Consider the following 288,358-nt stretch of genomic DNA (forward strand, 5'->3'; position numbering starts at 1 on the left):
CTATCCTAAAATTAGCAAACCAATAAACCTGCTCTACAGCCATAAAACTGGCTGCATTTCACCAATATAAACATTGTACTATTTCAGACCACACAATACATGTACATAGATATACCGGTTTCAAAGTAGCTAAATCCTCTAATATCTTGTACACCAACTGACACTTATGGAAGCCCAATCTGTGACTGTATATCTGCAAATTCCTCCACAAGCTGATGCCATCTGAGACCTCTTATACTATGCCATGTGACTCTCAACCCGAAGAGATGTAAACGCAACTCTCTGTCATCCGGCCCAACTTTAGCCTGCTTTGCCACCCAGTGAATATAGGAATGACCCAAAATGATAATCTCCTTTCCCAGAAAGAAAAATAAAATTTTAAATTACTAAAATGACCATATTAACCTATTATCCAATATAAGACAAAAAGACATTTGAAGACCACTGACCCACCCTGTTGACTTCAGTTGACCTGCCTTTTCTCGCTAAATCAGAAGCTCTTTCAATGTGAAAGGAGTGTATGGAAAATGTCTCTCTCCCAGTAAACCAATACACTGGAATGCCCTCATCGCACACACACAAACTGATTACCCGTCATCAGCTTCCCCTATTTTGACCGAAAAACCAAATCCTAAGGATTCCCCATGAGTCTGCAGTAATCTCCTAGCGCAACCCACCTGGCACAACCAGTCATTACTGTCTTTTCCCAAAACTATCTTTATGACCCTCCCCAACTGGTTCATCTTAGATCTATGCAACCAAATCTTTACTATCACAGAAAATACCGTCACATACTGCCAAACCAGTAAACCTAACAATTCTAACACCCTAAACGCTCCATGATGCATCCATTAGGACATTACCCCCAAACTATAATCCCCTCACTCACCATTCACCAAAGCTAAACTCCACAACAAAACCTTCAGAACCTGTCTTATCAACTGCCATCGCCTTTCTGTCTTAACACTGCCAACTCTACCCCATCCTTTCAACATACGAGTCACTGCAGGGACTTAGTAAAATCCTGCAACCCCGCCACCCATGCAACTATACTGATGGTGGCCAGGTCCATCTTAACTGACTGAACAGCCTTACCTTGTGCCCATACTCGAGCCAAGTATCAACAATCATTCAGACCAAACTCCCTCTTCCTCATGCATCTGAAAAACAAATTTATCAAAATCAAATAATGCACTACCATATGCCTTTCTTGTAGAAGTTGCCCAAGACTACTGCACCAACCATCTGGTTACGTCAGTCCAATGTGCTACACATTGTCTAGCAACATCACTGCTTCATCGGCTGCCTCCAGAACTAACTGCCAGAACCTGGAAAACTGAAAATGAGAAAAAAATATCACCAATCCTGTCCCTAGCACCCGCTACATGGAAAATGAGAAATAAAATGTTATCACTAAACTCTGTAAAACCAACTTACATAATACTAACAAAACAATTCAGACTTTGCTGTCTTGGACTGTAAAATTTGCACTACTGCAATATTATCCAAATGAAAAATAACCCTCTTTCTATGCAACCGCTCTTGCCACACTGCAGAAGACACTCAAATTGGCATTAATTCCAAAAATGCTATATCTCTCTTCCATTAATCCTTCCAATCTTTCAGACATCGAGATGCAAAAACCATTCACTACTAAAAAAAATTCTCCCATCCAAACACACCCTGCCTCACCTGTAAATAATTGCAGTTCTCTTTGACCAACCCAATCCACCTGCCAAAAGTAAACACCATTAAACTGTGCCAGAAAGGACAGCCACAGTGTTTAATCAACATGAACCAGCTTACCAATCCTCACCAAGTGACATTTACTTCTTCCCCCTCTTAACAAGAAAACCACAAATCTACAAAATTTATTACCCAAGTGAATTGTCCAAAATGCAAAATTCAGTAGCCCTAGAAGCTCCATGACATCCCTAATATGCAACTTGTCCTTGCCCCTCATCCACGCAAACTTATCCTTCAAGATTATCTTCTCAAATGGTAAACAGAACAAACCACATCCCACATCTACAAGCAACCCCAAAAACCACAGTGCCTTGGCAGGGCCCACTAACTTCTGCATAGCCAATGGGACACCCAGCTCTTCACACATCCCCAAAAACTCCCGCATACCTTCCTTTGCTCCTTCAAATCCCCTCATCAACAAGTAAAAAATCATCCAGATAATGGTTTGCATTCTGAGTGCCCACCCATTGTTGCCAAATCCAATGGAGTGCAGTGCAGTGCAAAAGTGGTGCACACATCACTGAGCATTCCATCAGAATAGCCTTATCAAAGTTAAACTTGCCCTCAGCCAGCATGCCTAACAATGGTCACTCTTTTTCCCACACCTGTAGTAACTAAAAACAGATTCAATATCACCTTCACCAACCATGGTTCTGTAAACCCCGAATGACCTGCACCACGTGACTCACTTTTGCATCTTCTGCTGAAATAAAATCATTAACGTTGTTCCCTTCAGGAAAGGACAAATGGTGAATCAACCAAAATTCATCAGGTGACTTCTTAGGAACCAAACCTAATGGCAAGACCTTAAAACTACCAAAGGAGGAGGGAGGTCAAACGGACCCAGTAACCTACCCGCAGACCACTCCTTCTCCACCAAATTCCTCAAAATCTCCTTCCTCCCCTGCACTGAATGCAAAATCTTAGATACAGAGCCATCTCCACCAATGCTTGATTTAATTGAAAACCACACAGAAAGCCCTTCAATTAATTTCTCCTCAGCTTCCCAGTCCAGAAGTTGCTTGAGCATGTAACGCAATACCTGACCATTAATGGGGGAATGCGTCCCACAGTTTTTTTCCATGCCCCCAGAAAAACAATCCTCCCATTTGCCCTTCCCTTAAAAATTCCCCTAACCTCAAACATTTTTTATTATCCCTGAAATGAAAGAGGCAACACTTTAATTTCAGCCAGTAGCAAACCTGGGTTAACCACATTGCTTTCCCGGCGGCCACACTGCACAGCTGGATGTACCCCTACACACTTTGAACAAATGTACAAAAACCTGCATGCCTCCTCTTCTAGGTTTACCCCCCCCCTCTGTTGACAGCCCTGAAGCTATCTATCATAGTGGCTAACTAAGTGTCCAGGTGCCTAACTTCCCAACACAGCAAATGATCCACCACTTTTCGCTTATGAAACCACTGATCATATCAAAAAGTAAAAGAAAAACAAACCAGTAACAGGAAAACTCCACAAGCAAATACCAGCGTTGCTCAGCTTTCAGAACTTGAAAAAGCCTGGTACAACCAGGCGAAAGCGCTTGTTTTGAGCTTGTCTTTTTGTCCAAATAAAGGATTTATCGTACTAACTGGGTTGCTTATTGAAGATTGCATCTGCTTTTTCTATTGTTCCAGTTGGGATTTACTTCTGCTACTTGTGACATTACAGTTGAAAGCTGAGCAACGCTGGTATTTGCTTGTGGAGTTTTCCTGTTACCACTGATCATATCACAACCAGGCATTCCCTGCCTGCAGATGATGTGGCTCATGGATCGTGAGAAAATAAGCCAGAAGTTGTAATGCCAGAAAGTTATCCTTTCCAACCAAACTGTCATGTATTACATGAAACCCAACACTCAGTTCTTCCATATTCTAACCCACAACTTACCTACTCTCCTCCACCCCAATGCCACTAAGGCCGGTAAAAGATATTTTTTTTTACTATTTCCACTTTCATCAAGTGTTGCACCCCTGCAGCATTAATTAGCTCGAAAACATCAATGTACCCCCTTCCAGATCTTTTCTTTAACCAACACCAGTATGTGAGGGGTCATAAAGACCCCCACTCCACCTTGAACTAAGGCCTGCATAGATAACAAATCCTCTGGCCAGATCCCAACATCTGAACCCACCTCTTGCTGTTGCTGTGACTCTACCCCAGCTACAGATGACCCAAAACTGCCCTCCCCGCTGAATGTATCTCCATGGAGCTGCTCCTCTTCAGTAAATCTCTCCGGATCCTCTACAACATTCATCCTTTCACCAAGCTGCTGAAGTGACTCCCCATCCTCACCTACCCGTGGCATGCCCCATGAACTCCAAACAATGTGCCATTACCTGTGACTGCATTGTGTACAGTTCTTGTGTTCAGAACCTCCACTGTGGTGCCATCTGTCTGCTGCCATGCCTGCTTCCCTCTGGTCTTCGGCTCTTCGGCCACTGCTGACTCACTGGTTGGCAATTCTCAAAATAGCTCTTCTGCCTGCAAAAAACAATGGCCACCCATCTTTGTTTCAAACTCTGCGCTCCCACCATCTGCAACAGAAAACACCAATAAGAACTATGCTGGAAAAAGAGAAAAAAAATTATATCATGCCATTGGTCCTAAGTCTGAAGCCTGACAGCATTAACTATGGCTAAACTGGCCCATCGTATAGCCAAAATCAGCTGTCCTAATCTTATTTTACCCATCATGAACCTCCATCTACAAGTACACCATAACTTTGTCTTCTCTATTGCCTCTCCCTTTCTTTCTCTCTCTTTTTGTTTTTTTGTGTTATATATTCAGACTCTACCCCCTGTGTTCCCAGGTAAAGTCCTTCTTCATTTAAGCAAAACAATTCACATACTTGTGATGAGCCCTATTTGCCCTGGGGCAGTAACTAAAGAAGTCTCAATCTTCACTACTGTCTCCAGTAAGGGAGCATCACTAAAAGCAGTGATAGGAATACATAATTTCTCCTAAGGGTATACCAGGAACAGGTTCCAAACATTTGACAGGACTGTATGCTTCACTCAAGGTCCCCAAATAAGTCTCCATACTAAACACTGCAGAGCACTGTGTCCCGGTTCTAGGTGTTGCACACACTCACTTGTAACATTCTATATTTTATATTCTATATTCTGTATATCTGTGTTCGTTATCTGCTGTATTTCTTTGCCCAAATTACAACACAATGGCTGCCACCAGTCAAATACCACAGTACCCTTTAAAAGATGTGTTCAATTGTATTAGGAAAAGAGATATTGAAACAAATGGTATATATCCCAAGCAGTAATGCTTTTCATAGTGGGCCTTGTGTTATCACAATAAGCATAAACACTCTCAAGTTATTAAAAATATTCACTAAATAACCAGCCACAATGAGCGTTAGTAAAATATTTAATAATAAAATGATTTAAAACAAGTAGATACTGAATAACTGATTCCAACAAATGATAGAGTTTCACAAACAGAAAATATGAAAATAATACTGTTAGAAAACCTCTAACTCTAACTAGCTGTAGTTCTCTGACTATCTGAAGATTAACTGTCCCTATCTAATCTAAGTAACTATGCAAGGCAATATTATACCCTTACTTCTGCAAGTCAAATTGAAGAATTATGTCCACACTCCAAGCAGTTGTCTGTCATCAGCAACTGGACTACTACTGCTGAACAGCTCTGAAAAACAACTGAATGAAAAACTGAACAACTGACTCAGAACCTGCTTTTATAGCAGAATTTTTTGAAAGTAATAGGAAGCTGCTATGAGAATTTTACTCTCTCATATCAGACTTTGAAAAGTAAACAAACCGGTCCAGTGAAGATTCTTTTCTCCCAGCTCTGGCACACAATGACATCACATCTAGGTCAGCTGACTCTGGCGTAACATACATTCAGAATTCTCTTTCAAAAAAATGCACATCTGGTCAACCATAAGAACATCCTGCATAAATCAGAGTGATAATCAAAAGATATAAACTTATTTACAAAATTATAACTAGTCATTCTGGCATATGTAACCTAGGGTCATTTATAATTATTTACAAAACTTCAGGCAGTCATCCCAGTATAGATAACAATATCTAATATCTTCACACTTATGCCTCCTCTTCTCTGTTACTCTTCCCATTTTTTTGTCTTCTCTCTCTTTTTTTTTTTTTTTTTTTTGGATGTCAACATGGCTACTCATGCCATCCATTTGAATACCTTCTCTTTTTTGCTGAATAATACCCACTTGATAATCAAGTAGCCCCACTGGACACGGTATCCTTTTTCAGTAATGAACTGGGAGGAATGTCTGGTTAAGTGACTTGTTCAAAGTCTCACATGCAAATGAGGCATGATGAAATCAAACTCTGTACCACAAGAACTACAGCTCACAGTCTTAACCTCCCATGCCAACTGACAGACACTCAACCCTTCAGTGAGTTACTATGGGACAATCTTAAGTTGAGAAATATTCACTCAGATGCTGTCATGAACTTCTCTTGCTGTTGCAGCTTTAACTGCCTTTCCATGTATGCAGGGTTCTAAGGCAACTAACCCAACACCTCCACAAGAATCCCAAACTGAACCTGCCTAAATTTCTCCCCCTATAATAATAATAAGCATGCTACCCTATGAATCCACTTCAGCCTCTTTGCTTTTTTTTTTTTTTTTTTTTTTTAAAACAAATTAGAGGGCTAGCATGGCAAGCACCTACCCATAAGTAGCACTCCACCACACATGCATGGTGAGCAACTATTAGTCTTGGGTGATGCAGCCCACAATACACACTACCTGGCATTCATCGTCCAGCTGGGAACCATTTCAGCAGAAAATCCCACAATTCCTTGACCCACTATCACCAATGAACTACATTAGAGTGACATGGACCCAAAATACTGCACTTCCAACCCTACTAAAACCAAACATTAATTAAAGCAGAGGGACAGAAGTGGTCTATCAAAGGAATCCTGCCTTAATGGTGATGTGAATTACTTTGCAGCAACATGTCAGCGAAACAACTCAGATGTCTCCCCAGCTAATGAATGGCTGACAAGGCTAATGTCCATATAAAACCCCAGCCTTCCACAACTAAATACAGCCTATGCAACCCACCTGAAATAACCCACATAACTGTCCAACCAAAGGCACACCATCACAATAACCAGCAGGCTCCACTACACTTGCAGTGAGTATCCCTGCATCATCCATGCTGTTTAATTGAACAATAAGCACTAACTCAGCCCAAGAAGAAAGGAAAAAACAACCATTGCCCACCTCCTCCATCCATACTATTATTAATCTGAGACTTATCTGTCCACTGAAATACCTACTAGTCATCCGGGTATAAAGTCACTATTCAGCAAGTTCACACCTAAATGTCATCCCCTCCTCAACTACACTCATATAAAACCCCCTACGCCTACCTCACTTCCTCCACAGCCCTCCTCCCTCCTAACTTAACCCTTCTTACCCGTAACTCTACCTATCCTCCTTCCACTCCCTTGCCAGCCTAACCGCCCACACCCCCCAGATCGTTAGCCCCCTCTTTGTCCATGCTTTCTTAACCACTAAACACTAAAGATGTCTCAAGACACATTAGTTTGTTCCCAAACTTCACTTGATAATTTTAAGCTGCTTCCTTCAGGCATGTCTGACAACTTTATTGGCTGAGAACAAAGTGGTCTGTGGTCATTTCCCGCCCTCTGAAACTCCTAAAGTATACAAGGCCTTTGACCTCCTTGCTTCATTTGTAACAGACCGTTGTGCTCTTCTAGTTGCTATATATTAGGAAGGTATCTTGTAAGCTTAGGAGGGCAGAGATGAATCAGACAAATACAGGCTCCACAGTGGTGGTCTTGTAAATGAAGCTGCGGTCTGTTCAGAATTAATATCAATATATTTTATTAAGACAAGAAATTATTGTAACTGTTTTGTGGAGCAATAGAATTCTAGTATTTGTTTTATAACAATAGGCCAATGAGGGGTAATAAGCAATGAGCTCAGGCAAGTAAAATCAAAAAGCCCGTGCTTGCCAGTTGTACAGTTTAATCTGGTATGACTGCAGTGGACTGAATCATGCAGATGTTAATGGCCATGTCTGTATTTTTGTTAACAGACCGCTGCATAGCTGGCCGAGACATGGGTCACCTGTTATGATTATCTGCTTAAACCAGTTACTGCAGTTCTCATTTAGGAAGCTTAAAAAACTTTTGGTGTAACAGTATACATATATTTTTAATTTGTAAATTATATCAAACAAAATACCTTTTATTTTTACTGAAGTGAATCTGTGTTTCTATATGGTCTTCAAGGCTTTATGGGAACGGATATAATTCTGTGGTCTACATTTATTTGTTCTAATAATCTTGACACGTAATTTGCCAAATGGCTCAGTTTGAAAATATCCATGATTAAATACAGTTTGCCTCCAAGCCAATTACTCCAACCATCATTAAACTGTCCAAAGATTACATTTTCATATGTTACAGTCCCAAATATTGGTTCATTCCATCTGTTCTTCCCATCTGCTAGAAATTCTTTATGAAAGAGCATTCCAACAAGAGGTACTGAATTACCTCCAGTTGAGCCATCCAAACATATTCTTTTTCAATCATTGATTGTCTTATGCATTTTAATTTTTTTTCTTTCTGCTCACAAAGTCAGACAGGGTCTTCTAATTTCACAGGAATTCTGGGCTTATTGCAGATGTTAAATATGCTTTCAAATACCTCAGTGAAAAACTGATTTGAAATGGATATTCAGTACGTTGATGTGCAGCTGTTCTGCAGCTTGTTACATATAGTTGGAATGATGGAACATTTCATTGTTAGTGATACAGAAAACATTTTTTAAAATATGCCGGTTAAGGCTGAATAAACTTTGTTTATAACACAATTATTTCTCCCCTTAATTCTGGTATGTTAGGCTTCAGTAAAAAGTATATTTTTCTTTTAAAATGTTTTTGCTGAATATGAAAAAAACAAACATTCTGGGTTCATCATCCCAGGATTTCTTTTCCCACTTTTCTGATTGATAATGTTTTCTTCTGAGTCAAAGATCATCAGTGTTGCAGGGAGAAATGTTTAGCCTTTCCTGCTATTCAGTGTTGTAGTATTGACATGCCTTTGAATTTGTGCAATTGCAATTTAATGCACTATGGTTCTGTTCAGGTTTGGGTTGCCAGTGTTTGGATGAGAATTGCTATAGCCACAAAATATATAATTAAATAAAATGTAAATGTTATCAGGAGTTTTGAATGCCTTTACAGCCATTGATCCACATATTCGTAGCCTTTCTTTGCTAGCAAATAATAAAATCTAAATTAATTTGAGAAAGACTAAATGCATTGCCTTTGCAGAAGTAGTTAAATTATTAAAGCAGATCTTACAACTAGATGTTTTTTAGAAATAAGCCATCTCTCATGTCTTGTACTGGAATACATCAGTTATGTGGAATCTGTTTTCCAGTGCATGCTATATATTTATCTTTTTCATTGTATTGCATATTTTAGTTTTGTGTTGTTTTCTGCTACGGTAATTGACTTAATAATTCCTATGGACCTGTCTTGCCATCAAGAATTGACACCAAGAAGGCACCCTGCCATTAGCTGCTTAAAAAGAAAATGTGATAAGTCTGTGCATGCATAATTAGGCCTTCAGAGCTGTTCTGCAAGAAGAACGCTTTAAAACAAAGCTGCACAAAGCTGAGCATAAAAAGAAAGCCATTAACATGGTGTTTTCAGGAAGCAGCTTGAGTAAAACTAATGGTCTGCTCAGAATGTACACGGTCAGCAATAAATAATTAAGGAGTGATTGACCAATTATTGCATTTCTGCTATATGTTAGCTGAGTCAGGTGCCTGTCCAGCATGATTTGGATTTTAAAGGGCTACTCAGGATTCAACATACTCCTGTCCCATTCAGTTTATCGCCTTTAACTGTCCTTGGTGGGTCAGCAGTGAAGGGGGCATTAACAAACACATTAAAATGGAAAGAAAGACATGTCAGACTAACCAATAACTTTTTGTGTATTGATGAAATCATTCTGGACTGTATGTGACTGGTTTGCAAATGAGACTGGAATTTGTGGCATGTTAAGGAAAGTGAAACAGCATGACTACACATATACATGTTTTCCTGGTTTTCAAACAGTGCTCACCATTCCATAGTCACCATGTTTTTGTAACTGTGTAAGTCATTTGAATGAAGACTTGATCAGGGCAGGCCTCATTATGCCTCTCAGCTGTCCAGATTTTCACAGAATGTCCAGATTTTTGTCTCGTATTTTTGGTTTGTTCTTTGTAAAGTATGTGGTTTTCTGGCAAATTACTAAGGCATGAAGTCACTAAATAATGACAAATATTTGAATTTCAGTTTTCATATCCTTCTGAAAATACATAATGCAAAACCTTTTATTCTAGTATTTTTAAGTTTATAGCAGCAATATTTAAAATGTGTCCCTATTTTTAGACCTTTGTCCCCCCATTATTTTTTTGGCTTTGTCCAGATTTCTCATACCGAGAGGTTGAGGTATGGGCCTCATCAGTCTTTCAGTCACACCATCTATTTCATTTTTGGGCAGTTCCCTATTCGGTGAAGCCTGCTGTGGTGATCTATTGACTGCCTGTATTTGATAGACTGTGTTTGCTAGGATCACAAGCAGACCTCCACTGTATCTTTGGCTCTCGTTTTTTTTTTTTGTATTTATTTAGTTTATAAGTAATATTGAAAACATAAACTATAACTGTTTTCAGTTCATCTCCATTTATTAGGAGGAAGGTTTATAGTCTAAAAGTCTGTCTAGTTTAATCTTAGTAATAAACAGTCTTTAAAAATATTTGCATTTGGGCAAATGCGATCCTGCAGCTATAATTACATTTCTACTTAGGAGGTTTCGCAGTTGACAAGAATCACTGGAAGGCTAACCAGAAGAGGTACATACTGACTGATTTAAAACTTTTCTGCTTTGTCAGGAGAAGGTTTGAGACTGCATCTACTGCTTGTGAAACAGTGAGTAGAAGTTTGAATACAAGAACACACATACCTCTAGTATGAGCAGAAGCTAAAAGGTTTATGAATTAGTGCTTCTTTAAACCCCCAAAGCAAAGTCTATTATTAGAGAAAGTGGACTAGATGAATGCTCAATGCTTCTAACTTGCAGTGTTTTTTTGTTGTCCACACCTAATATAACTCTGAAGGGACTGGCACAGATGTGAGGATGTCTCAAGCATCCTGCTGATGTATTCTAGCTGTGGAAGAAACATTCCTTTTTGCAGCACCATTTATTTGTTCTGCTTGCTTATAGCCTTCTGTACATAGGTTTCACATTTATCTTTGTTAAAGTCTTAATATTTTTCTGAATATAGTGCCAATGACTGATCATTTCTGAACCACCTTCTTTCATTCCTATGAAGTAGTTACACATACACTGATCACAGACAAATGCACAGAAAATCACATAACTGCAATATGCTAACACATTATGAAACCAGAAAGGTAAAATACTGTAACTGGGTATCTAACAACTAATGCCCAGATAACCAATCCAGTGGCATAGCGGGCAAAAACCCTGACTATAGCCCAGCTGTCCAGGTTCAACTAGTGGGTCATGTGACTGAAGGAGGTAGAAAGGGATTGTCCATCCCATGTGGGATGGTAATGTGTATGAGGTACACAAAGGAATACAAGCTGCTTGGTGAAGGCCCGGAAGCCAGTTGCAATGTGCTTGGCAGAGTAAGGGGCAGCTTCCTATGAACAATACCATGTAGAAGTATAGAGGCAGGGTAGCATGTTCTGCTTGTTGCACATCCCCTGAGGCCAGACACAACATTCATGTTGGGGAGAAATGGGTTATTATTTAAGTAGACCCCCCCCCCCCTTCTGGCTGATGGCAAGATGGGCAACATCCTCCCAGGATGCCCAGAAAATCCATGCTGGCTTTCCCTTCCCAGCAAAATCAAGTGATACTCTGGAGCATGATTAGAGTGGCTGGTAGACCCAGCGTGGACATGGAGCACTGGATCTGCTATCACGATGACTCTAGGACAGGAAAAAAATGCAAAAAAAAAAAAAAAAAAAAAACTAATGACCAGATATTATCCGGAAGCTATATCATCTGCCTAATACAGTGTGTTTTACTTGTCAGATACATTAGTGGGGGGCTATTATGGCTATATGGTACTACTCGGAGTATTAGAAGGGACTAGGGAAAAGTCTTACATTACAGATGTGTAAATGACTTAACAGTGTGAAAGCTCAGAGTGCAACAGAAAAGTAAAATGGAAGTACGCAAGTCAAACTCCAACCTTAAAGGTGCAGATTGACTTCTGTACTTCTACTGTATCTTTTCAAACACACACACACACACACACACACACACACACACACACACACATACACACACACACACACACACACACACACACATTGACAGTGAAGAGTGAGAGCAAGTAAGTCAATCCACCCACACACACACACACACACACACACAGACACACACAAACACAGTAAGAGTGAAAGCGATCGATCTCTCTCTCTCTCACACACACACACACACACAGTGAAGAGTGAATGCAAGCGAGGAGGGGCAGATGTACAAGATGAGGAGAACAGAAGGTGGTAGGAGGCCACTGATGTATGCAGCACACTGAGGTGGCTGGGGCACATAGGGTTCCACTAGTGTGACATACAATACGAAATGGCACTATACAAATGACAGATTGTGGAGGGAAGGATCACAAATGCAGAAGGTGTGGAGCAGACCATTCTGGTATATTGCAGGTGCTTGGGCAATGCAAACTGACCAGAGAGAAAAGGCTGGATGACTGGGGTGAGAAATGAGAAATGAAAGTCAACAGTAGTTGATAAATGTGATGGAGTTAGTTACAGGAGGTGGGTGACATATGGCACAAATAAAAATGAAACTGACCTGAGGTAGTAGGTTCAACAGTCTCCTCTCAAAAAAACTGTGCATGGGTGCCATGTGCAGTAAACGTGAAACTTCTGTAACTAAGTGTGAAAGAGCTTATACTGTACTATACCATTGGCTTTCCTTCATATTTCCTTGCATAAGTTTCACTTCTACCACGCATGACGACCACTCACACAGTTTTTGCTGATGTGCGTTTGTATGTGTACTTATGTATGCAGTTTAAGTAACAAGTTGCTTGATCTTGAAGCCCTCCTTGAACTTGAACTCATCTGCATATCTGGTGTAATGATTCTTGAAATACTCAGAATGAAAAGTACATTTCTGATGGCGATTATAACTATCCACTGATTAACTTGTCCAGTTATACCTCAACTTTGGATATAAACAAAGATTTTTGAAGTTAAACAGTGGCTCCTTAGATCAGTTTGTTCACAGGCCCACTAGGTGACTATATAGTCCTTACCAGTATAACCCCCCCTTCATACACCACACCTATAGTATCCCCATCCTTGGTTAAATCTGATCACAAACTAGTGACCTTTCCTTTTAAGTCTTGTACACCTCCTTGGTAAATATATGAAAAGAAAACTAGAAGGGAGAACTACCCAAAAAAAAAAAAAAACAATAACTAAAGAGTGTGTAGTATAAGGAGAGCTAAAGCTTGTAACCCCACCAACCACAAATATGAAATAGATAGAGACAGTATTTTTATTTTACACAATACATCTCTTTAATAATGTATACAACTTTTAGTATCTTTTTTAGTGGCTTTTACAAATATTCATCTATTTATATTGTTTTTTGCTTCATGTTACTATCAATTTTTTTACTATTCAGATGTAGCTTTTTGAAGAGTAATTTTTTATGTGTGTTAATGTTTATTATGCTTTATTGTAATGTTTAACATTTATGTGACATGTTTCTTTAATGCAGTCAGTTGGACTCGGACTGGTGTATTTAAATCCATTTAGTATATTGATTGGTTAGTTCTGATGAAGTTCGTTTTTTTATTGTGCATTGGGAAAACGTGCTTAACTAACTTTTATTGTTGTGTCCTGTTATTAAAATTGTACTTTGAGTCATCTGATTTTGAGTGGTTTGTTCCACGAGTTCTTCATTTTTGTGGTGAATCATTGGATACTGCTCATTTGATTGATGGAGTTGTAACCTTTAATTCTCCCTGTACTGCACGCTCTTTGGTTAAAAGTAACGCTACCAATAGTATAAATCTAATTAAACTACAAGACAAGCACTCTAAATTTACTTGTAACATTATCAGCCACCAAACAGCTTCAGCTGATACTTGTGAAACAGAGCTCTACTCACACCTGGAAAATTGCCTACACCCGGCAGCTCCCATTAAAAACACATCTATTGGGAAGTTCAGAAAGAATCCAGCATGGTGGTTATTAATGTAAATAAGCTCTATAACAAAAGAGAAAATGTCTAAAGTCATACAACAATCATAAATCGAACCAGATTAAACAATCTGTCAAAAGGATTAGCAAAGCACTAAAAGCTTCCGTCAGAGTAAGCACAAGTAAACGTGAATGGAAAGTGGCATCTAACGCCAAGGACAACTACAAATCCTTTATTAATTGTGTTGTAAAACTAAGAACCAATATCAAGCAGTGTTCTAAAGTAATCCAAATGGCACTGCCCGCGGACTCAAAAGACACAGCAAACATTCTTAAAGCTCTGTTCAGCAAGACCTTTACCCGCAAAACACTTTACTGATGGTCTCCAAATGATTGTGTCCTTGACACCAGCTAAGATCCTGAGGGAGAATATCATAACTGTCTTCTCAAAGGCCACAAATACTACTGCAATGGAACAAAACAGAATACCTAGCGGTGTAATAAATTTGCAAGACAAAGGAACATGTATCAAACTTCATAAACTGTGATATCAGAAATATCATTCACCTCAGCAGTTTTGCTTTGTCAAAGGGATGATGACATCTACTTAGTTAACTTCTCAGGAAGGCCACTAGGGCTGTGGACAATGGTAATTCAGTTTGAGATACAGCTGAGTGACCAAAGGCATTTAAACCAAATGTCATTGCTTGAAAATAAAATGCCAAAAACATTACCAACAATTATTGAGGCTGCATATTCCCCAACTGTTGTACAACCTCAGAGTTGTTATACATATATATATATATATATATACATATATATACATATATATATATATATATATATATATATATATTTACACACATACATATGGTTCCCCTTTATAATCTCAAAATACTGAAATATCGAATTTTAGTATACCAAGACCATACAGGTGAAACTTCAAAACAGCGAAAGTGCATAAGAGCGAATCCGAATATCTCAAGTCTGCACTTATACATTTACGCTACGTTACGTGAACTGTTTGGCTGGGATGGTATCCGGAATTTAAGGTGAGTAAGTGAGTGTATGTCAGTTTTCTTTTGTAAGTTGTACGTGTGGGTTAGGGTAGGGAGGTGGAAGTATGAGTGCGGGTGTTGGATGTGTTGGTATTTGTGTGTGTGTATGATGTGTGTGTCTGTGTGTGCGAGGGACTGTAGAATGTCTGGGTGTGAGGTTTTTTTTTTCTGTTTGTGTGATCTCTGAGTTGGTATATATATATATATATATAAGTAGGGGGTGTTTGGGGGCCACAGGCCCCACATAGGGGGTGCAGGGGGGCCTGCCCCTCTGCTTACATGTAGTGTAGGGTTATATAGTTTGTATGGTGTGGGTAGAATGGCGTGTGTGTTGTGTAGTGTATGTATGTTCGCGATTGTGTGTTTCGTGCTTTTGGGTTTCGGGATTGTGAGTCGTTCGCCTTTAGCTGATGAAGTTATATTTATAACGAAAATCGCGGAGAAGTAATTCAGTGTTTCTTTGTGGATTTTAGTGCTTGGATTCAATAAAGTCTGTTCCTGTGGCTCGTGGCTCCTGGTGCTTCTATTTTTTGTTTTGGCTCGTTCACCTTTATAGTTTCGAGATACTGAAATTTGAGATTTCAGTATTTCAAGATTATAAAGGGGAACCATACATATACATGTATATATATATATATATATATATATATATATATATGTATGTGCTAGTAAAATGGCCAAATAGGTGTTGGGTCAACAGCTAGTTTGTTGACCATATATGGTCAACTAAGCAAATGATAAGTGTGTGAGATTGCACAATTCCCAGGTTTGAAAAATTTGCCCTATCCCCATGTCTGTGCAGCCTCAAAGTTGGTAAATATAATTAGCAGGGGTATGCTCCTTACACCATCTTACTCATGTGTTAACCATGACCCCACCCCTGCTCCTTTCCATAACCTTATACATTATGTTACTTAAAGCCTTTTCCCTAACAATACTGCTACATAAGACAGTTTGACACAAAACACAAAAAACATAAGTCATGCACAAAATTTGAATCTATCCCCTTACCTAACCCTAATCCATGGACACTTGCATATTCACAACTGCTATAGCACAGTCTTGCACGTCTTCACAACCATGTAAACATTACTTTTCCTGCAAACTCCTGCTCCCTCTACACTATGTCAACTAAAATAAAATTCAGCCATATGCAATTCACTCAAATGAGCATTGACTCATTTGTGCATTCTCTCTTTTTTATGCTGTCTACCAAATGTGTATTCCATTTTTTAAGTTACACACACACGCATGCACACGCACATGCACACACACACACACACACACACACACTTATATCTATATACGTCTCTCAAGACATGGGGCTGCAAAAAATTGATTTTTATAAAACATGCCAAGTCTTTTTCAGACACTTATTTTTGACGGAACAGGATTCAGTTTAAATGCCTTAGGGCATTCGACATGAGTCTACTCACTCTGTACAGCCTGTCTGGATCTGGGTAGGGCTCTCTCTATTACCCATTATGATGCTGTGAGCATGTTAAAAGATCTAGATGTGGATAAATCCAAGTAAGTTAAGATTCCTAGATGTGGGACCATACATGGTTAGGTGGGCAGTAAACTGGCTAAAAGCATTCACAAAAGTATAGTGTGCACTTAAAGGACTGGTGCAAGAGACACCATCTGTTTTGTAAAATCTCTGACCTCCAAACTATATATCCTGACCAGTGGCTTCCAAGTTTGCTGATGACAAGTTAGGTTTTATTGTCTGCATCCCTTTGACAAATGCGGGAATAGAGCAAGATCAAATCCTGCCTAACCGGTGGTATACCAAAAGGCTGCTAAATTAAATGCAAAAAAAAAAAAAAAGCAGTATTGTCAAATTTTGCAAGAAACTCTTGTCAGCAACTTGGAAGATAGCTAGTTCCTCTCCATGGTGATACAATACTCAGGGATTTTTGGACGTAGTTGGACAATTGTCTCTTTCCCTCTCTCTCGCTCTTAATTTTGACAAGTGTGTAGCATTAGTAGTTGGGGAATCTTTATATTTAGCATAACCAGTATCTAGAGGTATCTGATACAGGTTGGAAGAAGTTATCATGCCACTGTAGCCTGCAGTAGATAGACAATTTATAGACTACAGTGCATCTTCTGGTATACACCTGTACTGATGCATCATATAGTTCTAAAGACATTGGCACTTCCTAATCAAAAAAAAAAAAAATCACTGCTCTAAATAGCCTCTGATATCAGGCTAGGCTTGAAGGATCATAAGATGATAGGAGGTTACTAGGCTAACAGCCCTAGGGCTCTTACAAGCCTAGCCAAGTTCAACCAATATTTCCAAGGGGGTCTGGTTCAAGCAGACACTAAAATCAGGACATATTGCCCATGTCCAAGAGAGACACATTTGGAATCCCCAGGGTGAATTTCCAGTTATCCATCCTGTTGTCCAAATTACTTAAATCTGGCCAACTAGGGGCTTTGTTTAACATGAATAGGAAGCTTATTCCAAAGGTGGGTCAACGCCTCAGTGTGACAAATCTGCCTCTCTAACAAGTTCTGCTGATGTCATTATACCAGGTTAAGGTCCTTTGAACAAGTGACCCATGTGCCATTTCACTTATAAATGTGCATTTCCATTAAATCTGGGGCAGAGATTGCTCTATATGCAAGGCACAGGTCACCTCTGAGCAGTCTGTATGACACAGATTAAAGTGACAATGATTTCAGTCTGTCCTCATAAGACAGATCTTGAAGACCCTGAATTTTCCTTGTAAGGAACCTTTACAGTCTCTCCAATTTTGCAGGTGTTGGAAAAGAACATACCAAAAGGAGTGTTTACTTTGTTATTGGCCTGATGAGAGAAGAGTACAGAAGGGTTGTAACCTCTTTTTTTTCTGGAGGTAATGCCCCTACTTATGACATGAGCAATATAAAATGCCCTTCTTACCACTGTGGAGACATGGTGGTTGAAGTTACGGTTGCTGTCAACCTGTGTGCACAGATCTCTTGCCACTGACTGTGTGCTTAGGGTATTGCTGTTGATGTGGTAGTTTGCAAAAGCATCAGTGTTGCTGAAGGGGATGATTATGCATTTTTCTTGCATTGAGTTTGACCTTGACTTTGGCACCAGTCATCATTCTATGTAAGACCTTCTTGCAGGATGTTTACATTGCTAGGTTTTTCAGTAATTGCTCCCAGTTTGCAGTCCTCAGCAAGCTTTGTTAGACACGATCCTTTAGTTTTAGTCTGTACTTTGGAGAAGTACATTTTGAACAGTAGGGGTACCAGAATTGATCCCCGTGGAACATCGCTGGTTACAGGTCTGCTGGAGGAAGTGAAGTCCTCTATTTTGCCCATAAGATTTATGTCACTGAGTCAGTTTGCAACCCACCTGACAATATATGGGTTGATACCCAGCTGGATGAGTTCATCAATGATGCCTGAGTGGGGGATTGTATCAAAGGCCTTGGCTAAGTCTAGGTAAGCTGTATGCACAGATCTGCCCTCATCTAGGGCTTTGGTGATTGTCTCAAAGAAGTCCAGCAGGTTTAACAGGCATGATCTCCTGTTGACAAAGCCAAACTGGGTAGGGTCAAATATTTGGAGACTTCCTATATCTTTGTTAATAAGGTCAATGATGATTCATTCCATGGCCTTACAAATAAGGGTGGTCAAGTTAATGGTTCTATAGTTCCTGGGGTCTATGGATACACCCATTTTGTGCAAAGGGATGATGGTAGCTGTTTTTCATTCCATTGAGACAAAGCCAGTGCTTAGGCTGTGATTGAAATGTCTGCTCAATGGTGATACTAATTCCTGTTTTAATCCATGTAGAATACAGGCCAGGATGTTGTCTGGTCCCATAGATAGGGACAGGGGAGTAAAGCTTTCACTGAACCTGTCAGGCAGCAGGTTTGCAATAGACACAGGTTCTATTTATGTAGTACCGTACCATTAGCTACAAGTTCAGCACAAATCTGGGCCTTACTTTTGAGGTTATGGATGTAACTAAAGAACGGCTTATGGTTATCCTAAGTTAGGGAAGCTAATTTGGATTCCTAATTTGCTTTGGAGGGCTTCACTAGGAGTCTTATTTGCTTGTTTAAGTTGAGGAGGGAGTGTTTCCAGTTTTGAGACCATTCCTTCCTACTCTTAGTAATTTCTTTCTCCTGTTGTATAGCCTATTAATGGCAGTTGTCCACCAGACAGGTTTGTTTTTCCTTGCTTTGGATCTATCCAGTACAGTAGAGTCGATACAAATCATACAGGTGCTTTTATAAAGCACTGGTGTATAACTCAGTATAGGTGCATGTTTCTTCATTGGTGGTATGGCCTATGAAGCTATTTATGCCATCATGTAAGATATTGTAATTTTCCTTGGAGAAGTTATTTAGTCTAGTTGTTGCTGGGGGATTGTGTTATAGTTACTTCTAGTGAGACTGATTTGTGAGACTGATTTGTGGTAAGATCTCATCAGGGATGGCCACACACTGGGGGTGGTGCAGTGGTCCCTTATGTTTCTGAGCACCAAGTCCAGGATGTTTGAGCTCCTTGTTAGTGTGTCAACCAGCTGGTCCAAATCACTAGAGTTAATGAAGTCCAGGAACCTTTGGACAGTTTAGTTAGAACATGCACAATTTACCCAGTCTGTGGACGGATAATGATAATTAAAATCACCCAAAACCAGGGTGTTTGGTTGTATCTTGATTGACTCAAGTAGATCCAAGTAGACTGAGTGGATGTCTTGATTCATGGAGAGGTCCTACAGCTGGCAATGACCTGAAGAGGGATCTTGCCTGTAGTCATTTGCACCTGAAGTAATTCAATGGAATTATGCTGTTTAACCAGTCTAGAAATGTATTTATATTTAATGAATATTGATACACCACCTCCTTTAGTTCTCACACCTTCAGTTTGTGGGCTGAAAGTTTGGAAGGAAATGTAACCTAGTATAGCTGAGGTGCTCTCTGCAGCCTTAAACCAGGTCTCAGTGACTGCACAAATGTCAGCATCTTCCAGGGTGGGGACTGCTTCCAGTGAGTGTGGTTTCTGGTATAGACTCCTAACATTTGACAGTATGGCTATGAGATTGTTTTTAGAGAGTATTTTTACATCGGGAATTAGGTTCTTGTGACATTGCCTAAAAAGGTTCTGTCGGGATGGCAAGAGTCTTAAACAGTAACTGAAATCCTAAGGGTGACAAATGAAAACCATCTCTGGCAAAGCAGTGAGGTCTGTCAGCCATGTCACACCACACTGAAAGATACTGGATCCCCTTTGAATGACACCAGAAACTAAGCCAATTGTTGAATTTGATCATTTTTTGTTCATATTGAGGTATCATCCTAGCTGAAGATAAAATGCTGCTGAAGGCTAGGGACATACCTGCTTGAGACACATAATCAGAGAGCTCAGTCATGTCTGTCTTTATAAGTCCAGTGAGGTACATCTCAAGTTATTCACACCAACATGGACTGACAGAGTCATAACAGTGCCTGTTGTTGAGAGACCTGAGTGTGTGTGTGATGTGGTAGATCCTGGCACCTGACCCGTGACCTTTTCCTTATCCAACCTGGTCAGAGGGACATCTGTTTGTCTCACAATTGAGTCTGTGACTAATGTTTGTTTTTGTGTTGTTTCAGGGGCTTGACTGGTGAGGCACTGGTGTGTGATATATTATGTGTACTATGTTCTGCTGAGGATGTATTATGTGAAGTGTGCTTGTGTTTGTGTTTGGGAGGTCTCAGATGTTTAGCTAGATTTCTCATAATGACCTCTGCATATGTAGGTTTATGTGTTGTTAGTCTAGAAGGTACAGGAAGCCCTATTTCTGTCTGCCATTTTGTTAAATACTTTTATACTGGAATCTGTCTTACTTTCTGTTCCATGAAGGACCCGACCCTCCTTGATCTCTTCATCCTCAAAAGGTAAACAGCTCCACTAATACTAGAGCTGAAGAATTAAATGTTTACCACCTATACATAAAACAAATTGGAAGGATTTATTTATATTACCCAACAACATCCTTCAAGACTAATCTGGAAGAGTGAATGGCCACTTGCATGTTCATTCCCAGCTAAATCTGCTTTGCCCTAATGAAAGCAGGAGGTCCCCAGAGAATGGATAAAAACATAATGCAAACAATGCAGTTCTTTGTATTGTACTTCCTATGATTCTTTGAGCCTGTGCACACACATGGAGTAAGAATATGTTTGGGAATAAAGTGGCTTGTCCACCTTCTTGAAATATATATAAAAGTATCTGATCTTTTATAAAAGATCTGTTGTGGTTAATTTTCTGTTAAATAATGTGCAGTCATTTGATTTTCAGTCAAGTAGCATTCTTTTTATTTTTTTTATTTCATTTTTTCCAAACATACCATATATTATCTATATATATATATATATATATATATATATATATATATATGTGTGTGTGTGTGGATATACATGTGTATGCATGTGTGTGTGTGTGCGTGCACTCGTGGGTATATACGTGTCTCACTGTCTCACGTTGAGTGTGTGTACATTCTGATTCTTGGTTGCCTGTCTTTCTCTTGTGGAAGATCAGTAAGTGCACAAAATCAAGTCTCTGAGCTTGAACTGAAGTGGAATTTATAGTCCTTGGTTTGATTCTTTTATGTCGGACTAGTGCACACTTTGATTTTAAAAAAGTCATTGAAGGAGATCCACGCTCTTGGATTTCTCTCAAAGATTTACTTGCTCATAACTAGGTAACACATAAACGTATAAAATAATATGGTTGAGTCCACTGTGGTCTACCTACCCAGTTGATAAGCTACCAAAACTGTGTGTGCCTATATAGGTTTACTTTCAAATGTTTGTAATTTAAAAGATCGAATGTTAATTTGTGTGACCCACATCATCAACTCATGAATATTCAATGGTTCATTTCATCAACTGTTAATTTATGCAAATTAACTGTAAAAAAATGTCAAAAACAGGGCAATTGATTGTGCAAGTGCTCCAAAAACTCCTATATGTTCACCGCCACCAAATGGACATATACTCAAAGTTTTGGTTTTTTTTCCATACTGAGATCGCAGGACAGTGCGGATTGGGGGATGTACCATTTTCTGCACTGTAGTGCGATCTTGGTGTTCTAATATATAAGTAGCAGGGGGTGTGAGAGGTGCAGGGATCTTGCCCCCCTGCAAAAACAATACTGTCATCGCTGCACAATATGGATCTGGTCCATATATAGTGCTGTACAGGGGATATTACAATTAAGTATAAACGTCAAATTAATGAAACTAACTATCACAAGTTTTAATGCATGCTGTCTCTTCCGTGACATTCTTAATATATATATATATATATATATATATATATATATATATATATATATATATATCTGTGTGTGTGTGTGTGTGTGTGTGTGTGTGGATAGATACATACATACACACACGCACATCAACAAATGTTGAGAGAATGGTGATGTAACCTGGAAGGTTTAGGAAATTGTGCAATTGTATAATGCAAGTTAAATATTTTACATGCCTGCACCTAATGGTTCTCTAATTTCTTGCACCAGTCATCCATTTATCATAATCACTATGGTTTTAGGTGGTTATAACCTTAAACTGTGTTTTTTTTTATCCCCTTTTTAAATGTAGTAACTGTAAAACTAGGAGTAATGCAAGGTTAAAAGAAAAATAATTATTATAGTAATAATTTATTTATTTTTTTGAAATAGAATGTTGTTTTTTTTTTTGCCTGTTCCCTCCCATGTTTTATATGCAGTATGTTGTTCTCAGAGCAGAAATGGGACACTATATTTGTTCACATGTTTAAGTACAGATAGTGTCTATAAAACGTGATGAATCCCCAGACATGCTGGCAATTTGTAACAAAGAAGGATAAAAGAAGTACTTTAAAATACAACTGGGATTCAGAATTTGTTTTGTATTCACAAGCATTGGTTTGTTATAATGAGTAGAAGAACTGCTTTACAGTAAGTTTCCCCAGTCATAGAATGTCAGTGGGAAGAAATAGCCAGGGAATTGTTATGGCTAGGCTTGTATAGGCCCTAGGGCTGATAGCCTAGTACCAACCTATGAACCTATGAATGTATTAGTTAAAAATTTGCTAATTAACTGCAAGCTTTAGCAGCTGATGTTGATGATGTCATGCATTGTCTATTTAAAAACATGCGTAAACACTATTTGTTTATTTAGGTCAGTATTCTTGTAGTAATAAAGCCAAGGAACTTAAACTGCATACAGAAAAAAAAGCTCCAGATGCCATTCATTTTTATTGTCTTTGGTTTAATTTTCCTTGTGTGTGCCACGCTACATATATTTTACTCTGTATTTGCACACTTTTTTTCTATATTTAAATGAAGTTCACTTGTTTACCTTTATGTTCTTGTGGCTGGTGTTTGTTTAATTATAAGAATATTTAGGCAAACTGTTGGTTAACAAACTATGTGGGACACATCTTCCATAAGATTGCTTAGGCATACCACAAGTGAAAGAGCTACTATTTGCTGAATTTCACATTTGGTTTGATTTCAGATCATCTCATAAGTGGAAGTCTCTGGCTGATTGCAGAGTGGTTGCAGTATTACCAGGTCAGGAAAAAAGGTGTGAGAACCTGGAGAATTCTACTAATTTTCCCTGGAAGTGGTGTGTATGCATAAAAATGATACTTTTTTTGTTCAGAATGCAGTTACTATAAATAAAAGAGCACTGGAAGACATTGGCTCACAGAGAAAGTAGCGTGATAGGGACCAGAGAGTGTTAGGTCAAAGACTTTGCTTTGTAAGTGACTTGTACATAGTTCAATCAGGGTACAGAGATTGGAAGCCCATACCCAAAACAGCGGTGCATTTTCCGTTAGTGGTCTTGGAGCCAGGTTGCGCTTTGTAGACTAATTATTGAAACCGATTTGTGTGCACTTTCTTCCTGTCACTTCACCATTTGAAGGCAGGTGGTACCATTTGTGTCAGTTTAGCATCACATGCGGCTACAGTGATTACAGTTAATCTCTACATTTCAAGTCGGTTGCAACCTGTCCTTCACAGTACTACTTGGGCTCCAGTAACAGATATTGTAATCTCTTGACTTTTATCATTAGCCTGCAGTACTTTTGAGACAAGATTAAAACTTATGTGACATTGTTTTAACAGATCATCAAATCATTTCATTCTACATCTTTTATTAATGCAGTCAGAAGTTATAAAATGCTTTTCATTGCAGTACTAGTGGTCAGTCTGATGGCTAAATGTCCAGGAATGCAGATAATATTGAATTATACCATATACCAGTGTAAGTGGTTTATGTGCACTTTTTCAAAAAACTCCTCTTCACCAGTTTCTTAGATTTAGAAATGGCAGCTGTATTCTGTGCTTATTTTCCATTTACTGTAGTTTAATAAGCTTTTTTCCTTCTTTCCTGTCATGGAGCATAAAAACTCTTTATTTGTATTTCCCTTTGTTTTTTTTTTTTTGTTTTTTTTCTAAGTAATCCTTTTATTTTTACATAGTTATTGCTCTTACAGGTTTTTCTTCTTTCTTTTTTCATGCATAACTTTCTGTTTAATGTAGTAAAATTTGAAAAAAAACATCAACAAACACTAGGCATTGTCAGTTGGAAACGAGAGAAGTTTGGCTGCAGTTAGTGTAGTGTGTTCCTGATGGCAAATTAAGCAGAATAGTCTACCTGAAAACCTTTAGGGTTCTTTAGTCTGTACTCTCTTTGTTTTGGTTTACTATGATAAATAACTTCAACTACTCTAATATTTTAAATGATTCACATTTGGTCATTACTGCAAAGCTTGCCATAAACACAGGGAAATAAGAAATAGAATATTTTTAAGTTAGCTGGCTAAAGCCAGAACATTGGGATACGTTTCCACTAACTTTGCAACACCAGACTTCTGCATGTATCACTCTTTGAAGGAAGAAGAGGTGGTGATGATAGAAATAAACTGACATAAATCCATATGAGTCATAAAACTATGAGATACCTTTCAGGTCTCCTGCAAGTGGCTTGTGGCTGACTTGCACACTGCTACTTGTACAAATCACATGGGTTTGGCATAATAAGGTCATCATCTCACAGATACAAGGTACAGGGTTTGATTCTAATCTTAGGTTACTGGCTAAACTTAAAATGGCCCTTAGGACAATTAGCCTTGAATTCACCTAGGAGCATAATTTTCCTATGAACAAGAAAGTGTCAGACTTATCGCTACCCCAGTCTTAGTAACATATATAGCCTTCCCAGAACCCTACCTCTAACCCAGGTCTGGAATCTCACTCCTTAATTCTAAAACTCTCTCTCACTCTCTAAACCTAAATTCCCCAAGCATACATTAATCCTAAATTTCCCAATCCATCCCTAACCCTATGTACCCAGTCACCCCTAAGTATAATATCCCTCTTGCTCCCACTCCATCCATGACTTGAACAGTTAAAATTGACCTAAAATAATCTGATGGCGGATAAGAAATGCACAACTCACCTAGTGTGCCCATTTCTTTACCTAATCAATACCCTGCATAGCCTAACTAGTTAACTATTTATTTTTCCCCACTACTCATAAAAATTGCTTTGTCTGTTGCTCTACTCTTCCTTCCAAATGACTGCTGTCACCATCTACCACTGTTGCTGAAAAATTAATTTATTCTGACATGAAGCACCCACATCATAACTTCAGATTGTTTTCTCTTGTTTTCATTAATCTATTTGTATAGGATTACAGGGATTCCCTAAAGTTTCTGCCACATTATCCCTCTGCTTGTTTTCAGGACTTGGTTTAGGTTGTTATTTATATTCCCTCTCTCTCTCTGTAAGGGGTTTGCTTGCAGCTATGCACCACATCATGGTTATCTTTGGAACTCCTATTCTGTGCCATTCTGATTACAACGTCTTTAGAACCCCATATATTAGTTTTCATTCCCTGTCTAGAGACAGGCAGTATCTTTATGTGTGTCTGCTGGTGGTCCTTATTTCCCCTGCATAGCACTGTCTTAACGTTTGATGCTATTGCTTGCTAGCATTTTGGTGTTTAGATATGACTACCCCAGGTCTCTTGCTCCAGTTGTTGTCATTACTGCTTCTCTTCTGATTGTTAACTTCTTTTCCTGAGTTTTTGTTTATATTTTTGTTTGCATATTGAAGTTAAGCTGCCATGTCCTGGACCATTCCCAGTCTTATCAAGTCCTTTCTCATCTTTTTATACCTTCTTGTGAATCAACCTTTCTGCATATCTTTGCACAACTGATCAAGAGGGAACTCCCCTTCTAGGTCTTCCATAATATCACATCTCAAGGCATTATACATGGACCAGTCATAATTCTGACTCCATCTTTCATAAGAGTGGACGCCATTTACTGTGGATCTCTTAGTCCTGTTTTTAGCCATTGGTTTATTATCCTCCCATCCAAAGACCCATTGCAATTTTTTTTAATAATCATTTGTTCTTTAAACTGTTGTGTGGCAGGGCGGGACCAAGATGTGCTGGATGCTTCCACTGCTGCTGGTATTGGCACTGCTGCTGCCTCCTATGGAGGTCAGCAGGCCCTGCCAGTGGGCTTCTTGCAGACAGCTGTGCTGCTTCGTATAATAAAACAAATGGCGAGAAACAAAGAAAACAAAATACAAAAAAGAAATGTATGTAACAGAAAGGACAGTGACCAAGAGTATAAGAAAAGCGAAACACAAATACAATGAAAACTGTATTATAACTATTGCTGATAACTGTATAGTTAAACAGAATACAATTTGCAAATCATTAATCACGGATGGCAGTAGCCTTTTTCTTTTTTTTTTTTACACACATACACACACGTGTAATATGTGTGGGAGGCCTACAACAGCTGCCACAAGCTGTATTGCAGATAAAAGAGTAATGGCTGTGGCTATTTAAACAAACGAAAGTGTGCCTGTGGTCCACAATGCATTTGGCTATCTGAGAATAATGTACATATCCACACCACAAAGCTGGAATCCAAGAACGTCAAATAAAACACAAATCGTTAAGCAAAAACTTTATATAATAATGCACAATACAAAGCTTTCGGGCAAAAACCCTTCTTCAGTGTTAAACATAGAATATTAACCAAGCAACATGCTTTATACAAAAGCCCAAAGGTCATATGACCGCAGCCAAAGTCATATGACCAACATATTTAAAGAAACATAAAATTTTAAATGTATGTTATATATATATAACATATAAAGGATATAAAACATAAAAATATATAAAAATATACAACAAATATCATACAATTCATATATATAAATATTATCTAATCATAATTTAATACGTTGTATCCTTGCTAAAATTGGTTTCAAACTGACAGTAAGATTTAGATTGTAGCAAGGATACAATGTATTAAATTATGATTAGATAATATTTGTATATATGAATTGTATGATATTTGTTATATATTTTTATATATTTTTATGTTTTATATCCTTTATATGTTATATATATAACATATATTTAAAATTTTATGTTTCTTTAAATATGTTGGTCATATGACTTTGGCTGCAGTCATATGACCTTTGGGCTTTTGTATAAAGCATGTTGCTTGGTTAATATTTTATGTTTAACACTGAAGAAGGGTTTTTGCCCAAAAGCTTTGTATTGTGCGTTATTATATAACGTTTTTGCTTAACGATTTGTAATAATGTACATATACAAAGTAATCATGTTGCCCAGACATACATGTATCAATCACAGGTGACAGGCAAAGGACAATGAGTCCTGTTGTAAGTTGTGAAACATAAAGCAGATTGCTGCTGGTGATTTCACATACGTGGAACTTGTACTGTTGCAGTGATATTAATGCACAGAAAACTGCACCTCAAATGTTTTTTGTAATCACATCAGTGTGTGTGGTGGTGGTGGGGATTTGAACCCACTGAAATCCTCATTAATATGAGAACAGAGACACTTGATGTAAAGATCAACTTTTCCATCTACACAGGAGGAGCATGAATAAACATTTTTAATACGGCAAAGTCATACTAATACCTTTGATCTGTGCCTGTAATGACAGATGATGAAAAGCCAGACATTTTATGACAATATGTATATTCACCTCAGTGCTCTTTTAGGTGTGTCATTCTGCTGCTATGTTTCTATTTGTTTCGATCTCTGCAGGGGCTGCGGCATTAAAGGGCATAATGAAAAAAACTGATGGTGGCATACAGAGGCAGGTTGTGTGGTTAGGTAAAAGAAGTCATACTTACAGTATGGAGGTGGTGACTGCATATTATCTTCTTCCACCCATCCACGGAGGAGATCATGACTCATTTCACTGTAATGGTAACAGTACTGTTTCCTTATGTGTTGGATGCCAGTAGCACGAGTGACAAAGTAAGCCAAACTATTCCAGGTATCAGCCTTATATGGTGACCTTGGATAGCCTTCCTTCAGAAGCCTCTCACTGTACTCCTTGAGAATTTCCAGGAAAAAATCTTGGAATTCTTCTCACACCACCTCTGTGCTCTACAAAGTGCACCATCCTCTCATTCTCGAGTCTTAATGTCTCACCTTGAAAGATCTCAGGAAACTTTTCAGAAAGTTGGTGTCCAAAATGGTTCTTGCATGTCCCAGCCCCTTTGCCATGATGAAACTTATTTGCATGATGGATGGGAAACCCCAAAAATTTGGTACTGTATTTTATGGTTTCAATGGCAGTTTGTGTGTAAAACATGGCAAATCTTCACTCCTGCTGCTGCTGCATAGTCTACAGTGATTCCACCTGGAGATGGTTAAATAAAGGATGGCAGTTCCTGTCTATAATAATGGGCTAATAGTGCTTGTATGGAGCTGACTGCAGATGTCCAGGCATGTGTACGGTATCATTTAAAAATCACCATGATGTGATGAGCCCTGATTAGCATAATCCTCATGCCTAGAGGGGTGACTCTACATGACAGAAATATGACAAGCAGCACAGAGCCTTATCACCCTACTGAAGAATACCATGGCAAATCAGTTTGAAGTTAAAATCCTGCTATGGGTGTTTTTTAAAAAAATATCCTTCTCAAAAAGGATGACTGCGTAAATAATTTAAGTGCCACTTTTTATACATCTTTTTTCCTTTTTGCAGTGGTAGCTCTGGCTTTGCTATTTAGGTCTAAGGCCTATAAGGGACATCAGTTTGTCAGGACTTGTAGATGGGCTGTTCAAAAGTGAATTAAGGGTTACATTACAAGTGTTCTGACTGTAGTGGTATGAAGGATTGTTAGGTTACATGACAGGTGCATGCCTGATCTCATATGGAGAGTAATATTCAATATTACTGCAGTGTTGTGTGATTTGCACATATGTAGTTACCCACAACATTTTTAACAGTGCTATTGTAAAGGTCAGGTGCAGTAGTTCAGTTGTAGTTAAGTACTTGTGTTTTATGAATATGTGCTCAGTACACAACATGTCTGATACTTAAGAGTTCTAGGCAAAGATATCTCACTGTCAGGCAAGTGTTCTGAATACTTTATAGCCTACTAGAACAGTAGTAATGTAAGGATTATCAAGGGCCATGCTACAACAAGGCTATTAGTTCCCATGATTTCCATACCAATTGAGCTATGACTAAAAAAAAAACAGGACCTAAAGAAAAATACCTCATCTGGTAGTGCTTTCACATCTACCTGCAATTCCAAGTTTAGAGATGCAGAGAATAAGGTGGTACTGGAGGGCCTCTACCTCCACAGGCAATGGCGAGTTTAGAGATGCAGAGAATAAGGTGGTACTGGAGGGCCTCTATCTCCACAGGCAATGGCGAGTTTAGAGGTGCAGAGAATAAGGTGGTACTGGTGGGCCTCTACCTCCACAGGCAATGGCGAGTTTAGAGATGCAGAGAATAAGGTGGTACTGGAGGGCCTCTACCTCCACAGGCAATGGCGAGTTTAGAGATGCAGAGAATAAGGTGGTACTGGAGGGCCTCTACCTCCACAGGCAATGGCGAGTTTAGAGATGCAGAGAATAAGGTGGTACTGGAGGGCCTCTACCTCCACAGGCAATGGCGAGTTTAGAGGTGCAGAGAATAAGGTGGTACTGGTGGGCCTCTACCTCCACAGGCAATGGCGAGTTTAGAGATGCAGAGAATAAGGTGGTACTGGAGGGCCTCTACCTCCACAGGCAATGGCGAGTTTAGAGGTGCAGAGAATAAGGTGGTACTGGTGGGCCTCTACCTCCACAGGCAATGACGAGTTTAGAGATGCAGAGAATAAGGTGGTACTGGAGGGTCTCTATCTCCACAGGCAATGGTGCTCTGCTGTATACTCTGCTGAACAGCCCTTCCATGATCATTCCTGGGATGAAATTGTCACCAATGGTAATGCTGTAAGTGGTCAGGACTGTGCCTGTGAAATGCAGGGACATGGATATTACCCATATTGCCACCCACAGATCAGAAACCCTGGAGCAGGAATGTAGGGCAAGAGGTGATAGTCTGTCAAGTAACCCCCCCCCCCTTTACAGAGACAAAGGAGTTTCGGATCTTGCTTAAAGACAGTACCACTGCCCCTGAGTCCCACAGTATGGAGCTGGATATACAGCATAACAGGTCTCAGAGACTTCTAAATACAGATGCCCCAGGTAAGTACTCTGTGTTTATTGTGTCAAAGCTGTAAGTCCTCATTACTCTCTCTGCTTAATTAAATCTGTTTGACTCAAGATTTACAGGTACATAACAAGCAAGTCCATCTGCAGGTGGTATGACCTAGGACATTATCTTTTCTATTTTATTCCATGTTTATAGTGGTGAAGATATCAGTTCCATGTGTAGTTGGGGTGCTGGGCCATACTTATGGTGGATATGGTTTTCCTTTAGTGTATTCACAGATGAATCTTTATCCGACACCAGCAATGTGGCACTGCCCTCATCTGATAGAGATTCTGTAGCATCTGATAATCGTAATAGAGATGATCTGGTACAGGTGTGAGGGGGGGGGTGCAGGTTGTGTGTCTAACACAAGGATTATGACCATCACATCCACTACATACACCATAAACACAGTGTCTCTGCCTGAGGTTACCCAGGATATGCAAACATGTGATGGGGGATACTATTGATCAGGGAAGTATGCTGGCTCCCAGTAGATTATATACACACATACGTATAAAGTATGTCTGCTTGTGTATCTATATATAAATAGATGTGGATATACACACACACACACACACATATATATATATATATATATATATATATATATATATATATATATATATATATGTGAGTGTGTGTGTGTGTGTGTGTGTGTGTGTGTGTGTGTGTATATACAGACAATAACTCCAAAGTTGTACTATTGCCCTACCATGGAGCATGGGGAAGGAGGAACAGGCAATTTCCTTTGCTCCACAGTTACACAACCTCAGCATATGTTACAGTACAACACATAAATCATATCTTAATTCCAGACTAAGAACTATCAATAAAAGACAACAACATTACAGTAAAAGATTTCCTGATGGGGAATAAAATGTGAGGAGGACTTGCAACCAGCAGGATGGGAAGTAAGTGGACAGAATGTCTTAAAATGACAGAGGGATGCAAATAAATGGGATTATCATATTACCTAGACAAATATTTATAATAATTTTTCATGGCTATTCATTGCTTGCTCTGCCTAGCATGGATGTTGATTTCTGAGTATAAATGGACTGCATTCCTATTGGGTGATACTCCCTATCTCCCTTAGTATTAGGTCTGTCCATCCTTCCACCTGTCCAGTTGTAGGACCTGTCCTATACTGTTTGTTAATTGACTAATGCGTCAAAAGCATTTTAAATTGTACACACAGAAGATCCACCTACATACAGAGTATAGCCTGCTTAGTATGTCTGTATTAAAAATTCAACTTTCTACTAATGCTGCTCCATGTTTATACTACACAGAGCTACATCATTTATACTAGTGCTTTCAGACTAATCTTAACTTTGCAGTATAAATTCCATTTTCCCTATTGCACTGCTAAACTGTAGGTATCCTATCCTTTGTGTATATTTTAGGAGAGAGCTAAGGAGAGTGAACCCCAGGAAGGCTGCTGGCCCAGATAACTTATTGGGCAAGGTGTTCAAAGGATGTGCTGATCAACTATGCATAGTGCTCAATGAAATATTTAACACCTCTCTTGCCTCAATGAGTAACACCTCTCTTGCCATGGCAACAGGGCCACAACTCTTACCACACTTTTCGGCCACCAAACCAGGACCGAAACACTAAAGGTGGGGGAGTGTCAATATTCACCAAGGATATTCACACCACCAGGCTAGTTGGCCAACACAATGTGTCTGAAATTCTCCAAGTGCAACTAAAACTAGGTAAGACTGCAATCCAAATTGTAGCTTGCTACAGATCCCCCACCATACCCCAAGATTCTCACTACACCTTTTTAAACATACTGGAAAATATTAAGATAGAACCAAACACCCTAATACTGGGTGATTTTAACTACCCTGCCATTAACTGGGAAAACTACTCATGTCCCAACACCTTTGCGCAACGGTTCTTGGAATTCATAAATTCCAACGCCCTGGAACAACTAATCCATAGTCCCACCAGGGGCTGCAATATCCTAGACCTGGTCATTACCAACATGGCAAATCAATGCTCCATACCTATGGTCACCCCTCGTTAGTCAGGTCTGACCATAAGCTAATCACCCTTAACATCCACATCCCACCCCACCCCCAGTAAAGAAACCACCATAAAAACTTCTCCAAAGCCAACTTCATGCTACTCAAGTCAGAAGTGACAAACTTCATGACACCCATGCAGATGGGAACTGAAAGTTCAACTGCTGAATCCTACACTAAGGCACTGTACGAGCACATCCATTCATGCATGAATCGTGCCATCCCAAATAGAACCAAAATGCTCTCATCCAAAAAAAGGAAGCCAATCTGGTGGTCCCCTGCCATAAACAAACTTTACAACAAAAGGAAGAAACTTTTGCAGAAAAGGGGAAAATCCCAGGATGCAAAAAACTCCCTTACTAGCCTCAGTAAGAAACTGAGATGCCTCATAAAATCCTCCAAAGCTAGTTATGAAAATAAAATTGCCAAAGATTCCAAAGACAACCACAAAGCATTCTATAACTATGTCAAGAATCTAAATGGCAATGCTAAGATCTGCTCTGAGCTAAAACAGAATGGCAATAAATATACTGATCCAAAGGATATTGCCAATATCCTGGCAGATCGATTCAGTGCCAACTTCACCCCCCTCTCACCCCCTAAATGGCCCATCTCAATACCTGAAGATTGCCAAATTCCAGTAATAACGGCCACACAGGTACAAAACGCACTCTCTAAAGCCAAGAATACAGCATCCATGAGACCAGATGACATCCCGGGCTGTGTACTACGTGAACTACAATATGAACTGGCACCTCACCTAAGTGTCATGTTTAATCATAGCCTCACCTCAGGTTTCGTGCCCACTGAGTGGCGCAGAGCTACAGTTATCCCAATCCACAAGGGGGGATCCACCTTGGATGCCGGAAACTACCGTCCCATCAGTCTGACAAGCCTTATCTGCAAGGCCATGGAGCGTATTATCATGGAACTTATAAACAAAGACATTGGCAACCATCAAACACTGGACCCCACCCAGTTTGGGTTTGTGAAGGGCCGATCTTGTCTCCTGAACCTGATTGACTTCTTTGAATCAGTCTCCAGAGCCATGGACAAGGGTAAGGTGGTCCACACAGCCTATCTAGACCTTGCCAAGGCCTTTGACACCATCCCCCACTCTGGAATCATAGATAAACTTACTAAGTTGGGTATTAATCCCTATGTCACCCAATGGGTTGCTAAATGGCTTACTGATAGAACCCACACTGTAAAAGTAGCCGACTCCAAATCCAGCTCCAGACAAGTGACAAGTGGAGTACCTCAGGGTTCAGTCCTGCGGCCGCTCTTGTTTGGTATCTACTTCTCTGAAGTACAGGTCAACACTAAGAGACTCTGGCTAACAAAGTTTGCAGATGACTGCAAACTGGGAGCCATTATTGAATCCCCAAATTATGTGGATACTCTACAAAAGGGCCTTACAGAAACAGATGCTTGGTGCCAGAGCCATGGGCTCAAGCTCAATGCCAAGAAATGTATTGTTATCCCCTTTGGGAAAAAACATGTATCCATGAATTACCATATAGGTGGCAGTACACTAAACACAGAAAGTGTGATAAGAGACTTAGGGACACAGGTGGACAGTGGTCTCACCTTCGATAACCACATCGCCACAACAGTCAGGAAATCCTTCTATGTGGCACACCTCATCACGAAGGGCTTTTCATCCAGAAAAAAGGAGGTCATTGTCCCACTGTACTCATCCCTCATTAGACCCATTATAGAATACAACGCCTCATTTGGTATGTACCTCTCAAGACATCTGCAACAACTGGAAAGGCCTCAGAAATACCTCACTAAAAGAATCACAGGCCTAAAGCAGATGCCCTACGCTGACCACCTTAAAAAACTCCAGCTATACTCTGTCGCATATCGTCTACTCAGAGGTGATCTGGATGGGAGAAAGGAAATTCACCCCAGGGATCACGTCAGTCGCCCTGCTAGACAGGGGTCCAGGAAAGTAAATAATGTGGGAAGAAATAGCCAGGGAATTGTTAGGCTAGGCTTGTATAGGCCCTAGGGCTGATAGCCTAGTACCAACCTATGAACCTATGACCCTCATGCTACAAGGAAACTAACATCATCCCACTACATAAGAAAACCACTCCTTCCAGCCCTAATGTCTACAGACCAGTCACTCTGACATCCACTGTTATGAAATGTTTTGAACGGCTTATCAAAAAGCATCTTTCATCATGCCTACCTCCTGAGTTTGCTTACAGAGCTAACTGATCCACGGCTGATGCCATATCAGTAGCACTACACATCTCCCTTGAGCATTTAGAGAGCAAAGACAACTTTGTGAGGATGCTGTTCATAGACATCAGCTTTGCCTGTAATACAGTGGTACCAATGCAGCTGAAAGAAAAACTGCCACATGTAGGAATCAGTAAACATCTCTTTAACTGGATCCTGGACTTCTTGATTGAGAGACCACATAGGATGTATTCAGGTAAGAACACATCAAAATGCATCATGATTAACACTGGGGTTCCACAGGGATGTGTTCTCATACCACTGTTATTCATCATCCTGACCCACGACTGCTATGCACAAGTCCCACCATATCATCAAGTTTGCTGATGACACCACAGTCATGGGACTCATCACAAATAGGTTCTTAGGTTGGTACTAGGCTATCAGCCCTAGGGCCTATACAAGCCTAGCCATAACAATTTCCTGGCTATTTCTTCCCACACTATTTACTTCCTTGGACCCCTGTCTAGCAGGGCGACTGACGTGATCCCCGGGGTGAATTTCCTTTCTCCCATCCAATCGTCAAGGTTCCTTTTGAAGAGGACCAAAGAGGCACTTTGCTTGACATGTATGGGCAATCTATTCCAGACTCTGAGGAGTCTCTGGGTCAGGAACCTATCCCTCCTCCGAGTAGATGATATGCGACAGAGTATAGCTGGAGTTTTTTAAGGCGGTCAGCGTAGGGCATCTGCTTTAGGCCTGTGATTCTTTTAGTGAAGTATTTCTGCAGCCTTTCCAGTTGTTGCAGATGTATTGAGAGGTACATACCAAACAGGGCATTGTATCCTGTAATTGGTCTAATGAGGGATGAGTACAGTGGGACAGTGACCTCCTTTTTTCTGGATGAAAAGCCCTTAGTGATGAGGTGCGCCACATAGAAGGATTTCCTGACTGTTGTGGCGATGTGGTTATCGAAGGTGAGACCACTGTCCACCTGCATCCCTAAGTCTCTTATCACACTTTCAGTGTTTAGTGTACTGCCACCTATATGGTAATTCACAGGTACATGTTTTTTCCCGAAGGGGATAACTATACATTTCTTGGAATTGAGCTTGAGCCCATGGCTCTGGCACCAAGCATCTGTTTCTGTAAGGCCCTTTTGTAGAGTATCCACATCATTTGGGGATTCAATAATGGATCCCAGTTTGCAGTCATCTGCGAACTTTGTTAGCCAGAGTCCCTTAGTGTTGGCAGGGGCGGCTCGTGGCATAGGGCTGCCAGACTGCAGCCCAAAAAAGAGAAAGAAAAATGAAAAATAAAAAAAAATTACTTTTCGAAATTCGCAGACTCGCCAGGAGTATGGGTCGCGTCCGGACTGCAAGAGCAGCAGCAGGGACTCGGGACAGAGCATTAGGGATCTCGTCGGGAAGGAGCATTAGGATCTCGTCGGGCAAGGATCTCGCGGGTCTTTTCAGTATTGCGCGGGAAGGATGTACGTTAGCTAGCTGGATGTATTCAGGTAAGGTGCCTTTTAATTTACAATGTTTATTTGTGTGTGTATGGTGCTTATGCTTTTATTTGTGTGTGTATGGTGCTTATGCTTTACTGGAGTTTGTGTATGGTGTCTATGCATTACTGGAGTTTGTGTATGGTGCCTATGCATTACTAGTGTGTGTGTGTGTGTGTGTGTGTGTGTGTGTAAATGCCCCAGGTGCTTATGGTGGTGTGGTAGGTAATGCCTCAGGCTTGAACCCTGTACCCTGTATGCAGGTGTTAAAGACTTGAGTTCCCTACCCACCACCATTTGTAAAAAAATTTCAGATTTTTGCCTCATATTCGATCTGATCTGTTCCTCATAATATCTGTGGTTTGTAAATGTTGCAATGCTTGATATTTGATGGTGTAGTAGTAGCATTGTTGCCTCACAGCTGCAGGTTCTTGGGTTTGATTCTTGGCTGGGGTTCCTTCTTTGTGGGGTCTGTATCTTCTCCCTGTGTTTGTGTGGGTTTGCTTTTGTGTCCTCCCATGTTACAAAGACATGTCTGCATTATTTCTTACTGGGCCTCTGCTGAAAATTGTTTATTTGTTCCAAGTCAGACTGTCCTGATTAAAAAATATTAAATAAAATTGACAGGCATTTGAATTTCAGACTTAAGGGTTTCTGAAGGTTTAATTCCTTGCATATTTGATGGTGCAGTGGTAGTATTGTTGCCTCACAGCTATAGGTTTTCTGGTTTGATTCTTGGTTGGGGTGGCTTCTGTGTGGAGTCTGCATCTCCTCCATGTGTTTGTGTGGATTTGCTCTGGTGCCTTGCCATTTTACAAAGACGTGTCTGCAGTTTTAATCCCTGCTGAAAATTGGTTTTGTTCTGTCCGCAGTAAAATTGACAGGCATTTGAATTTCAGACTTCAGGTTTATGAATGTTTAATTCCTTGCATAATTGATGGTGCGGTGGTAGTATTGTTGCCTCACAGCTATAGGTTTTCTGGTTTGATTCTTGGTTGGGGTGGCTTCTGTTTGGAGTCTGCATCTCCTGCCTGTGTTTGTGTGGATTTGCTCTGGTGCCCTGCCATTTTACAAAGACGTGTCTGCAGTATTAATCCCTGTGTCTCTGCTGAAAATTGTTTTTGTTCTGTCCGCAGTAAAATTGACAGGCATTTGAATTTCAGACTTCAGGTTTCTGAATGTTTAATTCCTTGCATAATTGATGGTGCAGTGATAGTATTGTTGCCTCACAGCTATAGGTTTTCTGGTTTGATTCTTGGTTGGGGTGGCTTCTGTCTGCATCTCCTCCCTGTATTTGTGTGGATTTGCTCTGGTGCCCTGCCATTTTACAAAGACGTGTCTGCAGTATTAATCCCTGCGTCTCTGCTGAAAATTGTTTTTGTTCTGTCCGGCGTAAAATTGACAGGCATTTGAATTTTAGACTTCAGGTTTCTGAATGTTTAATTCCTTGCATAATTGATGGTGCGGTGGTAGTATTGTTGCCTCACAGCTATAGGTTTTCTGGTTTGATTCTTGGTTGGGGTGGCTTCTGTGTGGAGTGTGCATCTCCTGCCTGTGTTTGTGTGGATTTGCTCTGGTGCCCTGCCATTTTACAAAGATGTCTGCAGTTTTAATCCCTGCGTCTCTGCTGAAAATTGTTTTTGTTCTGTCCGCAGTAAAATTGACCGGCATTTGAATTTCCAACTTCATGTTCTTCAGAATACATAGTAGCACAACCTTTTTTTTTTTAGCAATTTTCGAAGTTTATAAGATGAATATTTTAAATTTGTCCCTATTTTTGGGACTGTATTCCCCCATTATTGGCTTCGTCCAGGTTTTTGTGCTAAGGTTGATAGCTATGGCAAGAACTGAATTCACTAAATGATAGCCATTTAAGTTTCAGTCTTCCTCTCTTTTACAAAGCAGCTGATGTGGCGTAGTGGTATGTTACTCTGACTGTTTTTTGCTCAGGGACCTTGGCAGTAAAATATATGGTGGCAACACAACATTTTATTCTAGCAACTTTCCAAGATTATACAAGCAATGTTTAATGTGTCCCTGTTTTTGGGCTTTTGACCCCCCCCCCAATACATTTTGGCTTTTTCCAGTTTTCTTGAGCTGCGAAGTTGAGATGCAGTTGAGTATTGAGTAGATTTTACAAGGAACTGAGAGCTGCAGGGAATAGAAGTTTAGTGCTTTGCCAAGTTAATACTATAGCACAACAGGCTGTGTACTTGCTTTTGATGCAGAAGGTTGTGGGTTCTACTCCCACAAGGGGTAGATGCTGCCGCACTGAGAATGTTCTCCTTGGTGGAAATACTAACTATGAGATCGTTATCAGTTTGCCATCCATTTCCTCTTGCAATATTATTACTAGCTTACCATTTTTTTAATGTAATATAGACAATTTATTCCTGAGGGGCAACAGACACTTTATTTTCGATGAAACCATGAAATATAAAGGTGATTGCTAGCAGCAACCACTTCATTAGTTACAGATTTCTTTAATGTGGAATTATTTAGATGACTGACTTCAGAGATTGTGCATATTTACTGATAATGGACTGTAGAATTGTGCATATTTACTGATAAAGGTGGACTGTAGAATTGTGCATATTTACTGATAATGGTGAACTGTGGAATTGTGCATATTTACTAATAATGGTGGACTGTGGAATTGTGTATATTTACTAATAATGGTGGACTGTGGAAGTCTGAGTAGACTTTTTATGATAAATGTTCTCAACTGGGCAGTTTTGCCATTATGGGTGCATATGGTTTGTTTCATTGCTTACTGGAAAAAATGTTCAAAACAAATTTAAAACATCCTGTAACAAGTGTACTGTATTGTACAAGGAATATAATTTTAGTACAATGAGGAAGGTGTATCAAAGAGCACATGTATGTTTCATATGCAAGCAGCCTATGATTCGAAAACAGCCCAAAATTAATCTTTATCTGCCACTGGCAAAATGTATTTTCTTTGAATGTGGGTTTCAATGCTGTTTCAATGAATGTGAGTTTCAAGGGCAGAGAAGTTTTAATGCTAAGTTTTCATTGTGAGACTGCATTGCTTTGTTTAACAGATGACTTAGTGTTTGTGCTGTAAAATACAAAATAAAACTTTCAAATGAAGTCCAACTCATCATAGAAGTAAAGCAGTATGCACATTAGTGTTTATGGTAAATGGAGTGAAATAGCCAAGTATAATGGTTCATTGGAATGGCTGCAGAGGCTCCATTCAACCATTATTTTGTCAGGGGAAGGGCAGCAAACTCAGACAGGCCCAGCTGAACTATACCTCCCAACTGTCCAGATTTTCAAAGAATGAATAGATTTTTGCTTCTTATTTTTGGTTTGTTCATAAAATTTGTAGTTTTAATTCCTAAATGATTTGCCAGAAGTCACTCTAAGTTTCAGACTTCATAACCTTCAGAAAAATGCATGTTAAAGTAAGAGCTGTTCTATCAACTGTCTCAATTTATACAAGAGCAATTTTAGTACTGTTTATATGTGCCCCAATATATTTGGCCTTGTTCAGATTTACTGCATTAACAGGTTGAGAGGTACATGCAAATACATTGCTTTATAGAATTAGGCATAGCCAACCTCTCAACTGTCCCCAATTTTTGGCTCAAAATGTTGCTCTTCCCCCTTATAATCCCTCCGCAAAATAGCAATTTTGGAAGAAAACATGGAGGGTTTACAATTAAGAAATAAGTGTAATAATCAAAGTTATAGATTACTTGAAATGCATGTAGATTCTTTTATATTTTGTCAGCTGCTCAAGGTAGCAGTACTAATATTAAAGTGTCCCTTCTTTGACAGGTAGCAGCTGTATTGTGTGTCTATTTTATATTTTTGCATCACGTTTTTGTCCATTTCTCATAAAATTGTGTTTTTGGCAAATTAGTGACATCACTAAAGACTGAAGTTAGAAAATGACAGACATTTGAGTTTCAGATTTTATACCCTTCAGAAAATTCATACTAATGCAAGACCTATTCTATTATCTTTCTAAGTTTATTAGAGCAATATTTAAAAATTGTCCTTATTGTTGGGCCTTTGTCCCACTTCTGTGTATGGCTTTGTCCAGATTTCTTGCTCTTGAGGTTGAGAGGTATGACAAATGTGTCAGGGCCATCACAGTCAGCCAGAGAGATTTCAAATTGTGACATGCTTGTTGCACCCCACTCCCCCATGTAGTGACTCTGGATGTGTCCAAGCAAGGCAAGGAGTAGTTGTATCTACCTTGGATGGGGAGGACACACTGCATAAGTACTACAGTGGCTTTTCATCTGTCCTTGATTTTGCAGAATGGTCTGGTTTCTGTCATATTTTTGTACTGTTGATTTATGCTTATTACTCAAAGTGCCTGTTGCTCTGTGTTTTTAAGCAGCAATGCTTTAATGACCATAAGGTAAGCTTGTCTGAGATCGTAAGATGCAAGTAAGCTTTAATAAGCATACTGTTAAAGAATTGCCAACATTGAAAGCCTTTCTGTTGTTGCCATGCAGAGAATACTTGACTAGATAATGTATAAGCCTTGGGTATTAAAGGACAGGATTCCATTATTTTAAAAAGCTCATTACACTTGTTGGAGACTTCCAGTCATCTCTACAGACTTTACCCATAAACTAAACAGAATGCCAATCATGTGTGGTCCATAACCTGTACAGTAATCCTTTAAGCAATGTATCTTGAGCTTGTTTCTTCTTTGCTTTTCATTTTTTACTTTTATCATGTTTTCCCTATGAAACAAGTTGTCAGGCAGCAGGTCTTTTTTGGATAAGAAACATTTTTACAAGTGGGGGCATCACATAGATTTCTACTTTCAGCATGTTACTTGGTACTTTAATAAAGCTGAATATATTATAATTAGGACTGCAGTGCAAGGAGAAGTGGTTTGAGTTGAGTGCTTCTGGTTTTTCTTATACTTGATTTTGACTGGCATTCCAGTAATGTATTTAAAAAGTAATTTATTTTTTCATGCCTCACAACCTTTTGTTTCCATCTAGATATTAAGTAAGCTGTCATGCAGCCAATGCATTGAAATATTTTTATTCTTCTACACTTATTTTTGTCTTGATTGGACTTTCATAATGATGGTTTGCCACCCAGGGCAGCGTATTTAATTAAAGTTAGTTTTTTGTGGTTTTGTGCATAGCTCCTCCCCTTTCTGGTTGACCACACCCCCTCCCCTTGACCCCACCCATTCAGCTGTCTCCTGCAGCCCCCCTGTGATTTGAAGTCACCAGCCGCCACTGAGTGTTGGCCTGTACTTCAGAGAAGTAGATGCCAAACAAGAGCGGTCCCAGGACTGAACCCTGAGGTACTCCACTTGTCACTTGTCTGGAGTTGGATTTGAAGTTGGCTACTTTTACATTGTGGGTTCTATCAGTAAGCCAGTTAGCAACCCACTGAGTGACGTAGGGATTAATGCCCAGCTTAGTAAGTTTATCTATGCTTCCAGAGTGGGGGATGGTGTCAAAGGCCTTGGCAAGGTCTATATAGGCTGTGTGGACCACCTTACCCTTGTCCACGGCTCTGAAGACTGATTTGAAGGAGTCAATCAGGTTCAGGAGACAAGATCATCCCTTCACGAACCCAAACTGGGTGGGTCCAGTGTTTGAAGGTTGCCAATGTCTTTGTTTATAAGTTCCCTGATAATACACTCCATGGCCTTGCAGATAAGGCTCATCAGACTGATGGGAATGGTAGTTTCCGGGATCCAAGGTGGATCCCCCCTTGTGGAGTGGGATAACTGCAGCTGTGCGCCACTCAGTGGGCACGAAACCTGAGGTGAGGCTATGGTTAAACATGACACTTAGGTGAGGTGTCAGTTCATAATATAGTTCATGTAGTACACAGCCCAGGATGTCATCTGGTCCCATGGATGCTGTATTAGCTTTGGAGAGTGCGTTTTTTACCTGTGTGGTCATTATTACCGGAATTTGGCAATCTTCCGGTATTGAGATGGGCCATTTAGGGGGGGTGAAGTTGGCACTGAATCGATCTGCCAGGATATTGGCAATATCCTTGGGATCAGTATATTTAATGCCATTCTGTTTTAGCTCAGAGCAGATCTGAGCATTGCCATTTAGATTCTTGACATAGTTATAGAATATCTTGTGGTTGTCTTTGGAATCTTTGGCAATTTTATTTTCATAGCATGAGCATGAAAGGGTGTACAGAGAAGAGGTGGCATCTATGATCAGTGGGTGCGAGGAGAACAACCTTGACCTGAGTGTAAGCAAAACCAAAGAGATGACCATCAGCTTCAGGAAAAGGAGTTCAAACCATCCAGTGCTCAGGATCAATGGTGAATGTGTGTGGAGGGTTAAGTGTGAGTACAAAATTGCTGGGTGCACACATATCAGAGGATCTCTTAGGGTTGGGAAACACCAGCCAACTGATCAAGAAATCACACCAATGCCTCCACTTTTTAAGAAGGCTGAAAAAAGCTAAGCTTCCTCCTTGTACTCACGCCACCTTCTATAGAGCTGCAATAGAGAGCATCCTCAGCTGCAACTTCACAGTGTGGTTTGGAAGCTGCACAGTTTCAGAAATGAAGGAGCTGCAAAGAGTGTTGAAGGTTGCAGAGAAGGTAACAGGTTCCAGTCTTCCATTGATACAACATCTTTATTCTGCAGGAAGCATCCAAAAGGCCACCAAAATAATACAGGACAACACACATCTTGCACATGGACTGTTTAAGCATCTGGCATTGGGCAGGAAATATCTCAACATCTGCTACAGGACTACAGGATTCAGTAACAGTTTCTACCCTGCAGTGATTAGACTTCTGAACTCAGTCACTAGTCCCAGGGGTCTGGAGGCATAAGTCAATTTTTATTTATTTGTACAATATATACTTACATCTAGTCCAAGTAAGTGCAATATTTATTTATCATATCCACAGTCAATAGTATTTAACTCACTCAAGTGCAATATTAGACGAATAACTTGGGCATTTCAAAAATTGTTTTGTTTTACTTTTAAGTAGGGTAGTTAATTTAACTCGGGGGAGGGTATTCTTTTCATATACGAGTGTTGGTAAATGTCTCTGCTCTTTCTTGCATGTATTGGGAGTAGTATTGTATTTGTTAGTTATGTTTGTTCCTTTACTTGTATGTATTGTTTCACTTTCCTTTGTAATCTGAAGAATTGAGCTGAGGTACAAAATTTCATTTAGGTTACATGTGTGTAGTTCTAAATGACAGTAAAATTTACTTTGACTTTGATGTATAGTTTTAGATTAGATTTTTGTTTTGTTTTGCTGCAGATGGTGTTTCTTTGATATGACTTTTGATAATGTAAGTGTTTGATGATGTGGAATTTTGGTCTTGTCTCCGTCTTCTGAATTTTGGGTAATTGATAATATATATATAAAAAATATATGGGTGTATATTGACACTTTGGACAAGACAGTCAACTGGCATGGTTTTGTTTTTGATGGGAGGAAGTAGGAGTGCCTGGAAAAAAAAACACAGACATGGTGAGAACTGGGAAACTGCAATCAGACAGACATCAAAAGTGTACCACAGACCCTGTAGAAACCAGGCAGAAATCTTTACCACTGAAACAGTTGGTTAAGTATTTCTTGTAGTAATGGTCTCCAGGCAGATACATAAATTCCTTGACTGATATCCCTTTAGAGTTAACCTTTACTATATGAAGTTAACACTAAAAAAACAGGCTCGACCTTCCCCTGGAAATTTAGCTTTACCATCTGATAATGTTGGGTATATTCAATATATACTGCATTCATCTGTTTATCAGTATATTGTGCTGTTCCTATGTACATTTGTGTAACAGTATGATGATTTAGCAGTAGAAGTACTACACAACACTGTTACTAATGACATATTATGAAAGAAAAGGTACAACAATACAAATGGAAGCTTTGGAGATGTAATTAAAAACAAATGAATAAAAGCAGCCAGTGCAGGAATAGAAGTGTATATTGCATATTTGTTTTCTTTATTGATATATGTATATACACACACACACATACACACACACACACACACACACACACACACACACATGATGGCCTATACTAAATCGCCATACTCCCACCACAAAGACTGCAATGGCATGAAATGCATCAGAAATTAATTCTGAGAATCTCTTGTTGATGTCTTCAAAAGTGTATTTTTGCTGGCAGTGTTTATATTAGTATATGCAGCTCTCACAGCAAGAATGACCTCATTGTCTATAATTGCTAGTGCATTATTCTGTATATGTAGGTGTGATGTATGTGAGATACAAATTGGATATTAGTCAGTACTTGTATACCAAGAGGAAAGTCATGAAAGATTAGGACTCATTTCATTCATTTTTGAGACAGATACATTGCAACCTGGAGAACAATATTAACATAAACTGCCAATAAACTCAGAGCTGTCTGTATGTGCATACATGCACAGAAATACACATCTCCACACTAACACAAAAGAATACAGTTCACAGTGACTATTATTTGTATTAGAGTGTCGTTAACTGCTGCACAGCCAAGCTTTGTGTCTCCCCAAGGCATAAAACCTGCTCTGTATCAACCGTCTATTTTCGTCTGTTTTCTCTCTTCTGTTTGGAAAACCTTGGCTTGCTTTCCTTCTGCCTGGCACAGAGCTCAAGCAGTGCTCTGGATGATTTTTATCAAAGACAAATATTCACATCTGTGCACTCTGCATTCATTTATGGGCTTCAGATGTCAGACTACTCTCTGCAGTTAATGGATCCCAATTTCAAATATTTTCACAATGTGTAAGACTCGTTCATTCATTTTTACATTATCCCTTCCCTTTCTTTGACATGACATTCTTCCAAGAGGACATCATTTTTTTATGCTTTCTGTGTATGGCATGTAAAGTCTCAATGAATCAGACTTCATTATCAGCTGGTAGTAATGAAGGGCAGAGGAGCGATTTTTGTTAGAAGCAGAAATGCACAGTAAAAATGTGCACAACACCCACTGTACCCCTCACCTAAAATATGACTCTAATCATAGCAATTAGAAAAATATCTCAGAAGTTAATGTTTGCAAGCATGGAAAAGTAAATATAACATTTCTAAATAGGAGTATTACATCAGCTAGTACAAGCCTGTTTAAGGGGTTGTGATGAGGGGGTCTTACGAATTGCCATGTTACACTGAGAATGCTGGCCCTGATTTGCTTTAAATAGTCCTTGCCTTTAGAGACCCCCCCCCCCATGTCACTTCTTCACATTAACAGACCAAAGCTAAGCAGCCTTAAACTCACACATGCAGTGCAGTGTACTCATAGCACCTTTGTTTTCAGTATTTATCAAATCATTACTGTATAAAGAAATGTCAGCAAATCAGTATGTAATGCCAGGGAACAGCAATTACAGCAGTATGCTTGTGTGTATATTAAGATGCTGTTGCCTTGCCAACCACTCCCTGTCTGAACTTGCAATGACTGCTACTGAAAGACCTTTATTTCTGCTTCTCTATGTATTGATAAGTTTAGCAGCAGCAAACAGCAGTCTCTCTGTGCTTTGTAGTTGTAGTGTATATAGAAAGTCAAACTGAGATAAAGGGGGTGAACCTGAAACACAGAACAGGGGCTCTATCTGAAAATTTTAGTGTACCTTCAGGACAAAGACTAGGTAATTGGCATGACGACTGACACTAGAAGTAATAAGAAATATCATGAGCAAAGGTAAATTAACTAAATGCAATTGTGTATTCAGATGAACACCTTATTTTCAGTGCTAGTTATTAAAGATATACAAATATGGTCAACACTAAGTTATGAAATTGTAACAGACTTCCAGATAACTTATGTTTGGGACAGACACACAGTTTTGATTAGATGGCCTTCAATTGACTATCTTTAGAATACCTGTGGTGAAGAATGAGATTTAGTCAACAGGTGCTTGGATTTCTTGATAACTGGGTGAGACAAAGCCTTGTTCTTTGGCAGTTGCATGTTTCCTGGTTGTTGTTCTCAGCAGTGACCAAATCAAATCTACATAAAGGAGCAGTCATGGCCAGACAGGTGACATGTTCAAGTCTTTCGCATACCCTTGCTACCAATGTCTACTGTGTTGACCAATGGAATCAACAAAATGCCACTTAAGAATAAATAAAAAATGCTCAGGTCCACACACTGTGGGATCCATCATATTATTCATCTTAGAGCACTGGATACCAGATTAGTTATTGCACTAATAAAATAAATGCAAGGCAATCAGTGTGTCTGCTACCCTTGGAGAGGGAGCTAGTTTCTGAAAGAATTGTAAGATAATTAGAGAACATTGACTCAGTGTTTCTGCTTACTGTGTGACATTCCCTTTCTGCTCAAAAAGGTGTACAAATGTATGTATTTTTTAAAAAAATAATAAGTGGATCTTGCATCAGAAGTATACAGATAAAAATGTGGACTGCATGAAATAGTGTATAAATTCTAATTTATGATATTTTATGGTATGATCTGTTAGAATGTTAGCTTGTCTTTCAAGTAATCTACAACTGCAGAATTGGGTTTAATTGCTACTATGTATCTAACCAAGCCAAGCATTTCAAATGTGTCTTTTGAAATTGAAAAGATCTTATGAATCTCTTTAATGTTTTAAAAGTCAGCTCTAGTGCGACTGGATAAAGGTTTCATGCCCATTGTTTTAAGGCTAACGTTTATGATCAGAATTTACATGTGGAAGGTGCTTTATTGCTCTGGTTTCTGCTAGCATGTTCATGTGAAATGTCTTCTATTGTTGTAAGTTTCTGTGCAGGTGTTAGATTGCTAAATAATGCAGTTTGTGGCCTGAGAACTCAGACCAGGTGTTAAGATGATGCAATATGAATACTGGGAAAACCTAAGTGTCAAAAATGAAGTAATTTTGGGAGGGCCTTAGAGACATGTTTGTTAGTAATATTTAAATCCTATTTCTCACAAGAGACCAAAACGCATTTTGATCTTGGATATCCGCTTATCAGCACTCTGCCTTGTGCTCACATGTAAGTTTTAGCACTGTGATATCTTGTAGGAGTAGCTGAAGCTAGTAAAAATTAATTAGGTATTTTTCTTTGAAATCAAATCTGTCCTGCATTATTTTAAGCTTGTGTGATCTGTGAACTCTTACATATCTCTGTGATGTAGTAGTCTTGTCTTGTGTTTTAATTATTTATTAAATATTTTTAAAACATTCTACCTGTGGCTGGTTTGTGTAGAGATGAGCTCTAGAGTACATTGGATATTTATAGAGTTTATTGTAATAGACCATTCTAAAGTAAGCCTTGACTGATAGCCATACTACCATTGGATATTAATATTGCAGAATAATAATTGGACACCCTTTTAAGGGACTTTTAGTAGCTGATATTAACTGTTTGGTGGCAGTAATTACTACTGTATAGTCTGGGTAAAGTGGCACAGTTGGAGAATCTGTGTCAGCCTTTCCCAGGAGTGTCTGTGAAGTTGTATAAATACTTATCTCAAAGTGTGTGTGTGTTGTGTCAGCTACTTGGCAGGGTCATGAAGTGCTGGTTGGACAGAGAGGGTACTGGAGGTTTTAGCTTGTCCAGTTAGGCTGAGACCTGGACCCTATAGCTGTCCCAGTGGGGAGTCTTATTGGGGACCTGGTGAGCAAGGGAGCAACCAGCCCCAGACTGACTGTGATCTCTGTGTGCACTTAAGGGAAATTGTACTTTACTGTGTGTATTAGTTATCCTTTCCTCCTCTAGGAGATGACCTCCCTGGTGTTAGTGGTAAGGATTGAGGCTCCTTGATTGCTGGGCCAGGGCACGGTTGTCACAGTGGGGTAGTTGAAGTCACCAAGTATCAGGGTGTTAGGTGGTACCTTGATGAAGTCTAGTAATCCAGGTAGGAGGAGTGGGGTGCCTTGAGTCATGGTGGGAGGTATATAGCTGTCTATAACTTGGATGGGTGTTTTGCCAACTGTCAGTTGCACCTGCAGTAGTTCCAGTGCATCATACTGGCAAACCAGTCTGGAGATGTGCCTGTCCTTAATGAAGGTAGAGATTCCACCACCCTTAGTCTTCCCAAACTCATTTTGAGGTCAGAATGTGTGGAATGAAGTATAGCCTAAAAAGGCAGGGGTGCTCCCCGCAGCCCTGAAGCAAGTATCCATGACCACACAGACATCGGCATCTTCCAGTGCAAAGAGACCCTCTAGTGAGTGCATTTTCAGGTTAAAGCTCCTAGCATTAAGCAGCATGACCTTCAATGTGCTTTTTGACAGATCTTTTATGTATGTCTTATATAAACAATACATGTAAAAAAAAGTGTAATCAGCTTAATAAGAACAATGCTTAGTCCATTCAAAGTCTTTGCCTTAAAAATACCTAACTGATTTTTTTTTTCTCTTGTAAAGACAACATTCAGTATGTTGGTGGTCTAAAAGCTATAAATGTACTGATTGCACTTGTTCATTCTGACTTGATTTTAGCTGCGTAATTAGCAATATACGCAAGACTATTTCTGTCATATAAACCACATTAAAGGGATCATTTTAAATTTTTCTCCAGCATCCCCTAAGCTTTCAGCAGATGCCATGCACTAGTTTTGCCTTAAAAAATAAAACTACCATATTTTAAACTCAAACATTTTAATTTAGTGTATATGCTGTTTGGTACTCTAATAGGCTTTGCAACATGCAAAAACAGCTAGGCTGCTTGAATTAGTCCAAGGTGAGCTTTTAGAAACAGAAAAATGATTAATATAACATGGTGCCTGCATAAATACACATATTTCTTCTTCTACACACACACAGGCTATGTACTTGCCAAAGTTAATTGACTACTTGGCACCTGTACAACAACAGCAAATCTCCTTACTGCTGAGGCTGGAAACTTACCGGAAACAAGGGTTTTGTTATCTTCCTTAGTATATAGACTACAAATAATCCCTGCAGGCTAAAATACTAATAGTCGCATAGTATAAATCAGAGAGATGATAATCTTCCAATTTTTATAGTGCAGTCCGTAGACTTCAGGCACCATTGCACTACTTTGCAGAAGCAGAAAAATGCTTTCTATGGGTTAAGACGGCTTTAATACAGTCGTGATCTCTTATATGTAGCATTCTACGTAGGAAACACTGGCTCACACTAGGTCATTCTATTAAAAATTAAACTTTGAATTCATTTTACTGTCCTTCAGTAGGAACCCCTTTATAATAGTCTCACTCCTCTTAGCAGTGGTGCAGCGAAGCATTCTCAGTGTAGAAATGAGAAATACTTCAGCTTTTAACCAGTGAGCCACCTTAAATCATCCAGTAATGTCAACTGCATTGTTGACCCTAACCCTAAAGCTAAAGTTAAACCTAAAAACTTTCCAAGCCACATGCATACTCACCCAAGAAATCTCAAAAACTGGTATATCTACCAAAGACTCGACATTATGGCAAAATCGCAATTTTATCATACCATTGTTACTTCCCTGAAATTACTCTGTGTGACGTTATTCATATTTGTACACTGGCAAGAACACTATGTATATTCTCTTTTGATTTATTCAAGTTTTATCTTTAACCCAAAATGGTTTAGTTTATTTTCAGTTGTGCTTGGGTTTTAAGTTTTATTTTTCTTTTATATTGCTTTGGTGCATCCATCTTAAATTGCATTTTTCTCCAAATAAGATGTGGTTGAAAAGTCATCAGTTCACTAACCTGTAAAGCAAAGAAAATATAGTATAATTTAGGATACAGACTGATATTTTAGCTCTGAGTTACAGGTAATGATGAAATGCAAGTCTTCTGTATGCTGAAGTCTTCCTTAAGGATATTAGAACCCATGGTGATGGTGGCTGGTGACTTCACATCAAAGGGGGGGGGCTGCAGGAGACAGTTGAATGGGTGGGAGCAATGGAAAGGGGTTTGACAAACTAGAAAAGGGTGGAGCTATGCTCAAAACCACAAAAATTGGGACTTTAATTAAATATGTTGCCCTGGGTGGCAAACCATCATTAAGAGAGTCCAAGACAAAATGAAGTGTAGAAGAAAAAATATTTCAATGCATTGGCTACATGACAGGTTAATTAATATTAGATGGAAACAAAAAGGTTGTGAGGCATGAAAAAATAAATTACTTTTTAAATACATTACTGGAATGCCAGCCAAAATCAAGTATAAGAAAAACAAGCAGCACTCAACTCAAACCACTTCTCCTTGCACTGCAGTTCTAATTATAATTTATATTCAGCTTTATAAAAGTACTAAGTAACATGCTGAAAGTAGCAATCTCTGTGATATCCCCACTTGTAAAAATGTTTCTTATCCAAAAAAAGACCTACTGCTTGACAACAACTATCTACTTGTTTCATGGGGAAAACATGATCTAAGTAAAAAATGAAAAGTAAACAAGAAACAAGCTCAAGATGCATTGCTTAAAGGATTACTGTACAGATTATGGACCAAACATGATAGACTGGCATTCTGTTTAGCTTACTGGTTAAGCCTGCAAAGATGACTGCAAGTCTCCAATAAATGTAGTGAGCTTCTGAAAATACTGTATCCTGTCCTTTATTGCAAATACTGTCCTATGCATTTCAATACCTAAGGCTTATACGTTATCTAGTTATGTAAATATTCTCTGCATGGCAACAACAAAAAGGCTTTCAATGTTGCTAATATTATTAAAGCTTACTTGCATCTTACAATCTCAGACAAGCTTATCTGATTGTCATTAAAACATTGTTACATAAACACAGAACAACAGGCGGTGCAAAAACATGCATTTTCTGAATAATAAGCATAAATCAACAGTATAAGAATATGACAGAAAACCAGAACTTTCTGCAAAATCAAGGCAGATGAAAAGCCACTGTAGTACTTGTGTAACTTTGCTAGGGGGATACTCTGCACACTTACACTCCATAACTGCTCCTTGCCTTGCTTGAACACATCCAGGGTCACTACATGGGGGAGTGGGGTGCAACAAGTATGTCACAATTTGAAATGTCTCTGGCTGACAGTGATAGCCCTGACACATTTGTCATATCTCTCAACCCCAGAGCAAGAAATCTGGACAAAGCCATAAATAGAAGTGGGACAAAGGCCCAAAAATAAGGACAATTTTTAAATATTGCTCTTATAAACTTAAAAAGATAATAGAATAGTAGGCTTACATTAGTATGATTTTTTTGAAGGGTATGAAATATGAAACTCAAACGTTATTATTTTCTGACTTCATTTTTTAATGACTTGTCAATGTTTTGCCAGGAAATATCACAATTTTATGAAAAATGGACCTAAAATATGAGGCAAAAATCTGTACAGTTAAGAGGTATGGTAAATGCACGTTGTCCCAAGCATGATACATAACACACTGCTGGGCCGAATTGGCCATGTGACCTGGCATTGCACTGTCCGTGTCTTTGCAGACTCACTCTTATTTCACCAGTGAAATGCCTATTTATGCCATCTTAGCTGTGCATCGTCGTTCCTACTGCGTACGTAATCGTTGTTGAGCTGTACTACGTAACTATGACTGCGACAGTTTTCACTGTACATCTCTGTTACTGACTTTTTCCTGAATCCCTGCCATAATCACCATATTCTCTAGGGTCATAGAAATAAATGCTAAGCTGTTCTAAAACTATCACAGCTTAGCAAACTGACTTTTATTTATTTATAAAAGTTGGAATTTTCAGGTGTGCATTGCATATCCGAGTTCTAAGTCCCAATATGGGAAAATCTAATATTTTTAGTGTTTCTTAAGAAAAACAAAAACCTAAAAATTAAATAAAGAATGTGAAAAGTGAAATAATTTATCCGCTTTTCGTTTGTTAGGGATGCAGCCCAGTGGTCCAGTACCACAATCCTCTACTTCTCTGCACTGTAAGGCAGCAAATCTAACTGTTGCATCTATGTAGCAATACAAATTATAAATAATGAGAAAATATGCATTATTCCAAGATATTTTTATACTCAGTTTGATTATAAGGCCTTAGACTTGAATAACCAAAACCAAAGACTGTAATCTTCCTTTTTCTGGTAAAATAAAGCCATTACTCTGGTTAATGTAATTGCTGTGTTTGAAAAAAAATGTCCTGGTTTACTTGGGTTTTCACTTTTTACTGTGAATGGGAGGCTCCTTTAATTCATAGCCAGCTTAATGTGATATCAACTAAAAGCTTTGCAACAATTTCAATTATTCAGTTTTCAGCCGTGTTAATCAGAACTTTATGAAATCCTTGAGGTTCCTCACCCTGAATAGTTTGAATCTTATGGAGTTCTTCAGTTTAGCCATTTCATCTGCACTGCAACTTGAGTTTGGCAAACGCAAACATAGATGATAAATATAAAGCTGAGCCCTGCTAACAAAAAAAAAAGAAAATGTAATTCGACTACATGTTCTATGGACAACTCCACTACAGATGCTCACAAAATGGAGCAGTTTAAAAAAAGCGTATTACTTTCCTCCAAACTGCATTCCATTATCTCTGTCTCAGAAATCAACTATAAGTACAGGCTGCCCACTGGACCAGGCCTCTGTATTCCTTCGACTTACATGCTCTCTTATTTCATCATTTCTTTTACAAATTTCCCTGGTAGTCCTAGTGGTCAGAATTGCTGGCTTCACTACAGATATGTTTTTTAGATACACACACATACACATACACACACACACACACACACACACACACACACACGCACTGCTGTTCTTCAAAGCACAGTACCTGAAATCTGGATAGCATAAGTAGTAGTCCCGTTTCGCCTCAGCTCGAGTCCTGATGCAAAAGTAATTCCCATTACAAATAAGCAGCCCGAATCCCAATGCAAAAGTAATATGTCCCATTACAAATCTGGATGCATTACAAATGAGCACTGAAGCAACTAATATGCCCCATTACAGTTACAAATCTGGGTGCATTACAAATGAGCACTGAAGCAGCTCGGCACCAGAATGAGCGAGTATGCTTGCATGCGCAGACTGCAGACCTTGCAGTCCGATTCCCTTCTAGTCTATGAGGTTGTAGCCACACAGTCTTCTGGGGCATCTGTAGACTGCTGTCTTCTTTCTGAATCTGGGCTGGTTAAACAGCAGTCCTGATTCCAATTTGAGTATGAGCATGTGCAGAGTTCCAGGATTTTTTGTTTTTGTACAGAAGCTGGGGGTGTAGGGCTGCAGTCCTGTAGCCCAAGAGCACGAGCTGCCACTGTTAAAACCACTGTGTTAGAATCCATGATATAGCAGATTTTCTACGTGTAACACCTTCTGCTTCATGTGGATTACTGTATGAGGTCTTCAAGTGAATAGCTGAGCTTATGCAGAGTAGTAGTATGAGCAAAACTGTTTCAGAATCATCTGTCTTTGTAGTAGGACTTTTGTCAAAATCAGTTTTTCCAGCATGAACACTACTTTTCCAAGGTTAACTGCATCTTGTTGTCCATTGCTACATTGTCTTTTGAAAAATGAAGATAGCAGTTTAACCACAATGTATTGCACTGCATGAGCTGGCAGTGAATGTTTTCTCCATTGTATGCAACTGTGGAATTAGTTTATATAATTTAGGAGCGATGTAGGGGACAAAGGATTTTTTGATTTTTAATAATTTTTGAGGTTTTTTTTTAAACTGAATTTTTGGAAAAGCGTGACTCAATTACTGCCACTGTCAAAATAAATTTCTGGTAAAAATATCCAATCAATCAGCTGATCAGTCTGTAGATTCCAATGTTTTTACTTATAAAAGCAAAATGCATTATAATGATGTTAGTAATATTTGAAACACAACTATGTTGACAAGAATAAAGAGCTAAATAAATAAATCCAGATCCCTATAGTGGATAAATTGTATAAAGCAATTAGGGAGAGAGAAAAATTTTAATAGTCTCTGTTCAGATAAAATAATGCCATGGTTTTAAGATGAATTATAGAGGATTCCATAAGGGTATTCTGCAAGGAATTTTACAGAGATAGATCAATAAATTAAGAAAAAAATGAGACACTTACTCTACTCCTTGAGTATAAATTCATCTGGGGTGTGATGTCTCCACACTGGGCTAGTAATCAAGGAGCCTAAATCCTCTCCACTGACACTGGAGGGGGGCATTCACTTGGAATGCAAATGGATACACTCAGTATTTCCAGATGCAGACCTCTGCATAAAGCACAATTTTCCTTAAGAGCAAATGGGGCACACACTCAGACTGGGGTCCGGGAGTCTGTCTCCCTCCAGGTCCCCAATAAGATTCCCCACTGGCACAGTTGTAGGATTATGCTCTTAGCTGAGTGTCCAGGCCAGGTCCTCTAGCACCCTTTCTGTGAAAACAGTGCTTTGTCTCCCTGCTTCAAGTAGATGATGCACACTCTTTGAGATTTAATTTTCACACGCACACACACCTGAGAAAGGCTGGCATAGATTTACTAGTTATGCCACCTTCTGTCCAGACTGTAAGGTAGTTTCACTGCCACCAGTCAGTTAATAAAAGGCTCTTAAAATGGTACTCAATTATACTGAGTGAAGTTAATATTAATGCAAATGGTAATTTTGACCAAACAGCAAGGCTTTCAGGAGTGACCATAGTCATCACCAAATATGTATATGCAACTACTCTCGCAGCTTAAATATTTCCTAAAAATGACCAGACACAATGAAAAGTTTAAAGATATTTAGTATTAAATAATAAAGGGACATGAAAATAATACATATCTATTTACAGTAAACACCAGAGCTTCAGTTACAGGGAATATTAAAAATAATACCAATGGAAAGTTTCACATAGTTATAGAAAAACAGTATTTAGCTATTCTCACTATCTATTTCTGACTGACTAAAATAATTACTGTTCCTACTTACTGAATAGAGCAAAGCAAGTTGGGCGAGTGGTTCTTGTTGTCAGAGTCAAGAAAGAAAACAGAATACTGAGAGCAGTCTCCTACTAAAATCTAAATATTATTTATGTCTTGCAGAATGGCATCACGCACATCGGGTCATCTGACTCTTTACCATGCTATCACCAACATTAGAAGCTGTCAGGACTTTATCCCCTACATGTCAATAATGCACACACAAGAGCATTGCACAGATGTAGTGCAGCTGTTGGAAGTCTTCTCTAGCACAGACATTGCATCTCTAGCTCCTTTCAAAATTTTGAGATGACATGTTTATGACCCATAAAGTAATTTAATTTCAAGAATTTTTTTTTCAAAGTCAGGTGGATTTACCTCTTATCTTCCATAATATGCTGTTGCAATATATACATTTAAACAGTTACAATATTGCATGTACATTTCTTTTCTGTCCAGCAGGAAACACTGTTGATACATTTTAACACAAGCAACTGTACAAATACATTTTTAAATGCAAGCATCTATACAAATCAGTTTAATATACAAGTAGCATACAATTCTTTACAAACTTCTAGCTAGCAGTGCTGGCCTAAGTTATACATCCACTGCCCTACTTCTGGTATGGCTAGCAGTACCTCCTATCATCACATGGGGCATTTCTACTAATCATAAAAAACTAACATTGTGCTAACATATAAGGATGTCTGGGAGAAGATTGCTAGCCTGCTGAGGTCAGCTGACTGCTGCCTTTCGCCATTATGCACCTTTCTGTCCTATGCCCCAGAACCATAAATTCTCCCATTTTTCACAAAGCATCATTGAACCATATTCCGCTGATCAACACTGTACCAATAACCTACAAATGCTCGTTGTTGGAAGTGTGAGACCCATAAAAGATCAAGTTCTGTTAAGTATGAAAAAATAAAATGCAATTAAAAAATGCACTAAATCTTGACAATCATTGTAGCATCATTGAATTGTTACTGCAGTGGTGTTTGCCATCCATGAACATGGGGGTGTACTTCCACATATATATATTATACACCAACACACACAGACATTGTATATGTGCGTATGTACTTTGGCTTTCACTCTGTTCAGCTTTTTCTGTCCTTTAGCTTAACCCCTACTAACCCCTCAATTAGCTCTAGTAAGGAACTACAGATTATACTGAACTAACGCTCTATTTACTATACGAATATAATTATATCTTACATTACCTGCATTAGAAATGATTACCTTTAAATATTTGTAACTTCCACAATGTTAATACAAGCAAATATTGTAATTATCTCTGTAATTGCTTTTGTTGCGTTTGTACTGTGTAACCTGCAAAATGTTGTTAATACCAGCAAATATTGTAATTATCTCTGTAATTGCTTTTGTACCTTTATGTGGAGCTTTTCTCCCTGGGCCTCTGGTGAAAAAGGGCTATTTGTAGCTCAGACAGACTACTCCCGGTAAACAAATGTAAAATAAATAAATAAAATAAATGTATCTTTTTCTCTCTACCACCCATTGATGCAACATTCAACATTTTGAACATACAAATGTTTGTACAGCTGTTCAACAATCAGTTGATTGCACATCTTGTCTTTTTTTCTCTGTATGAGATCAAGGTACAGTGGGGATCTCAGAGTTGGTATATATAATTAGCATGGGGGCATAATGGGCTCAGCCCCTGCAAAAAATAATTTTTTTCAGATCTTTGTGATTCAAAGTAAAGTGTATTTGTATCTTTGTGATTCAAAGTGTTTTAGATGTATGACAAGTGTTCTACGTTTTGACACTTTGAACATCTGTAGAAGATGTTTCTGTGTATGGGTCTCCTTCGCATGGTCGGCATTTCCAAAAGTCGAAGACCATATGGCCGACTTTTGAAATGTCGATAATGCGGAATAGGCATCTCTGCCCAGTGCGGAATGGAAAGATTTCCATCTTCCACACTGTAGTACAATGTCAGAGTTGTTGTATTTAAGTTCTAGGGGGTGTGGGGGGCAGAGCAATGCGAAGGTAAGTGATTGTTTTTTTTTTGTTTGTTTTTTTGTTTTTTTTTTTACATGGTCGACATTTTGAAAGTCGATCATATGGTCTTCAACTTTATGAAATGTCGACCATGTAAAATAGGCCCGCGTGTATACATATATCTAGATATATATAGATATTCATTTACAAAGACATATGTATTTCTTAAACAGTTTATCCGAGTCTCTGCTGATTTTTTGCCACCAAATCAAAACAGTAAATCAATTAAAATATCTTTTCTTTCTGTATATTGGTTCAAAGTATGCATGCTATGGAAAGGGAGGAATAAAGGAGTATACATACACACTGAACTGCTTACTATTCAAAGCTTTACTGAAAACTGGCATTACCCACCCAGGTCACATGATTAACTCTTCTGTTGGGATGTAACTCTTTTAAAGTAATATACGCTGTTTTCACATATTGCTGTGCATCACTGTATCAATGTACATTCTGCCTACATTTATTCAAACAGTGCTTTCTCCAATTAAAATACATGAACATAAACTACTTAGATGTTCTGCTTTGAAAATCATGATGAAAATAGCCACTCAGTTTTCAAAATAAGTTATTGACACACATACACAACTTAAGAAACATCAAAGTAATCAACAATTACCTGAAATCTTTGTAAAACATTTTGTGTACCACTGACTGGTATTACATTCATTAAAAATTACATGCTTCATTTGACAGCTGAGTTGGTCCTTTTAGTGTAATGGAAGAGAGCTACCAAAATGTTAAACTTTTGCTGTTTACTGTTTATTTGTTTACTGTTTATTTTATGTTGCAGTATATTCACTTCAGCATACAATTCAACATCTAAAAATAAAATCATAGGATCTTTTGAAGTTACTAGGCTAATGGCCTGAGGGCCCTTACAAGCCTAGCTAAAGTCTATTACCATGATTAGCACCTGTTGCCCTTGTGCAAGAGGGACACGGGTGAAACCCCTGGGGTAAATTTCCTGTTACCCAGCATATGCCAGTGCTGACTGTTGGCTTACAGTATTGTATTACAGTGCTGCATTAGAGTGCATTGGAATGTTGGGATTACCTGGGAGAAACCTAGAGTATTTCCACTTAGCTGGTGAATTGTTATTTTCAATGAAGCACAAGGTTTCAATCACTTTGACTTCTAATGGAGGTGTCATCAGAGTTTCCCTGTAAGGGTAAAGTTTGCATAACCTAAGCCATATATAGTATTGGGTAGCTCTGTTAACCCTGTAGTGACATAGGAAAATCTGGTTATTTAGGCCACCAAAGCTACATCTGTTGTTCAGTTTCCATTTGTATCATGATGTATATTGGCATGCAGCACTTAAAGTAACCATGTTGTCTCCACCATGATCCCAGATTTAAAATACTGCATACTATACCATCAGTCACACTGCCATTAGAACATGTGTACAAAAGTATTCACTTACAATGCATTTTATCCACCATTATGTAGACATCTGTCTTCCATCTATCAGTAAAAAGGTTTGTCATAGGGTTCTTTGCATGCTTTTTAGGTTTGTTCATTGTTTTTGTGCTGCTCGATGTAGTGTATGTACAGCAGAAGTCCCTTCCACACATTGCTATTCCAGTGTATGAATCACAAACCACTTGTTGAATATTACTACAATGTAAAATGACATCATTCTTTGTATAACTTTCTTTTTATAATTTGCAGGGAACAGGCTTCATTCATATCAACATACATTTACATAACTGTCAATAAAACCAAGAAAGCTTTCCTTACTATGAAGGTGCAGTCAAACAAACAGCTGCAATAAAATTTATGAACAGACTGATTTTCTAATATGTTTGCATTTTCAAGGAAAACAGATAAATAGAACAGCACCGTTAACCTTTGAGATTCATTATTTTGTATTTATTTTATTACATCAAGGCTTTTGTAGAGTCAAGATAGAAACCTCATCTGTGGTGGAGGATTTGTTCTGACTAATTTATATGTAATTGTAGTTGTTGTATTTGTGGTTATTTACATTACATGACACTGATGTTAGATTTAATGATGTTGCACGAGGTGCAGAGATAGGCAGCCTATACTGACTATCTAAAAGGATTAAGTCCAAAATCTCAGTGTAAACTGAAAAAGTACAGTTGGGAGAAATCTTACTATGACAGTAGATGTCCTGCTTCTCACTGTTGCAGTATTCTTTACTCTTCATAGCGATATCTTGCTGGGGTAGCCTAATGTCCAACTTGCATACCAAAGCCTTTTCACCTTCCAGGCTTGTATGTCAGACATTTGTCCTACATACAAGGTGTAAAGTACATGTGTGAAGTAAGGATGCCTAATCCTGAGAACCGAAGTGCCCCGGAAGAATCAGAGGAACCCCAAAGAAGGCAATAACGTACATTCTGGAAGGGAAGAAGAAGAATGAAAACTCCTTGGCCATAAGGAGGTCAACACAAAGTAACAGAGTTAGGCAGGAGGGACAGAATGCTGCAACAGTGAGAAGTAGTCCTCTGCTGTTATTGTAGAGTATTGCACAACTGTACTTTACCCTCCTTTATCACTGTTACTGTACTCTTTAATCTTGGCAGAGTACAAAAGCTACTGGAAATTATGGGAGGAGAAAAGCCCTCCACAAACCCATGAAAGATGGCCCTGGCAAATCCTGCCCAGGTTCTGAAGATGATATCCAACTTGTAATGTTTATTAAAATTGTAAACAGAACAAGTAGCAGCTTCCAAGATGGATGTAGTATCCAGACCCTTGAAAAAATGCACCATAAGAGGCCACTGCCCTGGTAGCATAAGCAAGAGCAGAAGAGGAAAGCTGCATGCCAAGGAAAGAATAGCAAAAAGAAATGTCCTTAGAAAATCCTGGAGGAGATGGTTTACTTAGATATCAACAAACCTAGTTTCCTGGCATGAAAGAAAGTAAGAATTTGATCAGATTTCTTGATATGTTTTGTCTTTTCCAAGTAATATCTGAGCTATGTAAATCCAAAGTTAGAGGAACCATCTCATTAGTAGTCTGTGGAGAAGGGAAAAAAGAAGCAAGATGAATAGACTGATTCATGTACAAATTTTTAACCACCTTGGTCACACAAGAACAATTGGTTTGAAAAGAGATACCATGTCCTCCTCCAAAATACAAAACAGGAGGAATCACCACAAGAGCTTGACATTCAGAGATCCTCTTAGCAGAAATAAGAGCCACCAGCAATAAAGTCTTCCAAGTACGATGTAGTAGGGAAGAATATATTACAGGCTCAAAAGTGGACTGAGTCCATTTTCCAAGAACAAATTTAAGGTTCCAGGAAGGAGGAATAGATTTTCTTAGAGACCTGAAATGAAGGGCACCTTTTAAATATTGTTAGACTTAAAAACTTGAAGCCAAAGGAGGATTCAGAGGCAGACAGGTGGAAATGGCTGACAAATTAATATAATAATAAAATCAAGTAGGATGCTGCTTCACAGGTTAACACCCCTGCTCAGAGAAATTTGGTTGCTGACAAATGAATATACCAAACTAAAACTTAACTCACACAAATAAGAAAGACCGTAGGAGTTACTGCAAAAAAAGGGTCCACGTCTTTCTTGAGACACCAAATCAAAATCTCTTCCATTTAGTTAAGTAGGATTTTCTAGTAGTGGGTTTTTTGGTCTTCTACAAAATCTGAAGTGCATTCTCAGAAAATTGGTGCCCAAAAGGAATCAAAGCCCTGTCACTGAAAGTGTCAGTTCAGTGTGGGCAAATGACGCTTTTTTTTTCCTTACCTCTCCATAGCATAGCTGTCCTTGTCAGAAACTAAAAGATTGGAAAAGCATAGCAGTTTCTATGAATTTTCTGCAGATATGGAAATGATAGCAGGATCAGATGAATGACTTTTATTTATTTTGTTTATTTTATTTTACATTTGTTGACCGGGCTAGTCCAACTGGATACATGTCCATTTTCAGCAGAGGCCCAGGGAGTTAAGCTCCATTATGGAAATAAAAAGTGAAACGATACAGTAAAGACAAAACAAAGCAGACTGATTACAACAATGACAAATGTAACAAGGAAATAGTAAATAAAAATTACACTACAAACTAGATCAAAATGCAATTTACATAAGCAATAGATACAAGAAGTGGCAAATTTGAGACAATCATGGATGTTTTTTTTCTACATAAATAATACACTGTGAATGGTGAGAAAAGAAAGAAACAGATAAGAGTAGGTGCAACACAAGTAGTGGGGAGTAACACACTGGTTAGTAAACAGATAAGAGTAGGTGCAACACAAGTAGTGGGAAGTAACGCACTGGTTTGTAAACAGATAAGAGTAGGTACAACACAAGTAGTGGGGAGTAACGCACTGGTTTGTAAACAGATAAGAATAGGTGCAACACAAGTAGTGGGGAGTAACGCACTGGTTTGTAAACAGATAAGAGTAGGTGCAACACAAGTAGTGGGGAGTAACGCACTGGTTTGTAAACAGATAAGAGTAGGTGCAACACAAGCAGTGGGGAGTAATGCACTGGCTCGTAAACAGATAAGAGTAGGTGCAACACAAGCAGTGGGGAGTAATGCACTGGCTCGTAAACAGATAAGAGTAGGTGCAACACAAGCAGTGGGGAGTAATGCACTGGCTCGTAAACAGATAAGAGTAGGTGCAACACAAGCAGTGGGGAGTAACGCACTGGTTTGTAAACAGATAAGAGTAGGTGCAACACGAGTAGTGGGGAGTAACGCGCTGGTTTGTAAACAGATAAGAGTAGGTGCAACACGAGTAGTGGGGAGTGACACGCTGGTTTGTAAACAGATAAGAGTAGGTGCAACACGAGTAGTGGGGAGTAACACGCTGGTTTGTAAACAGATAAGAGTAGGTGCAACACAAGTAGTGGGGAGTAACACGCTGGTTTGTAAACAGATAAGAGTAGGTGCAACACAAGTAGTGGGGAGTAACAATCTGGTTTGTAAACAGATAAGAGTAGGTGCAACACAAGTAGTGGGGAGTAACACGCTGGTTTGTACTCAGGGTTAGATTACCCAAATCAGTATGTAGAGAGGCTATTAAGCAGAGATAGTAAAAATGGGAAGAAGCAAGTATGCTAGTCGGGATTAGTGTACGGACAAAGCCATTGCTTTTTCAGGAAAGTTTTTATATGCGTCTTGAAAAGTGGTGTAGAGGAAAGAGATGAAACTTCAGTGGGGAGTTTGCTCCAAGCTTTTCCCACAGTGTTTGTAAAGAGACAGTCGTCAGCTTTATTGTTGGGTTTGAGGGTGGTAACTAGTTGTTTGTTAGCTGAGCGTAGCGTTGTGAGGTTTTTGTAAGGAGAGATAAGGTTGCAGAGTATTGGAGTATTGTTTGGATGATGCAAAATCTTATGGGTGATGGTGAGCTGCTGGTAGAGGAGCTGATTTTGCAGTTCTAGCCATCCCAGCTGTTTAAGATTCTGACAATGGTGAGTTTTGAATGGTGAGCCAGTGGCAAATCTGGCAATATTGTGGTAGGAGGTTGATAGTTTATTGAGGTTACTTTTGGATAGATTAGTGTAAATAGGGAGGCATATAAGAGGGTGGAGATAAGGTGTGAGTGGGCAATGGTAGTTCTGGCTAATGGAGTAAGGAAAGGTCGAATTCTGTAAAGGAAGCCTAGTTTTCTGTTGACAGATTTAATGGTGAGGTTAATGTGAGAGTCAAAGTTGAGGTTGTGGTCAATTGTTACCCCTAAATGTTTTGTGGTTAGGTCAGGAGCTATAATAGTGTCATTTTTGGAAGTGACAGTGAAATCAGTAGGGGTGATCTTTTTTGTGGGTGTGAACAGCAATAATTTTGTTTTCTTAGGGTTTAGAAGTAGACAGCATTGAAGGAACCGGTTTTCTACCAAATTAAATACTTTTTGGGTTATAGCCTGGAGTTCAGCTGAAGAGGTAGCTGCACAAATTAATGTAGAATCATCTGCATCTTGTATGGAGGTGGCTTGAGTGTTCATTAATGAAGATAGAGAAAAGTAGAGGACCCAGGATAGAGCCTTGAGGGACACCTAGGGTAACAGGGAGGTGAGTGGATAAGTTATTGTCCCAGAGGACAGCCTGTGTTCTATCTAGATATGACTTAAACGATTGGATTGCCTGTGTGCCTATTGCAAGTGACTTAAGGATATCTAAATGTAAGTTATGGTTAACCATATCGAAAGCTTTTGAGAGGTCAATGAAGAGTGCCGAGGAGAGTTTGTTGTTGTTTCTATTTTTATTAATGCAGTCAGAAAAGGATAAGAGTGCAGTGGTGGCACTATGGAATGGCCTAAAGTCATGCTGACAGTCAGCTAGTAGGTTATTTTGTAGAAGATGGTCAAGTAGTTGCTGGTGGATGCATCTTTCCATGATTTATGCTACTGGAGAGAGTAAAGCTATGGGACGAAAGTTTGAGAGCTCATTAGAGTTACCACCCTTGTGAAATGGGATAATATGGGAGATTTTCCAGAGAGATGGGATGGAACTTTCAGTTATAGTTCTGTTTGTTATGATGGAAACTGGGTAGGCTAGTTCTTTTGCTGCAATTTATAAGTATTCAGCTGGCAGTAGGTCAGCTGAGGGTTTACCTGGTTTCAGTTTTTGAAGTAGGGTATGGATGAGAGATGTTGGGACTGGTTGTAGTAGAAATGGGGGAGGTAAGCTAGATGAAGTGGGGGGCCCTATAGAAATCACGGTAGGGTATTAGCAAGAGATTGGATGATGTCAGTGAAAAAGTTGTTAAAAGCATCTGCAATCTGGTTGGGTGAGTCTTGACAGAAGCCGGAAGGGGTTGGTGTCTTGGAGTGACCTGGGTGTAGGAGTTTATTAATAGTTGACCAGAAACATTGTGGGTTTTGTTGGTGGGATTGTTGGAATTTGAAGAAATCATTTTTCTTGTCAAGAAGTATGGATATTTTTGTGGCGTTTCTAAGCTGTCTGAAGTTTTGGTGATCAGTAGATTTTTTACTAGTTCTCCATTTGGCCCAGATTTTGCTTCTTTGTAGCATCTTACATTTAGGTCTCTTCAGTGAGCCAGGGAGCAGTTTTGTTTCTTGTTCTAATAGTGCGAGTGAGGCCGTGATGTTCTGGGATTTGAAGGAATTTTGAGTTAAAGAATGATACTGCTTCGTCAAGAGGGAGGTATTTGAGGGGTGATCAGTTACATGCATTAAGTTCTGCTTGGAAGTTTATAGGGTCAAAGTTTTATTTGTTCCGGGTATTTCTAAAGATGGTTTGGTTGGGAATGAAGGTCTTCTGTCTTTATGTGAGTGAGTGATCACTAATGTCATCGGGAAGGATACCTGTATTGTATGAGAGGGGATTACTATTTACTAATATCCAGTCTAAGGTGCTTTGTTTGTTACTTGGTTTATGGATTCTGGTGGGGGTGGAGATGGTTTGGTGAAAGACTTATAAATGTATATGGTTAGTAGGTTTGTCAGAAGTACAGGTATTCCAATCAATATTAAAATCACCAAGTACTATGGTTTCTTGTGGGAAAGACATTGAGATCCAGCTGAGGGTACATTCAAGGGTTTCGGTGTTATTGCCTGGGAAAGTAGGAGCAGATTATGTATAATGATTTGCTAGGATTAATGTGGAGCTTAGAGATAAGGATTTTCTGGGCAATGGTGGCTGAACATCAAGTGATGTCACCTGTAACTTAGATTTGTACAGTATTGCCACCCCGCCACCCTTTTTTGTTATACGGTCAGATCTTAAGATATAACCAGCAGGGATTATTTCATTGTCCAAAAAACCAGCTGCAAAACGTGGAGCAAGTAACACAAACTTGTAGGAAAAACCACCTTTAATAACAAAGCAAAGCTTTCGGGCAGAACCCTTCTTCAATACTAATACAATCAAGTCTGCATACTAGAAGCTTATATACAGGTCTAGAAGTCACATGATTAGCAGCCAAGAATCATGTCACAACAGGTCTTAAAGTGCAAACAACATAATAAAACTTTAAAAAATCACTTTAAAAAATCAATTAATAATATTACGTAATCTAGTTAAAATTGGTTTTAAACTAACTTTGCTGTTAATTCCTGGATATGAATCAGCAGTTAGTCTTAAAATCCATTCAAATTCCTTAGTCTCAAGGCGATTATTCAGATCTCCACCTCTGGCACTAGGACAATTAAAATCAATAACTCTTAACTTAAAAGAATGTTCAGAGCCAAGAATATTGATATGCTTATATAGTGCATTATTTTCACAACACCGTCTGATTTCTGAATTATGATCAATAACACGATCTTTCAGCTTACGAATAGTTTTTCCTACATAGAACGAGGTGCAGGATTTACATGTAGCCAAATAGATAACACCTGAAGTGTTACAAGTAGCTGAAATTTTAAAATTGAATACTTGACCAGTGCTAGGGTGTGTGAAAATATCACTACCATTACCAAACATCTGTGCACAAGCAATACAGTTAAAACATTGAAAAGTTCCATGCTTAATAGCCAACGTCATAGGCTTAGGTTTATAAAAATCTTTATAACACAATAAGCTTTTGATAGTCTTCATATTTCTATAAGAGAAGCATGGTTTATCACCTACAATAGCTTTCATTTCATCTGAAGCTAATAAAATTATCCAATTTCTTGAGATAATGTGGTTAACCTGGTGACTTCTTCTATTAAAAGTGGTCATATATCTAACTGAAGTCATCTCTTTATTGGTGCTGTTATTTTTCTGGGATGTAGTTAACGAAATATCCTGCCCTTGATTAAAGCTGATAGGTTTCAAATAAGTCTTCCTAGCCTCTAAAATATCAATTCTTGACTTATTAAGTAGGTGGGCATCATAACCACTCGAGGTAAATTCGACTATCAAATCATCCAGTTGTAACTTGAATACATCATCATCTGTGTTGAGCCTACTTGTCCTAATAAATTGTGATTTTACCACACTTCTGAAAATATGTGGAGCGTGCATACTACTGTAATGTAAATATTTACAACAGCTAACTTCCTTCTTATATACAGAAGTATTAAGAATTCCATCATTCAGCTGGATTTTTACATCTAAGTAACACATAGTATTTTCAGAAACTTGCATTTTAAATTTTAAATAATCAGTTGTGGAGTTCAAATAGTCATCAAAAACATCCAGATCATGAAGTGTACCATTCCAAACAATTAAACAGTCATCAACAAATCTTTGATAAAAACTAATATAGGTAGAAAGATTCCTATTACTATACAGATGTTTATGTTCCCATTGGTAAAGGACTAGGTTAGCGTATGTGTTAGCCACTGAGGTACCCATAGCTATTCCTGTTAACTGTAAATATAAAGTTTCGTTAAACATAAAAATATTATTTTTCAAAACAACATCCATAAGACAGCAAATGTTGTCAATGGATTTGAAATCAGGGTTAGGTTGTGTTATTAAAAATTCCCTCAGAAGCTCAAGTCCGGCATCATTAGGAATGACGGTAAATAAGGATACGATATCCAAGCTAACTAAATAATGTCTTTAGTTTTATATCGGACTCATTTCTGGTATACCATTGCTGTAGCTTAGATAACAAATCATGTGTATCTTTCAGGATGGTATTACAATTAAGTAGATGTGGTTGTAACTGTTTGTGCAAGTAAACTGAAACCGGTTCTGTAATCCAGCCTTCACCTGAGGCGATAGGTCTCATTGGTGGGTTATCCATAGACTTATGTATTTTGGGATACCATACAAATGAGGTATCAAAGGACAAGGTACAGTTAGAAAATGAAACAAATCAAGGTCGATGTCACCATTAAGCTGAAGTTCAAATATTACCATGTTGACATAACTCACACATTTCTTTACATCAGCATGTGTAACTATTTTAAATGCCATCTCATCATTCAAAAGTAGAGAAACAGCTGAAAAATATTTATCTCTGTCCATAATAACAGGCATACCACCTTTGTCCGCTTGCTTTATTACAATGTCATTATTATTTTGTAGACTTTTAATGCTTCATACTCTGCAAAAGTCAGATTAAAGTTCTTATTCCTCATGGGCCGTAGGTATAATTCTCTTATTTGTAGTTCACACACATCATGAAATGCATTCAATATGGGTGCATTAAGTGGAATAAAAGTACTTTGTCGTTTTAGACTGTCTCCCATTGAGTTAGATTTACCAAACATTAGTTTTAAACTCAAGTTACGAACAAACAACTTTAAATCAGTTAAAGCAGACACAACATTATCACTACAGGATGGTATAAATTTAAATCCTTTATCTAAAAGAGAGAGATGAGCAGGATTTAACTCAAAAGATGATAAATTTAATGCCACAACTACTTGCGACTTACTTTGTTGAGCCCTAAAGGGCTCTCGTTTTTACGTTTGTTTGCTATGGTTGCCTGTGTTGCATACGACCTTGCAGGTGAACCTCTAGACCTGGGTGATCTATTCACGACGGTTTTAGCGTGCTCCAGTTGGAATCGTTTATTAGTTAAATTTAAAGTTAGTTGTTGTGTCTTTTTAATAGCTATAGCGTTTGTATTCACATTCAGGTTGCCATCACGCTTGTTCTTACTTCCTGTAGGCGCGCATGCGCTTTGGGATGAGGAACATGATACCAAAAGGCCAGGCTCATTCGTAACTGGTGCAGGGGGAGTTTCAGATGTCAAGGGTGTAAAAACGAGAGCCCTTTAGGGCTCAACAAAGTAAGTCGCAAGTAGTTGTGGCATTAAATTTATCATCTTTTGAGTTAAATCCTGCTCATCTCTCTCTTTTAAAGGATTTAAATGTATACCATCCTGTAGTGATAATGTTGTGTCTGCTTTAACTGATTTAAAGTTGTTTGTTCGTAACTTGAGTTTAAAACTAATGTTTGGTAAATCTAACTCAATGGGAGACAGTCTAAAACGACAAAGTGCTTTTATTCCACTTAATGCACCCATATTGAATGCATTTCATGATGTGTGTGAACTACAAATAAGAGAATTATACCTACGGCCCATGAGGAATAAGAACTTTAATCTGACTTTTGCAGAGTATGAAGCATTAAAAAGTCTACAAAATAATAATGACATTGTAATAAAGCAAGCGGACAAAGGTGGTATGCCTGTTATTATGGACCAAGATAAATATTTTTCAGCTGTTTCTCTACTTTTGAATGATGAGATGGCATTTAAAATAGTTACACATGCTGATGTAAAGAAATGTGAGAGTTATGTCAACATGGTAATATTTGAACTTCAGCTTAATGGTGACATCGACCTTGATTTGTTTCATTTTCTAACTGTACCTTGTCCTTTGATACCTCATTTGTATGGTATCCCCAAAATACATAAGTCTATGGATAACCCACCAATGAGACCTATCGTCTCAGGTGGAGGCTGTATTACAGAACCGGTTTCAGTTTACTTGCACAAACAGTTACAACCACATCTACTTAATTGTAATACCATCCTGAAAGATACACATGATTTGTTATCTAAGCTACAGCAATGGTATACCAGAAATGAGTCCGATATAAAAACTAAAAGACATTATTTAGTTAGCTTGGATATCGTATCCTTATTTACCTTCATTCCTAATGATGCCGGACTTGAGCTTCTGAGGGAATTTTTAATAACACAACCTAACCCTGATTTCAAATCCATTGACAACATTTGCTGTCTTATGGATGTTGTTTTGAAAAATAATATTTTTATGTTTAACGAAACTTTATATTTACAGTTAACAGGAATAGCTATGGGTACCTCAGTGGCTAACACATACGCTAACCTAGTCCTTTACCAATGGGAACATAAACATCTGTATAGTAATAGGAATCTTTCTACCTATATTAGTTTTTATCAAAGATTTGTTGATGACTGTTTAATTGTTTGGAATGGTACACTTCATGATCTGGATGTTTTTGTTGACTATTTGAACTCCACAACTGATTATTTAAAATTTAAAATGCAAGTTTCTGAAAATACTATGTGTTACTTAGATGTAAAAATCCAGCTGAATGATGGAATTCTTAATACTTCTGTATATAAGAAGGAAGTTAGCTGTTGTAAATATTTACATTACAGTAGTATGCACGCCCCACATATTTTCAGAAGTGTGGTAAAATCACAATTTATTAGGACAAGTAGGCTCAACACAGATGATGATGTATTCAAGTTACAACTGGATGATTTGATAGTCGAATTTACCTCGAGTGGTTATGATGCTCACCTACTTAATAAGTCAAGAATTGATATTTTAGAGGCTAGGAAGACTTATTTGAAACCTATCAGCTTTAATCAAGGGCAGGATATTTCGTTAACTACATCCCAGAAAAATAATAACAGCAATAAAGAGATGACTTCAGTTAGATATATGACCACTTTTAATAGAAGAAGTCACCTGGTTAAACAAATTATCTCAATAAATTGGATAATTTTATTAGCTTCAGATGAAATGAAAGCTATTGTAGGTGATAAACCATGCTTCTCTTATAGAAATATGAAGACTATCAAAAGCTTATTGTGTTATAAAGATTTTTATAAACCTAAGCCTATGACGTTGGCTATTAAGCATGGAACTTTTCAATGTTTTAACTGTATTGCTTGTGCACAGATGTTTGGTAATGGTAGTGATATTTTCACACACCCTAGCACTGGTCAAGTATTCAATTTTAAAATTTCAGCTACTTGTAACACTTTAGGTGTTATCTATTTGGCTACATGTAAATCCTGCACCTCGTTTTATGTAGGAAAAACTATTCGTAAGCTGAAAGATTGTGTTATTGATCATAATTCAGAAATCAGACGGTGTTGTGAAAATCATGCACTATATAAGCATATCAATATTCATGGCTCTGAACATTCTTTTAAGTTTAGAGTTATTGATTTTAATTGTCCTAGTGCCAGAGGTGGAGATCTGAATAATCGCCTTGAGACTAAGGAATTTGAATGGATTTTAAGACTAGCTGCTGATTCATATCCAGGAATTAACAGCAAAGTTAGTTTAAAACCAATTTTAACTAGATTACGTAATATTATTAATTGATTTTTTAAAGTGATTTTTAAAGTTTTATTATGTTGTTTGCACTTTAAGACCTGTTTGTCACATGATTCTTGGCTGCTAATCATGTGACTTCTAGACCTGTATATAAGCTTCTAGTATGCAGACTTGATTGTATTAGTATTGAAGAAGGGTTCTGCCCGAAAGCTTTGCTTTGTTATTAAAGGTGGTTTTTCCTACAAGTTTGTGTTACTTGCTCCACGATTTGCAGCAGGTTTTTGGTCTTTATCTGTTGCTGTTATTGGGAATACCTACTTCAAGGTCTACCTCGCAGCCTGTAGTCATTTTTGGCATCAAGAAATGGATTTAAATTCCCTCAGATCTCTTACTGATGTGGAGAATAACCCTCTACTGAACTTTACAGAAACAATGAACACTGCATCTGAACCTACAGCAGACTTGGATAATGTTGCTGAATTCAATAGAGTATTACAACTTCTGGAAAGAAAGGTAATGGCATTTAAGAGGTTGCAATGGCAACGTTTTAGTTTTTTGGCATATCTTGATAAAGTTATTGTCCCACGTGCACTCAGGATCCTTAAAATGCCTTCATATGGCAATACCTTTCCAGAACTACTCAAATCATGGCAACAATTGAATATTAAGCTATCTCTAGACTATATGTCTTTAATGAATGACTTTTTTATAAAAATTGAGGAAGAGTACAAGCGTGAGATTTTTTCACTTGAGAGTACTATTTTAGAATTGACTGTATTTCCTAAAGTTACACCTGTATACCAGCAAATGCTTGATAGGATTCAAGCTTTTGAGGTCAGGATGGAAGCTACCAAAAAACGGAAGCTCCAACGCGACATAGGTGACTTCCAAAGAGGGAATATCTTCTCTTGGCCCAGAACTAAGAATCCTCGTACTACTGCTTACCATAAAGTCCCTGCAAGAGAAGGACTTGATTCCCTGGATACTTTTGACAACATTTCTTTAAATAATAACACGCCCTCTACACCCTTGACATCTAAAACTCCCCCTGCACCAGTTACGAATGAGCCTGGCCTTTTGGTATCATGTTCCTCATCCCAAAGCACATGCCCGCCTACAGGAAGTAAGAACAAGCGTGATGGCAACCTGAATGTGAATACGAACGCTATGGCTATTAAAAAGACACAACAACTAACTTTAAATTTAACTAATAAATGATTCCAACTGGAGCACGCTGAAACCGTCGTGAATAGATCACCCAGGTCTAGAGGTTCACCTGCAAGGTCGTATGCAACACAGGCAACCATAGCAAACAAACGTAAAAACGAGAGCCCTTTAGGGCTCAACAAAGTAAGTCGCAAGTAGTTGTGGCATTAAATTTATCATCTTTTGAGTTAAATCCTGCTCATCTCTCTCTTTTAGATAAAGGATTTAAATTTATACCATCCTGTAGTGATAATGTTGTGTCTGCTTTAACTGATTTAAAGTTGTTTGTTCGTAACTTGAGTTTAAAACTAATGTTTGGTAAATCTAACTCAATGGGAGACAGTCTAAAATGACGAAGTACTTTTATTCCACTTAATGCACCCATATTGAATGCAATTCATGATGTGTGTGAACTACAAATAAGAGAATTATACCTAGGGCCCATGAGGAATAAGAACTTTAATCTGACTTTTGCAGAGTATGAAGCATTAAAAAGTCTACAAAATAATAATGACATTGTAATAAAGCAAGCGGACAAAGGTGGTATGCCTGTTATTATGGACAGAGATAAATATTTTTCAGCTGTTTCTCTACTTTTGAATGATGAGATGGCATTTAAAATAGTTACACATGCTGATGTAAAGAAATGTGTGAGTTATGTCAACATGGTAATATTTGAACTTCAGCTTAATGGTGACATCGACCTTGATTTGTTTCATTTTCTAACTGTACCTTGTCCTTTGATACCTCATTTGTATGGTATCCCGAAAATACATAAGTCTATGGATAACCCACCAATGAGACCTATCGTCTCAGGTGGAGGCTAGATTACAGAACCGGTTTCAGTTTACTTGCACAAACAGTTACAACCACATCTACATAATTGTAATACCATCCTGAAAGATACACATGATTTGTTATCTAAGCTACAGCAATGGTATACCAGAAATGAGTCCGATATAAAAACTAAAAGACATTATTTAGTTAGCTTGGATATCGTATCCTTATTTACCGTCATTCCTAATGATGCCGGACTTGAGCTTCTGAGGGAATTTTTAATAACACAACCTAACCCTGATTTCAAATCCATTGACAACATTTGCTGTCTTATGGATGTTGTTTTGAAAAATAATATTTTTATGTTTAATGAAACTTTATATTTACAGTTAACAGGAATAGCTATGGGTACCTCAGTGGCTAACACATACGCTAACCTAGTCCTTTACCAATGGGAACATAAACATCTGTATAGTAATAGGAATCTTTCTACCTATATTAGTTTTTATCAAAGATTTGTTGATGTCTGTTTAATTGTTTGGAATGGTACACTTCATGATCTGGATGTTTTTGTTGACTATTTGAACTCCACAACTGATTATTTAAAATTTAAAATGCAAGTTTCTGAAAATACTATGTGTTACTTAGATGTAAAAATCCAGCTGAATGATGGAATTCTTAATACTTCTGTATATAAGAAGGAAGTTAGCTGTTGTAAATATTTACATTACAGTAGTATGCACGCTCCACATATTTTCAGAAGTGTGGTAAAATCACAATTTATTAGGACAAGTAGGCTCAACACAGATGATGATGTATTCAAGTTACAACTGGATGATTTGATAGTCGAATTTACCTCGAGTGGTTATGATGCCCACCCACTTAATAAGTCAAGAATTGATATTTTAGAGGCTAGGAAGACTTATTTGAAACCTATCAGCTTTAATCAAGGGCAGGACATTTCGTTAACTACATCCCAGAAAAATAATAACAGCAATAAAGAGATGACTTCAGTTAGATATATGACCACTTTTAATAGAAGAAGTCACCAGGTTAAACAAATTATCTCAAGAAATTGGATAATTTTATTAGCTTCAGATGAAATGAAAGCTATTGTAGGTGATAAACCGCGCTTCTCTTATAGAAATATGAAGACTATCAAAAGCTTATTGTGTTATAAAGATTATTATAAACCTAATCCTATGACGTTGGCTATTAAGCATGGAACTTTTCAATGTTTTAACTGTATTGCTTGTGCACAGATGTTTGGTAATGGTAGTGATATTTTCACACACCCTAGCACTGGTCAAGTATTCAATTTTAAAATTTCAGCTACTTGTAACACTTCAGGTGTTATCTATTTGGCTACATGTAAATCCTGCACCTCGTTCTATGTAGGAAAAACTATTCGTAAGCTGAAAGATCGTGTTATTGATCATAATTCAGAAATCAGACGGTGTTGTGAAAATAATGCACTATATAAGCATATCAATATTCATGGCTCTGAACATTCTTTTAAGTTTAGAGTTATTGATTTTAATTGACCTAGTGCCAGAGGTGGAGATCTGAATAATCGCCTTGAGACTAAGGAATTTGAATGGATTTTAAGACTAGCTGCTGATTCATATCCAGGAATTAACAGCAAAGTTAGTTTAAAACCAATTTTAACTAGATTACGTAATATTATTAATTGATTTTTTAAAGTGCTTTTTTAAAGTTTTATTATGTTGTTTGCACTTTAAGACCTGTTTGTCACATGATTCTTGGCTGCTAATCATGTGACTTCTAGACCTGTATATAAGCTTCTAGTATGCAGACTTGATTGTATTAGTATTGAAGAAGGGTTCTGCCCGAAAGCTTTGCTTTGTTATTAAAGGTATTATTTCATTGTCCCTGATGGCTGGTTTGAGCCAGGTTTCTGTTAGACAGAAGATGTCGAATGAGTGGAGGTCTAACAAGGCATGTAACTGGCTTATTTTGTTGTTTAAGCTACAAATATTAAGATGTGCTAAGAGAAGAGAATTTGGGGTACTAGTAACGGTGTGAGTGGTGGAGGGATGTGTTGGTAGGTGGTCTGTGTTGATGTTGTTAAGACTTGGGTTTGGGTGAACGTCACCATGTAGAAGAAGATTATGTTGAAGACAATATGAGAGTTTAAGATATATACATACTTATGATCATCATGGATAAAATTTGTCTGGCTTCTTACGAGCCAGAGGTTGGGAGTCAGGAGCCTTGGAAGCTACTGCAAAAGAGCAACTAAAACAGAAAGAACTGCAGAGCATCTGGGTGAGTCCATTTGCAAGAGTTCATAATATCTCTCTTGAACCTCAGAAACCTGGGAACTGTCCCACTTAGTGTTCCATCCTATGGACCACTGTATCCCCTAAAGGTAATTCTTCAAAAGGAGAATTGGGAAGAGTGAATCCTCTTCAACAGACCCCAGGGTGCAAGAAGAGTGAATCTGGGAAGAATATGCCAAGGATTCTTCACCAGAATCTAACTCTTCATTAGAAGAATCAAAATCCCAAGGTGTCTCAGAAGGGCAGCAAAGACGTTTTGGCGATTAGGTGTTTGTGCATCATGCATGTACATTGCGCATTTTACATAGGACATACATCTGGCATATACAATACCTGGAATGTGTAAAGGCTTTGATATGCTGGCCAGATGTTTGCCTATTCTCAGCAGGATATCCATACAAAGAGTGAAGAATTTAACAACAGTGATAAGGAAAGACATCCATCTATTTGAAAAAGAAAAAAAAACACTGACATATCAAACTCCCAGACTAGTCTACATATCAGCAACAGCACTACTTGCTCACTAGCTAGCATAAAACACACGCGCACACACACAGCCCATAAGCAAGTTAATGTCAAGCATCCGTATGTGCATAAAAGACACTTACATGGAGGGCAACCCCTCCACATGACCCAACATTTATATAACCAACTCCAAGATCACACTTCTCTTAGGGGGTAAGCAGTTACACAAACACATGCCTCACGCAATTATTTTCATCCCATACACATCCAAACACACCATACACAGACTCTAAGAAACACTGTCAAATACACCCTGCAATTCCTACATGTAACCACGTACACAATTCACACCTCTAATGATGACACACACATGGAAACCCTTGCTTGCAGGACCAATGCATTATCTTATCCACTCACTCCCACAGACACAATTCTTTAATAAACTCAACAGCAGCCTCCTGCCTGCATCTGAGACGTATTGATTTTCTACACCATCCAACTTGCCCACACACACACACTACAATCCATAATTTTATGCCAACACTGCAAACCTCGGGCTACTCACTCACACAGCTAACAAATTCCATGCATAATACAGCCACTAGTTTCAAACCATATCTGCACTGACCACACACACATGCAAGAATCCAACTCACTGAAACTCTTTCACCTGCAAGCATATTGCTTTTATAGTATTTGAACTTATTTATAGTTACTAATAGCCACAATTACTATGCAAAAAAGACCAGACCTACTACAGCATTATCTTGTGTGTATACTCACTGTTGATAAATGCTTGTTGATGAATACACATACTCAATAAGTGTGTGCATCTACACACACACATTTATATATATATATATATATATATATATATATATATATATATATATATATAAAATTATTTATACCTACACACATATATATATATATATATATATATATATATATCTACACACACACACACATATATTCACCAGTAATATAAACTGAATAAGTGGGTCTCGGGTCTATGTGCTCAGTGGTAGTGGCATCTGTGACCAGGGGAATGAGATCCTTATAAATGCCACAGAGTCTAACAGTATGGTGAGTATTGTAAGGTCATTGTAGCAATGACTAAATGTGACATCAGTACTTAAATGTTCCTACACCTCTAACACCTTTTTACTGCAAGGTGGCACAGATAAAGCAGCCAAAGATGGTTGTAATTACAAAGATGTCTGGGTGTGCAGCATTCATCAGGACTGTATTTAATAGTGCAAAAACAGAGGCTGTCCCTGAGCCAGTGCTCTCTGAATGACATTGAATATGCCAGGGGCATATCCCTTTGATAGGAGAATAAGTGCTGAGGCCACAGACCTTAAACAGGTGATGAAGCAGAGATAAACTAGAAGGTATGGTGCAGTAAATGCTGCAAATTCCTTTTATGTGGTGACACAGTCCCAGTAGCCGATACCGTTTCTCCCCTGAAGCTTGGTGCAAAAGGAGAAAACCAAGTCGTAGTGTTATATGTCGCTACGAGGATTCTACTTCTGCATGCATTCTGTTTATTTCTATTTTATGAACTGTCGCTCTGTTCCTCAGTACCACTGGGAATGGAAATGCTTAATCCCAGGTCAGCCATAAAAACAGGGATTCAGACTAGGGGATTTATTATTCAATTATTAAATGCGGAAGTAAGAAAGACTCTCCAGCAGAACTCAAGACCCAATTTTGCAAGTTCTGGTACTCTGAAAAGTAATTTGTTATTCGTAGAAGAAACATTAAATCCGCTCACTTTTACATCTTTAAAGTAGTTAACCTCATGCCTTCCAACACCCATGTTATTTATATATACTACTACAAGACTGCTGTGCTTGAAAGTAAGGAGAATTCTCTGAGGTACTGCTGCAGCTTTGAATTTAGTATGTTTTTTCACCAGTTCTCAGTTTCTTTTCTGATAGTCTGATGAAAGCAGTTATGGTTCTTTTTTTCAAAAGGCACCTAACAGGGCTAAATTATAAACTAGCATTTTGTAACCCCCTATGAACTTTGAACTTGATCCATGCCAATGTAGTTGCTAGAGTGTCAGCATTCAGAGGTAATTAATACTTACATCTGTAAACTGTATCAAACCGTTCAAGTAAATATCACATAGGAAAATCGCAAATACATCTTAGAATATAATTATGCAGGAAGCTCTATCACTGCAAACTATTTGGTTTTATAGCGACACTTTTTGCCACAAATCTTGTTATTGCAAGATAAGTTAAGGGATTGCACAAGTGAAGATTAATAAGACAAACATGATGTGCTAATGCCATTTAAAAGACCAGGTATGACTGTGTAAATGACAGAAAGAGGTAAAGCCCTGACACGACCCTGAGAATCCAGTTTGAAAAAGCACCTCGGGCACTCGAGGAACCAGAGAATGATGGTGGAAATCAGTAACCTGTAATGTCTCTCTCATATTGCAGGAGGGAGGTTAGCTTGTTCTGCTGCTGCTGTGGCAGATGCTTAGGCAGGAGATAGAAGTAGCAGCAAAAAAGGTCATGGCAGGAAGTTGGCATATTCCAAGTCATGCAGAGCACTGTATCCAGAAATCGTTTCATACAAATTGGTCATCATGCATCAGAGTTCAGGTATTGCCCATCCCATCCTTGCTGTGATGTATTCCTGATTTAAGATATGTGGGTATAATCTAACTACTGTAGAAATCCTTTCCATCACCATACCATGGCTATCTTGACTGATCATAGATTTCATGGACGATTAGTGCCAGCCCTGATCTGGAGTGAAGCCAAACGTTCAGGCTACTAATACAGGACTTGTTCTGGTAGGGTATGAAATGTACCTTCCTGGCTGCTGGGATGACAGACCCTCCATTTGGCTCCTGTATGATCAGATCTCATGACCCATTAAAGAAGGCAATGGTTGATAATTGTGAAAGAGGAAAGGTTGAGAAAGTAGACCAGGTATGAATAATAGTGAAAAAAAACGGATTCAGAAATGTAGCATTCTGAATTTGTGTGACACTGGAAATTGTACTGCTTACTAGATATCTTTATTGTCATTCAGTAACTGAGATTTTAAGATAGTTATGTTAGGAGTAACAACACTCCAGAGTTGTTCAGTCAGTTCCAAATGTTCAATTAATCTAATTTTTTAAAGTTTTATTTAACTGTTTACTCACTATTTCTTCAAGGGAAAAAACACTTCTTTTAATGAGTTTTAGTATAAATAAACTCAAAACAACAAAATGTTAGCAGTGTCTAAAGTACTCACCAAAGGAAGTGGCTAAAGTACTCACCAAAAGTCTGTCGCAGTTGTATTCAAACTTATACGAAAGCAGGAAGTTTGAATACTGAGGAACTCCTCACCATATAGCTGGGTACTGTTTCAGCTTCAGCCACTTATTTTCTGTTGAAATCATGAACATGTGTGTTCACTAGATGCACCCGTGGTGGAGCTTAACATCTAACATGAACAAATCCAAGATAATGCCTGGAATGTACACAAAGCTGTCGGTACATTTACACAGGAACCAGATGACATTAAACATTGGTTACAGTAGCTTAGAATGCTTTAGGATCTCAGATAACCCATGCTGGGAGTTACTGTCATAATCCTTCACCAGGTTTGCAAAAAAACTGTAGACCTTTGTGCTCCTGTCATACTAGATGACCAGCTATCGGAGAAATGATTCTCTCTGTCATGCTGCAGTTGGCTTTCAAGGGAGGCTGAGGAGCAGGTTTCCATTCAGGGGCTTTTTAAGTGTCTTTACTCACATTTGTTAGCTTGAGTATGGGTCCTTGATGTACGTTCTCTGTTTCTTCTCATAACACATTGTAACACTATATTTTAGCGCATGTTGCTGTGAGGTCATCAATCATCATCAGTCCCATTTTTCCCATTTCTTACATGACTGAGTGTCGTGTCAAGTGTCTCCATCTCTCTCTCGATTCAGTGCCACTCTGCTACCTATTGCAAGAATCATGACTAACTGTCTCTGGTTTTCTCTTACATAATCCATCCACCTCTTTGTTGGACTCCTCCATTTTGTCTTGTCTTCTTTCCTGTCTGTCCCAAATCATCGTTACCAGATTGTCTTTTGCTTTCCTGCACGTGCCCAAACCACAGCAGTCTGTTCTAGTTCCCTTCTCTGCAATTGGGGCTATTTTGGCTTCTGCTCTGATGCCCTCATTTCTTCATCTGTCCCAAGAATGTGCATCCTACTACCCATGTCAGGTGGCTACGTAGTGAAATGTTGGTACTCAAAATGCAGAGTGCTGACAACCTGAAAAAAAAAAAACACTGAAAACACAGGAGAAGAGTGAATTTCAACAATAGCTCTTCTCCTTATACTTCTTTTTTTTTTGTGGGGGGGACTCTGCTCCCCCTATGTGGGGGGGGGGTCAAACATCCACACCTCATGAACTTATATATACCAACTCCACGATCTCCGTACCTCAGAGAAAAAGGAATATTAAGAGAAATGGCATCTCAGCCTTAGTATATATAAGTTCGAACTTCTGACAATTCAGTATCCATATTTCAGGACTCACTCTAGTGGGTCATGACATTTCTAATGGTTACATCTCCGGCACTTCATCTTCATCTTCATCATCACCTCTAGCTTCCTCAACTGCTGTGCCATTACTGGACAGGTTTCTTGGTACTGGTCGCACAGCTGTTTTGTACACCTTCATTTTCAGCTTCTTTTGCATTCTTCTGTCATACATTGCCCCTGACACACTGTGCCAGTTGGCTACAGCCCCTTTGATTCTTGCTTTCACCTCCTCATTCAGACTTCTCTTCTCCTCAAGCAACCCTCCCAGATACTTAAAACTGTTAAGCTGTTCTACTGTTTTCCCTTCTATCTCAGTTCTCAGCTTTTTCTGATTCCCTCATTCGTTGCTATTACAACTGCCTTATCTGTACTGAGTTTCATCTCATGTACTTTCACTTTTGCATTCCATTCCCTGTCATTTGCTGAAGTTCTTCAGAGTCCGCCTGTAATGCCACATCATCTGCATTCAGCAATTTTGTTGATTTGTCCCTTCCAACCTGTTTGCCAATATAGTCCATTACAGTTATGAACAGCAGTGGGTTCAGAACTGAACCCTGATGCACACCAAGTCCCACTGGGAACCCCAAAGTGAGACTGAACACTATTCATACTTTAGTCATTGGGTCCTTGTAAATAGTCTACACTAATTCTATCAGTGTTTCTGGGATATGAAACTACCTTAGGACTGCCTAAATCTGCTTTCTTGGGATCTTGTCATATGCTTTCTCCAAGTAATAGGAATGCCCAGTTAGACTTTTTTTTTTAATCTTTAGCTTTTTCTCAACTACCTGTTTCACTGCAGACATCAGGTCAATTGTGCTGCATCCTGATCTGAATCCAAACTGCCCATTTCCCATCTTCCTACTACTCTATGTATTCATTTATCAGTCAACCATTCCAGCATTTTAATGCAGTGTGACAGGAGTTTTATATCTCTGTACGGCCCACAGTTACAAATGTCCCTTTTGTTCTTGTGTGTACATTGGCACTAGCATGCTTATTCGTCAGTCATGTGGGATACACTTTTCACTCCATACTGCTATGGGTACCCTCAGGAGACATTTCTCCCCTGTCTCACCCAACATCTTAATCATATTTGCTGTGATCACATATGAGCCTGCTGCTTTCCCTGACGTCATTTCCTTTAGTGCTGATATTACTTCTTCTAGGGTGGGCTCCTCTTTCAATGTAGGCTGTGTCTGGGACAATATAGCTTCTGTGGGGTTTTCTTTATTCAGAAGCTGCTGAAACTACTCCTTCCATCTGCCTTTGATTTTCTGTGGGCTGGTGAGCAGGTTTTTGCTGGCATCCCATACAGCAGGTGCTTGACTATCTTATTTATGTTTCTGTCTTTGTTATGCAACATGATATGGTTTCTTTGTGCCATTTACTGAGTCAATTTCCAGAAGCTGGCAGAGTACCTCTGATGCCTTCTTTGCTATTTCAATTATTTTCTCATCCTCTTTGTTATGAAAGAGTCATATCTTATTTTATTAAAAAAAAAAATCACAATTTCTATAAGTTTGCATGACCTCAGCATGAGAATTATGAAGTTTGTTAGCTGGGGTGAGGGCCCTTGCCCCCCCCCCCCAATAGCATTATTTGTTTTAATTTGCAGGTAGTGGCTTGCATGAAACTTCATTTCTGATTGAGCCCTGGGAAAAAGTTCATTCTTGGACTTGGGAATAGTTCATAACAGTTGTGATCAAGAAAATATGTTTTAAGAGTAATAATTGGTGAGGAGACGTAGGGAAGCTAAGGATCATGATTGCTCTGAAGTTATAACCTTCTGATTCCTTTTTCTTAACAATGGGAATAACTTTCCCAGCGTACTTGTCCGGTGGTACTGTTTCCAACTCCCAAGAAACTCCATTTCAGAGTATCATGCTCCTTTATTTACTTCCTTCTGACATTTCCCACATAAACATTGAAGTCTTACAGTAGAACTAGACAGCCAGTAGGTGGCACATTCTCATATTCCAATCACCTATTCCAAGAAGGAAGAATATTCTGTGAAATTGTTCTTGACTCAGCAGCACAAATTATTTTCTGCTGTACCAACAAGTTTGAATATGCCAGTGGAATAAAAGCTTGAACTGCATAACTCTCAACCTCTTAGAGCAAGAAATCTGGACAAAGCCATAAATAAAAGTGGGACAAAGGCCCAAAATGGGGATAATTTTTAAATATTGCTCTTAAAAGTTGATAGATTTTGCATTATCTTGAATTTTCTGAAGAATAATGTTGTGTCTTTCGGCTTTTCCCAGTTAGGGGTCGCCACAGCGGAACTCCGGTCCGCTAATGATTGGCAGGAGAATTTTCTGAAGAATATGAAGTCTAAAACTCAAATGCCTGTCATTATTTTCCAACTTCTACCTTAAATGACTTACCACTAATTTTTCCAGAAAAACAGTTTTATAAAGAAACGGACAAAAAATATGAGGCCGAAATCTGGACATTATGCAGAAATCTGTGCAGTTAAGATGTATGCTTGAATGCAACCCAGACTGCATGGAATTAGGTAGTGACCCAGACACTGAAGGAGCTAGTGAATGAAGTGGGAGTGACGGCAAAGCTGACTCACCCGTCCATGCCGTACTCACACCTACTGGAGAGAGAGGTGTACAGCATGCAGCACGTGGGACACAGGCATTTAACTTATTCATGAGGTAGCCACTGTTGCATGTCCTTAAAGGAGAACATGCACACAGTGCATTAGTAGGGCCATCATAAACCTATTGTACTGCTTATTCCATTTTGTAGCAGTTAAAGTATGTTTATAGAGAAGTATTCCAAGAACTATTCCCATGGATTGAAAGCTCATTTTCATTAAAACAGCTCTGATCCATCATCTGTAAAATTCTGCAGTATCAGTTACCATATGAGTTTTATTCCAATAAAAAAATCCTTGATAGACTGAGTATAGGCAAGGGCAACCCCCGGTTTGCCTAATCTTTCTGTTAGTAGCCAACATTCCTAATTGCTTTAAAATTAGTGCTTATTTATATCTGATTTTTTTAATCTAGAAAAACTCGTTAATGAGGACAAAATTTGCTTAGTTTATAATGACTATCTTTTATGTAAGTTGTATCTCATTTTGGTAATGAAGACAAAAAAAAAACAAGTTTCAAGCATTTCTAGTTAATTCTTACAAGACTGCGTATGTATTCCTTTTTCTTGCATTACACTGTCTGTGCGTTACTGATTTTGAAAAGCATGTGGTTTATGCTATACACAGACAAATACAAGTATGTATTTTTGCACTGCTAAATGAAATCTTTTTACACGTCTGCCTCAATTCCACCCACATATGGGCAATGCTGTACTAGAACTGAAATGTGATAATTTCTCATGCAAATGACCAAAGTGTGTGAACTGTAGCTGCACACATCAAGAAGCATTAGCATTTGTTTAGCAAGACTTGCCTCATTCACATGGATGCAGAGCCAAGAGAAGTTTTAAGAAAAGAAAAAGATGCCCTACAGCTGCCAAAGCCTGCTTTCATACATATGACATTTTCATTTCTGCAGTTCAGCGTGCCTGTGAAGTTCACATCTTCTCTTTGTTATTCAACACCTCTTCCTCTCTTATTTATTGCTGTACTCTGAATTTCCCATATGCTGACCATATTTTCTTTTCATTTGTGTTATAAGGATGTTTGGCATGCACATCAACAGCCACACTCAGTATGATAGCTGCTCATGTATATGCTATTTAAATGCCATGAACAGAATGCATCAATGTATCCACACGAATGACGTTTCATAATATAAACTCGAATATGAAAAATGAAGTTACTTTAAAACGAACACACCTTCGGCTTTACATGGTGCTGTAGAGCTCACTACGTTTGTAATACTTTATGCCCCATGACATACGGCTGAAATATTAAGTCTTTTATCATTGTGTGCAGCAGTTAGCATTGTTGCTTCACAGCAAGTGGTTCTCCTGTTTGATTCTCAGTTGGAGCGCCTTCTGTGTGGAGTCTGCATGTCCTCCCCATGGTCGAATGACGCTTAAAGACATGCAGGTAGGTGCGTGCATGAATGGGTGTGCCTTCTTTGAAGACACACCCATTCACGCACGCACCTACCTGCATGTCTTTAAACGTCACTCGACCATGGAGAGGTGCATGCGTGAATGGGTGTGCCTTCTTTGAAGGCTGGGCGTTGGACTGGCAACTCGGTACCGTAAAAATCCACTGCCAATTATTAGTGGACCGTTGTTCCGCTGTGGCGACCCTTAACCTGGAAAAGCCAAAAGAGCTTTTTTATCATTGTTAACGTTTGCTTTTCTGTGTTAGGCTGTTTGCACTGGCCTCAGTTTTCCAAATCAGATGCCATAGCACTGACACTAATTTCTCTCCTGCTGTCAGAATCTCATACTGTTTCTCTTCATCCTACATTGAGAGATTTGTTTTTTCACATGCTCCCCTAAAGCAAATGAAAAAAAAAACATATATAGACACACATATACATACATAGACTCTTTTGTAGTATAATTGTATCTTCTTTCGGCTGTTCCCATTAGGGGTCGTAACAGTGGATCAGCTGTTTTCATTTCTTCCTGTCCTCTGCATCTTGCTCTGTCACACCAACCACCTGCATGTCCTCTCTCACCACATCCATAGACCTTATCTTAGGCCTTCCTCTTTTCCTTTTACCTGGTAGCTTCATCCTTAGCATCTTTTTCCCAATATACTCAGCATCCCTCCTTAGCACATGTCCAAACCAACGTAATCTTGTGCCTCTGGCTTTGTCTCCAAACCTTCCAACCTGGGCTGACCCTCTAATATGCTTATTCCTGATCCTGTCCACTCTCGTCACACCCAGTGCAAATCATAACATCTTTAACTCTGCCACATCCAGCTATATGGGGATCCATATCTAGCCTTAGTTAAACAAAGAATAAACAAACCTATAACAACCACCAGTCAGTAAGCATTTCCAGCACAGCATAATTGATCCTAGAAACCTTGGTAAATAACATTAAAGTAGCCAGACATTTAAGTAAACTATAAATGTGTGATAGCCAGACATACAACTCACTACACCACTAAGTACACCCAATTAGGTAAAGCATGAGCATGAAGCCAAGAACACGCCCCTTTTAATGATCAATCAGATGCAGTGGAGGCAGCACAGAAAACCAATAAATGCATGCCTTAGACCTTAGACAAAGATCTGATTCATCAGTGGCACAGTGGTGCAGATGTAGTGTTGTCCCCTCACAGCAAGAGGTTCTCTGCTTCGATTTTCAGCTAGAGTGCCTTCTGTGTGGAGTCTGCATGTCCTCCTTGTGTTCATGTGGGTTTTCTCTGGGTAATCTGGTTTCCTCCCATATTACAAAGATATGCCTCTGGAGCTTTTATCCCTGGGCCTCTGCTGGAAATTGGCTTCATTCCAAGTCGGACTTTCCCAGTAAACAACTGTTAAATAAATAAAATTTGGTAACAAAATTTTGTTTCACACTGTTGAAATATCTCCCCTTACCAGTGAAACACCTTGCCATGCTTGCAGAAAGAGTAGAAGCATGCAACATGTTTCTGAAACCATGAATGTCACTAATAAATGTTTTTATAAGGAAGAAGGGAACTTTTCTAAATTTTGGGGTATGTACAATTATACTACAAAAGAGTTTTATTTAAAAATGAGTATGTTGACTGGACAGTCCGATTAGTGTGCTTATTGTAAATCCAGCATTAATCACATAAAAGGGGGATTTCCAGCTCAGCTATTGAACTCCGAAATCACAACTACTCATTTTGTCTCAATAAAATAGTTAAACAAGTAAAAAAAAAATAAACCTACACATTATTATATAAACTATGCAGCTATGAGTGCTAACATTTTTCTGAGTGGAGGCCCAGGGAGAAAAGCTTCAAAAAATGCAGCTTGAAATTAGAAATAATGATTTACTAATAAGTTACATTCAGATAATGTAGAAAATAATTTAGCACATAGTGAATAGATACAGAAGAGATAGACTTACAGAAAATACAGCTAGTAATTCCATAGAGGGAGTTCTAAATAATAGGTTACAGCCAGCTAATGTAGAGAATTGTTTGGGACAATGTGGATAGATGCAAAAGAAAACCATTTTGAATTATCATGATCTGCTGTTTGCTGATGCTTGTTGTGTTATAAACTCTGACCTGGCTGGACACAGGTGAAGAAACTTTGATTCTGCAATTTTATTCAGTTGCAAAGAACTGAAAGTGCATGTTTTTAATGGGGTGGGAGCAATCTTCCTATATGGGGTTGTGTGCTAAACTATAACTGTTCATCTCTTGAAACGACATTATATTCTGCTCTTTGGTGATACTTTGTGTTCTATGAACTCTTTCCTGGCTGTTCTTTTAAGGACATAGGTGTAGAAACTTTGATTTTGCAATTTAATTTAGTTGTAAAGCACTTAAAGTGCATGCTGTTTTATGGGGAGGGAGGGCAAGTCTCCCAATTTGGGGTTGTGTGTTGAACTATAACTGTTCTGCTGTTGAGCCAATACTATATTCTGCTGTTTGGTCGTACTTAATTATTGTTGCACTTAAGTAATTACAGGTTAATAACAACTGATTTATTTGGTAGATAGGTTAAAGTAAGAGAGATTATTATGCATTCTTTAAATTCATATGTTCTTGAAGATATGATTAATCATAAATATTTGGGTAAATGCATAGCTTGTGGAGTATTTCTGATAAATTCTGATTTAGAGCAACAGTGTATTAATTGTAAATGTTTAGAAGATGTAAGTTTAAGTTTAAATAGTAAATTGTTTGATTCTCCAAATTAATGTACATGTAGCAATAGTGTTAAGGACCGTTTATGAATTTGTTAAAAAGAACATTAGATATATAAACTAATGATATTAAGAAAATAAGGATAAAAACAAGGGAGTTAAGACTGATTATTCAGAAGTTCAATAAGGATCAAGGTTGAAAGGAAGCTGGAGAAGTTTACTTTTTAAGTCAAAAAGAACATTTTGAATACTAATGTTTCATGGGTTTGTAGGTATTTACTACACTAACAAGCATAAGGACACTTATAAGCCTAGCTGTGTATCCCAACCCAACTGTGTCCCTATGTATCATGGGCATTTATTAGGAGGAAATATATTAAATAGTTTCTAGAGGTAATGTGGGGTGGGTATTATTTGGGCATTACTCTCTTCCCAAGTCTTTCAGATACACAGGAGCCAAACCCCGGGTGAATTTCCTGTTTCCCATCAATTGGTCATGTTTATACTTCAGTAGAGTTAGGGATGGATCCTCTGAGACATCTGTCTCAACAATGTGTCTTTATGTGACAAGCAAAATTTAAATCATTGGGTCTAGTAGTACTTTTCATTTTGTGGATATGCAAAAGGTCCATGAGAGTTAGATCCAAGAGTGTCTTGTATGCCAGGCATAGATCATGTCTAAGCAACTTGTAGAGATAGGAATTTAAAGTGCTTCATATAGGACAATGTGTTAATACCTGGATCCTCCTGCTATGGAATCTTTGAGAGTATTGCATGTGTCTGATGAGGTCATTATACTCAATTATAGGTCTGATAAGGGCTGAATAAAGTGGCATTGACTTACTTGGATCTGGATGCCTTGCCCTTGTTTATAAGTTGGGCAGGACAGAATGATTTTCTTAGTACCTTGGCCATATGTTGGCTAAAGACTGGATTACTATCTACATATGTTCCCAGATCCCTGACTACTGGGTCACATCCTATGGATGTCTTATTGATGGAGTAATTAGGCTCAGTGGCAGTTTTCCCAAAAGGCACTATAATGCATTTCTTGGCATTGAGTTTTAGTCTGTGACTTTAGCACCAGTCATTTTTCTGTTTTAGGCCCTCTTGCAAGATGTTTGTGTGATGGGGGGAATTTATGATAGCTCCCAGTTTGCAGTCATCTGCAAACTTGGTCAGGCAATGGCCAGCCATTGACATTAGCCTTTACTGCCTAGAAGTAAATGTCACATAGGACATGTCCCAGCATGGATCCTTGAGGTACCTCATTGGTGACTAGTCTCTTACTGGACATGATCTTACCAATCCTGATTTCCTGAGTCCTGTCTGAGCAGGAGTGAAGAAAAAGAAGATTGTTAGTAAATCTTCCACACTAACAAATTTAGTAGAATAAATTTCATTTAGTTCATAGTGTCATTTCAAATGAGAACGTTTTATCTGTTAATTGGTAACAATATGAACAATCTAGGAAAGAAGATTTAATTCTAAAATTTTTATGTATAACTTATTGGTTGTGCCTGTCTATCACAGATATGTGCAGATGACTTATAACAGGCTGCAATACAAGGAGGACTTGAGTTCTTGTACTTATAAATCTGATTTTTCTAGTGTTTCAAAATATAAAAATAACTGTGTGGTGGAAAATTAAGATAGTACAATTGTAGTTACTGGCACAATATTTCTGAGTCTTTTACAAAATTTGAGACCAGTGTAACTGATAGGAATAAGAAAAGAAACCTAGATCAAAGAGAAGACAATAATTTGATGATTTGTTGGTTGAAGGGCAAGAGGCACACACCATTAGAGGTCTTTCTATCTCCACATTCCAAGAAGATATTAAATGAGACTGAAGCTGAACATAGTTAAGTTAATGTTAGTAAATGGGCTGTTCTGACTATAGAAATTTTGGAGAAAAATCTTTCTTTTGCTTTAACTTGTAGTACTTCATATAACCCTTGTTTTGATTATATTAGTAATTGTATTAATAGGCAGAATGAAAGATGGCAAGATATTTCATATGTAAGAAAGCTTAAAATGAGAGCTTTGGGAGAGATAATTAGTGAGGATAAACATATAAATAAACACAGAGAAAAGTCTGGCTTTATTTCCATAAACAGACAACAGTGGAAATGATATTTTGACCTACTGGCAGTTGGAAACTTGCATATAAAATGCTTTTCTAGTCAAATAACATCATAGAATAAAGAATGTATTACAGTTTCTGCTTTACCAGGGTTGAAGTAATTTGATTCAGATTTGTTACCAAGGTTAACTGGGGTTAAACTGACCTATAGTAAATTTATTTTGCAGGGAGGAAATAATTGTTTAAGGTATGCATTATTAAATAAGATGAAACATGCAATTCTTAATATAATTTAGTATTTTGAAACTTTAAATCTAGAGATTGTATTATGTGAAACATTTTCTATCGTGTGTATTTGGATTATCAGTGACTGAAGGCAAATTATTTAACAATTGTTTAAGACAACTTTGTTTTGTCTGTAATACTAAGCTAATAAAACTTTGGGAAAATTGTCTATGATTTAAATCGGTTTTGAAGGTAGAGTTGTTCTTAATTATTATGGAGCTAAGGTTCTGTCAGGCTTGGTTAGGAACTGTACTGATTATTTTAGGGTCTCACATGAACAGATATATTTGTACAATAAAAACAGGGAATTTAGTGGATCTTTGAAATGTTTCTATTGTATTGCCCAAAGCTTGAGGAACAAAGGAACAGAGCTACAATTTATTGTATTTTCTTTGGGATATGAGTTGTTTATTGTTACTTAGACATGGAATTTGTCCGATTTATAAATACCAAACTATATAAAAATGTTGAATGTTTACAAATAAGCAAAAGAGGTAGAGGCATAACTTCATGGATTAGAAATTCAATTTTCTGTAAACTTGTAAGAACTATTGCTGAGTTGGAATGTGTAATAGTCCAAGCTTATGGAATATTGTTGCATGATCCTATAACCTTGATACTTTTTATAGTACACCTACTGTGGATTTAGATACTTGGTGTTATTATTTAACTAGATTAAATATGAATTTAGATTATAGAAATCTAGTATTGATAGTTAACTTTAATTAACCTTTTATTGATTGACAAGTAAATGAAGAAATAAATAATTGTAGAAGAGAATTTGAGATTTTCAAGTAGTATAATATCACACAATTGATTTTGAAACCAACTTGCAGTAGTAATATCTCAGACTTGTTTGGTAATCTAATTTTAATTTAAAATATTTAGATTTTTCTTCCTATAAGATTATCTGATTAGTTGTACTTCCATTTGAAATGGTTGCTAAACAGTAACCAAGAGTATGGACCAAACATTATAATTATATTCTAATTAATTATTAACAATTAAAAATAATTTGCTATCTTTGGATTGGGTAGAAATGATTGAGTCAGAGCTATGATAACATAGAGCCTCTATTGTATAACAGTGCAGTTGGGAGAAGTTTTTCTATAGAACAATAAATTCCAAAAGTAAATTCCCACTGTGGTAGAATTACAATCTGAATAGATTATATAAGAGGGGAAAAAGAAGGCTTCTTGTGCTTGCCGTAAATTTCCAAATAGCTTTAATAAAAAAGATGTTAAGGTTGAGAACCAAGGTATGATTAAGTATAAAAAATAAAATAACATTTGTTGGCAAATCATCCCACAAAGCCCCAACAATTTCATAAATATATTAATTCCTTCAGGAATGAAACAGATCATATTAATTTGATTTTTATAGATGGGTCAGTAATTAGTGATCATATTTTCCTGGTTTTGGCATTGATGTGAGTGATTCTCATTTTGTGGGATTAAGAATTGATTGAAAAAGATTCTAATATCACTGAAGAGATGTTTTAAGAACCTTAAATATAATTAAATCAGATGGCAATGAGTGGCCCATATTGAATATAAAATATTATTTAGAGAATGTATTAACTATGTATGATCTATACTGGATATATACCAAGACTTTGGAAGGAATCATTAGTTGCTCCATTTGTTAAATCCGGAGATAAGATGGCAGTACAAAATTACTGTCAAGTAAGTCTAACACCTATGTTATGCAAATGTTTTGAGAAATGTATTAGTGAAATTATATTTAAATAAAATAACCTTGTATTGCTTGACATTTTTACCATATTTTCTGAAAGACAGTTCTACAAATATCTCAAGCTTTTATGATTACACCTCTAGGGCTATGGAGATGGGAATTAGTACAGGTGTAATCTCATTGAATTTAACCAAAGCTTTTGACTTATCATTTCATATTATTTATTTGGCATTGGAACAATATAAGGTTAATTTATATGTATATAGGTAGATTAATTGTTGGATCAGAGGCAGAACCCAAAGAGTATTGATCTGATACTGTTAAGATCAGGTAATCCTCAGAGATCTATGGTCCTGCCATTGTTGTTTAATATTATTTTTGCCTCTATTTCCCCTGATAATCATTATTTGTTGATTAAATATGATAAATGTTGCATAACTGCCTTTTTTTCTAACAATGAAGGTGGTTTCACTAATAATAGGTATTTACTAAGCTTTGGTAAGGGGATAGCACAGTTGGCCTATCATTTAGTGAGAAAGTGTTTTGTCATGTATGTCGGTAAACAAAAATTAAAGCAGTCTATTACATTTTCTACATTTGGTTTATTGTAAGTTCGTGAATATAAGGATCTTGTTATACTGACTGATTCCTCTATCTATTTTGAAAATCATGCGGCAGCATATGACAGCCATCTGTATTAAGGCTTTGAGTTTATATCCAGTTTATTTAAGGTATATATCAGACCAATTTTGGATTAAAAGATAGTGTTCTGTGCTCTTAATAATTGTATAGTATCAGTGCAACATAAAATTACAAAAAGACTTCTTGATATTAAGCAGTCATGCTATAAACTTAGATGTGTTTCAATGGGTCTCTATACCTTTCACTAATGATATAACAAGGGTTGACTTTTATTTGCTTATAAGGTATTTAATGACTCTCTTCTTAACCCTTTATTGGGTTTGGAAGTATATAGTATCCCAAAGGCATATAAACATAATTTAAAGTTCTGTTTAGAGTCATCTAATAAGGATATAACTTATTTATCATATTGCATGGTACAAAAATTGGAATAAATTACCTGAATTAATCAGAGGTGCAAATAGTCTAGTAAAATGTAAGAAGTATTTGGATGATTGGGCTTGGGCTATGGTGTTTGATCCAACATTTACTGAGAGAGTTTTCCTTGAAAGCCATAAGACTTGAACACATCCTCTTACTCATGAGCTTATGAGCAGTGAAGTGTAGTAGTAGGAGAGGTAATAAAGTTGTGGCACATTAGAGAGAGAGAGAGAGAGAGAGCAAAAGTAGTTGTTTGAAAGCTAGATGCAAGTCTGCACTTGTTCACCCATTGTGTCTGGCCGTAGTGTAGGCTCCTATACCACAGTTGTGCACTATGTAATCATAGTTGAGACAGACATATAATTTACATATTTACCTGTTCCAGCTATATGTTGTTGTATCTCTACCAGTACCTGCACCACAGCTGCTTGGATGTTGTGAATTACATAGACCTTTGGTATGCATCTTATGATGTCTGCCAGCCCTACACAGTGGCACACTGTCTGTGAATCTGGCACAACATGCATGTTGTTATGCTGTGTTTGCTTCTCAAGTTTTGGAGTGTGTGTTTTTTTTTAAATGTTAAGGGAGGAAACACTGCTAATCTTTCTGGGAAATGCAAAATCTGTAGGTATATTAGTTAATTTTATAAAACTACTTGTTTTTGAGTAGTGGTGCTGCGGTAGCATTGTCGCCTCACAGCAAGACGTCCTGTTCAATTCTCAGCTAGAGCGTCTTCTATGTGGAGGCATGTGTAAATGGGCGTGCCTTCATTGTGCGTCAGGGCTGGTAACTCGGCATGTAAAAATCCACTACCAAACATTAGCGGACCGGAGTTCCGCTGTGGCAACCCCTAACCTGGATAAGCTGAAAGACACAACAACACAACAACTTGTTTTTGAGCCACGTTCAACATGGCAGTATACTCCTGGTGCTCCATGCCTGACCAAATGGTGTTTAAAGATTCTAGAGAACTACATGAGATTTAAGTCTCTCTGCTTTGAAGTGACACAAGTGCCCAGTGTGTGTGTGGGCATCCATGCATGCATATGCTAAGGTGGCTAAAATGTTGTCACGTAAGACAGCTAAACCACAGTTTGAGTAAGGTGGCATCATATGTGGTCGTCATGAAATGGGAACTGTAAGCTATGAGGATAGAGCCTAACTCGCTCAGCAGAGCGTCAGTGAAAATGGAGCCTAAGCCAGAACTACTGGAAACCTCAGTAAGTGTTCAAGCAAAGGACATGATGCAGATAAAATGAAAAAAAGTAGACTACGCAAAAGAAGTGGGATCATTTAGAATTTTGGGCCACATAGGAGAATAATTGTATGGCAGGGCTAAAAGGAGTGAGTGAAGCGAGAGCTGCCCAACAATTTTTGGAGGACAGGATTGTTTGTATTCTACATCATGTACAATTAATGCATTTTTTCAGTCATCAGCTTGACAGAGCACATCAGGTGACAAGAAGACCAGGAACTGGGGGTGACCAGCATATACTAATAAAAAGTTACGGCTTTAAATTACAAGAATGTTTAAAAAACTGGCAGTTATACAAAGAGATTTATTTCTGATATGGTAGAGAGGGTAGCAGACTTGCCTCTGGCCTCTTATAAGCAGAATGTGGATGTATCGCTTATGTTGGCAAATCTGAAGAAAGGCTGGGGCTTTAGTTAAAATGTGTTACTTGGCTCGATTGAGAATAACATGGAGAGGAATGGTGTAGCAGGCTTACAGCATGCAGAATGCACTACGATTCTATAAAAATGTTACTGGCAGGAAAGAGAATGATGGTCGGAGTGCAAACAACAGCAGCATTTACAAAGGTGCAAGGGAGGAGGATGTGTGTGTGCTTGGGCTATGGAATGCTGCAGGAAGGGGCATAGAGTGCAGGAAGTCTGACAGACAGTCTAGGAAATACAGCACAAAATCTGAACAGCCAGAAAGAGGTTGGCCTGATGCAAAGCAGGTCTGGCACTTGCATAAGAAATGACACAGGTTGAAGTGGTAGAAGAGAGAACACCACTCAAGGAGTAAAAATGGTGAAGATGCTCATGGAGAGATGCTAAAAGATTTCCAGAAGGGGAACAGTGTAAAGATAATGGCTTGAGCCTATTAAGTAGAGGGACCACAAAGGAAGGCAGGAATAAACCAGAGCAAAGAATGAAGAAGACAGACTGAGTTGCCAGATAGATTGGAAAAGCACTGGTGTGGACAAGGGAAGTGAAAAGGAGCTGGCATTTCAGCAATTAAACAAAAGTGCTGCAAGGGCAGATAATAGAAAAAATTAATAGAAACAAAGATTACGTTTCTATTTTCTATTTCCATTTATGTCCTGAACTTTAGTACTTTGTCAGGTGTGTTTGGAGTGTTGAGACAACAGCAATGAGAGTAATGTTGCCAGCTAAAGAGGGAGCAGTCAAAGAAGAGGATGTAAAGAAGGAACAAGGCTGATCTGGATACAACACTTCATATAATAAGAGTTGGAATGATAGAGTGAGAACCACATGAAAGGAAATTATTGTTTTGTTTTTTTGATTTTGCACAATTTAGTAAGAAATAAAAAGATAGCATCATTACTTTTCCTGTCTTTTTTGATAAAAGGCTCACACTAAACTGTTAAACTGTAAATAACTAGAATAGTAGATGGGAAAGGAGGAGGGGAGAGAGAAGGGCAGTGAAAAATATGGGTTATTGAAGGGAAATGTGGACAACCTTTGCATCCTTGTTAAATTTGTTCTCTGAGACCCACTTTATTGAATTTTTTTTATATATTGAAACGGATGTAAACTATAATATGTTTACTTAGGAGACAAGTTTCAGTTAAATGGTTAAGTTTTTGACAGCTCAGCAGCGTGAATTACATCCTGTACAGGATATCCATGGTGGTTCAGCGGTAGCATTGTTACCTCACAGCAAGAGGTTCTCCTGTTCGATTCTCGGCTGGAGTGCCTTCTGTGTGGTGTCTGCATGTCCTCCACGCGGTCGAGTGGCCTCCGAAAGACATGCGTAAATGGGTATGCCTTCACTGAAGGTTGGGCATTGGGTTGGCAACATGGCACCATAAAAATCGACTGCCAATCATTAGCGGACCAGAGTTCTGCTGTGGCAACCCCTAACCAGGAAAAGCCGAAAAGACAAACAAAACTGGAGTCTACAGGATACGTATGTATGTATTCAGAATAAAAATAAAATGCTGACCTGTGTGAATACACCCAGTTTAACAGAAGTTCTGCAAAAAGCCTCAGAACTTCATCCGAATCTAAAATATGTCACTTCCCTCAGCAAATTTATAGGGAAAGGAACAAATAAAAATACATTAAATTAAAATCTAAAAAAAAAACCCCACAAATTCTTATCTTCATAAACCTTTCCACATCCTTAAGTTTCACAGCTGGGTTACCCATGTGATTTATTACAAGAATTAAAGGACCTGATTTGTTATGAAAGGGCTACAAAATACTAGCCCCCTATTCCACCACACCAATGCCACAGTTCACAAATAAGATGATAGTAATAGTTTTACCAAACTTTATTTTTGGAATATAGCAAGGGTGCTAGGGATTTAAGTGTTTTTACATAAATTGATGACAGAAAAGTTAGGAATGACCACAAGATTTGTATATTGAAAAAAAACCCCACAAATTTAGAACGTACATTTGAGAAAGTTATTTCTAAAAAGGAAAATTCCACTATGGATATGGGACTGAGGTGATGGGTTTTCAAGCAGTGCAAACTTATGCATGATGTATGAATATTATTTTATATTGTTATCCCAAGGTAATTTCAACCCTTGGAAGATATGACTGTTAAACACCAAATGTGTGGTATATATCACATTACGTGCTTCTTGTCCACCATTTTATATGGGCAAACCTTAGAGTCCTTTAAAAGTAAGGAACTGTCAATGTGTATATGCAATTAGGGAAAAAAGTATGATGAATGAATACACTCTGTAAGCACTCCATGGAATGTAGGGATTTTAAGAGGGTTTTTTTTTTTTTTTTTTTTTGGAAAAGGTGTTCCCTAAATTGAGGGAGGTCCTTGGGAGAGGCAATTGGAGAGAGACCTGTACTGGCAAATTCTTCTCAGCACCATGATCTGCTCAGGTATTAATGACAAAGTATCAATTAGTTGTGTGTTAAACCTTAGGGCATCTATATTATTTGGGCATTTTTTAACCAATGTATGATGGTATATGTTGGGGGTGTTTTAATATTTTTTTATATGAATTAAACTAAAACAATATTTTTTAATGTGTAGGTTAAAAATGAATTATTTATATGCAGTTTCTTTAGTAATCATTGTATTATTTAACATGTTTCAAATATAATGCTGTTCATTTTAAAGTAAAGCATGATACTTAAGGATGCAAAAGTTTGACCTTAAAAATGTTTGTGTTTTAATTAATTTAATGCATTATGATTCATTACTTTCCCTATGAATTGGCTGTGGTAATTGATGTATTTTTGATTCTAATGAACTTGTAAGGCTTTTTGCAGAAAAAAAACTGCTTAGTCCGTTCAATTAAATTGGTTGTCTACACACGGGTCAGTATTTTGTTATTTTTAGTTTTGTGGAATACTGTGGTTGGTTTATTTTTTGGTTACTTGTGGTTATTTTACAATACCTGTGATGTTTTAACAATATTTGTATGTAACTGCTGTTTTGGTGATTAACAAGCACCCTGAAATACAAGATTTGGCTATATTGTTTCAGTGCATTTCCTAAATGACTCTGAAGATGGAGAGGGTGTTAACACCATTTGACAATTCTGGGGAAAAGTCTTATAGTGATGGACCATCTTTGCCATTAGTTACCAATAAATCAGCCAACAGTGCACAAACAAGAACTTACACTGAGGTGTTCCAATACTGTGACAGTGAGTGATATGGATAATGCACCTGTTGAGATGAATTTGAGTGTAAGCAAAAGCTGTGCAACACATTGCAGGTATACGAACCAGTGGTTTAACAAATTGGACTTTGGGGATGGTCATACTGTTGAAAAGCATGATGCTGATTGGCAATCATTTCTACTAAAAGTGACAAGGGTGACAGCTTGTTTAGGAAATGTGGAGTCCTACAGCTTGCTAACCTGTTTTTTAATGATTGCATTAAACACAAATGAATGCCTAAGGGTTTAAGGATTTATAAATATCCTAATGGGATGAATATGATTCAGTTTGCAGATAAGCACTGGACGTATGCAGCTGTTCTCCCGTGATAACAATAGGGCAATAAACAAAACAGAGTAACTGATTACAGACCAGAATGATGCTGTCACTAAGGACTTATTTCCCATGTATTCTGATGGTTTTAACAAAGTTTCTAGGAATGTGGAGGATTATGGAGAAATATTTTTCTTTTTTAAAGAAAGCAAAAGAAAATAATGAAGGATGACGTTGACTACAAAATAGAAATGCTTATCCATATCCAGCTACTCACAATATTAGAGAGACAGAGTTGGGAGTTTTGCCTTGTTAACATAATTTGAGCAATTTCAACAACACTGGGGATTTTTGGAGCAACAGTGTCCATGAAGATTGTGGAAGTTACAAGAGAAATATATGAGGCAATAGGAAAGGAATTACAGGTCACCTACTGTGAACCAACAACAATGCAATTCACTGAAAAGGGGTTGTAAATGGCAAGTAAGCGGAGGACAAGGTTGTCAATGGTCCTGCTGGTAGATGACCTACACAGAGGCATTGTTTTTGACATTGCTGTCCTTAACAGTTATAATTACAACCACCTAAGTATAACTGCAATATCTGGTTCCCATTCAAAAAAGGGTTTAATTTTGTTCCATTTAAAGGGCCCAGTTTGGTAGAAAGTTAATGGTACTTGCGTGTTATCGCAACCCGATTTTCATGGTTGTGAATAGCACCTACCTGCAGACAAACGAGTGGCTGAAAGATTTCTAAGTGCCAATCATAGTCCTTACTATTTTCAAAAAAAATATACATGACTTTAAAGAACAGGAACAATTTAAGAATTCCTCTTCCTGTTTTGCCAGCATTAGAGACACACGCATGAGTTGTCATGACTGCTGTCATACTGTGTATTGGAATATTTTCACACTGGGCAACGAATCCTTCACAGAAGGAAAACACAGAGACTGTGAAATTGGGGGAGTTATGTATTACTGTTTTGTTTCACAAGCACCGTCATACAAAATGAAATGTGGAGTTTTCTCACCCCATGTCACTGTAACATGAACTAGTTTCCCTGTAAGTTTAGCAATGATGGTCACTATTCTCTGCACACTTTCTTCCACAAACTGTAAATAATGCAACCGACTGTACAATAGCAAGCATGGTAACTCAAGTGTAAGTCTGTAACTGACGCAAAAAAGGAAGACGATTTCTGAACTTGTTTCGCTTCGTAAAACTCATGTACAGTTTTTGACCTCTTGTAAAGACTTACAATTACACTTTGAAGTGTGTAATACACAAGCTTCTGTGGAGGTATGCGCATTTCGCAACCGCGAAAATCTGGTTGTGATAACACGTAAGTACCAACTAAATTTAGAGTACATTTTACCTCCGTGTGATACAGTAATGGTGATGGTACTATCATATTAAGTAGGAAGAGTACATATAATCTTATTTTACCTTCCCATTGCTCTTTTTGAAAAAAAAATTATCTGAAAATTAAATTAAGACCTGGATTGGTCAAAATAATATCTGGAAATGACATTAAGACCTGTATTGGTCAAAATAGATGATTACACTGTATCCTGACTAGAGAAGAAAAGCAGCTGATAGACACAATTACAAGTGACATAAATATAAATATGTGTGTACTAAAAAGGAAAAGAAGTCTTCAGAGTTGAGTGCTGCAAACAGGCTTGATTTACAGTAACACACACCGAGCGCTCTCGTCCACAGCTAATAGGACTTCTGTTTTAACACATGAGAAACAATTTAAAACAAGGACATTTTTGAAAGTTTTTAAAGATGGAACTTACTAAAGATGGAACTGCTTACTAAATAGGTGGAATTTTGGGTTAAAATTTTTGGGTGGAAAAGGGTTGCATGAAAATTGGTGGTAGCTACTTTTGATAATGTTAAATAAAACTGATTTTATACAATGAACGTCAAATGAAAAACATGAAAAGAATGATGTAGAACATTATTGACAACTGGGGATATCACAGTATAATACGGTATAATGCTTTATGAAAAAGCATCGATGAACTGTTCGTTTAGAGAATCTTTACTTAAACTAAAATGCTTCATCATACACTTAAAATGTGTTTCATCACACATGTCCACCTCCCAACCTGTGTTCACTTTAGTCACTAATGGCTGTGCAATGTTTTCCTTAACTTTTATTCTTTTCCTTATTTTTATATCCAGCCAGCCCACTGTGGAGGCTGCAATGAACAACCATTTTTAAATGCTTTACTTAATTCAGTAGTGATACCACTCCTTATTTGGCAGTAACAACTCTTAATCCCCTAACAACTCTACACCTTCAGGGGGCAGATCACAACAAGTCCCAGTGTTCCCTGGGTTTGAATCAGGGGCCTACCTATGGCACCCCCGTACATCTGATCGTCTTGTCACTGGTAAACTGACCTTCCTAGTACTTCCTTTCCTCACTGGCTGTTGGATGCACTGTACCCGACCTTCCTTCCTTTAACCTCTCTGGTGCTCTCTGGATGTTTTGCACCATGAACAAAAAAACATAAAACATCCATGTGCATTATTAAATGCATTGTATGGCCCATGGGCAAAACACATGCCATCCATGTGCATTATTAAATGCATTGTATGGCCGGTATGCCAAATGGCATCCATGTGCCCATCATTATGCATTAAATGCATTGTATGGCCCATAAAACACATAACACAATGTGCATATGTTAATTTAATGCATATTGGGGCCAATGGGCTATCAATACTTCTCTTGGCTTCCTTCTAAATCTTCTCAAAAGTCCAACTTGCCTTCAAAAACATTACCTCTGGATGGAAAGTGTGAGCTTGTTGAAAGTCAAGTCCTCTCCTGAACAGTGGTCAAGGTAATTTGGATTTATTGACAATTTCAAGTGTCCAGCTGAGGCTAAAATAGTGTATATTAATAAATTGCAACAAAATGATGATCTGCTGTATAAATTAATATTAATTAATACATATTTAATTAATTTATTATAATTATTTTGATTTTTCACCCAAATATTTCTGAGTGCATTATGATATTTTTCAACTTGTTTTTAACTCCCAGATTGCTCCCCAGCTTCCATAAATACGGCATCTGATCCTTGCCCAACAAATCAAATACTTCAACAGATTATGCACTCCAGCTCTTCTGCTTTACAACTTTAGCTATGTGCTTAGCAAGTTGCTTTTTGTTCTTAACTTTGTGTTTGTGTTACTGCCAACATTTTGTGTTACCAACATCACAACTTCTTCCAACTTAGTCATTCTTCCCCTGTACCAGATCCTATTCTTCCACCTTCTGACTAAATAGGCTAAAAAAATAGGGGGGGTTAGTTCTACCTTTCTTTCATAACTGGGACCATGAAGTCTTGATTTACCCCTGCAGAAGCTGTGGACATGTTTACTTCATACCTTGGATTTTCTACTCCCACTTTGTTCCTCAAGTTCCCTGTACCTGCCTGACCTACACAGTCAAACAAACAATACACACCTCTAATAAAATAGTACTATCTTTATTATTCACCTCCTGGACTCCCTCTATTATCTCCTTATTCAGGACAGCTGAGAGAATCTTCTTGCTCTTGCTTCTCTACCAACTCATTCAGGTGTTATGTCTGAGGCCTTTTATGATCAGTTTCTCCTTCTGGCTACCTGCTCTGCCTTTTTTTTTTTGACCTTCCTCTTGTGACAACATGCACTGGTGTTCTTCTCTTTTAGTAGCTCTATCATTATGAACAGCAAGACAATTATGCACAAGAATAGATGAAGATTCAAACATGATGCTGGTGAACAACAGATTACACTGGTATGTCTGTTTCTAAATGGAAACATCCAACAAATAATCTCCGTGGTATTCCCGAAGTCTCAAAACAAGCCACTCAAGTGTAAGTAGTCCCAAAACAAAAAAGTGTGTAAAACTCTCTTGTGTGGGAAGATTTTCAGTCCATATATTTGTAGTTAATCACTGTATATTAATCAGATCAGACAATAGTAGTAGAAGTAGCAAACTTAAACTCATCTTAATCAAAACAAAACAAAAAATAATAATAGAAAATATATAATTGTACAGCATTACTAAGTATTTGAAAGTAATCCAAGCAAGGCAGGCAGTCTGTTTCCAGTCGAAAATCTTAATAAAAAAAAAAAAACTTAATAAAGGATTTTCGACTGGATTACTTTCGAATACGTAGTAATGCTGTACAATTATATATTTTCTATTATTATTTTTTTTTTTGTTTTGACTTAAGACGAGTTTAAGTTTGCTACTTCTACTACTATTGCCTGATCTGATTAATATACAGTGATTAACTAGAAATATATGGACTGAAAATCTTCCACACAGAGAAGTTTCTTACACTGTTTTGTAAATGTAAACATCCCTACCTCTTCCTGCCTGCGAATATAGAAGGCTACAGATGTAACAGGCAATAAAGTGTAACTACTTTTTTAATTTGTGCTGCAGGAGGGGAAGGAGGATACATTATCCCATACAGAACAGAACTTGCTTTCCCTTGACCCACCGTCCATGAATTCTAACCAGAATCTGGCCCCCCATGCTCATGTGCATAGGCCTACCCTTGTATCTTCTACTCCTCCTTCTTGGTTATTTAATTTCTTGTACATAAATGCATATAGAATATTATTTCTAATTATTGGTCATAGATCATTTACCATTCCATCACTCAAAAAACCCTTTGCCCAGGCAGCCCCTTGGTCCTAAGTTGACCTTTACTGGTATACAGCAGGCAGATACATTCCCGAGTAGCAACAGGAGATGCACCATACCGAACTGTAGGTTGATTAATTATTAATACCAAGACCCAGGAACCTTGACAGTAATTAAGAAAACCAGCACTCAAGAATGAAAGCAAAGAATTGTAATAACCGATAGATTAAGCACTTTCGTCAGAACAAAACTGACTTCCACAGAATCTAGTTACAACATACAAATGCAGGTTTATAAACCCCCCTAATTAATCACATGACATTAAATCAGTCAGACAATACACATTTAAACCAAAATAAACCAAATAATCTATTTAAAAAAAAAAATTAAAATATTTAAAAACATTCTACCTAAAATGTATAACTTGTATGACAAAAGCCTCAAAGTAGTGGCTATTGAAATAGATGCGTTAAGTCCAGGGAACGCATTTGCCCCATAGTTTAAGTTGCCACAACGTCTCCGTCTCCTCAATGAGATGTTCCCAAGGCCCACCTCTAGGGTTCCTAGTTACATTGTCAATCCCAAAAAAGACAGAAGCGTGCTCAGGATTTTTATGTATGTGTTTAAACAGGGAGTTATTTGTGTCCTTCCTAATACATGCCATATGCTCATAAATTCTTTCTCTAAGTTTTACGCTGGGTCTTTCCCGCATAAAAGCTTCGACACTGTTGACATTTAGCCAAATATATCACTCCCCTGGAGTTACAGTTGCAATGATAAGGGGCATAAATGTTAATCTCATTAACTTGAACTTTGTCACCCACTAGAATGTATCTACATTCTCCACAGAAATTACATTTAAAGGTGCCCCTCTTCCTGTTACTAGTTATTAAAATTCTTTGGTTTCAGCGTTTACAGCCTGGTTCCTTCATTCTTGAGTGCTGGTTTTGTAAATTAATTATTATATTACCGCACCACTACTGTATTACACTGACCTAGAGCTCCTGTGAAGCCTCAGTGCTATCACTAATCAAGTCAGTTTCTCCCACCAGTAGACAGGTCCCCCAGAATGTGCCTGAACACTTTTGATCCCATTATGAGAGGCTGCAGATTTGGTTACCCCATTGGTATTTTAAATTAAATCTTGTGTACATGTGTGTGTTAGACATTCATAGATCATCAACTGCAAAATGATAGCTTGACCTTTGACACAATGTTACTAGAAGTACCAGGCATAATTCTAATGCTTCTGCCAACCTTTGGATATCAGTGAGGCCTAACTGTGCCTCTATTTTGACATCCATGTAAGATGGTAACCACCGTTAACTGCAAGCAATGTCGCACATTGTTTACAATATGACTGTCATGCTGGCATGCATGCTCTGGCTTGCAGGTCATTCTTTAAATCACAACATCCTCAGTAAGGCTACAAAGATTGCCTCCTGGCTATCTCAGTAGAAGTTCTACACACCCTATTATTGACCAAACATTTTCGTATTTAGTAAAAGTAAAAAGAAAGTGCTAAAAACCCAAATAGTAATTGAAAGATAAGGGGAAGGAATCCGCTATGGTTGTATATGTCTTTTTACCCTCAACAACACTAAACTGAAATTGTTCTTCATTCAGCCATTCCTTTTGTTCATATCTATTTTTTAATTAATAGTAACTTTGAGAGCTTTTTGTACTGGAGGGGGTGGGGGGAGAGAAGACGAGAGAGATGCATTTCAGATTAAATACCTCCTTTAGGTAGTTACAACTCAGAACATTTATCATATTGTGCAATAACCTCTTATGTACAACAATTACCTTCATCATGTACTTCATAACAAAAAAGCTAGCAAAAGAATATCAGCTAAACCATGTCATACATCACCTGCAAAAGAAATTATTCCAGATTCACCTGTGATGCACAATCACCACCACCACTTATTACTATAATATCATCATCCTATATACACCAAGTCCAGACTTTAGCAACAGATAACCACCATCCAGAGCAGCAGCTCACAGATTAAGCACCAGTTCATAAGATATCCCAGGCTGTAACATTCATAGCATGTGTATTATATTTTTTACTACAATCTCTTTGGCAAATTCTTATTTAGCATTTGTAGCAGAAATAAACACTGTAGCAACTGGTTATTTTGAGTCCTAGGCCCCAAACTTAAGCCCCCATGAGCTTCCAGCTCCAAATTTCCAAACAGGATAGCAAATTATCTTGCCCAAATCTGGCGTTGCCACAACCCATTAGTTCAGTACTTTTTGTATACTTAAAAAGCTAATAATAAATCTAGTAACTCTGTACTTTGTGCTAAACAGCTAGACTCTGCTTCCTGCTCACTTGGAAATGATTCAAAATATTTCCTTCTCCAATTCTTTATAAAACATTCTTTATATTCTTTGGTACATATGATCCATGTAGTATCTCTTAACCTCATTTATTGTTCCCCCATTTGTTTTCTTGCTTTGTAAACATTGCCAACTGATGTGCCTAAGTGTGAATTGCATTGTTCTGGTTATTACAGTACTTAATCTATACTGAATGCTCTCTTATGGACTGTGTTTTCTGGAATTTATCATTGGAATAATTGTTTTGCTGCTCTGCAGCTGTAGTTGTACTGCACTTGTCTTGCATTTTTACTGGGCCTTAACTCAATCCATCACCCCCCCCACCAAAAAAAAAAATGGTCTTATTCCCAGTGGGATCAACCTAGTACATAAAATTAAATAAATAAAAACTACTACTACTTATCCTCGTCTTTGTATGCATCATATTAAACCTCAAACCAGTACAGCCGTGCCAATTCAACACTTCTGATCACAGATCCAGCAGGTAGGTCTGGGAATGCAGGCTGCTCACTTTACTGTGTCCCTTGAGAAAGAGGCCTGAACTATATTGTAACTCAGGTTACATTCCCTCAAGAACTGAGCCTTTTCCTACCTTATTCCTACCCTTCTGGGACAATGCTGGACAGCTGACCATTCACTATCTTGATAATCTTGGTGATACTTGTGTATTTTTGTTGAGTCATCAAATGCTAAATCGTGACTCCCACATATACAAATATAGTTTGCTGAAAAATTTTTCATCGAACCTAAACTACAGCAAATTTATGCAAGCAGGAAAAAAACATGGCGACATAGGTACGGGCAAAGTGTGGTTTGAAAGTAGCTTTCATTGAATCATATTTACATAACTGTGAGTCAGTGCCATGAGGGCACAGCTGACATTCATTTACCAGAGGAGAGGGGGAAGACCAGATAAATGCAGTCTGTTTCAACAGTTGCTTCCTTTTTTTGTAAATAAGTTAAATAATGCTATATCATTTCCATAGCACAGAAACAGCTCTCTGCTGTTATACTTTGTTCTTTTCTGCTTCTAGCTTTCATCCCAGGACACTAACTAAAATTGTTTTGTTGATAAAGCTTTTGAATTAAATAAAAAAAAAATGTACTTTTAGGGACAAGGAAATAATAGCAACCGAATGAAAAGACCACTGATAATAAGCACTGTTGTATCAAATTATTTCCTGTGAATATTACACTGAGTTGCAGAAGCTTCCCTATTTTTACTAACAAAGCTGACTTTTGTAAGGACCTGTATCGGCCAAAATAAGACCAAAAGGGAGACCACTGTTTTCTAACCGACATGTCTTACAGCATGCCTGGTCTTGCAACTCATTTTGACACTTGTCCAGAAAGCTCTTCTTCCTAATTGTTTCATTGTGCTGAATACGATCTCAATAAACTTTAGTCCACATTGCAGTCTTTTCCTATTTTCTCTTTGTGTAATTTTTGTACATCCAGTCTCCCAACTCAGCGATTCAAGCTGGCATTTGAAAGAAACGATTCCCTTTAGCATAGCTGACAGCTAATTTGTGTAAAGTTTAATTACTGCTAGCATTAATTAACTGGCAGTGTTCTGCAGTAGTTAAGGCCGACCATCTGTTCTCATTGCTTCTATCTCCCTCATTTCAACAGTGATAGTTCTGTTTCTATGGTGGTAGTTATGTCAGGCACAACAGGACAGCAGAAATACTGTAGGAGGAACTCATTTCTCATTTCATGTGGACTGTCCACATCTGTAACAAGAATCATTATTTTGGATATGTGATAGCATGTAAGTAGAAGCATTCAGCTGACGCTTACGAAGTAATTATCCACAATGTGTGTGTTTATGTATCTATTCATGTCTGTGCATTGTCCACGCTAGAAAGAATGAAAGTTGTCTGAGCAGGGTTCTATAAAAAGAGATGTGGTTAATGTTAAGTCAGATTTGATTTGAATATTGGAAAAGCATAACTCGATAATTCAAGTTATGATCCTGCATGACAGATCAAGCTCCTGCAGGGATGAAGCCCGCTTATTGTCACACACTCAGCCCTGGCTGCCACAACATCTCAACCTGTTACTGTGACAAGCAATGCTGTGGGAGCTAGATTTTGTACATGGAGCAAAGAAAATGTTAACAAGGACAGTAGTAACAGTGTTTTTATGGATAGTGGATTAAACTATTCAGAGTTCAAGGAAAGTCTGACAATATGAAAATCATACATATAAATACTTGCAGCTCATCAGTGTTCAGTTTTTTTTTTTTAATTTTGTTTTAAAATTCATAGTACTTTTTTTCTGTCAGGAAAAAGTTCCCTAGCTGAAACATTAACCTGGTTATACCTGGCTGATTAATTTATATCAAGGGTAAGTTAGTAAATTGCTGTAGTTTCAGAATGCATGCCAGGTGGCATGAATTAAGCAACACTGTTATATTACAAGCATGCAAAACTGCCAGTGTAAGGAGGCCTATTAGTTTGTCATTTGCTCAAACAGTGCTGGCTTGTTACTACTGAGAGCTTTGCGTCATCAAATATGACCTCAGGGACTTCTGTCGTCAATGATGCCTTCAGCAGAGAAGCTACCCTGATGCAGCTAATAATCTAAAAATATTCAACATTACAATGTGCTTACAAAAAATACTTAATCCTTTGCATTATCTGCCTTATGTCACATTTAAGGAATAAAATAACAGAAGGTTGTTAAAATCTTGGAAGGAACACAGTGCCTGTCATGTCTACACTATTTGTTTGCTTTGTTAAAGTCTGTCCGTTATACTGTATGAGAACATGCAGTACCAACGTAGCGCAGTGATGCACCGGTTAGTGTTGTCACCTCACAGCAAGAGGTTCTCCGGTTTGATTCTTGGCTGGGGTGCCTTCTATGTGGAGCCTGCATGTCCTCCCTGTGTTCATGTGGGTTTCCTCTGGGTACTCTGGTTTCCTCCCGCATTCCAAAGACATGCATTTGGAGTGTTTCTCCCCTAGCCTCCGCTGAAAATGGGCTCTGTCCCAGTCAGACTTTCCTGGTAAACAAATGTTAAATTAATAATAAAACATACAGTACCAGAACATACTATTTTATAGTAATTCAACATACAGCCTATTAGCCACAAGATACTGCAGGATTTCATTCGGTTATGTGCTTAGATGTTTTCATAGAGTCTTTCATTATCTTTCCTCATATCATATGATATCTGCAATCATTTTTTATGGCATTCTGTAGTATTAGAATAAGTATAGCTCATTGTTTAACAAAAATATAAGATCAGCAATATATTTCTGACCGTGAAATGAGTACATTATTGGCAAGATACAAAGTCTGGAGAAATAAAAGTTAAGAGGCTAAAGGACCCATTATTGAGTCTGGCCTACATTAACATCTCTAAAACCAAACATGGACAGTGAGCAGAAGAGAGAATTAAACCACAGATGTTTGAGTTCTGAAATTATGCCACTATACTTTCCAACGTTACAAAGACAACAAACAAGGGTCAGTACTGAACTTCAGATCATGTATCTGTGAGGTAGTAGATATCTTAGCATTATGCCCATCTGCCTTTCCTAAAACTTTGCATTTTGAGTGTGAGTAAATGTCAGGATTAAACCCAGGATCCTAAAGTTATGAGGCAGGTATCTTTTCTCTACATCATTGTGCCTTTTTTATTGTAGATATTTCCAGCATGTTTTTCTTATATTTACATCTATTCAAACGCCAGTTTCATCTTATAGAAAACACACTAGTATTCTGATCTCAAGGAGTGTATCTGCTTAGTAAAACAAATTAATTATACAATGACCCCCCCCATTAATATTCCAAAACGTGCACGCTGATTGGTCAGCATGCACGTTATAAATCAGACTTATACTAATGGAAAAAGGACTGGTCGCCCGGACTTTTTCCATTAGTATAAGTCTTTTTTTTTTTATTACAGCAACGGAGAAAGCAAGATCTCCTTTGCTTTTTAGAAAGTGTCTCGCTATGTTTAAGGAGTTTAACATAGCGAGACAGCTTTAAAAAAGGCAACAGAGAAAGGAAGATCTCCGTTGCTTTTTTTTAAAGCTGTCTCGCTATGTTAAACTCCTTAACATAGTGAGACACTTTCTAAAGCAACGGAGATCTTGCTTTCTCCGTTGCTTCCACCCACAGCTCTGATGTACTGCGTAAGCATGCGCAGTACATCAGCACTGCCGCAGAATACCAGACAGCTGCGGAAGGGCAGCAAGCAGGCATTATACAATGCCATTATTTAAGAAAACTAAGTATTTTTTTTTTCTGAAATAATGTCATTGTATAATAGCAATAACCCACTTCTGGGTGTGGGTAATGCTGGATTTACCCATGGTTGTCTTTGTTTGGCCACTTGGGCTTCGCCCTCATGACCAAACCACGCCAATTGTGGGTAAATCCAGCATTACCCACACCCAAGCATGGGTTATTGCTTAAATAACATATTAGGGACCTGAATAATTTGTAGTCTTATGCATGCTACAGTTCTGCACCCAGCACATGGCATAGTCAGAACTGCTGCAGTGATTTCAAGTGGGAAAAAAAAATTACCTTAGACCATAGAGATTGTTTGGATAGGTGACATCGGGGAATAAAGCACGATTATGCTGCTAATGATCCTATGACAGACTGCTAAAACCTTTCTTCTCCTAGCACCTTTCTAAAGATTCGGGCAGCGGTATGAAAAAAGTCAACACTTAATTACTTTGCAAAAATTATATTTCTTGACAGTTGACAATACTATGATATTCCCTTTGTGTAAGGAAACATTTATTATATATAGATTAGATATATTTTATGTAAAACTGTGTACAGTATTGGTCTCAAAATGTTTTTTAAAATAGATCTGAAGACAGATCACTGAAACCTGCAAAAGAGAATATCCATTCATGGGAGTTTGAACAAAAAAGCCTATCCCTTCTAGAAGCTGTCATCTTTTCTGTTGCCAACACAAAACTTAATCTTAGATTTCATTCAGAATTTCTCTGTATAGTATCTCTGACAAAGGTGTGTACATTTTCAAAAAATATTAAAAAAATGAACAAGCACAGGAATCTGTCAAGTTTCAACCTCAATGCCACAAGTGTTGAGGGAAAAATAAAAAACGGAGAAAGTTGTGGTCTTAAAACTTTGTTGATGAGTTTAGTCACAATAATTTCCAAAGTCAAGAAACTCAGGTAGTGTTCCAAAGCAGCAAGCCTTTATTCATCACAGATAAGCAATACTCAGTAACAAAAAAATCAAAAATATTTTAACAATGTTAAACATATCAGCTTTTATATATTTAAAACAGGTGTGGAAAATGCATGCATTGTTTAATTTTAAGCCAGCCTATTCATGGGAAATGCCAGAGGAATACCTTATCCAAACACTTATTAGAACACCCCAGACATTCTGGTTTTAAATTTTTCATTCTGGTCTCTGTGGAGATGGATGAGCCTGAAGGGATGTTAGTAGTATGTTGGAGAAAAAATAACTATGCTGGCAGTTGAAATTAAATGCATTCAGAAATCCAGGACTTAACTACTATTGCTCTAGTAAGATTAAGAGTGTGTTGAATTTATGTAAGCTGCTACACAATCTGTAAAGGTATTTTAGGGAATTATTTTGAGAATGAGGCATTTTTGATGATAGAAGCAATGCTGACTTCTTTCAGTAGACCTTTTTAGTACCTGTCTCATATGCAGGGGTATAACTTTCAATTTCGGCAGTGTTAGGCTGGAATAGCATGCCATTTTTGAAAGCAGTTTCTATAAAATTCACCTTAGGGAACCTTATCTTTTGACTTAGAATAGTCTTTGTGTCACCTATAACTAGCTGTACCTTACTGCCATTTGACATGAAGCTGATATGTTAGTTTGTACTGTTTAGCTAGTACCAGCCACAGTCTGATGCAGTAAATCATTCTGTTTTTTATTTTTTTTCAGAATGTCTGTCTGTAGAATACCCTCATCTGCTTTGTACCATTCACTTGTTCGACATCATCCTTTTACTCTTGTGCAGAACTAAACATCTTCGTATTTCCCTTCCCCTCTCAGCTACTGAAAGGGTTGTAAGAGAAAAACATTCAGCAGTTAAACAAATATAATCTTCTGCTACTGGAAATTACCCTGAAATTAAACATTATGCATTAACTGCAGGGCCAGTTTGTAATCTATATGGTTGTCTTGTTGAAATGCTCCTAAAATTATGTGATCTATCAGGAAAGCTAAGTGTTCATACAACCCTAGTCAAGGATTATTTTTAAAACAGAGAATGCCTGTTTCCAACTTCAAAGATGTGATTACATAAACAGTCCCTATTATCTAGACATTGTGTTTCTAATACAGAATTGCACAGAATCCTATGTTATTTGCATTTTTCTTTACAAATGTCTCTCTCAGCTTTTTCCTGGTTAGGGGTCGCCACAGCGGAACTCCGGTCCGCTAATGATTGGTAGTGGATTTTTACGTACCGGGTTACCAGCCCTGACGCACAACCTTCAACGAAGGCATGCCCCATTCACATATGCCTCCACACAGAAGACGCTCTAGCTGAGAATAGAATGGGACGTCTTGCTATGAGGCAACAACGCTACCGCAGCACCACGTCTACCAATTATAAAAAGTAAGCTACAGTTGTTTCTGAATTCAGAGCCTATTTTAGTTCATTTAAACATTTTTATGTCTAGCAGTCTTTTGAAAACACAATACTTCTTTCTTAATTATCTCAGTGGTGTTAAACTCTTTCATGAAACAGCCAGTCTCTGCATCCTTGACATTGGAAGAGGTGTTTCACCATTGTTATGTCAGATGATATATTTCTCTATGAAAAAAGGCAAAACCTATAACTCTCAGCTGTTCAGAATTTTGCAGATTGTCCAGATTTTTGCCTCATTTTTTCAGTCTGCTCTCCATAAAAATTGTGATTTTCTGGCAAAACATTGAGGATTGAAGTTGCCAAATTATGACAGACATGTGAGTTTTAGGCTTCATATCCTTCAGACATGCATACTAATCCAAAACCTATTATTCTAGCAACTTTCTGAGTTTATAAAGACCTTTGTCCCCCTATTATTTTAATGTCACCCAGACTTCTTGTGTTAAGAAGTTAATACTATAAAACTGAAATTTAAATTTGTCAAACTCGCATTTGTCTCTCGGCTCAGGTTAAACGATTTAGGGACAAAGCCAGAGAGGCGATATTGCATTGGTTAGGACGTGTGCTAAAGAAGGATGTTGGGTATATTGGGAAAAGGATGCTAAGGATGGAGCTGCCTGATAAGATGAAAAGAGGAAGGACTAAAATAAGGTTTTATGGATGTGGTAAAGAGAGGTCATGCAAGTGGTTGGTGTGACAGAGCAAGATGCAGAGGACAGGAAGAAATGGAAACAGATGATCTGCTATGGCGAGCCCTAATGGGAACAGATGAAATAAAAATTATTTCATTTTATCTTGTGCATTCCAAAAGTTATGTCAACACTGAAGCTCGGTGTACCTGGTATGCCTTGTGTTACCTGTTGAATGAAATGCTAGAAGATTTTTTATATACAAAATTGACATATATCTCCTGTGTTCAAAATGCCTGAAAAATTACTTGTAGGTCTACGTTTGGGATGGAGTTAAGCTGAGTGGAGCCTGACTTGATCTTCAGTTTTCAGAAAATAGTGACTGTACTCACATTATTAACTATGTTGTCTACTGTTGATGTGAGGTATTTTTCCCTTTGTGAGTCATATTAGCTGCTTTCCTGTTAACCCATATCCTTACCTTCTTCTGACTTTTTAGGGTAATACCGTGTCAACAATGAGGAAACTCATAATATTGTCTTGATGCCTTCTCAGTTAGCTATTGTGCTGCTAATTTCCTTAACTGATTTTTCACCTTTTTCCTCTAATGAAGTACGGCACCATGTGTGGTTATACAAGGAGTGTGACAAATAGTCTGCATGAAGGTTGATTTGAACTGATGACTTTTTTTGCAGTTGCTAATACCATGACAAATGATTGTATTTACTCAGTAGTAGCTATATCAAAGTTCTGTTTTGTCTTCTGTTTGTCTTGTTTTGTTTAGTGTGTATAAGATCTAGTAGTGGTATAACTCAATCTCAATGCAGAAACACATTTTTCTAACATAAATTGTTCTTCAGCCTGTTGTTTAGTTCCATTTCACTGTCAAAACAACTGTTTACTGGGAACTGGATCCCTTGAAGTAAATTTAAATATTTAGCTTGATGACTTTCTTAATAATGTGAGTGGGTTTAGTTTTTTTGAAATTGTTCTACTTGGTACTATTTACTGATTAGGGTCATAAGTTATTACTATGCTCCTGCTCTTGTGGACCATTTTATGCCTAGCTAATTATCCCACTTGGAGTTTAAAATTAACCTATCCCATTAAAGTTTAGATCCACCTAACTCTTGCCTACATCTATATTTAAATATTATTCTCATGATAATTGCTAAATCAAAACTTAAATATTTGGAGGGGACAGGTTGGGTGGGATAAAACATGTAGGAGCTGCCTTGGTCCATTAGTAGCCTGAGTGGTGTCCTGAGGTAAATTTCCTATTTCCCAGCAATTGATTCAAGTTAAATGTGAATGTGGTTAGTGATCAGCTTTGTTTGATGTGGATGGGGAGTCTGTTACAGAGTGGTATCCTCTACCAAATATACCTACCCCCTCCAAACCATTCTATTAATGTTCCTGAAGAGGTTTAGGATATCCATGGCCCTACTTCAAAATTTCACAAGTTCTGAGACGTAACTAACATCTGCAAAGATATAGTGGTAAGTTAAAGTCTGCCTTTTTAGCGAGCACCATGGAGTAGAGAGACAACACTCTGTCTATGCCCCAGGTAACCTTCTACCTTCTGACTGTCCCAGCTGGACATCATTGCATCATTGTCTGCCTAACACCATTTAATTCTTTCTTGACCTGGTTCCCCACTAGTGAGGAGATCTGAGAACAGTGCATGAAAAGGTCCCTGTATGAAGTGTAGCCATGACTGGGATCCTTAGTCAGAGTGTACCTCTTGAGTAGTGGCTCAGACATCTGAGGTGCTGGCAGGAATGGATAGGCATTTGTCCTATAGGGTGGTATGGTCCATAGAAGGGATTAGTCCTCTGACATAACAGATGAATGTAGAAGCATGGGGGAAAGGAGAGCATGTCATAACACCTAGCATATGCAAGGATGACATGTAGGCCATGGAAGTCCTAAAGATCTTCATCGGCCCTAACCTTGGCAGATCCAGTCTAGGATCACTTAGGATGGTCAGGTAGACCCAAACTAATATGGGGGTACTGGGAGAAGATGATGGATGGTTGTGTGAAAGGGAAAAGAAAAAAAAGGTAGTGTATGCCTCAGCTCTCCAATTCCAGTTCAGTAAGGTAGCAGAGAGTTTGTAGTGGCACATATAAATGTTCAGACTTCTTAGCCAGTATCCTGTGCTATGCCCAAGTGAAGTAGGTCACAGGGAACTACTGATTCTATGCAATAAGGTGAAGCATCATCAGAAGTGACAGGTTACTGCTAATGACCACTTTAGATGGTCCTTCTAAATGAGACCAGCCTATCTCAGCATAGCCATCCAAGCTTTCAGAACTATCTTAAGTATCAGGAGACATTATTGTTGTTGGAAAAATGGACACCTCCATCCAGTGTAAATAGTCAGAGTGTTTATTTGCTTATTTTTATTGACCAGGAAAGTGCAACTGGGCATTTTGCACCTTTTCAGAGAAGCCTCAGATAGAAAACCTCCACTGTATGCAGTTGCATAAGGACAGTAAATGCAAGGCAATTGAATTGCAACAAAGTCGAACCCAATAGCACAGTATTATTCTACTTAACAACAGAATACTTTTTGTGGTACTTGGCGACAAACCTGTGATACTGCATTACTGTTTTACAGTAGTATCATTTAGTACTTCCAAGAGTAGCATGTAAGAACTGCATTAAAGCTTAACAACAGAATACTTTTTGTGGTACTTGGCGACAAACCTGTGAGACTGCATTACTGTTTTACAGTAGTATCATTTAGTACTTCCAAGAGTAGCATGTAAGAACTGCATTAAAGCTTGGCAATAAATAGTTTGGTGGAATTTTCTACAAACATATGGAGTATATGTGTGGTCAGAATAGTCTTGCATAATTTTGACTTCCACAATTTATTAAAAGTGAACAGTTGCACAGATTTTATAGGTGCTAATATAGTTATTAGTGATATTTTTGTAGTACATGCTACACTTTATAAATACATACACATAAGTGTGTATGTACATATATATATATATATATATATATATCCCCTTCAAAACATCAAATACTTACATTATTAAATCCTACTTCATTGAGCCTGGCTTTATCGAATCTTAATTATATCAAATTCCCAGAAAAACAAAAAGGAACCCTGGGCTGGTTCCAAAGATCATGGTTTTATTTATTTATTTTTTTGTTTTCTTTTATGCTTGGGTAGGAGTTTTTGATTGGGAAGACAATCCCTTTGATCTAGTAGGTCAAGCTGAAGTTACATTTGGATGTCTAAATGTTTGGGGCTGGATATATAAAGAAGCATGTTGCTGGCATATAGAATAAGCTAAGCTGTAAGTGTGGTAAATTCAGAGTCAGCTTGCTTACAGATATTAAGAGGAGAGGGGCTGGCACTGTACGTTGGCGGACACCTGAGGATGTAGTGGCTTTTGTGATAACACTGAACCAATTTGACTCCCGGGGACTTATTTGAACAATTGTGCAACTTGTGGGCTAATTGCAATATCAATTAGATAAGACGGGTGATCCAGTATTGTTAAAAGCTTAGTAAAGTCAATTAAAATATTTCCAGTTAAATTGCCTTTATACATGCTAAGCAAAATGTCATTGGTCAGTGTCCATAAGGCTTTAATAGTGCTGAGCAGAAGCCATGCCGTTTGTTAGGGAGACGTCGATATTTTTGTCTGTGATATGTTGGTTGTTTATGTATCTGTCTAGTATTTTGCCCAGTGTTTGGAATACTGAAAATGGACGGCATTAATGGGTTGTATTAGGTTTAGGCTAACTTGGCACTGGACGAATAAGTGCTGATTTCCAGATATTGAACACACTGTTTTTGAGGTAAGGCAGAGATCATAAATGTGAAGAATGGAGGTCTTGATGTAGCCTGTGCTATAGTATATAAGCCATGGGAGAGTCGAGAGGGATTTCCTCTAATAATGGATGGTGTGTTCGATAGCAATCCTACTGAAATAAAACACAGGTAAGTAGTCTGGTGCTGTAGTATCCATCTCGGGATTTGTATAAGTGGTAGAGGATGAGGCTGGGAATTTAGTGAATTCCCTGAGGAAATCGGTTGGTAAGAAATATCTAAGTGAGCAGTGGATGGAGTGCTGTGTTAGTCTGAGTGGCTGAATTTCCATCACATAGAGAGTTAATTTTATGCTAGAATAATTTTTGGGGGTGTGCCAGTGGATGTTTGCTTCTGTGTCTTCAGATTGCTTGTTTAGTGATATTATTTAAGGATTCCTGTTATCAGGATGGATTATTTTCCCAGGCTTTCCAGGCTACATCTCTTAGCTGCTGCAGGGTTTGAAGTTATTTAGTGAGCCAATATAGTATGCACCCTAGGTATGTCTTCCAGACTATAGTAAAAAGGCAAATATGCAGATTATCTAGGCTATGTACAAATGAGAATACATTTCATCATGAATTAGATTTTTTAAAGACTAATTTTCAAAAAAGGGGGTCACTAGGAATGTACTGGATAAGGAACTGGGAAATAGTAAGACATATAGGAAGTATAAAGCTAGACCATGGATAGATAAGGGAGAAGGGTCACCAAATACCACTTGTGTAATAGTAATTAGGGGATGCAGTGGAGTTTAACCTATAACAGTGATATAGGTGGTATATGCAACATTATTAGAAAGAATTGGAGAATCTTACTCACAGATGAAAGTATACCTAAAGTAGTAGGAACACAACCCAGATTTGTTTTTAAAATAAATAAGAACTTGAAAGATATTTTGTGCCCTAAACCCTCCTGTAATGGTTTTAAACAGTGTAATATTTAGAGCAAAGGTACATTTCCCTGTCAAAATTGCAAGGCATGTAGATATATCAAGCAAGACAATTGTTTTTTTTTTACATCCCAGGATTAATAAGACCTATTCTATAACTGCATATGCTGACTGTAATACACACAGTGTGATTTACATTGCTAGCTGTCAATTTTGTACAGCGTACTATGTAGGTAAACCAACTGTAGGTTTAAAGACATGATTTTTAAGCATCTGTCCGACATCACATTGAAAAAAGAATAGAATGCATTGTATAAGCATATAGCTATACATGAAGGTCATGCTTTTGTTTTTATAGTTATAACCATTATTAACAGAAGCCAAAGAATGGGAAATGTGAGAAATGAAACTGAGTATAGGGAAATTCAATGGATATTAGGACTGGGAGCTAATAAAGCCCCAGGACTAAATTATGTGGTTCCTTTAAAACCAACTCTAGCAAAAAGGAGGGCAAATTACTGAATTGGATTGGCTATGCTGTTTTATATAAGATGTGATGCCTGTTTTAAAAGTTATCATCTGATGAAGGGATTCTACCTGGAAGTGCTTATGATTTGATGCTGCCATATTTATTGTTTTAATAAAGCTGTTTTATTTTCAGCCTGGTAGTACTGCCTTATATATTTTGAATATTTACCTTCTCAAAGAAGTCCACCAGGTTGAGTAGGCATAATCTGCCCTTGACAAAACCAAACCGGGTTGGGTCCAATGTCTGGAGGTACACTATTTCTCTGCTGATCATCTCTATAACAATTTTTTCCATGACTTTACATATAAGACTAGTGAGACGTATGTGTCTGTAGTTTCCAGGATCTCTAGATGGCCCACCTTTGTGCTGAGGGATGATTGTTGCCTTTCTCCATCCATGAGGCATGAAGCCTGTTTGGAGGCTACAAATAAATAGTAATTGCAGAGGCTCTGATAGGTCATGTTTCATGCTATTTAGAAGGCATCCTGGGATATTTTCTGGGCCTGTTGGTCTTAGCGAGAGCAGTAAGGACCTGCTCCCTAGTGATAGTAGATCATTCATTTAGACCCCAAACCAGAGGCGGCAAAACAAAAAGGTGGATTTGCAATATATATAAAAGACGTACACACATCTAGCCTGGTCAAAACGGTATGATGCACAGGAAACACTCCAGGTGCAGTTAACAATTGACAAGACCCCTATTCAAATCATAGCTAGCTATAGGCCTCCAACTCTAACTCAAGATGCTGACTCCACCTATCTGGACCTCTCTGAATCTATCAAAATTCAACCCTTTACCCTGACACTGGCAACTTTAACTACCTAACCATAGATTGGAACAAATACTCATGCCAAAACACAAATGCCCAGAGATTCCTTGATATCATCAACACAAATGCCTTTGACCAGTTGGTTGACACCCCCACAAGAGGTGAAAATATTTTGGACTTGGTATTCACCAACATGAGTATCTACTGCAGCATCCCTACAGTGTCATCATCCCTGGTAAGATCCGACCATAAAGCAGTCACTTTTGAAGTCATCATCTCCCGACTCCCCCCCAGCTAGGGTAAAACAAACAAACTTCCCCAAAGCTGATTACCACCTCCTGAGAGAAGGTATAAACAGCTTGACAGCCCCCTCCCCCTCTATAGGAACTGGCACATATGTCCAAACCTACAGCAAAGTACTATATGAGCATTTATATAGCTGCATGGAATCAGGAATACCAGAAAGCACAAAATCTTCCTTCTCAAGCAAGAGTAATCCTGTCTGTTGGACATCTACAATAAATAAACTCTATAATAAAAGGAAAAAAAATTGCTGTCCAGGACCAAGAAGGAGCAGATGCGTAATTGGAAGTACTCTCTCCTTAGCCTGAACAAGCAAATAGGAACACTAGTGAAATCCTCCAAAGCAAACTTCAGTCCAAACTGGCCACATTTACTAAAGATAATCATAAGGCCTTCTTCACATATGTCCTCAATCTCAAGGGAAGCACCCAGATCTGCTCAGAAGTGGTGGTCAAGGACACCACATACACACATGCTGTAGATATAGCCAACCTGCTGGCAGACAGCGTCATGGAAAACTTCACTCCTATGTCCTCCCATCAGCAGAACAGGACATCCCAAGTACCTGTACCCCTCCCCTTATCTCTATGGAACAAGTCATCACTGCCCTCTCAAAGGTAAAAAAAAATACAGCTTCCATGGAACCCGATAACATCTCAGCCTGCATCCTACATGAACTCAGGCAGAAACTTGGAGAACTATTAATCACCCTATTCAACCAAAGCCTGATTATCGGCTTTGTCCCAGCCAAGTGGAGGACAGCTACTGTCATCCATTTGCACAAAGGTGGAGCATACACCAGTCCAGGAAATTATAGACCCATCAGCCTAACTAGCCTGATCTGCAAAGCCATGGAACAGATCATCATGGACCTCATTAACAAGGAGATTGTCAGTCTCCAAACACTTGATCCCACACAGTTTGGTTTTGTCAAGGGGAGGTCATGCCTGTTAAATTTGGTCAGCTTCTTTGAGACAGTCATTAATGCCATAGACAAGGGGAACACAGTGCACACCACCTACCTTGACTGGCCAAAGTCTTTGATACTATTTCCCACTCAGATGTAATAGATAAACTCTCTCAACTAGGCATCAATACATATGTTACCAGATGGGTAGCAAACTGGCTCACTGATACAACCCACTTAGTCAAAATAGAGGAAGCCACCTCAAGTAGTAGACCTGTAACAAGTGGTGTACCCCAGGGATTGGTCTTGGGCCTCTGCTGTTTGGGATATACTTCTCAGAGGTGCAGACCAAGTCTAGTGGGCTATGGCTGACCAAGTTTGCAGATGACTGCAAGCTGGGTGCTGTTATCAGTTCCCCTAGTGATGTGGACATCCTTCAAGAGGGTCTCACCCAAACAAATGACTGGTGCCAGAAACATGGCCTCAAACTTAATGGCAAAAAATGCATCATCATACCTTTGGGGGAGAGAGACGTCCTCACAAATGATCACATTCATAACAGGATACTAAGCATGCAATCAGTCGTAAGGGACTTGGGCACCCAGCTTGATAATAAACTGACTTTTTACCACCATATTGCCTCTATTGTATGGAAAGCTTTCTTCATGGCCCACCTCATTAGTAAGGGTATCTCATCCAGGGACAATGTGGTCATAAATCCCTGTAGTCTTCCCTTATAAGACCCATTATTGAGTACAATGCTCCTTTCAGCATGTACTCGCAAGGCACATGCAACAGCTGGAGAGACCACAGAGGTTCCTCATCTGGAGAATCCAAGGCCTCAAACATCTACCCTGCACAGATAGGCTAAAAGCCCTATCCCTCTACTCAGTCTCCTACAGACTCCTCAGAGGTGACCTCTGTCTGGCATACAAAACAATCTCAGACCCCACCCTGATGAAACTGCTGCATATCCGCAAATCAAGCTCCACTAGAGTAACCCACACATGTGACCTCAGCCTGGTCTGTGACATCAATAGGACTTGTTGGTGGGGCAGATTTGTGCCCAGAGACTACCCCTTTTGTGGAGTAGACTCCCTCTCCACGTAGAGCAGAGTACCTCATTAAAGCTTTTTAAGTGCAACCTGGATAACTGGATGGGGTGCGGAAAAATTCACCCCTGGGATTCCACGTGTCTCTGCTGGACAGTGGCACAGGGTGCTGACTTGTTGGAACATGGGCTAAATTCTTGGCTAGGCTCATAAGGGCCTCAGCGCCAATAGCCTAGTAACTTCCTGTGATTCTATGTAAGATGGTACAACATCTGAAGTGTTAGAAAAATAGCACATCAGTGAGAAAAAAAGCAGTTTGGAATAAAGGAAGGGTGGGGGATGAAGATGCCCATAATTTGGAGGAAGCGGGACAGACACAGCAGCCAGAAGTGTATCTCTGATTTTGTAGCAGTTATAAAAGCTGTAATGCCATTTGCACTAACTACATGCAAAAACAGTGTTCTAACTGCCTCCTGTAGGTTAGTGCTACTCTTTATACTCTATTGCAAGTATTGAAAAGTTCCTAACAAAGTTGCCATTTTCCTGAATAAAACATATTATCCTGACAATTCACACATTACAACCATCTTATAAGGCATGACAATCAAATCTTCAGTTGCGTTTATACTTACACATATATCTTTCTTGTAATACAGGTGCACATCTCTAGAATTTTTACGTCTCAGCTGTGCTCAGAATATGTATCCTGTGGTCAGAAGTCTACTTACAATTGAACAGTCTAAAATATATGTAATGGTGAAATTAGCCACATGCACGCATTACCAGCCTCTTCATTCTCCCATCTTGATATAATAAATGTTGCATGGCATCAGGAGTAACTAAAGATAAGTAATTCCATCTTTCGTTTCGATAATGACTCAACTGCAGCCTTTTGTAATCTTCTGTCTTCAGGATAACTTGCCAAATGACTAGAAACCGCTGCTCCAGGTATTCAATATATTCCTGGCTTAGTGGGACATCAGAGAATCTTGAAAAGGTATTGCATGCTATTCTTTTGCATGTCGCGGGAGACACCCATTAACATTTAGAACATTTTTCTGTTTTGAGAGTGCAAAAGAGACAATATGAGCAATTTATCAGCATTTATAACTCTCATTCCAGCTGGAGTCATCACTACAACATATAAAACACTTTTACAAAGAAAGTGAACTATTACTAACATAACTACATTCAACTAACCCTGGTATACAACATTCTGCTTAAGAATATGTTCCCATTGTTAAGAAATCAACTTTATTGTTGTAGACTGCGCATAACTCTCTGCTCATCTGACAGATATATTCTGCAGTACTCACAAAATGATCAGAAAACTAATGTCATTTCCTACAGCAGCCACGCTTTTTGTAAAATGAAACACTGTACCTGGACATTACTGTGAAATCCTGAATGGCAATGATGACAGAACATTAAGAAATCATCTAAAATGTGTAGTTTATCATGGAGGATTAAGACTATAAGCTACTAATGAGCTTTATCCTGTACTTCTGGGTTTGAATCTCTAACCTCCATTTGCCTTTTTTTGAGATTCGGAGCAGGGACTTGACCAGACAGTAGCCCTCAGTCACCTCTCAAAAGAGGTAATTGGGCCTACTGGGTCACATAGTTAACGTGAATTAGATAAAAATGTGTTGCTCCGAAGATGGTGTCTGTAGTTAAGCTCTACAGTTTTTCTGACCAGTGTAGTTATTTGCTCTGTCTTAATTCAGGCGTGTGGTACATAGCACACTCTTCCTCAGTTTGCTTTTGAACTTTTCTCTTGACTCTTGCCCTATCTTGTTCTTTTGCCCTATCTCATTGGTGTAACCTGGTTAAAATAATCTTCCCAGTACAACACTCTCTTTCACTTTTACTCCAGCAGGATATAATGATCAAATGCACTTGTAGCCGAGCATATCTGTTGCAACAATCTGCTGTTGTGTAGCCTGAGACATTCACTCAAGTTCCCCTTCCATTATACAGTGTTATTCAGAACTGAATGCAAAACCATAATTATATTTCACTTTTCCTTTCCTTAATGATGAAAACCTTTTTGTAATGAAAGATGTAATGCAATTGTAATTAGTGAGATATTAGGTGAGCTTAACTGTATGTCAGGTATGTTTAACAGAACTTGATTTCAATAGGTTTTAGCTTTACATAATATATGGTAATGTTCACAAATACAGACAGCTTCATCTCATAGTGACAACTATACAATAGTTTCCTTGTTAGTGCTACTTATGAATTGCTTTCATACGATCCAGTGTGTAATAAAGAAGTACAACTTTACTCTGTCTTGCACATCTGTTGTGCTATTTAGCAGATCACTGACTGTTTCATTTATTATAGTTTTCATATTTTGAGAGCTTCCCTTTTGACTGGTTTCTTTTAAGTGGGCTCTGCCTAATGAGACTATCCTGGGCATTCATTGGGTTTGATTGTAGCAGATGGTTTAGTCCTGGAAGAACATTAGATTTAAACAGACAGGATTGTGTTGGGCAGTGGGCACTGAAGCACACCTCACCATGCCTAGACAAAGTTTGGTGCTCGATACAGCACTGGATGTGGGCACACTAACTTTCCTGAAATGTATAACTAGTTTTTAGAGTGCACCATGTTCTGGTAGAATGAGGATAATGACATACAGGATGCCTTAATAAAATCGGTGCTAATCTACTTAATCGAGAAAGTGATGTAAACAAGTTATAAAATAAGATTAAAGACTGTTGAAAGTGAATGCCACGAGTGAGCAACTAGCTGGTTTTTAATACAGTATTACAAATGAAAGACGATAAGAACTATAAAGCACAGCCATGAGTAGTTAGAAAATACTGAAAAGTATGGACAGTGAATGGTACTAACAGTGCAGAAATGGTGACAGTGGATGACTGCTGATTTTAAATACTTGGTGTGTACCTGAGATATGAAGTTAATTTGTCAAATGTTTACTGAACTCATGCAAATCTGTCTGTGCATCATTAGAAGACTGTATCTCTGGGAATAGAAATGAGAGGAGGACATAAGTGCTTATGGATACTGCCAAGGAAGCTTTTAAAAGCCTAGCTGCGTATTGTTTTGAACTTTGTAGCCAGCAATCTGCTACAACTAGCAAAGATGTATATTCCTGTTAATCCTGATCAGATTTCATTCTTAAGTCACCTTTGATGTAGTGAAAAAGCACCATGTTCAATCATAGTCTCACGTCAGGCTTTGTGCCCACTGAATGGTTATCCCACTTCACAAAGGGGGAGCCACCACTGATCCTGGGACCATTGCCCTATTAGCCTGATGAGCCTGGTCTGTAAGGCCATGGAACGTATCATCATGGGACTCATAAACAAAGACATTGGTAACCTCCAAACTCTGGACCCCACCCAGTTCGGGTTTGTGAAAAGCAGATCATGCCTTCTGAACCTGATCGACTTCTTTGAGGCAGTCACCAGAGCTGTAGATGAGGGTAAGGTGGTTCACACAGCCTATCTTGACCTCGCCGAGGCTTTCGACACCATCCCCCATTCTGGAATTATAGCTAAACTCACTAAACTAGGTATAAATCCCTACATCACAAGATGGGCTGCCAAATGGCTCACTGACAGAACTCACACTGTAAAAGTTGCAGACTCCAAATCTGACTTCAAACCAGTGACAAGTGGTGTACCACAGGATTCAGTCCTGGGACCTCTCCTGTTTAGTATCTACTTCTCTGAAGTACAGGCTAACACAGAAGGCCTCTGGCTAACGAAGTTCACAGATGACTGCAAACCAGGTGCCATAGTCGAGTCCCCAAATGATGGGGACATCCTACAGAAGGGCCTCACTGAGACAGAGGTCTGGTCTCAGAGGCATGGCCTCAAGCTCAATGCCAAAAAGTGCATTGTCATCCCCTTTGGTAAAAAACTCTGTACCCATAAACTACCACATAAATGGCAGTCTACTTAATGCCAAATGTGCGATGAGTCCTTGGGACCCAGGTGGACAGTAGTCTCTCCTTTGATAATCACATTGCCACAGTAGTTGGGAAATCCTTCTGTGTGGCACACCTCATCACAAAAGGGTTCTCATGCAGGAAAAAAGAGGTCATTGTTCCCCTCTTCTCAGCACTCATTAGACCCATTATAGAGTACAAAGCCCCTTTTGGAATGCATCTCACAAGACATCTGCAGCAGCTGGAAAGGCCACAAGGGTACCTCACAAAGAGGATTACTGGCCTCAAACAGATGCCCTACACTGACCATCTCAAAACACTCCAGCTTTACTCTGTAGCATATCACCTACTCTGCGGAGATCTCTGCCTAACATATAAAGCTATGTTAAACCCAGAGATGTTGGACATGCTACACCTTAAGAAATCCCAGCCCCACCGAGCTAGATGCTCTAGGGACCTAAACCTTGTCACCACAATAAACAGGACATGCTGGAGGGATAGATTCCTGTCCCAGAGACTTCCTATACTCTGGAACAAGCTACCCATCTATGTCAAGCAAAGTTCCTCATTAGCACTCTTCAAGAAAAATCTTGATGAGTGGATGGGAAATAGGAAATACATCCCGGGGATCAGTTCTGTGGCTCTGCTGGACAGGGGCACAGGAAATTAACTTTCTTGGGTGGCGTAAGCCAGGGAACCTTGTTGGCTAGGCTTACTTAGGCCCTTGAGCTGATAGCCTAGTACCTACCTATGAATTCTTCAGACAAGAATCAAAAGGAGTATTAGCCTGAATCTGTGACACACAAGGATGGAGCCCTTACTGCAAACCAGGCAATTAGCAACTCCAGCACTGCAGAGACCAGGCAGAAATGGAGAGGGGGAGTAATAAAGGCTTGTAGCCCACTCACCATCCCAGAAAGTTGTAGGGGTTCACATGTACTCTGGGGCAAACTAGGCACTGCAGTCTCCCCTGCTGGAGGCTGGGAAGACCACCACTCTTGGTTTTAAGGAGGGACAGGGACAGTTGGAGGGAATGCCCCTCAGGGAACTAAATGGGACAATGCATTGCACACCCCTACCCAGTGTTTAGTTGGATGTACAACATTAGAGCCAGAGGAAAGAAGAATATGAACCATTGTTGATGGCTGTCTAAATGATGGCCTGTGCCAGTTGAAACTCATCCTGTTGAAGAGGAACCAGTAGGCCATTTGGCCAGGAGTCCGGTTATGGTTGACTGACAGCAGGGATAAAAACATGCAATAAATGAATAAAAATAAAAGATTACTAGCTAGCAATAAAATATTGAAGAGCTGAGAGACTTCTGTCAAAAACTGTATTCGCCGTATTGCATATACTGGTCTCTCTATGACCTGCATTAATGTCTGGTATATTCTTAGCTGTAGCCTTCAGACCATAGCTAGAAGGATAGCTGCAGGCAGTGTAGTCCTTAACATAGCCTATTGGGTAGAGTGAGCTGGTACACATCTTGTGAGTGGGCAGTGAAATTAGAGAAAAGTGTCATTTATGACATCTGCACTTGTGATTTGTTTGAGTAGTCTGATCTAGCTCATGTTTGAAATCTTATTGTAAGGGTTTCTGCATTTTACTGTTGCAGGGCTAAAGAAGAAAAAAGACTGATGCAGATTCAAAATGGATCAGCATTGCTAAAGATATGTCTATTTAAATCAGATGATGGATTTGGATTTTACTAATTGCAGAAGATACCACTTACTCAGAAAATGCATTCCATATTGCAGACCACTTATTTCAAAGCTTAGACAGTGAAACACAGGTTTTATAGGCACAGTCAAGCTACATAATTGGTTGTACTTGTAAGGCCTGTGAAAGGCAAGATAGCGAAGTGTCTAAAGAGGGCCAGCCTGTATAACAACACAACTTTACTGCTACTATCCCAAAATGGAATGATGCAGAAACCATAATAGTTTTCTGTTGCCTGGATGATAAAATACAGCATTTGAGTCAAAACTAAGCATTCATAAATGGCTATCGACAGTACCCTATCCCTGAATCTTGTTTCTCGGAGAAAAATTACTCCTGTGACATATGGAATGCTCTAATTATGCTCCAAAAATGAGAGAAAAAAACTTTTTAGTATATGCATATAGTTATTACTTTTGAAAACTGTCAAAGCTGAGCATGTTATCCATTTTTCTGGTATCACAAAAGTGCATAACACCCTTGTAGTTCTTGAAGTGCCATGAGTGCACTGTGTAAACAGGAAAAAGGCTTGTTAGGCATCATTCTGATGTCAGGAAGGTACTTAAGCTTTAGTTAAGTGTTGGTCTCATGCCAAAGTATTAATACTGATCATGGGCTACCAGAGGATAGTAGCAAGAAGAAGCCATTAAACAGTTTGTTCAGATATTTTTAATACTTTAGTAAGACTTTCCTTCAGTCGTAAAGCCTTAATGAAGGGTTTAAAAAATCTCTGAATGAAAGGTTTAAAAAATTTATGAATGAAAGATTTAATATCTTCCTGCCAGTTTTCTGTGGTAGTTGCAGCAAGTGTGTTACATCTTTCAAAGCCATAAAGCACTTAGTGTTACTAGACTTCTTTTCCAGCTTTAGTAGTACATGAGAACAGGTTAGCCTCCATGTAGTACAAATAATTATGATTGAGTTTGTCCAAATATAACCCTGCATGTTGTGTGTTCTGAAGGTGGATGTCAACATTCATCTGTCCAGTTTTGCTTTTATGGTGGATTTCATGGTATCTATGTCTTGAACAGATAACACACTGACTATGATCACATATCTGATCATAATAATATATGTAGTACAAAACTGTTCATGCTCTGAAGTAGGGTAAAGATAACAGTGTTGTGTACCTCTCTGATTTCAGCAAGGTGAATTACAAGTTTTGCTATGCATCTTTCAGTTCTGTTATGTTCCAATGCTTTTTGCCCACTGTGCTTGTTGACCATCAAGCCACCCCCAATCAGCCATGTCTGTTCATTCTCCTGTCCATGGTATGACCCAGCCAGGGTCAGAGTCTACCAGGGAGAGTTTTCGTGCAAGCAGTCTCAGCAGCAGTTGTGCCCTGCACTGGCATCCAGGCAACGCAGATTATTTATTAGGCCTAACTTCACCTACAGATGGGAGTTGGAGGACCCACATTATCATGTAGAGCGAAATACCATCATGCACACTCCCTTGCACTTATGAGTGTTACTCTGAAATGGAGAGGTGGCTGAATGCTGACTCCCAGGGCTGCCTCTTGCAGTGCTGCTGCTCCACTGAGGGATTATGGCCTCTGTACTTCACAGAATGGGCATGACTATGCTCTCCCACCAGGTTCATGCGCTGCTAACTTGGATCATCTGTGGCACAGTTAGACCTTTATCTCCCTATGCCACAAGAACTGTCTACTTCAGTCCTATTTTTTGCCTTTTATTTTTTAATACAACTTATACCAATAAAGAGCATAGGATGTCTGCCATAACATGGTACTTTCTATCTTCAGTGACAAGACATTGTGTAGCAACAAAACATTTTAACACCATACTTTTTTCCATGTTCACTCTGGTGCTTCTTACTGTTTTTGGCCACAGTTTCCTTACTACAGCATGCCATTGTTTTTTATTCATTTTCCTTACAGCATTCATTTGGCTTTTGGTATGGGAATCTAGCCTAATCTAGCACTTGCTCACTCAAGTTTCTGGCTTGAAACTGCTAGAGTTTTGAAGATAGATGACTGTGGGAATGATGAGGCAGCCACGGACCACCCTGCTACTAGGGCTGAGCAACAAGGCAACATTGCAGTGTCTATGAACATAGTGTCCCCAAGTAAAGCATTACATTAACTAAAAGCAAGGTCAAAAGGTTGTTTTGAAGCCACTCTTTAAAACATCAAGAATGGGTAAATTACATAGCCATTTGTTAATCAAGTTCATTAAAAAGGGGCCCTGATCACTAAAAGAATGAAATCAAGTTGAGAGGTATCAAGGTAGTAAGAAGGAACCTCAAGCAATCTCAAAAACTAGAATGTAATGTTGAATTTGGGATATAAAGGTGAAGGACACCTCTCACATAGAGAGAGGCCCCAAATTATGAAGAGCAAGATAAACTAAAACCAAGATCATTAAAATAGTGTGTTGTCTGATACATAACCAATGCAGTTCACTTAGGACTGGGGAATATGATGGTAATGAGGAATCTCAATGAGAAGGCATGCAGCAGAGTTTTGAACACATCGAAGATGAAACAGCTCAGTTTCAGACAGGCTAATATACAAAGCATTCCAGTAGTCTAACCATGATGAAGAAAGTGCATCGACTACATTTGGAAGATCAGCAGGAGAAATAAGGCCCTTGATATGGCTGATATTCCAAAGATAGAAACAGAACGACTTGCTAACAGCTGAAACATAGTCGTTAAGAGTTAATTTGTTATGAAAGATCATGACAAGATTGTGCACATTAGACAAAAAAAGCAAGTTTGTGTCCCGGGTAATAGATGTCAGGTTCCAAAGCTGAGAGAGAAGAGTCCCTCAAGGTGGTATGCGCCATCAACGTCACTGTCTTTGAGTTGTCGAGCTTTAGCCTGTTACTGATTATCTAGTCATGGATGAGTTCCAAATCATATGAGAGACGTTATGGCTTGCATAGCGGAAACATGAGGTAATCATGCTGCAAGGCATCTGTGTAAGTCAGTTATCAAAGGCAATACAAATACAGTGACTTAGAGGATCGTCTTTTGGATCGATATCAAGAAAAGCAATGAAATATGCTGGGGTGCCTGAATATGACTAGGCAGTTCGCAACTGCTGTGAGACATCTCGATGATCACAAAAATGCAGGAAAGGCAGACAAAGCCGTGCATCTTCTCACAGCATAAAATCTAAATAAAAGCATTAGTGGGTATTTTTGAATAGGTGGAATGTTGCAGTGCAGTCAGACTAATAGTTCCATAAAGTCAGATACATACTTGCTTTCCTGGGATGTAGACAGGTCTGTCCCAATCTCCTGTTCATGACTGAGTATGTATGATGATTCTGGAAGTCATACCTTATAGGAAGTAGCCAAAGCAACAAATTAAAGTTAAGCCATTTGGAGGAGAAAGAGAAAACGAGAGAATGTCTGTGGTTACAGTAGGCAGAGAAAATAGCACTGGGGTGAACCATATATTAAATCTTAATTACTGGCATATCTGAAAGGTGACACTAAGACTTGATTTCCAGTACATTCCACTCAGTGCACTTGGTGTCTCAATAAGCTGGTGCAAAGTTGCCAGTGGCTGCAGTCAGGGTGTGAGTAATGATATGTGAACAGTCAGTGATGAGTAGTCTACTGACAGACAATAACTTAGCATTACAGCATTAGTACATTACAGCACTCTAAGAATGACATCTTTAAAATGGCGGGGCGTTTCTTGTTCTAGCCCTTAAATAAAAGGCTAGTACTTCTTAATATGCCCATAATTCATGTTTAATTATGCATGGGACCCATATATAGTTCATTACATTTCATTACAAATTAATGATGCATGGACTTGTAGGCATTCATGGTTTCATGTGCAGTAACGGGATATTAATTCCTCATGAAATCCTGTAATTAAATTGTACAGAATTCTGTCATACTGTCCTTGTACTGAGACAATTATTTCTTAAGAATTCTATCAATATTAAAATCAGTGTTAAATGAAGTCTTCCTACTATGAATGCTGTCAGTGGAAGTGACATAAGCACTGATTTGTTTGAACTAATTAATCTATTACAAATAAATTAAAAAATGGTTCCTCTTGACCTAGTTGTTATATGGTACCCTAATAAAATATATCCCCTTATTACATAAGAAGAAATAGCTTTAAATGCATTATGCATTTATTATGAAATTAGTTAGCAGTGCGCCATAGCAGGGCTTAAGTTCATCCTGAAATGGCACATATCCCGCCGACACTGTAAGACGTTTAAGATTGTTTTCTTACAGATAAAGTTAGAATGCTTACTTCCTCTCGTTCATGATGGACTGTCAGCTAACAATAAAAAATAATGAGAAAGCTTGAGAGTTTAACAGAAGACAAAAAATAAAATATTTTATTAAAATTTAGAAATAGAAAACCAAAAAAATTATTGTTTTATGCAGATTACTAATATCAGCACTGTTTATTGCTTTGATTATAAGCAGCAAGAGGAATTTATTTTCTTTAGAAAAAGAACAATTCAGCCATGGTAAAATGGCAAATTTAAGATGGACCAACACTCTGATGATGATAAAATCAAAATATCCTTTAATAAATAAAAACAGCTGATCCCCAAGGTCTGCTTTCCTGCACTGCAGGGAAGTAAAGGTAGAGTTCCACACAATATCATACAATGAACTGCATTAAAATATATTGCATGACAGAGTCTTACTTGCTCTTACTGAACAATATGTGCTGTGTCCTTCAGGACACAGCATTTCATTCTGTTTGGTTAAAATGTACACATGGATCCAAGTAATGCCAGTTAAATTCCAGTCTAGTAAATAAAATGGCCATTACGTACTTAGTGACAAAAATATACAATCAGATTAAAATAATACTATAAACACCTAACGGAATCAAGTGCGTTTATTTCACAGAAACCTCATCCATACCAATATGACATTCATACAGAAATTGACAGTGAAATGATCCACATTCCAATGGCAGACTTGTGCATGTATCTCTGCCTGTGTGTGTGTGTGAGAGCACATGTATGTACACACATTATGAATTGGCATTTGCTCTTTATAAGGTACATTATTTGCATTTTATTAACTTTGTTGCAGTTTGGTAAAATGATGTAAGAACAGGAATATATAATATAATATGTATATATATATATATATATATATATATATATATATATATATATATATATATAAAGTTTATTAAAACTTGCATACTAAATATTACAAGGGTGTAATCGGTATTAGAATTGTGAGTCCTCAAAATAAAGTACTTGATAAAAATACAATGTGGTACCACTGATATGCAAGAGGAATTATTCATCATTCCATTCTACAAAGCAAAATAAAGCTCTGATTAAAGAACTCGAAAACAGATGTTCTTTCTTGTGATAGTGAAGCTTTAGCAGTCCACTTTCAAGAGGCATTCCCCACATAGCCATCTCTTAATAGCATCTTACAATAGTTTAAACAGACCCCGCATGGGTACCCTATTTTGCTCACCATATGACCTCCACTGTGCAATTCTGATCTAAAGGGAGGTGTCTCAGAGTGACACATTTGATTTTGGGTCAGAATTGCTCAGTGACAGCATGCAGTTCATGATGTAGTGCCTCATACATTGTATTTTTCAAATCTGTACCAAAAATGTGAACAAAAATACAAGTTATGTCCATTTCTTGAAAGTAGAAACAAAACCTCATTATGAAAACCAGAAAAATCACTTTCTCTGAATAAGTAATACACATTTGTCACCGAGCAGATAACATCAAGACACTGTGTCCTTATCTCCCTCAGAGTCTAATATTCACATAAACTGCAAGAATTGTAAACCAAGGGAAAAAATAGTTTTCTTCCCTGCCTTTCCTTATATCTCTCACATGTTCCTTTAATCTTTGTTTAAAACTTCTTTTACTTTCCCCTATATACACCTTTCCACAGGGACATCTTAACCCATATACTATTCCTACTCTCTCACAGGAAAATTTCCCTTTACTAACAAAATTCTTTCCATTAATCTTATCAAAACTCTATGCAATATACTGGCAGCAGCTGCACTTTCCACAAGGTAAAGTGCTATACAACTCTATTGCCATATTTCTATTGTATAAATTTAACTGAAACCTACTATGCACTTATAAAGTCTTTAATACTTCTACCCCTTGAATAAGAAAACATGGGAATCTCATTTGCTTTTATTCCCAGATGTTTACTTCTTTCAAAAATGCCCCAGTGGTATTTAACTAAACTGGCTAAAGTCTCTGAGAATACTGTATATTTAGTCACAAAACATGATCTCTGTTTTTACGGATTTGTATTTCCCTATATGTATTGTAAACTATTTTCCCACTTTTTTCTCTTCAACCTTCTTATTTTCTTCCACTATTGCTTTATTATAACCCCTATCAACAAACATTTTAACCGCTTTTTCTATTTCCCTATTACATTCATCCTTGTCACTACACAATCTTTTTATTCTAAGAAACTCTCCATATGGAATAGACTTAATTGTGTGAGGGGGGTGGCAACTTTCCCAATACGATATATGAAAACTCTCTTCAAACTTCCTATGAATACCTGTTTGTATTGTACCACTATTAATACCTATTAATGTCATATCCAGAAAAATTATCTTCACACCTTTTTGAATTCCATCAAATCTAATATTATAATGTTTTTTTCTGGACATCTTGTACAAATGTATCTACTTCACCCCACCCCCATCACCACTTCACTTTTTTCTTTTCGTTTTGGTGAGGAACCGAAACATGTTTGTTTCTCATGTTCCTAAATTTCAGAGAAACTACCCCAATAAGCCAGCCTTTGTTCACAGGCAATCTCTCCCTTCTCCTTAGGGCAAAAAGGGTGGCATGCTACTCAGACTTCTGGGTCTCAGATGTATTCCTTTCCAGATAAATCAGGTGCTGTTGGACTACCCTATTCTTCCCAACCACATTCCTCTTTCTCTTCACCTCTCTCTCTCACTCTTTTCCTGTTTGGCTAAAGATTACTCAGGATTCCTGGGTTCTGTCCATCATTCACCAGGGGCATTTCATGGTGTGGAAATCCCTTCCCCCTTTTTTTTGGTGTTCCTCAGCCACCTCAGAAACAACTCTACTTTTTTACAAAGGTGCTTTGGGATCTTTTGACTCTGGGAACTATTCAAGAGGTGCCTGTGTCCCAAAGGGGATGGGGGTTTATTCCAGGATGTTTCTAGTACCCAGAAAGGAGGGTACTTGGAGACCAATTCTAGACTTCTCTCTTATCTAAACACTTTTCTGAAGGTGCCCACTTTTTGAATGTTGTCCCATCAGACTTTGTTCCCTCTCTTGCTTTCTCAGCCTTATATGGTGTTTCTGAATCTTCCGCTTATCTCCATATTCCAGTTCATCCACTTTTTGGGAAGTTTTTGCATTTCTCTGTTGCTTCCCGACCGACATTTTCAGTTCTCTGCTTTGCCCTTTGGCCTTTCTACTGCCCTAAGGGTATTCACCAAATGCCTTGTTCGTGTGATTGCTTTTTGCAGGCTTCAGGGAATCTAAGTATTTTCCTACTTGGACAATCTGCTGTTTGAGGCATCCTATCCAAAGATCCTATTGCAAAATCTTCATTTTGCCATCTCTCTTCTTTGCAGCCTGTGGTTCACAATATTTGGGTTGCAGGATTCAGACTGTACCTTTGCTGACATCCCTGCCTCTTCCCAAGGCCTTGACCCTCATCTCCTCCTTTCAAACCCTTCTTCCTCTGGCTTCCATTACAGCCAGAGAGTTTCTAAGAGATCTGGTTCTTCCTTTCAAACTCTTCTTCCTCTCCCTGGCCTCCATTACAGCCAGTGAGTTTCTGAGAGCTCTGGGATTCATGGCATCCACCATCCCTATGCTCCTTCTGGCCAAACTCCAGATGAGAAACTTTCAGTGGTGCCTGAATTCAGTTTGGCTTCAGCATGCTCATCCCTTAGACTCTGTAGTTCCTCTTCCACTTTGTCTCAAGAAGGAACTCCACTGGTGTATCCAGCAGTTATCCTTAAATCCAGGGCTCCCTTTTCATCCCCCTCTTCCCTCTTAGGAGCTGTTCACAGATGCTTCAGACATGGGATGGCGAGCAGCTTTTGGCTCCTTAAAGGTGCCGGGGGTGTGGTTGTCTCTTCAATAGGAGGAGCATATCAGTGTCAAGGAGATGAGATCTCTTCTACTAGCTCTTCAGGCTTTTCATCCTCTTTTCCCCCCAGGACCTCTCAAGGTGTTTACAGACAACACCACAGTGATGTGGTATGTAAACATATGGGGGGGACAAAATTTTATCTTTGCCGGATGATACTGCTGGTTTGGAATCACGACTCTTCAGGCAGTTTATATTCCCTCAGCTAAAAACACTGTGGCAGACACTCTGAATAGGTCCATAAGTCAATTCCATGAATGGATGCTTCACATGGATGTGTTTTTGGATATTGTCCACTAGTGAGATACTCCTCAGATAGATCTATTTGCCTCTCCTCTAAACAGACAACTTCCTCTATTTTATGCCAGAGTCCAAGGTCCTCTGGTGTGGGAAGTGGATGCACTCTTATTCTTGGAAGGGGATGTTTTTTAACATTTTCCTTCCCCTTGTTCCAAAAGTCCTGTTCAAAATTCAACAGGATGCCCCCAAAATCTTGCTGGTGACTCTCTTTTGGTCAAGAGCATTGGTTCCCTCATCTTCTGCATTTAGCCAAGGGTAATCATCACAAGTTACCTCACAAGGTGGAGTTACTCACACAAAACAAGTTATCTTTCATCCATCTCCACTTGTCCACTCTTCAACTGACACAGTGGTTGATAAGATTTTGATTCCACATAGACACCTTTTTTTCTGTGATTAGTGTCCTGTAGGAGGCAAGGAAACCCAATACTAAGAAATCCTACTTATCCAAATGGAAGAAGTTTTCGGTTTGGTGTAATTCTCAACCTACATCCACTTTATATGGATGTTTCTTTGGTTCTCTCTTACCTGTGTGAATTGCTTAATGCTGGAGTGGCTTATTCTTCTGTTAAGGCCCAGTTATCTACTCTGTCTGCTTGTCTTCCTATATATTTACCTTTAGCATCTAGATTTGAAGCTAAACAATTCCTTAAATGCATCCTTCATATTAGGCCTCCCAGGAAGCCTGCTCCCTCGGATCTTAATTTTGTTTTAGCAAAATTGACTGTGGCTCCTTTTGAGCCTGTCGTGTCAGCATCCTTGCAACATTGCTTTTGGAAGACTGTTCTTTTGGTTAGCCTTTACTTCTGTCAGATGGGTGTCTAAGCTTCAAGCCCTTGTGTACTGATCCTTCTTTTATGCCTAGGATGATGAATGAGTTGTCCCTTAATTACTCTATTCGTTTGCCGACTTTTTCCCTTCTCCAAAATCTGCCAGTGAGAAGGTATTGCATATGTTGGGTGTGCATAGACAACTGAGATTTAATTTGGATAAGACTAAGACTATTAGGAAATCTGATCAGCTCTTTGTTTCCTTTCATCCCAGGTCCTTGGGATTAACTGTATCCAAGCAGACTGTTGTTTCTTGGATCTCAAAAGTGATTTCATGTTGTTATTCTTTTCAAGATAAGATACTTCCTTATTCTGTTAAGCCTCATTCTGCTACAGCTATGGCTTCTTCTGGTGCTTTTTTCAAGGGTTTGGATACAGACTCTATTCCTGAAGCAGCTACCTGGACTTCTGGTCATACTTTTACCAAATACTACAAGTTGGATGGAATTTCCAGAGCTAGAGCTGGTTTTGCTAGGGCAATCCTTCATGGCTTCTTAGAGAGCTCTGCTGATCCTTGCTCCTCCCAAGTTTCTTCCTGAGCTTTGGCACTCCCTAATGTTATGAATACTGCAACAGTGGGCTGGAAGGACATAGTCCAGTTGTGTAAAATCTTATCATAACTATAGATTTTCTTCTCTTCACTCCCCCCCCCCCCCCCGGTCCATGTTTCTTCTGAATGTACTGGTTACTTCTTGGTTTTCCTTGGACTGTCATTCCTACTGAGGCTTTCACTTCTGAAGATGGTACATCCGGACATCAACTTTATGCCCTACTTTACGCGAGGAGCCTATGTGTAAAGTATGGCATACCTTAAAGCAGCCTAAGGCTTTGATATACTGGGTGGACTTGAGGCTACCCTAGGCAGATCCCTAATGTTATGAATACTGCTTCAGTGAAGAAAAGGATATCTACCATTACGTAAGATTTTATACAACTGGGCTTAAATACTAAGCCGTCAGTCTGCAGACTATTATAAGCCTAAACAGTAACCAGAGGTTGTAATCAAACCCAGTCATTTGTATCTGTGATGTAAAGACCTTGACCATTATGCCAAACCTTCTACTTCATGTGGTCATAGCTAGATTGGGAACAGTAGCTGCTTATCCATTTATTCAATACTTTTATGAAATGTAGCTTCCAAAGGCTTCAAAAGTGAGAGAGATTATGCCTGTATAGAAAATCTTAATTAGTGACAGAGTCTAAAATATTTCAGAAGTTAATTGTTAAAAGGCTGGTAGAATATTCAGATGAAGGGACTTTGAATTTGGCTCGCCATGATGGGTTCACACCGGGCATTGCGCTGATGCTTCTGTCCTGGTGCTATTGACTGATATTTGTGATTGTGCTGATGCTTCTGTCCTGGTGCTATTAACTGTTGTTTGTGATTGCACTGATGCTTCTGTCCTGGTGCTATTGACTGATATTTGTGATTGTGCTGATGCTTCTATCCTGGTTCTATTAACTGATATTTATGATTGCGCTGATGCTTTTGTCCTGGTGCTATTAACTGATATTTGTGATTGCGCTGATGCTTCTGACTTGGTGCTATTGACTGATATTTGTGATTGCGCTGATGCTTCTGTCGTGGTGCTATTAACTGTTGTTTGTGATTACACTGATGCTTCTGTCCTGGTGCTATTGACTGATATTTGTGATTACAGGAGAAAAGAACCACTGTGGAAACCAAAAACGTAACCGCACGAACTGAAGTAAATTATAATTATAATTTATTTTAAACCAGTACAAAAGGTTAAGCGCTATCATCTATAATATTAGACTTCCTCAGAACACTGTATTCCAGCCAATGGCAATCAATTTGCATTCAAACAATCCCCCCATTACATCACTTCCCCTCCTTAAAAATATAAATACTCATGCCCTTATATGTGTCACATCTTGGCTTCTAGTATTGGTTTAATAGATATATTCTCATTTATACCTGGTACAGTGGTGGCATTTAACATAATCTGCCATCTCACTTCCTTCTCACTTAAAGTCTTTATATTGCCCCCTCTATGATGTGGGAATAGTACTTCCAGTATGGCAAACTTGAACATATTACATCCAGGATTATGTCTAATATGCCTAAATAAGGCATTGTTGTCATCCCCTTTTTTGATGGCATATAAGTGATCATAAATCCTGTCCTTGAAGTGTCGTCCAGTTTTGCTCACATAAAATGCGGGGCATTTTGTGCACGAGGCAAGGTATATGACATTCCTAGTTTGACAATTGCCTTTAGCAAAGGTTATTAAAGTTTGACATCTACTCCCTACACACTTTGTAGGTTCTTCTAAAATGGCAGAGCATTGATTGCATCTTTATATATCTATTTATATATTTCGAAGGAGAATACTACAGGCAGAACAAAGAGGTGGCGATGGGGGCAGCCAATGCCCCTATTTATGCCAACCTAGTCCTTTTGGATTGGGAAGAGCAAGCAATATTTAAAAGTAGTTGGATGAAATATATTAAATGTTACATTAGATTTTTAGACGATGTGTTTATCCTGTGGGATGGAGGTGAAACTGTAGTAGAAGAATTTGTTGTATACTTGAATACCACTACTTCCTTTCTTAAATTCACATACCATGTCAGCAATGAAGGCTTCTCATATTTAGATACATATATTTCTCACACAAGTACCGGATTTAAGTCTAGAATTTTTAGAAAAGAAACCTTTAGCAATTCCTATTTGGAATATAACAGCTGCCATCCTAACATTAAAAAGAAAAATATAGTAAAAGGGCAATGTATAAGAGCAGCTCGGATGACTTCAGACTATAATGAAATGTTACAGGAATTGCTTTATATAGGAAAATTGTTTAAGGAACGTGGGTATCCCCCTATAGTGGTTGATGATGCTGTGACATATGTAAGCAGTGAATGGGGCAGAAAATACAAGCCATTATTAGGAGTGGAGGTGTGCACTGGTATGGATAAGGGTAGAGAAACAAGCGCCAATAAGTACAATAAAGCTTGTATCTTACCCTATGGGAAAAATACGATAGACGTGAAGAATATTATTCGCAACAATTGGAGCATCCTGAAATGTGATCCAGAAATATTTGGATTGGTGGGGGAACACCCCAAATTTGTTCATAAAGTAGGATGCAATATGAAAAATAGGTTATACAAGGGCCATATGCATACCAAACCCTCTAAATCCGGTACTAAAAAATGTGGCAGATGCATGTGCTCTGCCATTTTAGAAGAACCTACAAAGTGTGTAGGGAATAGATGTCAAACTTTAATAACCTTTGCTAAGGGCAATTGTCAAACTAGGAATATCATATACCTTGCCTCGTGCACAAAATGCCCCGCATTTTATGTGGGCAAAACTGGACAATGCTTCAAGGACAGGATTTACGATCACTTATATGCCATCAAAAAAGGGGATGACAACAATGCCTTATTTAGGCATATTAGGCATAATCCTGGATGTAATATGTTAAGTTTGCCATACTGGAAGTACTATTCCCACATCATAGAGGGGGGAATATAAAGACTTTACTAAGTGGGAAGGAAGTGAGATAGCAGATTATGTTAAATGCCACCACTGTACCAGGTATAAATGAGAATATATCTATTAAACCAATACTAGAAGCTAAGATGTGACACATATAAGGGCATGATTATTTATATTTTTAAGAAGGGGAAGTGATGTAATGGGGGGGGATTGTTTGAATGCAAATTGATGATTGTCATTGGTTGGAATACATTATATAAACTTCTAAAACTGTGTTTTTAGTGTTCTGAAGAAGTCTAATAATATAGATGAAAGTGCTTAACCTTTTGTACTGGTTTTTAAATAAATTCTAATTATAATTAACTTCAGTTTGTGCAGTTACTTTTTTTGTTTCCATAGTGGTTCTTTTCTCCTGTGATTACAAGTGGTTGTCACTACGTGGGTTTGTGTGTTTGATATTTGTGATTCTGCTGATGCTTCTGTCCTGGTGATATTAACTGATATTTGCGATTGTACTGATGCTTCTGTCCTGGTGATATTAACTGATATTTGTGATTGTGCTGATGCTTCTGTCCTGGTGCTATTAACTGATATTTGTGATTGCGCTGATGCTTCTGTCCTGGTGCTATTAACTGATATTTGTGATTGTGCTGATGCTTCTGTCCTGGTTCTATTAACTGATATTTGTGATTGTGCTGATGCTTCTGTCCTGGTGCTATTAACTGATATTTGTGATTGTGCTGATGCTTCTATCCTGGTGATATTAACTGATATTTGTGATTGTGCTGATGCTTCTGTCCTGGTGCTATTAACTGATATTTGCACTTGCGCTGATGCTTCTGTCCTGATGCTATTAACTGATATTTGTGATTGTGCTGATGCTTCTATCCTGGTGATATTAACTGATATTTGTGATTGTGCTGATGCTTCTGTCCTGGTGATATTAACTGATATTTGTGATTGTACTGATGCTTCTGTCCTGGTGCTATTAACTGATATTTGTGATTGTACTGATGCTTCTGTCCTGGTGATATTAACTGATATTTGTGATTGTACTGATGCTTCTGTCCTGGTGCTATTAACTGATATTTGTGATTGTGCTGATGCTTTTGTCCTGGTGCTATTAACTGATATTTGTGATTGCGCTGATGCTTCTGTCCTGGTACTATTAACTGATATTTGTGATTGTACTGATGCTTCTGTCCTGGTGCTATTAACTGATATTTGTGATTGTGCTGATGCTTCTGTCTTAGTGCTATTAACTGATATTTGTGATTGTGCTGATGCTTCTCTCCTGGTGCTATTAACTGATATTTGTGATTGTGCTGATGCTTTTGTCCTGGTGCTATTAACTGATATTTGTGATTGCGCTGATGCTTCTGTCCTGGTGCTATTGACTGATAATTGTGATTGTGCTGATGCTTCTGTCCTGGTGCTATTAACTGATATTTGTGATTGTGCTGATGCTTCTGTCCTGGTGCTATTGACTGATATTTGTGATTGCGCTGATGCTTCTGTCCTGGTTAGGGTTACCACCTATCCCACTTTGTGAGGGGCAGTCCCTCTTTGGGCAGTTGTGTCTTGCAAAAAAATTGTAAAAATGGCCAATGTCCTGAGATTGTAGGGCAAAATTATTTCCTATTTTTATGTAATAGTTGCATAAAACAGTTATTCTGTAACTAAAACACCTAAATGTTATCAGAAACAGAATAAGCAACTAAAATGCTACATGAATAAGCTTTTATTTAGCAAAAAAGTGAAGTTCTGTCCTTTGTACTGGCCCTGGGTATGTTTTCGACTGCAAATTCTGATGTTTGTACCACAACTGTCCCACTTTGGGCATTTGAAAAGGTGACAACCCTAGCCTGGGTGTTATTAACTGATATTTGTGATTGTACTAATGCTTCTGTCCTGGTGCTATTGACTGATATTTGTGATTGTGCTGATGCTTCTGTCCTGGTGCTATTGACTGATATTTGTGTTTGTGCTGATGCTTCTATCCTGGTTCTATTAACTAATATTTGTGATTGTGCTGATGCTTCTGTCCTGGTGATATTAACTGATATTTGTGATTGTGCTGATGCTTCTGTCCTGGTGCTATTAACTGATATTTGCGATTGCGCTGATGCTTCTATCCTGGTTCTATTAACTGATATTTGTGATTGTGCTGATGCTTCTGTCCTGGTGATATTAACTGATATTTGTGATTATGCTGATGCTTCTGTCCTGGTGCTATTAACTGATATTTGTGATTGTGCTGATGCTTATGTCCTGGTTCTATTAACTGATATTTGTGATTGTGCTGATGCTTCTGTCCTGGTGCTATTAACTGATATTTGTGATTGCGCTGATGCTTCTGTCCTGGTGCTATTAACTGATATTTGTTATTGCGCTGATGCTTCTATCCTGGTTATATTAACTGATATTTGTGATTGTGCTGATCCTTCTATCCTGATGATATTAACTGATATTTGTGATTGTGCTGATGCTTCTGTCCTGGTGCTATTAACTGATATTTGTGATTGCGCTGATGCTTCTGTCCTGGTGCTATTAACTGATATTTGTGATTGTGCTGATGCTTCTATCCTGGTTCTATTAACTGATATTTGTGATTGTGCTGATGCTTCTGTCCTGGTGCTATTAACTGATATTTGTGATTACGCTGATGCTTCTGTCCTGGTGCTATTAACTGATATTTGTGATTACGCTGATGCTTCTGTCCTGGTGCTATTAACTGATATTTGTGATTGTGCTGATGCTTCTGTCCTGGTGCTATTAACTGATATTTGTGATTGCGCTGATGCTTCTGTCCTGGTGCTATTAACTGATATTTGTGATTGTGCTGATGCTTCTGTCCTGGTGATATTAACTGATATTTGTGATTGTGCTGATGCTTCTGTCCTGGTGCTATTAACTGATATTTGTGACTGTGCTGATGCTATTCGTCTAACAGTAGTTTTCCAAGCATTTCACAGGGGTGTACATTGGAGATTTATGATGGAGCACAGATGTCTAGCTTGGTGGGGGATGTTTGTGCTGCTATAAAATGAAAAAGTAATAATAATCATTGAGTGCGTTCATCATTGGAAAACAGACTTCTTCAGCGTGTTTAAGTTCCAGATACAAAGCTTCACTGTTGGGAATGTGCTGGCATAGTTCTTATCTGAAAGTCAGAATATACTCAGGTCGTTTCAGTGAAGCAACTTGAACCTCCCTTAGAATCTACTTTTTCAAAGATGATGAATTGCACCTTCAAATTGATATTAGGGTTGTTTGAACTCTTTGTTTAAAAATACTGACTCCTTAAACACACAGCCTTGGGCAAAAGACAAACTCCTTCCAAGTAAAAAGCATCCCTGTGCCACATGTATAATCTCCACATTAATCTCCCTGTAATAATGGGTTTAGTTCCCATGAGGTTTATTTGGGTCTTTCATCGAAGACTTGGACAGGTATACAACTGTGAGTGTTTTTGCTCCCAAAAAAGGGAGAATTAAACTATTTAAATTTTTTCAGTTCTGCTTAAATATTTAAAATGCACCTATTGACCTGTGTGGTAATACTGCTTTGTACTTTTCATCTCTGTTTCATATGTTTGATTTTTAAGTTTGTTCTGGGACCTTAAGCTTTTATTTCTATTAGCAGTTGGTGGACGATTGCGTTTCTGTGTTTTGCACTTCTATTTCCACAAGTAGAATTACTTATAAAAGCTATCTGTTTGCATTCTGAGCTCTGCTGGCCCATAGTCTTGTAGTTTAATTCCCAGTTGTGGCAGAACTTTATACTTCTGTGAGACTCAGAGCCTTTAGTTATGTACTATTCTGTTTTTTTTTTCTATAAAAAGTGCTATTGGTAAATTTCTGCAAGTCTGGTGCCTTAAACGGCAGTAGAACATCAATAGTGAGAGAATTGTCTCTGCTGCAGTTTGTGTTTCAGTGCTTTCATATTCTGCTTATCATTTACCTACCTAAATGTGCACCCTTTATCTGACCCATCCCCTGCTACTATATTAAGCTGAAGTTTCGAATGAGCTCCAGTATTGCCTTTATTTGATTATATGCCTCTCTAGCTAGCCTGTTTGCTCTTCCTAACACACTCTTCCTTTTGTGCTCCTGTTTTATATTAAGGCTGTGTCTCTGGCCTCTACCCTTTATCATAATCATGTTTCCAAAATCCCTGCCTCCCCTGTTTAAATTGCTATTGACTGTTATATAAGCTATTTGTGTACTCTCTCCACCTATTGTTTTCCATAGATCAGTGATATTGAATGCCCCCCCCCCCCGAGACCAGTGCTTCTCTTGAGTAAACGTCATTTACTACATGTTGTCTCATGCTCATTTTCCAGGTCTCTTCTGTGATCTTACATTAAGAGAAGTGGATTTGTTCATCTTGTGCCAGGACATGTCTATTTGAGTCGGGATATGTACACAAGGACTCAGTGTAGTCATTTTATTGTCAGTGAGCTCAGTTAGATTCCTGTTTTTTTCTGTGATGCTATAAATTTGCATATTTGCATGGATCAGCAGTGCCCTTGATAGTAGCAAACACCTAGGAAGAAGGGTTCATAAAACCGTACCGTGTAAAGCAGCACTTTATAGAAATAGCTTATGTTGACAAGTCCAGAGCAGGTAGATGGGAGTCAAGTGGCAACACCTGCAGATTTAGTTAAATTCAGTATTGTGTAAACATTATTCTAAGTAGAATTGAGTACAGTTAAGCATAATCTGCTCCAAAAAAGCACCCTTAATAGCCTTCTAACCCCAATACACCACCCCCTTGTAGCTCATAAATCAAAGTACTGGACATCATAGATATGCAATTTCCTACCTTCCATGTAGCCAGCTTGGCAGATATGGGTATCTTGAGACAGTGTGGCAATTGTCTCGTTTACAGACAACCTCTTAATCCTGAAAGAACCAGAGACAGCATCCAACAGGTGTACTTGCACAATGACAATGAAGGCTAAATTCTTGCATAGAAGTGTACATCAGATCATTGAACCCATACACAACACCCATCTCGCATAGAGCACAACACACACACAGACTAACATTTGCTGAGGCGCTTACAAATAATCCTCCTAAACAACAAAGATTGCTTAGACCACCCATTGTCAAAGTTATGCCTCAAGCTGAAAGACACTCCAAAAAAACACCACCTAGCAGCTCACATACTGTCACTCTTAGTGGAGCCCCAAACACTAAGCCCCTAAGGTGAGTAAGCATACTTCCCAGGACTCTTGTCATAGGTGACTCCATTGGAAAATATACTGGTGTCCCTCTAACCAGGCTGAATATGGGGAAGATAACTGTTAGTTGCTTATCTGGAGTCAGGATCCTCCAAATCACACATGCATTCAAGTCATTACACCACAGCTACCAGTATGATTGCATCAAAGTCCATGTAGGTGTAAATGACCTGAGATGCAACTCCTGGACTATATGAAGAGACATTATTGCTCTTTCAGACTGTGTGTCTCAGGATGGTATGAGCCTAGTTTTGAGCAGCGTATTATCACCATTGAGGATGATGCCACAATATGAGCAAAAGAGATTCCTGGACTTTGTAAATACAAACACCTGTGACTAAACAGTGAATATATTCATTGTAGGCTCCAACATACTGGACCTCGTCCTTAAAGATATTGCACCCCCCCCAATGTCTCATCCTCCCTGGTAAAGTCCAACCTTAAAGCTGTCTTTTTTGAAATCAAAATTAACAGGAACTATTCCAAGGCAAATTACCTTCTATTAAATGATGGGTTATCAAAATTCATTGCCCCTCCAAACCCAGAGAACAAAGCAGCCTATGGTGAATTCCTCTCAGAAACTCTGTACAACCATGTCAATGGCTGTATAGAAGTTGATGTACATATCAGAAGTAATCCCAGGACTAGCCCTGGAAACAAACTTCCTTGGTGGCATCCCAAATTAACTCATTACAGCTGAGTAACGTCGCCAGGCATTTCTGCAGTTACCTCCTACTGCATCTCTAGGCGTCGAACATTGCTTGTTCATAATAACTTGACAACCAACCTCGGACAAAGCCGAAACAACTGCAACCCCTCAAATTGTAAGACGGTTCACTGTGACATCATGTTTTTGCATCATTTCCTGTTAATTTAAAACGGGAGCATGGGAGAGCTCCCGTTTTTCTGAAGAAGTTCACGTTTATTCATAAAAAAAAAAAAAAATTTTTTTTTTTGTTGAGTTTTTTTTTCTCTCGGCACGAGCCACTGGGTGTGTTTGGTTCACAATTGCTTGTTCATATTTACATTAATAATTCCAAAACCATGCTACATACAAGGTATCACAATATTTTATCTTGAAACATACATGATGGCAAACAATTGTATTGACGTTTGACCTCTGTTAATGAGTATTTGTTAGAACTGTAAGGTAGAACTGTAAGGTGATTACTTAATTATTTTGAAGGCTCAATCCACACTCACTGGGAGTTAAAGGTACACACTCAAAAGAGCTGTACTGGAGGGGAATAAGTTAAACAGAATATACAACAAAAGGAAAAACATTATGGCAAAAATCAGGGTGGGTAATTCCCATAAAGAAAGAAATTCCCTCATCAAAATAAATAGACAACTCAAAGGGCTAATTAGGTTAACAAAGCCAACTTTCAAGTTAAGATAGCCTCCCAGGTGAAAGATAACCATATGACCTTTTACAGCTATGTCAAAAACCTCAAGGGCAGCATACAGCAATGGTGCCACATTCCTTGACCCTGGCAATATAGAGAACTTGTTGCTGAACAAATTCATTTCCAACTTTACACCCTCTCAGCCCCAACCATCCCTTCAAAAATACCCTCAGACATAACCCCTCTAAATGTAAATAGGGAGAATATGCGGGCTGAACTCACTAAAACTAAGAATACAGCCTCAATGGGCCCAGATACCATCCCAGGATGCTTCCTGAGTAGTCTAAAATATGACTTATCTGGATTCCTGGACTCCTTATTTAACTATAGTCTTAAAACAGGTTTTATGCCATATGAATGGAGGACTGTGATGGTCATCCCCCTTCATAGGGGAAGACCTCCAACAGGTCTTGGAAACTACAGACCCATTAGTCTGACTAGTCTTATTTGCAAAGCCATAGAAATAATTATCATGCAAATTATCAACAAGGACATAGACCACCTCCAGACACTGGATCCATCCCAGTTTGGATTTGGCAAAGAAAGGACATGCTTACTCTATCTGGTGGACTTCTCTGAAAAGGTCATTAAGACAATGGATGGGAGAAAACTGTGCATACTGCCTACCAAGACCTGGCTAAAGTATTTGATACAATATTCCACATGGGCATATCAACAAACTTAAGGAATTGGGTATAAATACATTTATAACATGCTGGATAGTTAGCTGTCTTACTGATGGACCCAGGAGGTTATAATTGGTGAGGCCAACTCCACAGAAAGGCCAGTCATCAGGGAAGTCCCCTGGGGCTTACTCCTCTTTGACATCTACTTCAAAGCCAATGTTAAAGACCTTTGGCTGACCAAGTTCTCAGAAATTGCAAACCTGGAGCAGTCATTGAATTCCTCCAAGATAAGAATGTCCTTCATGAAAGCATAATACCGACAGACACGTGGTGTCAAAGGCATAGCTTAAAACTCAATACAAAGAAATGTATTATGGTACTTTTTGGGAAGTCTACCACCCAGGGTAACTATGTCATCGATAAAATACCCTTAAACGTTGATTCACTTGTCATAGGTCTGGGAACTCCTGCAGATAGTAACTTAGCTTTCAACCACCATATGCCCAAGGTAGTAAGGAAATCCTTCTATGTTACTTAACTTATAAGCAAGGGCATGGCATCTAGGTCTAGAAAGTGGTCATACCACTGTACTCAGCTCTTATCAGACCCATTATAGTGTATAATACCAATGTCATTATGTACCTGAACAGACACGTGTAGTATTTGGAATGTCCACAAAAGTTCCTTACAAAACAAATACAGGGAGTAAACACAATGTCCTCTGCTGATTGCCAAAATGATCTGTCTCTTTACTCGGTATCATACAGACTTCTTGAGAAGTGATCTTTGCCTGGCATACAGGGCATCCCTGAACTCTGTTTTGATAAACCTTTTGCACATCCACAAAATAAACAGTATTAAAACTACTAGATTAAAATACCTAAATTTTGCTTGCAATATAAATAGGATATGTTGGAGAGAGAGAGACACATGCTTCTCAGAGAATTCCCATTCTCTGGAACAGGCTCCCCATCCATGTGAATCAGAGTTCCTCCTTATCCCTATTTAAGCGTAACTTGGACCAATGGTTGGATAATCAGAAATTCACCCCTGGACTTGCTTCTATGTCTCTGATGGACAAAGGCAATCTGTAAATCTCCACCTATATAAATCAAATTTATGGGTTACATTTGCCTTATACAGCTTGGCTTATAAGGGTCCTACTGGTCTTTAGCCTGGTATACACCTATGCACCAGTGGCTACATGATTTTTTTTTCTGTTTTGTCAAAAATTCAGGGTAACAGGCAGGCAAATGACCTAAAATGCGAGGTTATTTTTTTATGAACTTCCGTTTTATAATGATAAAATATAGTATAACCTGAAAGTTATGCAACTTTAGAGCTGGATATCCTTTACGCTTATTATAATCTTATATTCAGCTATTTTTTTTTTTTTTGCATATTGGCAATAATTAAAATATTGGAAGATTTGATTTAGAAAGAAATTTGACAACATTGTTTTGCTTAATATCATCAGTTTTCATTTTGCATATTTCACTGCAGTAATTTTTTAACTAAACCATCTTTAACATTAAAAATCTGTATAAAATAGTAGTTGCAATAAAATTATGGTTACAATTAGAGTCAATAAGCCAATGAACATATCTGAATTAAATTTTCTAGGTAATAATGTCAATAATACCAGATATTTATATCAAAAGTTAGCACATTTTATAACTTTAAAGAGTATATTTATAATAGTTGGAACAGATTCATGAATGCCTACACTAAGTGTACATGATCTGTATTCAAGTGCATGCATAGAACATTTTTTGTACTGTCTATTCTCTCATACAGATTATACTAAGTGTACTCGTAGTCTACACTTTGTGGTAACCTTTATGAACCCCCCCCTCATTATTTAAGACCAAGAAAGTCAGTAGAAAAACTAAAATTAGGTAGAAGAAGGTGGAAGTTATGCTTGTGTTGTGAACTTTAATGCTGCATGACAAACAAGATAACTACAGTAGAGAGATGATTATCCACACGTTGATTATCAGAAACATCAGTTATCAGAACCAGCCTTCCAAAGTCTTCTAGTATGAAACATCATAGTCTGAATATGTAAACAGTATACATATTTGCTTGAGCATTTTTCTGAGGTTGTAGTCAGCTCATGTGTGAACAATATTCTTTATTGTCCATTGGAATTGCTGAATGGTTGAAAATTGTATTCCTGCGTGCAGAAAAAAAACAAGATTTTAGATGTTTTTTTATCTGGTTCAATTATATATTTGATTATCCAAACTACCCAAGGTCCCATTTAGTTCAGATAATCGACTCTCTACTGTATAATTTATTCATTCCTTCATTCTCCTGATCACCATTTAATCCAGGTCAGGGTGTCAGAGGAGTCTGCACCATTCCAAGGATGCACTACATTCAAAACAAAGGAACTCATTGTGAAAGAGGCACCAAACCATCACAGGTCTGTGAATACAATTTAATGCTGCACTGTCAAAAAGATTTTGTTTCATTTGTCTATCTGGTAACATGTGACCTGTGAGTCACTTGCAGTAGGGTTGCTTTTTAATAGGCTCAAGTACAGCCAATCACTGATCCAGATCTCAGCTGGCCTTGGGCTGCTTTATCCATCCGTGGCAGCACAGCCTTTCTCTGTTGCTGAAATGGTAACTTGTTTATATTCAGATTCTATGGTGTTTGGCTCAACCATCCTCCTCACGTTTACCCATCATATTTGTTGTATGCATAGCTAACGTCATACCAGTTTGTGACAGGTAGATCAGTCTGCTATTGAAAATGGTTTTATTTCCTGGATTATTTTTACATCAGCATCTAATGAAAGTCGTCAATAGACTTTCTCTAACTACCTATGTTGCTTAAGCCATCTGTCAGATCTATCAGATTAATCTAGAACATGGTTGCTTATTTTAAAGGTAAGTTATTTACAACTTTCTTGTCTATACAATTCAGTCCTTAAACTCTCTTTCATTTACTGAATTATGTCACACCTACCTATTCTCTACATTTTTTGTTTGTTATCCAAGTAAACTGAATAGTTACAAGTGCCTTTTTTAGGGGTGACTTGGTTAAGCGACTTAGTAGGCGAATGGAAACCAAGGGACTCGTATCATAGACTTAATCTTCTCTGTCAAAATACTAGACAACAGCATTCTGATGTCACATACTGAAAATCTGTTTCTGTTTTACTACAAACTCTCTGGTACTAGCAGCATTGTTTTGTATGGGTCACTGTATTAAAATTCACTCTTTTGAAATAATAAATTCTAAAATTAAAAATAAAGACTTACATAAAATCAAGAATATTTAGAATATAAAGTCTAGCAGAAAAGCTAAATAAACTGGGAATAAACCCCTATTTCACCTGCTGGATTGCAAGTTATCCCCACAAAAAGCCCAGTCACCAGTGAAGTCCCTAGAGTTCTGTGGTGGGACCTCTTTGTTTGGCATTAACTTTACTGAAGTAACATCCAATACCAAAGGACTCTGGACTGAATACGTTTGCAGATGACTGCAAGCTAGGAACAGTTATTGAATCCCCAAATGACTCAGCCATCCTACAGCAAGGTTTGCCCCAAATAAATAACTGGTGCCAAAATCATGGACTGAAACTAAATGCCACAAAATGCATTACTATATCCTTTGGGAAGTCCTCTCTCCCAGGGAACTTCCACATTAACACTACACCCCTAGGAAATTACTTAATTGTTCAGTATTTAGGAACTTATGTGGACAGTAACCTAACTTTTGACCAATACGTGTCCATTGTTGTAAGAAAGACCTTCTGCACTGCACAGCTTATAAATAAAGGGATTGTGTCTAGCTCTATGGATGTCATTGGCCCCTTTACTCAGCCCTCATTAGGCCAATCATTGAATAGTATGCCCCTTTGGCATGTATATGTCCAGACACATGCAGCAACTGTAATGCCTGTGGAGATACCTTGTATCGCTTCTCTCTCTCTCTCTCTCTCTCTCACTCACTCATATACACACACACACACACACACACACACACACACACGACAAGCAGGTGGGTTTTTTTGTTTAGATGCTTTAATACATAGAAACACATCAGGATGGATAACAGCATCATAAAATACAAACAAACTGGTTAACAGACAGACCATACATCTCAATGGCTTACTACAAAATGGCAGTCTAGCATGCACATGCTCAGTAGTTATACACTTGTGCAAGCCCTTGGATAGCTTCTATAAGGTACATGCACATTGATCTACATCCTCCCTCTTAAAAAGATTGCCCTTTGTAAAAATAATATCAGAGTTAGACATGCATTACTATACACATTAGAAACAAAACACAATGCTCATGTCCAAGTTGCTTCATATCTGTTACAGGATTTAGCGATATGACCATATCTTGTAACATAACAATCTGGACCAAATTTAGTAACAGGGGACAGTCTTTGATGCACAACTCATATCAGGAACTTCTGGATTCATCACAGGAATGGGACTGTCCTCTGGAACTTCCTCAGAAATTGGAACACCAGACAACTCGCTCTGAGATGAAGAGTCTTTTTCATAAGCTGTGTACTATGGTTTAAGCTCAGACACCAGTTTCAAATGTTTGCAAGATTCCACAATGTATGATCCTCGGCTCTAAGTAAATATTCTTCATGACACCAATCCGATCATACCTTTGGAGGTTTGATTCTTACCGCCACTCATCGTAATGGATTGAGTGGTTTGCTGGTTTTATTGTAGTAGGACTTCTGGGTTAGGCATTTCTTCAACAGATTGGCTTTCACTCACCTGTTGTACTTGACACATGGAACCAACAATTGACTACTGATTGGTAATAGAGTTCTGGTTTGTCTTGACAGAAGTCTCTGAGCAGGTGAACCAAGGTGTTTTATTTATTTTATTTAACATTTTGTTAACTGGGAAAGTCCTTGGAGCAAAGCCAATTTTCAGTAGACGCCTGGGGAGAAATGCTCCAGACGCATGTCTTTCTAACGTGGGAGGAAACCGCAGCACCTGGGAGAAACCCACAAGAATGCAGGGAGGACATGCAGACTCTGCACAGAAGGCAGCTCAGCTGAGAATCGAACCAGAAAACCTCTTGCTGTGAGGCAACAATGCTACTGCTGCACCACTGCACTGTCCATAATGTTTATCATGAGGAACATTTCTGAGATTCAAAGGATTGAGGAAAACATCGCTGTTACGTAATTTTGACTTCTCTAGTAACTGTTTTGCAGTTTGAACTGCACGTTCTGCCTCATCATTTGACTCCGGGTACTCTGGGCTACTTATGACATGAGTAAAGTCCCATTCTTCAGTAAATCTTTTTAACTGTTGGTTTGTAAACTGCATGCCATTTTCAGAAATAACTTTGTGCAGACTACCATGGACTGCAAAATGATGCTTTATCTTTGTAATGACAATACTGGATGCTAGATTGGGAAGTAAGTCAATCTCGAACCAGTTGGAGTAAGAGACTACTAACACCAAATAATGTTGACCATTCCACTTGAAAATGTCCATGGCTACTGTCAACCAAGGTAGTTCAGGAATCTGGTTTAGCTGTAGTGGTTCCTTCTGTTTATGTGGCTTTGTACTATTACATGTAGAACAAGATGAAAGTGCTCTCTCAATGTCTTGTGACATAGAAGGTCAAAATACTAGTCCTCTCACCTTTCATTTGGTAGATTCAGTCCTTGGGAGACCACGATTCAAGCTAGAAATGTACTCGTGTTGTAACTACTTTGAAACAATTACTTTTGGGCCTTTCATAATGATACCCTTGTTAGCCAAAATCTCATCTCTGTATGGAAAATAAGGTTGCACTTCTTGAAGTAAACTAGATTGCTTTGACAGCCACCCTTGATTGATAAAGTGGTTGAGCCTTTATAAAACTGGATCTGTGGCTATCTGATCTCTCAATTCATCAAGATGTGTGGAAGAAAAATTTCTCACTTCCATGACTTAAAAAAAATCAAGATTCTCATTCTCAGTGTTTCTGTGTGATCTGGATAATGTATCAGCAAGATAAAGAAAGCACTACTGAGCCTTCGGTTTGAATTTCTTCACCTCTATAAGCAACATGCTTCACACACCTTGCCAAATCAAGCCTTTCACCATGACACATACTAGCAAATGTTTTTGCTGACATAACATTGCACTTTGAACCTGTGTCAGCTTTGAGCTCTGCGTTTGCCATTTATTGGAACAGTATAAAATAGTTCATTCTTTGCCTTTAAATTACATTTGTATCATATTATCGAAAGATGAAAATAGTGAATGCTATTTCATCAAACCTAAAATTTCTAAACCACATAATATCGAACATTCAGAACAGCAAATTTTTTCCTTGGCAAAAAATTTGCTATTCCGAAACACACACACACAACACAAGCACACCTAAAAAACATCAATACACACATACATTTATAATCCTACAACTAACCCTACACTAAACTATGCATACACTACTATCTATCCACTTACCTTAACCCAAACCCTAAGGTCCGTCACTATCGCACAATCACCTAACCCATGCCCTAACCCTAACTCACTTAACCTGCCCCTAAACCTAATTCACCTAACCCACGCCCTAATCCTAACAACCACACAATTGCACACTTATCTGAACACTACCCGTAAATCTCCACCACAGCACTGAAAATAGCGAAGCCACAGACCCGGCCAACCGAATTCTTTCCCTAGGAAAGAATTCAGTGTTCTGCAGCTTCGCTATTTTTAGCATTTGATTAAAACGGGTCGATATTAGAACATTCAAAGTTTTAAAACTTTGATGTTTTAATATAGACCCTTTAAATCTACTGCATTGACCATTTCATGAAGCAGTGGCACACCATCAACATAAAGAGTAGGGTTGCAGCTTTCTAATTGATCAACTCATTTCTTAAAGTGTTCCCTTTTAATAAAAGAATGTGAGCCTTCTGATTTACAAAACCTTTTGAAATTATTCCACTTATCGCAGTTGTGTCATTGCTGACCAAAAGCTAAACATTTCTCCCTTTTAAGATTCATGACTTCCACCACAACTACGACAGCTGGCAATGAAAGTAGGCTGGTGCCCATGCTTTGAGTTTGCTGACTCACTCTTATGCTTCATGGAGACTGTGTGAACTCTGGAATTTGCTGAAATACTCTGCGGTTTACCAGCGAGTGCTTGGGGCCTGTTTCTTTTAATAACTTGCTGCATACCATCAATATGAGCTTTGTCACTGTGCCTTCTAGAGCAGTTCTCATTTGTAAGCATATTTGTGCACCTTTCTGTGAGCTTGTATATCTGACAAATATCAATGGCCTTATTCAAAGTTAAATCACTGTCATGAAGCAATATCTTTCTCACAGCATAATCTTTTATACCACACACTAGTCTGTCCTTTATCAACATCATCCCTTAAATTACCAAATCTGCACATTTTAGCCTTATTCCTCAGGTCAGTTATATATGCTGCAAAAGTTTCACCAGGCTTTTGATCCCTTGTGTAAAATACGTGCCTTTCTATTGTAACATTTGTGTGGGGGTTACACATTTCTCTAAATTTACATTTTAAGCACTCTGGATCCTCCCTTGACTCATCCTGTACAACAGTATGATGGTTCCCCCCAATCTCCTGTATAGATAATAGGTGCATACACAAATGAACGTTCCCTTTCTGTGGCTACTGACACAGCTAAATTAAGTAGAATAAATTACTTTGTACTGTTATCTTTATCAGAAAATGCAGCCTGTATAAAAATGTACTCTTGCTTAAACACTCTCCAGTTCTCAGCAATATATTACTGTCAAACACAAGTGCACTGGGTTTTCGAAATCCATCTGCCATGCCCACAAAGTATGTATATACACCTGAAAATATGGCGCTTGTAATTATGTAAGAACAAACATTCAAATGCACAATAAATTCTTCAAAATATTGTACTTTGAAATAATGCTTTGTAATGGCTGTATTCTGTGAAATAAATTTACTGTGACACTGCACAAACATGCGAACACTTTATACAGTTTTGATAACTCGGATATCTTTACTTAATACAAAAAATACATGCTTTGTGAAAATGTGGTAGTTTCCCTTTATTTTATTCATTTTATGCAATTCAGACTTTAATTCAAACGTTTTCCATAGTAAATGAAATATTTTATCAGTATCTTACATATCGGTTTATGCAAATATTTAGAGCGTTCTGTATACCTCGTTTCATATATTATGAAAAAGAAATAGTGCTGAGCAAGTTTTAATATCTGAAATTCATTTCTGACCTATTTTGCAAAGTTTGTACATTATAAGAATGATTCACTGCTGTATATTCCTGTAGTTCCAAGCAAGTGCCTTAAATCATTTTAGCCATGCTGCCTCTAACATCATGATCTTTCGACATGCCGCTTCTGACACCATGTCGCTCATCTCTCTCTCTCTCTCACATAGATAATAAGCAGGTGGGGTACTTCATTTAGATGTTTTTATACATCAAAACACATCAGGATGGATAGCAGTATCATAAGATACAAATGAACTGGTTAACAGACAGAACTTCCATGCATACATGCTTACATCTCAACGGCTTACTATAACATGGACGTCTAGCTTGCACTTGCTCAGTATTTATGCACTTGTTCAAGCCCTTGGATAGCGTTTTAAAGGTACATACACACACATTGATCTACACCTTGCTAAAAGGATACAAGGCCTATACAACATGTCCTACATGGATCACCTCCAAGTCCTGTCAATATACTCAGTATTCCCACACATTGCTAAGAGTTGACCTGTGCCTGGCATAGAATGGATTGGTATACCTTGCAGGGGATACTGCTGTTCTGAAACAAACTCCCCATCCACATAAAATAATGTTCATTCCTGACCATATTGAAGTGCAACTTAGATATATGGATGGATGGGAAACACAACATTTACCCCACAACCACCTCCTCTACTGCTAAGGGACGGAGGCTGCTCCAGAATCCTTTATTCCATGCATTGGTCCCATCAAATTATCTCTGGTATAATCCAAGTTATTCTTATTATGGAACTATCGACCATGGGATAGGTAAGAATAATCTCTAACCAAATGGGATAGGTTAATTTGAGCAGAAAAAGGGAAACTGCCTAGGCTTAAAATAGCCTGCAAGGGCAGTTAGCCGGGTATTTAGCTATGAACCTGTAAATGCATTTTTAGCCTGCACTGGTAGCAAAGAGGGATGAAACCCTAACAATACCCAAGGTAAACTGATTTTGAATAACCGCTCAGGTGCATAAAGGTGCAAGCAGGGAGGATAGATGTGCCCATCCTGATGATAAGGGAAGTGTGCAAACTAACAACTCACATGGTCTGACTCCCTGATAGTAGACTGGAGAAACAATGCTCTGCTGCGTGAGGGTGTCCTGTTGATTTCAGCCCTTTGCAGAAATGAGGAGCTGATTGATGTTGACCATTGCATATCCTGCATTCAGGTTGTCACTTGGCACATACAGCACAGGTGAGTGACTAAGATAAAGCACTTCCTGACAGCAGTGTGACACTGCCCCAGGTTCCTCAATCTCCTTACTGGACCCAAACACAGGCATGGATTAATACTGAGCAGGCTTAGGCAGGTCTGGTAGAACATGTGGATGAGATGATAACTTGAGAGCAGCTTATGGTCAACAGTGGTGAGCCAGAAAGGATGTGGAAAATCCATTTGTCAAAAGCAATAAATACTACAAGTTTTTAATATGATAACAGCCAAAACTAAGGAAGTTAACAAGAAGCATAATTCTAAATGTACCTAATATTTCATTGATAAACATACTTTGAATTAAAAAATACCAAATAAAAAATAGAAAATATATTGTGGCAAAGAACAGAAAAGTTGTGGTCAGAGGTGCGCAGTTTGGCTGTATGGGTTTGGAGTGATGGCCCTGCCATGGATTAGCTCCTAAGGTCATTGGCTGTGTTGCTGACAATGGCTTTCATTGAGAAGAGGAGATTTGTGGGGGGAGTCTGGGTGTAGGAGTTTAAACAGCAGGATCCCCAGAAGGAACTTTACTCTGCCTGGTAGAGGTACACATTTGGTTCTTAATAAAATAAGGCAGTGATGTTCATACCTTAGGGAATTGGTAATGAAACATTATATTTATTGGAGATGATTTGAATATTTTTTCTGATCGAGATGGATGCAAACAATGGTAAGCCACATTCAATTTGGGCCAGTAGAAAGTCTTTCCCTGTGGCTGTGCTGTCAGGCAGAGAGAGAGAGAGAGAGAGACAAATGGAGAGTTTTTGGGCCTGTAATAGGACGTTGTTTACTTCTGACCTGAGATTTTTAATGTATCCTTGAAAGCTGAGATTGATAAGGCCAGGCAAGGTGACCATGTATCTAAAGTTTTTTTTCTTTCTCTGTGGTTGTTGAACTTAACTATAATGTGGAGTGCAAACGTACATTTTGCTAGTGCACTGTTTGTTCCAAAGAGGCTGATTTTTGATGTTTGGATGTCTGGGTTGAGTAGGGGTTATTTTATGATATGACATTTGTTTAGATATGAGAGAGGTCTGCCTGGAGCTGACTTTGGATCAGAAGATGTGACGGAGATCTTTGGGTGACATGTCATCTGTAAAGGGGAAGGGTGATAGTTATGGAAAATCAACTGTTTTATTTATAAAGATGAAAAATTGAATGAGAGTGAGTATGGAACCCTGTGTAGCTCCTTATTCAGTGGAGGTAGTCTGTGATACTGCCATGCCAATTTTCACTCTGAAGCATCTCTGCGTCTCTCAGTGAGGTAGTCTTTGAACCACTGAGTATCTTGTGAGCTGATGCCAATGTCTTTAAAGTGTTTTAGTAGAACAGGGTGGTTAACCATGTCAAAAATCCATGTTAAGTTCATGGAAACAGCTCCAGTTAGGTTTCCTCTGCCTATATTGGTGGAGATATTTTTAGGGTCCATATTGCACTCATGGAACACCTGCCTGACCAAAAACGTTGCTGTTTGTTTTTAGAAAATAATTGGTGCATTTGAAGATATGTGGTGAGTCAGCCGTAAATAGATTTTTTCAGGATTTTGTTTAGTGTTGGAAGTACAGAAATCCTAATACATATGACAGAACTGTTCTTACATGTATAAATACACTCATTTTCAACATGCAATACATCAGTATGAGGCCACACCTGTGTGCTGTAGCACTGTTGCTGCTACTGGACTAGCTGTTAGGCGCTATTATTTTGTGTTCCACTGGTCTGTTATTACTAAGCAAAAACTTATGATTAAGCATGAAACATCCATCAGGACAAAAGAGGTTTCACAATCTGTCTTGTCTCCCTTCCTACAGGTCATACTAGGATAGGAATGCAACCTGAACCCGGGTCTTCAGTGATACAGGTGAGTTGGTTCTCTCTTCCCTGCACCATAAGGCTGGCCACTGTTAAAATTCTTTTACTTCCAGCATCACATTTTATCACAGTCTTGTATCCCCCAGTCTGTGCATAGTGCAGGCATTTGGAGGGCACCAGCAAACAGCATAACCATGTAACAATGTCTTAGGTGTATGAATTGACATCCACTAAATAACTTTAGGCATAGAAACAGCTGTTTTTGGCATTGTAGCTCTATATAGACACATACTACACTGAAGGGATCAATCTGTTGGGTACAGATTTGTAAGTTTGCAAAGTAGAGTACCCAGACAGGGACTGCTACTTTCACTGGCCTAAATAATCTGACAGGATTTATATGCCACAACCTCAGCACACAACCAACGTATAACAGGCCATAGAAGGTCTGGATTTGTTTCAAAGACTTTCAAGTTGTTGGTAATGTTGTTCAATCACTATTCAAAATTTTTAAACCCACTATACCTCTTGAGGCTTATGTGACATCCCTCCTCTGGGCTAGTGATCAAGGATTCTCAGTCCTCACCATGGACACCAATGAGGGATGTTCACTTGGAACAAAACAGATACACACAGTATTTCCAGATGTAGCTTTCTGCGCCATGCACAATTTCCCTTAAGAGCACACAGGCAGCTCACACAGTGCTGGGGCTTTTTCCCCTCTCTCTATCCAGGTCCCACATAAGACTCTCCACTGACACAGCTGTACAGTTGAGTCCTTAACTGAGTGTTCAAAGCCAAGTTCTCCACTCTGCATCCTTGCTCCAAGTAGCTGGTACACACACACTGAGATTTGATTTTCACGCACACACAAGCACACCTAGGAAAGGCTGGCACACATTTACCAGCTATGCCTCTCTGCTCAGACCTTAGCATAGGTTCTGCCACCAGAACATTCCAAAGACAGCTACTCTAAGGATCTTACAAGGGTACCCTATTATATTGAGTACAATTAATACTAATACAAATGGTAGTGTCTGACCTATGCAGAAAGGCTTTCAGGAGCAGACACTGTATTACCAAATAAATATAAGCACTCTTAAAGGTTAAAATACTCTCTAAAAGACCAGCCACAAAGAAATATTTAAATATATTTAATAATAAATAAGGAACATTGAAATACTAAATATCTATTTACCATAAACACTAGAGTCTCAATCACAGGACATATTAAAAATAACAGAGATGGATAGATTCACACAGATACAGAAAAACAGTACTTAACTAATCTCACTATGTTTTCCTGACTGATCTAAATAGTTTCTATTTCCTGGTTACTTACTAAAGCAAAGCAAGATGAAGTGAGTGAGTGGTCTTCCTCCTTTGTCAGGTTTCAAAAACAGGCTGCCCTGTGACTTTTGTCTCATCTGCTGCTAAAACATCAATTTAGTGCTGGATTTTACATCAGATACATCTGATCACCTGACTGAATTAGAATTTAGCACATATGTGTTACCATACACACAGAGTTTTGCTGAGATGTGTTATCATATCTGGAAGCTATAAAACCATTTCAAAACTTCCACCCTTCCAGGGTGGCAATTACTTCACCCCTAAGGATAATACAGTAGCATTTCTAGTCTCGGTTTACAGACATTTTGTCTCCGGCTGCAGTCAGAACTGTAAGATATAATAGTTATGGCATAAACTAGGTAATTTAATTTCAGACTATTTTTCAAAATTAGCTGTACTGAGATTAACCTCTTCTCTTCCGGTATCATGTGTTGCATTATATTAATTTCAACAGTTGCAATACTGTCTGATATACATGTGCATTTATTTTCTGTCCAGCAGGACCCACTGTTGGTACATTTTTTAACACAAGCAGCTTTACACATACATTTTCAACACAAGCATCTGTACAAATCAGTTTGTTATACAAATGACGTTCGATTCTTTATAAAACTCCATCTAACTATGCTGGCATATGTTACACATCCCCTGGCAGAGCTGGCAATACCTCATATCATCACAGCTTATAAGTGCATTTGTTTGATAACTAAATATTGGTGACTGTGTAACCAAAAACTGAAGTAAATTCAGCATGGTTATATTTACATCCTTGTATTATCAGTGAGCCTGTAGGACATCAGGAACTTCCTTCTGGAAGGAAGAAGTAAACTAAGCTTACATAGACATTGACAAAAGATGAGAGCTGAACTGTGAATCTTGAGCTGTGAGACAGCAATCTTATTCTATTCATTGAACCCCCACTGTGCTGCCTGTCATTGCAACATGTATTCATGAGTCTCTTGAGCACACAAGAACAGATGTCAAAAATCCTTGCCTCTTGCATCACAGAGGCATATAGTAATTCCCCAAATATTGGCATTCACAGAATATACTAGCAGTAAAATTCACATCACATCCTAGCGGGCGCTAGGATCTGCCACATAACACAAGCACTCAGGTCACTGCAAGGCAAGTACAAATATGACTCAGTCATTGTCCATGCTGGTGTGAATGACCTGAGATGTACCTCCCTGGACTACATGAAGAGAGACATAGAGGAGCTCTCTGAGCATGTAGCCCAGGCCAGTATGACCCTGACCTTGAGTAGCATCTTACCCTCACCAAGAATGATGCCACAATATGAAGACAAGATGATCAATTTCAACAATTGACTTAAGTATTGGTGTCATTCAAAGGGGATCCAATGCCTGTCAGCCTGGGATGACATGCTCGACAAGCCATGATGCTTCGCTAGGGACGGCTTGCACCTGTCACCCCCTGGGCTTTTGGATATTGGCAAAGGCTCTTGCCACCCCCATAGTGCCTTTTTTAGGCATGGCTCAAAAGACAAACCCACCTCCATAGGTATCACAAGGGATAAGAAACTAAGAGTAATGCTACTCAATGCCAGAAGTCTAGACCTCAAGATGCATGCACTTGAAACTCTCCTTAGCATGGAGAACATCGATATCTGTGCAGTAACAGAAACCTGGTTCAAGGCTCCCGAGAGCACCCCAGCACTACCAGGTTATACCTCATACCATGTTTTTCGGCCCCAAAACTTGGACCGAACCACAAAAGGAGGGGGAGTATCAATATTCATCAAAGATACCCACACCTCCAGGTTGGTGGCACAGCACAAAGCATCAGAGACTATCCATGTGCAACTAACAGTGGGTAAAACTGCCTTCCAGTTTATAGCCTGCTACAGACCACCCTCCCAAACCCAGGAACTCCACTCGGCCTTCCTGAGAACACTGGAAAATATGAAGGTCTCTCCAAACACCACGACTTCAATTACCCAAACATAAATTGGGAGCATTACTCTATCTCCAACACCCTAGCCCAAAGGTTCCTAGAATTTATAAACTCATATGCTATGGAACAGCTTGTTACCACTCCCACAAGAGGGGAAAACATACTGGACCTAATCATCATCAACATGAGGACTCTATGCTCCAGACCAGAAGTGTATCCCTCACTGGTAAGATCAGACCATAAACTAATCTCACTAGATATTCACATCCCGACCCCAGCCCCTGCCCAGAAAAACCACAGTGAAAAACTTCTCTAAAGCAAATTTCACACTCCTCAAAACCAAGGTGGAATCCTTCAAAGCCCCCGGGCCTGTGGAAAATACGTCCCAGACCTCAGAATCCTTTATAAACGCATTCTATGAACACCTTCAGGAATGCATGGATCATGCAATCCCAAACAAAACCAAGACCCAATCCTCCAAAGGCAGGCGTCCTGTCTGGTGGACCCCAGCCATAAACAAGCTATACAATAGAAGTAGGAAGCTACTACATGATAGAGCAAAATCCCAAAAAGGGAAGGCATCTCTGATCAGTATTAGCAAAAAACTACTGGCACTCATAAAATCGTCTAAGCTTTGAGAGAAAAATTGCACAGGATGCTAAGGATAATCACAAGGCTTTCTTTAGTTATGTTAGGAACCTGGGTGGGAATTCCCAGATATGCTCAGAATTAGTCCAAAATGACAAAAAATACACCAAACCCACAGACATTGCCAATATCCTAGCTGACAGGTTCAGCGCAAACTCCCCCCCCCCCTTCCCCACCATAAGGGCAAATATCTATCCCAGCAGAGTGCTGCCCCCCTGACATCTCAGATGCTCAGGTAAGAGCCGCCCTCTCCAAAGCAAAAAACACAGCATCAATGGGACAGATCTTGTCCCAGGCTGTGTCTTACATGAACTCCAAGAAGAACTAAACCCAAACATAAAACTACTGTTCAATCTCAGCCTTACTACAGGATATGTACCCAAAGAGTGGTGTACAGCAACAGTGGTCCCTCTCCACAAAGGTGGTGCCTCAACGGATCCTGGAAACTATTGCCCCATAATCCTGACTAGCTTGATCTGCAAAGCTATGGAAAGGATCATCATGGACCTCATAAATAAAGATATTGGGGACCTACAGACACTGGATCCTACCCAGTTCGGCTTTGTTAAGGGCAGATCCTGCCTCTTAAACCTGGTTGATTTCTTTGAAACAGTCACCAAGGCCATTGACGAGGGGAAGGTGGTCCACACAGCCTACCTGGACCTCGCAAAAGCCTTCGATACAATACCCCACTCGGGCATTATAGATAAGCTCACCAGCTTAAATATAAACCCCTATGTCACTAGATGGGTTGCAAACTGGCTCAAGGACAGAACCCACATGGTTAGAATTGCTGGAGCCATGTCAGACTCCAAACCAGTTACAAGTAGCATCCCACAAGGCTCAGTCCTGGGACCTCTCTTGTTCGGTATATATTTCTCGGAGGTACAGGCTAACACGGAAGGACTGTGGCTGACCAAGTTCGCAGATGACTGCAAACTGGGTGCCATAATCGACTCTCCAGCTGACACAAGCATCCTACATAAAGGCCTCATAGAAACAGATAACTGGTGCCAGAGCCATGGCCTCAAGCTAAACGCCAAAAAGTGTATAGTCATCCCTTTCGGCAAAAACAAAGTGCCCACAAATTACCACATAGATGGTAATCCATTAAGTATGGAAGAAGTAATTAGGGACCAGGGGACCCAAGTTGATAGCAGTCTCTCATTTGACAACCTTGTGGCAAAGTGGTTAGAAAATCATTTTATATAGCCCACCTAATCATGAAGGGATTCACATCTAGATCAGGGGAGGTCATCGTGCCTCTTTACTTATCCCTCATCAGGCCCATAATTGAGTACAATGCCCCTTTTGGGATGTACCTTACCAGACACCTGCAGCAACTGGAAAGACCCCAAAAGTACCTCACCAAGAGGATCAAAGGTCTCAAACAGATGCCATATGCTGCCCGGTTAAAGAAACTCCAGCTCTACTCAGTGGCATACCGCCTGCTCAGAGGCGATCTGTGCCTGACGTATAAAGCCATGTCCAACCCGGAATTAATGGACATGCTCCACCTCAGAAAATCCAAATCCCATCAAGCTACGCGCTTGAGAGACTTGAACCTCAGCACTGAAATAAATAGGACATGCTGGAGGGACAGATTCATAACCCAGAGGCTCCCTTCACTCTGGAATAAAAACCCAGTCCAGGTTAGGCAGAGTCCCTCATTGACTCTCTTCAAGAGGAATCTTGATGAGTGGATGGGAGAGCGTAGATTTACTCTGGGTATCACTTCTGTGTCACTGTTAGACAGATGCACAGTATACTAACCTCGAAAAAGGGCATAGCAAAATTCATTTTAAAATGGGTGGCGAAAGCCAAACACACACTGGCTAGGCTTCTAAATACCCAAGGGCAGATAGCCTAGTATGAACCTATGAACCTATAACCTATCCTAGAAATCTTCAGGTTAGCACTTCATAATACTTTTCATTTAAATAGGCCTAGACCATGCATAGACACACCACTTTATCTGCAAACAAAGCTTGCAGCATGTCAGATCACATAAATTATACTTTGGCTGCTGGCAATCTTGAGAAAGAGAGAGAAACTCTGTTTTACTTATTTACTTACCCTCATTCATGCAGCGTTGCTCTGTACACGTCCTGGTTATTGCTTACATTATGGGAAGCTGGTTTATAATATAGTGCTGTGCCTTTTGCATTTTATGACTCCTAGTGATTTATTGGCATTCTTCATTCCATGCAGTCCTTTGCAGCATTCCATGCATGCTAGCACCCTCTTGTTCCTTATGCCAAGCTCACTTTTATAGCTGCTTTTCTGTGCCCTCCTTATGTTTCACTTCACTGATGCATTGATCATGTTCATCAATGCTATCTCTCATTTTGTCCTTGCATCTGTGTTGCTTTATCCCAAATGCACATTTACTTGTGCGATTTGTGCTGCAGGTGCTATTTTTCCTTCTGCTTAACATTGTATCTCCTATACCATGACTTTGTTCTCATGGTCTGTATTCTCACTGGTCTTTCAATTTTGCACTCCAGATGGATGGATGGATGTGGCACCTGCAGTCATGGTAGTTCTTCACACAATTCTGCCCCAACACATACAGATCTCATGGGTTAACTGTATACACTGGCCTGCCCTAATCAGCAATCCATGATTCAGGACAGCATAATAATTCTGTCAACTACTTGGGAGCTAGTGATCTCTGTGGCTAAAGATATGACTTGACATGTAGTCCATCCACAGGTAGACACTGCTCTTGTACATCACATAAAATGCCTACTTTGCCTTCACCTGTTAAACTTCTGTAAGAAAGTGTTCTCCTGTAAACACGCATCTCTTCTTGCCTTTCCCCATTTCATTTTCATTAGAAAGTACATGTAGTGGTTGTAATAGGAGATTCCTTTAACCCCATCACTGCATCTAGACTTCATACCATTTTATTCCTCCTGTTGTAGCCACATTCAGTGGAAATATCCTATACCTCTATTTTCTCCTAAGTCTTGCTGGCTGTTTATCATGTGAACCTGTTTTCTTCTCATTTATTTATTTTTTTTAATTAGGCTCGCTATTAAAAATTACAGCGGCTTTAGTGACAGTATACAGACATTCCACTAAAACTATGCATTCTCTGGAATGAAATAGCTTTGTACAAGGTAAACAGCATAAGGTGTTTGCTGTCATTTGTTACTGTTAAAGTAAAAATCAGTCTTCCATTCTTGCCCACTTTTACATGTGGTCAGGATAAGTATGCATTTGGCCCTTCTCTTCCAAGCTGACTAGCTTGGATGGAAAATTGACAGACAAAGACACAAACTCTGCTTTCCTTTGAGCATGTAATAATTTCTCAGCTGTGCCTTCTAGCACAGAAAGCATTACTTTTAGTTTCCATTACTTCTGCTCAAAGGATTTCCAAGTTTCAGACTTTGATGCACAAGGAACTGCTTCTGATTTTGCAGAAAGACAAGGTGTGTTTGCATACAATCACTCCTTCTCTTTCTAAATGAATGTCTGGGTTTACATTAAATCAGATGATACAGCGATCGGTTTATTTTCAGGAGCATAATAATTTAGGGGAAGAATTATTCAATATTTTAAGTATGCTGAGAATTATGAGAAATATTCACAGTGCATTAGAAATGAGGAAATATTGTCATGTGCATCTCATTCAAGGTTGAGGTAGAACAGCCTAATTTAATAGTAAAACTTATTGGAGTGGTAAGTGTGTGATTTTACTAGAATTAGAACAGGTAGTGTCTAGTAGGTCCTTAAGGCTATACTGTCGGAGGCATGAACAATTCACAACCAGTAGGTTACATTTACTACCCTGAGTGCTGTTTTCTTATTCTTTCTTTTTTTGTATAGAACTATACTATTTAGATGTCATATTCAATTGCACAGCCTGTTTTACCTTATAGTGCTACAAGGCATTCATTCATGAAACATCTGTTAGAATCTACCCTGCTTTATTACTGTTATGTTTGATATGATTCAAAGAACAAAGATCCTTCTCTGAAAGGTATTTCAGACAAACCAGTTCAGTCTCATATGAACTTTCCATAACAATAAATATTCTAATGGATGATCTCAGTACAGTAGTATTTAATCCCTCCCTTGGTACTCTTTACCAAAAGCAATCCTTTTCTTGCTGTGCTATGTTTGAGCCTGTTTACTGTTTGGTTACTTCATCTAGCATGAAATTAATTCTACTGCAATAAATGCTGAAGACAATGACAGCATCTCATATACATAAGGTGTACAGTGAGACTGCATGATGCAAAACACTCCAAATTACGTTTAAAAGGATGAGCTGAAATGTATTTACGAAGGCTTTTACATCTAATCTGCATACTCTCGGTATAATGTCTTGATGCAGGAGATCCCACAGAGATTCACTTTTCTTTGTTTTCTCTTCCATCATGCAGAATATTGGTTCACTCATCTAGTGCACCTGTATGTATCTATTTTATTTAATTTCATTACTTGGGAGATCGGGCCATGCCCTGAAATCATTACCATAGTTTTAAGTATCTGGAGCTATTACAGCTAAAGGTTTGAAGCAGTGGCATCATTTTAGTGTTATGGAGTTGATATTTGCCCCTGTACTTTAAAATGACTTGCTTTTATACATGCTTGCATTGTCCAGCTAACCAATCGTGTTCAAATATCGTAGTACACAAATTTTGGTGATTTTCTGTGGTCTTTCTAGGTAAGTTTTGTATGTATCTGTCATGGGACTTGTTATTGTTTGCTGATACCTGTAACAATGAAAATCACCATTTTGGCTAGCTGGTCTGTCTTTCAGCCTTACTTGCTAATCTACCTCTTCACACACTAGTTAGTTAAGGACATTAAAGCATATAAGTCTCAGTATTAACTGCCCAGCTTTGGAATGACACCCATTTTCCCAACCTATATCAAAGTTTTCTTCTTTTTTATCACATGCCTTTGTTTACCCTACCTGTCTATTTCCATCACACTCCAGCCACCGAGTTTTTTACTTGTTCAGCAAAACAAGGATTTTTTACATTTCTTGCTGATAGTAAATTGCCTTAATACGGGACAACCTCTGATTTTCAGGCCTACCATTGTACTGTGCCTGAAGTAAAACATTTTTTTCCCTTTCATTTTGTCCTCTTTCAGCCTGCCATAGTATTATGTATGATTGTGTATCTGCATGTTATGCAACATGATGCTGGATGTGTTTTTAATTTATTTGTTTATATTTATTTATGTATATTTGATAGGGAAGTACACTGATCAATACTGACCAATTTCTGGCTCAGTCTGGGTGAAACACAAAACATTTCACAAACAAAAATACAGAAACAAAAATAGGAACAGAATAGTTCAGACTAATTATATATATATATATATATATATATATATATATATATATATATATATATATATATATATATATATATAAAGAAAACTGTGTATATACATTCCAGTTAACAAGCACAGTGCATTGTACAATAAAGCAGAGTGTAATGTACAATATATATATGCTAGTTTCTAAAGTGAGTCAATCTTCAGTGAATCTTGAGTGAGGAGAAGAGACATTCAGAAAGGAGATAGGTTAATTGGTATATCTTGTGTTGAAGCAGGAGGATTTGGCATGCTTAAAGAAGTGCTTTTTGTGTTGCATTCGGAATTTGCAATAAGAGTTGATTTTCTTATTGTTAGTGAGGAGTGTTTGCCCAAGAGAGAGGGTATGCAGCTGTATGGAATTTGGTTCTAGGGTTAATGAGAGTTAGTATGGCTTGTGAGTAGTGTCTCAGGTTGTATGAGGAGTTTTTTTTTGTGTGAAGTCTAACTTCTAGTGGAGTACATGTGCGTAGTTTGAATAGTTTGTAGAGCTGGGATCCTAAAAATAGGATAGATCTTCATTTTATCGGTAACAATTTGGGTTTTTCTAAGCTGATACAGTCATGGTCACAGAGAGTTGAATTTGTAGTAAATTGGCATAAGTTGTTGGAGATAGTCTAGTGCGTGGAAATGTTTTTCTTGGAGGCAGAAGCAAAAATTGGGAGCCCATAATCAAGTTGAGACAGGGGAACTCCTTTGCCAATGGGTGTTCTGGCTGGTTGGGATTAAAAAGGAGCGACGTTTTTGGCCCAGAAGTGGAGGGAATTCATTTTGCCTCTCACTTTCTCTGTGTGGAATGGAAGTTTAGTGACCGATCAAGACATTGTCTTGGTTATTTGAAGGGGGAGGCTGTCTCTATGAAATGGTCGTGTAGGTCAAATATAGGTGCTTGCTGAATTTTCTGTGGAGTTCCAAAAATCATAGTTTTGGTCTTGGTGGAGCTGAAAAGTAATTTATGAGCCATTGGTGGAGCTTGTGTAAGTCTGACTGGAGTTGGCATTGAATGTTGGTGTGAGAGCGACCTGACAGGTAAATGACCATGTCATCAGCATAGAGAATAAGTGGGAGATGGGGGAGGTCACAAAAAAGGTTTGTTAATGAATATGGAGAAGAGGAGGGGGTAAGAATGGATTTTCATGGTATATCTTTGGTAACAGGTGCAGATTCTGATTGGGAGGATCCTCTTGTAACTCTGAAGTGACTCTCAGTGAAGGAAGTATTTGAACCACAGAGTAGCATCTAGACTTGTACTAGTTTCTGTTATTCTATTTTGAGGAAGAGAGTGGTCAAAGAGGTCAAATGCCTTTGTCAAGTCTTTACATAGCGTATTGACCACAATCCAAACTGCAAATGTAAAACCAAGTACTGCAAACTGTTCAAAATCCAATCCACAAGAAGATGGACTGACAGAATAATTATAAATTTATTACAAGAAATTGTCCACGAGTACATTCAAATTTAAAATGCCAAAACTGTTTAAAAGATTTAAGAGCTTTTGTTCCAAAACAGTACTTTAAAGGAACTTCATCAGATACAATAATAGCATTCATTCATCTTTTTAAATAACTGGTTAAAATCATTATGTCACTTTTGTGATCAGTACTACACTTCCAAACCTATCAATAATACACTTCTACAAGGCACACACCTCCAAAACTTAAAAGAAAAAATATCGGTTAAAACAGAGCTGTAAGAATGTGAAGAATGTAAACAACATGAAAATTCCTATTTAAAATCCATTTAAAAAAACACATTAAAATACTTTTAATTGACAGGGTTTTATTTAAACCAAGCCAATACCTTGGATTTAAACACAACTGCCAAGCAAGTTTGGCTTTCTCCAATAATAATGGCCAGGTCCTCTCCTCTCCGATACTTGCAAGGTATCCAAAATAATAAATCTAAACTCATGTTCGGGGTTCTGTTTAATATGTTTTGCTAAAGTGTTAACCTCTTTTTTAGCTCTTATATCCCTCAAATGTTCCCTTATCCTACTATTCAGTTTATGTTCTGCTTTACCCACGTAAAAACATGGGCAATGGGAACAAGTTGCACAATAAACAACCTTTTCAGAATGGCAAGAGAGCCTACCACAGATTTTTATTTTTAAACCATTTATGGTAATTTCACTAACTTCTAAGATATAGGAATAATAGGCACAAACTGCGCACTTGTACATATATCCAGTATTTCTCTGTTCATGTTGATTTTCAAAAATATTTTTAAAATTCCAACTCTTTATATATACAAAGATGAGATTGTCCCCCACATAGTTTCTAACATCTTTATTACTGCTTAAAAAGCCCCAGTTCTGAAATATTTTTTTATATTGTGGCTATCAGTAGTAAATGCAGTGATAAAGGAAGATCTAAAACATTCCGTTTTCCCATTATTCAGTACCACTAGGCCATTAACAAAGATGGATAAATCGATACCTTGATTTTCATCGATTTTCATCAATTATATGACTAGCTAATTTGATACACAAAATTGGTTCCAAATGCTCTATTGATTTCTTTTCGGTTACCTCAATCATGATGTTCACAACTAAATTCCAGGGATATCCTTGTTTAAGAAACATTCTTTTCAAGTTTTCAAATTCTCCCAAAAAAAGTCTCCCACAAAGTCACCATATGGGCTAGTCTAACAAATTGGTCCTTAATTACATTCCACTTTTGTATAAATGGATGGTTACTGTTAAAATGTGGGAAACTGTTGAACTAGGTTTCCTTCCAGAAGATTTAAGCGAGGAATTTTCAATTTAGGATGTCTTTCTTTAATAAAATGTCTAAATATGGGATTTTTTCTTCACTAATAATATAAAAATCTCAAAAATGTAGTTGTCTCATTAAGATATTTCAAAATATTTTCAACTTGCATCCTTGGGCCCTTCCACAGGATGAATATACCATCCAAAACGTGGGTGTATGCATGACAAAAAGAGAAGAACAGGGAATTAACTAAAAATCTTTCTTTCTCATTCTAGCATAATGATGTTTGCATACAAACCCCTGCCCGAGGACCCCATAGCAACACCCTCCACTTGAAGGAACAACTAATTTTCAAACAGAATAAAGTTACTTTTCAGGACCATACCCAACAATTGTTCATACATATTGATCACTCCTGTGGTATTCTCTTTATTCTAAGATAGTCACAGGACCATTGTTCACCTAAATCATGAGGTATAACAGTGTAGAGCTCTTTAACATCCACCGTTATAAACAAAAAAATGGCATCAAATTCTACATTATCCATTCTCTTTAAAAAATTCCATGAGTCAAAACATAAGTGAAGTTCTTTCAAAACATATTGTTTAAGTTTCATATCCAAGTATTTAGCCAAAAGATGGGTAAACAAACCCCTTGCATCAACAATTGGATGCATGAGGGGCTGATTCACATCCTTATGTATTTGGGCACCCCAAAAATAACTGGAGTGGCTGGATGGATAACACTCAAATAATTGAGTTCAACAGCAATAGACCCATCAATAAAAAGGTCCTGAAAAAGGCTCTAATTGTCCTATAAGTCCCATTCAATTCACGAAGTGAACTCTTTTCATAGGTTCGACTAATTAAAATCTTTTTCATTTTAAACCCATAATTAGTTTTATTCATAATAACCAAACATCCCCCTTTATCTGGTTTCATTATGAGAAAATCCAATCCCATCACTTCCTCCTTACTCAAATGATTCCCTTTTCTTTGGGGAGCTTAGAGCTCAAATACTGAGCTCACAAACTCTTGCAAATAATTCTTGGGTTGCATGTAAAAGGGCATTGTATGTACTTGAGACCATAAATGGATTAAATGCTTTAAATCCATAAGGGCCTGTACAAGATTAACCGGTCTACTTGGTATAAAAGTCAAACCTTTTGAAAATAAGTCACAAATATCTGAATCAATTGACAAAGAAGAAAATTTATAAATTTTAAAGTCTTTTAAGTTGTTCAGTTCAATTTTGACCGGAGGTAGCATGAAGTCATGTTCATCATCTGATGGTCGACTAGTTACTGACAGTAAATCTGTTTCCTTCCCCTCCATGCTCCTCTGCTGTTTTCTCTGTTCGAGTTTGATTCTCCTCTCACCAAAGGATGGTTGAAATATTGTGGTTCCTGTTGATTGAAACCCACTTGGTATTGATTCATCAACTGCTCTGAGCATCTGAGGAGTGGATTGCCCCCTTCATCCAAAAAATCATCATCAATATCAAAATTAAGTATAGCCCTATTATCACTATTGTTTGATTCCATGTTTGAATGAAATTGTCTCTTCTCCCACACCTGTGGTGGATAGGCAGTATTAGTATTGTACTCCTCCTCGTCTCTAGAGAGTTTTTTTATTTTCCTATTTTTAATCACTTGCAGTTGCTCGTCAATAAACCGAAATATATGAGTATATTCGTATTTGTTAGAAAAGAATGGGTCTTGAGTGATGGCTTTATCTAATACAGATACTTCCCTACTAAGTACTTCAGAAAGTTCAAATTCACCTAGTTTATCATTCAAGTTACTAGATACAGCATTGGCACTTTCATTTAGACCAGTATTCACTCGTAACCAATCTGTTAAAGTGGGAGTTGTATTCCCCCACCGTGCAGGCAAATTATAAATGTTAGTTATTGCCAGTACTAACCTCTTCCACACGCAAGACAGGTCTTCTAGCTAAATGTTGTGCCAAACTTGTTTCAGCATTAACAACAATGTTGTTATTCACCAAAATTTCCCGGGAGTGCATATGAGTGTCCACTTGTTTAGATGACTGAGACAAAGAAATCTGTTTGTCATTCCATTCATTTAGTAAGTTGCTTCATTAGTATAGTCAAGTCCCCCACTGATTCATTTTGAGTTTGTGATACTCCTGCTTACTGGAAGACATGAAAAATGATCACAATCCATACTGTAAACATAAAGCCAAATACTCCAAACTGTTCAAAATCCAATCTGCAAGAAGATGGACTCAGTTGAATAGTTATGAATTTATTACAAAAAAAAAATGCCCACAAGTACATTCAAATTTAAAAGGCCAAAAATGTTTAAAAGATATAAGCGCTTACATTCCAAAACAATACTTTAAATGAACTTCATCAGATACAATAACTTTTTCAATAGCCAATTAAAATCATTACATCACTTTTGTCATCAGTACTGCACTCCCAAACCTACCAATAATACACTTCTACAAGGTACACACATTCAAAACTTAAAGAAAAATTATCACATAAAACAGAGCTGTAAGAATGTGGTTTTGGAAGTGGATTTTAAAAAGGGGTTTTCATGTTGTTTACATTCTTCACCACTTTTACGAGGAGAATTTGGAACAAAGTAAAAAATTAAGGAAAAGGCTCGACATTAGGGACATATTTAATGTTGGTGCCATTATCTTACAAAATTCTCAATGATTTAATTTTAGGAAGAATGGAAGAAAATTTTGAGAAACATCAGGGGATTTTACATACAAAATGGGGTGGGGTCTATATTATATTATCACACGCTTACAAAAGTGAACGATAATTAATCGATCCCATGTAAGTGAAAGCTTACAATGTCAAAACCACAGAACAGCAATTTTTTTCCAAGGGAAAAAAATAACTGTTCCAAAATAAAAAAAATACATAATGTGGGGGGCTACCCCCCAACATGGAGGGCTGTGCCCCCACACCTCCCTACTTAAATATACTAACTATGAGATTGCACTACAGCGCCGAAAATGGCAAAGTAATGAAAGCGGCCAAGCAAATTCTTTCCCAGAAGAAGCTGAAAAGCCACTTTGCTATTTTGCCTTTTCACTCTTTTCAGTTCTATCAAGACACATTCGACAAACTGCGGCTGTGATCTGGTAATAGGGAACCTACAAAATGGGGACAGTTAAGAGGTCTGTAAGGAGTATAGTCTGGAATGGGGTCTTTGGTGTTTTTAGGCAGACGGAACAATGATTGAGTTTTAGCTGTCATATACAAGTGTGACTCTGATAGTAGCTAGCTGCTGGGAAATAAGGTCGGTGTGGTGGTTTGTTAGTGAGGAAGTTATGGAAGTAGGGATAATACACAGTGAAATTGGGGAGTCTTTTTAAGAGGTGTGTATTGTGGGTGTGACGGTGGGTGGAGATCAGAGCAAATATAATGGGTGGTCTGGAGAATTGGGGTGATAGCTGAGTGAAGCAGGATACAAGTCCCACTGGTCTGGGAATTAATCTGTCAAGGCCTGTCTTTAGCAGTGAGCAAAAAAGATAGATACAACTGCATGAGTTGCTCAGAAATGAGACTTTGGAGGAAAGAGGCAATGCTAATTGCATGATTGTAAAGCAGTGTATGGTGTTTCATTACTTTAATAGTGTAGGTTCATCATAAAGGAAATATACAGATTGAGAAAGAAATGTTTTGCAAGGAAAAGTAAAGCAAATAGTATCTGTAGAGATACCTCTGCCTTAACATCATTATAAAAAAGAAAAAGTGTAAGACACTAAGCAAAATTGGCAGGAAAATGCAGCTTACATTTTTTTTTTGTTTTGTTTTGCTGAGGTGCCTATGCAAATGTTTGGGTAGAATCCACTGCATATCTGATGTTGGTTTACTATGTGAGGACAAACCCAATTGGCTTGACAAAAGTGAAATACTATAACTCAAGCAGGGAGAACTGGCCAAGGCAGACTTGTCAGGTTTAAAGAGACAGACTTCTCTTGATATAGGTCTACTGACACCAGCTTGCCCACTCTAGATATTAGGAAATATTCCAGAGGCAAAAATGGGAAAAAATGGTTGTTTTTTTTTTTGCTTGCTTTTTCTCCCTTCATGACCATCATTCTCCCATCCACTCAATGTATTAGCCTATTCTTTCCCTGTGAAACAAGAACTCTACAGCTTATTTAGTCCTACCTGAAGTGAGAAATGAGCAGTGCTTTTATCCACAGAGAGCAGGGTGAGGGTTACTTGTGTTTAAGCCCTAAACCCTCAGTGTATACCTAGTTACTCACTTTTTTTGGGGGGGGGCGGCGGAATCGGTGTGTAATGATTCTCAGCTAGTCTGCATCACTCACTTCCACATTTTATGTAACCCCTCAAGACTACCTTGTCACCCTTGAAGCCAGTGCTCCCATATGAGCCCAGTCTCCATTAGGAATTCTACCTTGTGACTATGTTCCTCAGACTTGCTCCCCTATGCCCCCTCCACTGAGGGAGAGGATATAAGTAACCCACATTTCCTGCTGCCATGCAAGTTTCAAAATGTGCCCTAAATGCTAATTAAACATGGGTTCTCTCTTTCATTATTTAGACATGGGTCATCTGTGTCATTACTCAGACATGGGTCATCTGTGTCATTACTCAGACATGGGTCATCTGTGTCATTACTCAGACATGGGTCATATCTGTCATTGCTCAGAGTTCTAGTCCTCTATGCAAGTGGAGGTGGCTATCAATATCATATCAGTCCACTTTTATTTGGTGTAACTGCATCATGTGCTCTTTGCTGAATCCTAAAGGTATAAACAAAATTGCCCACAGTTTGTTTATTTGCATCCCATTCTTTTTGTTATATTTTATTGAATTTGTTGACTCCATGCAGTAGTGATCCTAGTGGACTATTTTCAGACTCTGCCTGTGAAGTTTACACACACACCAATTAGAACTGATTGTAACATTTATTTCATTTTGGAACATTAAAAAGTATACAAAGCAGTGCAAATTACAATAAAGTAAACAAGATAAAATTATGTAAATCAGAAAAAAATATGATGAACTAGTAATTATGTAAGGTTATTCAAGAAGTACATGTGCAGTCAAACCCGTTTCATCTACAGACACCTCAGCTTTCACTTACATTGTAGATAAAGATAAAGTCTGCAAAGTTTTGTTTAACAGTATTTCAAAATGGGGAGAAGCACCAGTATCTTGGCAACAAGCTGTGGTTATTGTATTACTCAGCTTCATATTGACCCATTTAATTTTCAAATCAGGCTGCCATAACTAAGAGAATGGCAAAGGTGTTGCCAAAATAGACAAGTGTGAACATGGTTTTGTGGAGAGGAGGCAAGCATTTGACACATTAATAGAATAATGATTATCTACAGGGAGGAGAATCTAATAAAATATCACTGTTGTTGGTGGGTCTTGATGCAGAGGATGCATTTCATAGAGTAAGATGGGATTTTAGGAATAAAGCAATGGAAGCATTTCCATTCCCAATAATAAGGTTAATTAGTAGGATATATGAAGAGTCAAAGGTCATAGTTAACGTGGGAAGGTTCCACTCCTGCAACCTATGTTTGAAAAGAGAAACCAGGCAGGGCTGTTCTCTTTCTCCCATGTTGTTTGTTTTATATTTAGAGCCACTGACAAATAATTTATTTATTTATTTTATTTTACATTTGTTGACTGGGATACTCCGACTGGATACTTGTCCATTTTCAGTGGAGGCCCAGGGAGAAAAGCTCCATACATACATACATACATACATACAGAACAACTGATACATTAAACAAGTTAAAGCACTGCTACAGCTACAATACATAGGATACAAGTCATTCATTCTGTCATATATAAATTTAATTTGTTATAGAGTAATAGTTAGGAAGCAATGTAGGGGTGGCCAAAAGACCTCTTTAGCACATGTTTATATTGCCAGAGTTAGTCAGGATTCGAACATAGAAAAGAAAGAAAATATAAGGTACTCACAAATTCAAGGATATAAATCGTATGGCAATCAGGAACATCTTTATTTGCAGAGGATATTTTGTATTTGATATATCCCTAAAAGGGCATTTCAGTGATACAGAACATTTTGAGACAATTTCAGGTCTTTAGGGGATATAAAATTGATGAAGATAAATCAAAAGTTGTAGCAGCAAACTATACACCCACTCATGATTTGGCTCAGCAGTACCCATTTTTATGTAGACATGAGAAGATGAAACATATAGCTAAGTATATGTGGGGAAAGACTAAATAAAAGATAATAAAGTGAGAAAAGAAGCTTTTGATTATGAAAAGGGATAGCAAGATACAAGCGGTGAAAATAGTTTTGTCCCTTAAGTTCTATGTACTAGTCTGATGTATTCTTATCAACCAGAGGAGAAAGTGTGGACAATAATAAAGAGTTGAAGAAATGTATTTAGAAGGAGAAGATAAGAGTCAAGTAGGATAAGTACATTTTCCCCTTAAAACAAGGTGGTTTGAGAGACAGTAACTCCCATTATATGACCAAGGCTAAAGAGATTGTCTTGTATGTCGAAATTGATCAGCCTTTAACCTTAGATTACAAATAGACATGCAATGTACTTTTACTTATAATACTGAATATATATTATATATCATCACAAACGCTAAAGCCATTGTCAGCTATATCTCATATTAATCACTTTTATAGTATCTATATATCTCATGTTTTTTTAAAATATGACAAGTATTAAAATATTAATTGAATAGCATAGACATTTACTAATATATTGCTGTTGGTACATGATATGCATATAAATAACAGGTCTAATTTCTGTCTATGAAAGTAAATACCAGGCTATATGCATTTGTTAATTACTAATCCTCCTCTAAGCCCACTTACAATTCTAAATGTAGTAGCTACTAAAGTATTTTTTTCCTCTATTGCTTAAGCTACCCAGGCAAACCTCCTCACCTTCCTCTCCTCAACAAAAATACTAATTGCATAAGCTTCTAAACATTTAAAGTTTTTAATATTTTAATTCTTTTCATACATATGGCAATCTTTTTCCCACTGAACTTAATTGAAATTGTTAAAACTTTTTGCTTTGAGCAAGCTGATATTGGTATTGTAGTCTATTTTTGTACAAAACTGTTAATTGTAACGTTATCTGCGTCTGAACTCTTCTTTGTAATTAAAATTGTTGTTAATGTGGAGCTTTTCTCCCCGGGCCTCCACTGAAAATGGGCCCCCAAGCCCAGTGGACCTCCCTGGTAATCAAACTGAAATAAATAAATAAATAAAATAAATGAAAGAAGAGCTTGCTATCTATTCTTTTTTATATCCTATAGGTATGTACTTGGTAGAGACACACACATGCTGCAAAGCTGCTGGTTATTGCTTATTCATTAGTATATTTCTGATTGCAATGTTATAAATATATGGCGTGGACCACTTGAGTTGAGAATGTCTCTATATCGGGCATGTTCTTGGTTTGAATGTTCTATATTATCTATAATATGATATTGAGTACCCTCACTAAATTCAAAGAAGCCACAATAGAAATAAATATTTATTAAAAAAATGGAGAAAAGGATGAAGAGAAAAAAGAAGGAAAATGGTCGGTGGTGATATAAGGTTATCCTTTCCCAAGTATGTAGGAGGGTTGGGTCGGTGGTCATATAAGGTTATCCTTTCCCGTGTATGTAGGAGGGTTGACAGTAATAAGTACCAAACAACTGTGTTATAGCATGTTTAAAGTTTACTTTGCTTGTTATATTTTCCAACCTTACAATTATAACACTGTAGATAAATCCTGTAATATCATAAGGATTATGAGTTGCTATTTGACATATGACATATATGGTACACTAGCGGTGAAATATGCCAGTGGCACTAAGAATATATAGGAACTGCCTGGAAATATAGTTTTAAACTATATAAAACCAATGCCAAAAACAAATTAGTAACATTCATGCCATTAAAATATGATTTTTTGAATTAAATGAAAACTATAAGATTACTGATAAATGACAATAAAAGTGTAATATTATATTCATTGTTACGGACACTTCATGATTTAATTAAGTTGTAGTATAGTTAACTAATGCATATAATGCTTAACATTTTTTTTTTTTTTTTATATATATATATATATAGACCATTACAAAAGTTTGATACCTATGAATGCCACTCACACTATAAGGGAGATAAACAGTTAAAATAAGGGATTTTCCTTTACAGTTTAAACAAAGCCAAATAGTTAAGTATTAATTCTCAGTATAGTTGTATTGCCTTAGTGTTTTATAAAATATTAAAAATAGATAAAGACTGTATTTAAGTAATCTGTAAATACAAATACATGTATACTTAAAATATATATAAGATACTTTTCATTATAAAACTACCATGTGGCGGGGCTGGGGGAGGATGCTGAACTGCAGATCTAGAGGGATCACTTGAATGGTTAGATCATTCAAGGATGAGATGTTTTTTCTCATGGAGGGGTTTGATAGTTTATCTCATGTTTTCAGTTATGATCTTGTAATGTACTTTTATTGGGTGTCTATAATCTATTGTAATACTGTTGGAAGAAGAAAGAACAAGTAATTCTCTTCATGTATACACATCTACACATTGTTACGAGTATATGAATATGGATAAAAGCAAAGCTAATATAAATCCAATTGCAAAATGTATATCTATTAATGTAAATGGTTTAAATAATAGCTGCAAAAGGGGAAGTCTTTATAAATATTTAAAGCTATGTGAAGCACAACTAGTATTTTTACAGGAAACACACATTACACAGGACGACATAAATAAAATAAACAATAAAAATTATGCAGTACTAATAAGTTCCACCTATAGTCAAAAATGAAGGGGAGTAGCATTTTTGTGGAAAAACATTACTTTAATGCCTAAAATCATAAACATGTTTCATGACAACTCAGGAATGTTTTGTCTAGTGACAATATCTATTAATGAAATGATATATACATTAGTAAATATTTATTGGATACCAGGACTAGGAGTTAGAGTGGCCAAACAAAACTTAGAAGACATTGTACAATATGCCAAAGGCAATTTAGTCGTAGCTGGAGATTTCAATTGCATTATAAAAGAAACTGACACAAATAGTAAAACTATACGTAAGAGATCACCTTTAACAAAGTTGTTATCTGAGTTTGTTGAAACTTTTAATATAGTTGACATAAATGAGCATGCTATCCCAGATTCACTATTCTTTACACATTTTTCCCATAGACATAATACATACTGTAGAACAGATAGTGTACATAAAAGATTTAACCACTAAATTAAATAAAGTCAAGACAATTTCATGTCCATTTTCGGACCATAACACCATAACATTTGAGATAGACTTGTGTTTCAAGAGAAGGATATCAGTAACAAGAATACCATCTTACATAAAAAATCTCAAAGATTTTAATGAATTTTATATTGAAGAGACACAAGCATTCTTAGATATGAATCTTACGGAAGATGTATCTGAAATATATATATATGGGATGCACTGAAAGGATACCTATATGGAAGAGCGGTGGGATGGTATAAAAATAAAAGCAGTGGAATAAGGAATTAATGGAATTACAGTCAAAAGTGGATAATTTAAAGCCTGATATTCAAAATGGAAACACCAACTTAATAAAAGAACTGGAAGATACTAATAAAAAATACTCAGACACTACACCACAAAACAATGATCAACTTAGAAAAAAACTAAACTATGTTACTATTCAATAAACCCTAAAAAACAATGAAGAATAGCAAATAGGACTAAAAAGATGATTAAAACAAATCAAATCAAGGAAATACATAATATAGAAACCAAAACGAAAGTGTCTGATTTAGAAGGAATACTAGAAGCTTTTAGGCTATTCTTTCATAAACTTAATTATCAAAATGAGAAAATAGAAACACATTCAGTATTGAAAGCTTTTCTTAAAAACAATGTTAAAGTTAGATTATTAGAGGAGCAGGTACAACTAATAGATAAGCAAATAACAATGACAGAACTTAAAGCTGAAGTAAATAAGCTAAAATTAAACAAAGCTCCAGGTATAGATAATACCACCCCAGAACTGTTTAAATTACTATCTAATGAGGCTTTGCTGTTGTTATTGAATGTCTTTACACCAGTTAAAAATGGTAAAGACATCCCTCCTTCCTCCTTGGAAGTACACATTAATATCACCAATTCTGAAACAAAGTAAAGATCCCAGTGAATGTTTATCATACAGACCCATTTAATTTCTTAATATAGATTATAACATTTTTATGGCAATACATGCTGCTTGAATAAAACATTTTTGATAGAGGAGAATCAAACAGGTTTTATAAAAGATAGGAACACTTATGACAACATCAAAAGAATTCTTTCCTTAATTGATTATATAAATGTCACAAAAAACAAAATGAATGTTATTAGTTTAGACATAAATAGCACATTTGATTCAGTGAACTGGGTTTATTTATGGTTAATTTTAGAAGAATATGGCTTCTCAAACAACTTCACCTTGTTAATAAAATCATTATATGAAAAATCATTGGCTTATATAAAACTGGGATCTTGTCTGTCTAAATCTATTAAAATAACAAAGGGCACAAAACAAGGCTGCCCTCTTTCTCCGTTATTGTTTGCGCTAGTCATTGAACCCTTAGCAAATAATATACGTATGGATAAAATTATTGAAAGAATACAATTAGACAACAGCCTAGAGCTTAAAATTCAACTTTTTGCTGATGATATTTTAATTACTTTAAAGAATAATAATAGCTCTTTAAAAGCATTATGGGACTCAATTCAAAACTTTCAAAACTTTTCGAGTCTGAAATTTAATGAGAACAAAACAAATGTATTGCTTATAAATATTAATAAAAAGATCTAAATAAAAAAAATACCATAAATATATCCCCACTGATAATACAATTAAATACTTGAGAATTATAATAACTAACAACCTAGATACTACAATTGAAACAAATTATAAAGAGACCTTAGATAATATTAAAAATCTAATACAAAGATGGAATAAGTTCTTCTTTTCAATGGAAGAAAGGCTCTGTATAATTAAAATGATCATATTTCCAAAAATTCTTTGTTATCAGGCTTGTTCTTTGCCACCAGCTAAATCACATCTAAAACAATTAAATGATTTAATGGTAAGATTCCTATGGTATCCAAAAAAAAACAAGGATAGCTATGAAATATCATCTAGATGATTGGAATATGGGTGGCATAAGTTTACCAGACATAGAAGTATATTTGCATTCATCTGTTATTAAAACAATATCATTATGACTAAATACAAAATATACATCAAAATGGAAGCTAGTTCATGAGAGAATCTGGTTAAGATCAGGATTTGTAGTAGCAAATAAGTATACCGATTTCATACCAAACAAATTTCTATGGCTGGTGAAGGAATATATGATGATAGATAAGTATAAAAATATAACTTCCAAATACATTACTTATACATTAAAACATTTCCAAAATCTTATTAATAGCAATCCTGATATTAAAGCATGGTCATTTTTATTATATCCAGTAGCGTACACACAAGGTAATATAATAACATTTGATATAGAAGTAGTCAACATGCTTAAAGAAAAGGGATTAATATATTGGTATTAATTGGTAAACTCTGAAAAACGTCTGACAATAGACCAAATTAAATGGAAATTAAATATGGAAAATAGTTCATGGCTACATGTACAAGAATTAAGACAGTATATATTAAGCAAACAAAAACAATGCAACCATCAATAAGACAGAATGTTTCTAACCTTATAGAACATATAATATTACTAATGAATCAACCCATTCCTGGAAAGGGATACTTATCATCTATGTATAAAACAACCAAAAAATAAAAACTTATAATAATGACAAAATATGGAATTGTTATAGATCAATTAATGGACATGTGCCAAATGACAGATACAAAAAATGAATTCTTCTCTCTCCAAATCAGACATCACTTTCATTACATTGGAGACTCTTTACATGGCAATTCATACACAGAGCTTACATAACCCCGCATAAAATGGAACTTGTTTAAGAAAAATATTGGCTGCTGGAGATGTGATTTATCAGTAAAAGCAGACTGGCAACATATGTTCTACGAATGCCATTTGATTAAACCATATTGGGATAAAATAAATTATTTTCTGTAAATGTTATTCAATGACAAATTCCAGATTTCCAAATCTATTATTTTGTTTAATGCACCTGTACCTGACTGTGTACCAAGCACAAAATATGTAATTTTGTGGACTTTCCTAGCCATTGCAAGGAAGAACATTACATCAAAATGGAAATCCAAAGCTTCTCCAACTTTTAAGCAATTCATGAATATGGTGTCAGCAGTATCACATTTGGAAATGAACATTGTTAAAGGAAGAACTGAAAGAACTACATCACTATATATAGCATGGCAAAAAGTAACTGAAATACTGGAGAGTAATGACTGTAGCAGATTATAGTCGGGAAACAATTGTATAGAAAGTCAATTATATGCCAACAATAGATACCCTTGTAAATACTTTATTTTGGTTTTAATGTTTGATATCTGTTTAGAGGTTTTAGCCTACCTTTTTAAATAATTTGTAAATACTTCACTGTCATAAATAACCTGCATTCATGTTTTCTTGTTTTTGGAAATGAATAAAAATATTTACAAAAAAAAAAAAAAAGGTGGTTTGAAGAGATACTTTAGAGCTTTATAGTTAATGTTCATCTACTTAATACAAGCAGACGGTATACATCAAAATAGAAAGGGATGCAGAGGAAATAAGTAGAGAGCAGGAATTTGGATTTAGGTTCTTAAGGTGAATAACATCAACCAGACAGAATACCGTATGTAAAAAAGTAGCAGGAAGTAATGAAAGAATGGCAGCAACACAGCAATGAAGAAGGAAAGGGGATTTTACTAATAGAGACAGCTATAAGCATGGTTATAGAAACTAGGAAAGAGGGGGCTAGAAACTAGGAAAGAGGGGGCTAGAAACTAGGAAAGAGAGGGCTAGAAACTAGGAAAGAGGGGGCTAGAAACTAGGAAAGAGGGGGCTAGAAACTAGGAAAGAGGGGGCTAGAAACTAGGAAAGAGGGGGCTAGAAACTAGGAAAGAGGGGGCTAGAAACTAGGAAAGAGGGGCTAGAAACTAGGAAAGAGGGGGCTAGAAACTAGGAAAGAGGGGCTAGAAACTAGGAAAGAGAGGGCTAGAAACTAGGAAAGAGGGGGCTAGAAACTAGGAAAGAGGGGGCTAGAAACTAGGAAAGAGGGGGCTAGAAACTAGGAAAGAGGGGCTAGAAACTAGGAAAGAGGGGCTAGAAACTAGGAAAGAGGGGCTAGAAACTAGGAAAGAGGGGCTAGAAACTAGGAAAGAGGGGGCTAGAAACTAGGAAAGAGGGAGCTAGAAACTAGGAAAGAGGGGGCTAGAAACTAGGAAAGAGGGGGCTAGAAACTAGGAAAGAGGGGGCTAGAAACTAGGAAAGAGGGGGCTAGAAACTAGGAAAGAGGGAGCTAGAAACTAGGAAAGAGGGGGCTAGAAACTAGGAAAGAGGGGGCTAGAATTTAGAGGCTACAACTAAGCAAGGAACAAAAGTACTGAGAGCAAGTAACTACAGAGGAAAAGGTAACAGAGTAAGATGAAACCAAACTGAAGTTGTGGGTGCTGGTTAGAGACTGCCTTCCTTACCAGGGATTGATAACGGGGTATAGTCAAAGAGAAAAGGGTAGTGAAGTGATAAGTACAAGAACAACTGTTGCTAAGTTTTTATTTGAAGCTAGAACAAAAGCTGATTTAAAAGAAAAAAATGGATAATTTGTAGGGCAAATAAAATATTGCATGATAAAAAAATCATTGAGGAAGTCAGAAAAGATTGGAGAGAGATCAAGGAAACACATTTACAAAGAAACATCTGCCTCATAAGTATGCAACAACATCCAGACGGTTTAGCTTGCAAGTGTTTATATAGGTATCTGTATTCCCTATGCAGACTTCAGACAATTTTTTCTCAAGTAGAAGGTAAATGATGGAGGTGTGTTGGGAACATTTTTTTTTTGGGGGGGGGTAATGACTTGGCAGATTTTAAAAATCATCTGGAGAGCACTTTGTCAAAAACCTTGGAGGACCAAATTATTGTACCTAAGGAAATTATTCTTTTGCATTAGGACATACAAATTGTTTAGACATAGTAAGGCTTTACTGAGTTTAATGTTGGCTGTCAAAAAAGCAATTGCTAGAAAATGGAAATAAAAATATAGACAAACTATAACTGAAGTGCCAATACTGTAAAGGAGATGAAAGAGAAGGAGTCTGGATCTTTTAAAAATTTAAGGATCAAATTATACAGGAAGAAATAGAATTTGTGGGAATAGCGCATACATAATCATGAGGAAGAGAAAGGTTTAAGGAATAGCAGGAATTATCACAGACTAAAATGTGATTAATAAAGACTTTTTTAAAAATACTTCTGTTTTGCAATGGCATGGAAATATAGGGGATATTGAGTAACAGTGGCAAGATATAAAGGAAAGGATGGTTGCTAAGTGGGAAAGAGGAATAATAAGCTTTCGGAAGGGATGGATCAGAGTGAAAGGCCGGATGACAGACCTGCAATTGTCTACAGATCTTTAAATTTTAAGAGAAAATATTTCAAGGTAGGAACACTAATTTGGAATCTATTTGGTAGGGTAGGTGATATTGAAAATATTTGCACTGATATTAACTCATTCCCTCCAGTACAACTCTTTTGAGTGTGTACCTTTAACTCTGAGTGGATGTGGCCTGAGCTTTTAAAAATTAGGTTATCACCTTACAATTCTAACAAATACTCATTGGCTGAGGTCAAATAACAATACAGTTGTGTTTGCCATCATGTACACTTCACAATAAAATATTCTGTTACTTTGTATGTAATATAGTTTTGGAATTATTAGTGCAAGTATGAACAAGTAATATTTGATGCTTAGAGGAGCAGTAAGAGGTAACTGCAGATGCACCTGGAGGGATCACTTTGATGGAATTAGGTAGATGGTCTTTTAGGGATGTCAAGGATCGAAGGTATGAGTCTGATTGTGGATGGTAATGATTTGCAGAGTATAGCAGAAAAAAACAGTTGTTAAATTGTGTTTTTTTTTGTTGGGTTTACAGAGAGATGGCGCATTTGATGGACTTGCATGTATGTCTAGTACAAGATCTACCTGACAGAAAACATAAAATGAGTTTCTTATATAGGAAAGGATCCAGTGGTAGTTATGTCGTTTGAGGGACAGGAGCCATTTTGCTTTGGGGAGGATGGAATATTAGTATTTATGAAAGGAGATCTAATGTTATGAACTAGCATAATTCACTGGTTGTGTTTGGCACAGAAATATTTTTTTTTTCTTAGAGGCTGCTGCTAACATGGGGAGAACATATTCAAGCTATGCCATTTATCTCTGAGTGTCCCCTTAAGATGAATGCAGTTCAGCTAGATGTATGTATGATCTTAAATGCATTTCTAACTTATGCTTATAAATGTTTTGTACTTAAAAAATTACAAGAAGCATGAGCTGTGGAATACCAGATTAAGATCGCTGTATACTCATAACCTGCTTGGGGGTTAAGCATTGAGGCCGAAGCATTGCAGAAGTCAATTTATTCAAAGTGTGCTGCATAACTGTGAACATATCCACAAATAACTGCCACTATGGAACAGAACTGACCATATTTATTTAGAAATCGTTCCTCAAAGTGGCTTCCGAGCTGTAAGCAATTGACATGAAATTGATGAGTATGACAGAATGCTATGTCATCATTTGTGAAGAACCACACTTAGGTGAACATTGTTCAAAAAATAGAGTCACATTCTGCATTTTGCTGCTGATCTAATCAATATATATGCTGACTTTGAGGTACTTACAAGACTGGTTAGGATGAAGTGGTTAGGGGTATTTGGTAGAGAAGGGGCAGGTTGTATTTGTGGTGAGCTTATAAAGTAGTAGTATTTCTGATTTAATAATGGGTAGCTCTGAGGCACTAAATAATATATTTAAAAGACATTGCCCTAACCCATTACATTTATTAAATTCAGATTTTTAAGTATACAGAAATCTAAAAGCTTAGAAAATGTAATTTGGTTTAATCTCCATCTGATCCTTCTTGTAAATATTGAAAGTTCTGCAGTAGCATTCTGGAGAGCATCAGTATAATGTACTAAACATCTACTGGTCAGTATAACGTACAGAACATTGGCTGGTCAGTATAATGTACTGAACATGGACAGTATTTAGAAAATTGAGATTTGTGTTTGCTCTGCAGAATGGTGATACGGGATTCAGTTTTCAAAGAATATTAGTAATGGACTCTGACAATGGATCATAAGGTGTTAAGAATATAATATCCACATTGCTGTGAGATATTCAAACTAGTACAAAGGTTAAGTAATAGGTTAACTGCCCTTGTGGGCCATTTTAAGCCTAGTCAATTTCCTCTTTTTGTTCTTAAATTAACCTATCCCATGTGGTGTTAAATTGAACTCTATAGGAAATACATTTTAAGGATGATAGGTTGCTATGTGTTTATGCTAATTTGAAGCATTTGGTAAATGGATTTTAAGAAAAGTATGACAAACCACAGTGATATATGTGATCTTATATATATTACTTTGATTTTGGTGGTAATGTTTGAAGACAGTTTGAGTATTGTGCAGTACCTTACATTTGAAAATTTACTGCACACTAACCCAGTACCTTCTATTCCTGTTAAGTATATTTCCTGGAGGATAAATAGTAGTACACGTCCTTATTAACTCAGCAGTATTTGCACTGTACACTATCTTGGTTTTAATAAGAAATTCTATAACTATATAAAATCACTTAAACTATATTGTGTACTAGTTTGAATGCTACAAGCAGACAATATTATCTCAGGGCTATAAAATATTACAAGTAAATAGAAGGCAAAAGCTTTTTTTTCATCAAAAGAGAATTAGGAAAATTGTGATGGAATTGGGTATGAACAGAAGAAATGCATGGTACTAAATATGACTCTGCAAAAGATAGACACAGATTAGTCACCTACCAGTAAAATATTTGATTAGGCTAATTTATCACTGCTAAACATAATTGCATTTTGATACTACAGCGTCATTATCAATAATTACTGTTGCATGTATTCTACATTTATGTAAACTGTCAAAATTGTTGCATTTAATTGTTCAACAGTATGGCAGTTTATTTAAAATATATCTAATGAATTAAAATATATCTAATAAAGGACTATTCATGAACTTTATACATATCTCCTTTGAAATGAACATGATTTCTGAATTTCAATTAAATTTAATTAATGTTGATAATGTAAACTCATTAGGTTCAAGAATTTTTTTAGGGGGACCCATGAAGAGTGTCTGGTTAACTGATGTATTCAGAGTTATACAGTAAGCAAATGTAGGCTAAAGGAATCAAACCTAGTATTACAGCATTAATCTCAGTAGCAGTTCATAGTCTTAATCCTCTGTGATAAACTGCAAGACTATTTATTATGCATCAAATTTCTTATCTAATGAGATGCATATTTGTGGAATAGAATCCTTGAGTTGTCTGAGTTATTGGATGATGCTTAATGAACTTTAATGAAAAGTCAGAAAATAAATAAATAAATAAATAAAGGATCAGTTGCTATTTTTGTTAAAGTGGCTATACACATAGCCAAATATGACTTGTTAATGTGATATGACTTGCTGTTTGCACACAAATGCTATATTATAGCATATTAACATAAGGGAAAAAACTATGTGCCGAGCTGTGCGACTCTGTAAATAAATAGTAAAACAGACTTCCTTCTAATGCACATATTTGCAAATACTATATCTGCAGATTTGTAAATCACTGAACCTTGACTTCTCAGAAAGAAAATCCTAGTTATTGGCTTCATAGAAATGCATACTCACAAATATGTCAGCTAGTATCTTGACTACCTTATTAGTATCACCCTAGGTTTTTCTAATTAAATCTTTTTTGGGAGGGACCCAGAAGATAAAGTATATAGAAGCCTTATGTACTTTTCCACATCAGAATGGATGATTTGTCTCTGACATTACAGAATTTAAGTGATTTACCCCTTGACACATTTATTTAATTGTTTTATATCGATATACAATTATTTTTGTCTCTGCTTTTTCTAGCCTCACACCTGCTGGTCATCAATCCCCTGTTGTACCCATGCTCATACAGGCCTCATCACATCAGCAAGAATGGGTCACAGTACAGGTATCATCCAGGGAGCAGTGATGGACTTCCCATTTCCAGGTAGCTGCCATAGGTATTCTGTGTTACAATGAATTCTTATGCCTGTCCTGGGACTGTCAAATTTTCTCACAGGTGCTTCACTAAGGCTACAATGTGAAGAGATGAACAAACATGCATCCCTAGCTCACACACTACATGTAAATTTCTGTCCAGTAAGTTATGCATTAGGCTGGACAACTCCTTCCTCCAGAAAGTGCAAACCCACATCAGCTGCCCGACTACACAGTTCTTTTTCCATGCCATCACTGTCTAATTAGCTAGTTAGTGTCAGGTTATCCGAGTTACATTCAGGGATATATGTTTTGAGATATAGAGCTGATATCTTTAAATAAAGCACACTGCAAGATATGTTTGTCATTTAAGCAAAAGTTTTCGGCGTAAAATTGAAAACATTTTTAAATGTTTTAACAAACCTGTACTTTTTTCTGTCTATACATAGTACTGCACCATTGGTATATATAGCACTGCACTTCTTCCTATACATAGTACAACGCCTCTTGGTGTACATAAAACTGCACTTCTTGGTATACATAGTACTGCATCGGTCTGTATACATAACACTGCACCTGTTCCTAAACATAGTACTAAACTTCTTCCTTTAAATAGTACTGCACCTCTTGGTAGAATACTGCATCTCTTTCTATACGTTATACTCCACCTCTTGGTATACATAATACTGCACCTCTTCCTATACATAGTACTGCACTTCTTGTTTATAATACTGCACCTCTAGCTATACACAGCACCGTACCTCCTGCTACACACAGTACTGTCCCTCTTGCATATAATACTGCACCTCTAGCTATACACAGTACTGTACATATTGTATATAATACTGTACCTCTAGCTATACAGAGTACTGTACCTTCTGCTATACATAGTACTGTACCTATTGTATATAATACTGCATCTCTAGCTATACACAATACTGTACCTTCTGCTATACATAGTACTGTACCTATTGTATATAATACTGCATCTCTAGCTATACACAGTACTGTACCTCCTGCTATACACAGTACTGTACTTCTTGTATATAATACTGCACCTCTAGAAATACACAGTACTGTACCTATTGTATATCATACTGCACCTCTGGCTATACACAGTACTGTACCTCCTGTATATAATACTGCACCTCTAGAAATACACAGTACTGTACCTATTGTATATAATACTGCACCTCTAGCTATACACAGTACTGTACCTCCTGTTACACACAGTACCGTACCTATTGTATATAATATTGTACCTCTAGCTATACACATTACTGTACATTCTGCTATACATAGTACTGTACCTATTGTATATAATACTGCATTTCTAGCTATACACAGTACTGTACCTCCTGCTATACACAGTACTGTACTTCTTGTATATAATACTGCACTTCTAGAAATACACAGTACTGTACCTATTGTATATAATACTGCACTTCTAGAAATGCACAGTGCTGTACCTCCTGCTACACACAGTACAGTGCCACTTGTATATAATACTGTACCTCTATCTATACACAGTACTGTACCACCTGCTATACACAGTACTGTACCTCTAGAAATACACAATACTGTACCTATTGTATATAATACTGCACCTCTAGAAATACACAGTACTGTACCTGTTGTATATAATACTGCACCTCTAGAAATACACAGTTCAGTACCTCCTGCTATACATAGTACCGTAACTCTTGTATATAATTCTGCACCTCTAGCTATACACAGTACTATACCTTCTGCTATGCATAATACTGCACCTCTTGCATATAATACTGCACCTCTAGAAATACACAGTACTGTACCTATTGTATATAATACTGCACCTCTGTCTATAGACAGTACTGTACCTCCTGCTGTGCATAGTATTGTACCTATTGTATATAATACTGCACCTTTAGCTATGCACAGTACTGTACCTATTGTATATAATACTGCGGCTCTAGCTATACACAGTACTGTACCTTCTGCTATGCATAATACTGCAACTCTTGTATATAATACTGCACCTCTAGAAATACACATTACTGTACTTATTGTATATAATACTTCACCTCTAGCTATACACAGTACTGTACCTCCTGCTGTACATAGTATTGTACCTATTGTATATAATACTGTACCTCTAGCTATACACAGTACTGTACCTATTGTATATAATTCTGTGCCTCTAGCTATACACAGTACTCTACCTCCTGCTGTACATAGTACTGTACCTATTGTATATAATACTGCACCTCTAGCTATACACAATACTGTACCTCCTGCTGTACGTAGTACTGTACCTATTGTATATAATACTGCATCTCTAGCTATACACAGTACTGTACCTCCTGCTATGCACAGTAATGTACTTCTTGTATATAATACTGCACCTCTAGAAAAATACAGTACTGTACCTATTGTATATAATACTGCACCTCTAGAAATATACAGTACTGTACCTATTGTATATAATACTGCACCTCTAGAAATGCACAGTACTGTACCTCCTGCTACACACAGTACTCTGCCACTTGTATATAATACTGTACCTCCCTACTGTACCACCTGCTATACACAGTACTGTACCTCTTGTATATAATGCTGCACCTCTAGAAATACACAATACTGTACCTATTGTATATAATACTGCACCTCTAGAACTACACGGTACTGTACCTATTGTATATAATACTGCACCTCTAGAAATACACAGTACTGTACCTCCTGCTATACATAGCACCGTACCTCTTGTATATAATTCTGCACCTCTAGCTATACACATTTCTGTACCTTCTGCTATACATAGTACTGTACCTCTTGTATATAATACTGCACCTCTAGCTATACACAGTACTGCACCTATTGTATATAATACTGCGGCTCTAGCTATACACAGTACTGTACCTTCTGCTATGCATAATACTGCACCTCTTGTATATAATACTGCACCTCTAGAAATACACAGTACTGTACCTATTGTATATAATACTGCACCTCTGTCTATACACAGTACTATACCTCCTGCTGTACATAGTATTGTACCTATTGTACATAATACTGCACCTTTAGCTATACACAGTACTGTACCTATTGTATATAATACTGCGGCTCTAGCTATACACAGTACTGTACCTTCTGCTATGCATAATACTGCAACTCTTGTATATAATACTGCACCTCTAGAAATACACATTACTGTACTTATTGTATATAATACTGCCCCTCTAGCTATACACAGTACTGTACCTCCTGCTGTACATAGTATTGTACCTATTGTATATAATACTGTACCTCTAGCTATACACAGTACTGTACCTATTGTATATAATACTGTGCCTCTAGCTATACACAGTACTCTACCTCCTGCTGTACATAGTACTGTACCTATTGTATATAATACTGCATCTCTAGCTATACACAGTACTGTACCTCCTGCACATAGTACTGTACCTATTGTATATAATACTGCACCTCTAGCTATACACAGTACTGTACCTCCTGCTATACACAGTACTGTACTTCTTGTATATAATACTGCACCTCTAGAAATACACAGTGCTGTACCTATTGTATATAATACTGCACCTCTAGAAATGCACAGTACTGTACCTCCTGCTGTACATAGTATTGTACCTCTTGTATATAATACTGTGCCTCTATCTATACACAGTACTGTACCTCCTGCTGTACATAGTACTGTACCTATTGTATATAATACTGCACCTCTAGCTATACACAGTACTGTACCTATTCTATATAATACTGTGCCTCTAGCTATACACAGTACTGTACTTCCTGCTGTACATAGTACTTTACCTATTGTATAAAATACTGCACCTCTAGCTATACACAGTACTGTACCTCCTGCTATGCACAGTACTGTACTTCTTGTATATAAAACTGCACCTCTAGAAATACACAGTACTGTACCTATTGTATATAATACTGCACCTTTAGCTATACACAGTACTGTACCTATTGTATATAATACTGTGCCTCTAGCTATACACAGTACTGTACCTCCTGTTGTACATAGTACTGTACATATTGTATGTAATACTGCACCTCTAGCGATACACAGTACTGTACCTATTGTATATAATACTGTGCCTCTAGCTATATACAGTACTGTCCCTCCTGCTGTACATAGTACTATACCTATTGTATATAATACTGCACCTCTAGCTATACACATTACTGTACCTCCTGCTATGCATAGTACTGTACTTCTTGTATATAATACTGCACCTCTAGAAATACACAGTACTGTATCTATTGTATATAATACTGCACCTTTAGCTATACACAGTACTGTACCTATTGTATATAATACTGTGCCTCTAGCTATACACAGTACTGTACCTCCTGCTGTACATAGTACTGTACATATTGTATATAATACTGCACCTCTTGCTATACACAGTACTGTACCTATTGTATGTAATACTGCACCTCTTGCTATACACAGTACTGTACCTATTGTATATCATACTGCACCTCTAGCTATACACAGTACTGTACCTATTGTATATAATACTGCGCCTCTAGCTATACACAGTACTGTACCTGTTGTATATAATACTGTGCCTCTAGCTATACACAGTACTGTACCTATTGTATATAATACTGTGCCTCTAGCTATACACAGTACTGTACCTCCTGCTGTACATAGTACTGTACATATTGTATATAATACTGCACCTCTTGCTATGCACAGTACTGTACCTATTGTATGTAATACTGCACCTCTTGCTATACACAGTACTGTACCTATTGTATATCATACTGCATCTCTAGCTATACACAGTACTGTACCTATTGTATATAATACTGCGCCTCTAGCTATACACAGTACTGTACCTATTGTATATAATACTGTGCCTCTAGCTATACACAGTACTGTACCTATTGTATATAATACTGTGCCTCTAGCTATACACAGTACTGTACCTATTGTATATAATACTGTGCCTCTAGCTATACACAGTACTGTACCTATTGTATATAATACTGTGCCTCTAGCTATACACAGTAATGTACTTCCTGCTATACATATTCCATATTTTGTAATTACTTTTTCATGATGTTTTACCAAACTTTACTCTACCAAATCATTAAATCTTAGTATAAATATGTAAATGTTATTACTTCTTTAGCTGAGTTTGTGTTTGTCTCAGTTAATTCTGCAATTGTCATTGAAAGTAGTAAACAATTGCAGCTTAATTTATTACAGCAGACTTTTACTTTGTTCTGTATAGCAGTGAATGCCAACTCTGTTTGCTAAGCTTGTACTGTATATGAGTTATAACCATACTGTGTACTATTAATGCTTACTCTCTGCTATTTTCTTTTTCTTTGTTAGTACTACCTATCCAGGCAGAGCCTGCACTTGGTCATTTTTGATGAGTGCTGTAATCCAGTAAGGAAACTAATAAAACAAATAAATATATTTAGCATTTTAATTTACAAATGTGTATCCCCCACTGTTTATGAAAGGATTCCATTACGGCACTGAATGTACTAATAAAATATATATGATTTATCTGACTATTAAGTTAAATGTTCACAAATAATCATTCAGGTGTATAAAAATACAAAATGGAAAACTATATTCACTATTAAACGAAAATGTCACTAATCAGCAAAACTGTTTAGTTACTGTAAGTAATATGTTGACTTGGACATCCTGCAGGAAGGTTTATCTTAAATAAATAACTGATGCCAAAATCATAGTTCGAAACCAAATATTAAAAAATGCATTATTGTATCCTTTGGGAAGTCATCTAACCCAGGGAACTACTACGCCAACAATACTCCCTAAGAGTTGACCCAGTTATTCAGAAATGGGAAACTAATGTAAACACTGACATAACTTTTGATCAATGTGTGTATTGTTGTAAGAAGGTCTTTCTGTATTGCACATCTTATAAATAAAGGGATTATGTCTAGATCTATGGAGGTCATGCCCCCTTTTACTCAGCCTTCATTAGCCCCCCCCCCTTTGGCATATATCTGTCCAGACACATGCAACAACTTGAACGCCTACAAAGATACCTCACTAAAAGAATACAAGCCCTAAACAACATGTCCTACATGGACTGACTCAACTCCCTGTAACTATACTCTGTATCCTACAGACTGCTAAGAGGTGACCTGTGTTTGGCATCCTCTGACCCAATATGGATGGATTTACTGCACATCAGCAAGTTAAATGGCATTAGAAGTATTCTGTCGTTGGATCTAAACCTCTTCTAGAATATCAACAGAACATTTTGGAGGGACAGGTATATCTCACAGATGCTACCACTATCGTAGAACAGACTCCCAAGCCACATAAAACAAAGTTCATCTCTGTCCATATTCAAGAGCAATTTAGGTCTATGGATATGAGAAAAGTTACCCTAGAACTGTCCTTGTACTACTAATGAACATAGCCAGCTCTTAAATGTTTTATCCCATGCATGGGTCACTTCAAATTGATCTGATTTGATTTATTGAATTGACTGGTACAATCCCAGTTATTTTTATTAGGAATAATATATAATTACCAGTAATGGGCTAGGCTATTTCCTGCACCAAAAGGGACATTGGCTAGGTTTACAATTGCTTGCAGGACAGCTAGCCTTGTACTTACTAATGAACCTATAAGAATCATTCACAGTGAGGAACAATGAGAAAGACAGAGTGAAGGCCATGGCACTTTGTCTTCAGCTCAGGTCTTTTTTGAGTGGACTGTTTATGGGGCTAAATCACAACATGACAAGTTTAGAGGCTGGGATCCTGTGGTTTACCGGAGAGGTACATTTCTGTGAGAGGCATGAAGCAGGAAGAATAGGGTAGTTGGAAACAGCATAGTAGTTTATATTATGAATTACAGTGCTTTAGTTTTATTTTTCACATAAAAACTTCAGCTTAAGTTGCAATTAATATTTGATGTCTGAGGAGAGGGTAAATGAAATGCAGGTTATTTTGACTGTGTATCAGCATGATGTCCTACAACACTGCATTTATTCCTTGTACTATAAAGTATGTATATCTTAATGGTCCATTTTATATTATATGGTAGTCCATTTTTATCATCTAATATAAATAACAGGAGAAAGACCACTCGAACTTTCGTAAGTAATATATATTGAAAGGTAAGAATGTTGTCAGCCTTGGTGTTAAAACACAGATGTACAGTTGCTTTAGTCATTCATGATTTGTGAGAAGACAGATTTAAGTACATTATGTATGGTATAGAGCTTGTTTTAGTGTTTTGGTTCCACATATCTTGACAAGGCTGTTCAAAGTGACAAAATTATTTCCATAGGTTTCAACGTATTCACAATTGACAGAAAATTTAAAAGAGCAGGTAGTTTACTATTATTTATAAAAACAACTTAGAAATAACTCCACCCCGTCTAAATAACCAAAAATGTAATAATGATGAATTTCTGATTGCATACTTCAAAATCAACCAAAAAAAATCCATATGTATTTGAGCAGTATACATACCACTAGGCAACAACATTACCAAACCTGAAAATATCCTGCACTGTATATTTTACAACATCCCTCAGGAAACCTACATTTTAGTTGACCAAAATATAAACTGGCAATCCATAAACAGTAGCAACCCCAAGGACTCTATTCACCTATTTGTCTTCTCCCAACTAATAAGCTCCACCACCAGAAACCACAAAAGCATTAACAGACAGTCCACACTGGACTGGATATTGACAAGCAAACCCCATCATATAAAATACATTTCTTAGCAGACATGTGACTACTTTCCAACCTGTAATAAGACAACAATATGGTTCACCCAAACAAATAATCTATAAGTGAGTATGCAATGTAACCATATTTGACAAACACACACTTATTACAGCCCTTTCCTACTACAACTGGAATGTATTGAGTAATGCCCCTAGATGAAGCAGTTACTCACTTTAATTACACTTTCCTAAAAACACTAAATTATTTAGCTCCATTTAGGACAAGAGGGGTAAAAAGTAACACAGCACCATGTTTGACAAAGGAGACCAAACAGCTCCTCCTACAAAGAGATAAAGCATGGAAAGAATGGCATAGGAATAAAACACAACATGGCTGCCAAAATTTTAGATATCTCAGAATCTACCAAGAGCCTTGTTAAATTTGGTGAGAAATGATGCTACATTAATCCTTAACAAAACCATCCCAAGCTTTTTTGGTCCTCTCTAAACTATTATACCCTGGCCATACCACTACACCCTGCCCTACTTCAAACAACAAAGAATCCATTGTTACTCAGTTCAACACTCATTTTATCCAGTCAGTTCTAACACTAATCATTGACCACCTCACTTCACCCCTCTAACTTCTATCTAGTCTCAAAAGCAACACACTGTCTTTTGGTATTCAGCCCACGCACATCAACCATAAAAATATTACCAGACAAATTAAAAACAACTTTAGCTGCTGATAACCTTCCCACTGAGTTCCTCAGAATAGATGTACCCTGTCTCCATTCTGATGAACAGATCAATAACTGCAAACCATGTCCCATCCATCTGGAAAAAAAATCCATTATTATATCACTTCACAAATGAGATACTGTAGAGTTGAATCATAGACCTATAGCTATCCTATCACACCTCTCAAAAATCCTTGAGAAATGTATTCACTCTCAGGTTATGAAACACATAACTAAACATAACCTCCTCTCCAGCTGCCCTTCTCAACCTTGCCAACTTAGTAAACTAATACAGAAATGAGACCAGCCTTGTCTGCTCCCTTTTCCTTGATTTTTCCAAAGCATTTGACACAGTGTCACACCCAAAGCTCCTTTCTGAACTTGCAACTCTAGGTCTCACTTACCCCTCCCTCTTCTCATCTCAGTTATTTATGCAATCGTCAGCAGGCAACTAGATGGCAACAAAACCTTTCAGCATTACAACCAATCTCTGTCGGTGTTCCCCAGAGGTCAATAACCAGCCCCTTTCTATTTACTATTTTCATAAATGAACTTCATACCTGCAAAACACTTGTCAAACTTGTACAATACCACAAAGGAGATGAAGAGCGAAAACACAAACCAATAACCGAATAAAATTCGCTCTGGAGAAGCCAAATAAGGGTCCAAGACTTGAAACAACGAAGTTGGTAAAAAAATGGCTTTAATAACAAACCAGTCAAGCACACTTAACACTGTAATCCAAAAAAACTGCGTTTTCGAATATCTTCGTCAGAACCAAAAACATACATCCTACGTCATACCAATACTCTCCTTTTATAACCATCATGGTAAACCAATCAATACAATAAAACAATGGAACAATAGACCAATTAAGCAATTAAGCAATAACTTAATGTCATTGCCCACAGTTAACTCATCTTAAAGAAGACGGATATTAATTACATTTTGTTCATAAAATACTTATATGAAAAACATTGTTTTAAAAACATTATTTTAAAAAAATAACAACTAGTACAATACACTGACGATTCAGCCCTTATCTGTTCTGCCCCATCCATAACAAAATTGCCGGAAATCATTGAAACATCTCACTGACATTGAAATATAGCTAATAAATTCTACCTTGCTGCTTAATGCAAAAAAAAAAGTGTATGCCGTTTACTCCAAAATAACACCTTAACTAGAAACACTCAATGTTCTTCATTCCACATTGCTGCAGTCCTAACTATTGGGTAGTCCGCTGTCCAGTCGGCCCGAATACCAAAGTATATGGCTGACGTCGGTCACGGCGCATTAGACTGACGTCAGTACGTCAGGGTACTAATGCGCATGACCGACGCCATATCTTCAGTCTTTTTTGCCGCATGGTCCGATGCAGAAGCAGTTTTTGCGAGTGCAGGTTGGCGTTCTGAAAGTTTCTGAAGTCAGAGTTTCAGACCGAATCAAAGTTGGCTAAGTTCCCCGTTGGGGAATATTTTGGTTTTTTCTTGCCTCAGTATTTAACCGGATGTCAGAAAAAGTGAATAACTGTATTTCTTGTGGGAAACAGATACCTCATAGGGATTACCATACTTTGTGTATACCTTGTTTAGGGCCTGAGCACGACGTTGTTGGATGCCGCTCTTGTGCTAGGTTTAACAAACGCACTATTAAGAGAAGGTTAGACTGTGCCAGGTTAGTGTTTGGGAAGCGTTGTAATTATAAAATGCCGTCGGATGCTCCGACGCCCGCTTCAGCCAAAAAGCGCAAGGACAAAGCAGGAAGCCTAGAGTGGAAGAACCGACAGTCCCGGACGTCGGTTCTTTAGAAGGCTCAGTGGAGCCGGAGGTTCTGCCAGGAGTTTCTTTGGAGTCTCAGGGAGAAACTTTACTGTTACAGGATGTATCCTCTCAGGAAGTAGGCCAGCCTGAAGGGGCTTCTCAGGTGGCTGTTCTTCCCTCTCTTCCTAAGGTGGTTAGGGCCTCGCCTTCTGTTTCTAAGGCTTCTTTAAGAGGCAGGCCTGCTTTAGCTTCAGTGGGGGTTTCTCCGAGTGTTTCAGGGTCTTTGCCTAAGAAGCATATGCTAAAAATGGCAGAGGATTTGATTACAATGATTAGAGGTTCTATGCCCCCTCCTGATAAGAGGCCTAGGGTGGAACCTGAGTTTGAGAGTTTTGAGCAATGTTCGAGGCTTCTGAGTCTTGACTGAAGACTTGCAGGAGTATCCTCCTTATTCTGATTCTGATGTGGATGATTCTACTCCTTCAGCTTCGCCTCCTGAGGATTATTCATTTTCAGAGACTCTGCATTCCATGAGGGAGCATTTCAAATGGGAAGGTCAAGATTTCTCTGATTCCAGGAAGAGGCTTAGAGAATTCTTGTTTTTACCCCAGCATAGGCCTTTAGCTATACCTCCTGTTCTGAATGTGGTAGAAGATGTTTTTGCAGAGGCTTCCCTGAATCCTGACTCTTTGCCTCCTGCCCCAGTTAAACCGGATAGGTACTATAGGGTGCCTGAAGCCCATAAGTATCTTTTTAAGAGTCCTAGGGCTGACCCAGAAACTGTCTCTCAGGGGCCTAAAGGTGTGAAGGCTTCTGTGGTTAAAAATCCTGTTCCTCCTGATAAAGAGGCAAGGGCTTTGGATAGATGGGGAAAGAAAGTGTATACTTCTTCCACTTTAGCCATGAGGGCGTTGAATTGTCAGTTTCATATGTTAAAATATCAGAATTATCTCCTTTCACAATTGAAGTCTAAGGTGGATGCTCTGGCTGAAGGTATTGACTGTAAAGAATTGCAGGATTTAGTTCATGTTTCTGAACAGGTGGGTAAGCATTCCTTGCAGTGTGGTTTTGATGCTGTGCAGGCCTCCTCGAGGGTGGCTGCCACTGGTTCTGTTCTTCGTAGGCACGCCTGGTTGAGGGATCAGAACTTAGCTGAGCATGTCAAGACAAGGATTTTGGATGCTCCTTTACAGTCTGATGTGTTGTTTGGTTCGCCTGTGGAAGCAGTTTTAAAGAAAATGGAGGACAAGGCTAAGTCTATGCAAACTGTTAAGGATTTTTTGCAGGTGCAGCCTCCGAAGTTTAGTAGAAATTGGCCTACTAAGGGGTGGACTTATCCTGCTTATGATTCCCAGTCTAGGGGTAGGTCTAGACGTGGTAGAGGCAGAGCTCAAGGTTCTTTTAGGCCTAGGACAGGGAGTTCACCTGCTCAGACTTCTGGTGAGGGCAGGGGTCAGTCCTTTCGTAAGCAGACCCAATGACCTGCCTTTTCAGCTGCCAGTACATTCTCGCCTGGCAGCACCTTTGGGAGGAAGGCTGTCTCTTTTCAAAGAAAATTGGGATTTAATTACCCAAGACAGATGGGTTCTGGATATCATTCACCACGGTTACAGGTTTTATTTCCATACCTTGCCTCCTTTCAAAGGCATGCCAGACATTCCTCCTCTACAAAGAACAGAGGCTCACAAGCAAATTTCTCTGTTGCTCCAAATAGGGGCTATTCAGTCAGTTCCTGTGCCAGAAAGGGGCCTAGGATTTTATTCTCGCCTGTTCCTAGTACCAAAAAAGGGGAACACGTGGAGACCAATTTTGGATTTATCTATCCTCAACACTTATCTGGACATTCCCAAGTTCAAAATGTTGACGTTACAACAACTCTTACCTCTGCTGGGCAAAGATCACTGGATGGTAACTTTAGATCTAAAGGAAGCTTACCTTCATGTGCCAATAAGACTAAGTTGCAGGAAGTATCTGCGTTTTCGAGCTGGAAATTCGCATTATCAGTTCTCTGCATTGCCCTTTGGCTTATCTACTGCGCCCAGAGTATTCACAAAGGTTCTGGCTCCAGGGATAGCTTACTTCAGGCTAAAAGGAATTCAAATCTATCCTTACTTGGACGACTGCCTGATTCTGGCTCAAGAAAAGGAAGACCTTCTACAGCATTTGGAATATGTCATAGCAGTGCTAAGATGCCTAGGGTATTCTGTGAACGAAATAAAGTCCAGTCTAGTACCCTCTCAAGACATGTGCTTTCTGGGTGTGAGACTGAATACAGCAGCCCAGATGGCCTTTTTAACCCCGGACAAACAAAAGAATCTTTCCAGTTACTTCCATCAACTATCTCTTCAGTCCGGGCTGACTGCAAGGACAGTCCTTCAAGCCTTAGGGTTCATGGCATCTTGTATTCTGGTGCTTCCCAATGCCAAACTGCATATGAGGAAGCTACAATGGTATCTCAAAAATCTATGGACACAGCACTGCCAGGATTTGGACACTGTCATTCAAATAATACCTTGCATTCAAAAGGAATTTTTGTGGTGGGCTCAGGAATGTCACCTAAACAAGGGACTCTCTGTGACCCGGCCAGAGGCGAGTCAGATTCTAACGACAGATGCCTCAGACATTGCTTGGGGAGCTCATCTCAATGGAAAGTGGATACAAGACAAGTGGCCTGCCAGACTACAGCATCTACATATCAACATGAAAGAGATGTTAGCAGTCCAGTTTGCATTAATGGCTTTCAAGGAGTTACTTCTTCCAGGGCAGGTGTTGATTCTAACAGACAACACAACTGTCATGTGGTACATCAACAAACAAGGGGAACACATTCTTACCCATTGTGCAGGCAAGCAATGATTTTATGGGAGACTGCGCTCAGCTTGCAACTAACTCTTCAGGCAAGGTTTCTGCCGGGAGCACAGAACTCCTTAGCAGATGTGTTAAGCAGACAAATCATGGATCCCCACGAGTGGAAACTGGATCTTCATGTATTTCAAAAATTGACAGTGTCATGGGGAACTCCAGACATAGATCTGTTCGCTTCTCCACTAAACCACCAGCTGCCAAAGTTTTGCACGAAGGGATTTCATCACACAGCTTGGAAAGTGGATGCTCTATCTTTCAGTTGGAAAAATCTTCATGTGTATGCTTTTCCACCTCTGCCTCTTCTTCCTAAGGTGCTTCTAAAGGTCAGACAAGACAAGCCAAGGATGATTTTAATAGCTCCAGATTGGCCTCGGCAGCACTGGTACCCATTACTGAGGAGTCTGGTAAGGAAGCCTCCATGGCCTTTACCCTTGATTCCACACCTGTTGTCTCAGAGGGACGGTCGTCTGCTCAATGTCAAGCTTCACTCTCTTCATCTAACAGCCTGGCATATTCTGTTTTGAAGGACAGCAGGTCTCAGCTTCCTCAACAAGTTTTAAATGTGATTATGGAAGCCAGAAGACCTAGTACAAGGAAAGTGTACGCAGAAAAATGGAAGAGATTTTTGTTTTGGACTGCAGCAAAATTTGGAGATTTCTGAGCCTAATTTGAGTGTGGCTCTTCAATATCTTACTGAGTTATTGGACAAAGGTTTGTCTTTCTCTTCTATTAAGATTCATGCTGCAGCAATTTCAGCTCACTATGATTGTGACCCACCATTGTTTTCACATCCTTTGTTCAAGCAATTTCTTAGAGGGGAAAGAATATAAGACCCCCACGTAGAGCTCCTACTCCTACTTGGGACGTCAATTGTGTGTTGTAGAAACTTACTCGACAGCCTTTTGAGCCTCGGCTACTGCTGAACTGAAATACTTGTCATGGAAGACTGCTTTTTGTTGGCCATTACTTCTGCTAGAAGGGTTTCTGAGTTGCAGGCCCTTATGGCGGTTGAGCCTCTTTTGATTTTTCATAAGGATAGGGTATCATTACGTACTAATCCTTCCTTTATGCCTAAGGTGGTTTCTAGTGTGACTTTAAACCAAACTATTCATTTGCCTACTTTTTATGCAGATCCCCAAAATAAAGGGGAAAAGATTTTGCACACTTTAGATGTACACAGGCAATTGCGTTATTATTTAAGCAGGACTAAGGATTTTAGGCAGTCTCAGCAGTTGTTTGTTTCTTTTGCTTTGAGTTCGCAGGGCAAGCCTGTGTCAAAACAAACTATTTCTAGGTGGATTGGCTTTTGCATTGCATTTTGTTATTCCCATCATGGCAAGGAGATTCCAGCTGGGATTAGGCCTCATTCCACTAGGGCTACTGCCACTTCAACAGCATTTCTAAGGGGTGGCAACTAAGGATATTTTGGAGGCAGCTACTTGGAGTTCAGTGCATACTTTCTCTAAGCATTACCACCTTCCTCTCTACTCTAAGTCTAGGGCTGGTTTTGCCACAGCTATTTTGCAAGGCATGTTATCAGCTCCTGCTTCCTTATGATTTGCCAGCCTCCCTTACCTCTGCTTTGGGATTCTACCCAATAGTTAGGACTGCAGCAATGTGGAATGAAGAACATAGTACAGTTTTGTACCTACCATAAATGTAGATGTTCGAGGATCCACATTGCTGCAGTCCAATTTACCCTCCCTCCTGCCCCTCTGTGTTTAGGGGTGGTTCTATAGGTGAGATTATATTCTGGTACCTTTGTGTATATTGTATATATTTGTGGTGCAGGTATGTTTGGTATTTTTGGTTTTGGCCTTGTCTTTTTAGGGTCTTCTGACATCTGGGGCAAGAAAAGACTGAAGATATGGCGTCGGTCATGCGCATTAGTACCCTGACGTACTGACGTCAGTCTAATGCGCCGTGACCGACGTCAGCCATATACTTTGGTATTCGGGCCGACTGGACAGCGGACTACCCAATAGTTAGGACTGCAGCAATGTGGATCCTCGAACATCTACATTTATGGTAGGTACAAAACTGTACTTTTCATATTACCTCAAGTAGTAACACAAAAATAAGAAACCACAAGCCAAACTAAACTACTTGGAGTCACAACAGATGACAGCCTCAAACTCAATCACTGCATACTTCATGCTGTCAAGAAAATTCACCAAATGCTCAGCTCCCTGTATATGGTCAAACACTACCTGACAGATCAAGCAAGGATTACCTTACAGTGGCATACCACCTTCCTTCTCTGTTGTATGCTTCCGTTACTTTTACAGATATCAACACTACATATAAAACTAAACTAGCCTTCCTACTGCTACAAAATAGCTAAATTTGCAACCAACCAACCTTATAAAACACACCACAGCTGGAATTAAAACAGTATAAATTGGCTTGAACTCCTAAACCAATTGACGTACTCACAACTAATCACTGTCCACAGTCTATTTGTGCTCTCCAGACAAATGTCCAGCATTATAATATACTGTACTGTACTGTACAGTACAGTACATCACAGTACAGTCCAGCATTATAATATACTGTACTGTACTGTTCACCTACTAGAGACCTTTGCTCTGTCAATAAACTATAATATATATCAGTAAGACATTCAACACTGCTGGAGAGACTCTACCCCCATTATGTGTCAAAACTCTGAAATGAAATCCCCACACAGTTAAAAGAGATGGGAAACTTATAGTTTCAAAACTTTGTTTAAACAGCACCTCTGCCAGTGATGGTGCTGTTCTTCCTATTTGCCTGGCTAGCTTTACTCTGCTTGCTTTTCTCCAACTTGTACAGCCACTTTACTCCTCTTCCTCATACTGCTCTAATTTCCTAAACTTTTACTCTTTCTGCTTCTCTCACACTCACCATAGACTACAATTCCTCCTCTCTCCATTTATCTTCCGGATCATTTCTCATTTCATATCTCTCTATCGGTTTTAAGCTACATTACATGTATTTGTCTGTAAATTATTACTAATTACAAAAACACCCCAGTTTATCTTTGCCCTGCAGCCATCATGCTAAAATACATTAATGGCTACTGTACTTTATTTTTCTATGTAATAATTAGCCAATATATGTTAATTTCTCTTTCTGTGTTGAAAATGCTATGTTCATGTAAGAAATATTTAAAAATCCTGTAAATAAACTCATGTACAGATGTTTCACCTTGCAATTATAAATGTGCATCATGTGTAACTTAAATGGGGAACTTTTCTCCCTGGGCCTTCACTGAAAATTGGTTTTATCCAGTCAGACTTTTCCCAGTCAACAAAAACAAATAAAATTGATTCAGTACATTTTTTTTTTTTTTTTGTTTGTTTTTTTTTGTTCTCATTGCTTTGAGCTGAGGGCTGATCTATTCGACGTAACATAGCTCCCTCTTAGATTAATACTACTACAGGATAAGCATGAAAGATAGGCAGTGGTCAACAAGAGATAGGACAGTTTAAGCTTATTACATACTTATAAATATATGAGTGTGCACAAGGTAAAACACTGGTACTCCTTTTCAGGTGAGAGTAGAGACTGACATATAGAACTATTCCAAAGAACAGGTTTGGGAGAAGAATAATGTTGGCAATGATCAGCGAGGTCAGTGTTTACATTTCAACATGCAGATATTGAAAATAGGTACGCTCAAAAACCCTGGGCACCTAATTAGCATGAAATTTGAGTAATGAATTAGACACAACTCTTCCCACTTCCAATAAGATTGTGGGATACTATAGCAATAACCCATGCCTGGGTGTGGGTAATGCTAAATTTACCCACGGTTGGCGTGGTTTGGTCCCGAGGGCGAAGGGACCAAACCACGCCAACCGTGGGTAATTTAGCATTACCCACACCCAGGCGTGGTTATTATATATGACATTATTTAAGAAAAGAAACTGTTACTTTTCTTAAATAATGGCATAGTATAATGCCTGTTTACTGCCCTTCCGCAGATGTCTGGCATCCGCGGCAGTTCTGATGTACTGCGCGCCTGCGCGGTACATCAGAGTGAGCAAAAGCAACGGAGAAAGCAAGATCTCCGTTGCTTTTTTAGTCTCGCTATGTTAAATGAGTTTAACATAGCGAGACAGTTTAAAATAAGCAACGGACATCTCCGTTGCTTATTTTAAAACTGTCTCGCTATGTTAAACCCATTTAACATAGCGAGACAGTGTTTAAAAAAAACGAGTTATACTAATGGAAAAAAGTCCGGGCGACCGGACCTTTTTCCATTAGTATAACTTGATTTACAACGGGCACGCTGGCCAATCAGCGTGCACGTTTTGGGGGGATCATGGTATAATATTCAGTAACACAAGTTTACAAAAATGACAGTGACAAAAGTGGTGCTAAAATGTAAGCATATTTATCAAAGGCAGTATAAAATGTGTACACTTTAATGCATAATATTGAAATGGGCCCTGTTCATTTAAGTTATTAGTGCTACCACTGCCAGTTACATACTCTAGTTTACTGTGTACTGAATAACTTTAAAATCTTGTATGACAGGAGGTTGGGATTTAGAAAATTGTTTGAAATCACACCCATCATGTGAAAGGGTAAATCAAGCCTGAAAAAAATAGCTATATACTGCCAAAATAGGTGCAGTTGAGAAGTCTTACCTGAGTGGTAGGCTTTTATAGCTTGATGCAGCATTCCCAAATGCTGGTTAACATTTTTGACTACATCATTTACTTCTTGCTCAGACCCCATTTTATTATCATTCATGACCCTTAAGCATTTGATAACGTCCTCAGCTTCAGTTTGTGATGTGTGTCACCTGTGTGAGTGGATGTTATGTTATACTTATCTGTGCTATGCCTGTTTCATCACATATATGTTGTTTTACCATTGTTCAGATGCAACTCTACACTGGGAACCCAGGCTTGATGAAGATTTAAAGCTGTACTGAAGGCTTTTTTTAAACTTCTGTGCCATATCTGTTTTACAGGGAAGGTTTCATAATCATTGGTATTGTACAGGTATGCAGTATGACAAGTGCTTTCACAAGTTATTTATGAAAACTCTGAATAACAGCAGACCTGGTACTTTCCTAGGTTATAGTGATAACTCCACATTACACTTAATTCAGGGTACATGCATGCCTGGGAAATGGATGCATTTATTTGTAAGAGCTGGCAAATTGTCTGCTTTGGAGAAATGTTGTTATAAACTATAAGGTGAATTCAAAGACAGCCACTAGATAGTCACCAAACACCACTGCTGAGAATAGACTGTAACTTGAGGATCAAAAAAAGGTACATGATCTGGACGGTCTGGCTGATGGTACTAAAACTCAGCAACCTGAAGGGCAAAAGAGCAAAAAAAGAAGGCTTCTGCATTTAAACCTGTAACAAGCAGCACATATCATTGAAATGTTTCAGTACTATAGGAAAGCAGTATTGAAATTCATTTCTGCACTGGCAACATGCATCCAGGTTTGGCTGACACATTCTTCCCTCCCTAGCTACACTACTGCAGAATGCTGTGTTGGAAAGGTATTTTGATCATTTATACTCTATACATTCTTCTATTCTTTCTTATTTAATTGCAGTTTGTTAAAGTATTAAAAGCTTTGGTTAGGAGAGAATAAAGCTCTGTCTCTTGTTGGGTAATATGAAAACACAAAGGTATATTTTTCTGAAGGCACTCCCTTTAAACTTACTTTACTCTTACATTGTATTCTATATACCCAGAATATTGAGTTACTGAGGGTGTAAATAAATACCCTAAGATAAAATGTTACTTAGAACTTGATCACCATGGGGCGTGGCCAAGATGTGCTCTAGATAACAGCAGTTTTTTTCAGCTCTGCCACTTCAAACTATTTATAACAGGATTTTTTACTCAAACAATCCTAAGATGTTTTTTTTCATATAATTTGATACTACTTAGTATCTTCTAGGATTGTACTTAAAAATTTCTCTGAACTTTGTTTTTTTTCCTGTCAAAAATATATCAGAATATTTCTCTCATCACTGATGTGGAAAATGGCCTTGTCCAAGGCTAATCATCAAGAAACAACTCTTAAAAAAGAACTACAATCCTTACAAATATTCAAGAGGTATCGATAAAAATAGACAAAATGGACTCAAAATTGGACAGTTTTAAGGAGAAATTTTAAACAGATGGAGATTATTCATGAAGATCTTCAGCAGCAGAAAACACGAATAACAGAAATTAAGCAATCTCTAAGTGATATGGATGTCAGATTACAGGAAGGAGAAAATAATACAGACGTACTACTGAAGCAGAATACTTGCGGTAGCATTGTTGCCTCACAACAAGAGGTTCTCCTGTTTAATTATCAGCTAGTGTGCGGGGAGTGCCTTTTGTGTGACGTCTGCATGTCATCCCCGTGGGTCGAGTGGTGTTCCGAAAGACATGCGTGAATGGGCGTGCCTTCATTGAAGGCTGGGCATTGAGCTGGCAACTCTGCACCGTGAAAATCTACTGCCAATCATTAGTGGACTGGAGTTCCGCTGTGGCGACCCCTAACTGGGAAAAGCTGAAAGACAACAACAACTGAAGCAGAATACTTTACTTCAAACAAAAGTTGATGACATAGAAAATAGGTCACACAGAAATAAATATTCAAATCTTCGGTCTAGCAGACAACATTGAAGGCAACAACCTAGTAAGCTTTTTAACAACTTGGCTACCAGAAGTGCTTGATCTCCCTGAAGCTCTATCCTATGGCATTGAAATGACATAGGTCATTAGCGTCATCTAAAACTAATAAAAACATCTCGGCTAAATCTATGATAGTGAGATTCCTTTCATCACAAGATAAAGAAATGGTTCTTAAAACAGCTTGGTCTAAGGCACCAATTAAAATAAATGACACTACTATACATTTTAACAATGACTATTCTCTAATGGTTATTGCTAAAAGAAAACTTTTTCTTACCTCAACCTAAAACACATCTCCTATTTCCAGCTAGACTAAATTGTTTTCTGCAAGATGGTCCTAAAATCTGTGAAGACTTGGATGTTGCTTTGACATTCATAAGGTCAATTAAATTGCTGGATAAAATTAAAGAAATGGAATGTGCTAACACCTCAGTTAAATGAATGGAAGATAGCATCTTATGAAAAACACTGGGTGAAAAAGAAGCTAAAAAACAAATAGCTTTCCTTTTAATTCAGCTTGCTTTAACCTTATCACTATACAAAGAAATCTAAATAGTTGTATGTATTAATATCAGGAAGTGCCGCATTATCGGACTATATTATATATTCAAAGTTTCAAAGCTTCGAACCTCATATGTTCGACAACATATGAGCAAAGTCTGAAACATTGAAAATATAATAAAAAAATTTAAAAAAAGCTTACCTCAATGCTCTGAACAGGGGGGCTGTGCCCCCCTGCACCCCCACACTCCACCTTCTTAAAAATACCGAATCAGAGATTGCACTTCAGTGCAGAAAAGGGAAATTTCCCCATTCTGCACCGTACAGAGCCATTGCTTTTCACCTTTAAACTTTTTAATGTTCGATTATATGGTGTCGACCATATGACATTCAAACTTTAAAATGTTCGATAATTAATAGGGGCCCCCGCATTATCACTTCAACTTGATATGCAGAAGAGCTTAATGACTTGATGTTTTACTATACACAGTGAGTATTCAATTCAAAAGGGAAAAGGAGAAAGAATTCTATTTAAAGTGAGTATTGACTTGTATATCTGTTGCATTTGTGTGGCTTGCTGTTTGCTTTTCCCTTTTGTGACTATTTTTATCTTAGTTGTAATAAATGATCTAACAAGCTGCAAACATTAGCAAAATGTCATCATCTCTTAAACTGCCATTGTTCGCTCTAGACCTATTTAATGACTAAAAAATGAAAAGCACTCACTCATTCTTCCCACTAGAATCCTCAGGTTTGCTATTCATTGCATTTTGGGCTCAAGATAATGGGTCTCAAGCTGTTTTGATGCTCAGCAGACTTCTTGGGCACTGGCTTTGTGTGATCATTAATGTGATGAACTTTGAACTATGACTACACGACCCTGTGACCAAAGAGAATGTGGCACCGATAATCTCTTCAGGAAATGGACATATAACACAAAGTAAAACTGGTACGCAAGTATGTATAGCATTTTGTCAATGAATACATAAGAGGAAATATCTTTAAAAGCTTTAAAGTTAAATAACATAATTAAATAAGCATGGCAGATGTTAATAAGGTTGCATTTAACAAGAACATGTTAAACCGGAGCTCCATATTACATCAACAAGTATAACATCTGCTTATTTATTAGTAAATATAACTGCATCTTGATGTGATGCGAAATGATAGCTGGGTGGTTTTGTTGTTTATACTGGCTCTGGTTTGCTTGCTCAGTTGGTGTTTTTGATATTGACAGTGTGCTAGACTAAAACAGTCTTGGTCTACATATGGCTTTGTTAATGGGGAAACAGCTTTCTATTGGAACACTGCATCGACAGTTATGCAGTGATAGGAACTGCCTAATCTATGATTATCACTTTGTGCATGATATCTGTTCTTAATACTTGTCTTACTAAACATAAGGAGACCTTTGATCAGTTATACAAATTAGTACATTAAATCGTAGTTCATTTGACAATTTAATCTGCACTTTGCAGTAACTGTACAATAACAATCTTAAATACACAGAAAAGTAAGTACTACTCCAATATAATATAGTAAAGCTGTTGGTGCTAACTATTTAATAATAAAAGAAGAAACTATTTAATAATAAAAGAAAAAAGTAAAATGAATGCATCTCTTTTGGGAAAATGCATTTTAACATACAGTTATAAGTATTAACGCAGCCATGTATGCGCTTTGAGGTGAATATTGGAGCTAGTGAGTCAACAGGATGATAATTAAATACTAGAGTATGCATCCTTTGAAATATCAAGAAAGATGGAATATTTATAAAGAAATAACATAATTTAAGTATATTCTGTTAAAAAGCAATGTTTGTATATATATATATATATATATATATATATATATATATATATATATAGGTAGTTTTGAGTTTAGTCAGGAGGGATGAGTTGAGATTTGTAAGAATGTGAGACCCATACATTAGACTGGGTAGAAGGTAAGAATGGGCGAGTAACCCTAGCTTTGGAGGATAGGAATTTGTTGTTCTGTAGAGCAGTCCTAGTTTCTGATGAGTCGTTTTGATAGTTATTGACATGTATGTCAAATTTTAGTTGATCATCTATGATTATTCCTAGTAGTTTGGTGCTAGGTTCTACTTGAATAGGAGTCTTATTAAGGGGTAGTATGTTGAAGGAGGTTTTGATATTGTTAAGGTTTTCTGGGAGGAAGAGTAACAGCTTAGTCTTTTGGGGGGGTTGAGGAGGAGCTGTTTGTCAGAGAGCCATGTTTTGACTGAATTAAAAGATGCTTGGGTAGCAGAGTATAGCTCAGAGGGAGAGTTAGCAATTGTAACAGTAGAGTCATCAACATATTGGACAAGTGATGACTGAGGACAGGAAGTATACAGTTGATTAGTGAAAATTTTAAAAGGTAAAGGCCCTAGGATTGCACCTTGGGGAACCCCCATTTTGACTGGGAGAGGAGGGGACAGTGCAGACTGCCATTTCACTGATTGGGATCTTTCAGAGAGGTGGCTGGAGAACCAAGTGAGAGTATTGGAGGAGAAGTTAAGATTGTGCAGTTTGTTTAACAGAAGAGGGTGAGAAACTGTCAAAAGCTTTTGACAGGTCCAGAAATAGGCAAGAAATGAGTTTATGGTCATCCCTGGCTAGAGAGACTGTGTTAAGAAAGGCTAGAAGAGCTGAGGTCGTACTATGTATGGGTCTGATGCCAAGTTGAGTGGGTGTTAGAAGATTTTTTGAGTAAGTATTGCATAATCTGTTTATGTATGCACATCTCAAGAACCTTGGACAGAGGAGAGATAATAGCAATAGGCCAAAATTTATTGATATCAGAGGAGTTACCACCTTTATCTATATGAATAGGGTGGAATTATTTCCATATGGTTGGGACTTTTGCTTCTAAAATTGAGCTATTAATTAAGATAGATACTGGAAGAGCAATAGACTCAGCTGCTAGTTGAAAAAAGGTAGGAGGAATGCTGTCTGTAGATGCAGAGCAAGGTTTTAAGTTTGAGAGTGAAGTTTTGATATAGCTAGTAGGTACTGGTTTGAGGGAGAAGGTGTTTGAGGGGTTTGTAGTAGAGACAGGTGTAGTGATGTGGGAGGTAGAAGTTGAATATAAGTTAGGGTTAAGAAGCTTAGATATAGAGTCAATAAATTAGGCAAACATCGTGGCAATTTCTTTTGGTGTTTTAGCAGGGCAAGGATTTGGGGGGCAAGGATTACCAGGATGTAGTATTTGCTTAATGGAGTTCCAGAATTTCTTTGAGTTTGATGTTAGGGCAGTTTGTGGGTTGAAGTAGATGTCCTTTTTATCTTTGTTTGTGTTTTTTGTCAGGTTTCTGAGTTCTTTATATTTTTGCAAGTTGGCAGGGAGTTTGGTTTGTGACCATTTTTTCAATAATTTATCTCTACGTTTCATAATAGTGAGAGTAGGTTTTGTTAGCCAAGAGTGATATGTTCAATTTAATGTGTATGGTTCAGGTGGGAGCAAGAGAGTCTAATATACTGAGGAAGGTTGAGTTGAACTGTAGTACTGCTTCATCAAGAGGAAGTATATTAAGAAAATTCCAATTAACTTTATAGAGGAGGCCATTGAAAGTTTCTGTGTTGAAGTTAGTTTGTGACAGGTAATAGATCTGGGTGGTTTAGATAGGTGGGGAGAGAACCTAAGCACTTTTACTGGTGAGTGATCACTTAGGGTGTTAGGTAGTGTTTGGAGGTTATGGTATTTTGAAGATTGAGAAACAAGTATGCAGTCAATAAGACTACTTATGGTGTAAGTATTATTTGAATGAGTTGGATGGGTGATAAGCTGAGAAAATCCAAATAAGTTAATATTGATTTTAGAGTTTGGACTGGAGAGTGTTAACCAGTTAACATTGACATCTCCTAGGAGAATGGTTTCATTAGGAATATTTTGTGAAAAGAAAGAACGTATGTTTTCAAGCAAGGGAGTGTTGTTCCCTGGAGGAATGTAAATGGCTGAAACTGTGATAGTGGTATGGCTGTTAATTTTGAGAGTCGCTGCAAGTAGTTCTGCAGATGAGAATGATAGCATTGGTTTAGTTGGATTTGTAAGGGTGAGGTGGCTGGCATAGAATAAGTCTACACCACCTCCATTTTTGTTTGAGCAATCTAAACAAATTATATTATAGCCTGGGGGAAGGATGTCTTTATCTGGGATTTGAGGTTTTAGCCCGGTCTCTGTAAGGGAGATAACATCAGGGGTGTAGTAGGCTATCCAGGCATGGATTTCAGTGACTTTGTTGAAAAATATTGCGCATGTTAATAGAGTAGAAGGAGATTTTCTTGTTTGGAGTATGTGATTTTTGCAGAGAAGGAAGGGGTAGGGGGTAGGTCCAGGATTAGGATGCATATCTCCTGATAGAAGCAGGGTTGCTCGAAAGTGGTAGAGTTTAATTGTAAGTCTATTGTAGAACAAAAAATGTAGTCTTGGCTTTGAAAGCAGAATGGTGAATGGGAGGGATTTTGATTTTTGGGAAAGCAGTGTTCATAGGAAGGATAGATGAGCTAGTAATAGAGTACTGAGGATAGATATAGTTATTAGTAAAGGGATTTGTAGGACTATTATGGATTGGAGGTAGTTGAGAGGTGTAAGAAGTAAGAGAGAGAGAAAGAAAAGTAGTGGAGGTAGAAGCAGGATAGAGAGAGTTGTTATTGCCATGGTATAAAGGGTACGTTGAATGTAAGATAGTTAATGAATTATGTTAATAGGCTAGTGTGGGAAGTACTAGATACAGTTTGATGGGAAAGAAGGATTTTTTTTTATGAATTAATTACCTTGTTAGGGTAAGATAAGGACTAAAGGAGGGAAGGAGAGTGACTTGGATCTGCAGCAGGTTTGGTATTTGGGAATATGTTAGGGTGAGTCAGAGTAAAGTTCTAGATTACAGAAAGGGGTGGGGTTGAAGGGGGTGGGATGAAGTGATGTCTAGCTATAAAGGAAATGATATGTGGGGTGGGTGGAAATGGGAGTGGGTAGCATAGCAAAGTGAGCTCAAGCGCATCAAGGGTGAACAGATCAGGGCTACACCTAAGGATGAGAACAACTATAGAAACAATCAGTAATCCCAGATCAACATCAGGTCAGTATAATTCTACCTGATGCTAACTTACAGCATTATAAAAAAGGATAGGCTGGCCAATACTTTAAGAAGAGGGTTTTGTAGAAGCAGTAAAACTTTGGGTATAGGGGTTGAAGTGAAGGAATAAAGAGGCCAGACAGAGGTAGTCGGGTGCCCGTGGTAGTGTGCTCACCTAGGGTTAAATCTCACTATCACTATAGAGTGGAATATACATAAGTTCACATAACAGTAGCTTTGTTGTTGAAAATCACTTAAAATTAATGGGAGATATATGCCTACTTTGTCTCCTAACCCTTGTAGTTTGAAGTCTTTTAAAGTTAGTGTAAAGACTTGCTCACAGCAGAAGATCGGTTTACCAAGCCATGCACAGGGTGAATAACTGGAGTAGAAATACTGGAGAGAGCTAGGTGGAAAAATAGAGACAGAAAGAGATGGGAAAGTTAGAAACAGTTACCTGAAGGCAAGAAGAGAACTGATATCACAGTGGAACAGCATAAACAACATAATCAACTACTCAATATTGAAAGCTTCTACACAAAGTCAACAGATTTATTTTCACATTGGGTAAGTTGGCAATATATATTGGATTCCAGTAACTGCAGTTAATGCAGTCAAATAACACTTAAACCAAATTGTGCATCTATCTCAAGGCAATATTATTATACCAGGAGACTTCAATTGTATTTTAAATGACAATGATACCAGTACGCCTGTTAAAAAGAGGATCCCATCTAAAGGTAAACATCTGAATGATTTCATTGACTCGTATAACCTCAAAGATGTTCATTTTCAAGTGACTCAAAATCACTTTTTTCACTTTTTATTCTCATAGACATGGTACTTCTAGAATAGATAGTTTTTATTATTAATAAATTGATAATTTATCTAAAACTGATGTAATGTCTTGCCCATTATCAGACCATAATTCCATAGCTTTTGAGTTAATTAGTTCAACACTTAATGTTCAGATTAAAAAAATCCTAGCGTACATTACAAAACTAAAATATTTCAAAGAATTTCTCATTTCTGAAGTTTGAAATTGTATTGCTGTAAATACTATTGTAGCCACTTCTGAAATATATGTATGTGATGCATTCAAAGCTTATTTATATTGAAAAGTTATTAGTTGGTATAATAAAATGAAACATTGGGACAGAGATTTGCAAGCAGTACAATTTAAACTTGACAAGCTGAAAAAGGGGCAGAGGATGAAATTATTAAATAATAAATATTTAGAGATATTCAACTATAAAACTATGATTAGTTTACAGAAGTTCAAATTTATAAACTTTTTAACTAACCTAAATCCATAAATAAGCTGGCTAATAAAACTAAAAGACTCAATAAACGTAATCATATTAATGAGATTTTCTCTCTTAAAAAAAAAGAGAATAGTTTCTGACTTGCAGGATATTCTAAAGGAATTTTGGAATTTTCATAAAATTAACCAAAATCCAAACATTATAGATTCAAGAGAAGAAATAAAAGTATTTATGAAAAGACAGAGAAAAAACAAACTCTCCAGAAAACAAGTTGAATCTTTAGATAAACCTATTTCATTTACTGATCTTCAAAATCAAATCAGTAAACTAAAACTAAATAATGCCCCTAGTAATGATGGAATGCACAAAGTTTTTTTTTATCTCTCAAAATGACATCATTAGTCCACCTTCTTCGAAATGTATCTTCATATCTCCAATATTAAAACCTAATAAGGATCCTTCTAAATGTTCTTCATATAGACCAATTTCTCTTTTAAATGTTGATTGCAAAATGTTTATGCCCATGCAGATAGATTAAAGAAATTTCTCCCATCCTTGGTAGATGATCATCATACAGGCTTTATTGTCAACAGAAATGCATACGATAACATAAAAATAATTATAACACTAATTGATTCTAAACATTTAAAAAAAAAATTGATTCTGCTAAAAATTAAAAAAACACTAAGAACTCTGGATATAAACTGCAGCTTTGATTCAGTTAATTGGGATTATCTATTCCTATTAATGGAAGAATTAAACTTCTCTAATAATTTTATAGACTTAATCTCTCGGCTCTACAAAGGAAGTCAAGCTTATATAAAATATGCACTAATATCTCATAAAATATACAAATTTTCCTAAGGGACCAAACAAGGCTGTCCTCTATCCCCTTTACTCTTCACTTAAATAATGGAACCATGGGCTAATAGAATAAGAATGGAACCAAGATGTTGAGGGTTTTAACTTAAGTTCCAGTATAAATACAACTATTCATAGATGACATCCTCTTTACCGTAGAGGGAAATGATGCTTCCATTTCTGCTATATTTAGAATTATGAACAGTTTTCAAAGGAAATTGGGCTTCATTTTCAATAACAATAAAACAAACATACTCCCTATTTACCTTAATAATTATAAATTGGATAAGAAATGTATCAAATATTTAGCACAATCAGATCAAATAACATACTTGGGAATAATACTAACAAAAAACATAAAAGATACAAGTCACCTTAATTTCAATCAAAGTTTAGACACTATTAAAAATCATATAAATAAATGGAATAAACTTTTTTTACAATGGAAGAGAGAGGTTCTCAATCATCAAAATGATAATACATCCACAAATATTATATATTATGCAGTCAATATCTTTACCACCTCCTAAATCAATAACCACCTTCTTCTTTTGGCTTTTACCGGTTAGGGGTCGCCACAGCGGATCATCTGTCCACTCATGATTGGCAGTGGAGTTTTACGGTGTCAAATTGCCAGCCTGGCACCCAACCTTCCACAGAAGGCGCACACATGCACACATTCATGCCTAGGGCCAATTTAGAGTGCCCAATCCACCTACATGTCTTTGGGATGTGGGAGGAAACTGGAGCACCCGGAGGAAACCCACGTGACTACAGGGAGGACATGCAGATTCCCCACAGAAACCACCGCAGCCAAGGATCGAACCAGAGAACCTCTTGCTGTGAGGTGACAATGCTAACGCCTGCACAACAGTGGCTGGCCACCTCCTAAATCAATAATAAATAATTTAAATTCACTGATCATAAAATTCTTATGGTTCCCAAACAAACCTACAGTGGCATTAACTTACATGAAACATTGCCAAAAAAGTACTACACCAGTCAAACCCAACAGTTGCCAGTCAATAAATGCAATATAACTGGTGAAAAATGAGTGTCCAGTTCCAAGGAAAGAGACAGAAAATACCAAAACTGTCATTTATTGGTACATCAGGTTAAGCACTTTCATCTATCCTCCATAGACTTCTTCAGAACACCATTTCTCAAACTAACAGCCTTTAAATAGTACTAATTAATTCAAATTATCCAATCCTGTGATCTATATGAAACATTGGTCTAATGGGAGGATAGGTTTACCAGACTTGGAATTATACATCATTTCTTCAGTAATGAAATATGTGTCTTTATTAATAGATACAGATTATACTGCTAAATGGAAAACAATTTTGGAGGTATTGTCTTTTGATTTATAGTCTATACCTAATGCTCATAAATTATCAATAGTAAATAACCCATTTATATGGTTATTATTTCTCACTACATATAACACACACATGTATAAATCTAGCCGTATGCTACTTCTTTTAAACAATTTCCAGCATACAAGGATGTTTTTTTTTTCCTTCTTTCCACTATTGCATTCACACAGAGAACAATATCCTCCTCTGATCTTACAAAAATGTTATTATTCAAGGATAAGAATCTAATATATTGGTTTTAGATGATGTTAAATGATTTGAAATCTACAGATAATTTGATATACAAATTTGAATTAAAAAACATGTAGGCAGTTTCTTTTAAATAAACTTAATCTGATGTCACCCATAACTACAAAGATATGTCTAAATTGCTTGATTATGTCCACTCAACATAAATTTTCCATCAAAGAGAAACTTTCACGAAAATACAATATAATTAGAAGAGAGAACAAATAGCTATCAGGAAAGTTTTTGGAACTGCTAGAATCAGCTAAATTGATAATTTCTTCACTTAAATTGAGGTTATTTGCATGGAAATGTATGTACAGGTTATTTTTAATGCCCCATATAATGAGTAAAATCAATAAAAAAGATGATTTTTGTTAGAGATGCAAAATAGAAGAGAAAGCAGATTGGTCTCGCATATTTTTAATTGTGTAGCTCTAAAATTATTGGCACAGTATCAGTAAACTCCTCCAAACTTTATTTTAAGATAATTTTACACTTTCTAAATCTTTGGTTCTATTTAAGACACCAATACATTTGTGTGTTAAAAAAATTAAATATCCTCTGCAGTTTGGTTGATACTAGTTGTGGCTGGAAAAGTTATAGCAAGAAATTGGAAATCTGATACTTATCCTTCTTTCTTAGAATTTAAAAACATTATTACTGGTGTTTGTCACTTGGAATAATTTGACCATTAAAACAAGATTCATCAAGAAAACTTTTTCATATAATATATGACTGTGGAAGCGTTGTCACCTCACAGTAAGACGTTGTCCTGTTCGATTCTCAGCTAGAGCGGCTTCTGTATAGTGACATGTGTGAATGGGTGTACCTTCGTTGAAGGTTGTGTGTCAGGGCCGGCAACTCGGCACGTAAAAAAATCTACTGCCAATCATTAGAGGACTGGAGTTCCACTGTGGCGACCCCTAACTTGGAAAAGTTGAAAGACACAATATGTGGAATAACTTGTAGGATTTATTTGAAAAAGAGTTTGTTTTTACATGAAATCATTAATGTATACTAAAGTTTCCACAGTGTTTAAAAGTGGGTGTCTTTGTAAATACTTTTGTTATGTTGTATTTGTTAAATAATTTCCTTTTATCTTAAAGTTTGAATATCTGTAAGCATCATATGTAACTGCTTATATCTGAAATCAATAAATTTGTTTTTAAAAAAAAACTTGATCACCATTATTATTGCAACTAATTTGGTTATAAACTGTGTCTTCAACATTCCCTGTTCACCACACATTGATATCCTATTTCAGACTATAGTCTGTATGACAGACCAACAAAGAAAAGAGAGGAGAGTTAGCCACAGAGAGTTTTTATCCCTGTCTATTAGCACAGTGCTGCAGTGGATAGTTTGGGTCCCTTCATTGCAAGAGAAGTGTTAATGGGAGTAGTTTGAGAGCAGGTTGTGGTTCAGGAAGAAGAGGGAACCTCAGCTTCTATCTGTCAGTTCTACAGTTTTTGGATTAAATCCCTTCAACTCTTTGAAATAAGTTACTCTGAGTCAGTATTCATTTAAATAAGCTTTATTTGGATTAGCACTTTTGTCTTTGGCAAATCAGACAAGAGCTAAACCAGATACATCTTCTTTAAATGAATACTTATTCAAAATAACTTATTTCAAAGATTTGAAAGGATTTAATATGAAAACTCTGAAACTGCCAGATAGAAGGTAAGGTTTACCTTCCTTTCTAAACCTCAACCTGCTCTCAAGCTACTTCCTTTAATATTTGTTCTGTTCATCCTGGCTGGTGCCTTTCATCTCCCCCCAGGTTGCTTTATCTTGGATCATGCTGCTTCCACAACTTGGGGACTTTACTTTCATAGCAAGAGGTTCTCCAGTTTGATTCTCAGCTGTAATGCCTTTTGTGCTTATGCAGAGTCTGTATGTCTTCTTTGCATTAATGTGAGTGCATGTTATAGGCTAATTTGTGAATCTACATTCTCCCCATCTGAGCATATGACATGTATGTGTGATATAGAAGAAAGACCTAGTAATGTACAGCCATTACCTGCTTGCCTAGTAAATGCTGTTCACTTGCTGTAGGGGTTGGGTGCAACTCATGATTTTGAACAGATAATCCTTACCTACAGGCAGTCTATGAGAATCCATAGTGAGTATTTGTGCAGTTCTGGAGATTTTATTTCTGTTTAGACATATACCAGAGACACTACAGTGCATGGAAATAATTCCTGGTTACGATCAGAAGCCATCTGAAGAAAGACTGCCAGAGGATAATATGTACAATCATGATGAAAGGAAGCAGACTAAAGGATATAATGGAAACATTACGCCATGAAACCAAAAGTAACATTAGAGAAGAAGACGTGACTTGAAGATTTGTGATGGAAGGTTCAGGGAAGCAACTATAATGTATTATTTCACTGAAAGGGTGAGTAGTGGATAAGTGGAACAGTCATTTGCAAAAGAGGGCAGTGAGCAAACAATGACAGTGGCCGAATGCATGTCATAAGGTAACTGTTATGCTGTATGGAAGTAATATAATGTATGTAAAATATGTTCTGTACTTTATTCAAAAGATCAGTAGATGCAAATGAACAGATTATGTAGACCAGAAAGTCTTCATCTGCTGCCAAAAATTATTGTCCTATAAAAAAGCAGACCAGTTTCAGGAAAGAACATCAAATCACTCAGCTGGTAACTGCCTTTTGTTCTTGGGAGGGTACATTTGTTTTTTAACCTCTGCATGCTGCTGTGTATCCCAGCTGTTTTGATGTATTGCACATCTGTAACCAATAGTTTGAAAGACTGTTTTAATCATTTATATGGGACTATGTGATATGTCTTTTGTTAGTCAGACTAGGTTTTCAACACAAAACTGAAATATGACATGTAGTTTCAATTGCAGAAATGGTCAAAGAGAACAGATTACAGTGGTTAGGCCTTATGTGCAGAAAAGCAGAAGTGAATCTGGTGAAGATTTGGCACAGACAGGAAGAAGGCAAGAGGAAACCAGAGCATGCAGCAAAGAGGTAGATGGATTGTGTGAGAGGAGATCTGCAGCAGTTGTACATGAGTATCAAAGAAGTCAGGGGAGAGGCATTGAATACAGAGATATGGCGACAGTTGACTCAGTGCCCTGACCTCATGTAGAAAATGGGAGAAAGGGATATGATGATGATGAAATATGACAAATGTTTTGTGAAGTTACCATCATTACCTACTGAAAGGAAAAGAACGACATCAGGGAAGGGATATGGAGGATCACATTCTTTATTTACTTACTTTCGTCAGTTGTGGCAAACTAATATATATATATTTCTTTCATTTTATTTCTGTTCTTTAGAACTCTGGTAACATTTCCTTTATAGACATTTGTAGAAAATGAGCATAGAGTATGTAGAAACATTTTTCCTTCTGGACTGGAAAATTCCTTATCAATGTATTAAAAAGGAAATCAAATAAACCGTAGAGAGAGAAACAAAGCTCATGTTTTGTGAAACAGATTAAGCATGTCATTTAGCTCTTACTGCTCCATAATTAACTAGCTGTATTTCCTAAAACTACTGGTTAACTTAATGAAAGTACAGTATGGTTAGATCTTCAAACAGCTGGTTTAACGTAAAGTGGACACGCTTCAGTTCATTCAGTTTTATTTCCTAATTTGGAACAAACCGATCACTTTTTAATAAGTAATCAATGTCTCCGATGTTCCTATTAGTGCACTATTAGTAATTCATAGTAAGTGTGTCTTTCTTTTTTTTTCTCCAGAGTTGTGAGACTATGGAGTTATAGTATGTGTGAGTAAGGGGATGCTTGGGCCTTTCTTGTCATTGGCATCACTGACATCAAGCTGAAACTTTGCCTAGTTTGTTACAGCTGGTGGAAACTTCAATGACATTAGTGTTGGTGAAACAGAGGAAGTGTAAAAAAGTACACTCTGTACTTACTAAAAGCCCTCAAAATTCACTTATAAACCATAGGATGATAATCACAAAACACCCTGTATGCAGCTTTAAGAATAATTTGCAATTACGTGTAAGGTAAAGAGACTGACAGTGATCCTAAGAATATTTAAGCACTGAGTCAGATTCCAAAAGACCTGCTCTCAGGCCCTACACAGAAGTAAGTCACTTACACTATCTATAAACAGGCTGACATCGTGGGCAGATTCCAAAAGATTTGCTTTCAGTGCAAGTACAATTGGTCACTTACAGTGATAGAAAATGTTTTGGAATTAGGAGCTTGTTGTCACATGCATGCGAGTCAGTAGGATGTAACATGACATGGAGCAGAGGTGCAACAGCACTGCATGTCTAAGAATATGGTGCAGTGCATAGCATCACATGCCTGGGAATATTATGCACTGCACAGCACTACATAACTAGGAATATGGGGCACTGCACAGCACTGCATGCATGGGAATATGGTGCAGTGCACAGCACTACATACCTAGGAATATGGGGCACTGCACTCCACTGCATGCTTGGGAATATGGGGCACTGAGCAGCACTGCATGCCTGAGAATATTGTGCAATGTACAGCACTACATGCCTAGGAATATGGTGCACTGCACATCACTAAATGCATGGGAGTATGGTGCACTCTCCTGGATATGTTAATTCTCTGCAAGTCTGTTAAATGAATTTTGTAGTCCTAGCTTCCATCATAGATGGCAATCTTTGTAAGGAGCCTAACATTACTCCAAGCCAAATACCTCATGGCAGCCCTGTCTGAAATCCGTGGAATATCCGGCACATTAAAGGGAGTATCTGTTATGTCACCATGCATCTTGGCATACCCTGCCAAGACAAGTACTCCATTATTCAAGGGTGTTCCATTCGAACCTCTCCTTGTGAATCACTGTCTGTGATGCAGTTCTTCATTGGATTTTCAGCCTTAATCTTCACCTAAACTATTGCTCAGCTTCCAAATCCAGTCCAGAGTGTCATAATAAAACATTAAAGCCCTTCAGATGTGATATTAACCCAATGTCTCCTCTGCCTGAGTTAGTGGTAACTCAGGTGGATGTAAAAGATCCAATAGCACTTATCAGTAAAATTTTTGGGGGACCCTCCCTGGTACTATGGCAACATTTCTACTTGTTAGTATGAATACCACCTCAGGTGGTCTCTAAAAAGCGAACACTGGCCAAGTGAGACTGACCTAATCAACAAAGAGTAAATAAAAAATAAATGTATTATAACCTATCTTTTATTTTGAGTAGTACTGTAAAAATGTTGAAGTGCACTATCTTTGTATTTATATCATCCAAACTAAAGTCAAGCATTCCTTTTTCCCTGCCTAACATCTAATATGCAGTCCCTTCAGTTCAGAATGTACTTGTCAAGGAAAGGCTGTCCTTTATGATTAATGTCCAGCAGTTCACCAGATTTTCACAACCATTGACTTCTTAATGGCTCATATATTATACGTTGCATCAGCAAACTTGCAGCAAGAAGATAAGATGGCTTTAAATTACAAAAAAGTTGCACATTTTCTCATTTATGAGACTGTTTATCCAGAACTATTAGACAACCATTGCTTTCACTGTAATATTGCTTACTAAAAGCTGTTTTAATAACAAATATAATGAGTTTCTGCAGGCAAAATATAACTTTTTACTTAATATTTTTGCTTAACATTCAGTTCCCTTTCATCTGCGTAGCTAAACCTTTTTGTGGCTGACCTTACCAAATATGAAAAATATGGTATTTTTAAAATATGATTAAAATCTATGGCCTTGTGAAAATGCTATGCATTATTCAATGATCTTACTTCTTATGTTGCAGAAAAATGGCTGTTTGGCTTTTAGAAGGATCATAAAACCAAACTGGTCTTCATCACAGCCTTTTCACAATGCAGAATTCATCATTAGAGCATTTTGATATTGCATCCCTGATGGTAAATTACACAATTGTTGGACAGACCATTATGGGTAGCAGAGGTCAGATACATTTTATAAAATCCTGGTTTGCAGTGTTTGTATCGGGCCTTTGCAGCCAGCATTAATGCATTTAATGGCTTGATGACTGCTGCATAAACACAACAGGGTTAAGAAGCGAGATTCTCATGATATAGAAAGTGTGGCATGATAGCTATACGCCACTCTGTCCTGTCTTCTGTGGAGATTGTACAACACTCTATGAATAACAAGGCCTGACACAGATTTCCTTTAACAGCCCCAAGTTAGGCTGGCAACAGTTTTACATTTTGTTAAGGGTACCTTTTCATGACCTTTTTTTTTGGTTGCAAAATGTTACACTTTCAGTAAATGAATAAGATGGCATAGTACCATGCCAGTGGATGGGACTGCATGAGGGGAGGACATGCATCTCAACTGTACAGATTTTCACAGAATGTCCAGATTTTGCCTTGTATTTTTAGTCTGTTCTTCATAACAATTGTGGGTTTTTTTGACAAATTACTGGGACAATCTAAGGATTAAACTTACTAAATAATGACAAGTATTTGAATTTGACTTCATATCCTTCAGAAAATGCATGCTAGCACAAATCCTGTTATTTTAGCAACAAAGTTTATAACAGCAATATTTAAAATGTGTCCCTATTTTTTGGGCCTTTGTCCCCATTATGTCAGGATTCGCCCAAACTTCTTGTGATAAGAGGTTGAGAGGGGATAAGGAAGAAGCAAGTGAATATTTACCATTTTCAGAGTGTCGTAGTCATGGCAACAAAGGAGGAGGTGGGAGGCAGATTATGCATTTCACACGAGTGTGAGAAGTATGACCACTAAAAGGGAAGATGGGGTGGGCTACTCTTAACTATTTGTAACTGACTGAGTAGAGAAAGCATCTAATATTTAATGTCTTAGTGACTGAGCTACTGAGGAAAGGGGAGCTACATTGTTTGCTCAGAGTCCGAATACATGAGGACATTGGATAAAATGATGTTTGTTAACAAACCAGTTTGTCCAGGGACATCTTCAGGTGGGGTTAGGTAGAAATAGTAATAAGAATTAAGAGGTTAGAGGAAGAAAGCTAGTTGGGGGGATAGAAAGGATTAAATGGGAATGCAGGATGATTGGGAGGAAATTAGGTAAGTGTACGCCAAAATGCGATTCCTTACTAACTTACACTTGCATATAAAACCCATTAAGCCCCTCCTTACACATACCAAACTTGTAACAAATTGTTACCAAACCTCATTTGTCCCATTCAATAAACACATCATTTGTCCCCTTCAATAAACACATCACACCAAATATATATACATATTTATATATGTTTATATATATATATATATATATATATATATATATATATATATATATATATATACACACACACACACACACAAGTTCAGGGTTGTTCGTGCAAATGTCTGGTTTATCGAGAGGATGATTCGGCAAATATTTGTTTGGAAAAAAGGGTACGTGGGATATATACTAGGTGTGTGTTTGATGGGGTTAAAGTGAGTGAGTATTTATGGCTAGTATCAGGGTTAGGAGATTGATTTAGTATATGCATGGGTGCATGTGTGTGTTTGGAGTGTGTCTGAGCTAAGGTAGAACAGGAGGCGAAGGACATCTGTCAGTCATCTGCTTTGTAGAACAAAGTGTTGTCAAAATAGATGTGTGTGTGTGTGTGTGTATATATATATATATATATATATGTATATACATATATATATATATATATATATATATATATATATATATATATATATATATAGATGTATATAGAAATATAGATATCTACATGTATATATGTATATTGGGTTTGTTAAGTTTATCAAGGTACATGTTCGACATAATGTTAAACTAAATTCCAATGGTTTGTCAGCCGGCCTACTTACCCAATTAACAAAATGAAATTACTATGTAAATATATACAGCTGTATATGAAAGTGTTCAGCTTTGTCCCAGTTCATCTAGTGGAATTATGATCAAAAGTGTGTGTTGAACAATGTGTTTGCCAAAAGGTGCTGAGACAGGTTATTTTTATTGTTACTATTTCAGTGAGTAATAGGTGCCAGATTTTAAGTGAGTTTGTGGTACAGTGGGGAGAGGAAAATGTCCCTCCAACGTTGTTGTATAATCTTTGACTCAGAATATATAAGTTGAAGGGAGGCATGGAAGGATGCAGTACGGTTTGCTCCCCACCCACAAGTAAAATTTTATTTTGGAATTTTGTTTGTGTGCGCGTGAGATTGTTTGTATGTGAGTTTTCTTTTTAATGTGCTGACTGGGGGTGTGTGAATGGTAGTATGCTATTGTTTGCATGTTAGATGAGTGTGTTTTGACAGTTTAATTTATAGTTAGTGTTTCAATAGATTAACCTATAATCATATACACAGACACAAATGCATAACTATTTTTTTTTTACATGCATCTAATGCTAATCCCAGATAAAGGGGGTGATATAATTAGTCTCTGGTACACTTTTTTGTCCATCATTTCTTGAATACATCAGCCAGGACTTGTAGCCATGGGTTGCATGATGGAGCAAACCTATAGTACATTGCACTGATATGCTGTAGTATATAAAGTACATTTTAATATCCAAAAAGACCAAACTGTCCATCTGTGTAGCAACCTCTGCTCTACTGTGGAAAGCAGTGCAATGATAAAAAGCTGCACCTACACCACATGGAAGCAGAGCAAGAAGTAGGTTGTATTGCAATGAGGAGGGCATACACCTTGTGAGATTAGGTGGCTGCTGATACATTGGTCCAGCACTTGTTGACTTACATTATCAGCAAACACTACATAGCAATAACGTACAGCACAGTGCAGACACCTTAGGTATGCTGCCACCACACACTTACTTCTCCCATGTAAAGGGAAGAATGGGGGAGAAAACAGTAGGGAATAGGGGAAACAGAAAACAAGAGGTACATGCAGAAGGGACCCCATAAAGGAAAAGCATATGGTTTGAAGGTAGGGCACTTTTGTGTGTGAACTAGTATGCTGTTCTGTATATCTTTACAGAGAAGAGATGATGGGTAAGGGTATGCAAATGAGAAGAAACACAAAATGGTTCAGAAAAACCGAGGTTGATGTGCACACCCTAGGTGTGGAGACATAGTCTGCATAGAAACAGTGTGGACAAATGGTAATGGGAAGGACTGGACAGCACACAAAGGAAGGGAGAGGTTGTAACACTGTCAGATGAGGTACACCTTGTTTGGAGATAGTTTGCACTATTGGGAGTATGCTGGCTGGTTGGTAGCCCAGCAGGATATCAGTATGACCCACAAGATGGCTGAGATGGGTCAGGATGTCTAGTGGCACAAGCCACACCTTTATCTGGTGATCCAATAGCATGGGCCCCAAATTATCTGTAATCTGCACTAGGAGGTATAATGGTAGTGGTTGTCCAGTGGTCCACGATACTGTCTATTGCCTCACTACTCACTGCACAGCAGCAAACAACACAGCCTTTCTACATACCAAGCTAACGTGTGTAAGTTTGTGTATATACATATATATATATATATATATATATATATATATATATATATATATATATACATATATATACATATACAAGGACAGCACAGTGGTGCAGTGGTTAGTGTTGTCACCTCATAGGAAGAGGTATTTAGTGTTGTCACCTCATAGGAAGAGGTATTCTAGTTCGATTCCTGGCTGGGGTGCCTACTTTGCAGAGTCTGCATGCCTTCCCTGCATTAGCATGGGTTTTCTCCGGGTACTCCGGTTTCCTACCACATTCCAAAGATGTGTCTGCAGTGTTTCTCCCTGGGCATGTGCTAAAATGGGCTCTGTCCCAGTTGGACTTTCCTGGTAAACAAATGTTAAATATATATATATATATATATATATATATATATATATATATATATATATATATATATATATATGTTACTGGAGTAATGCACTGAGTAATCGATTTCATGCTCTGCCCAGTTGAAATACAAAAAATACAGAACTGTAAGGAATAACAGAATAGTTCAGGCTAATCCCATAGAAAAAAAAAATGTATTTCCACTTTCTAAGGAATGAGCACAGTGCAATGTGCAATATATATATTTATATATTGGATTCTAAAGATGGTCACTTTTAGTGAATATTGAGAAATGAGAAGACAATCACACAGGAGATAGGTTAGGTTATATGTATTGCACTGAAGCCAGGGGTCTTTGACTTGGATGAAGTGCTTTTTGAGTTGCATTCTGAATTTGTAATTGTTGATTTCCTTTAGACAATGGGGAGAATTTTCCAAAGAGTAGGTGTTTGAGAGGACAAAGCATATGCAGTGGTGTGGAGTTTGGTTCTAGGGATAATTAGACTTGTGACTAGTGTCTCAGGCTGCATGAAGATGTTTTTTTCTTTATGTCTAGCTGCAACAAGAGTAAATGTGTGGAGTTGGAGTAGTTTCTAGAGTAAGAATACTAAAAGTAAGTTAGATCTTTGTTTTATGGGTAGCAATTTGGCTTTTTCTAGGGTGATACAGTAATGCTCACAGAGGGGTGACTTTGTAATGAATCTACAGTTGCTGTTACAGATAGTCTGGAGTGTGACAGTGATTTTTCTTGGAGGCAGAAGCAAAAATTGGGACCCATATTCAAGTTGAGAAAGGAGAACTCCTTTGGCAATGACTGCTCTGGCTGGTTGGGATAAAAAAGGGGAGATCTTTTTGGCCCAGAAGAGAAGTATGTTTGTTTTGGCTCTCACTTTGTCTATGTGGAAGAGGAAGTTTAATGAATGATCAAGCCATAGTCTTAGTTATATGAAGTTGTTGTGGACTCTATGAATGCTTATGTAGGTCAAAGATAGTTAAAGGTCAGGTGCTTGGTAAGTTTTCTGTTCCAAAAAACTACTGAACCCCTCCACAACATGGTACTGACAGCCATAACACCCACCACAGGCAGAGCAGGGAACAATAATGAGTGACATATCTGCCACGTTGCATCATCATGATGTCATGACCTTCATCAAGGAGGCATAATAAGAAGGCTGACAAAGGTGAAATGATGTACAATTGTTTCAGTTAATACAGCACAAGTCTGCATGTAATATTTAAACTAACCACAATGTGCTGAGAGTCTCAGCTGCCTTGAGCAACAGCTAACTCATTTGTCCTTTTCTTCTGCTCATGCCAAAAGACAAAAAGAGAAAACAGCTTTCATACACAGGTATAGCTGAGATACAGGCAACAGTGCAAAGCTACTCTTTCAAATATACCTGTTTGACAGCAGGAGAATGGAATTGTGCCCACAGACTCAGAACCACGTGATGGCTCCCCGGGAAAGTGCAAAACTGTAGAAACCTGGCATAGAACTCACAGTCTCCCACTGAAAAGCCATACATTACTGTCATAGCATTCAACAGTGCCATGGTACTTAGACAACCAACAAGCACAGCATAGACACAGTCCCACACAGTAGCCCACATGATATATAATGGCATTTGTAAGATAACAGTCTGTCAGGACACTGCCCTGAATGAAAAAACAAAGTTTACAAGTACAGTTAAAAAAAAAAAAAAATGAGTATGACTAACAAATGTTTGCTGTGCCATTCAGGGAGCCCCTACCTAGTCTCTGCTTCCCATTGACATAGATGTTCATTGAGGTGAAACCGTATGTCATCACTCCAGTGCCTGCACTGGTTACCACACTTGATGGTGCCAGTAGTATAAGCCTGAAGCTCAGCCATGTTAAAACAAGCATTCATTTCTGTAATTGACCTTCATATTTCCTTTTAGTAGTTCTCTAGATTGGCTGTATATGAAAGCGAGTATGATCTCACTCTTAGCAGCCTCTGTTATTGGTATCATTCCACTACTTATCAGTTTGGTATTTCAGGGCATAATCAAAATTGTTAGACTTCACCTAACATCAGTATGGACTTGTGACATCAGTTGTTTTATATGTATTTTTAGTTATGTTTTTGTTTTATTGATTGGTTAGCCAGGTATACCTACTGTTGGACAGCATTAGCCAGTAGCAAAGCTAGGCTGGGGCAAGCGAGGCAACTGCCCTGGGCACAAAATGTTGGGGCACAATCAGCCGATCACAATCTTTTTTTAATGCAATACTGGCCAGTAGAAGGAAAGTCCTTTTTTTAACTTCTTGAAGAGCTGAGGGGGTAGGGCAGTGGTTCATAGTACCAGTCCAGGGCATTGGTTGAACCAGCTGTACTTCTGACATTAGTAAAAAGTTCAGCGGTGACAGATGAACAAAATTGCTGTATGCAGATCATAAGGCATTACAGGTGGACATTGAACAAAAACTCCACCAAAGGATATGTGAATGGAATGCAAATCTGAAGGCAGATGGGATGAAACTGAGTACAGACAAGACAGCTGTAATGGCAGCAAACGGAGGAAATCTGAAGAAATGAGATATAAGGGAAAATAGTGAAGCAGGTGTCTGGTAGAGATGATTGACGAGAAGGAAAGTATGAATGAGGAGGTCAAGCCTAGAACTGGGGAAGCTACAGCTAAATTGCACAGTATGTCAGGGGTAGTGTGTTACAGAATAATGTCAAGAACTGAAAAGTAAGGTTTACAAACCAGTGGTGCAAACAGTACTGCTATATGGTACAGAAACCTGGGCAGTTAAGGCAGAGCAGTCCAGTAAGCTGGAGGAGGTGACGGCAAAGTGCCTGAGATGCATGGTAGGGTGTACACTGTGGGACTAACAAAGGAATGAAGACATCCAAACAAAAGCTAGATAAGCTCCAAGTGCAGAGAATGTCACAATGGATTAAGGTGGTTTGGGCATGTGCAGGAAAGCAGAAGACAGTATGAGGAAGAAAATGTGGGACAGACGAGAATAAGGCAAGAGAAAACCAAGGCAAAGAAATGAATGGATTTTGTAACAGAAAACCTGCAGCAGTCAGCCATGGTTCTCAAAGAAGGCTGGTACAGAATCGAGAAAGATAACAGTTACTGTGATAACCTGACCTCATGCAGAAAAGTAGGACAAAAACAGGATGATGATGATGATTTTCAATTTTCAGGCTGACCCTGGAAGTACTGTCTAGTAAAGTAACTTGCTCAGTCTCACTCAGAAGGGACTACAGGATGAAATTTGTTAGGAAATTGCACCTTTAGACATCTGTATTTAGTAGCCCGACTCATTTAAAGAGCTCTGGAAGTTTGTTGCCTGTTTTCACTGCTTTGGATTGTCTGCTTATCTCGGAGGTTCAGCTAAACCTCTTTCTACTAGTATCAGTTTTGAACCAAACTTTGTGAACAGATGAGAACTCTTCTGAATTTGCCATGATTGCTTTCTGCAGCAGTGCATGCCCTTAGCATACTGCTGTTTTAGTTTCTACCATATGTTAGAAGTACTGCAATTAACCGATTACTGAATTCATACTGGACTTTTAGCTCTCGCATTAAAATGTGGAAACACTTTACAAGCCTCTCCACCATCCACAATCAGTCATAAACAAATTATTCTGCAAGAAAACATCTTCCCTCTACTGACTTAGGAGTTTTGGTATTGTTTTAATTGTTGCCACTGGATTTTATTATATTTGTTTTTTTGACCCGTCAGCTAGCCAGCACTTGCCAGTTCTCTTGTACTTTTAGCTATGTTTGGAGCTGTTGTCAGTCAGGTCACTAAGTTTTGTGAACCATTTGTAGTTAATTTTTAGCAGAATCTTTCCTTTGTTTGGGCTAGTGTGACAAGTGCTTGAAGGTTTTTAAATGCTTCACCATTTCTACCAGCTATATTATAATGTCTGTTTTCAGCACTATAGTTGCCATGATGCTCGTCTTGTTCATTCTTCAAACAAAACAACAGAACTTGCGCTTAATCTGGTCAGATGGGCAGACTGCATACAGTGTTGTGTGTCTGGATCTGGCTGGATACAAACTTTATGTATCCGTTTTAACAGCATGTTTTGTTCTTGTAGTTAGAACTGGAGCTCTTCTGATCCCAGTGATTAGCCTAGTGTTGCCCCTGTAAGCCCCCTCCCTTTGTTTCATACATATAATTATGATAATACAAATGGAGTAATGATAATTTTAATGTCTAGCAAGTTTTATTTTTCATTTTAGACTTTATGGTAAATAAACATTAATGAAGTTATATTACTGAATGGTGATAAACAGCACCAGTTATAATAAGTGCATCTGGTCAGATGTAATGTGTAATATAGGCCTTTCTCTAATTTTAAAATTCTTCTGTGTGTGTGCTTCACTGTTTGTATCACAAAAAGGTATCCTCATACCCACAAAGTTTTCCATTCACGGAAGCTGCACTAAAACTTTGCTGAAGTTGATACAAGGACCACTAAATCTATAGATACTCAATACTTTTACATGAATACTCAAGAATGTGTAGCTGAGAAAACCCATTTCATAGCATTAATGCAGAAAGAAATCCTACAATTAAAAAAAAATATATATAGTAGAAATGTTGACTATTATGAATACACACAATAAGTGCTATCTATACAGTGTTAAATGTAAACAACTGAGTACCTAGATACTTAAGCTTTACATAAAATAACTATACTATTTAACACAGAAATTAGGAGACGCAGCATAATGATGTATGGAAATTGTTTTCCAAGTATAGAAGCCTAGTAAAAGCAACAGATAAGCTAAAAAATGCAAAACCTAAACTACAGAATCAGTCATGTAGTCTACATGCCACTCTAACAGTAAAAGAGAGAAACAAAATTATTTTCAATTATTCATCCACAAATTGGCTGATATACCCTGCAAAACTACAAAAAGGCTTAATGGTTCCCTTCTTATTACAGCCTCTTGAACAGATTGTACCCTCCCATACCAGAAGCTAAAATCTACTTTTTTTGGTTCTTACATCTCCAGCAGACTCAACACCTACTATTACCCCATCAGATTACAGAGCTAAGAATATGGCCTCAATTAACTAAGATCCTACTATGTTCAGGGACATCTCCAAGATTAACTTTCTACAAGTATCTGATGACCTGAGAAGTTCAAATATCTTCTACACCAAGAAAACCCCCAAAATAAACCTGGGTGCTTATCCTACTGATTTATGTTTTATTCTGAATTCCTGCATCGTGACGCATGTCTCATCCATCACTGGTATAATGTCAGGGTTAAAAAGCAACCCCTATGTTGGAACCTTGGTATCAGTAAACTCTACAAGAACAGCAAAAAAATGTCCCTAAAGAATTAACTTAAAATCCACCATACTATAAGCAATGTCAAAAGGGTAAATGAAGAACTAAGGTGAAAGGTCCAAATCCACAAGGCAAAATGCAAATTAAATATTGCTAGGTTATCGAAGAGCAACTGCAAAATTTGGAAACTTAGAACCAATATTTAGCACTGCACTGAGATTTTACCAAAAGGCATTGCTCACTCTGATCACAAGAAAATTTCAAATATAGTAGCAGACATGTTAAGTTTGAATATCTTCCCTACAAACTCAATTTTCCCTATCATGTCATCAAGTCAGCCACCCATCCCGCACAAAATCATGGTGCAAGAAATCTGGACAAAGGCAAAAATATAAAATTTTAAATATTGCTCTTATAAATTAGAAAGTTCCTAGAATAAAAAGGCTTGTTTTACCATCTATTTTGTGAAGGATATGAAGTTGGAAACTCAAATGTCTGCCATTACTTACTGAAGTCATTCCTTACTGACATGCCAGAAAACCACAAATTTTATGCACAAAAGACCAACAGTGTGAGACAAAAATCTGGACAAGTTGACAGCTATGCAGCCACCCTTCTACCATAATTGCCTCAGGAATCCTAAATGTCTTCTCCATAACTAGGAAGACTAGCTCAATGGGTCCAGAAACTTGTTGCCTCACTGATTCCCTCACAAACCTATTAATTCTCGGTATTGACTGAGCGAAAGCACTTGGTTTTATTTTGTTTGTGCTGTCTATTTTTATCTGTTGTGGAATAAAGTCCTTTATTTAACTGATGTGGAGTTACGCTATTTGGATTTGAGAGATACGGGTCCTGTGGCTTTGGGCATTTTTTTTTTGGTTTTGGTTCGTTTCTCTTGGTGTTCTGGGACCCCTAAGGTACCCAGGATAACTTTCTCTCACTCTATTCCATCTCTCACAGACTTCTGCAAGGCATCCTCTAACTGGCCTGCAAGGCAATAAATAACCCTGTTCTGGTTCATCTTGTGCATGTTCAAAAAAACTTTCTGCACTACAAATACCTACCTTGGTGACATAAATTTAGATTGTAATATAAGCAAAACCTGTTTTTGGGATTGATATTCCTTCCAGACAGTCTTGTCCATATGAGACAAAATAGTTGCCTAATTCTTCAAATAAAATCTTGATGATTCAATAGGGACCCATAAATTTTCTCCAGGTATCACCCATTTGGCTCACATTGCTGGGGGGGGTATGTAGTGGCAGTTGTATTGGTATCAATGCAAAAAGTCTACTGGGCCAGTTAAAAATCTTGATGATTCAATAGGGACCCATAAATTTACTCCAGGTATCACCCATTTGGCTCACATTGCTGGGGGGGGGGGGGATGTAGTGGCAGTTGTATTGGTATCAATGCAAAAAGTATACTGGGACAGTTACCTAGTAACTCCCTACTCATCATTACAAAAATGTATAGAAAGCAATGCCTAAAAGTAGAAAAATGTTGCAGAAATAGAACAAACCTATTATAAAAATTTATGGAAAATGATGCATAAAAGTAGAAAACTGATTCACAAATGGATATGCAAGCTTGACAGTTTTCTTGGTAATATTGGAAAAGTAGTATCATATTTAACAATAATTTAATGAATAGAATGACAGTAAAGTATATGAAACACCTGAGTTTACTGAGTCAGTGGTAAGAATAGGTGAAGACATGTAGAATACCCTGTAGCTAAGACATGATGTCAGGAAAGGAATATGGCTGACTGAGTAGAGCAGTGCCTACAATACCTAGTAAATGAAATAATACATAGCAAGAGCTAAGAAACTGTAACAGTGTGCATGAAACAAGAAGAAAAGTGAAGGAGAGGATAGCTCAGTGGTACTATAGTTAGAGGAAACTTCCCTTGTGAAGGATCAAAGCGTGATTGTTTACAGACACATTACTGAATCATAACTAGCAGAGAACACATTTCCCATGCAGCCCAAATGCAAAAATTGAGAAAAGCATTTCAGCAAACACAACACACACTCCCTGAACTAACTCCAGAGATGTACAACAGTGGAGAAGGGAGGAATGCCCCATTAAGGCACACAAATATTTTACACAAATATTAGTCGTGATATACCTAAGAGTGTAGCCTTAGGTCTACCGGAAAAGGTAGTTTTTGCTAGTTGTGTTTGGCCTGTTAGAACCCAGTCAACTCTCCCTTGAGTTGTCTTTTTGATCTGAAAAGCCTGTTGACCATCTGGCTTCTCCTAGCTGTCCGTAAAGTCCATTACTTTCATCAGGTGAGATCCCTATGGGCCTATTCATTCTTTAGCATGAGAGCTGAATGAACTTTGGAGTGTGAGCTGTCATGTGCAGAACAAACCTGTTTTCTCATGCTCAATGTAGCCAAGGGCATAGGTAGCTTTATAGTTTTAATATATTTGCAGTATAAAATAGGAATGTGCAGATAGACAAATTATTAGAATAACTGCTATATATATCAAGATTTAGAGTGCACAGAATCAGAGGGGAAGTGGTAAAGCTAAGAAGTAAATTAAGGAGAGTATACTTTGGAAAGGTGACACATATTGGAATGATCAATGAATGGTAGCAAAACAGTTAAGGGTAGTAGGACCTTTTCATGATTTGCACACTACTGTGTTACATTTTTGGTAAGCTATGAAAGATGATATGGTTTGCTATGCTGCAAAAGTGTTATGGTATGACTTCATTTTACTGTAAGACTGTATATCATTTTCTTGTTCGTTTGAAATTAACAATATGGAGAGAAAAACAAAACATGCTCTTATCTAATATAGCTTTGTAAATCTAAACTTAAGAGTGAAGAGTGATGGAAAGAACTTCACTAAAACTGTAAAGACTCGCAGGAGGCTAACTTGCATGTATGCTACTTGTACTCGGGTAAGGAAGCTTTGGAAGACAATGAGATGTTATGATGTAAAGAATATAGAAAGAAGGTTGTTGATTCTTGGCTGGTTTACTTGTTTGGAGCTGAGGTTAGGAATTTAACCAGGAATTGGAGAAGACAAAGATGGTAAGCAAACTTGTGGTAGGGTGGGTTAGGCAAATAAATGTAGAAAACTAGAACCAGGGGGACAGAGATGATAAACTATTGAGAAAGGTGAGCCAGAGTATGGATGAGAAAGTGTGGAAAGAAAAAGGGATATCAAAAGGTGGGGTAGCTGACTTAACATGAGTTGGCAGAAAAGGAAAAATTGAGAGAACTTGCTGTGATAGTAATCTAAGATCTAAAGAAGGTACTGCAGATGGTAGAGGTGTGTATATTAACAGGTTAATAATAATTAGCTGCAATTCTTATTCCATGGAATAATGTTCCTTGCATTATTTTTGGTATGCCATGAAGTACTCATGATTTACCTTTGGTGGATGGAAAGCACCTGTATATTTGTTAAGGTAAAGAAAAGGAATATATTAAGTCTAATATAAAAAGTATTTGTATGTTTGGAAGAAGGTAAGTTTGATATATATATATATATATATATATATATATATATATATATATATATATATATATATATATATATATATATATATATGATCAAGAATGGCAATGTCGCTATGATTTATTTTACTGTAAGACTGCATGCAATTTTCCTGTTCATTTAAAATTAATAGAAAAACAACAAAAAACTTCTGCAGCATAACAAATATGTCCTTATGTTACATAGCTCTGTAAAGCATAGAAAAACATGAACCTATCTGGACCTCACTGAAGAGTTTTAAAAGAGAAGTCACAGTGCAAACAAGAGGTAAGCGTGAGGTTAGGAAAGGGGAAGGGAAAGAATTTGAATACAAGAGACAGAACAAAACTGCGGAGTGTGTGAGGTAAAGTCTGCAGTAGTTAAGGAGGAAGGAAATCACTTATGGAATTTTTCAAAAATATAATTGAGAAGGACTTTTCTGAATTCGGACACTGAAAAGTTTTTTTATTTCAGGTGGAAGGATGCTCCAAGATGCTGCTGTTAATTTATTCAGTTTTTTTTTTTTTTTTTTTTTTTGAGGAGGCAAGTCCAAAGTGTGTGGTGGGGTTGTCACTGGGGAGTTAATGTGCCAGAGCTTTGAGTGTGTAAAGAATAATCATGTAAAGAAATAATTTCTAAACTAAAAGGTTAAGTAAAAAGTAAAGAAGAACGGTGTTTACTTTTATGACAGGGAACAGTGAAGCTTTGGTAACTGGATGGATGTTAGTTGAGTTAAGAAGTAAGCAGTGACATGTTTGAGTGCAACATCGATCACTGCAGCATTTTTTCAGAACCTTTTGAGGCAGTAACGAATCAGATACGTTTCCTATCACAAAGATAAGGGAAATGCTATATCAGCTAATGACATAACATTTTCAGCAACTGAGTTTTATAACTCAGGTTTACTGGTAAGACAGCTGGCTACATTAAGTTGTTTAAGAATGTGGTCACAGACTCATTATGTTTTAGGCATAAGAATTACTCCTCAATACATGTCTCTCTCTCTTTATATATATATATATATATATATATATATATATATATATATATATATGTAATATGATTCTAGGGTTAAAAATTTATAGGAAGGACCAAGTAGTGGTTGTTGACAGTACTAATTTGTTGTTAGTGAGCCAATAGCAAATATTTTAACATATTTTTAAGGGTGGTTTATAAATATTGATTGTTGTTACTAGTTTTGTGAAGATTATCATATAGAATCACTGTGATTTGAGGCCAGTCCCAACAAAGGTGTTGATTAAAATGAGACAAGACAACAAGATGATGTGTGGGTTTCTGATGGGCTCCAGACAGAAGCACAAACTGAGATGAGAGAGCTTTATGAAATAAATTTTCTTTTTAAATCTAATGTGAAAGAGATTTTTAAGCAAACCGTGCTGTATCATTTCATAGGCTCTTTAAAGATAATCAAAGGGAGCACATGTTATGACCTTAATATATGTTTTGTGCAAAAAATGATTATTCTGACTCCATGATATCAAGGATGGAGCCATGAGCTTAATTACAGAGTCCTGGTTTTGATTCATAGAGGAGTTGGATCAGAGAGTGGGAAGGGATGGTTGTTTGCCAACTCATCTGTTCAGCTATACTGGTATAATCCATACATAAAAGCAGCACCAAAGATATTCAGAAATAAATACAGGCATAGGCATCCTGATATAGAACATTTTACAATACAAAAACATAGAAAATCAAAGGGGGGAAGTAATGAAGAAGTTAAAGAAATAGAAACCGAAGTTATGGATTACCTGCAAAGTGAAAGATTTAGTGTAGAAAATCCAGCTCTGGGAACATCACAGTATGATGGAACAATGAGTCCCCAAATTAAGGAGAAACAGGTGGAATAAGAAATGTCTGTTCACTTGCCACATGAAGATATTTTGGAGCCTTCGGCAGGAAACCAGTATAACAGCTCAATTGGAGTTGCACAGCAAGGGAAGTAACAGGAAACGCTGGCAACTGTGATGCAGTCAGTGTTGTAGAATGATAGGCCAGTGAGTTCCAATATGAAAGCAGAAAGGATGACGCAGAATGCAGCTGAAGAGGATATGTCTCAAGATGATGTTCTGGAACTTTCTGTAGAATACCTGCAGGAAATGGAAAATGAAGTCTGTGCCCTTAGTTCAGAATAAAACAAATCTAAGGAAAGAATTGCTTGATTTAATAGAGATGGGTATACATATCAAGATCCATGAAGGAAATAATTATAGAAAGTTAATAAGACTCAAAATGTTAGAAGTCTGATAAGTCTTGATTACTGTGTTCATTGGTTTTAATGGAATTTCATGTGATATAACATGAGTAAATAGAATATATTATTATGCAACAAAATCAATAGCAGATGAAGTTTCACCCCAAAAATACAAGGTAATAGGCGAAAGGAAGAGAATACATCAAATGCCATTGTGGAAGTATTGAAGAGAGAAAACTATAAACAATTAAGACAAGAAATGTCACAGTTAAAAGTATAGAGGAGGGAACTGATCTACAAAATTACATAGAAAGATGTGATAAAAGCAATGCACAGTATTAGAGCAGACCAGCCTGTATCATATACTATTGCAAATAATAAACTAAAGATATCAGCACAGGCAGAAAAACTTAGAAGATATGCAGATAAATAAAGGAAAAGTACAACATAAGAAATTTATTGATGATCCAAAAATGTTTTATAGAGAACTGGGAAACAAAGCAAAAGGAATAGAAAGAAACACCCCCAAAAAAGTAGAAAAAGATACCTTTTGGAGAAATATTTATGAAGACCATTTGAAATATAAAAAATATGCTGAATGGACAGAGGAAGTAAAAGAAACAGAAGTTCAAATGTAGAGGACATAAAATGGGATGAAGTAATGGCCAGAGAAATTGAAACAAAATTAAGAAAAGTTCCAACTGGAAAACCCCAGGCCCAGATGCAGTACCTAACTTCTGCCTAACACTATTAACATTGTTACATGAAGATGTAGCCCTGAGTAAGAATTACTTGCATGTGCACCCAGAACACACACCATCTTTGTTAACAACAGGAAAAATTATACTCTTCCTTAAGAGTAAACCTGTAAGCTATCCTAAAAACTGTAGACCAGTAATTTGCCTTCTGACTTTGTATAAACTATATACATTGGCATTGATGCGGACAGAGTTTAGAGTTATTTAGAAGAAAACTAAATTATGGTAATAGAATGAAAGTGTAACAAAAGAGTCATATGGAACCAAGGATTATTTGTTGTTAAAGTTATAATCGGGAATTGTCAAAAGGGAGGAATTTAAGTGTGGCATGGATAGATTACAAAATAGCATTTGACAGCATCCCAGATTCATGGATAAAAGAGTGCTTACAGATGTATAAGATACATACCCTACATTGATCAATTATATTACAGTGGCCATGAAACAGTGGGAAACCACTTGGCAGCTAAGCCACGATAAAGGACAAATATCCCAGGGGTAAAAATTCAAATGGGGATATTCTATGGTGACTCTTTGTCACTGCTGCTCTTTTGTCTTGCCCTTAACCCATTAAGCTGTCTACTTAACAGATTAGGTCACATTTACAGTTTGGCACCCAGACAACATCATAGTGTAAAGACTTATCTTCTTTTATTTGATTATTTAAAACTATACAGTTCATCAGATGAAGAGATGAAAGCACAACTGGAAGCAGTCAAAACTTTCTCAGATGATATAATAATGTCATATGATCTTGATAAATGTGCAGAAGCAACATTTAAAGCAGGAAAGCTGCAGCACCAATAAAATATCAGTGTGGGACAGGAATGTGATATAAAAAACGTGAACTGGGGGTAGTGTACAGTTATTTGGGAAATGATGAATTGACTATGATTGACAATAAAACATGAACAAATGCAAACAGAATTCAGTAAAGAATACTTTAGAAGACTAAATTAATGCTGAAAATAACCCTGATGTCTACAAAAGAGTCCAAGCTATATACCAATCTGCTCTTCCTGTTCTAACTTTTAATTTTGGGGTGATTGACTGGCCCCGTTAGGTATTGGATCAATTAGAAAAATAAGAAAAATGCTTCATGCTTATCAAAATCAGTGTATACCAAGATTGTATATTCCTCATTCTGAAGAAGTTATGAGCCTCCTCAAAACTGATTACATGTATAAATTTGCAATCATAGGACTGCGTACATATCTGCTAACCTCATCAGATCCAAACATGAAGAGAACAAATCCAAAATGACTTCCCTGCTTATTTTAACAGACACATGTTTATGCAAAGTGGGAATGGAAACTAAACCAGAAGTAGACAAAAATTAGGCAGCAACTGAAAACAAACAAACAAAAAAAAAAAAAACAAGAGAGTATAAAGAGAAGATCATATGAGAAGGCAAGAAATGGAAAAAGGCATACATATAGTTGGAAGTACATCCTCATGTCAATCAGGATCTGACAAAGAAGTGATTAAGGAGAGGTGAATTTAAACCAAAAGATCAAAAATTTATATTAGCGTCCCAGGATGTGGACTTATATACATGTTGGTTTACAAAGTCCATTGAACATGTGGGAGGAATAGACTTGTGCAGGTTCTGTAAAACAGAAATGGGAACAGTCACACGTCTTGTTGCTGGATGTGATACACTAATGGCAGAGGGCCTGTATACTGAAAAGCATAATAATGGGGAAGCAATACGTTTACATATTGATAGATGATGAGGTGTTAATAAGTGAGAGGTATAGATTAAATGGTGCCTGTGAAGAGATATTTTATATTAGGTTATTTAAAATTTGTTTGACATTTTTATGGTATGAAAGTTATAGTACTGCATCTGAAGTACAGAGCTAGTAACTATGTTCATGATCAAGTGCACATGCCTTACACTAATAGTATAGCAAAAGGCAGGATTCCTCATAGTGAAGAAATGTGAATAAGTACCTAACAAAACACCCATTTATGGAGGTAATATATCCACAGCAGGGTAGAGAATAAGCTGTCCTTGGCTTTGTCTTTAGCAAACTACTGCTGAGGTTCAGATGCTTCCTATTGTTTGCAGCAAGCATGGTTGGGTGGGTGGCTGGTTTGTTTGAGTGATGATTAGGGGTGTAGACAGTTTTTTTCAGTTTGTGCTCTAAGGTCTAGTACTGCCCCCCCCCCCCCCCCATGCAACCATGCTGCCTTGCCATAGTCGGAGATGCCCACAGTCACTCTTAACTGGCATTTAGTAGGAGTGATTCACTGCAACAAGCCTCTGTACTACATCAAGGTAGCTAGTCTCACAAAGGTCACTCGCACCACATACCTATGCCGCACTAACACACACACCCATACCACAACACCACACAGGCTCTTAACTGCTCTCGTTTTGATACCTTAAATAAAGCAGCCTAAAACAGTTGCAATAAGCAGCCCACAATCAAGTCCAAAGGGGAAACCATCTGGGCTGGGCTGTTGGCTGCTGTGGGTTAGGTGCATTTAATAACAGCCTAAGCCATTGGCAGGAAGCAGGCCACAACCCAGTCAACAGGGGGAGATAGCCTAAGTGATACACTGCAACAAGCCCCTCTACCATATCAAGGTAGCCAGTCACACAGAGGTCCATTCACACCACCACACACCACCTCCACAAAGGTCTAATCACACAACTACATACCAAACCCGCAAATGTCTATTCACACCACCACACACCAAACCTACAAAAGTCTGTTCACACAACCACACACCACCTGGCAACTTTTCCAGTTTATAACAGCAGTATTTAAAATCAGCCCCTATTCTTGGGTCTGCTCACACACAAAAATGGATGCTAACACAGATCCGGTTATTCTACCAACCACACAGAAAATGCATGCTAACACAGATCCAGTTATATCAGCAACTTTCTTAATTTATAAGAGCAATATTTAAAATCTGTCTGTATTACTGGGTCATTGTTCATGCACACAGACACTAACACAGATACAGGTATTCCATTAATGTTCTAAGTTTATAAGAGCAATATTAAAACTCTGTCCCTGTTTTTCAGCTTTTGTTCCACCATCATGTTTGGTTTGGTCCAGAATCCAGATTTCATATCCTTCAAAAAATGCATGCTCCCCGAATCCAATTATTCTAGCAACTGTCCAAGTTTACAATGAATATTTAAAAACTGTCCCTACTTTTGGGCCTTTATTATCAATCTCTCACACGTGTGCGCACACATACACACACAGAGTTACTCCAGCAACACTTTGTTTATAAGAGCAATATTAAAAATCTGTCCCTACTTTTTAGCGTATTGTCTTTCTCTCTCTCTCTCACTCACACACACACACTCTCGCTCTCTCTGCATATTAATATACAGCCAAACAACTTTTTTTAAGATAATAAGAGCAATATTTAAAATCTATACCTACTTTTTACCCCATTATCTCTTTCACACACACACTGCACTAACATACATCCAGTCCAGCAACTTACTAAGTTTATAAATGAAATATTTAACAACTATCCCTACGTTTTAGCCCATTATCTCATTCTCACACATACAAACACCTGATAGCACCAAGCAAGCCCCCCCCCCCCACAGTCAGTTGGAGTTGTGGACATACTCATCTATTTATCCATGCACAATACTCTCTCCTACACACATACATAAATCTAGACTTACAATTCCTTAATTCCCTCCGGCAGAAACACTCATCACCATACCTTTCAACCTCTTAGTGCAAAAAATCTGGACAAATCCTAAAATAATGGGGGGGGGGGCAAAGGCCCAAAAATAGAGACAGATTTAAAAGTTGCTAGAACATCAAGATTTATGTTAGTGTGCATTTTCTGAAGGATATGAAGGCTGAATCTTATTATTTAGTGATTAGCAGAAAACCACGTGTTTTATGAAGAACAGACCAAAAATATGAGGCAAAAATCTGGACATTCTGTGAAAATCTGTACAGTTGAGAGGTATAACACACGCACACACTCACCCAGCTTCATTCTTGCCCATACAGACATGCACACATGCAAACACACGGTGTGCAAAATCTGTCCTAGTACTTTATAGCCCATTCTATCTCTCTCAGTCACACACACACACACACACACACACACACACACACACACACACACACACACACACACACTCTTATATACTCTCAACCCGGTCCCAAACTGAAACAGGAACCCACCAATTAGTCCCTGCCATATATCTCACAAAGAAGAAACTCCCCTATTTCTACTCACAGTCCCTCCATTGCTTATCCTCAGCTTGTTACATCTCTGACCAGGTCCAGATACCAGGCAACATGATGCAGAAACACATGCAACAGCAGAAAATGACCAATTGGATTTTGGATACAGGAATGGATATACTCTATGGGTACACAAACAGATAAAATATCACAGTCGATAGTACTGTTCTGGGCAAAACTCCACATGTTATGAACACACCAAGACCAATCTCACCATCAGGAACACCACCCAACCAGTCTACTTCAGTCCTCAATACAAGTACAGAGCCAGCAACAAGGTAAGGTAGAAAGGTAAGAAAAATTGTCTGTATCTGTATTTAATGGGAATTAAGCAGCTCGCCAAATACATCTGCAGTTAATAATAATGAAGTCTGATCAGGTCAGGTTACCACCCCCAATACCCCCTCTCTCCAGTGCTTCCAAGTCAGCTGAGGGAAATTTTTCAAGTAGGGAGGGGACTGGGGAGGAATTTTAAGGACCTTTTTTGCCTCTTGATTGTTTTGCTAACCCCTCGACTAGCCAAGTGTACTCTTTAGTGTACATAGCATATGTCTGCTGACCTCCTTGATGATGATTGACATGTAATGGTGAGAGTCAAGAACTGTATGAATGACAACAGATTTGAGAAAAAGCAAAACAGGTGGCAGACAGGGCAAAGAGATAAAATATTAGCAAGTATGTTGGGGCATAGAGTTCACTAAATTTTGCTGGCAGTCATTACTACAGAGCCTCTGAACCAGATGTGGTTAAATAATATGATACCAGCAGCAATACCAAGGCCAGAGTAGGATGGGCAGGGCTTAAGTTACATGCATATACAGTCGACATACTAGGGCACTGATAACCGCTTAGAGTATTATTAAAGTCTCGTAATACAAAATGGCATATAGTTATTGCAGGTTAGTAAGCACAAGTACTGTTACCAGCAGAGCAGAAAATATTTAACAAATTATTTGTAAGTGTACTAAATATATGGCAATGCGAAGTAGAGCAGCAGTAGTACGGCTAGGGTGGGGATCTGCCCAGGTGCTGGGGTGGGGTGCAGTCTGCCGATCCCAATCACTCTTTAATGCATACCAGCTGGTAAAAGCAAGTATTGCATTTTAAGTAAAGCTGAGCTCTGTAGTATTGTTTGTGGTCTAAACTGTCGTAACTGCTTGCTATGGTTTAAAACCTTTTTTTCTTTCTGTTAAAGTAAATACGGAGTAGTAAAGTATTTTTTTTTTTTTTTTTTTTTTTTTAACTAAAATGAGAGGAAGAAGGATAGGGGCAGGGCACAGAAATGGGATCTGATTGGCTGGGGTGAGGGGACATGTTGTATATCTGTCCACCTGGTTGGTGTGCTAGTAAAAGAAGTGAATTTGTTTTTTTCTTTCTCATCACTTGAAGAGCTAGAGAATGTTGAGGGGGGGGGCACAGATTAGGTGCTGTCTGCAGGAAGTCGGTCCTCTTTTTTTTCTCTTCACTAAAAGAGCTGAGGGGGTGGGGAGCTATTTTCTGGTTCTGGCATAGGACACTGGTTGAGCCAGCTACACTTCTGCAAAGTAGTTTCAGCCATTCCACTAAGTGGAACATGGACTGTAAAACATCAAATTACTGCTTGTGAAATAAAACACTATACGTTATAAAAATTAATATGCTACAAAGGCATAAAGCTGTCAGCATTAAATGTTAAACTGTATATACATGTATATGGTCTCATTAAAAGTATTTACTGCTCTGGAAGTTTTACAAAAAGAGAGTAGGAGATTGTATCAAACAATAAGACTTTGAGATCAGAACAAAGAACATAAAGTAATGTAAGTGTTTGCTGAATGAAGACCTCAAGACAAGTATTCTGCATTTGTGTACATGATTCTAAATATCAATACAAGAACAAGAACAATACTACAGTACTGCAGCTATACCATAGCATAAGAGAGGAGGGCTTGTTCAGCCTAGTACTTTTACTCAATCCATTAGGATCTAAATTGATCTAGTAGGAAGTTTTGTTGGCTTTGACGATTTTGATATTCTTTTATCCCATCTTAAAGGGAATTTGTAATGCTTTGTTAGAGTTGCTGCCATTTACATGGGATGTTAACTGCCATCGCCTGGCACACATTAATGACTTTTTCAACTTTTAAAACTGAGCAGCAGCTTCAGGATTTTCTGTCTAACTTTTAACATCAAGTAATGATGCTCGCTGTTTCTTTACTGACAAACTCTCTGTGTGGAAGGTAATGCTGAGGTTTAAGTATGCATTACAAGGATACCATGGGGGCACACTCCATTCAATTAGATGGTGCTTTACTAAAGTGTGCTTTTTAATATCTTATTATGGTTGCAAACAGATAAAGGAATTTAACAGCTTGATTAATATATCTTCTAAATCATGCTGTTACATTCTTTTATCAGCATGCATGCTGCATAACGCACTAAACAGCATGCCATTAATTTTTAAAATCCTTTGTAGAAAATTATTTTATGAAAATGCCTCATTTCCACATTTTTTACTTGTCTTACAAACTTTCTCTGCAGTCTAACAGCATGGAGAAGGGTGTGGAAGGTATTCTGTCAAAGCCCATCTATAGTTCTGCAATCTAGACAGGGAAATTGATCAGTTGACAAACCCTTTAAGGGTGATCAATGCTGCAGATTAATCATATTGCAACATTGAATAGAATGCCAATAGGAATGGACATAAAACTCTGCCCAACTGACTTTAAAAACTATTTTTCTGACTACACACTGTTTTGACGGAGGTTGTAAGACAGAGGTTTAGTTTCAGTAGCTATCAAGATTAGGCATTTGATAAAAAATTTGTTTTATTAAGCCTTACAAAAAACAAAAGTGCATTACTGTTATTATACCAGATTTACTTATAGAAAGATTCTAGGTACAACATAATTTGTAAACTAAGGCAATTCAAAAAAAATGGAGGAGGGGGGCAAATGCTTTAAATAGTAGAGCTTCAAGACTGAGTCAGTTCAGTGGTTTCCATATGGAAAAGGCATTTCTTCTTGTTCCTCTTTCTGTTTTAAATACAGCAGTTATTTAGACATACGATTTTCTGGTAAGCATGCAATAAACATATTTTGTAGAAAAAAGAAAAAAGCTAGTCGTGCATATTAACGTATTTCAGGATGAGGGCATTATAAGCTTTATACTGTACAGATTATAACTTATAAAAGGGATACGATAGCCCTAATTAAAATATTTTGTCTGCTCTTGTAAACAATAATAAGTTCACGTTGTGTCTGAGTTTATATTTCTTTAACTGCATTACTTTATTTTTTGGTCATAGCAGTACTTATAAGTTTCCTTGCATAGCTGCTGGGTATTTCCATTTTTTTTTAATTCACTATGCTTGGGAACTGAGGCAATTTGAACATGTAAACGTTGAAGTACACAGGCATCTTAATGACTTACTCTGTATGATTCACTGTTTAGTAAGAAATGGTGTAATACAATATAAACTTGTCACATTTACTGTTAACTTGCATTTATAAATTATATTTAATTTAATATATTAAATATATTTTAGTCTATGTATAATTCCTCCACTGAAAATGCATACCTACCTAGTCAGACTTTGCCAATAATCCATCAGTAAATAGTCATATACGTCTAGTTTACCAGATGAAAATGGAAACAGATTATATGACCTTATATTTCTAATAGGGTGTGTCATGAGCAGAAATGAGAAACTACATGTGAAGAATTAACTACTGGCATGGAAACATTAGCTGTTGTTAATGTTTCTGTTTGATGTTAGGCTGTTTGCCGTATCCAAAACATCTGACATAGCATGTTGAAGTCTTCCTGTGTTGTAAATATTAGACTAGTCGCTGAAGTTCCTGCTGTGTGGCTGATTTCATTAGTGTTCCAGTATGAACAGCCCGGTAATTTGCTGAATACAAATATGATAGACACAGAAATGACAGATGTTTATGTTGTGGCTAGCTGATCTAAAGGTTAAACAAGTCCACAATGACCAGAACTGCATAACAGTTAAGGTAAACTATGTTTAGAGTACATTCTGCCTGTCGTGTATAGTGTGCACCCCTGAAGAAGTTAATTTATGACTACAAACTTCCCAGATTACCCATAAAACAGGCATTTATGTTTTAACTGGCTTTACATCTCTGGTATATAAATAATGTATAATCCCTTATTAACATCATATCTGTTTTCTACTCACTACTGGCAGAAAAATCAGCTTGCTAGGGCCAGGTTTCTTAATTTATTTATAGGCTGTCATAATCACTTTGTTTGTGCGAGTCACTTGCAGCTGTCTGTACTCTGCTTATAATTCAGGCGCTTGTAACAGAACAATTAATTGTGATTCATTTCAGATATATAACCTTAGCAAACAAAAAGTTTTTAGAAAAGATCAAACTAAAGTAATGTATTTATTCATTTCTGAGTTTGAAATGAGCTAATCAAACGTGTTGTTTTGCTAACAGAGACCTGTGATTTTTAACAAATATTACAAAGTTAACAGGATAATACCAAAGTCTGTGATAAATGCTGAAAGAATGTCTTCATTTCACAGGTGTGTTATCTTTCTTGATTTCTGGTCATGAAGCTGTAATTCCTAATAAAATCCTGAGTAACCACATAAAGAGGCAAATGAGGAAAAAACTATTCTGCTATAGCTTTTGTAAAGATAATAGTGTTGGGGTGGTTGTACTACATTTTTGTTTTAAATTAAAGCAGCATTTCCCAGTGTCCTTAAATGGCAGTTTAATGGGCTTGAAACAGAGATTAATTTATGAAGTTAGTGTCTGAGAGATGTTCTTTCATGAGTTTGAATGTATGCATTCCCCTTGACTGCATTTTAATAATTCAAATAATTTCTCATAGTTTATGAATCCATGGCAGAGAAATAAATGATTGTGTTTTCCTTTCACTTCTGTTTTAGTAGTGTGTGTTTTTTTTTTTAATTGACAGCATTGACCTTAAAACTGAGTGTTATAATACGGCAAATAAAGTAGACAGAAATGAGAAACTAAAAGCTAGAAGCAAAGGAAAACAGGAGAGGTATGGCCAACTTTTGGTACCATATCAAATAAGCCTTGAGCTATTACTATAGTACAGAACCCTTGTGGAGTTCATGTTTACAGAAGTCTGTAAATATGTTGTTTCAACACTTGTCTTTCTTTAAGAACCAAAAGTTCATGATCTGTAGTTGGTGGAGAGAATAAAGACTATGAGCTGTTGAAAAGCTGCTACCTGTAGTTCACAGTCTAATTTCATAAGCCTCTATTTGTCTATTATGTGACTCTGAGGAAGTGAGTTAACCAGACACTACACTGAGAATGAATGTGAAAAGGTCAGCATTGGTGCTTTACCATTCTTACATAAACATACCAACAAATACAAATTTCAAACGATCAGTGGGCAACCATAGGGGGAATTGGTATGAATGAGATTTGGTAATAAACCAATATGTCCAGGGACAGCTTCAGAAGGGGGGGGTTAGATAAATATAGGAGTCGGTATTAAGAGGGTAAGGGGGGATGAAGGGGTTAAATGGGAATGAGGGATGATTGGGAGGAAATAAGGTAAGAGTAGGGAGGGGCTTAAGGGGTTTATGCAAGTGTAACTGGGTAGGGAATCACATTTTGATGTGAACATGTGGTAGAGAAGGTTCATGTCCAAGACGACCTGTGGGAACTTTGGTGGTCAGGTAGGCCTGGTAGGTTGACTGAGGAGGTGATTAATGGAGTATAGTTTTTTTTTTGTTTTTTTTTTCTAGACATGCCATTTATATACCTGTTACAAAAAAGGTGTTGCCTCTGAAGTTTACTGTGGTCAACAGTTACAGAATGGTTTGCCTTAGTGCAGTTTTATCTTTTTTGTGGTTTTGTACCACAGTGTTTTGTATGGTTATTTAGGGTATGCTTTTGCTTTGGTTTCGTTTCTGTTCCATTGTAGTTGGGTGATCATGGTCCTTAGTCAGAGCTCATCTGCGGAGGTTGTACAGCCATGGTGCAGATGGGCCTAAGTGTGGGCTGACTTTCGTTTGCTGCAGGGATTTGGATTGTGTTGTTCACTTCAGTCTCTTTGAGGCACTTGAATTTCATCAGTGTGGCTGCGTTGGGAATATGTTTGGCTTCAGATTGTAAGAAGCTTGCGGAGTGACATGATGTGCTTGCATGGGATATGTTGCAGTTGTCAGCGGTTTATTTTGGAATTATTTGGTGGTGTTTGTGCATGAGGTCTGCTGCAGGTGTGCATTATTGTGAACTAGTCTTGTAGGTGCAGCAAACTTTAAGAAATTGAGGGCGCCGAGTGCCACAGGGTGGTATTGTGCTTCTTCCTGGTGGTTCTGGGGTGTGGTTGCTTTTGGCTGAGCTGTAAGTCTCAGTTTAGGTTATTATTTGGGTTGTGAGGCACCAGTAGGTAGAAGTGGCTCTCGCTCATGTGCAGGGTAAAGTTAACTGGAACTCTTTTCTGTTTACACCAATAATCTAGCCTCTGCCACCAAACGTGGCACACTCATACAATACGCAGATGACGCGACCATCATCTGCTCAGCTCAGTCCCTACCCAAACTGCAAAAAGTCACACAGGAAGCCTTTTCCTCTGTTGAAACATGGTTATCCGATGCTCAATTAATACTCAGCCCAAACAAAACTAAACTACTCATCTTCCAACCCTCCAAACATACTCAAAACAACTCTCACTTTAACATCACAGCAAAAGACAACACCACTATATACCCAACTGAACACACCAAATTGCTAGGAGTGGAAATAGACAATAAACTAAAATTTGACATTCACATATCCATGACCATAAAAAAAGTCCACAAAAAAACTAGGAGCATTATACAGAAATAAGCAATTTCTCACCAAAGCAGCAAAGATTTCAATAGCAAATTCCCACCTTATCTCCACCCTACTTTATGCCTCTCCAATATATACCAACCTAAGGCAATGTGATCTAATCAAGCTAGAGACCTGCTACAACAATGCTACAACAAAATCGCCAAATTCACCACAGGGGCATCCTACCGTAGTCACCACTGTCTCTCACTTGCTGAACTGGGCTGGCTTGAACTCCCTCACCTCTTTCAGTGGTATCAACTCTCACTCACCCACAAACTAGAAAACCATCCACTAAATGTCCCATCCCTCCAGAATCTACTCCAACCCTATCGCACCACCAGACCACTAAGATCCAGCAACAAAAATCACTTGCAGATCACTAAAGCCAATAACTCTGCTGATGAAGCACTATTCTCTTGCGCCATAGCCAAATTATGGAACTCACTCCCACCCACAATTACCTCCGTACCATCATGCACCCACTTCAAAACTTCACTAAAAGCGCACCTAAAAACATGCTGGCTATGCCCTTGCAACTCCCACTCTAATATCATCCACCCCATCCAACCACTACCTTTCTTTCCACTCCACTAACTACCTTGATTATAGCAAGCTCAGATGCTCATAAGCCTAGCACTTATTAATCAGCAGGAACTTCTCATTGTAACATTTGTTAATGTCTGTTATGTACTTCACAGATAAAGATTCTAGTTGTCTACTGATGTACTATGTTCTTCATCTGCAAATATGTTGTAAGTAATTGCTATGTTAAATTGTTAATCGCTATGTAATCCAATGTAACTACTGTCTGTTTATTTTACTGTGGAGCTTTTCTCCCCAGGCCTCCACTGAAAATGGACCTACGTCCAGCCAGACACTCCCAGTCAACAAATTTAAATAAATAAAACTGTCAAGGGGGGAGGTTGGGAAGTATTGCTGAGGGACAGACACACACTGTGTCTCTCAATAGTTTTGGATTGCTTGGTGTTGGGGCATTCAAATATGAGCATGGTGACTACTGAAGGATTAAAGAAATGCTGTTATGGTGGCAAGTTGACTTGATTGGATGATGGCTGTGATTGGAGTTCAGGTTTCATGTCCTTCGGGGGCTACTGGGTAGCACAAGAGCTGCTTGTTCAACTTGGTAAGTTTGAGACCAATGCAAGGTTTTGGGGTGGATAGCTTTCAGAGTGTGGGTGAGTGTTATCCCATTGTTAGGCAAGTATTCCAGGGGGTAGTTTAATTGAGGGATTGTCATGTTGGTAATGTTCTGTTTTGTTGGTTGGAATGAACCAATCATGATGTTGCTTATTTTACATTTCGGTGGGGTCTAGTTAATGTACTCATTGTGCGGTGCTAGAATTGAACTGGGACATGTTTTTTTTTACTGCTGTGCTGCATCTATTTGGACTGTTTCTGATTCATGGCAGTGAGGGTCCAGGGTATTTTTGTGGATGGCAAGGCATCACTTCTCCACCTAATTTTTTTTCCCAGAGGTACTGGAATTTGTGGTCCATGTCAGGCAGTAGAGTTTCAGACACCATAACTTTACGTGATGTTGTATCGGCTTTCCAAGTTTGCAGAAGAGCTATTAACAGCTGGAAATGTTCGTTGGAGGGGGTGGGGAGTGCAACCAATTGCAGTCCCTGGTGGTTGCCATGTTTTTTTTTGGTTTTTTTTTGAATGGCAAGTTTTCATAGGTTGGAGGTGCCTATGAGTAGCAGTTGCTCTCCATGCATGGGCAGTGAGGCAGTAACCACCATACCTGTCAACTGCCCAGCATTTGCCTCATATTTAGGTCTGTTACTCAAAATGTTTGAGATTCTGGATGCAGTCTTTAAATAAGGATATACATTTCTTTCTAAATGTTTGAATTTTTGGCTAATTACTGGAATGGTTTGAGGAGTGTAGTCGCTGGATGATGTGTGTTTCTTTTTGGACTTTGTATCCTTCAGAAATATAACTGCTGAGGTGGATCTTGTTTTGCCAGCGTTATGAGTTTCTGGGAGTGGTAGTTACAATCTGCCACTATTATTATTATTTTTATTCCTCATTCTGTCAAGCTTTGTTCAGATTTTGCACTAGGCTTACCTCTCAACTGTACAGATTTGGCAGAATGTTCAGATTTCTGCCTCATATTTTGATCCTTTTTTCCTAACAGTAAGATTTCCTCTTAAATTAGTGATGAATCATTAAGGATCTAGATTTTAACATATTGACAGACATTTGAGGTTTAGACTTAATTCCCATCAGAGAATTCATGTTAAGGCAAATCTCATCTATCAACTTTCTAAGTTTAGAGTTATATTTGGGAGTTGTCCTTATTTTGGGGGCTTTTTTCCACTCTTATTTATGGCTTTGTTTGGATTTTGTGCTAAGAGGTTCAGAGGTATGGCACTAAGAGGTTGAGAGGTATGATGATCATTGTGGGAGGGGGGAAGAGCCTCGGTAGGCTATTCTTCTGGGGGGGGTTCAAATAACTCTTAACCTTTCATCTGCAAATGGAGAGCAACAGGCATTATAACCTGGGATGAATGGGACACGAGGTGGAACACAGAGTACTAATGGTGTATTACCAACATTAATTGGGGGGAGGGGTCACAGGAGGGTTAAAGTATGCTGTTCGCTTGTATTCTTATATAAAAAAAAACTGTTAATGAATTAATATGATCAGGTTTGATTTACCATGCATGTCATTAAGGAATTCCAGATACGTGCTATTTGCAGTTATCAGACTTGGCTGCTGCCCGGAAGTGGCAGAGTGGATGTATTTATTTTGTAATTTAGGTGAAGCACTTCATGGCTTCTCTCCCATCATTTCTCTGAGAGGTTGAGAGGAAGGCAAGTTTAGCAGGAGAGCACAGTAGGTTCTCTCTTTAACACTGCTCTTAAAGTTGAGGATTGCTTTCACCAGAAGTAGGAGAGACAGGCAGTTTCTGGATGCTGGAGGGTTGCAGTTTTCTGGGTGTTGGACGTCTGGTAATGTTATGGGTTGTTAGTTTAGGTAAATCTTTCCTTTAACATGGATGCCATTGCAGGCTCTGTGATCTGTTGTATTGGCAGAGGTAGGGAATGGTTTACATTTTCGATGCCCTGACTGTTTTTCCCTCCATTGCCAAGATGAGGAAAGTTGCCTCTATAATATGGAACAAATGGGTAAAAGGTGGAACCTTTACTAATGCATTTCAGAGGATTTACAGTGGTCGTCCTTCCTCTTTGCAGAAGATGGTGCTGTGAAGGGTGTTTCACTTGGTGCAGTGCTATGCTGTGAGGTCGCAGATGGTGGAGGCAGGTTGCTGCAGTGGATGTCCCAGTCTCTGGAGTGGTCTGTGATGAGGCCGCACATGAGGAGTGCAAAGGGAGCAACAGAAGTAGATTTCAATGGTAATGGATTTTGTGGGGATGGAAGTTTCGGTTGCTGGGGTGGAGCATTAGAAGGTTACAGGTAATCTGATTTCACTAAAAGCTCATTAAGGCACATCAGTATTGGACCGGTTTGGGGTAGTGTGGGCAAGTTGGGAGGATGTATGTTGGGGCAGGGTAAAGTAGGGTTGGGGATTGTTGAAGGGGAGTCTGGGGTTTTCATAAGTGAGGTGAAGTCACAACACTCAGAAGCACAGGACGTTACTTGGCTAAGGGCTTTAGGGTCCTTATAAGTTAGTCAGGTTCAACCCTTACTTTCACGTGCAGGACGTGTTGCTTTTGCCTAAGAGGGACATGGGGTGAACCCTCAAAGTGATTTCATGAATTCCTGTTCAGTTGTTAAAATGGTGTTTGGTTAAGCAGAATTTAGATGGTTTGAGCAAGGCATTGTTTAGGCTTTGCTGCAGCAGTGTGGGGTACCTGTTATAGTGGAGGATTATGGCATGGTATTGCCAGATTGATTAAACTTATGTTGCAGCTGCCTGTGGAAGGGAGTTTCATGGGGTGATTTAGTTATTTGGGCAGCCTGAGAATGAGGTCAGGCAGTTTAGCTGGTCAGGCTGGAGATATCTACAGTTAATGTACTTGTATTCAGTTGTTTCCGATTGTTTGAAGAGGACCAGTGAGGTGTTATGTTGACTTTGGGGGAGATTGCAAGGTGTGGTATCTGTTAAAAGACAATCTGTCCCTCCAGCATGTTTTTACTAATGTTACACACCTGGTTAAGGTCTTTAGAGTGAGTAACCAGTGCATCAGTTGACTTGCACATTGGACTGATAGGTGGTGGTTGGTATAAGCCTGACTTTTAGAGGACCTTTTTATAAGGAACGCAAATGGTAGGGGATTGCCGGATTGCTTACATTTCTGTTGTAGCTCTTAGTGAAGGATTCTGGTTGGGAAGATTGTCATTTGTGTGGCTTGGGAAAAAAGCCAAGGCAGTTTAATTGATCCAGGAGAACTTAGCAGTGAGTAGTTTAGTTGCACAGGTGACGTGGCTAGGTGGACTCCCAAAATTTTGGTTGGTGGTTCATTGCAGTGAAGGGTTGGGGGTAGATTTGATAGTGTAAGATTGATCGACATCGGCTATTAACAAGCTAAGTTTGCTGGGGGTTGAAGCTGGTATTTGGCTGTTTGTATGAAGCTGGTATTTGGCTGTTTATTGGGCTACAGCTCGTAACATTTTATGGACATATTGAAGCCATTTTGAGGGTGGTTTTGTTGGTCAGTAAATGTTATGATGGTTCTTAAATGTTTACTTGTCTGTTAGGGATAGTTGGTGTGAGGGCAGGTTTGCTATCAAATTGGAAAGAAAGCTTATTTTGATGATATTATATACATGGGAGATATATTGGGGTTGCATTTAGGTCTGAGGGTATACAATTGCCCTTGTGTTACTTTGCTTGGCTTTGGGTTTAGTGTCTGCCCGTATATTTGGCAAGTACAACTTAGGACTCATTCTGAAGCTAATATTGGTAGTTTGGATAAGTGAGAATTTAGTTAACGTAGAGAGGTTATGTACAGTTATGGTTATTACTTTAGTACTGGGGAGGAATCATTGCGTTAATCTCAGACTTTAAGACAATTAGTTGCTTTGGGTATTTATATGATAAGGTTTTCGGAGGTGATGACAGCGATCCAGTTTGGTTTAGAGAGGATGTAGTACACCAAATGATGTTTGGCTATCCCATTTGTGCAGTTAGGTTGTAGGAGGTTTTGGTTGGAGAGAGTGGGAACAGCCCGGTGAGGTTGTTGGGCAGAGAAGAGGGACAGGCTTGCCCTCTGGTGGTGTTCATTTCAATGACTTGGTAAAGGAAAGTGAGCAGTTGGATTCTGCTCGATAAATAAAATAACTGAGCAGAGGTAAGGCTGCTGCTTATTTGGTTGGATGTTTAATTCAATAAGTGAAAAATGAAGCGAGTGATGGGACACTGCTTCATAAGTAAAGTAGGCGAGTGGATTTATGGATGTGGATTACTGGGTCAGGATAAGTGAGGTCATGCTGTCCTAGTTAACCTTACCGTGTTGTTTATGCTGTGATTAATATCAACTAGAGTATGTTTCAGTGGTAATTAATAAGTATTGGTTAGCAACCCTGTGTTTATGGAAGTTTAATAAAGGTCATCAAACATCATTCGGTGTGATGTATTTATTGAAGTGGACTGGGACAACTGGCCTTTGTCACATTGTTTATGAATTAAAGCTAGATCATTCTTTTGACAGAAGACAATAGTGCACTTAGAAGTACTTTAAAAATGCATTAAAACAAGTGGGTGTCAGCATTATGGTTAGACTGAGAACGTTTTAAGTACAGTAAGTTGCAGCTGAACAAATAGTCATAATTACAACAATGCTTACATTCATATGTGAGAAGCAGATGCTCCTTTAATTTGCCTTAAAACATAGATAGACATTACAAGCATGATAACACCTGTGGCTTATAATTTTATTTAACTCAGTCCAAATGGAATTGGATTGGATGCTAACTATTAAGACAGCAGTGACTGGATAAATAACTTGGTCACAAAGTTTGTGATTAAGTTACCATACATAACATGTGAAAGTCTGTGGTCATGCAACAAAATTAGTTAAAAGGGCTATACATTTATTAGGACGTACAGCGATTATAGGCAGTATCTGAAACCCACAATTCATTCTTAGCTGAAAACTCAGGAAATTACAGTAACCAAACAGATCTGCTATCTACTAGTGGCCTGTTTGTAAAAACCCACCTCTTGTTTGCCATGGACTAGATAGATCACAATAGGCTAGTAAAAATCATCCACCAGTGCCAAAATGACACATTTTAAAGATTTTTTGGGTCAACTGAAAGGGATATCATAGCATACAGATCTTTATTTGTAGATAAAGAAGGCAATGTTATCTGTTGAATGAGGATACCCTAATTCACCTGAAACAGGAAGGATTCAATCGTTGTGGCACCTTCAGTTTGTTTTTAGTATATTTATCTCAAAGGTTGGAACTTTAGCCTTAACGAAGGTGGAATTAAAAGGTGCAGTTAGTGTGAGAAATTAGCAGGCACTGCTGGTGAGAGCATAGTGCTGGCCTTCCTTTATGAAGCCATTAAGATATTGCATCTTTCTAAGTGAATACCAGTTGTACAGTTGTTGTCTTGGATGAAGTGCTTAAACAGAGTGTGGAGGTTTACCTGTGCTGCATGCTACTTGTTACATTTGTAACAATCAGCTTTTCTTTGGGAGGGGGGTCTTCAAAACTTTTTTTTTCCCTCTTTTGGTTCTCACCTTTGAAATGGAGGGGGCAATTTGTGGAAGTGAAGAGGGTGCCGTTTGACCTACCTATTTTTCTGATTTAAATACATGAGAAAAAAAAAACTGCAGGATACTGAACCAAATATGTAAAAATTATTCAACAAAAATTAAAATGCATTTATGAAACACCTGCACAAACCGTGCAGTAAGAAATTAGGTGTTAAATGCTTACATCTTTTAGTCAACACACACTTCTTTGGAACTAAAGAACATACAAAGTGATCAACTTTATATACCTATACTAATAAACAGTGAACATTAATTAACCAATCACAGGTGAGTCATTCAGTTTCAATATACACTTGGGTATGGATTCAGAAACAGGCCCACACACTTGTGATAAGACAGTGCAAACAGTGCCTGTTAGTCTGATCCCTGAAACAAGCAATTCAGGGACATATTAGCAGCAATGAGGAAAGACCTCATTATAAGCTAGGATGTGCTGCTGCAATGGGGGTGTGGGGGCAAAGAGAAGAATTAAAAACATATAGAGAATTGCAAATTCACTCCTGGGGTAGTGCCTATGTCCCTTATATACAGGGGTACTGTAAGTAACTCAGTGCACATGCACAATTCCATATCATCCTCTTGCCCTTAGGGGGTATATATTGGATAAAATTGGGTTATATTGGCTAGGCTTATAAGGGCCATTAGACTAGTAATCTCTTATGAACCTATGTTCATTATCAAAATTCCTTTTTTCAGAATTCCTAGATTTGAATACAAGTACCACATCACTTTCAAACAGGCTCTGTTCGCCAAAGGCATATATTAAAAAGTCTTTCAATCAGTAAATATTTTAGAAACACAGTATATATGTTCTCTTGATTTAGAAATTAATTAGATTTTTGACAAACAATACTACATTTGCTTGTGTTAACAAAAAATTACACACAGGTATTTTAACAATGGTGATATGTTTACCAGTGTGACTGATGAAGTCACATTTTAACTCCTCACCGAACCACGAACAGCAGCCAAAGAGCAAAAGGCTGTGGACTTTACATAACAGGAAAAACAGAATGGATCCAGGATATTTTACTTGGAATTATCTCCTCCTTCCCATTCTCAATTGTGCATTCCTGCTTTCCTTAGCTCTTCCTGACTTCTGACCCCCATATCAGTAATTCATCATATTCCTTAGGAAGAGATGCTGTTGACAGATCAGGGCTGTTAGTTCCAATACCAAGCATTCCTTAATCAATCCAAGAAAAGTTTGCATTGCATAATAGTTGCCTTCCATTTTGTAAGCAAATCTGAGGTCACATGATGTTTCATCAGATGTGAAAGGCACAAACAGTAGTCAAAATGCAAACCCAATCAAAATAAACTAGGGCAGTGTTTGTAATGAATAGTACCATACAGTCCTCCCTCCAAATTCAGGTACTCTGCCCCTTTTGCCCACTATATCTGTTAATAAAACATATCAGTCACTGTGATAATCTCTCTCTCTCATTCAGCACACTTATGATTTTGCCCTTCTCTCTGCTGGCAATTCAACTTCTTTCATTTAGTCTGATACTGGAATAAGGTTTGCTAAATAGGAACAGTTAGTAGATGGAGCCATGCATGTCCTCTTCCCTATCAATCTAAAACATCATGCTGTTTTGTCAAAAAGACACACGAAACCTATCACATTTCTATTTCTAAAATATTCTTGAAGAGCAACTCCATTGAGATGTTAAGTTCTGCAAAATAGAGATTTTTTTTATTTTTATTTTTTCAGTTTACATGGAAGTGGGTTGGATCATGAGTCCTTTTTCAACAACAGCAAGCTGCAGCAGAAGTGCAACAATCAACCTGCATATCCATCTAGCCATCCATGGGTCATCAGGGTGTCACTTCAACAGTGTCAGCCATTAGAGCCAAGTTTCACACTGCCGAGTGGCTAGCCTTGCATAAATTTAGATTTGCACCCATCAGTTCATTACACCATCATATTTGGCAGGCCCAAGCTGCAGAGTAGGATAATACCATACTAGAGAAGGCTATGTTTAAGATGTACTTGAGTAACATCAGCTCTTTCCCATAAAAAAGACAGAATCTGAGTTGATATGCAAATTCTGATTAGAAAGTAGTATTCAACACACATGGAGTGGAAATCATGGTCAACTTGCATACTATGCAGTGTACATTTGATCAGCAGAGGGTCAGTTACATCCCTGTGGTTATTCATTGCCATATGTTCCACTAGTGTGCTGCAAAGAAAAGTACAAATGACCACATAATGACATGTAAATGAGGATGCATACAGAAGTGAGGGCACAATGACATGCAAATATAAAAAGGTGGAATATCATCATTGGTCACAGTTTATTACCTTAGCTGAAATAATTTTCCACATGTCTGTGGGGTATTGTAAAATAGCAATGCATATGGGAAATATCTGTGTTGCACCTAGCAAAACTGCTCAGTTTGCAATATCAGTTGCACTGCTACATCTGTTGGTCATCCACATCACTAGGTCTCATACATTATCACAGTGAGGCATCAGGATGCGATAAAATGGTTACAGCAGCAGATTACATTTCACACCAGGTGATTAATGATCATTTATCTGTAGACCATGATACTGGGTAGAACGTGTTTCACTTGTCAGCCACATGCAGAATCTAAATGAATGCATGACCTTTCTTGTTGCTATAGACATCATGGTATGTATGGGACTCACTATCCTGGCTACAGGGAACTTTCAGAGACAAAATGGGAAAACATTGTACAATATCTAAGTCTTTTCAGATTCAAGCTTCTACAAGTGGATGTGTATCGCTAGTTTTCCAGCATGCCATAGGAGAGATCCACGGATCTATATTATATGCTCGAAGGTTTACAACTTCGACTCTCATGTGATTGACACCATAAGAGCGAAGCTTTAAAACTTCAAACAAATAATAAAAATAAAAAAATAAATAAATAAAAAATGATCTGAATGACAAGGCCCCCTGCACCCCCCCCCCCCGCTACTTAAATATACCAACTCCAAGATCGCACTACATTGAAGTAAAGGGAAAAGTTCCCTATGGCGATCTCCATTGAAACTTGCGAGCTTTCAAAAGTTTGCTCATATGGTGTCGACCATATGAGGCTCGAACTTTTGAATGTTTACAATTTCTAATGGAACCCGGGATCCACTGTTGTATGTGTTTTTGTGTGACATCACCCACCTCCCAGATGTATGGACTACCATAGATTACACACATGTAGCAATAAATGTCCAAATGGCCTACATGTCATTCCATAAACTTTCAGCAAGTCTGCAGTTTACATAGTATTATAACCAGTGTTTCTGCCCAGCAAAGGGCAGTTCCCAAGATTTGCACATATGGCTGATATATCAACTGCACCACTGTTTCTTGCAAAAAAATAAATTCCACAGGGTCATCTAATCATGATTTTACTCCAGTCAGGAAAAAGATAAACTTATTGAGCATTTCCCTAGCACAAGACCTGATCTCAGCAGTGCTTAAGGGTGGCTATCAAAAGCTTGTTAAGGATACCCAAGTGCTGTAAAGAGTGGTACTCTTATTAGGGACTAAAAACTGATGGTGCCAGACAACAGCATGCAGCACAGGGTAAAACAGCATTTAAAAGCTGTTAGAACGTCTCTGTGCCACACGTATAAACAAAAGTAAACGTCTAACAGCTCTTAAAGTCTTTAATGCTGCAGAGGAACACTTCATTTCTGGCTGATGTCCATACCTCTCAGCCATCCCTTTTTTTTGATTTGCCCCTTTTAAAATTTAGATTTTTCTAGTAAAACAGTCAGGATCACAATTGGTCAGTAATGTAGATATTCAATACTTACTGTTCTTAAAATTCATAAGCAATACCAAGTCTATAAAGTTTTTAACTGAATTAGAGCAATGATTAAAATATTTCCCTTTTGAATTTGTGGGACATGGGCAAAATTCTTGGCTAGGCTTATAACAGCCTCTGGGCCAATAGCCTAGTATCAGCCTACGAACCTAATTCTGATCATTTCCCTCATTGCTTTAAATTTCTACTGAGTTCTTAAGCAAATAAGTTGAGAGTTATGCTTTTGTTTGACAGGGTTTGATTGCTTTACTGGCACTGAAAAAGAAAACACTTTGCACTCCTACTGCACTCCTACAGTTTCTCTATCTGTCCTTTTTTTAAAATGCAACTGGTGAATATGTGCATCAAACAAAGCTCTGTGTACTAAAGACAATTATGACTGGAGACGGACACTCAATCATAATTTAAGGGTGCTTTGGATCTCCAGGAGTTCCACTTTAGGTTTTTGGCCAATTTCATTTGATGTGATGGTGCTTCTGACATAAGCAGAGACTTCCACATAGTTAAACAAGGGCCTGAAGAAATAATAAATGCTAAACCTTTGTATATAAGGGGTGGTCTCAATGCACTGAAGCCATGTATCAGTATCTACACAAATATGAATGTGATCAGGATGCAGGAGGGCTTTCAAGTTCTGGCATCTTTTTATTTAGACTTCTAGCATTTAATAGTGCCCCTATGATGTTGTCAAAGTTGAGTCTGCCATGTAGGAATGTCTGGCAGGGAAACTCTGTGTAAAAAAAAATGTACTATGGGGCAGCAAAGGCTTTAATCAGAATGGATAAGCCCTGGTATGGCACTATAATGCTGTGACTTTGGCACCAGCCATTTGTCTGTTAGACCCTACTGTAAAATGTTTGCATTGTGGGGAAATCTATAAGAGCTCTTAATTCTCACTCATCTGTGAACTTATCCAGCTAATGCCTTTACCTACAAGAAGAAGATGCCAAAAAGAGTAGTCCCAGCATTTAGCCCCAAAGTACCCCACTGATGACTGGTCTCTTAATGGAGGTGATATCACCATTCCTGACTTCCTGGGTTCTTTCTGAAAATTGGGAATCCAGCAAGTTGTGTAGGGGGTTATGCCCACTTTGGTGAGTTTGTCAGATATACCCAGGTGGGCACTTTTTTTTCCTCATCCATTGCCTTGGTGACCTTCTCAAAGAAGTCCACCAGGTTTAGTAGGCATGACCTTCCCTTGACAAAGCCAAACTGGGTCAGATCCAGTCTCTGAAGGCTGTTTATAACTTTGATCATTTCCATGATACTTCCTTCCATGGCTTTGCATATTAGACTAGTCACACTAATGGGTCTGTAGTTTCCAGGGTTGATTGATGGTCTACCTGTGAAGTGGGTTACATATTGGATTCCTCCTTTCTTGTGGTACAAAGCCTGTTTTGAAGCTATAGTTGAAAAATGATTGAAGTGATCCTGATAGATTATGTTTCAAGCCATTTAGGAAGCACCCTGTAATATTGTCAGAGCCCACTGAGGCTGGGTTTTTGGCTTTAGTGAGTGCCACCAAGTCCTGCTGCCTGCTAATAGTGGAGGGAATTTGTCACCCAGCAAATTTCCTATGTCACTGTACTCCATGAAGGTGACACCACTGACCACCAGTTTAAGACACTGTTGAGTGCTACCTTTGAGTTTACTGACGTAGCTGTATAAGGCCTTGTGGCTATTTTTAACCTGCGAGGCTACCTTGGCCTTATAATTGGCTTTGTTTAACTTAATTAGTCCTCTTATTTTCCAGTTTAGTTTACTTAGGGCACTCTTATCATTATGGGAGTTGCTCTTCCTGAGTTTATCTAAGACTTTTTTTCCTTTTGCTATATACTCTATTCTATCAGTGTGGTTTGTTTTAGTTTGTTTTGGGATTACTTATAGCAGGTACAGCAGCCTCTATACAGCCATTTACATGGTTGTACAAGGTCTCTGTGAACAATTCTACATAGTTTGCTGTGAACTGTAGATTAGCAGGGGCATTGAATTTTGACAAACTATCACTTAATAGTACGTAGTTTGCTTTGGAAGATTTAACTGTTGCAGGGTTTGCTGGGGTTACCAAGCTGATTTCTGTTTTGAAGGAGACAGCTTTGTGCTCTGATCTCACTAATGTTGATGTGACACTGAGTGTGTGCATTACTCTTCCATAATGGTGACCAGCATGTTTGAAACTCTGATGGGTAGGTACACTATATGGTCAAGTAAATTTGTGTTATCGAAGTCCAACAATCATTCTTCCTGCAAGTATGAGGCAGTGTACGTTTCACAGTCTATATTGGGTAGTTAATCTCCCATGAATTGGGCATTTAGTCTACTGTGTCTAGTAGATGTATGTACGAAATGTGGCATTCTTGGGACATAGCAGGTGACCTGTAGTTTGCTAGGATATAGTATGGGGCTTAGTCTATGGTGAAAAACAGTGCATCATCCTGTTTAGAGTTACGGTTGTTGCTAATGTAGATCGAGACCCCTCCACCATTTTGTCCCTGTTTGTGCAGCTGATGGTCTAAATGTGTAGAAGATGCTGAAGCTTTGCACTGCTGGTCTACTTTCTGTGGATTTGAGCCATGTCTTGGTAACGGAACAGATGTATATATTCTCCAGAGTGAGAAGAGCTTGTAAGGTGTGGAGTTTCTTGTTCAGACTCATGAGCAGTATCACCTTTAGGTTTCTCTGGATTTTATTTACTCTGTCCATAGGTTTTTCAATTTGGTATAGCCTAAAAAGCCTCTAAGCATAGCATAAAGTTTTAGCCAATATTTAAAAGCCTAGGGAGACATATGCAGTCCATCCTTTGCAAAGCAACGTGGTTTATTAACCATGTCTTTCACGTTTACAAATTCCAGAAAAGGCACCAGAAACCTAACCAATTATTGCCGTTAATCATCTTTTGCTTGTACTGTGGCATCATTCTTGATGAAGGTAGAATGCTGTTCAGTGCTTGGCACGTACCTGCCTGAGACACATATTCAACGATACTAGATAGATCAATAATGTCTCTCTTCATACAGTTCAGGAAAATACGTCTAACGTCATTAGTGCCACATGGACTATGACAGAATCTTTCTGGTATCTGTGGTGTAGTGACCTGTATGTGTGTGTGTATATAACTTGGCGGATCCTGACAGAATCTTTCTGGTATCTGTGGTGTAGTGACCTGTATGTGTGTGTATATAACTTGGCGGATCCTGGTTCCAGAAAAGCATCTAATCTTTATCTTCATGTTCATTCTGGTGAGTGGATTATTTCTATGCCATAAAATGGAGCCTGCTGTGATGAGAATCCTAAGTAATGTGTTTATTTGCCTCACAGCCTTGGTTCTTGGGACTCCACTGAGTGTAGGCATATGTGTGTGGTGTTTGGTGTTGCTTTCGGTGACTGATTTAGAGATTGCTGAGGATAGGCTGCTTTTCTGGTGACTTCTGTGAGAAGAGTATGGATTTGGAATGTGCTAGTGGCGAAGGAATAGGTGTTGCATTGTGTGATAAGAGTCTGAGATCTTTCAGTGTGTCTTTTAGTAGACTTTGTCATATTTCTCTACAGCATCAGTTATGGGCATAATGGTGTGCTATGATTGATGTAGTATTATGGCGTCATGATATTTATTTTGATGCGAGAGGTTTGTCTCCATGTTGCTTAAATGTTTACAACTCTCTGGGTTGTACTGTAAACTGACTTTAGCAGCAAATGGTCTCTAAGCATATGATGTGCTAACCTGCTTTAGTGCACCTGATGGGATCAGGCTGGTCACAGATGGTGTGAGAGCAGACAATTGAGTCATGTCACCAGATTTTGGAGGCTATGATTCTCATAGTGCATAGAGGCTGAAGAGTGATGATTATAGCTGACACTGAATATTTCTGGATGAAGTATTTAAGGTGATACTCTGAAGTTAGGAGAGATAGTGGCTAATCAAGCAGTAGCTAGAGAAAAGGCAGACTTAGGTTTGCCAAAAGTGATGATTTACCTAATTTTTCTTTTTTAATTTATTGGTCCCTCTTACTATATTCTTTCTGGTCTTCTACCACATGCCCACATTCATCGCCATGTCTTCTAGCCACTCCTTTCATCCCCTGGATCAACAACATTCTTTTTGACTGTGGACAACATGGGACTTATGGGCATTTGAAGGGTCTCCCCAACAAATGCATCAGTGAATGGGAGTGATTTTTTATGTTATGGGCATTTGAAGGGTCTCACCAACAAATACTTTGGTGTGGGGGAGTGATCTTTTATGTTATGGCCAACCCTCTTAACCTCCCACCAAGACCTTCCCTGAGTCACCTTAGGGCTACTCCCCTCTTCAGGGCCTATGATTTCCCTCAGGGATCAACAAAATGAGCATCTGTCCCTGCTAGCATCTCAGCCACCTGAGCCACTTGCCAGACTTTGGTTGCGTGGGCTGTGTTAGGGTAATATTAACTATGCCACAGTGCTCTGTCTGCAATGATTTACCTGTTGACTACTACTGACTATTATTAATCTAATGCTGGTCTTACTTTACCTACATGCAGTTATGAATCAATGTCCCTTTGCTCTTATCTCCAAAAGCAAAACTGTAGAACTATTCCCATTCTGGTATCTGGGAAGCAACAGGTCCGCTGGCTTATTGTAGCCTTGACCTGGCAGACGTCTTGGATAGCATATACAACAACCTATTACTTTTAAAAATATACGCACAGTAATCAGAGTAATCCCCCGCACTACCCATTCAGAGATGAGTATGAATCAGTTACTACCTCTAACTAGGTCGTGTGTGGGGGACTTGCCCAATCACATATAATCATTAATTCAATGATAGTTATGAATCAATGTCCCTCTGCTCCTTCTCTCCCCATAAGCAAAACAGAAGCACTTATCCCAAACTGGTTCATAAGAAGCAGAATCCAGGTTTTTAAGTGATCAATATTTTAAGGAGGCTAGGACATAATGTCCCCCTGCTCTTTTTCAGACTAGGACCACACCAGAAGCAATAATCCCAATATGATTTCTTCAAAGTGGTTTGCAGGCTTTCTAGTTTTTGGTAGTGTTGTATATTTTGAAAGTAATACAGATAAAAGGAGTTAACGCTGTAGTTCTTACAGTCTGCGCTAAGTAGGTGGGAAGATGCATACGGCAGTACAGCTCAAGCTTGAGCAGTTTAAGTGAGGACATTGATAGTTTTATCACATAATATTGAATAGTATGAGGAGGTGAGATGAGACTTGGAGTAGCTTCCATACCCAAATTTACAGCATGACCGACAATTCAAGAACTACTGAGTGTAAAAACATGGTAGTAACTGGTTAGGTGGCTGGGAAAAATCCAGAATAGTCACAAAACAGCAGCCATCAGAGAGCAGTGATAGGTCCTAAAGGTTAAATATTTTTTGTTAAGCTTGCCATAAATAAAAAAATATGCTTCTCCGTTCCACTCAAAATAGTCATACAACAGTTCGGTCACAGAGCAGTGCACCTCTCCATTACTAAATATCCTGTTGTTCTGCTTGCTTTAAATAAAGACATGCTACCTAGCCTCTCCCAATATGTTCACATAACAGCCACAGTCACAGAGTAGTGCAGTGCTCAAGGATTAAAGCTTTTCCTGTTCTGATTACCTTGAAAAAATTGATGCTACTCAGTTCTTCCCATAAATCAGCTACATTTAATACTTTTGTAGCCAGAGAATGGAATACAAATCTTTGTTAACTGGATCAAACTAAGAACCTTTAAAAGTAATAGAAACTTAAAATAAGAGCAAATGAAAAGAATGCAGGTAAGCAAACCTTAAATGGAGAATTCATTTCAAAGACTGAACTGTTTAGTGATCACTTGCAGTATACAGTAAACTTTGAAAAGTTCTTAGTCAAAAGGTCGTGTGCTTTCTTTTGAGGATGCTGGACCTAGTGGCAGAAACAACCAATTGTGTTAATCAGTGCCTCTGTATTATCTCTGAGGTTTGCCTGTTTGTAATTGATGCATAGGTCTAGTCAGGAGTTTAAGGATGAAACCATTGTGACTGGACAAATAGGATCTGAGATCAGTTTAATAATCTAGCAGTAGATGTGGGACAGCATTACAGTACAGTATCCTCTAGTATTTTGACTTTGTTCCATAGCAGGTATTTGCACAGAAGATGATTTAAATATGAGTCATTAATATCTGATGAAACTTCTAAGAGAAAGAATGGTATAGACTTAATGTCCAAAAAAAAAAAAACAGTGGCAGCTGCTGACTTCAAAGTAAGGAGGCTGCAGGGAATAACTGAATTAGTGGGGCTAATTAGAATGGGGTGCAGCTGTATTATGGCAGATTAATGACTGTTAGTTGTCATCGAACAACAGATAGGGTTATTCATTTTCATTCATAGAATACCTCAGTACCCACTTCTTTGACCACTTTACTGACTATATCCACCTCAGATGCCAGACTGCAGTTAACAAGGCTAGCCAGAGAAAAATTGAAGCCCTAGCCAAATGACTTCATGGGCCCCCTGCTAGCACAACCGTTCCCTTGTACCCCCCCATTACATGTCCCCTGTTTTTCCCCAACCTGTCCTCACACCATCCAAAAAGATTACTTCTTTTAATATTTTTTTCACACTGCTATATCTTTTAACTTTTTCTTGTATCCTTTTACCACATCTTAACTGGCCAAATCTGTGCTGTAATAAGTCTGGAAGTAGTAACAGAATAAATCTAGGGACTTGGGGGAATTTACCCCCACCCCCCCAAGATATTGTACATCTCTAGATGCATCTCATTACTGCCTTTTGTGCAACCTTTTGATCCAGTGATGGCCTGAAAAAAAAAACATAAGTAAGGAATGAAATACACTCTTTTTCTTTCAAGGAAAACTGTTGTAATTAATTCTTAATTGATTGATTAAATAAATAAAAATAAAATAAGTTGTGTCTAAAGCTTAGCATTCAAAGCTAACCAAACAGTAAGTAGTTCTGAATAAATCAAGATGCCAAATGCTTGCAAGGATCTACTGCAAATCCTACCCGAGGACAATGCTTGACCCCCGACTCTACCCCTCCAAAAAAATATTAACTGTCTGTGTACTCTTCTGGTGTTCCACTGGTATGAAAGTTGTTGTCTTTTGGGTTTTCCCGGTTAGGGGTCGCCACAGCGGAACTCTGCTCCGCTAATGATTGGCAGTAGATTTTTACGTGCCGAGTTGCCAGCCCTGACACACAACCTTCAACGAAGGTACGGCCATTCACGCATGTCTCCACACAGAAGACGCTCTAACTGAGAATCGAACAGGACAATGTCTTACTGTGAGGCGACAATGCTACCACAGCACTACCACCGCAGACTCCACCAGTATGAAAGTAAAAGTACAAATTACCACAGACATATGTAATGCAGCTGAGGGTCTGGGGAGAAAACCAGAGCACCTGGAGAAAACCCACAAAAAGAACAGGAATGCATGTTGACTCCACAAAGAGAAATGATTCAGCCAAGAACTCAAACCAGAGAACCAAACAATGTAAGACAGCAATGCTACTCACTGCACCACTGTGCCAGTAATCACTTGCTGTTCAACACATCCTACCAAGACTGCCACAGTCAGTGTCTAGTGCTGAGTCTTGTGATGAAAAGTGATTTAAAATAATATAATGCCCATCTTGCTATTTCTAGATACAATACGATCCCCTCAGCATGGTCATTTTAATCAGACAGCCCCCATATCCATCTTTTACAGTCATTTGTTAGACTGGCTGTACACCACAAAATTTTGATTAAGATGAAGTTAAAGAACACGTGTATAAATAACTACCACACAAGAATGTATCTTCAGTTTGTCCCACTCCCCTTCAATAAACACATCACACCGAATGACATTTGACGACCTTTATTAAACTTCCATAACATAACTTTGATAGCCAGTATTTATTAATTACAACTGAACAAAGTCGTTTTTGTGTTTAAATTACCTGTTTAACTGTTGTAGGCTACACACTCAAGTGTGATAGCCATTTCTGTGCATTTAAATGTTTTTTTGATTGTATCTGCTTTATTTTCTGGAAAAAAATAAAAAATATACTTGTTTTCCTGCCTTTCTAAGCTAGTATAGTCCAGTTTTCAGGTTAGTGCTGAATTCAGGGCTGTGTTACAAGTTTCTGTGTTTGCCCATACCTTACTGGAATAGAAGGAAGTTTCTCTGTTCACTGTGAGAGAGGGAGCTTTGAGCAGCCTATCTGTCCCTGGAGGAGTGGTTTCAGCCCAGAAATTAGTAGTTTATTGGCCATTTTGGATTAATTTCTATCTCTTTAATTTCCCTGCTATAAAACCCACATTTGCGTGGTTTTGCGCACCGGTCAGTGCCAGTTAGCTAGGGTATAACTATCCCCAGCTCCCATAGCTCTCAACCTTCCATCTCCAAAATGAGGAACACTCTCCCTCATAATGTGGAACAAATGGGCAAAATGTGAAACACATACTAATGGCTTACTAACAACTTCAGCTAGGAAGGTCATAGGATGGTTAAAATATGCTGGTTTTACTTATAAAGATGATCCTTTAATGAATTCATATGATTAATTTCAGTTTACCATTGATTTCACTTAAAAAAATTCCTAACACTGAATGTGCGACATACTCTTTCAGTGTGGAACTTTGAGGAACATGAACTTTTTAAGACCCCAAATAAGGTGTGTTCCTCGTAATGAGGTACACTTGAGAGGTATGCCGGCTTCACAAAGTCTACTCTTCAGTTTTTCCCTTGGAACTAGACAAACTTTCAACTTAAGCACTCAAACCATTCACTTCTCATACTGGTACTTGCTCAAAACTCATAGCGAGCACTAATGAACCTTAGCACTAGACACCCCTCCCCTATATTGTAGAGATGGATAAGGCTCTTTATTTGACCTTACCAGCCAATCAGTAAAACAGTTCACTGTACCTATCCAGGCATGTCCAAAGGGCAGTTTCAGGTGTACTCTCCAGTTCAACTGGTGAATCTGGGCATTTTAAGGCAATGTTACAATTGCCTCATGTACACAGAAAACCCCCTCCTCCTTCCACCAAACACTAATACATGCAAGAGATGCAATTATACAGCCAAACTGTAGGCTAAGCTCTTTCAACTCAAGACTGGACCAGGCATTCTAGAGGAGAAGGGAATTACTTGCATCACACCTAGACCTATGAAACCATCACCGGCAAAAACACACATAAATACATGAAAACATACTTGGAGGCTCTAAATAAAAATCTGCAGAAGCAACACAGACCTCCAAAGCAGACATCCAAGCAACCCCCACCCCCCAACACAAACCATGAAACACATACATACTTCATAAAACCAGTGTGCCACACAATTACAGCCCTTAAGGCAAAATAACATACCCAACACACTAGTAATAGGTGACTACAGTCAGGCACACTGACGTCCCACTCACTAGGCTGAACAAGGAGAAGGTTACTGTTAGCTGACTGTTGGGTGCCAGGATTCACCACATAACACAAGCACTCAGGTCACTCCAGAACAAGTACAAATATGACTCTGACATTGTCCATATTGGTGTGAATGACCTGAATCATACCTCCCTGAACTACATGAAAAGAGACATGGAGGAGCTCTCTGATCACATAGCCCAGGCCGGTATGACTCTGACCCTGAGTAGCATCCTGCCTCACCAAGAATGATACCACAGTACAGAGAAAAAAATATAAATTTCAACAATTGGCTAAGCTTCTGGTGTCATTCAAAGGGGGTCCAGTGTCTGTCAGCCTGGGATGACATGCTCGACAAGCCACGCTGCTTCGCTACAGATGGCTTGCACCTGTCACCCTTAGGCTTTTGAATACTGGCCAAGGCTCTTTCCACCCCCATAGTGCCTTTTTAGGCAAGGCTCAAAAGACAAACCCACCAACGTAAATAGTACAAGTAACAAAAAACTGAGGGTAATGCTACTCAGTGCCAGAAGTCTAAACTTCAAAATGCATGCACTCGAGGCACTCCTCAGTGTGGAGAAAATCTATATAGGTGCACTAACAGAAGCCTGGTTTAAGGCTCCAGAGAGCACCCCAGCACTACCAGGCCACAACTCATACCATACATTTCGGCCACAAAACCCGGACCGAAATACAAAAGGCGGGGGAGTATCCATATTCATCAAGGATACCCACACCTCCAGATTAGTGGCACAGCACGATGCTTCAGAGATCATCCATGTGCAACTAACAATGGGCAAAACTGCTATTCAAATTATTGCTTGCTGCAGATCATCTACCATGTCCCAGGACCCCCACTCCACATTCCTGGAAACACTGGGAAACATAAAGGTCCTACCAAACACCCTGATATTGGGTGATTTCAATTACCCAAACATTAACTGGGAGAACAACTCAAGTACAAACTCCCTTGCCCAACATTTCCTAGAATTTATAAACTCAAATGCCCTGGATCAACTGGTCAACACCCCCACCAGAGGTGACAACATATTGGACCTGGTCATCACCAACATGGGCGACCAGTGTTCTACACCGGAGGTCAACCCCTCACTGGGTAGATCTGACCATAAATTAATCACTCTGGATATCCACATTCCACCACCACCCCTGGTCAAAAAACCACCGTGAAAAACCTTTCAAAAGCAAACTTCATGCTACAAGACCGAGGTGGGAAGTTTAAAAGCCGCCATGGTAAAGGATAATGCTGTCCAAGCTGCAAAATCCTTTACTAATGCACTCTATGGGCAGCTACAAGAATGCATGGATCATGCTATCCCAAACAAAACCAAGACTCACTCTTCCAAGAAGAGGAAACCAGTCTGGTGGACCCCTGCCATAAACAAGCTATACAATAGAAGGAGGAAACTAGTACAGAAAAGAGTAAAATCCCAAGAAGGGGAGACATCCCTGATCAGTATCAGCAAGAAACAACATTCCCTCATAAAAGCATCCAAGGCTAGCTTCGAAAGAAAAATTGCCATGGACTCCAAAGATAACCACAAGGCATTCTTTAGCTATGTCAAGAATCTAAGTGGCAATTTTCAGATCAGCTCAGAGTTAGTGCAGAATGGCACAAAATTCACTGAACCGACCAATATAGCCAACATTCTGGCAGACAGATTCAGTGCAAACTTCACCCCCCTCTCACCCCCAAAAGGGCCCATAACTATACCAGAAGAATGTAGTGCCCCTGAAATCACAGACACTCAGGTTAAAACAGCTCTCTCCAAAGCCAAAAACACAGCATCAGTGGGACCGGACAGTGTCCCAGGCTGTGTCCTACATGAGCTCAAAGATGAACTAACCCCTCACCTAAATGCACTGTTTAAACTCAGCCTCTCCACAAGCTACGTGCCCAGAGAGTGGCATACAGCAACAGTTATTTCTCTCCACAAAGGTGGAGCCACAACGGACCCCGGGAACTATCGCCCTATAAGCTTAACTAGCTTGGTCTGCAAAGCTATGGAGCGCATCATCATGGGTCTCATTAACAGAGACATTGGAAACTTCCAAACACTGGACCCTACCCAGTTCAGCTTTGTTAAGGGCAGATCATGTCTCCTAAACCTGGTGGACTTCTTTGAGACAGTTACCAAGGCTATAGATAAGGGATAGGTGGTCCACACAGCCTACCTAGACCTTGCAAAGGTCTTCAACACCATTCCCCACTCAGGTATTATAGACAAACTCACCAGAATGAACATAAACCCCTATGTCACGAGATGGGTTGCCAACTGGCTCACGTACAGAACAAACATGGTAAGAGTTGCAGGAGCTAGGTCTGACTCTAAACCAGTTACAAGTGGCGTTCCCCAGGGCTCAGTCCTAGGACCCCTCCTGTTCAGCGGCATATACTTCTCAGAGGTACAGGCAAGCACAGGAGGACTATGGCTGACCAGGTTCGCAGATGACTGCAAACTAGGGGCTATAATTGACTCTCTGGCTGACACAGATATCCTCCAAAAGGGTCTCACTGAGACAGATACCTGGTGTCAAAACCATGGCCTCATGCTAAATGCCAAAATGTGCATAGTCATCCCCTTTGGAAAAAACAAAGTACCCACAAACTACCACATAAGTGGTAGTCCCCTAAATACGGAAGATGTCATAAGGGATCTGGGGACCCAAGTAGATAGTAACCTCTCCTTTGATAATCACATTGCCAAAGTGGTTTGAAAATCCTTCTATGTGGCCCACCTAATCCCAAAAGGGTTTGCATCCAGATTGTAAGAGGTCATTGGGCCCCTCTATGCATCACTCATCAGACCAATCATAAAGTACAATGCCCCATTTGGGATGTATCTTACAAGACACCTGCAACAACTGGAAAGACCACAGAAGTACCTCACCAAGAGGATCACTGGCCTCAAGCAGATGCCCTATGCCACTCGACTGAAGAAACTCCAGCTGTGCTCAGTTGCATACCGCCTACTCAGAGATGATCTCTGCCTGACATACAAGGCCATATCCAACCCAGTATTGATGGACATGCTCCACCTAAAGAAAACCATATCCTCTCGAGCCACACACTTCAGGGATCTAAACCTCACCACAACAATAAATAGGACATGCTGGAGGGATAGATTCCTGTCCCAGAGACTTCCCATGCTCTGGAACAAGATTCCAATCTACATTAGGCAGAGCTCCTCACTAACCTTCTTCAAGCGAAACCTTGACGAGTGGATGGGAAACAGAAAGTTTACCCCAGGGATCACTTCAATGACTCTGCTGGACAGAGGCACAGGGATCTAATCTAAGGGGGTGGTGAAAGCCAACACATTCTGGCTAGGCTTATAAATGCCTTCAGGCAGATAGCTAGTACCTACCTATGAACATATTATAGCTGATTTTAATCACAGCATAAACATCCATGTATTGCTAATCAGGACAGCATAACCTCACTCATCCTGACCCAGTAAGCAGCGACCATACCTCCACTCACTCACTCATGAAGCAGTGTCCCACCACTCACTTCATTTACCATTTATTGAATTACATATCCAATCATTAAGCAGCGGCCTTACCTCCGCTCACTTATTTATTCATCAAGCTGCCTCCAACTGCTCTCTTTCCTTTCCCAACTCATTGAACTGGATATCCAACACCAGTGGAGGAACAGAAGAGGGCAAGCCTGCCCCTCTGCCCTGCCCACCAGCCTGTTGCCCCTCCCTCTTAGTTAATTTCCAGCAATCTAACCACCCATGAAAAAAGGAGTTAAGCTAAACATCATTCTGTGTACACCATCCTCTATAAACCACTAGATCCCTGTCATCAACGCAAAACCATGTCATATAAGAATCAAAAGCCGCAGATGACTAAACAAAGAAATCAAATGATCCCTCTCCGGTAATAAAAATGACCCTAACTTTATATAGCTTTTGTATATTAAGTAAATTCTCACATATCCTAAGTGATAACATCGTAAAGAGTCCCAGAACATTACCTGCCAAAGGCAACACCAGAACATTTTTTTATTTTATTTTATTTTATTTTACATTTGTTGACCGGGATAGTTCCCTGCATTACCATTCCATTTTGAGAGTCGGAGGAAAAGCTTTAAAGTTTTAATAAAAAAATATAATAAAAGACAGAAGACAACAACAAAAAAAGGACACAAAACAACACAGAGAGATAACAAATGCAGCAGAGAAGTTACATTTGATTACTTTCATTATATACAGGTTAGTAGTTAGACCCTCGATCCTATCCCTCCTAGTCAAAAATTGCCCATATCTGTGCAGAATTTCTCATGGTAATCTTAGTCCGGGTTCATACAAGGACATATCCAATGCAAAACCATGCAAGGGCAATTATCTGCCATCATGCCTAACTGCAGCCCTACATTCCCACCCAATGTATATAATAATGGCTGAAATTAAATTTCCTTTCGAAGATCAGTTTAAGAAAAATACTCCCATCTCACCAACTATCCAATATAAGCAGAAAAACATGACCACCCTATCATATGCTGACCACCAAACCACCTTCTGAATGACTAAAATACATCCGTAACATAAATGCCTCATAATCTCAATTTCCCAGCACCCACCCCTGCAACAACCTATCTTGGCAATAGCCAGTGACTGTCAGTCTTTACACTATCAACCTATCCCAACACTTCCAAACAATGAACCACCGACCAAGATTAGAAAGTTCACTTAGTCTTAGCACCCATGCAAGCTATACTACTTAACTAAATCCTACTTAACCCAACTGAACTTCCTTACCTTATTCCCAAATCTGACAAATAATTAAATGTTTCCCATCAACTTCCCTCTCAAAGGTAGCTGCAACACCAATGTAACCAATCAATGCCCTTATGCCTCCCTGTAACACCTCCTGTCAGAATTGCAAGCAACTGCAAATCCCCATAAACAACTGTAAGCATCTGCTCAAATGTCATCCCTGAAATGTGCCACAAGGCACCAGAATGATGAAACAGTACACCAAAATGACCTGAGTAAACTAACTGACATGCTGCTCTAGGAGCTGAAGAAGCTAAACAGCCTTAATCCGCTGCTTGTCTTTAGCCTTCCCCTCAAAGCTTACTCCCCCATGTGTTACCTCTGCATCTGATAAAGAATTAAGACATGGCCTACATGTGCAATAATCCCAAAGCAATCCCCTGCTTAAATCTTGCAACGTCTGCATGACCAATGAGTCACACCAGTCCTCGCATATCTCCAAAACATTCACAGACCTAGAATGCTCCGTCAAACCCCATCTACTCTTAACAATCACAGATATACAAAACCGCCTCTTAACATCCTTATGTACAAGTCAACTGGTACACGCGGTATTCACTGTAAAGACCAAACTCCACTTCATGTCAAAACAAACACCTCATTGGCCCTCTTCAACCAAAATTTAAACAACTGGATGAGTACCCAGAATTCACCCCAGGGATTCCCACCTATGTCGCTCTTGGAGAGGCACATCCTCAACGTTCTTCCTGGATAAGGGCAACATGTGCTGCATGTGGAAGTAAGGAACCTTAACTACCTGAACTTGCCTAAGTTGTAAGTACCTTAGAGCCATTATGCTAGTAACTACCTATGATCCTGGAATTGGTGTGACCCCCACCAGTGGGAATCCCAAACTCTCAATAAACAATCTCCAACCCTGTAATACCCTGCCACCAACATACATTCTCCTCCTTGCAACTACACTACCCCAACTGCACCAGCTCTGATGTGCCTTAATGAGTACTAAATAAAGTAAGAACCTGCTACTGTATTGTTCACCACTCCAACAACCAAAACTCCACCCCAGCAGAATCCATTTCCTTTCAAATCCACTTCCTTAAGCCACTGAGTATTGCACACACTGCACTCCTCCATCTGGAGCCTCACTGCGCACCACTCTAGTGAATGAGACCTCTACTGTAGGAACCTCCATCACCTTTTGAGCCTGCTTCCTTCAGTCACTGGCCAATGTCCATGCTGCTTCCCACCTTTAACATCTGCTTCCTTCAGGCTACTGACTGCAGCCGTTCTGTCCTTCCCACACATGTGAAGGAAAAGAAAACTGTAAATTCTCATCACGCACACAAAAAAATTCTTGCTTACAGACATCCCATTGCAGCACCATTTCCTTCCTGCATGTTTAAAGCAGTTTACCCAAGTCTGACTGAAATTAAACCCCATACTTGGCCTGTAGAAATATCATATTCTGTTATAGCAACTTATGTCTCTATATACTAATTATTCTCATTACACCTTCATCATATAAAGTATAGTTATCGTTTATTAGAATTTCACATCATAACCTAGTATTTTGCTGTATTTAATTGTCCATCCTGATCTTGAATACACTATTCTAGGTTTTAAAACATAACAAGTTAACCCAAATGTTGATAAAAATAGGATTTGTAATGGATGCTAATAATGAAATGACAAGGTGAGATATACTAGGAGATCCAACTTATTGGTAAAGGGTAAGGTATCTCACTAGTATTACTTTTGGACAATTGTACTGACATGCCCCTAAGTATGTTAGTAGATCACCAGCTTTTCACCTGGTCTATTGCCAACTAGGCAAAAGGAAGCATTGCAGTACAAACACTAAGGTGTTTACCAAGGAAACGTTATTACCTACTATCGATAATCAACACATTTTAGTGTTCTGACTTAGTTACTTGTGTTTAATGCAAGAAATACTGTTAGGTTATGAAATTATAATTTTCTTTTCCCTCAATGAATGTGTTTGCCATCCTGGACTAGTTTAATTATTCTGCCATTGAAACCTAACTGTAATCCACCTCCTGTGTAGACCTCAGTATCCTCCAACCTACTTGCATTGTACTTTGGCCTTTATTTTTATTTTATAAATTTAACAAGCACCTTACTCCTAGCTCCTAGGCCCAAAACAGCATAATCTGGCTATTTGCAAGATTGCTGAAAAGAACAAAATAAGCAGGCAATGATGTTTTCTTTTAAAAAATGTTGCATTCTGGTTAGTTCTTTCGTCAAGTTTCCATACACTCAACTTCATCAGACAATACATAAAAAACAACAGCCATATTTAAAAGGCTCATTGATAGTCACATGTTCAAACACCCCACATGGTTCCATATCACATGATACAATCCTCATTTTTTATATTTATAAAAAACTGTACATAAGCTTTGTTTAATAACACAAATTTTTAACCAGAATACAAAAAATTTTTACAGAAAACATCGTTGCCTGCTTATTTTGTTCTTTTCAGTGGTTTGTTTGTGGTTTGCTTTTACATTGTTTTTTTTTTTTGTGGCATGGCAGCTGGTGAATCTTTAGCCACTCCTAGTGGTTTATTGTTCTTCCCTGGAGGGGAGAATGATCAGGGAGCTGGAGGGTCTGAATTAAGTCAACATCCTATTTATTAATGATCTAACTAAGAAAGTGGACGGCTTAACAGATCTTGTGCAAGCTGAACGGCTCTCTAATTTTCATGAGCAAGGTACTACACAAGGTAGGACCCTTAGCTGTCCTAGTCTGATTACATCTATGAGTTCAACAGTGCAAGCTGTACCCCATGAAAGTACCGGCAATTTAAATGCAACTATTGCCGGTAATTCAACATCTCTAATATTGAATGACTGCCTGCAACCAAGCATTCTGTTGCAGAATGAGGTAACCAAACTGATGACAGTGCCAGCTTTATAAATGGCATCAGCATTGTTGAAAATCTTAAAATTTTGGACTACAAGTCCCTTAAATTGAAGAAGTTCCAGCTGGAGATTCTTTATTTTAAAGGATGTATCAAACGGCGCCAGGTCCCCAAAGGGTTGCGAGCCTGGTGTTACCCAACTGGACTAATTCCCAATTCTGTTTTTCACACCAAGCTTTTGAAGCTCTTTGACCAGCAAGGACTCAAGTTTTTGCAAATACTGGTAAAGCATTACCAGTTAATGGCTGATACACTTATGCAGGAAATCAAGGAGGTGGACAATGCCATTAGGGTCGACCTGGACTTTACCTGTTATCAATTTGACTATCAACGGGTGTTTGCCAGTATCGATAAAGTGAAAAATTAAAATCTTTCAAAAATAAAAAGCTGAAACGTGATGACTATTATAGGAAAGGGATGGCTTATCCTGAGTGCACCCCTTCTCAACAATGGAACGTTGAGGGGACAAGAAATACCAGTTTTTCTGAATTCCTTGAAAGTAGTGACAACGTGTTGACAATAACAGGAAACAATAACTGGCTTCCCCCTTTGGAACAGCAAGACATGTTAGTCTCAAGCGAGGGTAATGAAGGTGAAAATGTAAATAATGCACAGGACATAAGTAAAAGTGAAAAACTCCAAAATAGGACTAATGCCTCTCAAATCCCAGTAAACACATATGCTGGTGTAACAGGTGATCCCCAAAATTTTTACCAGGCACAGAAACAGAACCACACAGCCCAGAGCAAGGGCAGCAACAGATGGAAGGGAAACAACAAGTGCCGAGGGCGCAAGAGGTAACAGCTGACATTCTAGAGGGATTAAATGTTTACAGCAATGACTTTTCTTTACTCTTAAATTTGGATGATTCCTACGGGCAGTCTGAGCTTGTGGCTGGCAATTTGCTGTGTATAACTACTAATGTTGAAGGGGATGTCAAGATTTTCAACTACTCTCAGTATCAGGTTGAACCAAATTTGGTTAATGTTCTTTCTGAAGGGTTGACATTCATTCCAACTAAAAGAATGGACCTGTGTAGGGTTTTGATTGATTTAAAAATGTACTTGCGCAAACTAAACCTGAGTTTACTGTTTAATAATGATATGAATGTGAATGTAGAACATAGGGTGCCTAGTGTTTACACCCCACCATTACATGTGATGTTAGACATCTTCAAAATGGTGTGTGAGATCGATCTCAGGGCCCTGGGGAGTAGTAAAAAGAATGGGTACCAGTGTTTGAATAATACAACTGCTAATGGCCCTAATATGTCAAAAAAATGAGTGGTTTCTGCTTGAAACTTTGAGAAAGGCTGACATTAGAGTTGTTAAAGCTGATAAGGGAGGGGGTTTAGTGTTTTTTGACCACATAAACTATATCCATAGAATGGAAAGTATGTTAAAATTGGTTACATATACGCAGGTTTCCTTGAATTAATTGAATCAAGCTTACAAACGCATTAAGGGGTTTATTAACAACCTGTTTATTGAAAGCAGAATAGATTTAACTTTGTTCAACTATTTAGCAATGCTTTCACCTAAAATTCCTGTGATCTTTGGAATACCAATGATCCGTAAATGCCTTGAAAATCCTCCCCTGCATCCAGTTGTGGATGGTAGAAACTCAATGACTTACCCATTGGCAAAATACGTAGACAGCTTGCTGAAAAAGTATGTGCAAAAGGAACTTTTTATCTGCAAGGATTCTTCATTTTTAGAAGCAATTAATAACCTGGCTTTCCAACCAGATTTTAACTTTGCCACAATTGATATAAAAGACTTGTACACAGTCATCCCACGGGATGTGGGTATTGAATGGCTTGAGTTACTATTAGTGAAAAGAGGTGCACCTGCCTCTGAAATTGACCTTATTGGAGAATTGCTGGACATAATTTTATCTAAAATTTTTTTCTTATTCAATGGCCAGTTTTGCTTACAAAATACAGGGGTGGCATTGGGGTCCCCAGTGGGTGGTAGCTTTGCCAACCTTGTAATGGCCTTCTGGGAAGACCAATTCGTGCATAGTACCATGAATAGATTTGAAGGTGAAATCTACTATTGTACCAGATTTTTAGATGATATTTGTTTTAATATTTAAAGGGGGACAAAGTATGTTTGAAGACTATATAGCATACTGTAACAACATGACTGAATTCCTGGTATTCGCCCACACATTCCATACCCAGAAGATAGCCTTTTTAGATGTTGAATTAAGGAAGGATAAGGCTAGTAAACATTATTTGACAAAAATCCATTGGAAGGACACCTACACTAGCTCCTTCCTCCATTACAGTAATGCCCACCTCCGACCTCAAAAACGGTCCGTAGTCAAAGGACAACTGGTTAGTGCCATGAGGATGTGCACTACAGCAATGGATTTTAAGGAGGAGTGTAATTTTCTACTGCAGATGTTTACAAGTAGGGGATACCTACCTGATTTATTAAGTAACTTGGTCAAGGAAGTCCATAACAAGAGAGAAAATGGCCATTTTAGGCATCAACAAGCAGAGGGTAAGAATTAACTCTCAGGGGGCTATAGTGGGTGAAAGTACTCTAAGTCTTGATTATAGGTATGCATTTATCAACACTTTTAATAGTGATGCTGAGAGTATTAAATGGATTTTATGAAAAAAAATGGAATATTTTCCACGTGGATGAACAACTTGGAAGACTGGGACCTACACCAAATGTGGTTTATAGGAGGGGCAACAATTTGAAAAATTTGTTGGCATTACAACCACCAAAGTTGATACGTGTCCCAGGCATATATAAATGTGAGGCCTGCGCCTATTGCAGGTTTATGCAAACAGGCAATCGATTTAATATTTTAGACACTAATTTTCCATGTAAAGGTAGATTTAATTGTGATTCTACCATGGTTGTCTGTCTCGCTTCATGCCAGCCCTGTGTAAGTTTCTATATTGGCAAGACTTAGCGAAAATTAAGGGAAAGAGTATATCAGCATGTATACCATATTAGGAAAGCAAAGACGGAAAATGCATTGGCCAGACGTGGTCCAAAACCCTGGCCATTCCATTAAAGGTGCTCAACCAGGTTGAATTTGACATCAGGGGCGGCCCATCGGGTTAAAAATTAGAAGCAAAGGAATTGATTTGGCAGCTTGGGAGTAGGGCATACATGGCACCAGGGTTAAATGATGTATGATCTCTGGCATGTGTATTGAAATTGAGGAGCTTGAAACGATGATGTAATCCAACACAAGTTTAATTTGGTACATTTATTGTGTTTGGTCACGTTCCAGTGAGTGGTTATGCAATTTTTATTATAACCTTATACTTATTCATTTAAACTTGTTTAATTTAAAAGTAGAATTAACTTGTTTAAATAGTGATCTTATATATATATATATATATATATATATATGTGTGTGTGTGTGTGTGTACTAGTATATTCACATTTATTCCTATATTTTAGGTTGTTTTAGCTGGCTTTAAACATTTGTATGTGTTATTAAGCAAAGCCTATGTACTGTTTTTTATGAATATAAAACAATGGAGATTGTCTCATGTTATATGAAACCATGTGGGGTGTTTGAACATGAAACTATCGATATTTTAAATATGGCTGTTATTTTTTATGTATTGTCTGATGATGTTGAGTATATGGAGACTTGATGAAAGCGCTAACCAGAATACCAAAAATGTTTTTAAAGAAAACATTGTTGCCTGCTTATTTTGTTCTTTTCAGTGGTTTGTTTGTGGTTTGCTTTTACATTTATATTTGCAAGATTGCCACCATTGCAAAGCATGCTTATGAACCATGCCTCTCCACCATACTCCTCCAACTCTTAAGACAAAATCCTAAACCAGTGTAGACAAAAGCCTAAATGAGTGCAAACTTCACAAGTCCTAGGCTACCTACCTTTCCTGGTCAGTTTAAACCTAGTCAGTAAGTCAAGCACCTTAAGCATTACACCAACCTGCCACTCCCCCCCCCCCCCCCCAATGAGAATGTATCCCAAACATTGTGCTCTTACCTCATAAAGTTACTAGAACAGGTAATGTGCCAGCACCCCCCTAGGAATCCATCCAAAATATTGGCAAAATCTGGACATACTGCAAAATCCAAAAAAGTGCTTTGAAATCTGTACACATCCAAAGCATCTGAAAAGTGGAAAGGTGCGTCCGTCAGAGTTGTGTTGTGGATGCTTCCCCTGAAGATCCCCCAACCATCAACACCTGTGCGCTGGGTTCTTGGGTTTGGTTCCTAGCTGGGGGTGGCTTCCTTGCACAATCAGCATTTCCTTCTATGTTTGTGTGGATATTGACAAGTTGCTCTTATTTCCTTCCACATCTCAAAGACATACAAACAGTTGAACCTGTGGCCTTCTAAATTGTGTGAATGTGTGCCTGGATATGGACTGACATTCCTTCAGCGACTACATGCCCCCTAGTTATTAGGACTGTCTGCAAACCTGAGCAACATAAACCAAGTCTCATAAAATTAAATGAATGTATTTTAAATCTAAAACTGCTTGTATGTACTTTGCGATTGTACCAATGTGCTCGACCAAAAACTAAACAGTACACTGGGCCAAAATAAAAGTCAGAACTACAGTGTGAACAACCCTCTTTATTCCCTTTGCATTTTTTTTTTTTTTACTCCTTGGAAACCTTATATCCTTATTATTGATAAGAAACTTAACTTGCTGTGAGCACTAAACAGGTACAGCTCCACCATGCAATGGAAATGGAAAACCGAGGTAACAATGCCACCAACAAACCACTTCACCAGTAAATAGAACATTTACTTAACTATGCATGACCACCAGCAATGCAACTCCAACTGACCCAGCAAAGCTTGTGTGCATCCCACCCCCAGACACAGGCAATCCACCAGAAACAGCCCATCAGGTGACCACAGCACAGGACCTGCCAAAGGCCCCAAAATCTAAAGATAAATAGCGACAATTTTATATAGTTTTCTTACAATTTAGAAAGTTGATAGCATCACAGATTTGCATTAACATGAACTTTCTGCAAGGTATGAAGTCTAAACCTCGAATGTCTATCCTTTTCTAATTTCAGTCTACAATGGTTTGCCACTAATTTGCCATAAAACCATGATTTATGAAAAATGAGCCAAAAGTATCAGGCCAAAATCTGGACATTCTGTGGAAATCTGTACAGTCGGGAGGTAAGGTCATTACCTTCCGATTTCAACCCCAAATGATTTGCCAGCTAGTTCCAGCAAGCCGCATATCTCTCTCAACTCTTCAGTTTGAGAGATTCGGATAAAACTTCAAACATGGGAACCAAAGGCCAAACTAGGGAGATATCTCAGACCTTGCTCCCAAAATGAACTGGCACTGAAACATGCATCCTCCAACTACCTGAAGACTAAAACTCAAATGCATGACCTGATCTCAACTTCGGTACTTAGAAGAGAAACTACGCTGCATGCCCCCTTCCCTATAGATTCCAGTTTATGTCATTAGTGACTATGACCTTAATTTAGTGCCAAACAACCACCGGTTTTAATTGGAGCTGACAAAACCTGAAGAGTGACCCAGAATGGAGCTGATGAAGCATTTGAGCATCCCTGCATGATGTTTATTAATTTTTAAACAGGGGAAGACTCAGTCAAAGTCCAGAGGGCTATGAAAAACAAGATGGTTGCTCCCCTCCAGTGGTATCCCACCACTGGCTGCCACTAGAATGCACATGCATGGAAGCCTTGCAGCCCATGAAATTATACAAACCTAGGTAACAACCTTTCCGATCCCATTCAACCATTAGTCGCGCTATGAGCATGTGTGACTGAGGCTCATCAGTCATGTGGATCCACCAAGCCTGAGAAAAAGCTTTCACTAGATGATGTTCTGAATTGGATCTCCTCCTGAAAATTGGATCATCGCAGGCACCAAACAGAGCATCTGTGGTCACACAAAACCTCTCCTTATTGCTAAATATGACTAGCAGAATCTCGCAACTTGCAAAGTTGTACAGTCAGGATCTGCAGAACACTAATAGGAAGGCGCACCAACCATACTTCTCAACGTCTTACAACAGGACTGCCATAGCTGACATGAAATGGCCAAACTCAAAACACGTGAAATATTGCTCCCACAGCCTTAAAATGTTAAAATAACAGGTTTTGCACTAACATGAATTATACATGGAGGAAGAAGTGTCAAACTCAAATATATGCCGTTCTTTCTAACTGTAGTCTTTAATGACTTGCCACTTGCTTGACACCACCTCATCTTTGGCTGGCCACAGTGAATGGAGTAAAATCTGAAGCAAAACCTGGACCTTATGCGAAATCTGTACAGTTGAGAAGTATGGACACCATCCATGAACCCTCACTACACAAACCAACTTAATAGGCCAACTGAATCAATAAACCTAACAGCTCCCTGCCTGCACACCCCCTCCCCAGCCATTGTTACTAACTGTCACACCATATTCCTGTCCTTTAATGGAAGGAAAAAAAAATTACCTGGACCTCCCTACCTGTGCAACACAATACAAACCGTTAGTCTGCTGAGGCTTACCTTTACACAAAATACCAAAGGTCATCTCAGATGCAGAACTTAGTTAGCAAGTTCACACCAAAATGCGATTCCCTTACCCAGTTATACTTGCATAAAATCCCTTAAACCCCTCCCTACCTTTACCTCATTTCCTTCTAATCATCCCTCATTCCCATTTTACCTTTTCATCCCTCCTACCCTCTTAACTCCCAATAGTATACTTATCTACCCCGAAGATGTCCTTGGACAAATTGGTTTGTTACCAAACTTCATTAACTGCTGTTAGAATACAGTTTGCAACCAAAGCAAACCACTTTTCCCATAACACTCAACAGCTTAGCTCAAGAATCGAGTAGAAAGTCAAAACATAATGGGAGGCAAAGGACCAAAATCAGAGATGGCAATGAGCTGAGAAGAAATATTCCTCTCTGTGTTCTTATCTACTAAGAATGTTCCCAGAGTACTGCTCTTCCCGTTAGCATCTTTTAATATTAAGTCTGAAATTCAAATGTCATTTAGCAAATTCATTTCTCATTGATTGATAAAAAAACACAAATGTTGCAACAGACCAAAGTATAAGGCAAAATCAGAGACAGTTGAGATCATCTTTGCCCCACCATGCTTACATATCTTTTATGGGTGAGCACACACACCAGTTATACTAGTATGATCGTGATGGTACTACATAGAAGTTTGACTGCACTCAAATGAATGAATGAACAAATGCATAACTGCCATATATGAATACAAATTCTGAGCTCATTGCTGCAAAAAGAGTGTGCAACCAACACCACCCCCCTATAATTTTCAACTTTTTAGCTCAAGAATCAAGGAGGAAGAAATAATAGGTGACAAAGGATCCAATTAGAGATGCATAAAGTCATTTTATATTTAAAAATTCTTGATGGCTTTATATCAACATGATTTTTAGGTCTTAGATGCCAGTTATTATTTAGTAACTGATATTCTAACTGCTTTGCCAAAATAAAGCACAGTCTTTACAAGTAACATATCAAAATGTGAGGCAAAATCAGAAACAACTGAAAATATGTATACTACACAGATAACCACTTATACACACATATACCCATGCACGGACACACACACACATAGATGCATATTAAAAAAGAATTAACATACCTTCCAAACATGCACAGTGCTGCTTAAAAGTTACCTAAAATAATATATTTAAAATAAATATAACTTGTTCTTGTGCTGTTTTTTGCAGAAGTACAATGCTTCCTTTATTTCAGTTAGTCTGTGTCAGTCATTAAAAACGTCTCCTCACTGTTTCCTACTAAAGCCCAAAGGAGCCCCTTTTCTCATGCCTGTTTACTGCTTGAAATACCAGCTTGCTCTCCATTTCGACTGCAATTAATTTTTGGCTATTTTCTAAAACAGCCCAGTGAATACAAAAATATGAAAGCTTGTTTCTTCTTTTACTTGCACTTGGATGAGCTTGAAACTCTGCATATGCAGAGTAGTATGACATGAGCAAATGAAAATTAAAACAAAAAAAAAAGAGAAAGTAATTAAAAAAATGTACATATATTTGTTTTTCCACTTTTCCACTAAGGGTTGCTGTCCAGCCCACCAGTACCAATAACCACCCCTGAGAAAAACCTCTCTGCCTCTGATACCAGGTCTCACACTTTGAAAAATGTAATATTCTTTTATAAAACCATGAGGTACAGAGTTATCGTGTTTTAGCAAAGCTTCTACGATGCCAAGAGTATCAGGCTTTCAAAACGGTACCAGTGATTCAAATATGTAAAATATAGAGGTACCATTTTAAGTTTTACATCAGTCTAAAAAGTTTTTGGTTGGTGAACAAGCATTGTTCAACACCACCAAAAAGTAGCAGCAAAATAGTTTGAATGGAAACTAGTAGTTAGAGCTCTAAAAGCATTATTTAATCTCAAAAAACTTACATTAGTACTTTTGCACCTATTCACTTCATCTGATATGCAGTAGAAACAAACAAAAGTGTAACACTTTGTATTAAAATGCAAATCTTTTTTTTTTCTTCCCTTATTTGGATCTCATTCAGAAGTAGTATTAGCTGCAGAGGGGATCAGTACTATGCAGGTCAAACAAATGAGAAGCTTCAATAACTTTGTGGATGACTGTATGTTAATGGATAGGCCAACAAATATCTATATGGCAATGCAGTCTTGTCACAGGACTAGCATGTGTGAAATTATATAGTAACTTTACAATACCATTTTAATAGATTAGAATACCCAGGAGGTTAAGCATGGAACAACAAAACAATACAATATGAATAGACAGTCTTTAAATCGAATTGCAGACTTTATGTGCTTTATCAAACTCCAGCCAGTGTGTTGCTTCTGTTGGATTAGAAGTTTCCTCAGTGAGGAATTTTGGGTTTATCACTTCTGCATTTCTTTGGGTTTTATATGGTGTAATCTTGTGCGATAATCATTCCCTTTATCTAAGACTTGTTGAAATGGATCTGTTATATAAAAATTAGAGTCTGCTTATCATAGTGTGGAAAACTTTGATCATCCCCAAAGTAAAGTTATTATCATTGTTCTGGATTAAATTCACTTGGAAGGGCCAAGATAATCAATACAATGAAGCTTGGTCATGTAAATTTTTCTTTCAAATGTGTCTACTACAGAGATAGCCCCCCTCTCCCATATAATTCTCTTCAGTGCCACATTTCCACTTCAGACTTATGCTCTTAAAGGACTTCTCTTATAGTTTAGTGCATTCTGGGAAGAGTGCTTCTTTTTATAGTGGATTGTTTAACATCTACACGTCCGTGTCTGGGGTAGTTGCAGATGTGAAATATATTTCTTATTTACATAGGTTAAAAGTAAGGATGGCATCCTGTGTGCATCTGTGACCTAACATGATCCACCTTCCTCTGTCTTACTCTTCTTTATGCCATTCCTTTCATCAGGTTCCCTCCTTTATATATATATTTATTTATATGATACATGAATGTCTATTACTGACTGACTGTTGTCTTTAATAATTAAGCAGAAAATCTGAAATTTTATGAGGAATGAGGAAAAAGTATGAGACAAAATCAGGGAAAGTTGATGTGTGAATTTCTTGCCTTGGGTAGGGTAGATTCATCTTTGGTGAAATCTCTAATAAAAGTGAAATGAAAGCATTCAGTGTCACTGAAAGACATCTGGCCAACATTATTTTCATTTATGGTTCACAGTAAGTCTGAAACTTGTCTTTCTACACACAAATCGTGCTTCTTTCTTCATTCTTAAGGTTAAATCTTTAAATTACTTTAATTGCGCTCATTCCTGTAATATGAAGAGCAATGTACATGGATTCCCTCGCACTGAAAATGCAGCTTCAGTCTTTAAATCCAGAGTTTCTATTTTTGATTAGTTTCCATGATAGTTCAAAGGTGGCTGTAGTGAAGCCATTTTGAAAGTATCATTTTGAAACAATCAAGTACAGCTTCAGGACTGGCTGTTCAGTAGAATGTGGGAAAAACAAAACAAAATCAGTGTTAATGAAAATTTGATGTAATTGTTTGGAATTATGCTTGCTTTAACATTAAAAATCAAGAAGGAAGAAAAGGAAACTGAAATCAAGACTTTTCAGTTCAAATGAGAGAATGACACAAGCCTGGTATTGCATATTAATGTTATACAGTGAAAGCATCCTTAATGGACCAAAATCGGGGGCAGAATGAAAATGTCATTGTTTACTGATGCCAAAGTCAGATTTTTTTCTGACACCATGTAGTATATTCCAGTGACAAATATAACGCGCTTTAATGACAAGGTTAGCTATTTGCTTCACATATACATATATAGGTGCGCACACTGCAAGATTTTACAAAGATATAGGGCCCAACCTATCAAAAACGAAGTAGCTCAATTTTAGAGATGGAAAAAAATAACAAATGAATGGACCTAATCTTTGCTCAAGGTTAGCTACAATGCATTCCAGAAATATATGGATATCCGGAAACAAATTTGCACTAATACTGCATGTGCTGTCAGGATAATATTTAGAATTGTATTTACTTCTGTACTTCTGAAGCAAAGTAAACTTATAATTCAAACACTTAGTAGGATTTTAGCACCTTTTACATAACTAGAAAATCTGATAAGATATGTACACCTGTAATTAAAATTTAGCAAGAGAAAACTGCTGAGAACCAATTAATAATCATTCAGTGTACTGCACTAGGAAAAACTAATTAAATTATCAATTACCCACAGATGCTGCATTTGAGAAGGACTTTGGCCCAGCTGAGTCAGCAATTGCTCACACATTTTTGATATAAACAGTTGTTCATTTCCATGTATTTTCAATACTCGGATGTCTTGAGTTATTCAGATTTGCAGATTTTTAACACATGGGAAAAATATAATTTCATAGTTCTTTAAACTAGCCTATGTAATCTGTGCAAGTGTTGATTTTATGTGTAGAAAAAATATAATTATAATGGTATTCATAGTTCCAAGATTTGTATATGTGCAAGGCCAAATGAAAAGCGTCACAATGCCTTTATACAAATATTCTCAATTGCCAGTTAATGGCTCTGACTCAGAGTGTGAAGGGCTGCACAGATATGCCCGCAAGCTTGTGGGCTATCTGTACATTCATAAAGTGGATTCAAACTACGGTAGGTTTTTGGAAATGTAAAGTTTTAAGTGTAAATTGATGATGACTCGTGTCATTCATGATGACTCTTGTCAATTTTCGTAATTGGCTTAGCTAAGTGCTGCTCTTTTTATGAGAGCACATGCAATAACTACTTAACAGCTCTTTACATGCACACAAATGATGTGCATGTAAAGATCCATATCTGCTATAAAAATTACTACTTAATGCTACATGAGGACAATGTGTAAATGTCTGAATAACGCTACATGAGGATTACATGTAAATGTCTGAATAACGCTACATGAGGATTACACATAAACGTCTGAATAATGCTACATGAGGATTACACGTAAACGTTTGAATAATGCTACATGAGAATTGTACGTAAATGTCTGAATACTGCTACATTAGTCAGACATTTACATGTAACCCTTATGCTACATGAGGATAATAAGTGAATATTTGAATAACGCTACATAAGAATTACAAGTTTTTTTTTTTAAAAAAGTTTTTTAATTTTTTTTAAAATTTGGAAAAAAATTTTTAAAAAAGGGGGGCAAAAAATTTATTTCAAAAAGGGGGCCATCAAAACACTTTTTAAATTGTTTTTCCGATGGAAACCTTTTTTTTGAAAAATTTTGGGTAAAAGGTAAAAATTGGGGGGCTAGCACCAACCTCTTCATTACAGATTTATTTAACGTGGAATTATTTAGATGACTTTTTTACTACTTCAGAGATTGTGCATATTTACTGATAATGGTGGACTGTAGAATTGTGCATATTTACTGATAATAGTGGACTGTAGAAGTTTGAGTAGACTTTTATGATGGAAATGTTCTGAATTGGACAGTTTTGTTTCATTGTTTACTGGAAAAATGTTCAAAGCAATAGGAAGGTGTATCAAAGAACACATGTATGTTTCATATGCAAGGGCCTATGATTTGAAAACAGCCCAGAATTCATTTTTATCTGCCACGAGTAAAATGTATTTTCTTTGAATGTGGATTTTAATGTTTCAGTGAATGTGAGTTTCAAGGCAGAGAAGGTTTAATGCCAAGTTTATGTCTTAGTGTTTGTGCTGTAAAATGCAAAAATAAAACTTTCAAATGAAGTTCAAATCATCATAGAAGTAAATCAGTATGCACATTAGTGTTTATGGTAAATGGAGTGAAATAGCAAATTAATGGATCATTGAAATGGCTGCAGGGAGGCTCCATTCGACCAGGGTTTTGTGAGGGGGAAGGGCAGCAAACTTAGACAGCCCCAGCTGAACCATACCTCCCAACTGTCCAGATTTTCAAAGAATGAATAGATGTTTTGCTTCTTATTTTTGATTTATTCCTCATAAAAAAATTGTGGTTTTCTGGCAAATCATTTAGGAATTAAGTCACTAAATAATGACACACACAGTTTCAGACTTCATAACCTTCAGAAAAATGCATGCTAAAGTAAGACCTGTTCTATCAACTGTCCCAGTTTATAGAAGAGCATTTTTTAGTACTGTTTATATGTTCCCCCCAATATATTTGGCTTTGTCCAGATTTATGTCCCAGTTTATACAAGAGCAATTTTTAGTACTGTTTATATGTTCCCCCAATATATCTGGCCTTGTCCAGATTTATTGCATTAACAGGTTGAGAGGTACATGCAAATAAATTGCTTTATGCATATCCAAACCTCTGAACTGTCCCTGATTTTGACTCAAAATGTTGCTCTTCCCCTAATGATCCCTCCATAAAATAGCAATTTTGGAAGAAAACATGGAGGATTTATAATTAAGAAATAACTGTAATAATCAGATTACTTTTATTTCAGAAATGCATGTAGATTATTTTATTTTGTCAGCTGCTCAAGTTAGCAGTACTAATATTAAAGTGTCCCTTCTTTGACAGGTTCCCAGCTGTATTGTGTTGCTATTTTATATTTTACATCACATTTTTGGTCCATTT

The 288,358-nt window shown here is 38.1% G+C and overlaps 1 long non-coding RNA gene across 1 annotated transcript; it reads left to right on the plus strand.

Annotated features, from left to right (window-relative positions):
* The first annotated feature begins 23,577 nt into the window (after window positions 1-23,577).
* LOC122788344 lies at window positions 23,578-186,092 on the plus strand. Its single transcript, XR_006362644.1, has 3 exons — window positions 23,578-23,638; window positions 155,863-155,912; window positions 185,975-186,092. It is a non-coding gene; the product is annotated as an uncharacterized LOC122788344 (long non-coding RNA).
* The last annotated feature ends 102,266 nt before the right edge of the window (window positions 186,093-288,358 follow it).

Source organism: Protopterus annectens, chromosome 13.part0 (genome assembly GCF_019279795.1).
Source record: "Protopterus annectens isolate FY-2018-M chromosome 13.part0, PAN1.0, whole genome shotgun sequence".
Taxonomy (NCBI): Eukaryota; Metazoa; Chordata; order Ceratodontiformes; family Protopteridae; genus Protopterus; species Protopterus annectens.